The following is a 261,018-nucleotide window of genomic DNA, read 5'->3' as shown; positions in this document are numbered from 1 at the left end:
GCACAGTCCGCATTCTGCCTTATTGCTAGGGTAGTGACAGGAAATAGAAGAGCAGAGTGGTTCTGTATTTAATGTTACCATTCTGGAACATGAGGAGGCACTGTAGAATCTATGACTACCATTAACCTTTTTGAAGAGCGATATCAGTATAAAATGATAAACCCTCATTTCTTATGAGTCTTGTCCTTCACCACCAAGAGACATCTTGGCTTATTTGTATATTAATGGCTTATTTATAAATTTTTTTCCACCGAGACTCCTGAGTCAACTACTCACTGTACTCCACAGATACTCCTAAAAGAAAACAAAATGGAGATAAGTTGCAAGCGACCTTTTTTTTATTTATGAGCGCATAAAAAAAAAAAGTTATGCCACAGCTTTGGTTGACTGGAATGATATGCATACTTAAATTCTAACTGTGTTTTTTTTTTAAACAGTAAACAAGTGTACATTCAGTTGTATGCAAGACCAACACTGTCAGTAACACAATTACACTACAGAAAACGAAATGTTTTAAGTATATAGCGGTGAAACCCTTCATATTTTTGGTATTTAACCAGCATTTGTAGAATTAAATCTGCTGAAGCCGTTTCATGTGTGGTGAACATTGAAAACAGACCCTGTGGCAAAACGAATGTGAGTATAGTTGTACTGGCTCTGGAGATGAGTAGAGCCCGACTTAAAAATATTACTCAGAAGCTACATCCTCTGCAACTTAAATGTGGAACGAGTTATCTAACTTGTAGTTTATTAAGTCAGGTATTAATAATCAGCCACTTGAACTTACAAAAGTGGACAGTATTTTCATACACTTGGGATAATTATAATTCAGTAATTTTTCATGCCACAGATAAAAATCACAAGAACTGCTGAGACTGGATGATTACTCTACATAACCGAATGACTCAAAGTTCCACTGACTTACTAATGTTTCTCACAGCTCTCAAAATCTTTATTTTTTTTTTTTTTTTTTAAATGAGAGCTGTTCTTAACCACCTAGTTTGGAAAGAGAGAAGTATGAAAATTCCCAGGCCATGATGAATCCTGAATATTTTGCAACAGTAAGCACTGAGTTCTGGTAGACCATAGTCTCTCTCTACTCTGAAGGGATAATAAAGCATAGATGGAATATTTACAATTTTTATGATAAACTTACCAACAGACCAGCTGTAACCACTTCTCTTTTTAAAAAACCTGCTTTTTAATATCATCTTTTTGTAGATATATATGGCAAAGCAAATAAAACTGCCTTTTTAGTAAACAAAAGAAGTTTTTGATAAAAACATATAAAAGACAGCTTTATCCACTGGATGATATACAGGTACCCGTATACAAGCATGTATACTAAACAACAAAAGAGAAGGTGTATTTGAATGTTACAGATCTGATGTAAAACACAGAATAAAAATAATGAGAGTGAAAAGTGACAGTACATTAACTCAATTTCATCATGCCTCATTATTGCGGCATGTATGGTATAAAATAATTCAAATGCAGAAAACATCTGCTTATTTTACAAATCAGGCAAAAGAGATCTCTTTGGAAATGTACTTAAAGGAAAAAAAAAAAAAGCGTCTATCCAAGATGCGTGTTACATTTCAGCTCACAAAAGAAATTTACAGGAAGATTATAAACTCCTGAAGATAAAGGATTATAATGACAACAGTCAATGGCTTCATTACAGTGGCATCAACAGAGCCACTGTAACACATACCACTGCATTGGTATTTTCTTTTTGTACAAGTTTACAGTAAATATTTGAAGACACTGGAAAGGATCATGTGCAGCTTTTCTATTAAAGATGTGCAGTTCATGAAACTGATATTTACCTTCCCTGAAATGATCTAGAAAATGAAAAAATACATTTGACCTAAATATGTAGCGTTGACACTGCTTAATCATGTAAAAACTAAAGATTCTTAAGTGCACTATGAACTGCAGACATGAATGGCTTTTGAAAGCTCAGGAATTTAGTTGAATGCACATTAAAGAATTTTTTAAGAAGTTGCTTCCAGTTTTGTCTGATCAACTTCATTTCTTCTCAGAAGGAGTTTCACCACTACGTTCTTCATCTGGTGAGGCCTCTTCAAGAGATACCTTTACGTTAGATACACAAACAGAAGATCCAGGGGTAGCTGTACAGATGAAGAAAAAAAGGTGTTAAGTCTTACACTTAAGAATATCCATGCTAAGAAGCATAAAAAGCAAGAAAAAGGCAAGTTACCTAGCACAGAAACACACACAAAGCTATACTGTATCTAATGAGATCAAAAATGTAATGGGATTTTGTTCTAGAGGCCCTCAAAACAGCACAACTATCCAAACGCAGACAGTGTCGCTGGCTGACAGTTCAGACTGAATATACTAATGATTGTAACGCATGATCATGCTATTGGCCGCTTTAGTCAGAACCTGGTCACAGGGCTCTACAGTAAATGTTTAGAATGCATCTTAGAAATTCTGTAATTTAAATATATAAATTTCCCTTTGCTTGTCTTACCTGGAGATAGCTGGAAATACTGATATACTTAAAAACAAAACCAAACCAATCCCCATGAATTTTCAGGCTATAGAAATTCTTTCAAACACTTCAGAGGATAACAGAAAGTAACTATTAGCACAGTTTAACTGCTATAACTATTTGTGCAAAGCTATTGAGTTCTCGGTGACCTGTAAAATGATCCCACTTACATAGACAGGGAATGTTAAGAAATAGCTGCCCTAAGAAATTATCTAAGAATGAATCCTACATGATAGAAATAATGTAATCAAGTTACCATTCTGCCTCTGACAGAAGTTACTTACACAACATTGGTTTCTCTATTGCTAGCTGTTCAGGCAAAGTTTCAAGTGGCGTTGGTTGAATTTTTGCAGGTGTATATGTATTTAAAGAAGTTTTTCTTCCTGACAGTGGAATCATGTAAGTTGGAGAAGCTGAAATGTGGAGTGGGGAGAAAAGATATACATCATTAATAATGAAAATACTCTCACCTGAGCAGAATATCAAAAATAGTAGCCACAGAACTGTGTATCTGTCCAGCAATACATATATATGCAACCTGCAGCTAAGTTTCTGATTTTTGACTTCAGTGTCGAAACTTCTAACCAAGAACGACAAATCTAAAAATCTCCTTTTTATCTCAGAAAGTGATGTCGTAACTTCATGCTGCTAAGGCAGCTAAGCCGACTTTCAGTAACAGCTGCCTTGCCAGAAGGCCATCAAAAGCATTAGTGGTACTTCTCATAGGTTATGAACATTGCACTGGAATTTTGGCATTCAGTCCAAAATAATATGGAAAGTGCATACAACAGATCATTCTCTAGACAACTTCCAAACGTTATAGGAAAGCAGAAGGAGAACAAAGTGCCTATGGCCTCAGTTCAGGCCTAACTGCCAACCACTCCTTTGTAGAAAGGTGACAACCACACCACCACAGAAGTATGACAGCTTTTTAAAAATATTTTTTCATCTAAATTCTGAACTGATTTTGGAGACATTAACTTCCTAGCCAGTGTAACAAAGAATTTTAAGTAGCTGATAACTTTATAATGCCTGTAAGTCTCCCTGAGTTCTTTTTCAGTAACATCAGTTTTCTTAAATTACTTATGTTCCTTCTTAGATATAGGAGGCCTACCCTATCAAATCAGCTGCTGATTAAAATTTATGTCGTATAAAACTAAAACAACAGAAAAAAAGGAAAAATCCTAACGTTTAGGTAACCTTTGTATCAGCACTAACAAGTACAAATTTTCAGATCAAAGTGTGAGACATTTCCTCAAGAAGGACAACTTTCAATCACATGACACATGAATTATAAGCATCCTAATACATGGTAAATCTGACCTAACTGAAACTGTTTCCGGAGACACAGCTCGAAACACAACGGGCAATCACCTTCCCAGAGACATGCACCTGTATAGAACTCAGTTTACATTTCATTTCAAGATCACTTAAACATGCAGCATAAACTACCATGCTCACTAAAAAACCTTCCTTGTAATTCAGCTACAGTGTGTACAGTACAGAGAAGTTCTTATGTGAGGAAAGAAACCAATTACAATTTCATTAAATCCTTAATTTACTACCCCAGTCAACAGAAATGTTACTTCAATGAATTATGACAGAGTCCATACCACAAAGGGATACTGCAAAAATTAAAATTATAGTTTATGTACATATTTCTTGTTTTTAAAGAAGCGTTCTTAGTTTACTTGTTAGCTGTAAAATACAAGAAAGATTGCCTGGACAATATCTAACAATTTAAAATAAACATAATTACAAACTGAAATCAATACATGTCTCCTGTAGATTTTCCTTTGATGGAGCAGCAACAGAGGCAAGAAATTCATCCACCTGCTTCAGAGACAAGGAGTTATGCAGGGTTTCCAAAGGGCAAATAGAAGGCACCATGGAATATAGTTCAAAACCTGAAAGAAAAATAATAAAAAAGAGATTTCCAAGCATAAGACAGGATTTAAGCTATTGCATGGGCAAGTATTAATGCATGATAAAAAGTACTTATTTTAAATCAGCACATGCAGACATGGTACTCTTGAAATCATGGAAACTAAATATTAAAGGAGTTGGAACAAGATGTGCCAATTTCCAGGATGTACTAAAGTAAAGGTACCATTTAACATACCATGGGATACAAATCCCACGTACACATAAAATGGTCTTTAAACATTACAACTGTGCTCTACTCCCAAATCAGTTCATGAAAGGTAACCTTTTCTCTAAGACAAACTTAGTAAAGCACTAAAAAAAAAAAGTTAGGAAATAGTAGTATTTTTCCTGCTCATACCTGGCACAACACTAGATAGATAACTCATTCAAGCAAGTAATATAGTATAGCTATATTGTTGACTGTTAGCAGACAACAGCTAAAAACGCTACAACTTCCAAGAAATAAATTTGCAGAATTCACATTCTATCATCTTCAGTATTCTCTGAAAACAAACTGTTGCCTTAAATATCAAAGCAAAACCACTGTTAGCACTTTTGTACCTTGAGGTTACATGTTTTAACTTTGTATGACAGATTTACACCTACCTTTATGCATTTATAAACAGTACTTACAGACTAGAAGTTTCATCTATTAGAACAGGTAAGTATACTGACCCAAAATCTAAAAATTTATTGGACTTTGCTTTTCTACATTAGTATTGATCATACACCAAACATGCATATCCCTATTACTAACATACTAAAAAGCATTTAAAAAGCTTGGCAAAAAAAATTGCAGTTCTCTGAAGTGATGCAAGTTTGATAACTCAATGAACAGCTCTTCATTCAATTGCACATCAGAAGAGGAAAAGATTTCCATTAGTGTTTTCAACATACAGCTTGAACATTACAACTTCGCAATTCAATACTATGAATTTACAGTTGCTACATTTCTTTTAAGATACTTAAATGAAGAAACAATAGTGAATAAAATAATGCTTAGATTTTCAGTTCAAGATACATTTATCAGAGATAGGATTATGGCTGTGAACTGTTCTCTCCCCTAAAATAATAAGCAACAATATTCCTGTGATATCCAGCATTCCCCATTCACTCCCCATTCAGTTTTTGCATAGAGAAGTAACTCAACAAAATTTCAACCCCAAAATGTCTGTATTTATGCTTGGATTCACCTTGGCCATACTCAAATCTGAGGGACAGTCGCTTCAAACACACAATCAACAGAGTTGTACTTATGTCAGCTTCCCTTATATTATAAATAAAATGTTGCATTTCATGGCATCTTGATTTTCATGTACAGAAGAAACACCACCACATCCTTAATTTCTATTTCCCTACAAAGGCAGTAGCTAAGCTTCAGTGTAAGGACTAATATGTTTGGCATACGTATTAATACTCTAAATAACTATGCATGCATGTAAAGCGCAAACCCTTTCTTTGCATTACAGTGAAATGTAAGATTTATCTCTTTACCCTGACAGAAAAGTCACCAGCACTTGAATGAGAATTTTGTTAATTTTGCAAAGAACATAGTGGGACAATGTCAGGTTAACTTTTTAATAACTATTACTTTTATAGTACAGTGTTACAAAAAAAAGAAAGGTATTTCAAAATACACCCATACCATTTAAAAAAAGAAAAGTTTTCTTCTTTCAGGAATTTCCCCTCCACAGGTTTTTGTTCAGTTTTGACAATTTTGCTATCAGGTAGCCATATCCCAGCATGTTGTTGTAGTATCTTTGCATCTAAAGGATATGACTTAAAAGGAACCCTGGAAATCCATCTGCAGTGTTTTATTTGAATATTTTATGATATTTTGTGATGTTATGAGAAATAAATTTGAATTTTAATGAAGGTGAAGCCTGACAGTATCCCTTGAAAAAAAAGGTTTCCTGTAAACTAACAGCCTTTCAGTTTTGGCTATATTTATTCTTAAAGCACTGTCCCCCCATCAGAAGGCAAGACAATGAAAGGGTTAACGCAGCATCTCAAAAAGGTACCCTGCTGTCTTACACTGAAAAGCTACAGAGACATACCAATGGAGCCTAGAAATTCCACAGAGGAAATGGACCAGCACCTAAAGAGGGGTGGGTGTTCTGCACAGAGGCCCAGAAAATAAGGTAAAGCACTGTCAGAAGATACTTGTTTCACCATGTTACTTAAACTTAAGATGGAGGGGTAGGGGAGGGTTGGTAGTCTGAAATGAGTTAAGAGGGTGTGATAACAACATAAAAATAAGAAAAGACAGCGTGAAAGGAACAAGGAGAATCAAAATGAGAGTCCAAAGGACAGACAAAACCAACATCAATATGCACTTATGTTAGTAGAAAACCCTTGGAAACCTGCAACATACTTAGGTTTCACAGGACCTCATACAGCATGCATTAGTCTTGTAAAAGATGTGTGGTAAAACTGATGTATTAAACGAATTAGAACAATCAGTGCATTCATTAAAAGTTTAGATCCTTTTTTAAAAGAATGCAGTCACAAAAAGGTAGTGCTAAATGGAACAGAACGTACTCATATTATTTGACACTGATACTCAAATGCAGTTCTTACTTTCTGACCTTGTATGTTTTGGAAATATTACTTGGCTTGAGTATAAAGACAAAAAATGGACTCCTAAATTTCCTATTTGAAACAGGACACTAGAATCGGTCTTTTACATCAAACACAGTCTTAACGGTATTAATTTAGTCTTACTATAGCAGTTTCCCTTCAAGCAGCACAGCAGTGCAAAAAATCACTATAGATTCCAAATGAATGTAATAAAAGACTGCTTTGCTTCTCAGCAAAGCCAAACAAAAACTCAGTCTCTTTTTTTTTTAACCTTGTTTCTAAGCAAATACAATTTGAATCTAACATGAAAATGCTGATGATTTCCATTGCAGTTTCAATAATACCACCACCACTGCACTCAGCCAGCAGCCATGCACATTTTAAAACTGCTGTTAAGAAAACTGGAAAAGCTACATTAAGATCTGGTGGATACTGAAGACCGAGGTTGGTTTTCATGAACAGGATACATTTTGGGCCTAGTTAATCACGTAAAAAGGAAGGCATGAAATATTTTGCTGTGGAAGAGACAGACATACCTCTGTCCTGTGTGTTAAACCAGACTTTTTCTGTAATTATGGTAGGCTGAAGACAAGTTAACTCTCACTTTTGAAGCTCAAGAGGTCAATGTAAGAAAAAGGCAGCTCTCTTGCTGTGATTTTTTGTGCAATATTTAAGTAATTTGCACATCTGATGAACAGAGAAGTATGATAAGGTAAAATAAATTTTTTTTCTGGTGATAAATATAGCAATTTAGCAGGAATGGAACAAAAGCTTCTGCTTTAGTTTTTTTAATTTAGCATCACTTCAAGACGACAGTCATAAACTCCAGTTCTCAATTCAGTGATTTATTTTAGAATCAGGAGGCTCAGGGGAACAGCTCAGCAGGAGAAAGACAAAGAAGAAGCAGCAGCTATCAAGAAGTGTATGCCCAATAAAGATCAGATTTTATTCTGTTTTAATATTGTACCATACAGTCTGATCACACAAGAAATTGGGAAGAATAATTTATTACAGAGATCATGATTAACAGTAGCATTTAAATTTTTTCAAGGATTTTTCCAAGGAATGAATTTTGATGTAGTATTTATACTAATGAATGGTAAAGAAGGGACTTAGGGTATCTAATGATTACAAATATATTTGGAGTTGTGCTTGAAGTTAGGAACGACAGACGTCTGGATGATACTGTACACCCCATATTTGAAATAAAAATAAAAGGGATGAAGCAAGGAACCTTTTGTTTTTGTTTTTGTTTTTAAAATAAAAGCAAAACGTACCATTGGTTGGGTGTCGAGCAAATGAGATAGAAAACCTTTTAACAGCAGAACCGCGTGTGGTGTCTGAGAAAGAGAAAAACAGGTACCTGAAATTTGTAACAGCTACCAAAAGAGGGACATTTTAAAAAAAGAAAGGAAGAAGAAAAAAAGAAAAGATGAGAGGGTATTAGAACTGAGTGACATGCAGAAGGGACCAAGGAAAAGGGCTAAAAACTAAATAGAGGTTAAAAAGAAGACAATTTGGACTGTTGGCAACTACAAGATGTGTAATGAAGTGTATAAAAACAAGCAGAATGAGCTGGTGATTCTGGCATACAAGGTTATATCAGGTTAGAGTCGAACACTGAGTGGTGAATTGGGGGAAAACAGCATGAGTACTGTTTCACCTCAGAGTTATAAAAGTGTGCTTTTGGCGTCTTTACATTCTGAAATCTAGTGAGAGTTTCTTCTCTACCCCAGATTATCCAAAACTGACAACCTCCTGTTCCTTTGTAATCCAAACCCCAACAATAAAAGGTCAGGAATCCTAAAATTTTCACCGTCAGTATTTAAGTTATTAGTTTATCATTTCTTTCACTCCTTGTATATGCTCCAAGTAATTTAATTAATTTCAAGATCAATAAGTAATGATAAAACCCGAAGTTTAAAACGAGAAAAGAATTTCAAAACCAAAATTTTAGTTTACTTTAAAAATGCACTTGCTGAAATCTCCTGGTACGTATTACAAGTCTGTGAGCTAGTGTTCAATTCAAGACAGAAACAAGAATTAACTATGCTGTTAAGTTAAACATAAGCAATCTACGGGCAACAAAGAAGCAATAGTAACTCATATGATTAATACTAAGGCAAAGGATTCTAGGATTCCATTTAAATCAGTAACCTAGGATTTATCTTTAGAAGTTTAATGTGGCACATGGGTTTGTGCGTGCATGTGCGAGAGTGTGCACATACCATCTATGAAGCCAGAAGAAGTCAGCTTTTTACGATGAATACGAGCATAATCCTGTAGGTTAGGTGCACTTGAAGAACCCCCGAGCACTGAGGTGCTAAACAGGCCCGCACAGTGAGACCCTGATGGGAGTTAGAGAAAATACATACAACAACCAGGTGTTCGTCCATTCACATTGGGGATGCATGCAGCATGCAAGCACATGGCTCTTACCACACAAAAGGCAGCTTTTGGCAGTGCCTTGGACAGGTTCACAATATGCTTGTAATGTCAGAGTGGTACTTGTAGGCTGAAACTATCATAATTTATTGTGCTTCTACTCATGACACAGCACCCTCTGCTCTATGTGCAAAGAGGACTGGCTTTAACAAAGTGATTTCTTGTCCTGTTTTCACTTTTGGTAAAGAAAAGTTACCAGTTAGCATCAATGTAAACATAACCAAAACAACAAAACAAACCCATGATGTGATGATGATGACAGTTGTGTGTTTTAAATCCTGCAGTTCTGAAACAAATATAAACTGGAAAAACACTGCTGGTTGCTTTCATCCAAATCAACCTTTGAGATGACAGGCTGCAATGAAGTACTCATACATTTCCACAGACTTAATATGGAAATATTGCCCTTCTAACCCCAACAAAATGGTAACCAAACTGGAAATACTCTATTAGCATTTCAGCTACTGGCAATGTTACAAACTGAAAATACCTAAAAGTTCCATCAAGTTTAGCTTAACTTTCTTTCCTGAGAAGACTTCTGTGTATCTCCATGCAACTGAGAGTACTTTTGTTACAATTCATACATTCCTGCCACTAGGATGGGAGTTTTAACAAATCACTGAAAGCCACAGACAGAAATACAAAAATAACTTTTATAATCAAAAACCATAAATGAAATTTAGATACAGCAATGAACAAAAATGGAAAAAAAGTTGCAATTTTTTTCCTTTAGTTTTTACTACTAGTTGAAAGGAAAAGTGGTTTTTCACTCAGAACTTATCTTTCACATTTTACATTCACAGATAAGTAGCAGCAGATTTTTTTTTTTTGAAAACCAACTATCTATCCAGTGATACTTCCTTTCATTACTTTTAATGATCCAGTGAGGGGAAACATTACTAGCACATGTGACCAATCACAGCCAAAATAAAATAAATTGGTGCCTGGTCTGTGGCAAAAGCCTTTCACACCAAATATAATATCTTAATCTACGCACAGAAATAGATCAACTTCTACAAGCCATATTGTGTCACACATTGGCAAAAGAAATGTTGTTTAACTAGCAAGCACACAATTAAAAAAATTACGTGGATAAACAAGAGCACCTGATGTATGCATTTTACTACGGGGAAAAACATAATAGGGAGAAAAGCATCACAGAAAGATTAGACACAAAAAAATACAGATCTTTACAAAGAAAGGAAAAGGTACTTCTAAGTTTATGCATATAGCTTATGCATTTTCTACACTTCCTTTTTTCCCCATGAAAAGACACACTGACAGAAAAAATGCAATATTGATTTACAGGAGTGTAAGATTTCATATTTTTACATATCAGTCATATGTATGCCTGTTTCAAAGAAGCAACAGAAAAGCATAACTTGAATTAAAAGAATCTGAAACAACTCATTGAATTACAGCATGATTCATTCTAATGCTGAAAGGAAGAAATTGATTTTAGGAGAGGGAATGTGTGCAAAAGCCCCAGTATCAATAAACTTGAGGTTTTTTCCCCACCCTCCATCCCTCAGTAAAACACCTTCAATTCCATCAATTGCCCACAGTAGGAAACTGTAATTTTCAAAAAAAGTGTTTTAACAGTTTCCAGTGCAGGCCACTTCAATCCAAAAGATTCTTGCAAAACCCAAAAGCTCAGTCATGAACTACGTTATCTTAAAGATATACTCTATGTTAAAAATAATCCTGTGTACCTGTTGTGAGTAGTACAGAGTCAGTAGTGTGAACAGTCTCAAACAATTTGCTCTTTTCTAATTTAAAAGCTTTTGCTGCAGAAAAATTGTCCAGTTCATAGACAGACACTCAGCATATATTATTGATAACAAGTACTGTTGGGTCCTCTTAACATAAAATCTATTAAAAGAATGTACAACTATACAGAACAATGGGCAGATGCAAAGCTGCTAACATCAAACAAAATTTCAATTGTAGGCACATACCTAGACCACTCTGCTTTTGTTCCAGAATAGTTCTCGGGGTTCGTAAGTTACTATTGCTTTCTGATAGGACCTGGATATAAAAAACAGAAAAATAAGGGAAGGTAGAACAGCAGCATGAAACGTCCATTTAACTTGATACAGCAGCCTGTTTCAGACAGACAAGTGTTAATAAGCTGTATGATAAGTGTTAGTAAAAATATGTAAAGGAAACATGAAAGATCATGCAATATCCCCTTCTGAAGGGAGTCCATTTCACAAATGAGTTCCTTGCAATGAAGTGGTGCAAAGCAAGCATTCAGAATGAGAAAGGACACAGACCAAGACAAATATGAGAACAGACATTTGAGACATTTTATTTCATTTTACCAAATGAACTCTCCTAAACTGCGCCTGTATTGAAAAAAGGAGGGGAGGGAAGGAAAGACAGACAAGCTATTGAGGGCACCATACAATCACTGATCCATGCACGGGCTCAATCAGTGTAATCTTCAGATGCTCACAGCCTTTACTGATATAAACTCTTCCTATGTAAATAGTTTTAGAGTTTTCCACAATAAAGAGAAATTATGAAAATTTTCAAAGAAAAAGGATACAGTTAACAGAACACCATCCATTGTGATACATGTCAACAATATCTTGAAATACTAAACCAACTTTAGATCTTCACTGGTACTTCAAAGAAATATTCTGTGGTTCCTGCCCCGCCCGCTCCCCCCCTCCCCCCCCCAATATGTAGAAAAATCTTCAAAATATTGTACAAGTCAATGGATGATGTACTGTGTTGGGAGTTTCAGACACCTCCGGATACAGAAGGCAAAAATTATTAGTGCTAGGATTTGTTCCCTGCTATAGTTAATACCAGGCCACTGAAAATATGATATATGCAAAAAAAGTTTTGAATAGCAATATGAAGTACCAAATAAATTATTTTAAAATGTATTGGTTGCAATTATTTTTAAAAAGTTTTTCAATTTACCTACCACCAAATTAAGCAATGCTGTTTTTAAAGTCTTAAAGGACAACTAAGCCAAACACAAATCTGTTTCATTAGGCAGTTGACTAAGTCTTTTTTACTGTGGTAACATTTACAATTCCTATAAAGAAACCAAATTTTTAGGAAAATGTGTAACACATTCAGTGGAAAAACATGCACTTCCTCTTTTTCCCCCAAACATTCTTGGGAAGTAATTTCAAGAAGTGGAAGAATTTGCTTGAAACATAATCCATAAGAAGGGATTAGATGTCCTTGAAGACAGTTGGTTGTTGCTTGGAATGCATAATAATGTTTAATGAAGTAAAGTTTAAAAACCTGTTGCCATGAGCCAAAAATACTGGATGTGAAAGCCAATGATTTAGGGGAGACAGGGGAAGAAGTGATTTGTTCCCCTGATCTGCGTCTTCGACGCCCAGTACCCACACCACTGGTGTAATGCAGCCAGGTACCAATACACTCTGGGCTAGACACACTCAGGGGGCTCTCTTCCTGGAAGTGAGAAAGGGGGCAAAAAACAGCAAAGCATGCAAAGTTAGATTCAACAGAGCCAAATGAACAGAAAAGAAAAAAACCCAATCTGCTTGCACCCTTTTATTTACTGCTTTTAAAACTATTAAACAGCAAATAGGGAAGATGAATATTACAATATTAGGAAGCTATCAGTTCCACTTGTATCTTTTAACCCAACTATATCTTTTAATACAACACCTCAAATTTCTTGTAGACTAATTATTGGATATAAGAGAAAAGTAACTGCTATCTATAATTGATTCACAATTTTAAGAATTCCCCATATTCTAGGAAACAGAACATCTGTTATCCTTGACATACTGTTTAATAGTTTTCCCCCTCTAAGTACATTCAACTTTCCTATTTATTACTTAATAGTTTTAATTTCTGGTCTATAACCTGATCTAAAAAAATTCTCATTTTTAGAATCTCCTTTTGAGACTTTGCAGCTGACTCACTGTAGTAGCACCAACTTGACTGGTAGTAGTTTTCCAAACTTAAGAAGGCCCTAAAAAATTATCTGATGCTGGACACCTATTAAGACTTCAAGGGAGGACAGTGTCAGGCTAAGAGTCCCCCATGACCTACATGTTATATTACGTGTCGTTAGCAATCAACATTTTTAGCAACACAGAATTTGATTTCCAATGCTGATGAGCCTTATGTTGTTTTACTGTAAGAACTCTGCATTTTTTTTTATTTTCATGACTCAATCACAGTTGCAATCCTTCTGTAAATATTACTGACTATACCCCAGATTAAAACTACCACATAATCTCACACCTGACAGTGTCCTTTCAAATTAATGGACGTAGGTGAAGAGAGAATAGCCCTATGAGGGTGTGGGGGAGGAAAGGTTCAAGGCAGTTGCAGTTTAAGTTGCAATGACATTTTTTTAACACTTGAAAATACCATTTCGTTTAAATATTCCAAATACTGGTTTTGCAGATTTCAGTAGGCCAGATGAAAATTCCAATTTTACCTTCTCAAAAAAAGTGTATGTTTTCTTTAAATCAGCTATTTTCTTCCAGCAAATAAACACGCACTGAATGCTGAAACGCATTCCATCTGAACATATATTATATGCACAGTCACAATTTAGCAGTCTATGTTATTGATACCTTTTGAAAGTAACTTCTACATAATTTGTGAAATGAAAATGGTTAAAAGTTTGAAGTAATAGGCTATTAAGTTGTGTGTATGTGAACTCATAACTAGGAGGGGAGTTTGCATGATCATAGTGAAAACAGCTTTTAAAAAAACAAATGCTCACAACATCAATATTTTGAATATGATAAAACTTGGAAATAGAAAAATGCAAGACATTCACATTTATTATCTCTGTTAATTTATGGAAGTCATGTGAAGTTATACAGATATCCTTATAGAAGGGAACCATGCATCTTTTTCTCTCTACACCACCAATAACCAAATTACTTGCAAATTTGTAATACTTTCATTGCATACAAACAGCCCATTCCCAACACAAACATGAAAGGAAAAAAGCTTTTGGTGTGAATCTTCATATCTGATGGTTTTAAGCAACTGAAAATGAGGCAATAAGAAGCTGTTAGTTTGCTTCTAGCATTAATATCACAGAAGTGCCACGATGCACCATCTGAAGCATTGCCATTCAAATGTATAAATCGTATCAGTGATACTGCCGTGCATTCCCCACCTCTGTGATATTAAAGCCGTATCTGTGAAATGCACCTAGATGCCATGGCCTTCAAGCGAGGAGACTAGACTGTTCAAGATTTTACCTAAAGAATTACTGAAACACAAACCCCACCCACTTAAAAAAAAAAAGCTTCCAGTTTATTCTCTTACCTTCAAATGCTTGACAAGTGGAGTCACTTTCACCCCATGTGAAAGCAAATACAGCAGAAGACATGTGTCTCACCTCCTGTACCTCCCCTACCGCCCCCAATCCCTCCGTTCCCTTTGAGAATGATCACCCTGAAGGTTTGCTTAATTCCCAATAGCTGCTGTCTCGTAAGGATGAATACAAAGCAAGGTATGTTAGTTTGAAGATGTACGTTTAGACTGAAAAAGTCTTCATTTTCAAATACGGCTTTTCGAAAATGGCTTAAAAAGAAAAAAGGAAATAAGTCTTATCAGAAAATAGTAATTTATTTAAAATAAAAGTTCCTTCAGACAAATTACTGCCATGGAGGATCTCCATAGAGTAAGAGCAACCCTTTTGTGAGACATAAGATCATACTGGTTGTGTGTAATCAAAAGCAGAATTACATTTGGTTTTGTTTTGTTAAAAGTAAGCAAAAGTTAATTTCTATGGAAGACATTATCTGGAACATAAACACTTACTTCAACAGAACCGATCTTCCTCGATCTTGGAAGGGGTGACTTTCTGTGTATGTGAATTGGGTCTGATACCATTGGCTTGAACATCACTACCGACCGATCTGTTTCATCTCTTTTAGAAACATGTGCCTCCTCATCACTATCATTTCTATGAGATGTTTTCTTCGAGCCTTCATTCTACAAACAATACATAATAAATTTTCAGTTTAGCTGCACACCTTGCAACATGTAGACAGAGGTGGCTGTTAAATATATCTTCTGTGTAAACATAATGCAAGCTGATTTTAAAAATACAAGATGTAAATCACATATTGAACAAATTGCTCTGGACTGCAATAATCTATGTATATTTACTCCTAATTGGACACTGCATATGACAGTGTGGTCCTAATTAACCACACTGTTCAGCCAACATATCTTACTCCAATCTTCTGTTGACACAGTAATAAAATCCTGGCCCCACAAGTCAACAGAATTCCAGCCTAGCTTTGCTTTCATTCATTTCTCAAAAAGCAGGTGGTAACTCCACAGACCTGCCCATATATCTTTGAAAATATCAATCCTTCCTCAACAATCTGTATTCACAAATATGCCGAACTACCTTACTTTCTTAAATATTTCTTTCAGTTCCCAGAATATCATTGACATAACACTGATGTTGATATCACTTTTCTTACAATGGTTAGTTCGTATTTCTAGCCAAAAGCCTGGCAAAGCGATGAGTCCAAATTACCTGTGTCCATCACCTCAGCGTCCATTCCAAACAGTACTGCCTATATTTTATTAGGTATTTTTCTACCAAAATAAAACTCACATTTGTATTTTTTACCTAGTAATTTCCCAGGGCTTATTTTAGGTATGTCTGTAACCAGAAAACAAACTTTTTTCTTTAAAGAAAGGCATAACTATTACCTCTCTGGAGGCAGGTCTGTATCCATATCCAGCTGGTAAATTTTTGTCTTCCTCACAACCTTTGGCTCCTGGACTAAAGTGCAGCTCTACATGAAAACGTTCTTCTGAAGAAAGTTCCTGAGGAAAAATAGTTAAACAGGTTTACACTTCAATACATAACTTAGCACTACTCATTTCTGAAGATATTTATCCATTTTAAATACCTTGTTTGGATCCTCATAAAGCATGATAACAATCTGTGTCATGTAATTGAGTTCACTGACAACATTTAAATAATCCATAGCTCGTTTCCACTGTTCATCTTTTGATTCCTTATGAAGTAGGGGGGAAAAAAAAAATAAATCAGCAAATAAACCCCAGCTATTTTCTTTAAACAGACTGATTATTTCCCTTTTTCCCCATTTAAATGGATTTTACATTAACAGAAGTACGAAGCTTTTCCCAGCTAAGGAGAAAACTGAGACACAACTGGGGAAAAAAAGTTACTTAAAATTGCTTATCAAACGAATCAAAAGTAGAGATCAGAACTTTTCCTATTTTGTTTCAGTGTAACTTTCATGTTCTTTTGCCAGTGATGATATATGTCTTGTAGACAGAGGCATCCTTTTAAACTCTCCTAATAGGAATTGTTAATTTTGCAATAAACTTATTTCAACTAGTATATTAGGGAAAATGTTTCTACATATCGCTCTACCAGTCAAACAGACAGAGTAAATGAAGACCTCTAGTATACAGAGAAAAAATAACCATCAAATCCCAAACTACTTAAAATGAATATGCATTTTTTTCCGTTCTCTAGAAAAAACACATTTAGTAATCCCCCTTAAAGGAAACTTTAAAAATTATCAGCATAAAACTAGGAGAGTATCTGTTGTAGTATATGTCACAGAGGTCTAGAATTAAAAATGCGTTTGCCATCAGTGAGCTTAGTCATCCATTACCAGAAGCACATATGTCAATACCATACCGAAAAGTTACTACCATTTCAAAAAGTTAATATATTAATGGAGTTCTATCTTAGAAGCAGCTGTTCAGGCTCTATGGTGCTGCACCTGTCCTCTCCAAGAGCTCAGTTAGGTCATTTCCGAATCTGGAGACCTTGTCTTTTTCAGTCCTTCATTTCAAAGCCAATCAGATGGAGAATCATGTACCACCTTCACGGTATTCTATGACAGTATTGGAAAGTAAAGCAGTCCACTGAACAGGAGAAACTTTGCAGTATGTGAACATTCTTGAAGTCAGGTAGGGAGGTCTTGACAATATGCCAATGGTAAAAAATAATAAGCCAGTCCAAAAGTGAACTCAAGACAACCCTGAATGACAACTTGAAGTAAAAGGAGTTGGAAGACCTATAGCTGACAACATAAGACAAAAAAAATGGATTATCTGCCCTTTTCAAACCTCTCTGAGACTGTAACATATACAACCAAACACACCAATGGAACTCAGTATTACTTTAGAGGGCATGCCAATTTCCACCAATGTGCACATCAGCAATTTGAAATACGTCTCCTGCATATATAGTAGAAAATCAAATGTTTGAAAAAGTGTGATAAATTTAACTTGAGAAAATTAAGCTTTCAGCTGACACAATTTTAGTAAGAATGAGTCTTTTTGATTCATCTCAAAATATCAGAGCTTTAACAGAAAAAGTGTTCAACTTACATCACATAAGGCACCATAACGAAGGGTGGATAACAGGGAGTGGACATGACTCTCACTGGTGAAATACAGCCGTGTACGAACATGGCGTTCAGGAGACATAACACCCCTGGAGTAACTTGAAAGAAAAAAACCTCTTATTAGACCATAAAGAGATGTGTCCCTATTTTAGAAATAGCTGTCAACAAACAAACAAATAAATAACACTTTTAAAATTATTATGAGCTAGTAAGACATTTCAAATATGAAAGCTGTTGAATATCTTTATTAAGTCTTACAGAAATTAATGTAACCATGTAAAAAAGTAAAAGACTTACAGTGGGTGAAGCTTATTTACAGTATCATCATCTTGGGTTCTCTGAAGGTCAGAACGGATTTTTCTAACTAGAGGAGTGCAGTAACCTTTGGCAATCTCTAGTTTCTCAGCCTTAGAAATACCATATTCCTGTGTAAGAAGAAACTGACTTTAAAAATTCAGTTAAAGATTAAAATGCCTTTTAATTCAAACCTTATATATTAAAGCTTGTTAGTAATCTACTAGTTTCCTCTGGCTGCAAAATGTTTTAAAATTTTTACTACATTTGATTACTGACACCCCTTCAAGTAACAACAGGTTTGCCTTTTTACTGCTGGATTTAACATGAAAAAAGTTTTTCATTCACTACTTAAACCACAAAAGTGGTTTCATCTGCTGGTATGATGAAGCTCTTTTTCTTAAGCAAAACATCTAGGGAATTATTCTGCCTCCCCACTCCCCGCTGCAACTATCCTCTCCCCATTCCCGTTCCCCCCTGCCATGATTTAGACATCTATTATCCATTTAATCTCATCTGATTTCAAGTAACTTTTTTTTCTTTAAACAGTGTATAAAGAGATATAGGCACGTTACCTATTTAATATGTCTATCTTAGTTTGGGAAAACCTCCCCATAGAAGATCTCCTATTCACCTCAAGTAATAGCGAAAATGGTAGTTAAATACAACTGAAAAATATTATATCTGTTACAGTATCTACAATATTTTAAAATCTCCTCTTCCAGAAGCTTCATGCTCTGTGCTGCACGTGATACGAGCGTGCTTTCATCATTATGATGGGTCTTCTGGCTACCCTAGAAAGCTACATAAGCACTTTTCCATTGCATTATGTAGGCTTACCAAGTTCCTTTGTTCTTCTTCCCTCAGTATGACTCCTCATTTTTACCTGCTCTTCTCTAACACTCTTTAAAATCTGAGCTTAACAGGCCCACATAACACAATACATACCTAGCATCATTGCTCTTTTTGTCCTCCTTACTGACAGGGACTTTGAGAGATGGGGAGAGGAAGAAGTTCCCTCACTTGCTGCATATAATATGATAACACCTCTCCTACAGCAGTGCTCTGTAACTGCAGGGACGCTTGGGGAAAGCTTTAGCCTGTTCTGTCCTGTTAGCACAAAACCATTTCATGTACTGCAACATTTTACAGCTAACCTGAGTTTAACAGCCTGTAGTACGTGGAAGTTTAACTTATCTGCTTCTGGCCTGAAATTCTATGGTGGTGATAGCATTTTGAAGCAGCACAAAGGTCCTTCTAAGCTTAAATTGCTTAAGACAAGTGAAATTAGATAGATTAGGATTAACCGTGTCATTTGCAAAGAGCCTGAAAGTCAAATTTCTAAAAGCAGGAAGAATGAAATTAAATGCAATTTCAGAAAATGCAGTTGTTCGCAGGGACTCCACATAAGAAGAATGGCTGAGATGAACCACTTTATTTTAATACACTGCAGTAAAGGAAGCAGACACTTTCACAGATTAAACTGCTAGAAAAATGCACTTTGAACACAGTTTGATGAATTATAAATAAAATTTTTCTTAAAAAAATAATCAGATTGCTACCGGAAAATAAGAGTTAACATTAAAGGCTTCAATTACTGCAACATACAGGAACCTTCAACAGAAAATACACAGCTGATGTTTTCCCAAAATTTGTAAAAGCACTTATTCTACAATTTATTCTATTTAGTAACTGAAAACGCTTACCTGAGGGATCACAATGTCAGCTAATGCCTTTGAAAGCCTGTATAATTCCATCGTGTTTTCTAATTTTAAGGAGCCATTGTGCTGCACGTCATATTTTATACAGTCATAAATATCAGGAATTTTGCTAATATCATATCTTCCATTTTTTGTTTTGAAGTCTTTTTCCAGCTTGGCCCACCTGCGCAGCATCAGTTCTAGTGTTTCACTGTGGTACAGCTGAATATCTGGATAGACACATATCCCATATAAGCAATCAAGACCACCCAAGTAACAAAAGTGAAATTTTAATTACACGGTAGTAACAGTTGAATATAGAGGGATAAAAGGGATCAAATAAGTTAACTGCATTACATCTAAGGAGAGGTAACAGGTGTGCATATAGTTAATTTTACTGCTGAAAGCATCACAGCTACATAGACCCATCAAAACAGTAGAAAGCTTTGCTACAGAAACACGCCACTGGCCCTTTAAGCGAAGCTACAGCACCAAGAATAGTGTCCTAGAGCATAGATCATATATTAAAAAAGCAGAAAAAAAAGCTGTAAGAAAATTCTAGGAGGGAGGAAGAAGAGCAGGACACCACCTCTGTTTTGAGAACAGACCCCACATCCCATTTGTCTCTCTTGCATGTGTCAACAGCAAGAAGCAAGAGACTAGTAGAAAGGATGGATTATCCTAATTCCCAGGACAGATTAGACCAAACCCACTGATATTCTGTACAGGTGACACTTGTACCACTCAACCTCAGAACAGAAGCTGTTTGCATACCATACACTGCAGAGAACACTGACAGCAAATATTCCAGTATTTAGCTAGTACCAAAAAAGCACTGTGGTCACTTTCAGCTCTGGTTTTCCTGTGTCATTGGTTCACCACCATTAATATTAAGCATCATTCTATGCAATAGTACTACGCATCATACAGCAAGCAACAGATCTTCAGCAAATATACTTAAATATAAAAAGGTACCCATGTAACTTAGCTTTAGTACCGTCTGCTTTTCCTATTAATTATTTGAAATGCAGCAGTTGAGAAAAGTAAGACAAGAATTTCTGCACACATTTGAAGAGTAGCCTGTTCTGAACACCACAAAGAGCCCTTACCTGCAAACACGTTTCTCTTGCTTTTACTCTAAAATTATGAATATGGAATCAGACTGAAAATCCCTAACCATTGTTGATTAAAGTTCTGCTAAAAGTGAGTTTCATGAAGAAAAGTTATGTTACAATTCTTTCTCAAATGTAAACAAGAGAAACTAAATACAGCTACAAAAACGTTTAAGTACCTGCAGACTTTGGATCTTCCATTCTTTGCCTGATCTGAGAAGTCAAGCTCTGGATCAAGGAATAGACCTTGTCACATGTCTTTACAGGATTTTTAATAACCTGCATTGATTTTATCAGTGAGATGCTTCCAGATGGAGTAAGCTGCAATTTGACATAAACACAAAATTATCTAAACAAACTGACCAGATTTGAAAGAACTCGGGAGATAAGATGGAACATATGAAAGATTCCAAGTACTGGAGAAAAAGCATTCAAGCAGGTTCCTATTAATTTTTGAAACTATTTCTCAATTTTCTACTCCCTTTGAGGCATTAAGAAAATATAATGAAAGGTAATAAGATATATTAGAGATTCAAAGGTGACAAGGGCAACTAATTCTATACCATAAACATGAGCAGTTTCAGGAGTTCCTAAAACTTTTTTTTTCCCATGACAGGAAAACGGGAAGACCTTTAAAACTTTGGATGTACTTAGCAACTTTCCATAACTTCCTTTCAAGTAACTATGGTATTCAAAAGCTTACAAAAAATTCTGTAAGAAATGTTAGTGTTAGGCTATGTGCCTCACAAAACGTTTCTTGTTATATAAAGTACCGTCCTTAGTGTAAGTGAAAGGAAGAACCAGATTTGCAATAGGAACTGATACCTTAAAAGAAGTTCATCTCTTTCTGGTTTAGGTTTGTTTCTATAGGACTGCAGCACACAAACAAAATGAAACCCTTTAAACACACATGTATCAAGAACATACAAGATGACCTTCACAGCTCACTTAATTATAGAAATAGTAGAAGCTACTGAAAGACTGAAAGAATAGTCAATATCCATGCATGTGAGGCTTAGCCTCATTTTTTCAGAAGTCTGCGTAATCCAGAGTAGGCAAAGAGTAATATTAAACAATAATTTATATACATAACACAAACACATATTTTGAGTTCTCCCAGTTTCTTCAAATGCACAGGATAATTTGGATATGGAAAATTTCTGCCCTCTACCTAATAGTAACCGATTCCTACCTCCCTATTTTGACCAACTAAATCAATAGGAAGGGTGCTCTGCCACAGGAAAAAATCCATATTGTCTTCCCAAATCGGAAGGTTTTTTTAAAAACAAAAACAAAAAAAAAAGTTTTTATCACTTTGTAATCCCAAAGGTTAGTTTCTTTCAGTACCTGCCTTAGAATAGTGTGCCCTACTAGTTCCAGTCACTTTCTAAATCCCATTATATCTATATAGCAAAAAGAAGGGGGAATATAAATAAACCTTTGAGACCTTGTACCCTCTCACTTTTTCCAAGTACTGCTGAATCCAATGCTGGTAGTTGTTTGGATGATACTTTTAATCTGTATGTTTAAACAAATCCACATAGAGGTTACATGCAGGGGAGTAAAATTATTTTCCAATACTTTGCTCTCAGTACCTTTTAGGAAATAGCAGATTAAGCTTAAACCTCATTTGAGGACTTGTACTTAGTTGTTAGACAGAGTAAGGACAATTGAAAGAGAAAGATGTTTCTTAACAATAACATACATTACTTACATTTAAAAACCAGACCAAATTTGTGTGTTCTGTACTAAGTCAGCATAAACTATATTAATATGCACTAATTTAGCATGTTAATGAGACATTTGCTTTCACTCATTAGAAAGTATTCTACTGTTTTTCAGCATCTTAGTATTCTTAGAGTTAAAAAAGGTCTTGTAGCAGTTAAAATATTGAACCAACAGCAGCAGGCAGGCAATACATTTTGCAATACTACACACTCAAAATAAAGATTACAGAAAGTGTAAAAAATAGTTTCATTTCTTGAATATCTGTAATATTTTTAATGGAGCAGTAAAAAGGATTTATGAATGATGTCCCTATCCACTCCTATTTCAAAGTTTGTAGCTATTCTGATTACTCAAATTGCAGGACAGCTCAAAATATCTAATATCGCAATTGGTACAGCTTCCTCTGTAGTCCAAACTATTTGCAAGCACACAAATAATTTCTCAATATAGATCCATAAAATCACTGCTCATTACTTTTACATAAAAATTTGCATGGCTATATATTTCATTTCATAGGAAACTAATCATATGCTAACCTTATCGTAGTCGTCAGCAGTAAAATCTCTGTCTCTCTGGAGAATTTCATGGAGTCTTGCTTTAACGCGATGCTGACAGCTGCTTAAAGAATCACTGTCGCTGTCCAACAAACCATTCATATTAGCACTTTTTACCATCTGGACAAGAATAGGAGTCAGCTCACCCTCTAAGGCCAGTAGCCCCTGAAACAAATAATACAGTTAATCGGACAAACAGATATAGATGAGAAAGAGTATCTTAAAAAACCCATGCAAAACACTAATTTAAATTCAAGATCATATCACTTGCCTAAGGGTTAGATAAACAGGGACTTTGCAGACAATGCACATGTTTGCATAGAAATGGCCCCCAAAACACAAGCTGAGAGCGCTAGGGTTGATTAGCCTGGAGAAGGCTGCGGGGATACCCTACAGCAGCCTTCCAGTACTTAAAGGGGGCCTACAGGAAAGATGAGGAGGGACTCTCTATCAGGGAGTGTAGTGACAGAACAAGGGGTAATGATTTTAAACTTAAAAGGAGGTAGATTTAGATTAGGTATTAGGAAGAAATCCTGTAGTATGTGGATGGTGAGGCACTGGAACAGGTTGCCCAGAGAAGTTGTGGGTGCTCCCTCCCCAGAAGTGTTCAAGGCCAGGTTGGATGGAGCTTTAAACAACCTGGTATAGTGGCAGGTGGCCCTGCCCATGGGACAGGTGTTAGACTAGATGATCTTTAAGGTCCCTTCCAACCCAACCCATTCTATGGTTCTATGATTTTGGAGGATATTACTGGAAAGGACTAAGGTATATTAAAACCTGTCCGCATCTGCTCAAAGAACTTCAAATGCTTGACACATTAATTGGATACTTTTTCACACTGAACCAAATACTCTTTAAAAATCCATTTCTTTCAAAACACAGCCTCGTTACACACTGTGGACTCTAATAAACCCTGAATCTCCCCCAGTCTTCAAAAGAAAAACCAAACTTAAGAACATCAGAATTTTTAAAATTGAAAATGCAATTTCATGTTGTACCTTTGCAAAAGCTGCTGCAGTCATCTGAACTCGTCCCTCATCAGAAGCGTAGATTTTCAGATCATGTCGGTAAGTGCTATGTAATCTAAGTAAACCACATCCAGGAAATCCAGCATAATCTCCTACCAAATAAACATTTTGCTCAAACTCTCATTTTGCACTTGATTAGCTTCCAAAGGGATTTGTGCTATTCAACACATTTTAAAAAAAAATACTTTGTTTTTTTTTACCTTGTCCACCTGGATACATACACCTGAAAGCCCTTCCAAGCTCCTCTGCTTGAACCCTGCCTGCAGGGGTCAACTCTCCTCCCCATTTTAGAACCAGAAGCAGGGATGGCTCATTTCTTCTGTTATCTAATTGCACACAGAGAAAGGAGTTTAGTAGTGAAGTATATTATGCATATTTTTTTGCATATGAACAAAAATATTTGGCCTATGCAGGGCTTCAATAAAGGATCTCTTCAAAATTCTGAATCTTCACTAGCATTCTACCATTAAGAAAATATTGAACTGGAGAACTAAATGGGCACTTAAACAGAGAAACCTGAAGTAGTTAAATTACAGATAAAACATAAGTGAAAAATATTTAGCATGAAATTTGAAGCAAAAAGTAAATTGAGACAGAAAAATTAAAACAAATTGGATGCTAAATACCCTACAGTTATTTCAGTCAACAACCATGGGTCAGAAAAGTTGTAAAGGTTTTAAAGACAGCAGTAAATGTTGAGTGGGATTTTCCCATCCTAACCCCAAAAGACTGTTTTTGGTGAATCACGGATGCTTCTTTTCACGCTACTTTTCTGTTATAAAAAAGCAGTGTTACAATACAAATTTACTACATAGTTTTAGGTGTATGATTCAGCAGATTAAGAGACTCGGAATATCTGCCAACAATACGACATTCATTCAAAACAACATATTCCTTCTCAACATCAAAACGTTACACCACTAGTCCATGACTACTTAAACACACATGATACTAAGTGACTAGGTGCAAAAGTAATAAAATATAACACAGTACCTTCCTCTTCACTGGATGTCTTTGGGCAACCATGAGGAAGATATGTTAACTGAACTTTGCGATTTATGCCTGAAAAATGCCCATACCTGCAGTACAAATAGGGGAAGGTGAGAGGAGAAGAGGGAGAGAAACATTTTAAATATTTTTCTCCAAACCTGCTATGCTCCTGTAACAGGATATAATAAACTTATGCTGGTCATTGATATGCACATTTGACCACCATTTATCAAAGCAGTGCTTAAAACAAACCTAACTCAACAAGTACAGAATGACTACAGAAGTATCAACCATTCTATAATGAAACCTTTAAAAGTACTATCTACTACTTTTTTTCACAACACTGAACATAAAACTGAAGGAAAAAAAAACCCAAAGCACTTGCAGATTGCACGAGTAATTCACCTATTCAGATCCACAACTACAGTGGCTATCAGTATCCAGAATCTGATCTGGCAGTGTAGATGGCAACTAATTTGTTAGCCAATTAAGTTCTCAAGCAGAAGTCAGCACTTCAAACAATTTCAAAGAATAAATTTCAGTAATAGCTGTCTTTGCCCTGATTTTTAAAAATTAAAAGTTACCTACTACCATTTAGAGTTCCGGGATCCCAGATCTTTAACAAACCTTGAAGCTTTTTTTTAAAAATTATTAAATATTTCAGGCTTAATCTACAAAGCCTTATTTATTTGGAATCCTCCAAGTTTGCTCTAAGCAGACAGTGCACACAGTACTTGCTGGCTCCATCTGATTTCATTATGGCACACACTGCTAAAAGCAGACCCTCCACTCAAACACTTCAAGTTTAAAAACATGCAAGGAGATAAAATTTGAGATCAAAGAAAGTAACTTTTTCATGTAGAAAGTATAATGAGACACTAGATAAAGCAGGAAGTTCAATTAAAAAGATAAGGAGAAAAAAAGAGCAATGGCTCAGTTCTCCTTCATGTGAAACATGACATCCTTTCCCTTGATAACCCCTGTGCTTGAATTAATTTATTATTACATATTTGATAGCCGTTGCAATCCAAGCAGTAACTGGTCAAACAGGTCAAAATAGCACGTACAACTTTGTTGCTATGAAGCCTGAAAATTAGACACTTACATTTCTAACACAGTCTTCAGCTGTTCAAGTTTTGCTTTACTTTCTTCAATTTCAGAATCATTGTTTTGTCCCAGTTCTACAAGGAGTTGCCTTGCTATGTCAAGCACTTCCTACAGAAAAGAAACACAGGATTTACTTAAATAATATTCTACTTAAAAAATACCACAGCAAGAAAATGAAGACAAACTTGCCTGCAACTGTTTTGGTTTTTTCAGTTTTAGTTTTCCGGATTTATATCCATCACATTTTTCAAACAGATCAAAAAACCTTTAAGAAAAAAAAATTGATTAAAAAACCCACAGTTAATAAGTTAAAATATTACTTGAACAGGTGGCTCTTAAATTAGTAGTCTGAAATTAGCACCTTCAGACTATTTGAAAAGCACATTAAAACCTGCATTGCAGAGGTCAAATCTACCTTTTAATAAATCCCATTTCCCAAGAAAGTCTGTGATACATTAGAGAAATAAGAGCACTAAAAATGTTCTCTTACTGACTTGCTGAGTGTTAAGAAGAAAGGGGGGGGGAAGATATTCTATATATCCGATGACATAATATTCAAATATACAGCTAAGTCAATGCTTAATCTTCAAGAATGATCCTGAACAGAAGTAGGGACCAAAACCAGCAAATCAGCAGTCCTGCACATTTACAGCATGTATGTCTGAATGCAAGAATCTAGTGCCAAAACAAATAATTACTTTTTACTGAAATTACAACTAATTCAGGCCAATTCTGTAAGGAAATTTATGAACACTAACCTAAAGATGGTCTTGATGGCATGAAAAGCCAAAATCAGGACTCAATAGTCTGAACGACTATTAAGCAGGTATTCCTTATTGCAGTGCTGGACACACAGGGGATCACTCCTCCCAGCGTGCGTGCCCGCACAGGGTTAGTTGCATAACTTATACAAGCTTTATATACATATTCATTAGTTCTCTGAGAACTCGTTATCATATGCAAATGTACTTTGCGCATGCCTGTTGGTGTATCCGGGTGGTCTGCAGGGGTCTCTGGATGAGGGATCTACTCTTCCTCACTGTGTCCACTAGTTACCTTTTGCTTTCCCGCAAACTCAGTTCTGAGATTACGTATGTACTGTCCTTGAGGGATGGTCTGTTCTGGTTTAGTGTTTCCTCTGCAGTTCCTTATCTTTATGGTTCTGTACATCTGCTTTTCTAAGTCAAACGTTGTTGTAAATTTTTGTTTAGGCACTTCTTGTCTTGAAGCCTTTCTGACTCCCCCAAAGCCGCAAGTTTCAGTCACAACAGTTCTAACTTTATCAGTATCTACCGGAAATTCAGAGTTATCAAATCTTGACAAAAGGACAAAAGGATGGCGCAGTAAGATGACAGCTCACACAAGAACAGTTATGATAAAGAGAGAAAGGCCGAAGTCACAGTCAAATGGTGAAACAGTGTTGTGTTTTAACCTGGCAGGCAGCTAAACACCACACAGCCGCTCACTCTCCCCAACCCCCCTCCAGTGGGATGGGGGAGAAAATTGGAAGAGCAAAAGTAAGAAAAGTTGTGGTTGAGATTAAAACAGTTTAATTATTGAAATATAACAACAACAACAACAACATTAATAATGTAATGAAAAGGACAACGAAAGAGAGAGAGAAGTGAAACCCAGGGAAAAAACACGCAATGCAACCGCTCACCAACCGCTGACTGATGCTGCCAGTCCCCAAGCCTCCATCGCTGCCCCCCACCAGGCAACTCCCCCCAGTTAATATATTGGCCATGACATCATATGATAAGGAATATCCTTTTGCCAGTTTGGATCAGCTCTCTTGGCTCTGTCCACCTCCCCTCCTAGCTTCTTGTGCACCTGGCAGAGCATGGGAAGCTGGGAAAGTCCTTGACAAGTATAAGCACTACCTAGCAACAACTAAAACATCAGCTTGTTATCAACATTTTTCTCACACTAAATCCAAAACACAGCACTGTACCAGCTACTAGGAAGAAAATTAACTCTATCCCAGCCGAAACCAGGACAGCCAGAAATATTCTCTGTTTCATTATTTTGAATAATGAGTTCTATAAAGACAAATGCATTTTCATTAAGACCAAGCAGGACTGTTCACCAGGCACAGCCTGTGATGAAGGAAGTCTGCAGAAGTAATTTGACAGTCCTGTTAGAAAGAGACATGCATGCTTATTAATTAGCTGCAACATCAGTTATTTTTAGAACAAAACAATAAACAACTTGTGTGATGCAATTCCTGCTCAATCCATTGCTTGCACATGCCCCAGAAATGAACTCTGCTCTAAAGCATTCAAACTAATTTTTACCAAGATTCTACTTACCTCTGATGTTTTACTTCCATTTTCATTTTTTGTTTTGGTGTTCGGTCCCCATGGCGTATTACAGCTATAACACACCTAAGCTCCATCCTGAAATTTCATGAGAGTTATATTTCACAATTCTATATGTGATGGTCTTTTATTTAACATTAAAACCACCACAAATCAAGACAACTGACAAAGTCGTAATTATCTGACATAACTACAGAAGTGATGGAAGGATATGCAAGAATATAAGGTTAACTGAAAATGGTGTAAGATATAAAATATAAATACTGATTTTAAGAGTGGGGTAACTACAGAATATCTACTTTAAGTAGTTTTTAAAACAACGATTTTGAGATTCATTAAATGAGGGAGCATGTTTAGTAGAAGTGCATATTAAGTTGGTGCTGGAACAATGATTAGCAGTGAAGGAAGCTACGCATAGAAGACACTACACTTGAAAATCTGCTGTTCTGTACTCAGCTTGACTAAGGGTCAGAAACTCTGATTGCTGGCATAGCAATTGTGATTCCTTCCTTGTTTTCATCACACAAAACAAGCATTCATAGGCCAAAGTGGGCACACCTTGTGAAGAGAAAAAAAAATTCACACAAAAGTTACATTAGGAGATTGCACAATTCAGGTGTAGCTATTATTTTCTTACATTGTTCCAGAGGTGGTTGGCACAATAGGGATGTCTTCAGCTTCCAGAGGAATCGACCACGGTATCTGAAACTGGGGAGCAAGTTCTCTCATTACGATATTTCTAGAAAAGGGGTTAAGAAGAAAAAAAAAACCACCAAGTTTAAAGCACAGCTTATACAACACATACAAACTCCAAACCAAATAGATAATATACACATGCATTTTTACCAATGTGGTTTTAAAGTACTAGTGGTCATGAACCTCTAGATGCATATTCTTCTTTTAATTGTATAATAAAAACCTTCTTGAACAACAGTTTAAAGCTACTACCACTGCTACAGAGACAACAGTAGCCTAATGGCCCTGGATTTGTAAGAAGCTTCAGTTTTTGAACTCCAGTTCCTAAATGAGTTCCTTGGATATGATTTAATCTTGTTCATGTAAATATTCAGATACCCGACTCCATTGCCTAACTGAAAGTCCCCAATAATTAGCAAGCCATTGTCATCAAAGTGTAACTGGTACCTTTAGTTGTAATTTCTCAAAAGTTTCCGTGATAGAACTGGAAAAATAGGTAAAGTCTCTGGTCAAAACTACAAAACAATAACACTGTGGCCCACCTACAGAAGGTTATTAAACCTTGCTAATGTTCTGTTTCCCAAGTATTTATCAAATTATACTGAACTTCAGATTAACATCTACATAAGAAGCAGTAAGACTGAGGAAAAAAACTGTGCATCTTAAAGTAACATACACCAAAACTTAATTTCTAAAAAGCTGGAAAAAAATCTGTTGTTACTTAACACTGCAATGAATTACCTTAAGGAATAAAGCATAATTCAACAGCAACAACAATTGGAATAAAGAGAAATCAAAACGGTTCTGAGAATAATAACTCTAACTCAAAAAGTGGCCTAAACCAACAGGACTACAGTTGTTATCTAGAATTTCAGCTTAGCTCTCCCTCCATTTAATAAGATCCTAGACCATTTGATAATGCAGAAAGCCACGCTGGGTCTTACCAGTGCAATCTTACTTTAAAGCTAGTTTAACTGGCCAAAATGGGATCAGTCCACTTTGAGGGCAACATTTCTTTGGCATAGAGTTCACTACCCAATTCTGTATGATCCCTTGTTGTACCTTTTTTCGCTCTCAGCAGCAGAGAGAAGGTGGTATGACAGAAAACACCTTGATACTTGTCATGGTTTAACCCTAGCCAGCAACTAAGCACCACACAGCCGCTCGCTTACTCTCCCCACCCCAGTGGGATGGGGGAGAGAACTGGAGGGGCAAAAGTACAAAAACTCGTGGGTTAAGGTAAAAACAGTTTAATAATTATAATAATAATAATAGCAATGTAATTAAAAGGAAAACAAGAGAAAGAAAGAGAGGAGCAAAACCCAGGGGGAAAACAAGCAACGCAAGTGCTCACCAACCGCTGACCGACGCTGCCCGTCCCCGAGCCGCCATCGCTGCCCCGCACTGGCCAACTCCCCCCAGCTTTTTATACTGAGCATGACATCACATGATATGGACTATCCCTTTGGCTGGTTTGGGTCAGCGGCCTCAGCTGTACTCCCACCCCTCCCAGCTTCTGGTGTGCCTGGCAGAGCACGGGAAGCTGGAAAAGTCCTTGACAAGTATAAGCACTACCTAGCAACAACTAAAACATCAGCTTGTTATCAACATTTTTCTCACACTAAATCCAAAACACAGCACTGTACCAGCTACTAGGAAGAAAATTAACTCTATCCCAGCCGAAACCAGGACAATACTACATCAGTTTGGATTTACCAGTATGAAACCCACAAATACAAAAGTATACACCAGTTTCAGATCAGGGACAAGGTACATTAATTTGAGCACATATTAAAGAGCAGGAAGCATAACCTTTCAATAGGGCTTCTCCATTTCAAATAAAATCTCAACTCCCTTTAAGAACTTAATCTGTCTTTCAAAATACTTACTGAGTTAGCTTTAAGTGTTCACAAATCACTCAGACTCAGATGTTTACAATTATTTTAGGAATAAGGGCTTTATTTAGGATTTGTTTATTGATTTAGAGCTCTTAAATATTTTAATTTTTATTATTTAATTTAATTACTTTTTTTAAATATTTCATTTTAAATATTTGGTTTAGGAATAAGGAATAAGTAGTACATAAACTGTAGTCACATACAATGGAGCTAATAGGTAAAACTCCTGAAATAAATCAGTAAAGCCTTACCCCAGTATCTTAGCACAATCATCATAGTATTTCATGGAGTTTTTCACAAAACTGAAGCCATTCACATCACAGACATAGGACTGTCCATTAGCACGCAGTAAATCAAAGCCACAAACCGTTTGCTGTTTGTAAAAATAAAAGTTCAAGTCATTGATCACCTTCCTTAAGATTGCTTATTCTAAATAAACCTTATATTTTAACACGGTATTCATCTGAACACATGACAAAAATATGACAGATTTTATACTTAGTAAGTTTTCCTAGTTCCATCTTAGGTTCACTTGTGTCATACGAACATCTTCCTATTTTTAACTTTATATCCCCAGCTTGATTTTACCCTTCCTACATACCCCTTGAGGGTCAAGGTCACATGCACACAAACTTAACCTTCAAAATTTGTGGCATAAGCAATGATGGGCATACAAATTCCCCATTCTGACAGTGGTTTTCCCCTAACACATAGTTTTTAAGGGTGGTAGGCAAGAAATGACAAAATGTTGATATGAACATTTTTGTCCACATTTAAATTTGACAGGATAGTTTTGACACTGACATAATAATGACATTATTAGTACACGATACTAGATGCTATTTCAACAGATTACTTTTTGGTATCTCAAAGCCCACTTTGCTAGGTGATAGAGTTTCACACCCCAAAGGCTCCAGAGTGCCATCACAGTTACAGACAGGTAATGAAACAGACTGAAAGACAGCCTTGTTACAAGACAAATGAAGGGAGGGTAGTAAATTGCATGACGTTAGGAACAAAGGAATAAAGGAAATAAAGAAAACCTACTCATGTCAGTACCAAATTATCATTTAATTGGGCCCAATGTAAACACTAGGTAACAAAAGTTAGAAAAACTTTTGTGTTTTGTTAAGTTACAAACCATTATCAAAACGTGTGAACATACTATGTATAGAACAGATACACTGTGGACTAGCAAAGCACAACAGGAACATGTGAATTCAGGAAACTCATCCAAAATAAGCAACCCATCCAGAACTTCTCAACACATTAAAGGAAGGAGTCTTCCAAAATAAATTTAAAAAAAAAAATATTTGGACGTGGAAGTTAAACTTTTCACTTTCCTAGGAGTTCTGCAGCAATTATCACTGCTGGTTGTGTGCACTAAAACCCTACAGAAGTTTCATGTAATAAACAATTAATTAACACTAAGTGTTTGATCAGATAGGAAAGTAATCAGCTTACTTTAAAGGCAAGGCATACTTTCCAAGCAATTAACTTCTCTCTTGCATTCAGGATGACTGGATACCTCACTTCTTTTCCTTCACTATCTCGTTCTACCTTGCCATCCAGAGCTGGAGACTTCCGGGCTTCAGCATGAGCGTAGTCTGGACCTACCGTGTACACCTTTATTGAAAAACAGGAACTCTTGATTCAGTGCAATTAAATTACAGCTCTGCATACATCTTGCTAAATTTATCTCGGATGCGTTAATGACTTCAAAAGATACTAGCTGCTTTCATCATTGATAACGTCACTCTAGAATACCTTCCTCAACTGCATTCTCTGCCTTCAGAGAAAACCCATCATTTACTGACAACCTAGGATAAAACAAGAGGAGAAAACAGCTGGAGTACAGGTAAAGAGAAACAGAAATTGTAAAACCTGATGAATAAAAATGAATTTCTTGATTATGGTGGTACAGAGATACAGAATAATGTTTTCCTCTCCAAAACATCTGTAGAAATGGAGAGCCGATTGAGAATTATTTCAGTATACTTGACTATGAAAATCTGGCTGAAGGACTGATTCTCTTTCTTAAAAAATATTTTCCTCTTTCAGGCAGGACTAAACAAACAGGTAACAAACAGGAGGAACTGGAGCCCTGTGCCCCCTCAAAAGGGTATGACATCATAGGAGCAACTGAAACGTGGTGGGATAACTCAAATGACTGGGGGATCACAATGGACAGTTACAGGTTCTATCGTAAACACAGGCAGGGTAGAAGAGGTGGAGGATTTGCACTCTACATTAAGGAACACCTTGAATGTATCAAAGTCAACTATGGTGATTGCAACTGCCCTGTCAAATGCCTCTGGGATAAAGTCAGGAGTCACATCCAAGCAGGACCTCACAGTGGGCATCTGCTACCAACCTCCTAACCACGATGACAATGCCGATGAAGCGATACTGGGGGCACTAAAGCAAGCGTCTGGCCAACAGAACCTGCTCCTTATGGGTGACTTCAACTACCCAGACATCTGCTGGAAGAACAATTCGGCAGCTCACATGTCATCTGCCAAGTTCCTGGAATGCGTAGAGGACTGCTTCCTCATACAAATGTTAGATGTGCCAACCAGGAATGAGGCACTGATGGGCTTGCTGTTCACAAACTGAGAAAACCTGCTTTGTAATATCTCGGTTAGTGATAGCCTTGGCTGCAGTGATCACAATATTGTGGAGTTTGGGATCCTGCTGAGTGTGCTGAAGGTCACTTCTAAGACAAGGGTTCTGGATTTTAGAAGAGCAAACTTCAGCTCACTTAGACCCCAGCTGAGGGGATTCCATGGGAAGCTTCCATGGAAGACAAAGGAGCTAGTGAGTGCTGGGAATCCTTAAAGAACTCTCTATGGGAAGCACAAAGCCAGTTTATCCCCTACAAAGGAAAGGGAAGTAAGCAGAGCCAGAGGCCCCCATGGCTCAACCATGACCTCCTGGGTCTACTCAAATCCAAAAGGGAAGCACACCAGAGATGGAGAAGTGGAGGATTATCTGTTGAGAACCACAAGGGCATTGCCAGAGAGTGCGGAGACACAGTTAGAAAAGCAAAAGCCCAATTTTAATTGAAACTGGCTGTAGACATAAAAAATAACAGGAAAGGTTTCTTCAGGTATGTCAACCGTAAGCAGAAACAGAAGGAAAACCTAGGCCCACTGTTAAACAGAATAGGGGAGTCAGTCACCAGCAATGCTGAAAAGGCAGAGATCCTCAACACTTTCTTCAGCTCTTTCTTTACCAACACTGTTGGGTCCCAGGCTTTGTTTGGGAATGAAATTGCCGGTTGATCCAAACACTGACCCACCATCAGTGAAGGAAGAGTTAGTACATGAATTATTACAGGAGCTTGACCCCCACAAATCAATGGGCCCTGACGCCATCCACCCGAGGGTGTTGAAAGAGCTGGCTGATGTCATTGCAAGGCCACTCTCCATAATCTTTGAGAAGTCATGGAAAACGGGGGATGTCCCAGAGGACTGGAGGAAGGCAAATGTTACCCCTATCTACAAGAAAGGCTTGAGGGAGGATCCGGGTAACTATAGGCCCATCAGCCTTACCTCAATCCCTGGGAAAGATACGGAACAAATCCCCCTGGGGGCCACCACAAGTCAAATGAAGCACGTGATTGGGAAAAGCCAACATGGCTGCACTAAGATCAGATTGTGCTTGACAAACCTGGTGGCCTTCTATGACAAAGTGACTAGCCTGGTTGACATGGTGTAGGCTGTGGACATTGTCTACCTGGACTTCTCCAAGGCCTTTGATACGGTCCCCCACAGTCTCCTGCTGGAGAAATTAATGTGTTATGGCCTAGACAAGTGGTCTGTGCAGTGGGTGGGGAACTGGCTGACAGGCCGCACCCAAAGGGTGGTGATAAATGGCTCCTTTTCCAAGTGGCAACCTGTCACAGGTGGGGTCCCCCAGGGATCGATATTGGGCCCAATGTTATTCAACAGCTTTATAAGTGATCTGGATAATGGCATCAAGTGTTGCCTGATGAAGTTTGCAGATAACACCAAACTGAGTGGGGAAGCAGGCACTCCAGACGGGAGAGCTGCTCTGCAGGGAGATCTGGATGGGCTGGAAGAGTGGGCCAACAGGAACCTTATGAAGTGCAACAAGGACAAGTGTAAGGTCTTGCACCTGGGAAAACATAATCCAGGAGTGCAGCACAGGCTGGGATGCACCTGGCTGGAGAGCAGCTATGTGGAAAGGGACCTGGGGGTCCTGGTGGACAGGAAGCTCAACATGAGTGAACAGCGTGCTGCTGCTGCGGCCAAGAGGGCCAACAGGATGCTGGGTTGCATCAAAAAGGGCATCACCAGCAGAGAGAAAGAAGTCATCATCCCGCTCTACTCAGTGCTTGTCAGGCCACACCTGGAGTCCTGTGTACAGTTCTGGTCCCCGCTCTACAAAAAGGATGTGGACAGGCTGGAAGGGGTCCAGAGAAGGGCCACCAAGATGACCAAAGGACTGGGAAGCTGCCATATGAGGATAGGCTGGGAGAACTGGGTTTGTTCAGCCTTGAGAAAAGGAGGCTTAGAGGGGATCTCATCACCGTGTACCAGTGCAGCTGGTGCAGCACCGTGTACCAGTGCAGCTGGTGCAGCACCGTGTACCAGTAGGGGCAGCTACAGAGAAGATGGAGATTCCCTTTTTACAAGGAGTCACATGGAGAGGACAAGGGGGAATGGACACAAGTTGCTTTTGGGAGATTCCGATTTGACATGAGGGGGAAATTTTTCACATTGAGGAGAGTCAATCATTGGAATAATCTCCCCAGGGAAGTGGTTGACTCGGCCACATTGGACAACTTCAACAGTCGTCTGGACAGAGTGCTGAGCCATCTTGTCTAGACTGCGCTCTTCCCACAAAGGTTGATGATCCCTGAGGTCCGTTCCAACTAGTGATTCTGTGATAGCAAAGATCTGCCCATTTTTAGTATGACAAAGCAGGGGCTTGAGAGAATGATTGTACTATACTCTTCCACAGCTTTGGTGATCAATGAAAGGATTGGGCATACCCTAGAAGATACTTGTCAGCAGCTTTCAAAAATGTGTTACTGTCACTGTAATGAGAAACAAAACTCTAAGCTTTTTAATTAAAGTATTCAACTAAACCAGATTATAACAAATACTACCAATTTAGTCAATTCAGGCAAGAGTGTGAGCTGAGTGAAGCTGCCTAATATAAAGCTGGCAGTCCTTTTACTTGAAGGAAATCCATTATTTATTTGGACTGCTGCTTATTCACAACAGTACAATAAATAGTCTAAAATAGTCCCCACCCCTCAAGTAATCTCTTCAGGTTACAAGAAACTTTTCTTTTTGGAAACAGTTTGCAAAACTCTTACACAGGTATCTGTAAACTCAGATAAACCTATTGCAAAGTGTTGCACAGTACAACCATCTGAAGAGTATAGCTTATGAAAACACAGCAACTTAAAGAATGGGGAATTTGTCTGAGAATATAAAACAAGCATTCCCCTCATGTATCACCAAGTGAAAGAAGTTGACTGGAATTGATAAAAGGGCTCTTTGGCCTAAGATTGGATTCAATGTCACACACTCTAAACCTCCACTTTTTGTCTGAAGACAGTAATATCTCATGCATATTGTACGTTTGTTTCACAGGTCTTGTGATGGGCTTAAAATAGTCAGAACGAATACAAAGGGAAAGAAAGCAAACTCCACACATGGTGGCTTAACACCTGTTTTGTTATTGCTTTAATTTAGCACTCTTATGATACCTAATCTTTACACCATTAAGAAAATAAATGAACAAAAAAGTAGAAATAATTACAGATAAGGTTAATGCATCATTTTCTGCAACCTCATACAATTTTAATAAGTTACTTTGTTTATTAATTAGAATACTACAATAGTTGGTAAGATCTATTTCAATTACAGATTTCTTTGTAATGTTCAGACAAAATGTCTAGGCAGCATCTGTTTACAGAGGAAAGTATATGCTGTTCTGGCACTAATACAATACAAAAAAGACAGACAATATGTTGGGTAATAAGTCTCCACCACTCGATTTCAACAACATAAATAAAGCTGCTCTACATTACAAGTACTGTGTTTAGCTAGAATAAGAATTACATTCTTTACTTATGAACTGTATCAAAGTTTCATTAAAATTAATCCTTGACACAAAGACATACTTTCATCTTCAAAACTGACAAGCTCTTGGAGCACTTGATTGTTCTAAATATAAATAAGAACACGCAGTTGTCATACCTTCACATCAGTGCCATCTGTAGGCATGAATTCCTCGTAAATATAGGAGCCTGTTTTTCTGACACTGCTTTCAGGGGAATAAACACTGCTTCTGCTACCAATCTGAAATAAAGATTTTTCTATTAATAAATTCATAGGCCACTGCCTGAGAAGCTTTAAAACTCCTTAAAATGACACACTTACTGAGAAAACAGTTCCTGTACCAAACGAAGCAAGATCGTTCCCAAAAGATTTTTAGAAGATTCTAGAAGTGTGCGGATAGCGTATGCTTCTTTACCTAAAAGAATCTGCAGTGGCTGACAATCTACTGCAAGGAACAAGGGTCTTCATTCAATCTACACGTTCCTCTGAAATTCATTTCCCTCATCTGCCACTACTCCTACACAGATAGTACATGACAAAACAGGTCCCAGCTAACACGCTGGTAGGACAGAATTACTCTGCAATTCTGTTAGACATCTACAATTTTTCAGTAGCTTTAGTACAATACCCTCACCTTTCGAAAGAGCCTCTGGCTTCCACCCCCAGCAGATGTTGGATAATAAATGTAAACATTGTGGTCCTCAGCACTAACTGGCTTTTCTACAAAAGGCTTTTGGAATATTTCTCCATTCACTTCCACATGATCTTCTCCTTCAATCAAGTTGCATTCTGAAGAAACAGCGTGAACAACAGAGATGTAATAATATATTTACAGAATGAAATTATTAGAGATTTGGGGTAATTTTGTAGCTTGAAATAAAAAGATTATATTACAGTTTTGTTCACTGATTTGTTACTGACTGCTCAAAGACTTGACGATCATGTGCTGAACAGGTCTGCTGTACCACACCTATATTATGTTGCTTTAATGCTACGTTCCAGGATTTCTGTTGATTCCCTCAGTGTCAGAAAGGAAACAGTCTCCTACAGAGGCATAAGTTTGCATAGGTGGTATTTTTTTAAACATGTTTTGAAGACAGGTGGTAGGGCTGTTTGTCTCTTTCTTCAGCACCTTCCTCTGAAATATCAGGGGAATAGCAGACGGATAGTGAACATGGTGTGGTGCCAGATGCAAGAGTACTTTTAACAGGCTGAGAACTGTCTCATACTGTGCGATTGATGTACCCTGCACAGAGGATTAGGCCCTCTGGAATCAGGCACCAGGAATCTCTTTGCCACTGGCTGGCTGCATATAGCAGCTTTTCTTTTACTTTTTTAGCATAAATGAATCCTTTTCCCCCTAGATTATGCAGACATTTTAACCTAAAATTCCTTACCTCTTAAGAGTTACACCACAGTACTACTTCAATTTTCTTTATTTTTTCTTATCTCTAACTCTTGTGTCTTGACCTGTCACTGCAATCTCCTAACATTGATAGAAGTTTTCATTTTAGAAGATAAAGCTGTTACATTTGTTTTCAGGTACAGAAAAAAAAAATTCAAATGCAGAGTATATAATCTGCAGATCTGCCTGGACTAGACTTCCATTACATTGTTGCTTGTACTTAGAAGGGAAAGTATTCAATAGTCTGACTTGTTTCTGTCAATATTACTGTCCTAAGTAGGATTATTCATAACTGTGGGTAATGTAACATCATGAATGCTGCCCTCTTTGGTGACATATTAGAATCTCAGCTCAAGTTTGGAGGCCCTTACATTCTAGTTGTTCTATGATGGCTTGGGGCCATCTAGTTGTTCTATGAGGATTGTCACCCCAGGCGTCAGAATCATGTTTTTCAGATGCATACTTGTACTGCCTTTGGCCGAGAGGGAGTTAATTTTCTTCACAGTAACTGCTGTGGTGCTACATTTGGAATTTGTGAGTGAAAGTCTTGATGTTTTAGTTATTGCTGAAAAGTGCTTACACTGCCTCAATTCCTTTTCTGTTTCACATACAATCCACAACAATACTTTAAATACTGGAGGAGAAATCAACCTCTGTGCCAATGAATTAATTGTCTAGCAAGTGAAATTTAGCTTTCCACCATGCATGTACTGTTCTCCCATGGAAACAAAGAGATGCCAATAGTTGATATTTTAGCCATCAGCTTTTACCTTGGGGATTGTTTGGATCACGGTTCAGAACTGCATAGCGAGGAAGTAAAATGCCTTCAGCTTTCAGAATACTGTATACTTCTCTCCTAGAAGAAAAGAATAAAAGTTGCACATAAGACAGCAATTCCTGCAAGTATTTGTATTTCACAGTCCATAAGTAAGGGAAGAGAGAAATACATAAAATTTTTTTAAAAAATCACACAGGATAAGATTATATTTATAATACTCTACTTATGAATATAATGCTTTCAAGGCCACTGAAACAGCTGTACCTTTGCAGTGATCTCATCAATATCAACAAAAATGTAAATTTGCTATGCCAGGGCTGTCCTCTCCACTCTGGTAGTGCAACATCAATTTCCACAGAACAATTCTCTTGTTAAAGGAGATTATTAACATGAAGGGTTCAAAAAGTTCATCCAGGACAGCAGCTGAAGGCATCCAAAATAGCAAGTCTGCTCACTGTTCAGAAGGCTCCAATGAGTGTGTATTTTGCTTGCTATTGTTTTGTTAATATTTGCTATGCATGATTGCAGCCCCAAAAGAAAATTCACTTTGAATAACCACACAATCTTTGAATACCAACAACTTCTGTTAAGTATCCACTTAACAGAAAAAAAGACCTTTAGTAAGTCACATTAATTCTACAATTACAGGAGGTTGTACAGTTGCTATACATAGCTATGCTATACACATTTTCAGAGCTTAAACGTTTTTATTTGTTAAACTTCAGGCTAATGTATTACTAAATTCCTACCTTGGTAAATCTTCAGATGCATCAATACAAAAGCAGTAAAAGAAAAAACACACCTAAAGACATATCCCAGAAAATTATACATACATTAATAAAACATTCACTGTCATTTAGAGTAATGTACAATACACTTGAACTGTTGCTATGCAATATCAACAGATTCTCACAGTCTCCAACTTAAAAGCAGTTTGCTGTTTACAGGTAATTAATGTTACTTACCTGTCTTGTATGTGATACTGCATATTCAAGTCATTGATGATGAATGGATTCCTGAGTTTTGCATAGGCAACTGCTTTGTCCAGTGGAAATCCTAAAATATATATGAAGGCAAATGAATTAAAACTACAAGACAATACCAGTAAATGGTTTGGAACGTCCATTATTCAAGCTTTAGAGTACAATCAGAGATAAGGTTGAAGTGGGAGGATGCTCCCTCAACTACAGACACATATCACCTTAAGCTGATCATGAAACTACAGCCTAGTTTCAGTATAGGTGGCCAAAAGTAGTGGTCTTGTCTCCAATTCCCTCCTCCTCACTCCACATGCCCTCCACTTCCATAGGGCCAGAACTAAGGCTTTTATTGCCTCCCCTGAAAATATAATTTTTAACTTCAGTCTACTCATCTTTGGTTCACTGCCCAGCCCCACGAAAAAACTCTAGATATTAGCAGAGATACATGATCAAGTGGCCAGAGACCAAACACTCCCATTGAGAAAGTAGCATGCCTTCACAGTTACTGGACCAAGTAAGTATTAGGTCACCACTTCCACTGGCTCCACAAATACCACTAGAACACCTATTTTAAATACCATGTCAGACAGGACTTTCTCAAGCAATGAAAACAGTATCATTTAAAAAGCTTGTAATTTAAAAGTCAGTTTTATTATCTTAAACAAGACAAATTAGATGCTTGCTAGGAAAATCCAATGAAACTACAAGACAAAAAAAACCAAAACCTTCAAACTAGTTACTGTATTTAGATGTCAAAATATCATATTATTAGAAGATTTACCTTTAGAATGAAAAGAAATGAGACAATCACATAAAGGCCAGTTTTCTACTGGCTCATTCAAAATAACATCCTCTTCAAATATCACCACAGTTATGTACTTGAACATGGAGAGGCGTTCAAGAATTTCTTTCATTGGTTTGGACTTAGATTTCTTAGCCATTGAACAAATCCCAACTGCAATTTGTCTTTCTGGTGGCTGAAGACAGGGAGAAAAATGCAATTATTATTTTTAAGTTTTCTCAGAACACAACAGGCTTTTAGCAGCACAATACTAGAGCAGACATTTTCTGTTAAAATTCATGTAATACCTTTGATGTAGTTCTTAATCAGGTAAATTGCTAGCAAGTAACAAAAGGCAGCATGACAGCATGCCACGCTGCATCCTTATGAAAAATACATCAAAAAATGAAACTGTTCAATAGCTCTATGGTACTTTTTGTGAGTGTTATATCAGGAAAAATATACAGGATCAAAATTTAAGTCTGAAATCTCAAATCTGAATGAAATCGTACTTATGGCTTACTCTGAAATTAACCAGCAATTAATTTTTAAACTATTTAATTTTCCTACATCTACTTAGTAGTCACAAGGCTTCTCATATTATTACCTACTATTACATATGAATCATGAAAAGGAAAACTAGTAAACCAGAAAACAGTATTCTGGATTTCTAAGCTACTTTGTGTATAGACAGTTTCACTTTTCTTCTATATACTCTTTATTTTCTTTCGTGTTATAAACCTTTAAAAATTTCCTTCCCTCAGTGGTATTCCTAAGTGCAACAGCCAAACTGCTCTTCTGTTCAAAAACAAAAACAAAATACCAAACCTGAGAGCAATCCTTTATTTCAACTTACTGTTCTTTTAAGACATAGCCAATTACCTTCCCTTGCTAAAATACACTGACTGAATTGAGCTGTCTGAGCTCCTGATTTTGCACTAATTCTCTGCGTTTCCAAGCTGCTTTTGATCACAGTGAAGTGTTTTATTAGCACTTTCTTGCATCTAAATTTTGTAGACATGCTGCAATCAGTGAAAATTTAATTGATTCCCTAAAGTGAATTGTTACGGACTAAAAAAACCAGCAAAATACCACTAAAAAAGACATGACTCATGCATAATAAAATTAAGAATCTGTCTTAAACAAACTAAAAATTAGTAAGCGTAGTGCTAAAATACAATTCACAACACTCTGCAAGGATAATAAACCAAGGTATAACTTAACATTGACTTAGCATGCACTTTCTATACACCAGGACAAGGAAGAAGGATGAAAACACGTGAGATCTGAATGAAAATAACAGCAAGATGAAAAAGGTAATGTTGTATCTGCTCAAACTGAAAAATCAAAAGTTAACTCTGCAGCCGTTGAGAAGACACAAAACTCTCATTTTTTGCTACTAATTAACCAAATAAATAAAATGAAGGTTTATGCCACCAAGTTCATTCTCAGAACCCAAATCAAGTCTGCAAAGCTGGCACATCAACCTCAGCTGCCCTGAAACTCTGTATTAAAGTCAAGCACATCTACTTCAAAGTTTAAAGTACACTTACTTTTCAGGTGTGCTGCATTTCCAAACATAACTGACAGATCATTATCTGAATATGAAAAATTTCCCAATTCAGACTACCATTTCAGTATTAGACTTCTGTGATCTAATGCCATTTCAAAGTAAAATACTGCTAGAGAACACACAGAATAGTACACACATGCCCCTACAGTACATACAGAGTCATACTCTTCCTCCTCTTCTTCCCCATGGTCATAGAAGTGTTCGTAATCTGTAGATCTGGCTGAATCCAATAATTCTTCTCCATCTTCTCCACCCACAAAGAATCTAGGAGGATCATTCTCTGTTGCGCTAACAGACATGGTTACAAGATCTATAGAGATCTATGTAGAAACTGCAGCCACTTTGGCAGCCGAGATACTGGGCATGTTTCCCGCTGACTCGGGAACACAAAAGTCCCCTGCTCTTTGATGTTGCTTGTGCGGTGTTGCCACTGTGATGACGTGGTTGGTGAGACACTGTTTAACTGGTATCATCTGCTCATTATTGATTTGAGTTGCTGCTCCAAGAAACTCACAATTGGTTACTTCTTCCCTGAGATGATACAACAACTTTTTAACATAAAAGAAATATCCAAACAAAGAGAAAAAACACACTTGGTAAAGGCACATAAAAATAAATCCTTCTCATTTACAAAAAGCATTTGGACATTTACGTACCCCTGAGCAAAGAATCAGAAATAAAACCACGCACACTACACACAGCCTACACTTTTACATGTATGTTTAGAGCATGGGGAATAATTTCAAGACATTTTCCAACTACTGATGCAGACATTTTAAAAATAGTCAATGTAACACAAAAGTAAAAACTGTCAGATGCATTTTTTCCTAACTTAAGAAGGGTAAAGTGCAGAATTTATCTTTTATACAAAAAATAAAACACCAAATATCTACAATATTTGTGATGTTTAACTCGTCATCCCTGTCATCAACAGTTTTTTCCCTGAAGTTTCATGATCAAATGGCAATGGCAAATAGATGAAAATGCTAATGAAAACTATAAAGCTTCCATTAGGACTATGCTTAAATAGAAATCTATTCTTTCAAAAACTGAGTGAGTCTTCAGTGCGAAAGCAGGATGCATGTACCAGCTTGATGCTTGTTTATTTATTTCCAACAAAGCATTGCTTTATTTTCACTCTGAAAAATTAATATTTACAGAGATGTACACTAACACTGCCTTCCGTCAAAAGTACATTTAAGCACTGATGTACTACTGCATGAATACATATTGTATCCTTTTAACCAGTTGTGAAAATAAAGTCTTGGCTAAATAACTTGAATACAGAGACTCTGATCTTAGTTTTCTGTTGTTTTAACTAGGTAACTGTTCTTGCTGTAACTTGTGCATGGCTTTATACCATTAATTGTAATCCATTATGACTACTTAAAAAAAATTAGTAAGCAGTTTGTTGTTTAGAAGCTCATCTGATCAAATGTTTTAGGTTAAGTTATTAGTCAGATCATTACGTAAGTGCCATTCAACAATGATGTCTCAGCAGAACTTAATTTGTCTTTAAATATCTGTCAAAATTACTTTGGCTGTGCTATGAACAAAGTGAAGCAATAGTAAATTCCCAGTGGTGATCAACCATTCAGCTTCCTGTGAAAGAGGGTAGGAAACAGAGCAAAAGTTACCTAGGAAGAATCTGTCCTATGTCAAAGAGCAGTAGGTTAAGTGAGGGTAAACAATACAGCTGTTTCAGATCCAGAAGCTGAAGCTGAGGTCTGAGCAGCAGATCCTGGAGTGACAGCAGGGGATTAAAAAGATTAATTTCTTCAACATATTCGTTATGTATCTGCTCTCCTTCAATTCTGCTAATGAAAAATTACCTTCCCATATAATGCGAAACTGCAGCCATTTGTCCTTCAAGCAACAAGAACAATGTGAAATTTCAAACACCTAATTAATCCTCCTCCCACAAGAGTTAAAAATTAGCTATTCAGACAAACCAATCCTCTTTATGAAAGGGTGAAGGAAGCGAGATTTCCAAATCCTATTTCTAGCAAGCTTCAGAAAGGCAGAGGTTATTGCCAACATATACTGGCAACTAATACAGATTTTTGAAATGGTATTAAAAACAATAAAGACCCCAAAAAACCTGGCAAAGCCTGAAAATAAAGTTAAACAGTTCCTCTTGCATCAGCTTCCACTCCCACCACTCAAATTCTGTAAACTGGAATCAGGTGGCTTAAAAGCTTTTTAAAACCTAAGGTTTTCTCATAACAAATGAAAAGCAATGACATGAAGCAGATAAACATGAGGTCATCAAAGGAGGTTTTTTTAAGCTTTCTTACCCACACCTATTCCTGTATTGCACTTTGTGAGAGCAGCAGCAGTTGTGCCATTTGTAAGCAATTAATGAGAATTAATTAATTTTATGAGGATCTCTGGCACTATCTGAGTCTCTCTAACCAAAGTAATTAATTCTCAAAGCAAGTAGAAACCATACAAATAAAGACTGAAGGGAAAGCACAACGCATTGGTCTACAAATGACACAAAGATATAACCTGACAAGCTTAATTCCCTAACAAATTTATCTGACCCTTAGTGGTTTTCTACCTTCCTAATTCAAGAATCTGGAGAGTATTGGTGTTATTGTTGGCAAGTATACCTGTCAAGTGAGCTTCACTTGCGGAAAACAGACTTTGAACAGTCACATAGTCTGCTTGAAGTTAACAGATCACTTTCTGCAAAGTTTATTACATTGTTCACCTGTCTGAAGGTGGATGAATTACTAGATTGCCACTCCATGCTACTGTCACCGGGCCCCAGTTTTTGAACAGTTTGTAAAAATAAGAGCAAAGACACAAAATCAAGAAAAGACACTGACACTTTTCTGGCTTGTAAGCTACTGCATGGACTCACTGAATTGTATTTAAATTGTCATTCTGACTGCTGATGGTTACCAGCTTATCTCTCAGACAGCAGATGCTGTAAGCTACTGTCATTAGCATAAATTTGAGTCAGGGTATAATGAATACATTATTTATTTTTTAGAATAAATGCTTTCAGAGATGGGAATTAAAATTCTTTCCTTCCAAGTGCTTTGGCTACTAGAAAAACTGAGGAATCCCCTTGTTTCTTGTGGTGTGTGAAATAAGACAATTCCAAGGAAGGAGATATGGAAAGAGAAATATGAGAGTAAGTGACCACAACTACAGTGAACAACTTACACAAAACTCCTAAAAACATCTAGTTATCTGATGTCAAAAATGCAGTAAGACTGTGGTTGGATAAAAATGTGGTTCTCAGGTTGTACACCAGGGAGAGATAATAAGTGGCAGAGCAAGAAGATGGAGCTGCCTTCCTGACCCAGAAGTACTGTCAGTGCTGATGGGAGAAACTTCTAACACCACACATGGTGTCCTATCAGAATTCCATCTTGCTGCCCTCAGAGCAGGGAAGAATCTTCCCAGTACCATTTTTTCTGTGTTAAGAAGTCAGCTGCAGCAGCAGTATAGGGGCAGACATGCCTATGTTAGATCATTTCATACTTCATGCATGAACATAAGCCCCACCAGACAGTGAAGGTTAGAATATTACATGCATGCCTCAACTGTGGAAAACTGCAACGTAAGCAAGACAAAACTGAAAGCTTCATGTTGGAATATACACTGACCCATTTCCAAAGAGATAGCATCAGGAATACCCAGGCAACAATCTCCTACTGTGCAATGACCTTTCCAGGTAAAATTTATTAGACAATGTTCCCTTCAAACCTCAGCTGTGACACAAGGCTTCTGTTTTACAGCTTACAGACAAAAACAACCCTCTGCTAATTAAAAAAAAAAAAAAAGAGCAACACAATTTATCTAACAGTGTTGTTTCTTAAAAGGACTTCCAACTGAATCTATGGCCCCCGTTCATTCCACCTGTCCTAAAACTTCCTATTCCCAACCACCTCATGATACGTTTTGGCCAAAAGGGAAAAAAAATGTTCCAAGAAAACAGTAAATCTGCTTGTCTTAAAATAAACTCGTCTCAGTCTTTCCTTAATAATTTAGACAGCACTGTAGTAGTGCACTGCAAAGAGGTAAAAATCCTTAATTTAGGGTTTGTAATATATAATATTAATATATTTATATTATTTGTAAGTATATAATAGGAAGTAATCTTAAAAATAGGTAGTAACTGCTATTATTATAATTTACTAGTGGAAGGTATACAAAATAACATTCTAAATAGATAAAATGACACACAGACAAACTTAACATTAACATACAAACAGGGCTGTATTTGAATCATAGATTTTGGCAGTCTGCTAAGCACTCCAAGTCCAGTGTTCACTCCAGCAGCACACTCCATACTTTTTCTAACAGAACGTTTCTCCGCTTCCACAAATATATTCTAAAAGAATTCCACAAGTACAGTCTAAAAGTATGGGCCAAAACATAGTCCTCACTAAGTGTTAACATATTCCCACAAGTAGTTTTCCTGTCCCCTTTCCACATGTTCCAGCAGCTCAGGAATCCAGCCCTGGTGCTTCCCATATATAATTAGACCATAAAGATCAGCATTCCAGTAACTGTCAGCAACAAATCAGCTCAACATAGCAGCAGTGATCTGAATAGTCATGTAAGAGAGGGTCAAAGTTTTATCAGCTGTGTTACGAATACTAATAAAAACATATGTATAACTCCTGTATAACCAGGTTTTCTTTTGCGTCGCTACAGCTATGGGAAGAGCAAATATGCGCTGTCTCTACTGCACTCTAGTGGAAACTAATGGAACAAAACTAGAGTAAAATACTCATCTGTTATCTCAAAAAAACCCCCAACACATTATACATTAAATAGCTATAAAACATTTCTACATCACAAACCACTCAGGAAAACAATTTTTATAAATGCCATTATTACAAAACAACTACAAAACACTCTGTGACATTTACGTTGCGGAATATAACAAACAGGTATCTGCACAAGAAGCTTAAGTGATGCTCAGCTGTTGCATCACTCTGTACACATGTATATACATAATAACACAGCCAACTCCCCTGCACCCTCTTCCTGTACTGCTCCTTCTAAAGTTTCAGTTCTTACCACTGTAGGCATATTCAAACTGCGTCCATTACCAGCCTCCTCCAATTCAAATTAAGTAGTTAAAACCCAAATGATCTTAATAGCAATTTCTCAAGTAGTCTCAGTGAGATAACAAGAAGCTTTCAATATCCTCCTGCTAGTACCACTATACCTAACATTTTCATTAACAGCAAAAATGTTTGTCTCTCTCCTGAGGCATTTTACTTGTTTTAAAATTCCAATTCTGCAACATGATTTACGGTGTAAGAAACCACCGAAGACAGACAGTTTCTTGGGTTGCTGGTGGAGTGGAAAATATGGGGAGGAGGCAAGGGGGAAGCAGAGGGGAGATGGGAAGAAGAAAGAACCAGCCAACAGCAGCAACTGTGATCCCAAGTGGTCTGCATGGATGCTTAAGACCTTTCTACAGATCATTCAAAGAAACTTGGTAATACTTCAGATTTAAATGTCTGACTGTAGAACTACTAACAAGGCCCATGTTCAAGAACAGCATTTCCTCAGGTCTGACAGAGGACCAAGAAGAGAAAGGAGACAGGACAGGCAGAAGGCAGAAAAAGAGGGAAAGGATGTCAAGACACAGAAGCCGCTGAAGACAACACTGTGAGCAAACCATACATGACTTGTTTATTGCTGTACCTTATACAGCAGAAGATACATATCCTCTCCAATTTACTTAAATATTTAATGTCTACTCTGTCACGTAATACAAAACATTAATATTACACACAGATGTTGTTCTGTTATACCACACATCCTCTGAGGTGGTGAGTACCAGCTCTCAGACCATTACTGAGATAGACTGAATCTAAAAAAAGATGTAGAGCAGCTCTATCCCAATATCTCTCAACCACAAAGAATGCTGCACAACAACAAAAAAAAAACACAAAAAACCCCAACCAAAAAAAAAAAAAAAAAAAAACCAAACAACAAACCAAAAAACCTAATCAATAATCCCAGAAAATACAAAGGCATATACAGGTTTCCAACAGTTAGTGGAATTTACAAGGTCCAGTGCTGTAACAGCCTGATTATGCAACATGAAACCGACAAGTCTTTAGCTCTCCTCATCAAACTCCAACAACAGCCTGAAGAAGTTTATCACCATCTTCTGTAACTCAGCTCTGCTCAGTAACACAAGGCAAGGAATTGTGCTGATATACAACAGAATTGCCAAGAAATAGGCTACAAAAAAGGTAGCAAAGGAAAAAGATGCAGTTATAAGGCTACACTACCCAGTCTTACAGGAACTAAGTCACCTGCAACAATCTTGCATTAAACCAACATCAAACTCTAGATTTCAAAATACACTGACATCTTCCCCCATCATAAGTAATCTACACATTAACACAAGCTTTTCCAAAGTTTCTTTTTCATTTTGTTAGCATTTTCACAGGAAAGGAGATGCAAGATTTAGTCTGCTCTCCCCACCCCAAAATAACATAGGTAATCTGCAAAGTATCAGAAGAAGGCACCACTGCACATTCCCCTCTCCACTGGTAGGCAGTGAGGCATGGGCTAAAAGAGGTAGGCACCCACACAGGGTTTCACTAAAATAAAATCCCTTCTCTCTCACCCTCTACTCCATTCAAAAGCAGCTGACTTTATCTGCTCCAACCAGGATGCTGCAACCCACTCACTCTCTTCCCAGACACTGACAGGACTCCACTACAACTTGCTCCACTGCACTCTAAGACAGGGACAGCTGCACCTTTACTACCTTCCTCTCCCCACACCAAGAGCCCCACTCCTTTTCATCCCATCTACACTCCCAGTCCAATGTGTTACCATTACAAGCTCCACCTGCTAGCCCCATCTCCTCCATTACAGGCAGTGGGGTAGGGCAGTCTCCAAAATCTGTCAGGAAGCAATGACATGATAAGAACTGCCCAAAAGAGAAGATGAAGAGTAGTCTTTATTTGTTGCGTTTAGCCAGCCACTTGGTTGTGCCTGCAAGCCAAGCACAGCTCTCAGACTGTCAGATGAGGAGCCATAATCTATGCTAAATGACAACTGTGAAAATGCTAAGTTTTTTCTGTTTGCAGGAACACTGCAAATATTTTGAACCGTGTTTGAAAACCATTACTATGTAGTACTTAATGCGTTAACTCTACCAGAAAAGTCAGAGCAGCTCCCATTCCAAAACTGACTACTCACCTTTTCATTTCACTCTACTGAGACCTGAAGAAACATTCTGAAGCATGAAGTGTAGCTGTGAGTTTTCCTTGCCAGGTGCGTGCTTGTATTTGGTTTATGTGGCAAAGCTTTCGTAGCAGGGGGCTGCAGGGGTGGCTTCTCTGATAAGACACCAGAAGCTGCGCCCTTGTCAGACAGAGCCAGTTTCAGCCAGCTCGAAGATGGACCTACTGCTGCCCAAAGCTGAGCCCATCAGCGACACTGGTGGTGCCTCTGCGATAACATATTTAAGGAAGGGTAAAAAACACTGCAGAGCAGCTGTGAGAGGGGAGTGAGAAAATGTGAGAGAAACATCCCTGCAGACACCACGGCCAGTGAAGAAGGAGGAGGAGCAGGTGCTCCAGGTGCCAGAGATTCCCCTGCAGCCCATGGAGAAGATTACAGTGAGCGCATGGAGGTCCACAGCGGAGTAGATATCCACCCTGCAGCCTGTGGAGGACCCTGAGCCAGAGCAGGTGGACATGCCCTGAAGGAAGCTGCTGCCCATGGAGAGCCCATGCGGAGCTCCTGGCAGGAGCTGCAGCCCCTGCCCACATGCAGGAGCAGGGTTTCTGGCAGGAACTGTGACCCCATGAGGGGCCCACACTGGAGCAGTCTGTTCCTGAAGGACTGCATCCTGTGGCAAGGACCCATGTTGGAACAGTTCTTGAAGGACTGTCTTCCATGGGAAGGGCACCACGCTGGAACAGGGGAAGAGCATGAGGAGGAAGGAGCAGCAGAGACAAAGCATTGTGAGCTGACCACAGGCCCCATTCTCCATCCCCCTGTGCTACTTGGGGAGATGACGTAGAAGAGTTGGGAGTGAAGTTGAGGCTGGGAAGAAAGGAGGGGTGGGGGAAAGGTGTTTGTAGGTTGTTTTTTTTTTCATTTCTTATTATCCTACTCTGTTCGATTGGCAATAAATTAAATTCATTTCCCCAAATTGAGTGTGTTTTGCCTGCAATGGTAGTTGATGAGTGATCTCCTTGTCTTTATCTTGACCGATGAGCTTTTTGTCATATTTTCTCCCCCTGCCCTATTGATGGAAGAGCAGTGATAGAATGGCTTGCAGGCACCTGGCAGCCAGCCAACATCAAGCCACCAGAGCATTCCAAATGTGCTTCCTGGTCAAAAATTGTCGCGCTGTTGCCTGCACTCCACCTTCAGCAGTAGAGTGTATGTACAAGTGCTTTTTACACACACTTGTTCCAGGTGGATGGTTAGGACGTTTTTCTAATAAGCAGAAAATGGGGACTCGAAACCACTGAGACCGGAGGGAACAGAAACAATATGTGTCCTGTTCCATTCAACTGTTCTAACCATTAGGCTACCATGATCCAATTTCACTTCCCCCATGCACCGCTAGTTTTCTTTAAAGGTGGCCCCTGGGTTTCTTTTTACAGGAGAGGGCTCACTCCTCTGGATTCCAAGCAGAAGGCAGGTACCTAACATGTAAAATCTTAGCAGTGAGACATTTACGGTCTCAAACAATAGGTATCCAGAAATACCCACCACACTGGCATTTCCTACTGGAAACAACTCTCAATGTTACTTACAGGAGTTCTAACATTTCTTGAAATGCTATCCAGCCAGGCTATCCAACAAACTGCAGCTGCCTAAACCTTCTCCCAGGGTCCTGAATTATTTTCCAAGAACTGCGCCACCTAAATATTTGTGTCTAAAGTAGGATTTCAGTCTGACCCTCCATATCACAGTAGCTTAGCCCAGGGGACTGAAAACTTAAGAGCTGTACTGTGCCATGTGAACCAGGATTCTGTTAGGAAGCCAGCCTGGCAGCAAGGACAGACATGCCTTTTAGATGAATGAGATTTCTAGTCTTAAAGCACAACTGTTGTAGTTTTCAAACAGTAATTACTTGGCTGATTTCCCCATGTTTGCTTTCTTTCATAGTAATTCTACAGTTAGTTAAACAAAATATTTCCAGTCATTTAGGATTACCAAACATAAAGTGAAATAACTTGTCGATGCAAGTGGGTTAATCTCCTTACCAAATTCTTTGCTCGCGGAACTTATTTCTCCCCAGTATCTCACCAGCAGGAATGTGACTTTTCAGCACATGTAAAAATTCGCTGAGTTTTAGCCCTAAACACTGCACTATCACAGGGCATCTTTCAACTCTTTAGCAGTCATGAAATGCAAAATGACCCATTACCATCCTTCAACAGAAGTGTCAGAACAGCCTTAGAAGTCCGGAAAAACCTGTCTGGTAAATATCATTGTCTTCCCTTCAAGACAGAAAGGCAGTATTTTTTTAAACTGTCAAACACTACTACAAACTGACATCTGGCATGCGTTACAAATGTCTCCTGCACAGCCACAGAACAGATAACCTTCACATTCATTAACCTCCAAGCTCCTTTCTAATCAAACGCATCACAGAGGCACTTACGTTTGTGGCAAGCTTGAATGTTTCAAGAAAGGCTAGCTTCTGAACTTTCAGAAATTCCCTCAAAGATGTCAGAACAGCTTCCCTGTATTCTCACAAAGAAACTGTTACTTCAGCTTTGTAGGGATGAAAAAGTGCTTGCAAAAAATTCCGTACCAAAGTTCATTCGACTCAGCCTTTCAAGGCCTGATCTGTCCTAACCGCAGCTGCTGGAAGGATGAAACTCTCCCACAGAATTAGCCAACCAAGACAAGCCAACCAGTATAAAAATCCATATTTCTCCCATGTTGAGCCTTAAAAGAGGCACATTACATCAGTCAAATCCTTAGGCCAAAAACAGTTCTATGTAGCAAAAATAGTTGTTATTCGTTGAATCAAAACTTGTTGAAAGTGATAGGTTTAGTTGTCTCTCATCATTTACTATCGTTTTCACCAAAACAAAGGAATATTCTATAGGAATTTTGATACCCCAGGCAAAAAAAAAAAAAAGTTTGGCTTGCGACTAGAGTAGAAAAACGATGCACAGAGGATACAGAAAAGATAGGAATGAAGCAGGGAAAAATCACTTAGAAAGAGGCAACATAATGCAGAAATACTGTAACAAACAACTGCGAAAAATAGCTTTTCAGCTTAGGGCACTAGATAAAAGTGGTCTGGATGAGAAAGGAAACCACTTATTTCACTGTGGTTGTGATACAGATCTCCCTCAGTCTTCCTGCTGCTTGTGTGAGGAGAGCGGCTAACTGCGAAACCAACTACTACTGGACAACAATAAAAGTACCAAGAAAACAGCGTATTCAAAGCTTACCAATACTCAGTGAAGCCCCAGGTTCAGGGAAACACCGCGCGAACAAAGAGAAACGTTTACACAGGCCGCTCTATCGACACACCTCTCCCACCGCAGCTACCGAAGGTTATTTGCCGGCTACTACGTGTAAGCGATTCTCAGCTCTGGGCCTGCTGCTGCGCTTCCTCCCCAGCTCGGTTACAACGCGGACAGCCGTCTCCCTCGCCCTAGGCACACTGAATTTATCATCAGATTTTGGGATGTTAACACAGTCCCCCCAGTCCAGCGGTTTGAGATGCCACATCACCCACCGCCTTTCACCTCGTGCTTCTTTGTACTAAAAACCTTCACCTGCTTTTTTGACAACAAGCACGCTGCGAACTCACGTCACTGCTATTTCATTAAAACTGTTTCCGAGAACACGAAAAACCACAAAATGAGGAATGGGTTATCGGCCATGCCCGCCGCGTCCCACCGGTACCTGCAGCTCGCTGAGCAGGGCCGTCCAGGTCTGCGCGGCAGACAAAGAGGACTGCAGGGGCTCTGCCCATCCCGCCACCACCTCCTGGGACCGGCGCCGGCCCAGCGGCTCCCGCCGGCCCGACCCCGCTCCGAACGGGACCGGAACCTCGCCCCCGCCTCGGCTACGGCGGCCCCCCTACCGCCCCACCCAGGGGAGCCCAGCCGAGGGCCCGCGGCGCAGCCGGCGGCGGCTGCCGCCCCTCCACCCGCTGCCGGGCAGCCCCGCGCCAGGGCGGGAGCGTCCGCCGCCTCCTCGCTGCGGGGCGGGGGGGAGCGCCGGGAGCGCCGCCGGTCCCAGCCGGAGCCCGAGGGGCGAGCCGCTCCGCCGCGGTACGGGCGAGCCGCCCCCCAGGGGGCGGGCCCAACCGGCTCCCTCCGCGACCCCGGCCGGCGGGGGATGGTAGGGGCCGACGGGGGAGAGGAAAGGGAAGCCCGAGCAAGACCGGGGGGAAATGGCCTCACCTGCACGTGGCGCCTCCAGCGCCTGGCGTCCCATTCAGGAGGCGCCGCCGCCGCCGCCGCCGCGGGGGCCGCCCCGCTCCGCCCCCCGCCGCGGCCCGCCCCCGCCCCCCGCCCGCCACTTCCGGGGGCGCCACATAAGTCTCGGGTCGCGAGGGCCGCTGCTGCCGTTAGCTGGGCGGGGCAAGGCCAAGCGAGCGGGCCGCCGCCCCCGGGAAAGGCCGTGCCGGTACCTCCACTGGAGCAGGTGCATGCCCCGGGGCCCAGCGGCTCCCTGCGCCGCCCGCCTCGCCGCGGAGCTACGGGAGAGGGTGGGATCCCGCGGCGGCAAGGTGGGCGGGGGCGGGGTGGGGGGGAAGAGGAGAGTAAAGGAAAGGAGAAGGGTCGGCTCGGTATGGCTCAGGGCATGCGCGAGGCGCGCCGGGCGGTGCCGGCAGGGGACTCCCGCTCCCAGCGTGCCCCACGCGGTGGGGGCGCGGCGGCGGCTGCTGGAGCGGCGCGTTGCATGCTGGGGGCCGTAGTCCTTGCGGCGGGCGGGCGCGGCCCCGCGGGGCGCCGAGGGACGGCGGGCGTGGGCGGGCGGGACTCCGCCCTGGGAGGAAACGCGGCCGGGCGGCACGGCGCTACAGAGGGCGGTGCGCCTCGGCTTGGCGTGCCTGCCCCCTCGGCTGCGCTGGCCCCTGCCCGCCCTGCGCGGCCGCAGCTGCTCGCGTGTCCCGCCCTCCCGTGGTGGTCGCAGTAAGCGGCGAGGGGCAGCGGTGTTGGCGGTGGGCGGCGCTGGTGGGCCGCAGCTGCCGCCCGCCCGCCCGCCCGAGGCCTGCGCGTGGCCCGCGGCGCCAGCGGCCTGCCCGGTGGCGGCAGGCTGCAGGTAGCCGCGCCTCGGCAGTGAGAGCGTTCTGAAGGGGCCGGGGGCTCTGTCAGAAACGGCTCAGGCTTGCGTTTGTCTTGTTTACAGGTTTCTGGAAGCACTTTGGTTAGTAAAGATGTATTCAGGGCTCCATGGGGAGTTCCTGTTTCTGGGAGGAAGTGCAGAGAGAGTTGGGGGGAGTACTCGAAAGGTGGGCTAAAAAAACAGGTCTGCACTTAGCATCGTGACTGGGGGAAAAACGGCCGTTAAAAAGTAAAATAGTTGAGTATGAATGTTTTGGCTAAGACACTAAAGCAAAAAGAGCCGTGGTTATACGGAAGTTTTATTCCCGTTGGTGAAATACTTCCCTTGTCTGTAAAGTGGTGTATTCTTTTCCGGCTTCAAGGATATTAAGAACTGATTACTGATTGCAAAAGTCTTTGATTTTTACAGACTGACGGATATATTGTGAGTATTGATAGAGATAGCCTATGAATTATCTGAAGGAATATGGTTTATTCTAAGTGAAAAACAACCCAGAAGATTGTAAAATTTCTTATTTTCAGTTTGTCTCTTTTTTTTTTTTTCCTTAAATCAGACCAAACAAAGTAAATTAGGTATTGGGGAGGAAAAAACCTAGCAGGGGCATAGGAAACTAAATATCCGAAAAGAAAGCTCATATAATGATGTCCTCTTAGGCAGCAGTCCAGCAGACTGTTGAAGCACTTAAGTTTGCTGGATCAGGATCCTACTAAATACATTGAATGTATATGGATACTACGTAATGCATTCTTTCTTCATTGGCTTGTATACACTCTCCAAACTTTTATACTAGAAACTGCCATTGTGGGAATGACAATAGAGTTTCTGTTTGGCTTGAGTACAGGCTGCAGTCCTGCTCAGGTGTTAAGTTGCTGTGCAGCGTCATTTTGTTAGAACCAATAACCATGTGCTGCATGGACAATATTCACTGTTTCAGTCACGAGTTTCATAAGCAAAAGGTACTGGCAAAATAAGATTGTTCTGGAACATCTTTTCTTGCCATGTGTGAAAGTCTGTGTCAGCCAAAATGGTCCGTCATCCCAGTGTTAAAGTGGTAGTTTTGACTTCCAGCCGTGCTTTGGTAACTGCAGGACTGGCCTTCAGGAGAGCCCTGAATGAAGCTTGAATGCATGCCCTTGGCAGATAGGATATTTTAATTGGTCTTCACCAGTACTGTTTTACTGTCTGAAATGCTAGTTAATTGACTTCTTTAAAACAACAAAACCAAATTTTATCATGGTAGCCTCACCTTCCTTTTTGCTGTTATTTATCCAATTTACCAACTCAGTGGGTTGCTTTGGCTTGTGCTATCAGAGGTAAATATACAAGAAATTGCTGTGCCAGCCAAGAACACTAGAAACAGTACTCTATTCTGGCTTTACTCCTTCCATATCTGCTTTTGCCTTGCAGACAGGGTTGTAGCAGTGAAAAGTTTGTGTGGTAGCTCTCTCGCATGTGAGCATTTTACTTTACTATACTAATGTTTTATCACAAGAGACTTGGCTGGTTTTGAAAGCCAGGTCTGGGTTGTGCAAAATGAAGTATTCAGTGGGGCAAGGGTCTTGTTGCTCTTTGAATGTGAAGTTCTTGGAACACAACAGTGTTTAGCCCAGCTCTATATGTGGAATATGATAGTCTATAAATAACATAGTGTTTTATTTTCTAGGAGAAATGGAGCAAATAAAAACAGGCATAATCACTCTTTAGAGCTCTTTACCTCTTTTCCACCCCCACTATAGTAAAGATAGGTGAGAATCTATAAATTGAGAAACAAGCGTCCCGAGTTACACATCTGGCTTTCAAATAGCGTCAGCGTACAATGAGATAACATGGATTTCAGAGTGACTGGATACTGTCACTATCCCACTTAACAGATAGGCAGACAAACAGATTACTCTTTTTAGCAGGCTATGCATTGTCACGTTGTCTAATCTTGGGACACTGGCAGAATAAGGAAGAAATTTGCTTAATGCTTTGGATAACCAGCATTCATTAAGAAATTATGACATGGCAGACCCTGTTCTTGTAGACATCAACTAGCGCAGGATCAAACTGCTGTTCCATCTACATTTTTCTTGCTGCTGGAGTAGATTGGGGGGGGAGGGGAAGAAAAATCACTGAAATCACATAGAGCATTCATGAATATTTCTGCCTTTGAATATTTCTTCTTGTGATTAATTGATAATTATTTTTATGCCGTTCTTCCTAGACACAAGCTTTTTCCGTGCCAGTGACGCATTTTACTAATGACGTTTTAGTTTATTATTGTGATCAGGGAAGTCAGCCTGTGCCAGAGAATGAATTGTTACCTTACAAGCAGAGTCTGGTTCAGGACTTTAGAATCTAAATGTCAGATGAACTAATGAACAAAATGAATTTCTGTCAGTTTCTGTCTGGTGAGTTGTTTGTTCCTATTTGTCCATGTAGTTTTTTCCAACTAGGGTGGCTCTTTGGACACATCTAATCGCCAGCACACCTGCATTTGAGAGCTATCCAAATGTTTAAGAATGAGAAGATCAACTTCTTGCTCTCTGGTCTGATTTCCCTGCCCCTGTCCAGCGACTATAGTGGAAGTTTTAAGGTTGAGAAAAACAACTTAGTGTAGAACAAAAGTGGTGTGTCAAGCAGTGTTCCTTATTGCTTAAGTTGATAGCGTGGGGATATCAAGAGCAGTGCAAGGCATGGTGTAGCTTCCTCTCAGATGCTGCATGATCAGGATACCTCTGAACTACAAGGAAACCAGTAAAAACTGAAGATGTGCGCCTCTGACAGTTGCTCCATCTAATGAATACTGTGTATTTTGTTCAGGTTAGCAATGGTACGTAGTGGAAAAAATGGTGGGCTCCACCTGAAGCAGATTGCCTACTACAAACGAACAGGAGAGTATCATCCTACAACATTATCAAGTGAAAGAAGTGGAATCAGGAGAGCAGCCAAAAAATTTGTTTTCAAAGGTAAAAATATTCTCTCTTAAGTACTCTGAAAATAGAGTTTTAGGTGAAGGTTTGCTGATACAAAAGAAAAATGAAAGTGGGATCTTGCCCTGCTGCATACTGTGATTTTAATATTCATCCTCTTTGAAACAAACACTCTGCTTAACCCTTGTTAATATATAACAGAATATTGCCGAAACGGAAACTCAATCTGCTTCAGTACTTTCCAGGAGGGATTTTTATATATATCTGTCTAAAAGGCAAACCATGTTCTAGAAGCTGCGGAAATATGTAGCCTTTGCAATCCATAATTCAGAGGACTACAGAAAGGTGAATCCAGATCTGCAGCCGTTAGAAAAGGAATGCCTGGTCTGGTCTGGAGGATGCTGCGTGTGGCTGGGCAGAAGTGCAGGGATCGCTTTGCCATCTGTCACCTTAGAGCCTCCCAGCCCTTCCCAACTTTATTGCATCCCTGCAAGGAAGTATATGAGCCTTTGTAGTCTGCTGTGCTCTCTCAATCCCATCAAACCTGACAAGTCTATGTAGAGAGAAGGCAGGCAGGAGTTAAATCTGTGAATAGCGAAGTCACATTGCTGGCAGGCTTCCTGTGGGAATGTTGTTTGTGTTCTGACCTTCCCTTGTAATGCCTCATGTCCAGATTAATAAACGTAGGTGAACAATTGGGTTTTTGGAGGAAATAATTTAAATATTTGTAAACAAAAAGCTACACTTACACAGAAGTGAATTGAAGTTGATTTAATAATTACTGTACTGAATCATGCCCAGTGGTTTAGTAAACTAGACAAAAGACAAAGCACTTGCGTATAATTCACTGGTACTTTTCTTCTTTCAGAAAATAAATTGTTTTATGTTGGAAAAGACAGAAAACAAATGCGCCTGGTAATTGTTTCAGATGAAGAGAAGAAAAAGGTGCTTGAGAAATGCCACGAAAATGCTGCTGGCACTCATCATGGCATATCAAGGACACTGACTTTAGTGGAATCTAATTACTACTGGACCTCTGTAACAAATGATGTCAAGCAGTGGGTACGGAGTCATAGCTACAGGATTTTTGATGTAGTCTTTGTTACAAACATTTTGTAGTCACATGGCTTTGATACGGCAAGCACCCATACTGCTTCCTGATGAGGAAACGTAAGCTTACAAACAAACTTTAAATGGTCGTCTTGCTAGAGCATAGTATTTCCTTTTTATTTCTTCTTGTAGTACTGACCAGGTGGTTTGCATATTGCTGTATGTTATGCAGTGGTTGGGAGCCATACTGCCTTTAACTATGCAGGGCACATCTGGTCTTTGAGAAGGATTTTTCTTATGAGGACTCTTGTATATCTTTGTCAGGATGCAGTGTACCATCCCAAGGATATGTGGCCAGAGTGGCTGCTGGCAGATAAGAATATGAAAATGGTGCCTCTGCCTTACAATTAGGTGTGTTCAGGAAAATGTTAAACAAGTCACTGCTTGGGAAAGTTCCTTCTCCTCCTTCACCTAAAGATATGTGGATGTGATCCCCAGGCAGAGTGTGATCCTTGAGGAAGCTGTATGTAAATGTCCTTTATGGCCAAATTACTGTTGCTATCGTCTTGCTGCATCACCTGAATACTTTGAGTTCAGCACAACTTTAACATGAACTGAGAATGAGCCTTTGCTTTCAATTCAGACATGGACAAAGGGGCTCTGTACTGTAGATAAAGCTAATCCTTGTTATGCATGGAAGAATATATATGCTGCCAATGTTTTTCAGCCACAGCATATGCAATGGAACCAAAAGGGGAATGGCTGGGACTTTCTTTCAATCCCAGCTGCTTTATACTTCCTTTAGTATTTACAGATGGTAATGGATATTAGAATTTATACTGTGGACTGGAAAGATCACAGTGCTTTTAGGATGAGGATAGTTCAGTGATGAATTCCTGTACATGTCCTTATCCTGTCCTTCCCTGTTGTTTGGCTTTGTTTTGGTTTTATGCTGAGGCTGAAAAATCTAAGGGCAAAAAGTAAGAAAGATGATAAAGTGAAATTTGTTTTGCATTGCCTGTCTTACCCAGCTTACAGAGAATTATGGTCCTGCTGATTGTCTTAAACCTTTACCATTGCTTTTTATTGACAGTATCTTCCTGGATCTTTGCACTAGGTGTATGCTTGCCAGCACTGCCAAGTGGCAAAGAATACAGGCACCACAGCACCCAAAACACACCCTATCAAAGCAGAGGACCCGTGGACAGCAGTCACTATAGACCTAATGGGACCTTTTGATGTTACCAAGAGAAGCCACAAGTACATCATAATCATGACAGATTTGTTTACAAAATGGGCTGTTATCTTGCCGCTGCATGACACTTCAGCAGCTGAAATTGCTAAGGCAATCATAGAGGTGTTTTTCTTATATGGGCCACCTCAGAAAATGCCTATTGATCAAGGGAAGGAGCTTGTTTGTCAGGTAAGTCTTTATGTGGCCGGTTTCACTTTTTTTCAAGGAAAAATACACTTTCCTCTGTATTAAATTTGAATTTTGGACTATTCTTGAAAAAGACTGCCAATCTTTAATTATAAAAAAAAAAGAAATTAGCACATACAGAAAATGACAAACCAATTATTTGCAATTGTAACATTACACAATGTTTCCCAGAGTTTTATTCTTTGGATAAAGAATGAAGCAAAATGACTTCCTGGTGGTTATAGTGTGGGTTTTGTCATTCAGTTGAACTGGCACAAGCTTTCACACTCCAGCATGGCTATATTTCATCCATCCATATTGTCTACTGTAGCAGATAGCTAAGGGTATTTTTGACATTGGCATATAGTGATTGTGAAGAATTTTTCACACTTTGATCCTCTCACAGATGATAAAATCCTGAGGCTATGAAACAGAGGAAATGACAAATTCAGTTAGTGGTAGAAATGTGTAACCATCAGTTACTGGCTCCTACACCATACTGGTTCCTTTTAGCTGTCTCTCTCAACCTTGGACTGTTTTGGAGTATGTATGTAAGACTTCTGTTCAGTCACCCACATACCAACAAAAGGGTTGGAAAACTACTGAGTTACTTTACTTGAACTGTGATACAGAAGCGCGAGACCTTCAGTAATTGTGTCCTTTTTCTTTTGAAGATAAATGAAGAACTCTTTGCACTGTTTGGCATGAAACAAATTGTATTGTCTTACCATCAGGCAGATGATGTAAATGAAATAACATGCAAGACAATCAAAGTGTTCCTTAACAAATACTGCACTGACCATCCAAATGATTGGGATGAACATTTGTCTGCTATTGCCTATGCTTTCAACTTGACAAATTTGGTATGTGAAGATTCTTCCTCTTTTGACTGAAGGCCCCAAAATATCTGCAAAGCTGTATGCTAAATTTGCTTGCTTTTTGCTCCCCATTCACATAGGAGCCAGATCAGAGCACCCCATATTTCCAAATGTTTAATCGAAACCCAAATGTTGTTGAGACAATGAATATATGTGTGGAAGAAGAATGTAGTATGTTTGCCAAAATATTTGAAGCAACTAAAAAAGCCAGTCAAGCACTGGAAGAAGAGAAAACCTCAGATTGCCAGGTAAGTGTTATATATTCAAATTGTAGCAGTAAGAAGACTGAAGATAAAGATGGAAAGGCTTGAAGTGTAAAGTATAACTAAACTTTTAAAGCAATGTGGAGTTTTGTGTGGGTTTTCTTGTTTTTTTGATTTTTGGTTTGGTTTCTTTTTTTTTTACTTTGCCTGTGGTCCCTCCATTCCAGTGTGCCTATTCCGATAAGTATTTGGAGTCAGTAACCTTGAAAGAGACCTATTGCCCAGAGATTCATATCTGCCTTAGAGGGCTGCATGTCTATGGAGGCTGAAAAACATTACCTATGGACTATTGATTTATGAAGATAAAATCAGTTTCTTCAGAACTCTCCAGCCCTGTATATTATGAATTACACACATTGAAAACCACTTAATGTTATTCTTCTGCATTATTGGCTGGTGTTATGAAAATACATGATTACTTTTGGAAAAAGAAAGTGTAATTCATATGTGTCTTTCTGTAGGTGGAGAAAAACACTTCAGATGAACAGAAAATCAGAAGCAAAATCCCTGTCAAAAGGAAGCCAAAGCAATTAAATACCCTTAGACTTAAAGTTGGTCATGAAGTCCTCAGGCAAAGAAAAAACTGGTGGAAAGATGGTCGCTTTCAGTCAGAGTGGGTTGGTCCTTGTATAATAGACTATATCACAGATAATGGCTCTGCAATATTAAGAGATGCCACAGGGTCCAGGCTGAAAAGACCCATCAAGATGTCTCACCTCAAGCCATACATAAGAGGGTCCAGTGAAAAAGGTATATATATGTGTGTATTTGTGGAAAAAAAACCTTGCGTTTTTGTAACTTTTCTTTCATGTCTTGGTGTTAGCTTAGGTTATTGGAATGAGCAAGTATCATTCACTAACCAGTGTGAATTAAAGTAACACTGGAGGATAATGTAATAATTGCAGTTTTTAGTATGGAGAACAGTGAGTGTGAGTGGCCTCAGACCTGTGCAGAGCATGGAACACAGCTAATGAATCACGTTTAAAGTATGTTTAAAAATAGCTTTCATTAAAGTTGCTTGTAATCTGTGGTTTGGCTCTATCCATGCTGGCTGCTGAAAACATGCTAGAAGTATAATTGGGCTGAACTGTATTTAAAGAGCATTTTCGGACTGTGTTTTTGTTTTGATGTAGACAGGATTCATATTTTTTTTTGCTTAGGCTGACTAGTGCAGATGGTACATGTTTAGACTTTTTTTAACAACAGAAGAGTGTTCTCTAAAGCCTTAAAACAGGAGGACTATATCAGAGAACTAATTTTTTTTGAAAGTTTGTTTTAAATTTTGCTGTTGAAGAAATAAATGTGTTTTTCTTGGCAAAGCAAATAAAAGCGTCATGCTTTGCAATAAGGCTGCTCGAAATTCCCAAGGACTTGGGGAATCAGCCACCACTCTTGCTGTTAGACGTTCAGTGTGTCCTTTGCAATGCTGCTGTGTTAATCAGACAGTGGCAGCTGTCTGTGTTCAGTTGATACCATCTTTGAGTCCCCACAGGCATTTTGAGGAAAATGAGCACTGAGTGTTTAGAAGACTTCTGTCACAGAATAAGCTTTAATTAAAGGTTCTTGAAAAGTAGACCAGTTCCCACCCTCTTGGCATGTGTTGTTCAGCTTTGGTTCTTCAAAATGCATAAACTGCATTGAGATGGTAGTTTCTTCCATCACCTCTTAAAACCAAGGGATTTGCAAAGCTGAAACTAATTCTGGGATTTCATGTAAGAAGCTGATATTTATGCCAGTTATCAGTTACAGATTTCATAACCAAGATACCAATTTCATGTCATGTCTCTAGGATGCTGCTTTTACTGTTGAATGGTCACTCTGTGGCTTCCAGTTCTTCATTAAATTGCTGATCCATAAGGAGGAAATCACATGCATGTCAAGCATGCAGATAATGTCCAGCTGTTACAACGACTTTGGTAAATTGTGTCACAGTATGAAACGTTAAATTTAGTTGTCTTTGAAGAATCAAAGCCTAATATGTTTACCACTAAATACTGCAGAAGCAGTAGGTAAACAGTTTCTTCCCTGTCCCAGGAAATGGCTAAATATTAGTTGTTTGACCCAGGTAAAAAATTAATTAATTGTTAATACATATAAATCTTAAAATTATAAACTGATAGTCACGTATATGTACACTGTGTAGAGAGGTAAACCAAGCTTTGCCAAAGTAGTTGCCAGCCTTAATCAAAACAGCCTAACAGCAATCAAGAAAGAGTTATTTCAGTTGGGTAAGAGCAGTGAAACCAGGCAATGCATGACATAGTGGATGACACCTTTTTCATCCATAAAGAAATGCATGTATCTTTGGAACAAAGGACTTCTCTTTATTAGCAAGGGTGAACTTTTTTTTTATATGCAACTTATTTATTATTCCTACTGCTGTGATGTAAGTGCGGTGTCTGTCCCTTTGCATAACCTGGGATGGGAACAAAGCATTTGCAGAGTTCTCTGTGAAATAAATGTGGGAAAAGTGCATCTAGTTGAGGATATTTGTGGCCTTGCCTACCAACTTTGTAAGTGTTTTGCTTACCCTGCTCCAAAAACCTGAAGTCTGTCTTGTGTGTGTCACACTTCAGATGTGTGAGCTTGGGAGTTTTAAAGAGGAAAGGCAAAACCTGAAAATGAAGTGCTCATTTTTTATGTGAGGAAAAAAATCTTTCACAGGTGAGAATGGGCAATCAGAAGCAAGGTATTTTTTCATAACCTTTTGTAACGCTTTTGGTCTAAAGATAAATCCTGAGTCAGTGCATTGATTAGAGCCCTTGCTACAGGCATCATAGATGTGCAGCCTGGGTCTTTACAGCCAGGCAAAGGTTCCAGGACACCTTGTGCACACATACATTTATGTGTCTGAAGTAACATTTTGTTTTTCTTGTTTGAGTGTAGTTTGGTTTAAAATTAAACTCCAAAGAAAGCCTCTGGATCCAGTGCTCAAATGATTCAGGAATGCAAACATGTTGAGAAACATGGCTAGGAAAGTAGAGTTTCACCTCCACAGTAGCTCCCACAAAGGTCCCTCTTTGGACCTACATCTCACAAAGGAGTTTGTAGTTCCCTGTATGGAGATGCTTATCTGTTGAACGGCTCTTCTGATTTAACAGAACACTTAATTTCACAGTAGGGTCCTCATGTGAGCAAGATGGGCCCTAACCTCATCTTCCAAAACAGAAGAATTAACTCCATGGTGGTGGCTACACTTCTAATTTGTCTGGTCAGACTGTTCTTATTTGAAGTCATTCAAAGAAGTCAAACACTATAAACATATATTGGATAGAAGAAAAGCTCAGTAGTACTATATAGTAGCAATCACCACTGTTGTCTTTAAATTCTGTAAAACTGTGTTTCTTTTTTTTTTTTTCTTAAAAAAGCCTGTTGTGTTGTATTAAGGCTTCCCAGGAAGAGCTTGGAGTAGCCACAGTTTTTTCTGTGTGTGCGCAAAATGGAAAAATCTGCTTGTCTATTCATTTAAGGTATTAGTTCAGGAGATGACTATGACAGACATCAAGCTAGCCACTGACCAGCAAAGAAAAGCTCTTAATGTGGAGCACTGCAAGGATTATTTTGTGGTAATGAGGTGCAGCCAAACTTTTCATGCTCAGTTAAATCAGGAAATTCACATTATCAGACTGCTGTCACTCAAACATTCTTGTCCTCTCGTGGAAATTGTTTTGAAAAATAAGTTATCACCTCACTAACACTGTAAGTATGGCTTTCAGTAAACTAGAATGATCTGATTTAATGGTACTTTTCTTTTACAGACAACCATAATTTTTTACAAGGTGCAGTAGTTGTTGACCATGACTATATTGGGTTATCTGAAAGATCCTGCAATCCAAGCCAACAAGACATTATTGCTGAAGGGGAAATAAATGCCTACACAAGAGATGTCATGTCTGTTGTGCAAATGCCACCTGCAGCCTGCAAAGACCAAGAATCAACAGATGGTAAACATCAGTCTGAGCTGACAGAAGATCATTGCGCTGAGTCAAACAATGCAAAGCTGAAGCAATGGCCATCACCTTGTTGGACACTTCAAACAAAGACAGAGGATACTTAAGCATAGTCTCATGTCATGTGTCATTGCCAAACAGTTCGGAACTTCTGTGGCAGGCTGAAAAAACCCGTAGTATCTCCAAATTCCTTACTTAGATCTACATTACTATTTTATGAATATGAGAGTACTACAGGTGTCCACTGGGTAATTTGTATGGGCATTCAGAAGGCATTGCTCTGTTACCAAAACATAGGCACCATCTAGTGAAAGCACATGTTCTACTACTCTATGAATTAAAGAACATCATACGTCTCCAGTGGTTAATTTACATGGGCATTGAGAAGCACTCACTCAGTGCCCATGTACTGACCAATAACAGAGGCACAACCTAGTGAAAACACATGTCCTCATCATGCATTTGAATTTCAGATTTTGTTGGTAGAATGGCAGTACCTTGCTGTTATCCTGTCAGGCTACATTGCGTCATTTCACTGTAATGACCTTTTCATGAATTCTTACTTGACTCATTCCTAACGTGCAGAGATACTGTGGGATGAATATAATCTTGATGTAAATTTTGCCTCCACTGTAGAGAATCCTTTTCCTGTTATAAAACAGATTTGTTGTTTTTTTGGGGTTGGGTTTTTTTTTTTCTGAGAAGCTGCAGACTGTGACTCGTTAGTTTCTCTAAGATCTCACAAAACAGTAAAGCTGCCAAAATCAAGTGTGTGTAATGCTTTGCATATGAAACGAGGCCTTTAGGTGCTCCCCACTCATGAAAACCCTGCTAGCATGAGCAATTTTTTTAATTTCTTAGGTGTGTCAAAATCTTAAGCGCATTCACTATTCATTTGTGCTTTCTTTACAAACATCTTGTTTCATTTATGGTTACATCTCCCCAGAGCCAGTACAGGTTTGGAGATTTTCCTAGACCACTGGCAGTGGAAGGTGAAGCACTGGTGTTACCCTCTGAATTTCTTGAGTAAGTTAATTACTGGTCTGCCAATTAATTACTTTCTGCCAAGAAGCCTGTATTTTGAAGTCAGCTGAACAGGAATTATTTCATGTGGAAAACTGATGAGAGCAAGTCAGTTCTTTTTATAGGGGACTGACATGAAGAGGGAGAAAAATAGCAGAGAACTGCATTTAGAAAGTCAGCAGCTTCTCTCTGATACTGTGGAAGATTTGCTTATCTTGCTGTCTCAGTGTGTGCGTTCCTGCTCATCTCTGTGGCTGAATGTCATGTGACTTAAAACACAGGTGGAAGAAAGTACAACTCATTAAGAGTTTTCAGTTAATCTTAGGTAACAACATTTGGTCCTCAAGGCTGATTAGGTACTGTACTTATGCAGAAATTTGTACCTAATGTACAGTATGTCTTTGATATCATGGGCCACAGCTCTGTAAGAGCAGCTCAGCACAATGACAGGATGCTATCTCAAAATTCAAATGAAGAAATACTTCATACCCAAAGTATTTTGTGTCCTCTGAAAATCTAGTCCTATTTATGTAAAGTCCATATATACTTTTTTTCCACTGAGACTGTTTCAGAAAGAGGGTACTGGGAGGCAGCTGGGGATGCTGGCCTAACAGGCTCCTCCATGGAGCTCTTGGAGACGAACAGGCCTTGTGTGGGCACTGGCAAACATACACAAGCTGAAAAGCCCATCTCCGTGTTAGCTGCTGTTACCCCACGCTGTGCTGTCCTCTGAGGACAGCTGACCTCTGTAGTCATCAGTCTAGTGCAGTCAAGAAAGCAAAGAAAGCGGGCTTGGTGAAATACATTTGTCTTGTCTGAAAAAGAAAAAATGCTAGGAAATCCTGTCAAACTAGTTACAGTAGAAGAAAAAACAGGTAAATATGATATAATCGGTAATTATGAACAGTGGTCTTACTTTGATGTAATTTTTTTTCCCCGGTAATGAGCACTGTGGTCATACGGTATTTTTTCGCTGGAATAGTAATTTAAAGTCAGTAATCTGGGTGCTGTGTGCCATGGTCACCCGAGGTTTGTGTCGTGATCATGGTGTGGCAGCCTAAATTGTTCCTATGTTAATGCTTAACAGAGGCCCAGGCGTTTTAAGCCACCCCTGCCTTCTCAGTATGTACCTTTGTTTCTACCACTGTGCTTATTGGCTGAAGGGACATCAGCTGGTTTTGGTTTAGTTATGTTAGATACATTGTGAAACGGTGAAAAAAAACCACCAGGAAACCTGAGGCTTTGTGAGCAGCATGCTGGGGAAGCTCAGAGAAACCCCTCACAGCTTTGCCATGGCGAAGGGCTGTTCTGTGTATGCTTGTGACCGCAGTCAGTGAGTTGCCTACTCTTGGTTTGTATTTTAACCAACTTGGGTAAATGCACTATGTCAGTCAGTACACAGATATGGTTTATGATAGGACAATAGCAAAGACTATTTCATAAGAGAATTCTTAGAAATGCTTTTTTCTCACAGAGTTTATGCCCCCTCGCAGGAAGTTGTACAGAGGAGTAGAAGGGTGTACAGCATGAGAGAAAAAGTGTAAATTTACTCATACCTCGCAGCACAGAACTATGAATGTTTATCATTTGCGTTGGCCAGTAGTGCTGACTACCAGCTCGGAGTTTGATGAAAAACACTATAAAATAATCTGCTAGTGAAAAGACTGTACAAATGGAAACAAACAGGAGGAACTGGAGCCCTGTGCCCCCTCAAAAGGGTATGACATCATAGGAGCAACTGAAACGTGGTGGGACAACTCAAATGACTGGGGGATCACAATGGACAGTTACAGGCTCTATCGTAAACACAGGCAGGGTAGAAGAGGTGGAGGAGTTGCACTCTACATCAAGGAACACCTTGAATGTATCGAAGTCAACTATGGTGATTGCGACTGCCCTGTCAAATGCCTCTGGGATAAAGTCAGGGGTCATATCCAAGCAGGACCTCACAGTGGGCATCTGCTACCAACCTCCTAACCACGATGACAATGCCGATGAAGCGATACTGGGGGCACTAAAGCAAGCTTCTGGCCAACAGAACCTGCTCCTTATGGGTGACTTCAACTACCCAGACATCTGCTGGAAGAACAATTCGGCAGCTCACATGTCATCCGCCAAGTTCCTGGAATGCATAGAGGACTGCTTCCTCATACAAATGTTAGATGTGCCAACCAGGAATGAGGCGCTGATGGACTTGCTGTTCACAAACTGAGAAAACCTGCTTTGTAATATCTCGGTTAGTGATAGCCTTGGCTGCAGTGATCACAATATTGTGGAGTTTGGGATCCTGCTGAGTGTGCTGAAGGTCACTTCTAAGACAAGGGTTCTGGATTTTAGAAGAGCAAACTTCAGCTCGCTTAGACCCCAGCTGGGAGGGATTCCTTAGGAAGCTTCCATGGAAGACAAAGGAGCTAGTGAGTGCTGGGAATCCTTAAAGAACTCTCTATGGGAAGCACAAAGCCAGTTTATCCCCTACAAAGGAAAGGGAAGTAAGCAGAGCCAGAGGCCCCCATGGCTCAACCATGACCTCCTGGGTCTACTCAAATCCAAAAGGGAAGCACACCAGAGATGGAGAAGTGGAGGATTATCTTTTGAGAACCACAAGGGCATTGCCAGAGAGTGCGGAGACACAGTTAGAAAAGCAAAAGCCCAATTTTAATCGAAACTGGCTGTAGACATAAAAAATAACAGGAAAGGTTTCTTCAGGTATGTCAACCGTAAGCAGAAACAGAAGGAAAACCTAGGCCCACTGTTAAACAGAATAGGGGAGTCAGTCACCAGCAATGCTGAAAAGGCAGAGATCCTCAACACTTTCTTCAGCTCTTTCTTTACCAACACTGTTGGGTCCCAGGCTTTGTTTGGGAATGAAATTGCTGGTTGATCCAAACACTGACCCACCATCAGTGAAGGAAGAGTTAGTACATGAATTATTACAGGAGCTTGACCCCCACAAATCAATGGGCCCTGACGCCATCCACCCGAGGGTGTTGAAAGAGCTGGCTGATATCATTGCAAGGCCACTCTCCATAATCTTTGAGACGTCATGGAGAACGGGGGATGTCCCAGAGGACTGGAGGAAGGCAAATGTTACCCCTATCTACAAGAAAGGCTTGAGGGAGGATCCGGGTAACTATAGGCCCATCAGCCTTACCTCAATCCCTGGGAAAGATACGGAACAAATCCTCCTGGGGGCCACCACAAGTCAAATGAAACACGTGATTGGGAAAAGCCAACATGGCTTCACTAAGATCAGATTGTGCTTGACAAACCTGGTGGCCTTCTATGACAAAGTGACTAGCCTGGTTGACATGGTGTAGGCTGTGGACGTTGTCTACCTGGACTTCTCCAAGGCCTTTGATACGGTCCCCCACAGTCTCCTGCTGGAGAAATTAATGTGTTATGGCCTAGACAAGTGGTCTGTGCAGTGGGTGGGGAACTGGCTGACAGGCCGCACCCAAAGGGTGGTGATAAATGGCTCCTTTTCCAAGTGGCAACCTGTCACAGGTGGGGTCCCCCAGGGATCGATATTGGGCCCAATGTTATTCAACAGCTTTATAAGTGATTTGGATAACGGCATCAAGTGTTGCCTGATGAAGTTTGCAGATAACACCAAACTGAGTGGGGAAGCAGGCACTCCAGACGGGAGAGCTGCTCTGCAGGGAGATCTGGATGGGCTGGAAGAGTGGGCCAACAGGAACCTTATGAAGTCCATCAAGTAGCAGTGTAAGGTCATGCACCTGGGAAAACATAATCCAGGAGTCCAGCACAGACTGGGATGCACCTGGCTGGAGAGCAGCTCTGTGGAAAGGGACCTGGGGGTCCTGGTGGACAGGAAGCTCAACATGAGCGAACAGTGTGCTGCTGCTGCGGCCAAGAAGGCCAACAGGATGCTGGGTTACATCAAAAAGGGCATCGCCAGCAGAGAGAAAGAAGTCATTATCCCACTCTACTCGGTGCTTGTCAGGCCACACCTGGAGTCCTGTGTACAGTTCTGGTCCCCGCTCTGCAAAAAGGATGTGGACAGGCTGGAAGGGGTCCAGAGAAGGGCCACCAAGATGACCAAAGGACTGGGAAGCTGCCATATGAGGATAGGCTGGGAGAACTGGGTTTGTTCCGCCTTGAGAAAAGGAGGCTTAGAGGGGATCTCATCCCCATGTACCAGTACTTAACGGGTAGCTACAGAGAAGATGGAGATTCCCTTTTTACAAGGAGTCACATGGAGAGGACAAGGGGGAATGGACACAAGTTGCTCTTGGGGAGATTCCAATTTGACATGAGGGGGAAGTTTTTCACAGTGAGGAGAGTCAACCATTGGAATACTCTCCCCAGGGAAGTGGTTGACTCGGCCACGTTGGACAACTTCAAGAGTCACCTGGGCAGGGTGCTGGGCCATCTTGTGTAGACTGCGCTCTTCCTAGAAAGGTTGGACTAGATGATCCCTGAGGTTCCTTCCAATGTGTGATTCTGTGAAATGTTCACAGTGCTTTACTGTAGAATGAAAACCACTCCTCCCTTGTTTGAATACTTTCTGAACTTCTGTGTTGTGTTTGACTGTTTTGTGTTAGTGTGCTGTAGCTGGAAAGGAAGATGTTTTAAAACGTTTTCGCTCTTCTCCCTAGAACTGAATGTCCTGTGCTGGAGGGCACTAACGAATCATGATTTGCTGTTCACAACAAGCCGTTCAGTCTTCTGGAAATAACCACATTTTGAGAACCAGGTAAGTTTCCTTTGCTTGGGTGCAACATCCATATCAATGACCTTTTGCAGCAGATGTCCTTACTCTGATGAACATGTCAAAATCTTTGCTTAATAACCTTCCTGTTATTTTCAAAATATGTAACATTATTTTTTGGCATTGGAATGGAGCGGATGCTTTCAGTTAACTTATTGCACTAGCTAAAAATAAAACACGCAAGCCCCTAGAGTCTCACCAGGTGGTGGAAACTCAGCATGGCACATCAGTAGCTGTCATCATCTGTTGGCCTGAGAGTATGATGCCCATCTGTGAATTCAGCTGAAGGAAATGCCATGTTAGAAGTCACCCAGGAAGACACTTTTTTAAATTAGAAGGCTAAAATTGACACAAATAAACAGAATTTAGCAGTATCTTCTGGAAGCAGGTATTGCGCTCTTCTACACATATTAGAAGACCTGCTGGTCTACTGGGGAAACTTTGGTAATCAAACTAGGCATTTGGAATGAAAGGATTACACATAAATGTTTCATTTGAAAAGGAAGGCTCTTCCAGATGTAAACAGACAGTAACTTAGTTTTAAAACATTTGATTCAGGAGTTATTAATCCTGTGAGATGCATTCCCCAGCCAGTTCTCCTTTCCCCCTCTCTTCTTGCACACAAAGACTACACTTGCAAATACACGTGCACTCGGGTTGCCTGAGCTCCCTGCTTGTTTGTCCCGTTGTAGTAGGTGTTACTACAGGCTCTGAGGAGGGGTTCACGCCGCAGACCTCCTGGATGCAGTTGTGTGCAGCCTGTTTTACCCTGACACTGTGCAAAGGGTTACAGTGACAAAGGGATCTGCAGAAACCTTGCTGCATTGGTAGCAGAAATAGGTATGCCAATACACAAGACCCTGAGGAAACAACAGCTTCCCCAGTCTGCCAGGTACTGCTGCCCTGCTACAGATTGCTGGTGCCATGGTTCGTGTTCCATAATTTACCAGTTGTTACTCACGTGGTCCTTTTGCAGCTGCTTCACAGGAACCTCTGAGCTTTCATCAGCAGAGCTGGAGTATTCCGAGGTGCAGCTGGTGGCAAGCAGCAGTGCCTGGAGCATATAAAGTGATACCTAAAGAGGTGGGTTGAAAGGTTGAAAGGGAGTAAATCGGGTTTCACAAATTCAGTACTTAAAATCTGTTGATGTTTTCTGACAATTTATGCCTTTAATGTCTCTATGCCTCACTTCCCCCTTCTGCGCAAAGCGACTAGCACGGTGCCAGTTCCCTGATATACTGAAAAAAAAAATTAATTACTCTTCACGAAGCTGGCAGCCATAGCAATGAAAGCCCCAATGGACAAGTCCACAAGAAAATGAGTTCTATATTTTGTGCAGAATTTCAGTGATATGCAGTAAATAATACATGGGTTCCCCACCGGACTGATTTTGAACGGTTAGCTAGTCAAAGGCATCACCCATCACTTCCGTGGACTAGAGGACTGGGGAAAGGAGCGCACACTGAACGGGACAGGACAGGATTTAGTGCGAGGTTACGGTATTGCACTGGCAAATGCAGTTTTTGAGATTCATTTACCTTCCATGTGTTCGACTCCTTGGAGGTTGGGGGTTCATTTGGGAGCACACATGTGAACCCTGTCCGTCCCTCCCTGGCCAGGTGGCTGCAGGCTGGGGGCCCGTCACCGCGGCAGCGCGCCTGCACCCCTGCGTCCCGCCTCTGCACCGCGGCTGCTGCCTGCCGCCTCTTTCCATCCCAGGCTGCTTCATCAGCAACATCATCACCTGGTTACAGCAACGTGGCCCGCATTACTTGAAGGCTGCATGACTGACCTTTCACGTTAAGTTACAGTACAAAAAGCCCTGCTTGTGTGTTAGGTAGTTTATACCATCACCACCAACTGTGGCGAACATCCAGTGCAGCTTCACAGCTTCTGAAGAAATGGGCGCCTCGCAGTGCTCATGAAGCCTTGGTTGCTGTGAGCAGGACCTCGTAAACAAGTGCCTGGGAAAAGGCCAGCCTTCCAGCTCCTTACACATGGCACAGTGTGTGCAATCTGAGGCCCAACTCAAGGAAACATGGCAGAACTGTGGGATTCAGTCCTTTCTAAAGTAATTATCTCTTGAGCTGCAGTTTTAGGATGTGCCATGGCTGAAGAAAGCAGTAGCAAACATGGTGGGGAGGGTATCGAAGCATTGAGGAACACAATGGCCAGGGCAGGGGTTGCCTTATCCACATTCTGACAAAATTCTTGAATTCTAATAAAAAGATCTAGATTTCTCATATGTTTTGGTTTGAAAAACAAAGGTGGTTGGTAATTAATAATAATTTGCCTAGTTTGCTGAACTGCTACCACCGACTATTTGCTAGGAACAAATTGCTTCGCTGCATCTTTAAAATTGCACAGTTCCTAGGGAAAAAAAAAAAGCCTCTACATCATCTGTGTATTTTTTTTAAAGTTGTACAGTGAAATCAGACAGAGCTTCACTCGAAGGATGTCATGGTTCCCATGCAACTAATAAGAAACATTGGCAGAAAGGAGCTGGAGAAAGGAGTTCAGCAAACATGCCTTCAAGATCTAGAATTTAAAAAAATTCTAGTGCAGCTCCCAAGTTGACTCCCATGCAGCTCTCCCTTGTGACTCTCCAAATATGTGTGTAACAAAGCCAGCTGGATGCTCCTTTAGGTTTTCTAGCCACCACGCCCAGAAACAGCAAGAAGTTTGCAGGTGTTAAGTAGCTGCCATTGGAGATTTAAAATCCTCCTCTACACTGTAGCTCCCCTCTTTTCTTCTACCAGTAATGGTTAGCTGCACAGATGAATCTAAATATTTCACAGGTTTTGGAATTTGAAGAGCAGTTATAGTGAAAGTTTTGCTAACAAATTTTGATAATACACAATGGAAAAAAAGTATTTTCACATTTCAGGGTGCTAAAACTCTAGGGTTTACTAGCATTTATTTTGCATAGAAAATACAGTGGCCTAATTTCAGCTCTTAATTTTAATTGACTTGGACATTTGGTTCTGAAGCCCCACAAACTGTGCACTATATCATAATACAGTCTTTAAAAGTATATTCTAATATGCAATTAAATAATAAAAATGCTTTTGAATTGCTCAGAAGTGATCCGCTCCCCGCAACTTGTATTGCTGATACACACGTAGCAAATTTCAAACAAGTTCCCACATGTGTGCTTGAATGGCAAGACAGAAATCAACGAAGTCCCTTCTCTATACCTTCTCTGTATCCTAATTCTCTGTAGTATGACGGACTTTACTGACCTAAAAGTTCTGATAAAACATAAATAAATCTAGCTTTGGCAAGCAAGAAGCTGTTGCAATTTACTGCATCAATCTATAAATCCTCATTAACTACTACCATGCGCTGCTTAATTAGAAAACTCTACTTAATCAAGATGCTTCCCAAGGAATCAATTTACACCTAATGATACTCGTGGCAAGGACCGCTGCTTAATTGGGATGGTAATTTCATTTAATTGGGACACCTTCAGGTGACCTGGGTGACGACCTGCACGTTACAGTTCAGCGCCTCCTCCTCATGGCAGCTTGTAGTTGCCCCAGTCTGCCCCCACTTGCAGCTGGCGCGCAGTCAGTTACTGAAGGTCGCCCAACGCTGCTTACCAGTGGATAAGCAGCCACCTTCCCATCACTCTGAAGGACTTACAGTATGCCAGACTATGCAAAACAGGGAGATGCTCAATACAGTACTACCGCAGGGAAAGGTGCTTAGCTACGTCATTGGCCTAATTTTAATGAAAATAGTCAGGCCCTTTTAAAATGAATTTTCTATTGCAGTGTGAAGTCCGTTGTTTTCATAAGATGCAGCGCCTCCAAACAGGTTCAGATTTTCTGCCGTTGTACCTGTATGAGATTAGAGAACGCAGTCTGAGGTGTTGAGGTTTGCCTGCTGCTGGAAAGTAGTTGGTTGCCTGTCAATGCAGTTATCAACGAATCACAGAAGTTTGGGGTGGAAGGAACCTTGATCTTCTAGGCCAACCCCCCTGCCATGGGCAGGGACATCTTCCACTACACTGTTGCTCAAAGCCCCTCCAACCTGACTTTGAGCACTGCCAATTACGGGGCATCCACTGCTTCTCTGGGCAACTTGTTCCAGTGTCTCACCACCCACATACTAAATGATTTCTTCCTAATATCCAGTCTAAATCTACCACCCTTTAGTTTAAAACCATTGCCCCTTATCCTGTCTGTACAGGTCTTGGTAAAGTCTCTCTGTCTTTCTTATAAGCCTGCTTTAAGTATTGAAAGGTCAAAACAATGTCTCCTGGAGCCTTCTCCAGGCTGAACAACCCCAACTCTCAGCCTGTCCTCACAGGAGAGGTGCTCCAGCCCTCCAGCCTTCTGACTATTTTCGTGGCCCCCCTCTGGACCTGCTCTGATAGGTCCATGTCTTTCTTGTGCTGGAGACCTCAGAGCTGGATGCGGCACTCCAGGTGGGGTCTCACCAGAGCGGAGTAGAGGGGGAGAATCACTTCCCTCGAAACGCTTCTTTTCATGCAGCCCAGGATTATTGTACAGACCAACCTCTGGATTCCAGAGAGCAGAGATTATGACTAATGCTGAATTAATCTGTTTTAGCTTGTACTTGCACTTAAACTGTGTTCAGCTACCCCCTCCTCAACAAAGCATTTTTTTAACTGGAGATAAGGATCAACTAAAGGAAAGGAGGAGGGACACTGTTGCATGTTATCTTCATCAGCCCAATACCGTGGAAGCAGGGAACACCCAACATCAGATAGACATAATGTGAGGTATCCAAACGTTAGAAAAATATACCCTGACTCATTGCTTTTGAGAAAAGCCTGTGACGGTTTAGACCCGATGCCATATCCACCTATGACAGCAGTGCCACCACAGCTCCCTTAGTTGCTCTCACTGAAAACTTCCTATAAACTACTGACTTGTCATCTTTGCAGAGAGCTTTAGAAGATCCTTTCCAACTACCTTATTTGTTTTTATTCATATACAGGGGGATCAAGGCCACAGCTAAAAATAACACTGTCTTGCTTTCAAAAGCAATTTTTCTTGTAATACTAGGAAAACAGAAATTAGCAGGAAAGGAAGCAACTTGTAAGTGTGCACTAAATACATATCACATGAAACTGAGCATGCATTTTATAAAGCTATCCTGCAGATTTTGCTATACTTGAGAAAAAACAACCTGTCAAGGATTTTAAGTTTTTGTTCCAGAAAATGGAGATTTATAAAATCCTGCCGGGGGATGAAACCTTATCTCTTGCTCCACTATTATTCCCTCGAAAAACACCTTACAAAACCCCGTGCCACAAGAAACCTAAAGCCTATTTTTCAAGCTCAACACCAGCAATAGCCTATTACAACACCTGCAATGACGATAATGAAAGCTGTTTCATAAAAATCTGCGGCAATTACAGCTGTGTACACTCTGCTCATAATACAGGCTTTAAAAGGAGGTTAATCATGCTCTGATCCTCAAACTAGACTGATAAATCATGATAACGTCACACAATGATTCACACTTCAGATGACTCATAGAGCCAGGATAATTATCTAGCAGGTCTTCTGCAAGTCTCCTGTTCAATGAGTGAGCACATCATGGGACTGAGGACTCCTGTTGTATGAATCAAATAGGAAGTGTGAAGAAGAAAGAAGATCAGTACTACAAATTAGGTAGTATTAGATGCCTACCCTGACTAATTTGCATATTTAAGTTGAGACACAGGTTTCCTCTTAGCTGTGACCATGGTTTATTAAAGTAAATACCCTGCAGTTTTCTTATACAAGTAAAATTCCTCTTCAGATGTTTAAGCTTGACTGTACATGCATGTATATTATTAGTCTTTAGAAAAAAAAGAACCCTTGTGACATAGCAAAGTATTTTTCCAGCTTTCTTACAAAACAGCACTTTTTCTCTGCTGGTAGAAGACATTAAAATTTTTACTGTATTAAGTGGTCTGTGTAACTTTTACAAAAGCTGTGTACAAAAAACTTAAAAGAATACAAAAATTCCAAAGTACACTCCGACAGCTAATGCTCTGCGAATACTTTATTACACAAATTACATTCAGCTTCTGAAAATAGTGTTCTAACAGTGATACCATCTAAAAATAAGACATCCCAGAAACACATCAAGTTAGGAAGAAGAAAAAAATTAAATAGAGACTTTTTTCTTTCCTTCAATGCAATATAATGTTAGTGATTTTAAAAAAATAGAAGAAGATTTAGCAGCTTCATTTTCTTGTGGCACTGTATTTTCTCTGTACTGCAACAGTTTAAGGACATTGAAGAGGAAAGGCACAAAACAGAAATTGGCAACTGAATAGTTATGGGAAAAATACTTTGAACAAGCAGATAGTAAGACTTATTTACAAGATCCCCAAATTGACATGAGAAAATACTACTGCTTTAAATCAGTGCTGCAATGAGAAGACTATTTGCTTGATTAAGATGTTCACATAAAAAACAACGGCACTGATATGGAACTTCCATACACTCCTCCACTTAAAAAACAGAACTAAAACCAAACAAAAATTAAAGGAACCAGTGTACAGCCCCACACAGACTAGTACAGTTTACAGTTAAATACACAAAATCTTAAACGTGCTTAAGGGAAAAGGAATCTGACATTCTGGGTTGAATCATGTAATGGAGAACTCAAAGGCTGGTTTCAGGATGATGAAGGTGCTGGTGGGGGTGGAGGTGCTGAACACTCTTCCTCTGAATCTGTGCCATCATCTTCATCTTTTTCTTGATCGCTTCCTTCAGTGCTCAGTCGGTCAAACCCTTTTCGGCTGTAGCCTTTGTGACTTGCAAAGAAGTTCCCAAGGTTAAGGCCACCACCGCCTTTCCCTGTGGAAAGGAAATGCTTGTCTTAAGGTTTGCTTTACTGTGCAGGGGGGAATAAAATTCTACCTACTTTTTCAACAGTACAGTGGAAATTATTTTAAGTGTCCTTCCAGAAACTGTTTTTAAAGATCAGCACGTGAACCACAAACGCTAAGTGTAGAGATTACGAAGGAGAGAGGACATTCATTCATTCAGTACTTTTTTCACCATCCATTGTTACATTAAGTCTTTACGCAGGCTATTTCTGTTTTCACCACTTTGCCCTTAGCCTTAAGTGCTTTACTTCATTCACCAGATCCACAGATAACTCATTATAACAGCTAGCGCTCTCCCACTGGTAGTGACACGTCCTCTTCAGTGGGCAGATGATGGATGAAAGGTGTCATAAAAGACATTTCCACAAAACACCTGAGGTTTGACCCCAATCCCTCTCCTGAGAAAGTTCCATCAAATCTGATATTCAGCTAGAAGCAAATACAGAAAAACCCCTCCAGTTACTGCGTTCTCGAAGGATCTTCAATGACTTAGACTTACCTCTGAGTCTGCCTAAAATTCTGCCTGAACTCGAATCGAGTTTGTGTTCCCCATCAGCTGAAAAATAAAGTAGATTTAAAAACTTAGTTACAAAAAAAAAATTATATTATTAAATAATTATCTGTATTTTCAGATACAAAGCACAGACATTCAACAAATTGTTCAGCAGCTCCAAGAGGCAAACCAGATACTTTTCAGCTGAGTGATTAAGGTAAAATGGTAATTCCTAACAAAACTATCATACCACAGATGTTCGGTTTATGCCAGTTCAGCCATTAAGAAGATGTACATAAAAGTTATTTCTGAGAATTTCATTCCCTCGACTGTTCACTTATGTTACTGTGAAGAGTTTACAGGAAGGACAAGAACCTTGTCATTTATAATGTGCATAACTATGTTCCAGCACACTGCAAAATACAGCTTCACATTTGAAATGGTATAGCTTCCCTTCAGAGAAGATTGGCTTTCTGGAAGACAGTGATCTGTGAATTTCTTCAGGTATTTTGGAGTAAATTCTGTCCCCCCTCACAAATATATCCTTGTCCCTGGTAACTCTTGCCATCCTTCATCTGAAGAAAAATTAAATGCCATGACCAAACTGTCTTTTCCTCAGTTTCCATAAATCTGTACAATAACTTTACTTCTACGAGTGTAACTGCATCATGCTCTTTGACACAGTAAATTCAAGCACTGCTTGAATCCAAATGGAAGGTGAAGACGCTATTATAGGTCATATCCATTAGCGGCACTACTGCAGTAGTCGAGAGTGTTAGCACATTTGATTTGTTAAACATGTTTGAACACAAAGAGTCAGGAAGCCGCACACTGAAATCTTCAAATAAAGTACATCCAATTCAATTGCACGGCGATACTAGGTCACTGAATTACATACTCTGTCATAGTACGTCCTAGTCAGTGCTAGAGCTGTATTATTTGTCTATTCCAAGTACATTTTCTTCTCTCGGTGAGAATATCTTAATAAAACTATTTATGCCATACAAAATAACAAGTGTAATGATCAAACTCCTACTGCAGTCTACCAGTTTCTCAAAAATAATGTTATTAAATAGTATGAATTAAGGACAAAATTACTTAGTTTGTCAGTACCAATTACAGCTCTCACAGCAATGGATGGAGGTGCATTATGGAAACATGTCTGACTCACAATGCACAAGGTAGTACTGAACAATAATACATATTCTCTTGTAAATGTTAACTCTTTGCGTTTTGCTTATGCCTTGAAAATACCCATGGAGTCCTTTGCTTTCAATAATTTTAATATCCCAAAGTAAAAATCAAACCATGCTCAGAGTATTAAAATTTATGCATTCTAAATGATAACATGAATGTATTCTAGTTGTTTCTGAGATACCAATTTTCAGCTTGATGCCAATTAAAGTTTTTAGATACATGTTCTGAAAAGGTGGTGGCTTAGGATGTAATACTAAAGGCGTAGGGGGATGCAGTTGCTGTGTGCACGCTGATTCTTAGTTTGCATGCAGCATCACCGTAACTGTTCAGAACGGTAAAGGGACAGTACGCCTCTCTTCTCATACCCTCATCTCTCAGTGTTTAGTGATGTTTTGAACTGGAATAATAAAATCCTGTTCTCTAGAGTTACTTATGGTTACCTCCATAGACAGTTGTCTTCCTCCACCGAATAAATACTAAAATTGCCAGCAGGACAACAACAGGGATTATTAGAAGAGTTGTAATAAGAACAAAGGAAACTCCAGTGCTGGCCTGTCGGACCAAATGTTGTTTTTCCTGCTTCTTTAGAGGGTCTGTTGTTTCTGGGTTGTTTCTTGATGTGGCTTCTACAATTGTTTCTGATTCTTTAAAAAGAAGACAATTTCAATATGTAATCCATATACATCAAGCAACACAGAACAAGGCTTTAAAGAAACGAACAAGCTAGAATACCTGAAGTGTTGAGCAACAAGGAAACAAAAGACAAAAAGACTTATGGAGACATTTTCAGCTCTTGGTGATGTATCCCACATGTAAGGCAGAGAGAGTCTGAACGATATCACTCACTAGCAAACACGCCCTCCCCATTTCTTGAATGGGGAGAGGAGAGGTGTCAGAGAGAATTTTGTCTTAAAAAGTATCTATATTTTAAAATACAGGGAAATCCCCAAAAGATCTATTTTTGCAAATAGGTGTGTGATGTATTATCAACTAAATATCTCCTTCTGACAATAACACTTCCACAAGAAGTATAGAAATCCAGTATATTCTGTATCATCATAAAGAAAAAGGAAAGCATTGAAAGTTGTTTTTAATAAACTTGTGACAAAGCATTAAATTTTCTGTTTTTTTTTTTCTTTCCTGTGAAAGAACTTTGGTCCTGTGCATCTGGAGAGCTTTTGAAAACTGCATCCAATCATTCCTGACTAGTTTGTTACCTCTCCACCTACAAGCAGAAAAACAGTTTCAATAAAATCCTATATGCTTTTACATGTGTATAAAAGATCACGTGCTTAGGGCTAACTTCTAATGAGCGAAACCATCTAGCTTTATATCTGAAAGTCCGACTTCAGTGCATGTCTTAAGAAGCAGCTGCATCAGAAACACTCTGAATCAACTCTATTTTGATTCTGTATCAAACTTAAAATTATATTCTATTATGAAAGATTAGTAAACGCTTCAGTTTACACTTAACACTAATACAGTGTTATCATGCAGAATAAAAAAAAAGCAGTAAATCCAGGGAAATAAATCTAAATAGAAAAAAATGGTAATTTTTGCCATATGGTGTGACTGGCAAAGCTGTGTACTGAAAGACTATGCAGAAAGATAAACCAACTGCCATTTCAAATAACCCTTTTTTTGTTGTTGAGGGTTGTGGAGCAGGGGGATGGGTGCTGGGGAGTAACTATCACAGTTATATTTTAGAGCTATTTCTGCATCTAAGGGAGCTGACACAGATACCAATCTGGACCACAGCAGATGGTCGTACGGAATTAATCCACTAGTTAAATTTTTATGTTAGTGTCTGTGAAGCACTTGTCATCACTGAAAATGAAATGGTTAGATTGGCTGTAAAATAACGTCTACTAGGTAACACTGTTACAAGCTGCTTTCTAGTGCTTCCTATGCTGGCTCTCTTTTATCCATAGTCACTGGATGAAATAATGGTGAAAAATGAAACAACAGTGAAACTAGGTAGCTTTTCTCCCCTTCAACTTGGCAGAAGTAGTCCTAGTCTATGTGAAAATACTGGTTCCTTCATTTCCATTATGAATCAGACTAACCTTTTATTTCCTGTACCTCAATACCAGCCTTTTTAACTGACCGATGTTCCATTTCTGTAAAACAAAATTATTCTTCAGGACAACTGACATTTCAGAAGATACTCAGTGACATTTTCCTGCTAGCTTTCTCAAATGTAAGTACAATCCTACAGTAAACAATCCCATCAGCATCTGAACTTCACCAAGGAGAGTCAATATAAACCATTCAATAGCTCTGAAGGCCACAGAAAAAAGAGCTTGATTCATCAAAGATGTTTGCAATAATTAACTCCTATGCCAGAGAGATTTCAGGGGCACTTGTAAAGGTTCAGGGATTCCCACAAAAATAAAACTGTTAATTGCAATCAAAACCACAATGGATTAAAGGCTGGCTGAATCAGAGCCCTCTAGCTACTGCTGTTTTACACTGCAGCAAAAGCTAAAAAGAAAATGATATACAAGTATTTTCCTCATCTAACCTCTAGGTGACGAATAATTGCATTATTTTTTTGTTCTCTTGTTTCTTTGAATAGAAGCCTAGAAGTGTTCTTGTTCAGATTATGATATGCAGAAAAAGCCATATCCAGTCAGAATTACAATTTACCTGGTTCAGTTTCCTGTTATTAACAGCAGCTGATACCAGGTGCCCCAAAGGAAAACCCATGAATTATAAACAAAGAAATGGAATAACTGGCTTAGGCAGAAGTTCATTTATAACAGCAGACTTTTACTGGTTGACTAACACCCTGAAGCTTGAGGCTTTATCTCTCTCATACATTTTTAATCCAATATAATGTAACAGTGGATTATATTTTTTATTCCTGTAAAATATCTAATATCTCTCTGACTCCTACTAAATTGATGTCTGACTAATCAGGTCCCTCTCCCTGAAGTCAGGCTCCTTGGCTTGGCGGTTACTAGATTAAAACTGGGAAGCGTTTCCACTTCATGGAAATAGGACTTCAAATTATACTAGATTTATCTTCTAATGATGAATACTCCCAATGAAATGAATATAAATTCTAAGTTGACTTGAGTTTTTACTACAGCCCCTAGGAGTTTCCTATATGATAATCTCAAAGGAAGCACTAGACTTCTCAGCAAGCGATACATCATAATTACTGAAGTGCTAGAGTCATGCTTTTTTAAATCAGGTACTGACATGACATGGGATAGATCTACCATGAGGCAAATGCATTCTGATTCCTCCTGCGACCAATGAACTAACGCGCTCAGGACTCTCCCGTGACAGAGCATGCAGCAATGCTGAAGAATGGTGTTTTACTGAAAACGGAGGAGTAGCACACAACTTCTGCAGGCAGAGCTTGTAGTGCAATTAAATAATAGTCATTAAGCCACCAGGTTCTTTGCCAGTGGTACCAGACAAGTGGTGCTGATCTGGAGATGCAAAATGTGAAGTTCTGCCATTAAGAACATAAAGAACATACTTTCTGTGGATGCAAACTTCCACACTGCTCTGGCATGAACATCTCCGATGAATACTGTTTTATCTTCTGAAGCAACAACATCATGTGGCATCTCAAAGTTCTGTGAAGATAAGCAGTCACAGATTACTCTTAAGTGTCTGCACAGCCATGAGGCCTTCTTAACCGTGAACTTGAGACTGGTCGTATTTGGTCCTTACACTGGAAAACGCAGCAGGTGCTGGTGTGAAAGCCTAACATAAGTAAAGGGAGAGGAATTCCATTTCTGTTGTATCTTTGCCTTCTCCAGGGATAACACCACGGAGATTATTAGATATATTCATGCTAAACTATTTTTATATTTGTAATATTTATATTTATATTCTTGCATTCAATTTTACCTTGTGAAATATATATTATTTAAAAAATCATGAATCTAGGTTTCAAGCCCACATATTTAGTTTTTGTCAGAGCATGTATGCAATACAGCTATTTTCCATACTCAGAAAATAATAACTCCAATATAATTTAAAACCGGACTGCAAATAACAGAGTATACGTGTTACTCAGAAATGGGAATCTTAACATTCATTCTTTAGTCTAAGACAATATGTGGAAACTTTTTAAAAAAATAAACATAATTTTTAGGTACCATACTGTATGAACATTTAGGCTTAACTTCCACACTAATCTTCTGTAAAGAAGGTATGTAACCACACAGTTTAATTTTATTTCTGCTTAGGAGTATACCCTATTTTTTGACATATTATAGCGTCTAAATATATGAGTATTTCAAGTAATTCATTTTTCTTTTAAATTAGCTTTTTAGAACTCTCTGACAGCAATAAAGTAGGCTTATCCTGACTGAAGGTATTAAATACCTGTAGGAATCATCTTGAGGGTAGTACAATTTTCAAATGGTTCTTTGTTTCTACATGTGGTACACAAATTCTAGTGTCTTTATTAAGTTAATATCACAAAGAATTCCTTTTGAATACCTTACATTATAAAACATCTTATTTCCTATAATAGCCTCATGAAAGTTGTAGAAGTAGGCTGTTACCAACATTCTCATATATGTAATTATATGCACCAGGCACTCCGTGCAATACTCTACCTTTCTAAGCGGAGTGAAAGTATCAATTATTTCTCCAGTAGAGAAGTTCATCACAAATCCTTGCACTGGTTCTGCCTCTCCAGGATAAGGCATTCCATTAACTGCAAAGAGGAGACCACCTGCAACCACATCAGATTTGCTTTAACAACCCACGCGTAGTGAACTATAGTGAAGATGAATTGTAATAGTATAGATGAAAAAAGTCTGTCTGAGAGGAAGACAGAGACAGACAGAAAGGTAACTCAGCAGCAAACGAAAACACAAGAGGAAAGTTTAAAGTATAACAGGTGAAAGTTTGGCATTTAAGAGATTCACACTTCATCCAAATGTGAAGAACAGGCACGGCAATATTTTACAGACTGCTTAAATGTAAAAAGAATGTGAAACGGTTAAAAAAAACTACTCTGAAGAATGTTCTGCTAAGGACGCTTGATCTGATAACAGGAAGTTCTTTAAATGCATCAAAAGCAGAAAGTCTGCTAGGGAATCAGTGGGACCACAAGAGGAAAAGGTGTGAAAGGCGGATTCAGGGATGAGGGACCTGTGGCGGAGAAGGTCAGGTTTTGCCAGTTTTTTCTGTTGAATACGTTGGGAATATTCTGACACTCAATTTTTTTTTCATAGCAAAGAGGTCAGAGGAGCCAGCTCAACTGGAAGGAGATACACAAAAGGTATTCGACAAGTTGGAGGTTAATAATTCACCATGTTTGGACGGCATTCATTCAAGTTCAGAAGGAACTCAAATGTGAAATTACAGACTTCAAGCCACGCTGAGTAACCTAGCAGTGCAAACAGCCACTCCTCCAGAAGACTAGCAGACTGCCAAAGTAATGTCCATCTACAAGAAGGGCTCAGAAGGGTGGCTGGGAACTACACGTCAACAATTCTAGCTTCCACCCACAGTAAGATGGTAGAATCCATAACAAAGAATAAGATGCTTAAGCGTGGCCTGTCCTAAACAAGTTGGTATGGTTTCTCTGAAAGGAAATGATGCCTCACCCCTGAATGGGGAGAAGCAGCCATAGGTAAAGGAGATTCTGTAAACATAATTGGATTTTCAGGAAGCCTCTGACAAGATTGTGCATGAGAGGTTATTATAGAATGTGAGTTGCCACAGGGCTGAATGAAACATCCATTAATGAACAGGAAGCAAAGAGCAGATCTTATGGGCAGAGCTTATAATTTTTCAGGATAGAGAAATTGTCTTCATCAGTGACCTGAAGAATGGGGTGAACAGTGACATCTCCCAGTCTGAGGAAGGTAGTGACTTCTGTGGAGTAGTCAAAAGCTTGATGACGTTGAGAAAGTCCGGAAAGACTTTTTATAAGAATAAGTGAGTTGTCAAACAGGTGGCAGAAGAGCTTCTGCAAAGACAAATGTAGAGTGATGCTGCTGCAAAAAAATAATCTAGATCCTGCGCACATCATGTTTAGCGTGGAACTGGCAGCTACAGCTCAGGAGAGACATCTCTGAGCCATCACAGGAAGGTCCTGAAATCTTTGGCTCCATGTACAGTGACGGTCAAAATTTCAACAGAATGTTGGGCATCATCAGAAAAAGAATTAGGAATGGAAGGGATGATTCTGCCACTATGTAATAACCTGGCATGCCCACATCTTGAGTATTGAGTGCTGTTTTTTTAACTCACTGCATCTCAAGGAAGGTCCTAATGAAGTTAAACATGCTTGAAGAGAAAGGCAACTACAATAGTCAAGGGGTTGAAGGAATTAAATGGCTTATGGGAAGAGACTAAGGTGGATGGGGTTCTTTGGTTTGCAGAGGAGAAGGCTATGAAGCAGCAGATACAGGGAGTGTGGAATGGTTATTTCCCAACTCCCACAATACTGGGACTGAGAAGCACTCAATGAAACCAGGTCACTTTTTAAAATTAAAAAAATAAAACGGGCACTGAACTTCTGGAGCCTGTAACTGCAGGAGGTCAAGGATGCAGGCAGTACAAGCCAGTTCAAAATAGGATTAGGAAAACTCATGGGCAATAAGGTCTACAGAAAGATACTACGAAGAAGAGGTCAAGAGCTATCTCCTAACACCCTTGAGTAAAGCGCTTGTGGATGCATGGGGAGTAGGAGAGGAATGGACCATAAAATGCAGCCAGGCTTACACATGCTCCTTAAAATGCCTCTCTTGCTGCCCGTTGGAGACAGAGCACTGGGCTATATGTATCAAGTATCTCACCCAGTACAGCATTTCTTATGTTCTTGGCAGATGCAAGAGAGAGAACCCTGATATTAAATTTGATATCAAGTACAGAGTCAGGAGTCTGACATGCCAAAATTCCTTGTCCAGTTCTTGACATTTCCATCACCTTCAGAATCAATATGAAAAATCTAATCCAAAAACTTAATATAGTAATGGTTAACCAGATTGTGATATTAAAACCCACAACTTTTTCAAACTGTTTGCTTTCAGAATTTTTGTTTTATGAAAGCCAAAACTTTTCTTGGTAGTTTGGAAGCTCTTTGTTTTGCTCTCTTCAGTGGAGCTTGAAATGAATATTTAAAAACATTATTAACTAATTATTGATCGTGCAGTCACTAGGAAGCAAACAAGATCATCTACTTGTTGACATCACATTTAGGGAGTATAATCAGTCATTTCTCAGAAGCAGAGATTATATGTAAGCTTCCCTCATCCCGCAAACAGGAAAACAGGATAGCTCTACAATTTTCCATTACATCAGCTCTACTTTGAAAGAGAACAAATATCTGGCCTAAGATAACATGACAGCACTCTTCATGAAATAACACTGTTTACCGTGACATACTGGCATAAAGCAACTACTTGAAGTCTGAAGAACAGGAAAAAAAATTACCTGGAACATATGAAACTGCAAACAACTCTCTTCCAAACGATTTGTGCTTGATCTCTCTTATGAACTCTCCAGTCTCTGACCTGAAGCACTGAATTCGACCATTCTCCCTGTCTGCAACACATAGCTGACTGAAGTCGGGGATCAGAGCTAAGCTGTGAGGGATATGAAACTGTCCAGGTCTGGCTCTACCTAAAGAAGTCTCTGCAATACAAAATATCCAGGTGTTAAAGCACACACTGAAACTATCAGTTTTGCTTAGAAACAACAATGTCACATAATGCAGTAGAACATTGGAAAAAGAATAAGGTCAGCTTGTTGTCTTCTCCTACAGCTTTACTTGGTTATGTAGGTAAACTGTGGTAGTCTTCTGCGTTGTCTTTCTAAATCTTGAAGTTATGAATTTGCTATTTCCCTATAGTATTTGGCATAGTTTAATGCCTGATACATAAATCTGAGTCAGGCAAAAATGTCATTACGCACAAAACTTAAAATAGATGGGATCGTGGCATAAATCTTGTAAAATGGTAACGGGCTTATATTATTTGATCAAATGTTTAAGAAAAAGTAAGGCTTTTGTGAAAGTCAACGTTATCCTGTACTGAAAGCATGCTAACAAATTACCGTTTTTTAATTTTTAGTGAATATATAGCTACTACAACTAGCAGTATGAATAGAAGGGAGCGAATTGGAATGCAATGACAAGGCTGAAATTCAGCTGGGGCCTGGAAGGTATTTCGGTAACAGAAATTTATAAATAATACTAATACTAAACATCAGCAATCACATGGTTCCTGACGAGTTCATGATAACAACAGTGCAAGTAAAGTGCCAAGAGCTCTGACCTGTACCTTCTCCCCACTGCATCACATACAATCCATCTGGAGAGAACTGAACGATTCGACTGTTACAGTAGCCATCAGAGACATAAACGTTGCCAGTGACCGAATCCACGGCCACATCAGTTGGTTGACAGAAATGGTTTTTGTCATTTCCTGGCTGCAGAGCCACTCCTAAGATCAGTAACGGTTCTTTGTCATCTGCTCCCAATTTGAAAACCTTTTTTTTCAGTCAATAGGAAAGAGAAGAGGTTTCAGTTATGGAAGGTGAAATACAAGCGGAATGACTGCCTATGGAAAAATGTCTACTACTGTGTATAAAATAAATTTATATATCAAACATAGCCTTCATATATTGACCAGTTTCTCAATAGTGTTGATTCTAGGAAATTTCTACATAAAGTATGCATTTCCTGTGGTTACAGCAAACAGGTTAGTTTCACATTCTGGGTTTGAGTACATAGGAGAATTGATAAGCAAAGGTGTAGCAGAAAAAATCTGTTATTTTTTAAAGGAACCATTGTTTTAAAACAGATACTTTTATTTCTGAATGCTCTGCCCATGTACCGAATTATTCAATACAACCATACTCCGTGAAGGCCACAGGGATCAATTTCTGTAGACATATTGTTAATGTTTATCTTAACAGGCCTAGATAAATAATTTATGCCAAATCTCTAGGAAAACAAAAACCTTTTTTTTTGGCAAAATAATAAGGTCCTAGTATTAAAGATTCAAAAACATACCTGATGGAGAGCTACATCAGTGACCCAGTAGTTACCGTTTTTATCTACACTCAAACCATGTGGTAAATAAAACCTGCAAGGACAATATCGAAGAATCAAGTTAAAAACATCTTTCAGGAAGAATGAGGTAGATATGAAGATTTCACTTTTTATCTACAGATCAACAAATGCTGTACATACTAACTACCTGTAATAGTCAATTAAATAGACACCTTTACAGAATAGAATTTCCTTGACAAGAGTGTCTCAGCTCTGAAATGCAGTTGACCTCTGGTATCTCACTCAGGCTAATATTTGCTGTCTTTAAGGACAATATACAATACTCATGAGCTCTGTGTTTCTGTTAATCTGGCTGGTAGATGAAATTGTATGAATTGCTAGAAAGCAGAGGCAGTAATGATGGCAAATTACTTTTATTAGTTGTGGATTTAGTAATGTTTATTTATTTATTAATTTAAATAAACTCAGATGCTAAAATCACACAATGTAATATCAAACACATGTGAAAACAGGCTTGGGGACTTTGGGGAGTAAAATATACAAAAATGTTAGTTCTACTGATAAAAGCAAAATTAACTTACAGACTTTTGCCCATGGAGTGAAGCAGTTTTGCATTACTTGGATCCACTACAAGAATTGTGTTCTGTTCAATTGGCCCAAGTCCTCTTTGCTGATAAACAAATTTGCTGTCAAAAGAACTATACAAAAATAGTGGAATAGAAACCCAGCGTTAGAAGGTTCAACACATGAACAATACACACACAACTTAAAGCTGAGTTTTGTACTTTAATTCCAGTGTGGGGTTATTGGCTTCTTTTTTTTTTTTTTTTTTTTTAAACAAGCCTTATTACATTAATGTATGATTCTAAGAGTTATAGTGTTGGAGGCCTGCATTTCCTACTGAGGTTATGACTTCCAAACTAAAGGAGCACCAAATCACACAGCAACAGTTAAGATAATCCTAAAGCAAGCAAGCAAAAAACCCTCTTCTTTTTTTTCTTTTCTTTGCTGTGGCAAATCAGAAATGGGAAATCAAACAATGTACCCTAAGTAAAAATACAGCTAATCACCAGGGCATATCTGCTGGAATGAACAAGTATACTTTGTACTGTCTAAGGCAATGTGTGCACATCTGCCTGTCTTTTTCCAAACACAATTCAGTATTTTGCTAGAGCTTACTACTGTAAGATTCAGGTCTTATGGTTCTTATCCTTTACAGAGTGTGCTTGTAGGAGACTATAGGATATGATGGGTATTTTTCCTACCCCCACAAGTCTACACTCAATTTTCAGGGTACATGAAATATGTTAATAAACAACATTTAAACATGTCACTATTTCAGACATTAAGAAAGGGGATTAACTTTCCAGAAGACATTTACTAGGCATAAAATTATCATAAGCTTAACAAAGAATAAAAAATACAGTTGTCTGTACCCCTACAGAGAAGTTGGTTATTACTCTAATCTGTTGAAATATACATTCAGCATTTAGTGAAGGTAAATAGAGCGTAAAATATTTTGAACAAAATTTATGTCTAAATGTTAGAAAACGGTATTTGACTGCGGACGAAAAACGTGTATATTCAAGCCAATACTCCCCCCCCCACCCCTTGTATTTTTAAATGCATTCATTAATCTCAAGAGAAATCCAGCTATGATTGATGCAACTTGGTAAACAAGAACATACTTTGTAGTCACAGAGAAGGCTATGAATAAAGCTATTAAAACTTTATATTGTACAGTCCTAGCAGCCTCACCTCTCCATAACATTAAATATTTATACGTCTAGAATTTTCAATGTAGAAAAGCAATACTGGCTTCATACATTACCAGAAAAAAACTATGACAGGAGCTGTTTAAGTTTCTGCATAGGCTATGATAAAAATATAATACATAGATATTGCCATTATGTATGTTAACTACCTGTGACTACTTATTTAATTTCTGAGAGAAACCAGTACATCCTTTTCACTATGAATGGTGAAGCACTAGGTGATACTAAAACTCTCTACTGAGCCATTCTAAATGCTCTGCCATGTTGCTATAAAGACACAGAGGGTAAATGGTACTGGCACACAATGGCCTGCTGATGTAGGCTTATTTGACATGATCTGCTTGTTTGACCATGGTTCAGCAGGTGCTGTTTTATTCTTTACAATTTCTGACACTAATCTTCCATAACAAGTTTTCTTGGTTTTAAACAGTTTTATTTAAAAAGGAGTCTAATACTCCTAAGGACTTGCTCTAGGTAGGGATGACCACAATGGGTGAACCAGCTCTGGACAGACCAAGCTAGTACTATTATTAATGTTATTATTAATCAGCATGGCTAATCACAGAGAAGAATCTTCATGATGGCAGGTATTGTACAAAAAACCCTCAGAAAAATCAGTTTATATCACTGGAGAACTGACTACCTAGAGAACTTGAAAATTATTGGCTTTCTTTATTATGATTTTGGTTCTTAGTAACAGTGCTGTCCAGACTTCTAAGTATTCCCTGCTAACAACCACCCAGCTCTTCTGGAAATTTGCGGTGCTTTCAGTGTAAATAAGAGATTGTATGTTATTTTAGACAAAGGAAGCCTAGTTAGTGAACTCTGAAATGAGCTCATGGGAGCGATCTTCCATGCATCTTCTCCCTGTCAAACATCCTCTTCCAGGAGGCTGCTGGAATCACAGGCATGCTGCAGAATCACAGTCACTCTTTCCTTCCCAGGGTTTGAGACCCATTTCTCAGGTAGTCAATGTTCCTTTGTTCCAACAGATAAATGAGGACACAAAGCACGCTGACTACTGGTAGCTTAAAAGAAGCAGTACCAAAATCAGCCAAACAAAATAAATGAACATCTTACTATTCTGTATCATATTGCTCTGCCTCATGGCTTTCTAATAGATTCTGCAGTTTGATATCAAAGGACAATAAAATATGCTGCATATGTCACTACTTCTAATTTCAAACCCCAGTGCAAATCCACAGCTATTTTTCTACTTCTCAGCTGGCCATTTCACACTAAAACAATTTATTGCTAAATCTCATGTCCTTCTGGTGGGCTACATATTAAATTTAGGCAGACCACCTGATCTCATAACCCCTGAAGGCACAACCCTGAGCTCTAGTCTTGATCAATATCCATCACCATTGTGGTACTGTGCTCAGCCTAGATTAACATGCCTAGCTTGTTAAAAATGCAGTAACAAGAATGCAGTTATTCTTTATTACATCCTTTATAAGCTGCATTAATAATATACATTTTCAATCACAAAATGCAAAATAACTTCCAACTGATTCATTGCTCAGCCAAATGAACAGTTCTAGTTTTTTTAATTCTGAACAGCATATGCTGCATATAGCAAAGAATGTTCTGAACCTGAGGAGATGATGCGGTAAAAGAACCTAACTTATTCAAAAGGATTTTTTTTTTAAATCATGCACAGAAGGAATGCTACAGACACTGAAAAGCTGCTACTGTATCACAGGGCTTGTCATTGTATAACTGCTTTTGTGTTCTAAAGCAGGCTGAAGTTGCCTTATGAAAGAGCACAGACCATTCATCCAGCTACATTTAGTTGAATGAGGATCCAGCTTTTACGGCGTATATTAATAATGCATTGGAAATATTTGTGCATTGCCTAACAGCACAGATAATTTTTGTTTAATTTGTTTCTATACTATGCTGGTGAAGCATTGAAACAGAAAATAAATTCTGGGCTTTCAGGCTTGATTGATTCATCACTTTTATGATTTGTGAAGGAATATTATACTCAATTAACTGTGTATTTGCAGCTAATTATAAACATTAACTTACAACTCTGATAACTTCTTATGCCTCCCCATACAATAGTCACGATAAAACCCCTTCAAATACTATTTTTTTATTCCTTATTATTGAAAAATGAGAACATATATACTCCCTCTTTTTCAGCACAGTCCATGAAAGGGTTCCCAGACTATTTCATAGGCCCACAACGTACCCAAAGATAAAAAGGGAATGCTGACTGGCTGAGCACGCTTCTGTGTGCCTCTTTTCTGTGCCACAAGTTTAACCACAGGCATATTTTCCAAATATATTGTTTTAACGTCACAATACTCTATATAAACAGGCCTGCAGAAGTTTCAGCCATTCTGATTTAAGGGTTCCTACCAATGCTAGCTTTCCTATATATTGATTAACTGTGCTCCACAAGAAGAAGAAGAAGAAAAATACTTGTGAACAAAACCCCTCTGAAATGAATTAGAATTTTATGTGTACCTATCTTTACAGAAGACCCATAACCAGCTTCAGTTAGCAACAGCTCATCTTATGCCTTGGTTACGTATCTGGGACTGAATGCTTCCGATTGTATTTACGAGGCCGGGTAGTTTCACTTTGCTCCAACTTCAGTCCCCACATGAGGGCAAATATGGCAGGCTCCCACACAGACTGATGCACAGATGAACACTACTAATACTAAAAGTTAGATAAAGCATTTTTCTGGGAACTCCTATAATGGAGCTGGCAATACTCAGAATATGAACAATGGCTGCCATCAAGGACAGGGCTGAGTTAAGTGAACCTGTAATGTTACCCAGCACAGCTGGTAGCTATGTGGATTTCCAGACCACAGCTCCGATCTTCTTCTGCACCCCCACCATAAGGAAGCAGAAGTTCAATCTGTCTCTTGACATGGTTGGTTCATTGTGCTCTCTTGCTATTTTGGGGAATGTTAATGGTTTTTTGTTTGTCTCCAAATACTGCTTGGTCTCAAACTCCAGTTTTGTGCTCTGGGTTGTGGGTAAACCTTAGCTACCAGACACTCAAAAACGCACATTTCAGAAGAAATGAATATGACTGCCAGCCTATTTTCAAGTATTTTTTTCCATTCTTTCTTCAATGACACAAAGAACATCCCTTGTGTTCATGCATCGGAGGATGAAAAAAACCAAATCAATATCAGCTTCTGCTTGAAGCTTGAGTAATTACAAGTTGCAGCATGCGTCATCCTTTCAAATTTTACAGTCTATATTTATATACACTTGAGCTGGAGAGATCACTGATATAATGCATGAGACATAAATGATTGCCTTATCTGCTGCATTATGTTATTAAGCTAAAAAACCAAAGATTTTACTTTCCTCCATAAGAGAGTATGCTAAGCATAATTGTTATTATAAGATTGAGAAAGTTGTCCCCTCTCATTTTCAGGAACTATGTTATCTTAAAACGAATTCATCAGGAGTTGAAAAAAACCCTACTCTTTAGCCTTATAGTTATATATATAGAGAAGAGACGCTTAAAAAGAAGACAAAAAAAGCCCAATTAAAAAAGAGTACTACACAATATTCTGTTACAGGCTAATATATTTTCCTCCCGGTGTTCTGTTACAATAATCTCATGGAATTTTTTCCAAAGTGCCCATCTAAAAAGTTAGACATACTATTTTAAAGCTCAAAAACATAAGGACAGTGTACAAATAAGGACACTATATTTTATTTGGAATGTTCTGTCCTTAAAATAATATAACTGTGAGTATAATACTTTACAAACACTAGAAAAATGGCTATTATAAAGTTGGGACTTTTTTTTTTGTTTGTTTCAAGTGGCACTAAATGTAGTAAATTTTATCAAGTGAGTAGAACAAAGCCTGTTCTGAGAGAATGCCTTACAACAATCTGATTTTGTTCAGTGGACATAAAGACAAAAAAGAATGAAGACACTGCAGCTAGCTTTGCATATCTTAAACCCAGGTACTAACAGTAGTATACCATACTAAAACATCATTCTCCCAGGCTAATTAGTCCTGCTAAAAAACATGGAGAAGCAGGAATAATTCACCTCAGTGAATATCATACTAACATGGTTATACAGTTTAAGCACCTACTGTACGATGCTATTTTTTTCTGGAGACACATTCTTACTGTCTAAAGACCTAGTAATGCTATCACCTTGAAACCATCAGTAACTACTTCCATTATGAGTCTTACAAAGGCACCTTCAGCCAAAGAACTGGTTTTTTAAATGGAAAAGGAACAGCGATTTGTCTTTTCTTGAGAAGATGTACAAATAGCACACACCAATTTGACCTTCTAACATGCCATTTGGCAGACTATCTACTTACTTTTCATCCCAGACATGATCACCTCTGTGGAAGATAACTAGGTTATTTTCAGGGTCCAGGGCCAACCCAGAAACTTGACCTAGTTTGAGGTCTAACCCAGGCCACTCCACAGCCTCTTCTATGTGGAAATCTGACCAAAGAAAGAAACAAACAGAAGACAGACATTCATGTAGCATATTTATAAAAAAAACATGGTTACCTGGCTTCTGGTACAGTCTGTTAGGAATTACATGGACATTTTCTTACATGCAGTTATTTCCATTAATGCATTGCAATTCAATTCCAAGCACAGTTCTATTTTAGTAAAGCATGCACAAGCACTGGCATCCTGCTACATATAGGATGACAGAAACTTCAAAACTGCTTTTAACTGTATTATTTCCCCCACCTTATAAGGACACAGGTACACAGGCTCTAGAAGTTGTAGGAGCTCTGTGAATACTTTCTACATTGAAGGATTACAGAAATATACAACTATTATCCAGAATCAGCTGGCAAACTTCAATATTAACCTCTTAGTGTTTTATTAAAAAATGCATAGCAAAGACTATGAATCACTAGACCAACTACATATCAGAAGTGGTTGATTCACGACTTTTTTAAAAAAGCTTTTAGCATTAAGAAAAAATATACAGGGAAGGAAGAGAAACAACCAAAAGAGCAAATAAAACAGTAATTCTCTGAAGTTTGCTTATGACATTGCTTGCAGCCAACATGTGCATTAGTTCTGGATAGTGTTCATAGCCTAATCCAAATATTATAGGCATTAATAGGAAGCAGATATCTAAATCTGATGAAAGAGACGAAAAAGGCTAGACTATCTGTTATTGTTTACAACATAAACTGTTTTTAAGAATAACGACTGGGTAGTTTTTGACTAGTACAACTCTGATTTTCAAACTAAATCAACAGCACAGGATTTAGCAAGTGAACTGCTAATAAAAAGTCAGATAATTCCCTGAGTGTCTTACATTATAAAACTCCTCAATAAAGGGAGACAAATTTAGTTTCAACTTAAAGATTAAAATTCAAAATATAAAACCATGTTTAGTTCAATCTCTGTTCTATGTAGAAATAGTCTTACACTGATTAAAAGCATGAACAGTCCAAAATTTGAAAAAGTTGCAGAGCATTGGCTACAAGGACTAATTTCTCACAAATGGATGGCTTAAATGGTACTTGGAAGAAGTTGGTCTGAGTTGCTCTGGCAGTATTAACAGCCAATTGAATAATATTCCTCAAAATAAAAAAATGTAATTGGAAGAAAAACACCAGTAATTCTGATAAAAGATAAAAAAACCCCTCCAAATCCTAAAATGCCTTCTCCATGTTAGGAAATCCATCACTCACTCCTTTCAGAAATTAATTTGTTCAGCATAATTCAGGTATTTCTAATATGCAGACTTTGTACATAGGTACATATAGCCAAACTGAAGGTGATCAATTTCTTTGCACTTATGTGAAACTGGAGCTATTTCACTAGTATTCAATGTGTTTGATAGCATCATGCTGACTTTGCAACTTTCAGTTCACCCAAAGTTTCTGTGTTTTGCCTTGATCCCAAAAAACAATCATGGGGGTGCCATCTAGACAGGTGAAACACCCCTTCACAAAGTGCCAGGGCATTGGTGCTTTGAAACAAGGCAAATCACAGGCGTTAACACACAGCATCCAAGGGGTTTGAGAGGGTTCAGCTGGAAGCGATCTTCTAATGAAAGGAAAAATGAAAAGGTAAACAATGCCCCAAATCTTTGGGTCACCTGTGCAACCCAGCTGTTCTGATAAGCATACCCCACCTTCCTCTTCGCTTGGGAGAGATGTAATTTGAGGAGTAACAGCAAGGATGGGGTGGAGGAAGAACAATTTTCTACAATCTACAAAGGGGAAAGATAAAACCGGTGCTGGAAACCTACCACAGGCTAGGATATATTTTACCTTTGTAGTTTTAGATACCATAGCTGGAGTAGGTGATAGAGAAACTCTTTAAGCTAACACAAACCTAAGACAATCAGCAACTGCAGTGAATCCAAGACACTAATCAGAAACTTCTAAAACAAGAAATTTTCCTCTGTAGCAATTTTAGCTGAACAGAAGTTCCAAGCTAAAAGAAAAGCCGTTAAGAAAAAAGAATTATAGATATTCATTCTTCTGTACAGTTCAGTTGGCCACAGCAACAGTGCAGTACCAGGTATATTCATCGACATTAGCACTTTGAAAGGAATAAAAGGATGGAAATCCAGTGTCTGCTTCCTCGCTTGCTTATCCCATATCAGTCTAAGTAAACTTGCAGAAAACTTGTGTATATTTAATGTTACAGTGCACCTTGTCCTCTAAGCCTTTTCCAAAAAAGCTAGAAAAATTAAAAGCCTAAACGTAGCCTAAATTTGGGCCTTGGTAAAATTCAGACTCTCAAAAGGCATGTACTATAAAATACAAAATGTTTATATTTACATGTAAAAGACTAAAATATTTCTGACAGATCAAAACAATAAAATTAATTTATAGTGAAATATGGTCTAATTGCAAGAACTCCAGCCTCTGCGCAACCTTTAGATTTTCTCACACTTTTCCAAAATTGGTTTATTACTGTTATCTTTCCACTTTGAAAGTCTCATACTGAAAGTCCTTTGATACAGGTTTATCTTAAGGCAAGTAGCTTTTTACAAAAACTTAGTTACTAAATTTAGACTTCATTTGTCTAAGACTGATTATTAATTCCCTACAAAAGTAGGTGGTCCACAGAACAGTGACACACGAAACCAAAGAAAATTACTTTCCCCATTAAAATAATTTATAATTACTTTTTAAAATAAAATATAATCACCAGTTTTGTTGTAAATAACATTTCTAAACTAAGTACCATATCTTCTACCTTGTAATTTAGAAAATTCCTTTCATCAATAAAACTATAAAGAATTACATATATTTAGAACATACAAATCAGCCTCTACTCTCTCTAAAAGTGAAAGAATAAAGCCTTATTTACTGGCAAAATTGCAATTTACTGTCCAGAAATACCTGGAAGTGCTTGCTAGCTTTTAACATTACAAATTTTAGTCACGCTGCATTTAATCCTTGTGACAAGAGTAGGCATTTAAATCTTGACAAATGTAGGTAAGCACTGCACAAAGGAATTTTAAAAATTGGAAAATTACACTCTTTGCCTTAATTAGGAGGTATAATTGTACTGGTTGCAGTGATGCTGAACAACCTGACTAATTAGTGATTAGTCTCAGGGTAATAAAATAACAGCAGTGCAGGAAGAGCAGCAGTATTAAGTTACAACATTTATAGCTACCTTACTTAACATGAAATTAAATTATTTTAACAGCAACCAGAGTCTTTTTCTAAGAAATACTGAGAATTTTTTAAATTCAATATAGTAAAGAATTTTATGAAGGGTACAATTTTTTCTAATTAAATCAAGACAAATTAAAACATGTTATGTTCTACTTTTGCCTCTGAAAAGGAAAACTGTTATGGAAGGTTCTGCTCTTCTAATACGAGAAATACTACCAAAACAGAAACTAAACATGTGCTTAAAGATTTTATTGCTATAAAAGTTCTTTTGCCAAAAGATGGCGCTGACAGCTTCTGGAGTTGAGAATTTCTGTAGTTGACAGTATCACAAACACTAGAAAAAAATCTGTGCTAATTAAGATCATTTCAGTTTTCCTTTTCGCTGTAACTCAAAATTGCATCACTTGGAAGTCCATTTATCAACTAGTCCTCTACCAACAAATTCCCCCATAATGAATATAAAGCCACTAAAGTAGCCAAGCAAACGCTTTCTGTTGTTAGAATTCATGGCATATGGTGTGCCAACTAAGCCATTTATTCAGCTAACTGACACTCCCTCCTCTGGATCAGTTGAAACAGAAAGGAAATTTCTTTTTTCCCCTCTACACACCACGTACAATTAGTCTGAACCAAACAAACTGGTTTTGCAGAAATGCCACACACGCTACTTGTCCAAGCATTTAATTCCAGTGTTGCTTATGGAAGTATTTATGATTTACACTTGTGTCAGGCACATGGTAATATCCACCTGCTTTTTTCCCCTATGCCAGTAACTTGACAGGCCCTTGTTTAACTGACTACACAACGGAACACTGGGAAGTCCTCATCTGTGGTCTGTTAAATACAAACCCAGAATTTTGCTGAATTTGAATACTATAACAGAATCTCACGTAAGCGGAGACAATACATGTTAACATTTTGAACTGAAATAAAAATCAAATGGATGATGAATGATGTATATTTGTGTACAACAATACTTGGAAACATCAAGCTAGCTGGTTGCAACATAAAAGCAAGCATGTGCTGCTACAGCTTATGCATACAGATGAATTTCATGCATACATACCAGTTTCTTTTATGAGATAACTTGTCACATGCTGCATTATCTGGCTTTCCACATTAGCAAGTAAGACTAAGCACAATCAATATCACAGAGACCAAAATGCAAGTAAAACAAACACAATACTTCCATGGTTTCTGCTGTCATAGAAACCTGAAGGGAATGAATTTTAATCCTATATCCAATCCAATCCAATTTGAAAGAAATATGCAGAAAATTTTACTTCTCAAGAGTTTTTCAGGATTAACTACCACTCTTTCTGAATGAGAAAAAAATGTCCGATAGAATTACAGCAATAAAATTTACAAAATCTTATATCTGACAAATCAAGGTAATCAGAAAACTCATAAAATGCTTCGATTATCCCAGTGACCATTTTATAGTAGTTACTTGTATTATGACAATTCTTCACTTCCTGCAACTACTATATCCTGTGTTTACCTTGTTTTAGCATAACTATTATCAAATCGCTAAGCAGAAGTCTGGAGAGTAGAAAATATACTTTATGTTCCAAAAAGCACTGGTATTGTGGCATTGGTATACATTCTTTCTTCCATATGGAGGGGGAAAGAACCCCACTGAAATACCTCTAAAATGAGGGAGAACATTTCCGTAATTAGGAAAACTGTTGCGTAAAATACCTCCAAGCATCAACTGATATTCCCTTCAGATTTTGCTAATGTGGATCACAGCTTACATTGCATTTCATTGTATAAAATTAATCCCTAACCCACCTCCTGTATGTTCTGTTTCCCAGCTTCCCTCACCATGTTTAGGCTGCTGTAAAGAGAAATGTCTGTTCTCTGGTGGCCTCAAGGTAGACTCTAGTCTGTGAAATTTGTGAATTCTGTCTCTGACAAGAATAGTATTGTCCCTCTCATCATGATTTGTGATCTCTCTGGCAAGATCCTTCTTTTGGACTACATTAGCAATCTCAGCTACAAGATCTGATTCTGCCTTTTCTGTAGGGTTATGCTTATGCACATGCACAACATCTTCCCTTTCTCCTAGCAGCTTGGAAAGGAGTGAATAGAAATCACCTGCACAGAAAAGAGAAAAGATAAGAGGAAAGGAGGGAAAAAACAATTATAACAGATCATGTAGTTTTAGAAAGCTTCAGCAAAATATAATGTAACAAAGTTATTCAAACAGTCACTGTCAAAAGTAGTATAAGAAGGAACTGTGTCAGCCTCGGGAATTGAATGAGCCAAGTCTCTGGTATGAAAAGATAATGTCAAATCTTTATCAACTTTAATTTACATATATATGTCCACCTTTACCTGTCACCCTGGCATCAAAAAATCATCACCTCTGCACAGATGTTCTTGGCACCAAGAAAAAAAAAAGAAATAGAAAAAGTGTGCAAAGTTCAGAAAAATAATGTTTATGATGGAATGATCTGAATTTGCCAGGCTACTGCAGACTTATTCTATTTTTATAAAACAAGGTGGTAAAAACTATGTAGTTTTATCAATTTTTCACTTACAAAGACAATAATAGACAATCATGATGTTTTTCAAAATATATTTCTTTGAAATCTGTCATCACATAAGAAGCTTAGGCTGTAAGGAAACAAACTTTTACATTTGCAGATGGATTCCACAGAGCATACTGTAGAAAGAAGACACACTAGTAAAACAAAGTGATCCATTAAATTTTCATTTAGTAATTCAGTCTGGGTCCTGTCCCTGCTCTTCCTCCAAACAGTCACAATATCATCTTAGTCACAATATCATCTGGCAGTGCAGAGAACAGTATTTTCTCAAGCTGCCTGCTAGCAATGCAGTTATCACTACAGCTTTCTTGGATACCAACAAGCATTTCAGTAAAATCCAAAACAATAGCCCGAAGCAAACAACTGAAAATTAGCTATGCAAATTGCAGAACCACAACTTTCTCCACAAAATATCCAAACGACCCAAACAGGTTTTGATGAAGTCAATGTTCAATTCTTTTTGCATGGTTAAATAAAGTGATGACATGACGACAAGTATATCCCTCTCTGCTAACCAGATTCTCTGCTAACCAGAAGGCACCTAACTTGTTAGAATTTATTAACCAAGCATCTTGGCTGCCTGAAATTATTGTCAGTTCTGTTAAGTACCATTAAATTAATTAAATACAATTGCAGCATTCGAATGGAAAAAAGACATCTAATATGCTTTAAGATTTAATGCAAGTAGGTATACTTCTATTTCATTTTAAGTACAAATCACTCATAATTAAGAATTTATATTATTTTATGACAGGCTACATGACATGCTTTTTAGAAAAGCAAAACTATAACTAATGAAGTTTTCACACATGAAAAAAAAAACCATCCAGAACCTGAAACCATCATTTGCAGCCTGGGACAGGGAAAATTAAGTCTTTTGGAAATGACCCTAAGAGGATGCGTCATGTTTATAAACAGTCCTAGTTCAATGATTTTGAGTAGGATTCCATTCCTTGCCCTTGGAAATGAAATATCCCAGATGAAATCTTCTGTCAGAAAATAATTACTGAAGTAACAGAGCCAATTTCAATGAAATGAACAAAGCAAATTAGATAAGAGAGAAAACTGTTATGCTATATAACAAATATGAATTATTTGCTTCAAATACAATTGTGAAGCTAGAATGCTTCATAATCCTAATACTGTCATTCAACTAGTCCAACTACTGATTCAGAACAAATTCAAATATTGAAAACATATGATAAAAGTTTTGGATATGAACCATATTTATTCTGAGAAAGGTTTATAATTATATTAATCACATTCAGTAGACTCTAATTAAAACATCCAAGAATTGGTGCTGATGTAGAAACACATCTGGAATTCCCTTTACTGAGGAAACATTTGGTATTAAAATACTCTCCATTGGCCTAAACTATATTCTTGCACCATTTAAAAAATTTAAAAAGTTCATATGTACAAATGTTTTGCTTTTATCAATGGCTGGAGACCCACATATAAGCAAAGCTCACTGACTTCTCTATATGCAATCATTGTCAGTGGAGAGGTCTGAATGGTTAAAGCTGTGTTCTGCCTAATGTAACTGTGTAGTCTCCCTAAACCAGGAAGCCTGGTGTTATTTTAAACCACAGGCCTTTTTAAAGCAACTTTGGTGGTCTTTGCCCAGTTCACTCTTTCCTAGATGTGTGTCAACAGTCTGATCAATTTACTTGCAATTCTTGGTCACAAAAATAACAACAGCATGCTGCTGTTTGTACAAAGGTTTTAGATCCCTAAATCACAACTCATATGCTCATTCTATTTGAAGTTTGTCAGCTTCCTTCTTCAGCCAAAGACGTTGTATTCTACCTCTGTTATGCAATGGCTGCCACAGAATAATTAACCCACCCTCTAAAATAGAAATTGCTTGCTTATTTAAAAAATAAAAACCAACCCAAACAAAACAGTGCTTCAGTTCACCTGTCTGAAATTAGCTTCTCTTACTACAAAAGAAACGGCTAAGAGATAGGGTTCAGTGAAGGACAAGAAGAAAAGTGAGCAGGGGAATCCAACTTAAAAACAACAAAAGTCCAGGGAACAAATTTCAGGACAAGGTGCTTTCATAGAAAATTCCAGTGGTCTTTATGGGAGCTATTAATCAGGGACTCAAGTCCAAGTAGGTTGATCAGTTTTGGTTTTCTCCTGGAACTAAGCCTATGAGCACAAGATATATGAGGAACTTTCAAACAGTGGAATATTGAGTAAGGTGGTTTGAGGATGTCACGGTCAGTGTCTATAGATGAGATACATTCCAAGTAGATCTTGACCTATTAGTGCTTTTTTTAAGCAGAGGTGGTGTAACCACAATGGTTAAGAATCTTTAGAAACTGTCTGAATTTATGAAAAAAGGTGTGCCTTAGAGAGTGAAAGTAATCTGAAGTGTAGCTGCTCTGAAAATGTGATCTTTACCTTAAGTAAATATGTTTGAAAAAAACGAATATGAAATCTCTACACCTTAACTTAAAAATACGTCCATGAAGCCTACAGATCCGCCCAGTATCTCCATATACTTGGCACAAACTGCAGGCTGAAGTCTTCTGTCAATTTCTTGGCATCTTGACACAACTCAAGAGTATTTACAAAGCAGAAAAGATGTGTGCAGATGTGAAAGGGAAGAACTGAAGTTTTCTGATTATTCAATGTATGCAACTGTTCCCTAAACTCCATACATTGAATAGAGGTCCCATATATTTGGGACCAGTGCTTTTCAGCTTTGTTTGTGATCCCCAGGCAAATTCCAATAAATTTGTAAGCAGCATATTTTTAAGAAGTAGTTCAGAATTTACTACAGATAACTAGCAAAGAGCACACTCATGTTGTTTCTGATTAACACGTTACTCTCTGCAAAGCGATATCCAGCGAACATCAAAGCACAATCTCCTGTTGCTGCTTTACAGCTGTCTTGTACTAGCTGGAACAGTTGAAGGACATTGCTTGCCTGAAGATACTCAGTGGGAAAGGAACACCAGCAAGAAGCACCACGTTATTTGTTTGGTCTTGTCTGAGATGAGACAGCCCAGCCTTTAGAATGCCTGGGTATGACAAGAAGATAACATGGGTGAATGAACAAATTGCTCTTGTTGAAATAACTGACGTCTAGCAGAGCAGTCTCAGGGAAGCTGACTGATTAGGTTAGTTTCACAGAGGATACTTACGTGCACTTCTTATGCGTAAGCTATCAGGACACTTCCTTCTATGTAATACAGTAAAAGATGACTGGCTACAAATACCTAGAATTTATTCTGTTCTGGAGGAAGTGATAGCTGTCAAGACCATCATCTCCAGAATGAAACGATGCACTACACTAGGAAAATTCTTTTACAGAACAGTGTTTTGGAAAACAGTCATACAAGCAAATAAAATTGTAACACTGGCAACTTCATTGCAAACTGTGAGCTGAACGTCACCTGATCTTGATAAAAGACCAGATTAGTTTCAGGTTAAAACAACAGTTTAGTATATTGACCAGCAAGGTCGGGGTAGAATCCCAACCATGTTGAACCGCCCATAACTAAAACCAGTCCTTCAGCGCTCGAGCGTGATGTCCCCAGCCTGCAGGGAGCAGCCGCTGTCTGTGGTGCCCGTGCAGCGCAGCGTTACGCTGCTGGACGCGCCAACTGGCAGTGTGCAGCATCCAGCCGTGGTGCTGCAGGATCAAGCTACGGGACAGAAAGCTCAGCCACAGTAAGCCTGTCCACAGAGTCTGAATGTGTAGCTGATATGATACGTATGTGAAAACACATTTTACTGCATTTTATAAAAAGGCAAGAACAGCCCGGTGGTGCCTGCGAATTCTCATCTCCAGAATATGTATTTGTCATAATACCTGTACAGTTTCACTGAGACGGTTCATATAGGCCACCCGCTCTGTCACTGCCTTTCCAGACTTCTGTTAGGAATCAAACTGAACAGAATTTAAAATGTGAAGCCACTACTGCAGCCTTCTGACAAAATGATGTCTTACCAGGAAATAACCAGAACTGAGGGATTAAGAGCAAAAATACAGCAAGCAGTCCTCTCTGCTGACAGGGGACTGGTACCGCAAAGTTCGACTGCGTGTTGCTGCAGCTCAGACGGTGTGAATGCTTGTATTGAAAGTCTCCTTTTCTTGAGCATGTCTGGTCTGATATGGAGCCAGTATGTTGGTCCTTCCAAACTCATGTCTCAGTCCTATTATGACAGTAGTAAGGGACAATTTTTCATAGTTGACTTTGGGTTTCCTAATTATCTCCGAATAAAATGCAGCGTATTCTGAGACTGCATGTTTCTGTCTTATCAGGATGTGCTTCTGTTAAGCACGTTCACCTGGCAAAAACAGTCAATACTTTGCCTTTTCAGAAGCACTGGAATTGGGGTCCAAATAATATGGACTCCAAATACGGTTTCACCTCATCTTAAATCTCAGGTAATACCTATATAATATATTAAGAGTCATATCAGAGAATGTGTACTTCAGCTGAAGAATTATCTTCCTGATGAAGATATGGGAATTTATCTGCAAGCATCACCTTCAAGACTGTGCCATCATGAATAAATGACTTCCAAATAAACATTTATCAAAATAAAAAGTTTAATTTTCTTTGCCTTCTTTGGCTCCTAGATGAAGCTACTAAGCTTATTCTAACAGGCATACATAAGATAACATTGCTAGTAGAAAAGAAGGAGAGAAAGGCATGGAAAGACATTGCAGAAGTGAACAAAATCTAACATTCATTTATTTGAAGTGACACTGGACAATTTGAAATAACAGGCCAAAATGACTTTCAAAACAGCTTCTAATCTGCTATTATTTTTCATGCGAGTCCTACCATGCTGATTTAATCTGTTGCTTTGATGAAAGCATTGGAAAAATTCCAGAGAACTAAAAATTATTAAGTAAGGCTCTTCTCTTTTTGAAGGGATTTGAGGGGCTGGGAGAGGAAGCATAGATATGAGGAAGTGAAAAGGGTAAAGCTGCTCTAGAGATTCTTGGTCACTATCACTGTGCCCTACGTGATGTGCACTTACAGCATAGCCAAACTGACATGTCTGAAGAACAGGAATGGTATCTGCTCTGAAGGCATTTCTAAGCAGCTTACAGAAAAGATGGAAGAAAAGGTTAAAAAATAAAATCCTTAGCTGTTTTCTTCTATGTATGTCTGCATGTCCCTAAGAAGGGCTTTTAGGACTATTGCAATGTAAATGCACTTTTTTTTGTTTTAATAAATTGTTTTTTTTTTTTCTTCAACTGTCAAAACGTTTTAATGTACAAATGTTTTAGGAGTCCAAGCACAGTTTATAAAATCACTAGGTTAAAGGAGTTTGTCACTGGGAAACAGAGTGATAAAAGTAAGAGAAAGTATGAAAGAAGATGAAAGAATCTTCACTGAGGATTATGTTTTGTTACAAACGCATGTTCTTCATCAACAAATCAGAACCTGAGACTCAAAACCTAAGCTGGGAGCACTTTCCTAGTTGCCCTATTCTCTCCTTTCCTTCCTGACCAGTATTAAGCTCCTGAGAAGGACGATATTGTTGCAAAAAAATATATTTATCAGCTGCTGCTAAACAACTATCAATAAAGACAATGTTTTTATTATGTAGGGCTTTGCCATGCTCATTCGGATATATTACACACATTTGTAATTCAGGCACACAGTATGCCAGTTCTACCACAAATTTCTATTTCATACAATCCATGCTTGTAAATACAATCCTTCTCTGACAAAATGACATATATGTGACTATGTTTATTAAAGAGCAGTTCTGCTATTATCAATTTATTTATTTGAAGCATCACCATGCTTTGGATTAAAAAAAATTACTATTATGAAAAAGGAAAACATTTTGCCAATAATAATATTAATAATGAATATTATTATTATTGGTGTGTTTTATATTTGTGCTATGACTTAATAATTTCTCTAAACTCTTCCTGTACTACTATAATGTCCACTTTCAATATCTTCATACATGTTCACGATATTATAAGCAGTTTTTACAGTTCACTGATAAGTAGGCTTTTACATTATAGAAAATACCTAGGGAAAGTCCCTCTATAATTTTACCACCATAAGCCAGGTATCAAACAGTGAAAACGGAAACATTCAATTTAAAATGGCTTCTTTCCATGTGTGCTGGTTTTGACTGGGATAAAGTTAATTTTCTTTACAGTAGCTAGTATGGGGCTATGTTTTGGATTTGTGCTGGAAACAGTGTCGATAATACAGAGATGTTTTCATTACTGCTGAGTGAAGGCCTTTTCTGCTTCTCACACTGCAACATCAGTGAGTAGGCTGGGGGTGCACAAGAAGCTGGGAAGGAACACAACAGCTGACCCCAACTGACCAAAGGGATATCCCGTACCATACGACATCATGCTCAGCATATAAAGCTGGGGGAAGAAGAAGAAGAAGAAGGAGGAAAGGGGGGACGTTCGGAGTGATGGCGTTTGTCTTCCCAAGTAACCATTACGTGTGATGGAGCCCTGCTGTCCTGGAGATGGCTGAACACCTGCCTGCCCATGGGAAGCAGTGAATGAATTCCCTGTTTCGCTTTGCTTGTGTGTGTGGCTTTTGCTTTATCTATTAAACTGTCTTTATCTCAACCCATGAGTTTTCTCACTTTTGCTCTCCTGATTCTCTCCCCCAACCCACTGCGGGGAGTGAGTGAGTGGCTGTGTGGTGCTTGGTTGCTGAATGGAGTTAAACCACAATAATGCTTGTGATATTCTCTTCCTGCTTATGTATGCAACCTATACCAATTGCAATTTTTTTTGCTTAGATTTGATGCTCCTTTCTTTACTGTGCTGAAGATGCTTTTGTAAAGATTATGAATAACCTTATTCTAACCAAATCAAAGGCTCATCTTTTATTTACAACTTTGAGCAAGATCTTTCCATGTTTAAACAACAAGAAAATCCTCTGTGTTTTTGAATCTTCTTAATTATTCTTCTTTAACTGTAAATATTGCTCTTCCAAGGTTTAATTCAATCACTTTTCTCTTAACTTTGATATTCTATTTAAGGGACCTCATATAATCTCTGAGTACCAAACATGCATCTGAAGCCTCAAAACTTCTAAAGATTTTCTCATATGTCTGGCCTTAACCTAAAAATGTATCTGACACTTCATTCTAGCCATCTCACATCAATACTGGAAAGTGCATTTGTCTTCTGTTTCAAGCCTCATCCTTTCTCCATCAGCCTAAGAAACTTTAACCACCCTGCAAACTGACTTTTTTTCTTACAACCACACACAAACTAGGAAAGGTCAGTAATGACAAATTTATTTTAGAAAGGAATGTAACTCATGTTTACATGTGCTGGCATAAAAATACATCAAGTCTTATTGGTTGACTCTGCTGCCATAGGTTTGCCATGTAATACTATCACAGAAATATACTACTTCAATACCTGAAAAATCAAGGACCTGCCTGTGTGCTGACTCTCCTTTCCTCTTCCTTTCAATGCCTGTCCTGCAAGAAATTGTAGGCCTCCCTTCACATTTCCCCCCCCCTTTTTTTTTTTTAAGAAGGAAACAAAAGAGATATGAGGCAGAAAGAGAAGTTACACTGCATCCTTTCACTTAAATCAGCCAGAAATTTCTATCCCAGATACAAAAAGCCTTCTTCAGTACATTTTTGTTGTAATGAGCTTTTCACAGAAATGCACAAGTAAACAGCAGAATATGCAACTCTGAATGGACATTTCAGTTTCTCAACTCACAGAGATTCAGCTACAACCTAGCAAAATATTTCCAGCAGTGTAACAAACATTTTGTGCAAAAGTATTTATCTCTCCATGTGTGTGTGCACGTGCATGTGTGCACTTATGCAAATACAGCATACAACAACGGAAAATAATTAAAAGATAGGTTAGGCATTCAACAGGTAATAAATAGCAGAATTATGTGTAACTTTAATTTGGCCCCGTTTGTACAGATTATGAAGTTAATTTTTCTTACAAAGAAACCTCCTCATACAATTAATGGGCCACCACTATATATTTATATTTAACCTCAATCCTCTTCCAAGCACTCTGGAACAAGTGTTTTAACTGAAGAGAAAGACTTCTCTGAACATTTCTATTCCATCACCTCTGTTTATGAAACACTTACACTGAATTACCTCATTATTACAGCTTGTGCTATGAAACTAAGGTCCATAACTACTGCTACTTGATAGAGATTACAGCCAGAACTGTCATTTAGCATCTATTAGTTTTGGGTGTCCACCTAGAAACATCTCAAAATGTGATTTTACAGGGTACTTGCATTATATTTCACATCTTCTTTTCAAGCCACATTTCCAGTCCATTTCAGAAGGAGCTGTGTTTATGCGAGACTTAGCTTAGTTGCTTGCTTTGTCCATCCTCAGACTAGGATAACAGACCAGACTTCACAAAGGTACTTAGCTACCCAGAACCATGCATCCACTCTGATAAGAGTCTAGAGTAGTACATGCTTTAATCAGAGACCATCAAATTGTCTTAGACCCTGAAGCCATATTCTTTTCTTTACATTGTTCCCTATTTCACTCACTATACATATTCTAACCTGTAAAACAATGAAGTAGAAGTCCAGTGAGATGTTTTTCTATGCAACCTATCTCACCAGCAGGACAGCAATTCTATGATCATGGACTTAAAGCCCAATTTTATGAAACCTGCCTTCTGAAGGCTGGACTCAAGCTGTAATATTATTTTAAATGTAGGAGGTTTAGTGGGATTTCAGTTAAAACACTCAGCTGTGAGAAAGGGACCTCACATGAGTCTAGCTGGGATGTTCAGAAAGAGAAATCTTAAGTTCATTTGTATTGAACTTCACCATTTGAACTCCTGGGATAACTTTTGCTCACAGTAATCATGAAATAATGGGGGATGAGGGAAAACCCCATACTGGCAGCACAACTAACCAATACTGAGAGCAAAAGAATCACAGCTTCGACTCTCACTTCAGATTCCATCATCAGAGCCAAAAATACCCAAGTTACTTTCTGATACTAGCTTCTGAATTCCATATGAGAGACAGAAGCAAAAAAGGTACTTTTGTAAGTGTCACAGTAAGCATTAATACCAGAATTAAGATGAAAACCCCATCTCTTTTCTCTCCCATGTAAGTAAAGTATACTTGTGTACACACATGTCCTTCTAAAACAAAAAATCAAATCTAATTTTTGGGTTATATGCTGCAAGTAAATTTTCACAGCAAGCAGAGTAAGCCAGCCTTGAATTTTTTTTTAAAAAAACATTTAAACATAATTATATTAGCTTTACTAGGGGAAAAAATGCCTTTTCTGCTTCAAAAGAAGATTACAGCTAATGTACACAAAATGAGATATCAAATAATAAGCCACAGATCAACAAATTAAATAATAACCATCACCTGTATACTCCTTTGTTATTAAGAAACCACTCCTGCTATTGTGTCTATACAGCTTTCAGGTACAGCAGCAGCTGACTTTCTCAATAGTGAGGGCTGCTTCACTGCTTGCATACTGAAACAAACCTACACTACATTCTATTATGCGACAGACTACAGCCAGGGAAGTGTTGAACAAACAGAATGAAACACATTTAGGCCTTTTTTCCACATGGAAAGAAGAGACATCTAGCAGACACGGTGAATGCTATGAATGAAAAACAATTTTTTTCAGTACTGTATCTACTGAATACAATTTAATCAAACTTCTGCTGATGAACAAAAAATAAACGTAAATATTTGTTTTGCTAGGGACTCTGTGCTTCAGCAGGAACAGGAAATGCTCTAATATGCACAAATATCTAAATCAATTGCATTTCCTACAATAATTAACTACTTATAAACAGTTTATCTTCACCAGTGACACTACTGTTTCAGAAACAATATAATGAAGTCAGTTTCATTAAGATAAGTTCAGTTTAATTTTAACACTACAGGGATTTAGCTTTGTCTTGATGCTGAATGGTTGATGCTGAATGGATGGCTACGACTTATTTCAATATATTTACATTGTTTATTAATGTGATTCTGGTGAGTGAAGGTGATGAAATTGAAAATTTAACGTAAAAGCAATGGTAACCCCTGGAGGTGCTGATACAACGAACTGCCTGCTTGCAGCAGGAAGTATGTCTTCCAAACCTATGCCCAGGCAGTCATGGGATACACACGTTATTAGCAAGTAGATAGTTTCACATGGCAGGTTTTTTTGTTTTCCCCTTTTGAGGCAAATGCTTAGGTTTAATACTAGTCACATCAAAATTTGTCTCTTTGACCACGCCTCTACCCCCTGGGATTTTTAAGTATCTCCAGGGCAATATAACAATTTCACAATTTAACGACTATTTAAATTTTAGTGAAGTAAAGTGTTTCCTTCAGTTACGTGAAACTAAGGAGGGTAAAATGAAGTTGCTAGAACATAATAAGTCATCAAGAAAAAAGCATGCAAGATAAAACACAGAATTATGGAAAAATCATTGAAGTACTATCTTCAGAGCAAATCAAAGGCTGAAATTACTGAGCATCAGCTCAGTAGCAATAGAACTAATCAAAGCCTGAGATTTGGTGGATCTGTGTTTTGTAGATAAGCTTATCATATAGAGTATGTCATGCTAGACCATAAAGGGAAAAATTTATGTTATAACCTTAACCTCAGTCAACGTATGTATGTGCTTCTGTGTGGCTATGGGGCCCACTGCCCCCTCCCTCCAAACTGCAGAATTTTCCTGTTGTTAAGGCCTGGTTCAAATTTGGTTGACAGGGCTAACTCACTAAAATTATTTGAGGAAATGGACAAATTGGCAATGCAATTACATAAAACCACTTTGCCCCACAAAACCAGACTCCAATTTGTATGTAATTTTTACAGGCACATTTTTTCAGACCACTTTCAGCCCCTGGTTTTCCCACTGTATCTTTCCAGGTGCTCTGTGCTTGTAGGACCAAAAACTACTTTCTAGAACAGCCACCCAACTTCCCCTCTTTAGAGACAAAAGTAAAACCAAACATGATCTGATTTTTCCTTTTGCTTTTTTTGTTTACACACACTTAATTCAACTGAAGTTAGAACTGTATCAATGTAAAACTGAATCTGGGCTCCTCTGAACGATGGGACAGTTTAACGATTAAGGACATGAAACAAAATTCTCTCACGGCAACCACTGTGTTTTGATATTTCACAATGTGATCCCAGCTAATTTCAAATGGACAAAACAATGCAGTGTGTTTCCATAGAAACATGTTAGATGAGGATGTATAATAAATAGCGGTCTCAGCAAACGAGACTGCATTGCAGAAATGTGGCTTTGAAATACATTTCAAAGACAAATGACAAATATTTAAAAAACAGGACCTTGTTTCAACATTTTGTTTCAAACAGGAACTAATTCAATAAAACACACAGATAACATGATCCTCAACCAAATGCTAATGTGCATATTAGTAACATAAGGGTGAAGCAGCTTGTTAGCATAAATCTTGATATACATTTGTAAGCAGTTAGCTCATCATGCTCTGAACAGTCTTTAAAAAATTAGAATTTTATTTCTTTCTAGAAAATCCATCTTTAATTGATCAAGATAAGTTTCAGATACGAAATTGTAAATATTACCTCTAGTAGTTTATGGTAATTTCAGTCAAGATGTTCTTACACTCTAGAAGCTAGTTTTTATGTAACTATTAATTATTTGAGTTAACTCTGCAAAATGGCAGAAAATCTAACCCCTTTGGGAGATGTTATCAAAACCTCTAAACACTGGCTTAATATTTGCTCTCATTAAAGGCAAATGGAAATTTGTCTTTAATTTATTAAGTACTTGAACTTCAACATTGTTCAATGAAAGCAGTAGGAAACTAGCTGATGAGGTCTTCCCCTTTGTATCAAGGAAAAATCTTGAAACTAAACCAATATTTATCTAATACCATGTGATCCACAGGAACTTTAAAGTACAGTCTTACTTTAGTATATCTCTGAAACATAAATAACATTCAGATGCTTCTATTTCTAGCTTTGTAACAGTCAGAGATTTTTTCCCGCAACTAAGCACTGCACACATTTTTGCATGAGTTGGTATGCGTATATGCACGCATACACAAATGTAGTGAAAAATAATTCAGTATTAAACATTAGCAGCACTCAACCCACTGCACGTGCAACCTAGATTTAAGTATAAGAACATGTTATTCCCTAATATATACACAGTAATATGAACTAAGAGCAGATAGTTACCTACAGAATACAGAACAGTTACACGCTATAGGACTGCTTCGTTGTGTCCATTCTTTAGCATAAATTACAATCTTCTGTAGCAAATTAAACCAAGAACAGGAAAATCTAATGAGATTAAAATGCACTAATAAATATTACCTACAAGGCTTGAGTTCATTGGTAGAGTAATTATTTTATTAATTCTTATATAGCATTCAATCATATCAGCTGCACAGAACGTTGCAAATTGCATCAATTAAAGATAAACAGATTAAAACTTCATAACTGGTTAACAATCAGGATGTAATTTATCAGTATTTTACATCATTTCCTCTCCTACTTGACATAGAAATAAACGAGTACATACCCTGATCCAAAATCTCTTCCTCTTCCTTTTTGGCCTGCTGCAGCAAAGAACTTTTATCAGTACCCTTGGTTGCTGAAAAATGGATTTAGGATATGATGTTAACCTCTGTGTGTGACTGGAATTGATTATCTTCCTACTGGGGAAAAAAAAGCCCTTCTGAAAAGAACATTTGGTATTTTTGTCTATCTATAGTAGTTGTACCAAACAGTGCAGCAGTAAAACAACTGGAACGAAAAATTACAATTAGTACTTTGCTACACAGGCACGCCAGTTGGATTACTTCTGGCTAATACTGCTGGTGCAACTTACCTGCCTACTAGTGTTCAATATAAACATTTGATTCTTTCCATAACAAGGTAGTGGGATCCAGGTAACTATGGAAATGTTAAGATTCAACTTTGTAGGAAACAGAAAGAAGATATAGCAAATATTAAGAAACTGTTAATATAAAGTACTGATATTTGGCACAGAAAAGAGGTCAATCTTTTGGGTACGCAGCTCATGTAGCTATAAAAATACGTTGGAAATTGAAAGACGACAATAGCAAGAAACAGACAAAAGACTATGGCAGACATTTCCACCAAGAACAAGAGCAGAATCCTGTGATGATCTATAATTAGCGATTTGAATTTATTCAGAATTGCATTTCCTTTATATGAAAATTTAACATATCAAAGCAACACAGACAAACACATCAGTGAGCATAAAAAGACTTCAATAAAATGGATTACAAGTTTTTTCACCTTCATGATGTCCATGCGTCATCTTTAGCATATCAGACTTGACTGGAATAGGAATATTTGCCTCCTGCGGTATATTTCTGAACATCTCAGGGTTTGCATTCTGTGTGCAGGTCATATATGAGACAGCATGCTTGGCTTCCATGTAGTACATAATGTAAAAATTACACATTTCATCATTGGCTGTTCCCCTACACAACACAGAAAAGATGCAGCAGTTAGGAAAAAATAAGCTGAATATAGCTGCTATTCAATTCATCTGACCCTTTTAACAGAATATTAAAAAAATTGCAATGAAATGTTTAAGAGTCCAACATTAAAATATTTAATAGCTTCATTGTAGTGAATATGAAATGTTTCTTTCAGTTTGTACTAGAGAATACCAGTTTGCACAAACTCCCCAGGTGTCAGAAATTCCTAACAATCTGGGTTTGATTCTAAAGAAAATTGCATCAACTTTTTAAACTGCTCTTCCTTCTCATTTCCCGAGTATACTCTTTAGAGTCCCCAGTGTGTCAGCAACACTGCACATGTTCTGATGAAATAAGACAGAACTGTATCATTTATTACATCACTATTCATATACTTCTCTGTCAATCTGGGGCAAACCTAATTTAAAATCATTGCAAATAACATCTAAGTTTCATTTCAGCAGCTATCTTCTGTGGCGTTTTTTCTTCCCCCATGTTCAAGTGCATCCATTTATTGGCCAATCACACTGGTTCTAATGCAGCAAAACTTGATTTCATTACATATAAAGACACCATAAATATCTCTTAAAGAGAAGATAGCGCTGCCATCCTGAGAGTAACTTGATCACAAGCTTCTGTAAGGAAAACATGAGGAATGATTAAACACTAGCAAAATTCAGTTCTTTGATAAATGATGTGCATGTACTTGAAACAGAAGCAGCTCTTCTGTACTGCTACGTAATCCTGTCTTCAACAGAAAAAACAGCTGGTACGAGGCAAAATTTTTTCTGAAAAATATGACTTTCTGAAGCAGACAATACATGGCCTCTTTGCAACTGTGATCTATTTCTGGTTTTTTTCCTCTGCCATACAGGTTGATATCTTTTATTTATAGCTACAATCCTGACAGCGGAATAAGCTAGCGCTTATGAGCAAAGGTTCACAAAATAAAGGGTTTAACATTAAGATTTTTGAATTAATTTTCACAATTAAACAGTGAGCCCACACTCATAAAAAGGCACGGGGGTGGCCTATTAGCTGTTTGCAAAAGACGTCAGCGCTGACTTTTCCAGCAGCATCCTGCAGCATTCATTTATTCACCATAGCAACAATAATGACACGAGCCGGAGGGTAGACGGGGGAACATGGGAGAAGAGACTGTTTCAAAAGGGGAATTGGTATTTTTCCATGCATTGAAAATTTAGCATCCCTTGGAGACCACAAAAATCAGACTCTGACTTGGCAAGCTCTGCTTAAGCTTTTAGAAAGCATTAACTTCACTGTTGGACTCCCAGTATCTGTCACTATAATTGCCTCCTCTTTAAAACTCCAGTAGAAAAGGGGATGTGGAACCCACACGAACTCTGGTTCACCTGATACATGTTACTGTGTAGAAACATTTCAAAGTTGATAATTTTAAATATTTACAGTTTAAAAACCCCACTCTGTCAACAACAGTTTTAGTAAATTCACCAAAAAAACCTAGAATTCTTCCATTAGATATTTGAACTCCTAAGAAACCCTGTTTTGTGAACAAGTTTAATGAGTAGATATGCTGATGCACAAGTAAAAAAGAAATAAAATTAAAAAATTCCTGTTAACTGCCTTCACACCACTGCCACAAATATACAGAACTGTGTCCAGTTCTTGGTATATTAACAGTAGACAGTGAAGCATAATGAAACAGAGGACATAGCATCGAAAAGCAAGATAATGCAGTTAAAGAATCTTAAATACTGAATGGGAATGCTTTGCTACAGGCACATAAACCTTCTCTTGAGTGGTACAATACCTGTTAGACATATTTTGAAAGGGAATGATATAGGTTGCAATATTTTCCGTTAAGAGCTTTAAACAATAACAATCTGGAAGAACAATCTTTTGTATTGATGTGACAGAAGATGAAACTGCGTCATTAAGTTATCCATTATAAAAAAATGCAGTGGTCCCTTGCATCGAGTACTTGCTGGTCTGCAGCAAAAGTTAGACGAAATCTTGCTTTATAGATTAGGAATAGCTGATGTCCTCCTTACTTGACAAAGGATAATCCAACCCTTTCATTTGCAAAAGTTTGAGCTTGAGGAGAAATCGAGCCAACTGAAATGGACAACTTATGAAACTTTTGAAGAGATGAGTCCTGCATAACCTCTTTACACTACAGACACTGAGCCTGTGTTCATGTAATCACCCTGAACTTGTATATAGACCATTGCACAAGGAAAATCAGGTTTCACTTCTGAACCTTGGTTTGCTGAACTCTTACACATTTAAAAGGCATGCCTCAACACCTAATTTAATTTCTCAGACTAGGAGAGGAAGCAGGATGAAAAAGGCTAGTGTGAACCACAGGCGTCATGACATAATATAAGATAATGGAAAGCAATTAGTGTAACTAAAGAAAAACATGAAAAAAACCCAAGAACAAATGTGTAAAGAAACAAACAGTGCAGTAAGAAAGGAAGGGATAAAAACAAAAGAAGAACATCTATTCTCCCTTCCCAATTTAGATACTAAGTAATAGACTTGCCCAAAAATGACACTTCATTCATATGAAAGGGACTAGTTCACTATCACAGTAATTATTACACAGTTAAGAAAGTATAACATCAAGAATATGTCATATATTAACTACAGTTAGCATATCTTATGAATGGTTAAGCTTTAACTGATCAGCTTTGGAAAGGTGAACGGACAAAGTGAACTCTAAGTTTGTTTTAGCCCTACCTTCTATGTATACTAAGATAAATCATATAAGGAGTTTAAGATTTTTTTTTTCAGCTGGTTTAAAAAAAAAACAAAAACACAGGCAGAAAGTTAAATATAGAGACTGGGAAAATAAACATGCAGACTTGATCTGATCTTTTTCAGATATGCATTATTTCACAGCTTTCCTTTCAGGGATTCATTTAGCATTTTTTCAGTGTTTATATTTGGAACTCAAAGGTTCTTTTAGGATTTGTTTTGGACCGATGAGTCATGCTGAATGGGAGCAAGACAACCGCAACACCAGGGCAACATTTTCCAAGATTTAAACAACTTTCATTTCATTTATTTTAGCTGTATATAATTCCATAAACCCAGCAATCTTGTGAATGCATTCCTTTTCATCCATTCATTTCATATTATGGTGATAATTGTTTTCAAACTACATATACTTCCATATTATGCATCAGCTTTTGTGTAAGAGTTTAAATATTTTCTTAAAATGCTTATATATTGCTTATCAAAATTCATAAATAGAAATTATGCAATAAAAATGTAAAGGTCTGCTTGTTTCTTTAATTTCTGTTCCTATTACTTCTCCATTGGAAGCTTATTAGTACACTGAAAGAAAAGACCTTAATTGTCCTGTTTCTTAAACTGTAAGGATTATTCAACAAATGCGACACAAACTTTTAGAACCTGCAGAAAAAAAATCTACCTAAGGTTTTGGATATATTTTTGTTAGCATTATGGCTTTTGTAAAAATCTTTTCTCAAACAATTAATTTTGCTTCAGCTGCCACTCATCACTATTTTAACTACCCACTGAAAGATGATAAATTTGTGTTGAACCCTTAACCCCCTACTGAGATGCAATCTTAGGGTGCTCAGTGCACTTTCGCATATATTTTTACAGTTGTATTTGTTACCTTGATCTTATAGAGCTCTGTCTGCCATCTTTGGCTGAATAGCATCACTGACAAACACAGTTCAGATCTTCCTATTTATTACCAGGCATTTATGTTTTAATTATTTTTCATGATAGCCTGTATCTTTTTATATTGAAAAAAATGTAACTGGCATATTATTATGAATTTTTAAGGTGAGATTTTATGGTCGGTCAAAATTTATAAGCTTCCATAAATATTCTTTCTGAAATAATGAAAAGAAATTGTGAAGCTTCATTATTTTGTTTTAAACAGTCAATAGCTTCAATTTATTAAAAAATTAGGTTTTTAGAATTTATATTGTGAATCCTTCTCCAACTGCAGAACAGGTCAACATCCAGTAAGGTGTCTGACAGCATAGCTTCTTCACCTGAGAAATACTCAAACACTTCAGCAAAATTCCCTTAAGTAAAGGCAATGAACACTGTGTAGTTATATCTTTACCAGACTAGACAGCAAAACAGACCATTCTGGCATAATTTAACAGTTTGCTAGAATTGTCTTGGAGGAAGACACAAAACAAATGCATTTCTACACATAACCAATACCTTGGAAAAATTAGTTAGGAAATGAAGCAAATAGAGAAAATTTACCCTATATGTGTCTCTGTAGTTCTGCCTTCACCACTGAACACACATCTAGCTGCTAGGATATCATCATAGCTAACATCTACAGGATGTTCTACTGGATAAAATGCCTGAAAGAGAGGATGTTTCACCACAGTTAGTGAAAGTGTCTCATATTATTTACATCATTATACATGCACACGAGAATGACAGTGCTACACGTCTGAAAAGTAATTTCAGGATGTTTTTTGTATCATAATGTAATCACGATAATACTTGGCAGCATTCACTTCCAGCAGCACAACAACATGCATCAGTGCAAACACCATGACACAAATCTGTGGGTACATGACTGCCAATTCAGCTTCTCAGATTTAAATAAAGTTAATTGAAATTTACAGTTAGAATTAAAAACCCAACCAACCTGTGGTAGTTGTGGACTCTGTCTACCAATCAATGTCCATTGACCATTTCTCACTCTGTATCCACTCACTACTTTACCTATAACATACCAATATGTATATGAACATGAGACATTTCTAAAAATATATGTTGTAGTGTCAGCATTTTTGTGTTATCTGTTTGATATTCCTATGTCACAATAAAACTCTTACCTAGTCTGTGTGTGTGAACTCTGTAGGCAAAAAGGTGCATTGGAAACCTTTTGTAATGGCAGGCAATGTCTGCATCAACCACTGTTAAAATATGATGGCAATAAACAAAGAAAAACACATTATTTATCAGAGAAAAGTTACACTACTGTACTTCGTCCAGTGTGAAAGCGGTTTACAAAAGGTCTGTCTACACTGGACAACAGACAATTTCAAAAGATAGTGGATAATATATTTCTGCAGTGTCTATCACAAGACATTTGTAAAGAAAACTAATAAAATACAGTACAAGTCACTTGAAAATTACTTTCTGTGATGATGTACATAAAAATGAGGCTGAAACTCAGTAGCATTTTTTCCAGTGTATATTACTACTGTTTAACAAAATAAAGTAGTACATTTGCTTACAGACTATGTTGAGGGACACTTAGAACAGCTCCAGTAAATAGCCTACTCAGGAGAAAATTAAAATAAACTGATATAATTCTAAACTGATTTATAATGAAGGCTTGATTTTAAGATCTTATAGTTCTAGGCCCAGTCCTAATGATTTAGGGTTAGATGCAGAGTTTGGCAGAGAAGTACTGTACAGACAACGTCTGCAGGCTAGTACTTGTGTTAGGTTCAGTAACATCAGCTAAGGAAGAGCCTATAGAGACATTTCTCTGCTGATACCTCTCTCAGAGGTTATCCGGGGACTGGCTGCATTCCTCCTGTTATAACAGACTTCGTGCTTTACTTAAGAACTGCAAATTTGATTGAACATGAGAAGGCAGTTTTCAACAGGCATACAGCTGTTTTTATCCCCCTTTCCCTCAACCCTCCAGCTGAAAAAGTAAATTTTTGCATTGATCAAATATTTTAGTAGGGGAGTGTGTGTGTCAGTTTGATATGTTTTCATATTGAAGAGCAAAATATGTTAAGTTTCAAATCAAATTAAAAAAGGTTTCAAGCTGCTGAATTCACTGAACAGTTGGGAGTCAGCTGAGCGTTTGACAAGCCTAATTCTATGCTGGCAGCTAACTGTAAATGGGACGAATGGTGTTCTCAAACATCCAATTTAAAATTCTGGTATAGCATAGGAAAATGTAAGGTCAGTGTTCAACTTCCTTAAACAGAATATTCTGTGCTAACTTGAAGAAATGATACTAGGACTATCCAAGCTGAGTTTCAGGCAAAATCCACTGAGAAGGATTCTAAATTGAAGCTGTTTGGAAACTTTCTTTTGCAGTGTTTTTCAGGATTTTGACCTTTTAACCAACTAGGAACATAGGAATAAAATTTTTAAAGAGCAGCTCCTTACTGGTAGAAATTAATTTATTAAAATTGAACTCTTAGTAAATCACAAATAGCAGGAGTGACAAATGCAGATGAAGAAGAGTCCAAAACATTTTATGGTTTTTTTTTTTTGGGGCGGGGGGGAGGGAAGAAGTAAGAAAATAGGTAGGGCTTTTTTGGTAAAATATTAAAATGAAAATAAATCAAGGAAATACTCCTAAGAATCCTAGAAACTTCAGTATTCACAGATCATTATTGTTTTACACAATATTGTTCTCTACAACATTGCTGCCTTTGCAGATGTAGACATTGGGAAATATGATACAATTCTAACATTTTTTTCATAATTAATTAAGTTTAATTAAGCAGCTAATTTGTCCATCTACAACTTGGCAAGTCGCTGCTAAATCTTCTCCTGCAGTGAGCAGTAAAAATAAATCAGATGCTGAAATCATACAATCAGTTTGTAGAATTCCAACTCACCTTTCTCGCCTGGTGGTATTACAGTGTTCACAGACATCATAAGATACATTCCAGCAATCAAAGGCTGCCTGCAATTCAAAATCCAAGCTCTGCTAAACAAGTCCTTTGTAAAACCCGACTGCAAGTGACATGATATGCAATACCATTTAACACCACTGATTTCCACAGTTTTATGTCTGAAACTGGTCTACTGAGAAAGAAGCTGTTACACAGCACTTCCTTTTCCCTCTTTTTTTTCCACACTGAGCTACAATTCTTAAAGCATCTTCTACAAAGTATCTGAAATAGGACAAAACGATCATCTAGATAATTGCTGCCCTTGTCCTAGATTTCTAAATATGAAACTCTTAAGCTGGATTAACTCAGCACTGATAGGACCGTTTAGTCAAGTTTCTTAGCAGGAGCTACAGTTTTTGCCAACAGATGATACATGGCTTCAAAATTCTTATTATTGTGAAGTATGTATTGTTTTTATTTCAAAGGAATCTAAAGGAAGGGTTTCCATGACTCCTGTTCTGATGAAAAATCATAATAGGTAAGTATTTTTAAAGATACTTACTTCTGATGTGTCAGATGTAAAGTTACACCAGAGCAGTCCTTGTGTTTATCTGTACAAATCACAAAACAGTTTAATCATTAGCAACTGAACCCATGTGAAATTACTCCACATTAATAACTTTATTCTCCTGTATAAAAAATACCAGAAGACAAAATAAGTTTTAATCTTACTGTTTGCAGTAAAGCCTTCACACTGTGGAAACATTACTCAAATTTGCACAAACCCGAACATGTCACAGCTACATTTGTAGCGAAATCCTAATACAGAGCAAAACTTGGAGAAAAAACTAGCTGGTTTTTTGGCACTAGAATTCACAGATCTTTATGAACTAGCACCTGGGAGATGAAACAGTGTCATTTTTACAATAGCAGAGAAAGTTGATTTGCTTCAAACAAATTTGTATTTTGACAAAAGTTAGAAAAATGAAAGATGTGTGGAAAAGCAATGATTTTAGCCATTAATAATGAAGCAGCCAGAAATCCCTGTAATAAAATCATGAGGTAAAATTGAGATACTGATACAGTGGTTCTGTTTAACACTGTATATTCTAGAAGGAGAGTAAAAATAGTTAATTCATTTGTTAATTTACTCTATCAGCATTATCTAACATGCTTGACATTTTAATTTAAAGATACTATTGTCTTGATATAGTTACTCAATTTTAGTTGGTGATCTGAGAGTTCAGTCTGATCTTTTTCAAGAAAGTTTCCTTTTCTTATGTTTATACCAAAACTAGCTGTAGTTAGAGGACAAATATAACTCCAAAGCAAGTAAATAGAAAATGATGAAAATATACCCTCTAACAGTGTATGCTTCAGGATAGAAAGGAAACAGAATAGCTATGGATCTGCTCACAAGTGTAACTTGGGAGACTTTCCTCCCATCAGTTGCTAGATCCTGAACTGAAAAGTTGTGCATGTGAACAGAAGAAAAGATAATGACTAGAGTGGGAAAAAACAGGGAAACTTCACAGATTAAAAATTATCAGTTTAGTTTTTCAGACATTAGCTATTTTAGTCATACCACATTTCATATTAAGGGGTAATATTCAGCTTAATTTTTACACCATTGATACTAGAACTTACTTTCAGTATGTTCACAAAGTAGACAGACACTATTTTACAAAATGTATAAATTAGTGCATATGTTATGCAAGTGAAAAACATGGTAATCCAATTTCACTAGGTTGTCATAATGCTCATCATCATAGCGTCTGAGAATTCTTAGTTTCTCCAGCTCTGTGTAACTCAACAAACACTTCTGTATTTAAAAATCTGAATCAGTAAATCACAGTTATATCTTTACAATGAAAAATGAAAGACTTCACTGTATGCGCAAAAGAACAATCAGAACAGTAGCTCTTCCATCAAGACCACCCACTACTGTAGTTGCGTTGGATGTTTGGAAAGGACATCTCATGAGAATTTTTGAAACCAAGCGTGATTAATCAGAAGGAACACAGCTGAAAATTCAGTTGGTGATCCAGAAACAAAAGCACACCCATTCAATGCAGATGGAATTTCTGACTGACTGTGTGTCACGGTTTTAGCTGGGATAGAGTTAATTTTCTCCACTGCAGCTGGCACAGTGCTGTGCTTTGGACTTAGTATGAAAACAATGTTGATAACACACCGATGTTTTAGTTGTTGCGGCATAGTCCTTGTACTAGTCAAGGGCTTTTCCATCTTCCCATGCTCTGCTGGGTGCACAAGAAGCCGGGAGGGGAGGGGCGCACAGCCAGGAGAGCAGACTCAAACTGGCCAAAGGGATATTCCATATAATGTAACATCATGCCCAGTATCTTAATTGGGGGAAGCTGGCCAGGGGTGGGGGGCAGGCAGCAATCGTGGCTCAGGGACCGGGAGCATCGGTTGGCAGGTGGTGAGCGGTTGTATCGCTTGTGTTTTTTTTTTCTTTTTATATTATTATTATTATTATTATTATTTTATTTTAATTATTAAACTGTTCTTATATCAACACACAAGTTATCTTGCTTTTGCTCTTCCGATTCTCTCCCCCATCCCACAGGGGTGGGGGGAGTGAGCGAGCGGCTGCGTGCCCTTTAGTTGCTGACTGGGGCTGAACCATGACACTGTGTTAAGCTACATGTAATAGAGCCTCAGACACAGAGAGTTCAGTACCTATATTCTCTATAAAGGATTGAATATGGGTTTGGCAGGGTACTGACAAAGTTAATGTGTAACCACAGAAGAAGTATTTTAAGACTACGCAGATGCACACAAAAACACTAAGCGAGTCAGCCACTTATTGCCACTGTATTACCCACATTTTCTCTGTTCTATAAAACAGCCAAATAAACAATATATTGTAGAAAATAGAGATTTTTCAGTACAATAACATGCATACTTATATATAATTATTATGCAAACATGAATGTACAGAAGAAACCAGTAGAAACTGGAAGATTAATCTAAACTTTAAAACAAAAATTCTCCAATTTAAAGTACAGTCTTTAAAACACATTTGAAGTATAGTCTTCAAATGTTTTTTTTAAGTTAATTCTTAAAAATGGGAAACAAAAACCCAAACAAAAAAAAACCCAAAAAGTCTTTCCATAAATACATTCATCACATGGCAAGTCATTTGCAGAGTGTGGCAGAGAGGTAAAGAGGAGAAAAGGTTGAAGGAGAAGAGACAGGAGAAAACAGAAGATTAAGTTAGAGTAGATAAGGGAAAAATCACAAAGTCAAGATATGGTCAGCACTGGGTAAAGATGGAAAGAAAAGCTGAAGTTATGCCATACCACTAGTTTTCAATCACAGATAGCAAATGTCGCTTCCAAATGGCCAAGTCATGAATCCAAAAGCACCAGAAAGACTAAGCTATTAGGATATAAGTAGGGGAATGGCAGGAAAACATTCACAAGAAAGAGAAATTAAATTATTTGTCCATGGTTTTAGGAAAAGTTCAAGATATGTATATACTGTTCTTCCTCCTCTTCACTGTACGAAGCTTCACTTAGAATCTTAATCCCTCTATGTTTCAGGTCTTTCTGAAGTCTCTTTTGCCCCACTTCCCTTGTTTCTAACTAATTATTTTTACTAATTTTTCTGGCTATTCTTACAACAGAAGTGATGCTGCAAAACTCAACTTTAATTAAAGTTTAACATTGTTAGAAAGTGTGCACTATGTCAATTTTAATGGAAGTTGGGAAATGCTTGCTTCCTCTCAGAACATTTTACTGTATTATTTAAAGTAATAAAATTTTAAATTTAAGAATTGAAAATGCAATTGGTAGATTTATGTCTCTCAGTTCTGCAATTTGTAGTTGAAAACATCACCATCTTGTCTCTTAAACACTGTTGAAAAACTATCACAAAACAATAAAACCAAACCTGACATATGCCAAACATGAGTCATATTTGAAAAATCTATTACTGTATCATAGAGTTTATTTTAAAAATATCACGTCGGGAGGAGGGAAGTTACTCCTACTTAATTCATTTTGGCAATATTGAAGTGTCTTCACAATATTTAAATTTTCAGAGCACTGAAAAAACTCTCATTCAGTATTTTCATCTAAGTTGAATAATTTCAAAATGAACTGATGACTGTAGGAAAGTTATTATTGCTAGTATACAATGCAATCACATTAATCAGTATTGGGAGAAACATAAATATATCAACTTTTCGTACAAGAATCTATTCTGCAGTGCTGTGTCAAGAGTGAAATAAGGGATGGATACATTGTTCTAGACTTTTAAGAAATTCCTACAGCACATTATAATTTTCTCTGTGTTTATGTTTAGCCATGACTGAGTGAAACATTTTTCTAACAACTACAGGTATGCTGGAATTGCTGTTTGTTTGTTTCTACTTCCCTACAGCTCACCTCCCTGAAATACTCAAGGCTGCTGAACCCTCCACCCAAGAACACTGACTGTAGTGAGGCCAAGCTGGCTCCTGGTGCAAACTTTTCGAGCTTCGCTGTGTGACCTAAGCAAAAATATCCTTAAACAATGCACAAAACAAACATGTCTTTTAAAGTCTCCCTTCCAGTCTGTCAGTCCAGTTTGTCTACTTTGATTGCTTTGTTTCTCCTATTCAGCAAATATGCATTGCCCTGGGACATAGTAGTTACTATTTGCCATGTGGCAAAGACCAGAAAGTGCATTTTTATATACCTCAGAAAGAGGTTCAGTTGAAGCCAATTGTCCGTGCAGAGTTTCCAACTCAAATGGAACAAGAAGCTCTCCTTATGACTGTCTTTTGTGTGGTGTGCAAATATAACACAATCATATTAGATAGTCCCTGCTTCTATTTATCTATGTCAAACAAAATCAATGGTGGACGTTAAAGCCTACCACCAGCTTCAGATTTTTAAATACTTAATTTTTAAAAAAATTGTACATGACAACTTTGTGATGATAATTCCAGGTTTAACTGCCAGTAAACACTTATATTAGTTAAAAAGCATCACCTGTGCTACTCCTGTTATTCACGTTTTCTAGGAGAAATATCTCAAATTCTAGAAATACTCAGTTTGTCAAATGAAACACTCATAGCTGAGAAGAAGTCAAATTATCCTAAAAAGAAACTCTTTCTTTCTCTAGGCTGATTTTGATAAACCTTTCAGTGTGAGTCTGAGAGGCTTCCTGCCAGCCTGCCCATCCAGATCTACAGACCCAAACCCTGTAATTCAGTATGTGTGATAATCTGGCACAGAAGCTGAGACTTCTAGGGCTTCCTAGATACTTAAAGTTCTGTGGATTTTTACTCAGAATTAGAAAAATAAACACTCTTCAAAACGTATTTTCTTTGCTTTCTGGGTACATGGATTGTAAATTATAGAGCAAACTGTTAAAAATATTTATTCAGTTTCTTCATTGCTCTATTTGTAATACTTAATAGGAACAGTATAGCACTCATACATGGCTACCAGAGTGCTTAAAAGTGGAGCCTTTTATGAAGCTCCAAACCCCTTGTTATTTCAAAGTCAGCCCTTTGATTTGTACCAGACTCTCCACATATGGTCTCAGAATTGGTTTTGCCTCATTAAAGATAAGAAGTAGCCTCAAAGCTGGAGCACAACCTCTGAGCAAGGCAATTCCAAAGCTAATGTCCACTGGGAAGTAACTTTGTACAAGTTATATTTGAAACAACAAAGACATGGAGAACAAAAATGAACTTGAAGTCTTGGTAAAGAAAGAGACAAATTCAGTAGGTCACATTCAATATCGATACTTAATATATGATACATAAAAGAACAACAGCTGATATTGTCTTTTTCACTAGAGTCAAGGTGCTTGTTCTTGCTCATCTGTTCACCGATCCAAAATGGATTCAGCAAAATTATTTTAAGAAGTCTAGTAACAAGTAGACAGAAACTCCACCTTTATTCAGTTTGTGGAAAACAAAATGCAAGTTCAGACTGCCCACTGCCATTTTCACAACTTACCTTCCAAACAGAAAAGAGACAAACAATTGTTGATCCTGGTTCTGTATAATTTTCTTAAAAAATAAATACCTTGTAAAGGTCATAGATGACTGATTTGCTGAAAGGATATAATAATATCATAGACACGAATACCTGGGAATATGCAAAATTAATTTCATTCAAAACACCAATGTAAAGCCTTCTAGTTATCAAATAGAAGCACACTGAATCCAGTGTTCAAATAAGACTAGAACTCAAACGACAGCTTACAATCCACATGCTCATGAACAAAACCAGTTGTTTTTTATGACATCTACCAGCTTAGTGGCAAAAATTAATTACTCTCCCTAACAAATAAAAAACCAAACCCCAAACCCAACTCTAAGAATCCCACATCCCCCTCACAAAAGCAGGTATGTCTGTGATATTGTATGTAACGTGGGTAGTGTAATTCTTGTAGGAAATGACAGCAGGAAGAAATAAATCTATTCTCAGTGAAGAAGTGGAGGTTAGGAGAAGGAGCTGAGAATGCAAATATTATGTGTGCCTTGTGCACGAAAAGAGAGGGAACAAGAATGGGCAAGAGAAAGGAGCCAAGTTGAACAAAACTTAAAGAATTCCCCAAAAGTTTGCTCCAAGCATACTGACAAAAATTAATAATTGCTTCAAACAATGCAAGTTACACACATAGAAAATGACAGAATGTGGTTACCTTTCATACAAGTTAAAAGAGATTATTAGTGAACACTTTTAATTATTTTGATACTTGGGGATCAGGTCTATATTCTCACATGTGCTGGAAAAGACTAAGTATGTTGGGTTAGAAACAACATCAGTCTTTGTTATAGGGAGGTCAGGAAAAACAAATTCTAGGGATTGGAAAAAAATGCCACGGTTTTAAAACTCAGCTCTAAAGGCACTTATATGGAAGACTAAATCAAGAACAGCGTGACAACTGCATTGTCACACTGGATGTCCCTACATCCCAAATTGAAAGTTAATTGGGTGCCTTTAGAAATCTAAGGATGGCTAGATTTACTTGTATTTGAATCTGAACTCTAAACACTTATGAATATATGAAAAAGACAGATTGCTGACTTTTTCCTTGTTACATAACTGTATCTACTACCAACCATAACTCCAAACCAAAATAATTTTTGCTGTTACAATATAAAAAGTAAAGAAGGTCAAATAGAGCAATTACTATTTTTCCAAGACGGCTCTTTGCACATTCCCCCCAGTTTTTAAATATAATTTACTTTTGGTTTTCCCTGTGTATTTTTTAATTACGTGTATTTTAGACAAGATACAATAAGCTTTATTTTGATATCTGAGCATAAAATACATATCTAAATATGAACACTTAGCTCTGGGTTATAGCTAAGGAGGGAGGAAAGCATAATTAGTTTAATAACTGGTTAAAGAAATTAAGAAATATCCTTTTTGCAAATAGTTGAGAGTTGATAAATTTTAAGTATGACCTTTTTTCCCCAGAAATTGATAGGAATTAGAATTGGACGCTAATACATAAGTAATTACTATGTCAAGCCAAATATTTTATATTTGCAATGACTTGTAAGTCAGAAAATTAAACTCTGAACAGTGCTTCTGAATCTTTGATGGGCTACTGAAAGCATAACAAGTTAACTGAGTCCATTGCATCATCCATCGCCTACTCTGAGTTGCAACAACTGTGTGCGCTTACATGCAAACTGTAATGATTATATTCTTATATTATGACAAGCCACATTTATCAACAGATAAGCTTTCATACAAAAAAGCTCCCTTTAGGTCATTCCTGGAGTTTAAAAATACCTGTAAAACTAGCCAAAGGTTATGGATTGAATATCCTTGAACACCACAATCAAGGTTTAGGACATTTCAATTATTAGGAGATTTAAATTATATTTTTCTCTACTAGAATTTTCACAGGCAGACTACATTAAAAACTTTTTTTCTTACAAAAAATGTCAGAAAATGTAAATTGTTTTTCACTTTAAAATAAGATATCAGGCTACCAAGTAAAAGGCACTGAAATAAAACAGAGGGCATTCTGTCATACTCTTTAACTGTCAAAACAGTACATGACACCAGTATCACCTCCTGGATTACAGTCCTATCAGTTCACACTTCTTAAACTTTTGAAATTTTGCAGGCTAATACCTACAATACTGATTATTCTAAGTCCTGCACAGATATTCTAGGCAAAAAATAAGAAAGCCTGCTGCACTGTGGATGTTAGTGTAAAATTAAGTTTTAATTTCAGGTGCTAAGTTATTTTACTGTTTTCTCTAAGTAGGCAAGGAGATATTTTGTGTAGAAGCTTTGACTACCAAGTTAATTTTCTAATAAAAATTTCCAAACACATCCTCAGCTAATGTGCAATGGAGGTTACTGATATCATTTGTCTCCTTTTTTTTTAATAACTGCATACACATAAATTATACTTAAGAGTGAAAATGAACAGTGAGAACTCTCACTGTCCCTGAGCAATAATGAAGAACGGGTTCTCAACTAACATGCCCTCTTTAGAGGTTTGTAATTTTAATTATTCATGATTTTAGCAGGCAAAGAATCTCATGGGCTCTATGGGTCCCTCTGAGCTGTCTCATGAAAATGAATTCTTTCAACTTCAGTTGTGCATATTTTCATATATGCTCCATTTAAACAGTGCTGGTACACACAGTTTATTGCTTCCTTCTCCTCCTCCTCCTCAGTTAGTATTATTGCCATTATGCTACATTTTATCTTTGTGTCATGGGAGAAACGATACCTTCAGCTTCAGTGCTCCTGAAAAATCTAGAGGAGCATTGCCCAAACCTTGCCAGAGGTGCAAAGAGAAGCCGAATGGGCACTGGGAAGCTACCAACTACAGGGTAACTTCTCTGTTCAAAACCAAGTACAACCTGTTGATCATTTACCACGGTACCACAGAAGGATTCAGAGGCCATGGGCACAGCTCAAACTATTGGTGTAACGCATATTCCTTATTCAATCTTTTGGTATTATTCAGCTTACTTCTTTCAAGGCCAACACTTTGATCATCACTTAGCCCATGAGGACCTTCACATTCTTGTTTAAATCCTATGCAGTAATGTATTGCAGCCAAATTCCAAGAGAATGACAATCTACAGGTTTTTTGTTCTTGAAGGCCAGAGAAGCCCTAACCCAAAAACTCCACAGAGCATGTGATTCACATATGAATTCATGTATCTCAAAGGCATCAGAACAAGGCATTTCAGGTTTAAAGAACAAAGTGCAACATGAAATATATAAAAAAGAAATTTATTCTTGTCCCCCAAAATCCCACATCACCAATACCTGAATATGCATTAATGAAATCCAAATGCCATTAATCCAACCTGATAAAGAATGAGCTGGCCTGGATGAGCAAATGGTGAGGTGGATTAATAAATTAGCTGAATGGTTGGGCCCAGAGGTCATTACTGGGTCCAGTCCTGTTCAACATCTTCATTAATGAGCTAGATGATAGAGTGCCCTCAGCAAGTTTGCTGATGACACCAAACTGGGAGGAGGGGCTGATCAGCCAGAGTCATGCTGCCATCCAGAGGCACCTTTACAAGCTGGAGAAATGGGCTGACAGCAACCTCATTAAGTTCAATGAGGGCAAGGAAGTGCAAAGTCCTGCACCTGGGGAGGAACAACCCCAGGCACCAGTACAGGCTGGGGGCTGCCCAGCTGGAAAGCAGCTTGGCAGAAAGGGACCTGGGTGCTGTCATGGACACCAGGCTGAACAGGAGCCAGCCGTGTACCCTTGCTGCAAAGGCGGCTAATGGTATCCTTGGTGCATTAGCCAAAGTATGGCCAGCAGGTCAGGGGAGGGGATCCTTCCCCTCCACTCAGCACTGATGAGGCCACACCTGGAGTACTGTGTCTAGTGCTGGGTTTCCCAGTACAAGAGAGACATGGAACCTACTGGAGAGAGTCCAAGGAAGCGCCATGTAGATGATGAAGAAACTGGAGCATCTCTCCTCTGAGGAAGGGCTGAGAGAGCTGGGACTGTTCAGCCTGGAGAAGAGAAGGTTCAGGGGGGATCTTATCTGTGTACAAAAATACCTGAAGAGAGGGTGCAAAGATGACGGAGCCAGGCTTTTTTCAGTGGTGCCCAGTGACACGGTCAAAGACAATGGGCACAAACTGAAACTGAACATTAGGAAACACTTTTTCACTGTGAATGTAATCAAGCACTGACACAGGTTGCCCAGAGAGGCTGTGGAGTCTCCATTCTTGGAGATATCCAAAGCCACTTGGACCTGGTCCTGGGTAAAGGGCTGTAGGTGGCCCTGCTTGAGCAAGGGGCTGGACCAAATATATTGATGTAAATATTTTTGATACTGTAACTGATATAACTTAGAGTACAAATTCCAAAAATACATACCTCTAAATGCGCTAATATCCCCATAGTGTACCTGGAGCACAAAAAATCTGCCACCTGTTTCTCCTCCAACTCTGAATCCAACCCCTAAGAGAAGGAAAATGTATTATTTTCAGAAACAATAAAATGTAAGATGATTCACCACTGCTGACCATATCTAAAAATACACATCACTGTAATGGCTTAGGGTGAAGGGGTAGAAAATTTCAGTGAGACACCAGTGAAGAAAACATTGTCCTGAAAACTGAGAAACCCACCGTCACAACACATGTTCCCAAACAGCCTAAGAAGCTAGGACCATAACTTAATTATTCATGAACTTAGGCAGAGACTTATCTCAATCCAAGAATATGAATACAGATTTGATATATATATATATACACAAATAAAAAAAAAAATTTCTAAAAAAATCATGTTTTGCCATCCTTGTGGGATTTGGTAGAACTTCCATTTCTCATACAACCTGTGAATGATACAAACTGATTAACACTGACTTACTAAGAACAGACTGAGAATGAAAAGATACACAGATCTGCAGTAAAATATTTTGAGATGTAAATTAATATTGCATGCAGAAAAGATCTTGTGGAAATTATGAAGCTATGTTACTTGTTGACAGAAGTAAGCACAGGCACAGAGAAAATGGAGGAATTTGAAATAATTTGAAATAATGAAATTGCAAAATATCACCATCACCAAAAGGGATTTCTCTAAACCTGTTCGACAACGAACACTCTTCAAAAGAAGCAGAGAAACCAATTTCCTCCTATTCAGCCAGTGAATCCCACTAGAATAAACAGTGACCATGGCAAAGCCTACTTATAAATGGGACTGTAGCCTCTCTTTGCACAAATGTGATATTATGAATCCCTCTCACAAACCTTGTATTTATGGAGAGCTTAGAGACAAGAAAATTATTACTGACTGAGGATTAACAGCAAAGCAAATACCAGGCTTCCATAGAATCCTCCAAGTAACATTTTTTTTAACTTGGCATTTTGATAACCCAATCAAATATCATTTGTGCCAATAAGTGTGTAAACGGATTATTAAAAATAAGCACTGGTCCCGGTTATAAAAAGAGCCAGTAAACGTTAAAAGAAAAAATTTTAGCATTCAAGGTATTTGCAGACTGAGGCTATATAAATGGTAGATATTTCTAGGACTCTTACTGGTTATAAGGAAGAACCACATCTCCCTGTGTTCCAGACATACCACTCCAAGTAGCTTAAAAAATTTTTACTAAATTCAGCAAAGTCATCTATCATAAAAAAAATGGGTATATAAACATGTTGCTCAACTGTACCAAAGCATCAAGAAACGAAAAGCACATAAAATTGTCAAGTATACTTAAGATAGAAAAAATTAAATGTTTAGACTGAACTTGTTTATGCTTTCCCAAACACACAATAATATTTTAATGCAGTTTGTGTGTTACTGAAAGATATATAAATAGTACCTTTCCAGTAACATATAGTAGTAAATGCAAGATTAATGCTGTATAAAAATAAAGCATTATATTCTGACAATTATCTCTCCCTTAGCCTTTTTTCCCCCCACTGAAACCCGTAATGTTTTAGTAAACAGGATGTCAAAAAACCTCAAGTATAATAGCTAGCATAATGCATTAATAGTTTATGAGGTTGATGTTTATACAGTTTCAATCAACTAGACATAACAAAAATATTATAGGAATTTCCCAGATATGCCAGGTGCTTAGTTCCACACCTTCCCCTCTCCCTTGCCCCTGTGCACAAGAATTTCACATTAAAGGCACAATACCTTTGGGTAGCCTGGTGGGTGGAGCATTTCTTGCCCAAGCATACAAAATGTTAGATTTGTCTTTGCATGTTCCTTCATCACAGTCCCTAAAAATATGAAGAAAGAAAACAAAAAGGAATATAATTTTTTAACTTTGAAATCAGAAAAGAGCAGGTGAATTATGTGGAAAACCACTCATTTTAATATCTATGAAGATGTTTTTGGATGTATTATTTTGATTAAACACAGCTCTTCTAGTGTAGACTGCTTTTCCTGACATCATTAGATCCTCTAGGTTCTTTTTTTTTCCCTCCCTCTGCCTTAAGATAGTGTTAGTCAAACAGGGTCAAAACCATAGACAGTTCTCATAGTCCCTGCCAGCCTATTAGCCAGTTATGAAAAAAATAAAGGAATTTTTTGTGAGAATGAACTATATGAAAATCTCTAGCTCTATTAGCTCAAGTGCCACAGAATTACAATGGCTGCCACATTTACACAGAGGGACAGGACATGCGTGCAAGCAGAAAAAAATCCTCAAGACATCAAAGCTTTAACTCAAAATTTATATTTGAAATGAATTTAAAAATCACTGACAAAAAAAAGGTGACAGGAAGCTGTATATGAACCAACAGGTAGGAGGCACTCATGCTCTTCCCTATACTTAACAGAAGCTCACTGCTTTAAGTTAATTTTTATTCCACTGCACAATTTCTTGTTTTTCATAAATAGAAAAATCACTCACAGCAAAAAAAACACAAAACCCAAAGAAAAAAAAAAGATAAAGTAGTGTTTGCCAAGTCACAGACCACAAAGAGGTCACAAAGACTTAAAATAACAGAGCTCTAGAGTTGTCCCTAGCCTCTGCTGCTAATGCCTTGTACGTGACAGTGAGGGTGGAGTGTGAAAGACTCCCAAGGATTGTTAACCTCTAGATACCTTGAATCTGCAAGAACTAATAAACTTGGGGCACACACACTATCGAATCTGTAAAAAGCCAATCAGACGCAGTTGCACGGACAGCACAATGTACCTGGACACATCCAAGAGGGTGCTGCTTGCTATATGTGGGCGTAGGCTACAGGATGATATACACAGATAAACAAATAAGGGACACTGAGGGGCTTTCCAAACACCCACCTAGAAGCCGCTTTCCCCTCTTAATCCTGTCAGGGAAAAGAGTTATTTACAGAGTGCATTGGTACCTTCTTCATTGACAAAGCATCATGGCACTGAGCACAGAGCGTAGAAGTCATTCCAAAGAAGTCATTCCTATGCAGCCTGGGTATGCATAGCCAGGCATGACTTTTGGAAAGCCTCAACCTGAAACTATTCGGACTATATCAATCGATCCAAGCCAGATGCAAGGAAGGTTGATACTTATGCTAAGGTTTCAATCCAAAACAAATTGGTACCGGCCCTTCTCCGTTTCTTACTGCTGGTAAAATGAGACATGGGAAAACGTTTGTACACATAAAGCATGGTTTTAGTCACCTTAAATACTGGGGAAAACAGAGTTGCACACGGTGTGAGGAAGAGTATAAAAGACCAGGACTGTTGGCACATGCAGGCTCAGTAATGTTTCTATTGAGGATGCCTGAGCCATTATGTGCCAGCTCTCGGAACAAATGATGATGACGCTTTCCAGGCTGCTCCCCTAAGGGATAACCAGTTCTTCCAGTGTGTAGGGAAAACCCCCTCAGAGGGACGTTATGTGTTTCTGTTACCCCAAAGAGCCTTACTGCAACCTAGCTGCATTTTCTTCTGACAGAAAGCATTGACATAATCATCAGACTACCAATAGAAAAAGGAACACGCCCCTTCTTCCTTTTCATTAATTTTGCTCATAACACATACTTCTAAACCTTCACTTTTACTAGTTTGGCCATATTCCTTCAAACATGCCCCAGTGGACAAGCAAAACTTACTTCAGGATAAGTGAAATGTTTCATGACTAACAGTTCATACAGCTGCAGGTAAAAGCTGCACAGCTTTCAACTGCTATGGCCTAAAAAACCCAAAAGACTTCAGGAATCTCACCCGGTATTGATCTGCACAGTTTGCAAAAGTGTTGAAGAGATTGGTTAGGAGGAACAGTCGCAGCTTCACCACCACACTCTGTGACAGCTAGCTTTCATTTACACCTGTCATGGTTTTAGCTGGGATAGAGTTAATTTTCTTCATGCACCTGGCACAGCACTGTGCTTTGGAGTTAGTACGAAAACAATGTTGATAACACACCAATGTTTTGGTTGTTGCTGGGTAGTGCTTGTACTAGTCAAGGGCTTTTCCAGCTTCCCAAGCTCTGCTGGGTGCGCAAGAAGCCGGGAGGGGAGGGGGCACAGCCAAGAGAGTCGATTCAAACTGATCAAAGGGATATTCCATAACATGTAACGTCATGCCCAGTAGGTTTACTGGGGGGAGCTGGCCAGGGGAGGGAGGCAGCTCGGGGACTGGCATGTCTGTCAGCAGGTGGTGAGCCAGTGTATGGAAAAAACCAAACCCAGACGAGATTACACAGAAGAGTTAAGATAACTGACAAACCTATTTAAAAGCAGAGAACTAGGTAAAAAGTATAAATTTACAAACAAATACAAATAGCTTCTTTACACAAAAAAAGAAGAGATTTTGAACAGAATGAGTAGCACAGAATGCCTTAAAAATGGACTATAACTGCATACTTCACAGCATTGTACTAAATACTAATTTTGACTGCAGTCAAAACTGGGGGGCGGGCAGGTAGGGGAGGGCATGGGAATAGAGCTTACTGACTGCTTCTCAGGTCTTTGTTTTTTGAAAACTCTCCTGGACTTTCCAAATGCATTATCCTCAATCTTGGGTGAGCTCAGGAGCTGTTTTTTTTTAATGGCACTGGGTTTTTGACTGATTACCTAGACTGAAAGCAAAATATTTCACTTTGTCAGCAAGACCCGTATTTGGCTATCCTTTTAGAATATTTGCATTGTTTAGGAAAAGAAAGAACTTTTTTTCATTTCTTTCTCTATTATACTCTACTTCTTGATTCTAACCAAGACTTGTAAAAAAAGATAATTGATGTGACTAAGTAAGAAAAATGATCATTTATTAGTTCTTGAGCTGAATGGTGCAGAACATTCTGGGGCAGTGACAACTGTAAAAAACTACACTCAGAAATAGAAATCTTTATTCTTTCCCCACTCTCCCCCAAACAGTGAAATACAATTATTTCACTGAAGCAGTCTTGACATCTTTTGCAACCTTTACTGAACTATTCATGTCAAAATCTTCCAAAACCATGCTCTCCTGACAACAGAAGCAGCTGCTCTGATGGAGGAATTACTGGGTGGTGATCTATGACCTGTACTTACACATTTGTTTAGATTAGATAACTGTTTAAAGTTGTCCCACCTGATCCCTAAATAAAGGCTATGTCTATGAATCACCTTATTCATGGGAGCTCATTTCAGTGTTAGGTTTGACACAGCGCAAGTCCTGTCTTGCAAGGAGACTCAGAAGTTCTGAATAATTCAACATTTTCTTTTAAATCATTCAAGCGTATTCTTGATTATCTATGCAGAATCTGAACTTTTGATGAGTCAGCTCAGGCAGGCTGCTTCAATTTCAGCACAGTTTATCAGCTCAGGCAAAACTTCTTGTCATAGTGGCTGAACTGTTTTTAGGGCCAATTATGATCAACAAATAGAAGTAGCTACACCTTCTTTGGTGCACTGAGCAACACCTGAACAAATGAGCCCTGGGAGCCTACTTTATTTCTGTGGAAAGGCCTGGTTATTTCATGAAGGAAGAAACATCTGTGCACCTCTTTAGGATTTGTTCAGATCAAGATTCTACCATGTTGCAGTGCACATGTCTCTCTGCAGAGCCAGCGCAGGTCCCACACTGTTAGAGAGCCTTTCAGAAGGCCAGGGCATTTGCATGAATAGCATCTAGTCACCAGAAAAGCCAGCGGGCCAGAGCGGCATCACAGATTTTGGCGCTGTGCTACTATGGTCACAGTGCAGCTAATCTCAATAGGTTTGATATCTAATAAATTTGGATGCTGTGTCTTCCCCTTTCCCATTTGTCTACACTCAAAACTGGCCTGAATAAAACTTCATGCCTCAGGGAAATGAATTTTGTCCTTGTATTCTGAATGCTCCTAACGGACTATTTTTCCATAATACACTTAGTCCACCTCATGATGGTATGAAAAACAGCTCTTAACTCGGTAAGTTTCAATGTTCTTACAACTGATTACAACCTATTTGACTAATGTTGCCAAGAATTTTGATGAAGAAACTAGAGCAAAACATCAATGTGCTATGGCTAAATTAAATAAACACTGGCTATGTAAAAATGTTGAACATGTAAACAGTAACGGAGGGTTCCTTGGTAAACAAGTATTACAGTGGTATCATCAAAGGTCCGTTCTCAAACAACCATTCCTTCCCCTAATAGATGGAAGAGCAAGTGAAGTAATCACTTACTAGTGTGCAAGTAACAAAAAGAATAACAAATAACAAAACAAAATTAAAAAAAAAAACCAAAGAGGTCTCATCATTAATACGTAGTCATTAGAATTACTTTAACAAAATTGGTTCCAGTGTTTGGAAGCCTCTAGAATATTTAAACTAGTAGGAAAACACTAGCTTTTAAGTTATACACACTCTCTGCAATGACTTACAAAAATGTGCTACAGTTTCTACACATCTTAACATTTAAATGAACATATTTACAACACACATTTGTAGACATACACGTATATCTACAGCGTATATAGACTATATGCATGCACACACGTTATGTCTATACATATACATACTACGTTATACACATATGGTTACATAGTGAACAGGCATTTATACAAGCTTCTGTAAGTGTGTCTAACAGGTGTAAATGCAGATGTCTAAAGCCTGTTTTACGCAGAACAGACATGATTGTCTTTCTAGCCTTGCAGATAGCCACGAGCAGAGCAAGATGAAATGATGCAAACTGTTGCAACAAGGATGTGAAATGATGAGACACCAAATGAAGACTCTTTATTTTGAGAATGTAAAGCAAATACTAGACCTCAGAAACTGCACACAAAAAATTAGTAAGAATTCAGCAAGACCTGCGCATGATAAATTGGAAATATCAGATTTAAATACAACACTAATTACGCGTTTCATCATTTGACAGGTAGCTGTTAAATACAGCAATCGAGAACAAAAGCAACATTAGCTGGCACACTGCACAGACTACCACTGGTGAGTTTTGTGCTGGGCAATCATTCTTCCTCAGGAAGAGCGATGATAGAGCCAGGGAGCTGAAACTTCCTGAAGCCTAGTCTGAAGCATAGGATTTGGGTCTGATTGAGCTTTGAAGAACTTTACGACTCTCCAGCTTTTGGTCCATCTCTTCATACCTTAAAGCTCAGGACCTGGGCTGCATTGAAAGGAGTGTGGCCAGCAGGTCAAGGGAGGTTATCCTTCCCCTCTACTCTGCCCTGGTGGGACTACATTTGGAGTACTGTGCCCAGTTTTGGGCCCCTCAGTTTAAGAAGGACAGGGAACTGCTCGAGCAAGTCCAGTGGAGAACTACGAAGATGATCAGGGGACCATCTCCCTTGTGAGGAAAGGCTGAGACACCTGGGTTTGTTCAGACTGGTGAAGAGAAGACTGAGGAGGATTTTATCAATACTCATAAATGTCTAAAGGGTGGGTGTCAGGACAATGGGACTGGACTCTTTTCAGTGGTGCCCAATGACAGGACAAGGGGCAATGGACACAGGTTGGAACACAGGGAGTTCCACCTCAACATGAGAAGAAAGTTCTTTCCTGTGAGGGTGCCAGAGCAGTGGAAAAGGCTGCTGAAGGCTGCTGAAAAGGAAGAGTCTCCTTCCCTGGAGACATTCAAAACCCACCTGGATGTGGTCCTGTGCCCCCTGCTCTGGGTGTCCCTGCTCAAGCAAGGGTGTTGAACAGGATGATCTCCAGAGGTCCCTTCCAACCTCTACCATTCTGTGATTCTGTGACCTAAACATTTCACCTACATCACCTAGATGTGATTTCAGCATCACCTTTTGACTTCATTTCAATGCAACCACCTGATCCATCTATAACTATAATTCTATCATGTACAGAGTATTTCAAGGCTCTGATACATTACTTCCAGACATATGAAAACAAAACAAACTACAAGTACAATCTACTAAGTTTTAAATAGGACACTCAAGATGTAACCTGGTTTTAAAAGGCCACAACGGGAACAGTTTTATGTTGGTATATTTTTCACATCAAACTGTTAAAAAAGTATATTCTAACATGTAATATACAATAAAAAGAACACATAAAAGCTGTCTGCTGGGAAAAGAAATCAATAAAAATTTGTGTTTTCATAGTTTTACTTTCATCTGAACTTAAGCATCTGCTATTCTTGCAAGACATGATTACAACATGTTCAATATTAGAACTGTTGGTTGACAGGTAGAAGGGAGTCAAGACTTTCAATGAAAGTTTGTTGTGTGTTCAAAAAGTTAATCAAATCATCTCCCCAAAACATGCAGGGATTGTTCAAAATGCCAAATTCATATTTTTTGTGGAATATATATTCTACTATACTATTAGCTCTAAATTCCAGCTCTAGTTACCTTTTTGGTAAATACTTCAAAATAAATTGTGGTTATACAACACTATCAGAAAATCTATTTTAAAATTTTCCATAGATCAGAATAAGTCGTATAAACTTTGCAGTGTTAGCAAAACTACCTTACCTGATCCCTCTTGAAAACCTGGAAAAAACCTGCAAAGTCACTGGATAGACCATTAATCTCCACTCACCTCCACATTCTCTTCACTTTGGGTCCCCACACCTGTTCTAGCGGCATTGAGAGCTTCCCTCTGCCCTCATTGCCTAGGCATTCTGAAGGGCAAGTCAGCTACCACACCACTTGACAGAGAGGATCTTCTTCAGCTTATGCTTCACTCAGTTTCCTTCTGGACACCTGATACAATACTTCTTCACATGCAGAAGAGCGGCCAGCTACAGATGAAGCCTAGATTTCTTGGTATCCAGTGGCACCCTGCCCACTATAGCTCCTGTCTCCTCTGAGATAGTTAATTAGTCATGAAGACTCAGAAAACAGATCTTTTTTCTCCATCTTACAGAGGAGTTAGTTAAAAAAATAAACACTTTAAGTGTGGGAAGACTGGAATGTTATGCATTTCTTCTTCCTTCCAAATTTTTCTACTTTTCCAAGAAATTGCAACACTGGAAAAGTTTCATGTGGAAGCAATTAACACAAGAAAAGTTAGGTACAATAACAAAAGCAAGTTGCAACTCTTACCAGTAATTTTCAGTAGAAGACGGTTCATTACATCCAAAGAGTAACATGTGATGGACAGTGTCCATGCTGGCATGAGGCTTAAAGTCAACTGGAAAACAAGATGACAAAACAAATAAGCTATCCTTACTGTCACCATAAGTTACATAAGGAAGTGCATTTTGTGCCATTTTTTTCTCTGTAATACTAGAAACAAGGCATGTATGTCCCCACTCATTTATTTACCTTCTGCATTACACTTCCACTTACAAGCTTTCCATAACTTCCCATTCAACAGCCTGTCTCCAATGCTAAAACACTGTACCTCACTTAGTCATTAATGAAAAGAAATTCCAAGTTTCCACCCAAAACTGCTGTATTTTTCCCAAGAAGTTAGATATGGCACATAGTAATCACATTAATGTATCACAAGACACAAAATTTTACTGTAACCAGACTAACTTCAATGTAGTTTCAAAATTTGCAGTTTTGATTTAATTACACTTTTCTACTTCTTTTGTACTTCTTTATCAAAAATACAAACAGCAAGTTGCAGTTAAAAGCAACTAACACCTTATGCATTAGTTGAAGTGATATCTTCTTCCAGTATTCTAACTAGTTTACGTTTTTGCTGCATCTTTCTTGGGACAACAGTTCCAAGAAAGGATTATGATTTATTCTAATATATCAAAGCCTTTGTATCGGAAAACAAGATTTGTTTAAAGTCAACACAATCTCATTGCCCAAATATTTCTCATTATGTGAAACTTAGAAGAAGGTGAATGTTCAGCACTGAGATGTCTGTTCTATATCTCATGTCACAAACGAAACACTTTTTTTTCTTAAATGTTCGTGATCCTGTTCATTGTAAGAAAAAAAACCTATCAACATCACACTGTAGTAATATTGACCATGAATGTATAATGATGGCATTTGTAGAAATAAAGCAAGCTACATTGTGTAACTTCCTTCATCACCATGGAAATCAGGTGTCAGATGCAGGGAATGGAATGGAATTTTTCTTCACATAAGACAGAGAAGGACTTTGAAGAGTTTTTAACCATATTCTACAGCAGAAATTCCAAAACCAAGTCACTCTTCCCTTTACTTATCCATAGACACTAAGGAGCCTTCAGTAGTCTTTTAGCTTTTGTAAGAGTCTTAGCATGGGCAGACAGTGAAGCTGCAAACCACTGCCAGCTCCGGAAGTTTGCGGATTTATTTGCACCCTGAACTCAGTATTTCAACATGTGGCTGAGGCAGGGTTCCTGAAGTGAATGATGTTGTAGATTATTGTCCCAGTTTCATGATAGAAAAAAATATTAATCAAATAAAGGGCTCGAGAGAGGATCCGGGTAACTATAGGCCCATCAGCCTTACCTCAATCCCTGGGAAAGATATGGAACAAATCCTCGTGGGGGCCACCACAAGTCAAATGAAACACGTAATTGGGAAAAGCCAACATGGCTTCACTAAGATCAGATCGTGCTTGACAAACCTGGTGACCTCCTATGACAAAGTGACTTGCCTGGTTGACAATGTGTCATCTTACGTGGACTTCCTACCTTAGTTTTCAGGTGTTTCAGTGTTTTAAGGTGCTGTTACCAATTTAGGTGAGAGATTAAATTTCTGAAGGAGTATACAATACTCAGTAATACTACACAGTTCACAGATGTAAAATTTAATGAACTTTATTGCTGAACTTTATATCTGTACAAAACATACTGTAAGTAACATCTAGAAGGACAGCCTTCAATAAAGGTAAAATTAAAGGTTATGCCTCTTGTCTGCTAAAGCTACCACCTGTCCTGCTGGTTAATACTGTCTCACTGTTACTTTTTACTCCTCCACCACTCTCACATCTTGTGAATTTACTCTAATGAGTGCATTAGGAAGTGTCTTATTCCCTCCACACAGTATCTATTACTATGACATTCTAGTGCATGGATGGGACCTTTAAGCTTTATCATAAAATTTATTACAAATAGCTTATTAAATACTACTCTTACCAATAGAAAATAATTCATCACAGTTAAAAAACAGATTTCTGTGTAAACCACTTGCATACACTATTTTAGCTCATGTATCTCATCATTGCTTCTGAAGGAAGAGCTGAAAAACCTCTCAGTCTGTGAGCTTAAGAGAGCTTTGTACTGTTGGATACTCTGTTTCTGTAGAGTTATTTTATTAGCAGCACACCCAGGCTTATACCAGTCTTCCAAACAGAGGGTCAAAAAAAAAAAAGCCATTGAAAAAACCCTATGTTGTAAAAGCCATACAAATTAGCATGACATTCAAACCAAATGCAGTACCTGTCACTACCAAAGGCTTACGAAATATCAAACAGAAGTCTTACATTCCTAGTTCACAGCCTCCACATTTTACAATAATGAACAGAAGATTACTCAACAGTTAAATATTTTTAATGCATGGAAAAGTGCTACAAAATTACTACTAAAACAACAGTATCAGTTTTGGTACATATACTACATCTGAATAAAGTCTGACTTACTTCCCTGAACAAGTACTGCTTTGAATTATGAACTCTAGGAGAAACAGGAATGAAGAAAACATGACATCAATTTAATCTTAACAGTGTATAGTTAAGCTATGTATTAAAAAAATTAATTTTTAGAAGTTCGTCTTTACCAATAACAACTCAATGATATAAAGTTGGTATCCCTTTTTTTAAGAAAAATTCTGTCTTCTCTAAAGGGATTAACTTTAAAGAAATTTATCAACTTACCAGTGTCCACAGTTTGGCAGATTAGGGAGACATCAGAGGCCTTCAATAAAGTCATCATTACTTGGCAATAGAGAAGTTTATCTATGCCATACTAGAGTAACAAACCCACAGCATCTCAGTCATGTATGGATGAAAAATAATAAATCATCTAATTATTTCAATTTTTTGTTGCTGAATGTAAGAGTCTCCATCTCATTTCTGCAGCACAATCTGACAGATAGGGACTTACCATGAGTCAGTAAGAGAAAGACACATTTATTTACTGGTCACCCATGTGAATGAATGTAAGAGGTGAAGATGACAGTTAAATTTCTTGGCTGAGTGGCCTGCTGTCAGACTCAATTCTTACAAGTGTCTGCACTGTAGAGCACCCTTTAGCTATCACTACAGCTCAGTAGTCAAAACCTGATTTTTATCAAGGCCGGTGCCATTAAAGACTCAATCTAGTTTCTGGCTTGGCTACTTATTCCTAAACATTAATCAAACATGAGGCCAAAGAAGAAAACTGCATTATGTTTCTAAAATGTAACTGGAACGATACTTTCTTGAAAAATTACATATTAATGTCTCTTGTTAATATTTTTACGTATTAATTTCACAGGAGCAAAAGGTATGTTCCTAATGTTAACCTGAATGTAAACCAACCGACCCCACAAACAAACAAACGTTCCTGGTACCCCTGCTTGTCAGCATTTACAGCCCTTTGGAACAGAAGAACAACTGGTTCAAACAGAAATCTCAGCCTTGACAGCTTGACCCTCCACTGAAGAATATCATACAGGAAACTAACAGCATCTGCAAAAATACACAGATGCATCCCTGAAAAAGACCTCTAAGGCAAAACTTGCTCTCTCCTACTTTTAGCTGGTAACACTTCATAAGTAAGTTAGACCACCTCCTTCTTTTCATAATGCCTGAGAACTGACTCTGAACAAGTTGGCAAATCCTGGTATAGTACCCTTCCAGCTTTGCAGTATGAAGTTATACCCTTTTTCCCTGTGCAAGCATGACTGTCTACTGGTTTTAAATCTTTAGGGGAATAGCAAAGGTGAAGTACGAATTCAAAGTCCTCGAATGCAAATTTAATTAAAAAAATTTGAAAAAAGTTACAGAAAATATTTTCTACTTACTAACACACACAGTACTGCCCACACACAATGCTAAAGGCCCTTGTATTTCACCAATATGCAACAAAACTATCCTACTGCAGGTTCATAAACAGAAACTCCTCTTTCACACTGCCTTGGAGGAGGGAGGAAAAGGGGGTAAAAATAGGAAAACAAAGTGAAAAAGGAATAGATAAGTGATTAAGAGTAAGGACTCTTGGCCATAGAAGTGTCCTTTTGAAAGTGCAAAAGGGGAAAAAAAACCACCCAAAACACAGAAAAGAGAAGGTGTTTACTTGGCAGCATTATGTGCAAATAAATTGAACATGGAGGTTACGGTCTCAGCTTTACCAGTGCACTGTCTCAGAAACCCAGGTTATTGTTTTAATTCTGGGTATTCACACCTTCTCATGTTGAAGCTCTTCAGAACACACACAGTCTTCTCGATACATCACTGAACAGCAACTCAAAGTGACAGTTCATGTGTTAGTTTTTAGATGCTTCTATCACAAAGTAAAACAGTAATTAATGGAAGTTAATTACACCATTTATTGGCAATGCAATGAAGGCAGATTCTGCTTAAACCATAAAATGTAGACTCTAACCTATTAAAAAAGTATTTAATTCTCTGTGTGTCAATCTTCTATGCTTATTTAAGCAACACAGAATACATGCATGCAAGTAAATGAATAATTAGCGTCACAACACTTAATGGTATTAAGAAATATTTAAGGAAAAACTCCACTAAGCATCTCTTTTCTGAGATTATTATGCCTATTTTAAAAATCTCTTTCCAGACATGATTTAATTTGCTATTCAGGATTTTATAAGATAGATCAGTTTGCATTCTTTCTATTCTCTGCAACTGGATATGTTTGGGTCTAGTCTTTCCAATGATTAGGTAACTTCTGTTGATTGTCAACACTCCAATCTGACAATTCTTTTCCACTGAAAATACTTTCCAGTGACTTTACTGAAGCAAGATCACATGGTTAAGATTGAACACATGCCTATCCATTTTTGTGGAAGGGACTGAAGAGGAAAAAAAACCAAAGCAATTTTGCTTTATTTTCAATATCAGTAATCATCCAAATATAAAAGGTTGTAAGTAATGCCATCATGGGAAATCTTTATATTCATAGACCAAGTTGTGTTTTTTTTTTTTAATTTCTTATCAAGTTGCTCTTGCTTTTCAAAACTACACCTGACAACTAGAACGGTTTCTTTGCCCAGGCCTTATACTGCTTTGTAATGACACGTACTTAAGCACAGTGATCATTGGAAAAGTGACCAAATCCTGCAAAAATCTGGTGAGTAACATGTAAAGACGTAAATCCTAAAAGTTTCTCAGAGAAAAACAGGGTTGCATTGCATAATTCACATTAAGACTCTGCATATACACCACTTCTAAGCAAATTCTTTTAGTAGGTCCTTTTAAACATATACACCACTGAAAGAGGATTATGTGGCTTTAACACATGCAAACACCAAATGACAGAACTAAATGTGCAGCAATCTAATAAAGAAATGAACTACGCAATTTTGCAACTCAGTGAAACACTAAATAAAAATTGCTTAAGCAGCAAGTTAGTAGTATGCCTTTCTATGAATCATCTGAAAACTGAAGAGTCTATTGCAACACACTGTACAGCAAGTATAGCTTATCAGAGAATGAACACTCACTACCTTTTATGCTCCTTTTTCTTTCTGGGGTCAAGCTGACAGCCAAAATGTGAAGTCAGGTTCTGACTTCTTTACAAAACAGATCTACAGAGAAAGCACTGAGGAAAATTTACTCCATTTTTCTTAGTTACTGAATAGAGCATGAAAATCTAAACACAATATTCTATTTCTGAGGGAATTCCACAAGGAAATGCACACGGAACAAGAGTCTCATAATACACTACAACAAAATCTACATAGAATTCCCACAATATTTATTGTGCAGATATCCTAAAATGCAACTAAATGCAGGAGTAAAGGAAAAAAAATAGACATTTTACCTTCTCATTGTTTTCTTTTATTTCAGTTTATAGCATGTTCTGATAAGTGAAACTTACTTCAGCCAAACCAACAAGCCTTCTCTGTACATGAACAACTGTATCTTCACAAGCAAGGCAAAATGAAATTAAAAGTTCCTCAAAGACCTTCTGAACAGATGTTGCTTTGCTGACATATATGATCTCAGTATTTGTACACTATCACAGCATTTCCTCCTATTTGTCTGCCATCTTATTCATGCCATGCCATTAAAAACAAAAAATAGAAGGGATAGGGTTTGGTTGGTTTTGGTTTTTTCCCCCAGATAAGTAAAATCTTACTGCAGCCAACACTGACTGTAAGTGCAAAGGATTTACAGCCCGTACCAGCAGGTAAATAAACAGTCTGCTCAGTGGAGCAGAATTAAGTATCCGTCCAGAGACAGAAAGCCAATACTTTACAAATGGGGCTGTTTGGTACTGACTGCCAGAGGCATCTGCATGCAGCTCCTTAACTACTATTACTCATGTATCTCTCCAGATACAGTTTGTTATCTTGACTCTAAGTAGCTCTCTCTAGTTTGTTTCTGCAATAGCCATGACGAATGCATTTTGGCAACTCTGACAGCCAAAGATTAAGTCAATATGAGTCAAAGGAAAAAAAGAAAATGCTGAGGTTCTTCGAAATGGCTTGCTTAGGTTCTTCCGGTTAACCAATACTCACCCACGTAGGCTTCATCATCCACCGGCAAGGGTACTGACATGCAGAGGTAGGTATCGGACTATTAAAAGACAAAAGAAGATAAATTAACTTTAAATTTGGAATATTCAGAATGAAAATAATAGAAACAAAGCATCAGAATTCTCTACACTTTATGAAGATGAATACCGAACAAGCTAATAAATAAAAACTATATACTTATAAGTCCTAGCACTGAATTTATTTGCAGTGGTTAACAAACACTGGCCCCTCCCTGCCTGCTAGAAGTTTGAAGGGGTAACAGTACCCTCTCAATGTCCAAATAAACAGCATGAATCAATGAGTGTGCTACGTAAAGTGAAAAGAGTTATCGAGCTTCTGATTCATTGTGTTCTTGGTATGCACTACTTTCTCAGTATTTCTAAACTTACTATAATCTAAGAATCAATGGCAGTTGACTGGACAGGGTAGATGCCGATCTCCTCTCTCTGGTGACCAGCAATAGGACATGAAGGAAAAAGTTCTTCACTGAGAGGGTGATCAGTCACTGGAACAGACTCCCCAGAGAAGTGGTCATGGCACCAGGCCTGTCAGAGTTCAAAGACCATCTGCACAATGCTTTTAGTCATGTGTCTTAGTTTTAGGTAGTCCTGTGAGGAGCAGGGAGTCTGACTTGATGATCCTTATGGGTCCCCCTCCCAACTTGAGATATTCTACGATTCTATGACTTCACAGCTAAATAGATTTCTGCCTACAGTGGTTTTTCACTCTATTCCAAGATTTATATAACTGTACCACAAAGTGTAAGAATGTGCCATTGTAGCAGCTATCATAGAAACACATTTATTTTTCATTCATGCACTTAATTCTACTATGATTTAAAAAATATTGTTCCCTGGGCATTCTAAGAAACATCACATGTCCTTTAAAACAAAGACAAAGAACAGAATCAATTTTTAAAGAAACAATTTGATATGTGGTTTTCTTGCTTAAGCATTGTAAAGCACTAACATTTTCCTGGAGCAATTGGATGAACAATCTATACAAAATACAGCGGGCAGAAAACTTATCAAGAATGCCCTCTTCATAACGCTACAGTTGCCCCTGTTGCCGAAAAGACTTTTGGTTTGAGTTTAAAACACTCAGCATTTAAGCCTTGGATATATTCCTGGATTAAAATCTGAACCAATTAAAATGCGAACACAGTAAACTCAGACCAATGGTCACAAACAAAATCCAGGTTTTCCATCTACAGGCACCTTGGATAACTATGAAAGAACTTGAAATATAAAAATATATAAAAATATAAAGTCCTTGAGAACAGTAAAACCTAAATATCGCAATCCTATTGAAAGGAAGGCTCTTACTTTGTACGTCAAAAAAAGAGTCAGTAAATCATTGGAACAGCACAAAATTGCATTTTTTAAATGCATGTGAACTACACAAACAAAAAAATAACGTCAGTCTCATCTTTGACAGCCAGATGAAGGTTAGTCCTACAAAAACACCACCTAGAAAAAAACACCACCTGCTTCACTGAGATATTTGGCCAAAGATGATGCAGGATATCTAGATTACTATTTTAAGAAATAAATTAATTGCCATGGTTTATTTACATGTAACAGAGGTTAGGCTATAAGGTCAGCAGTGTGGCTACTGGGTTGACAGTTACGCTATTAGCTATTTTAAACCTTTTTTTCCCCCCAACTTTTAAGGCTGTTTGAGAAAGGAGAGATGTTAACTACTGGAAATTCACTATATCATGAACTCAAAATCTGACAGGACTTTCACTTTTGTAAGGACTGCACTAAACAGGTGAAGATAAAATTCCTGTTATGAAAAACTTCAAACCTAATTTAAAGGAAGACACTGCTAATAGGTGTAAACAATTAAATGCCACTGAGAAGGAAGGATAGGTACAATGGTGATAACAATATGTGATTATACAAAGCAGTGGTGTGCACAGATGAGAAACCAGTTTTGGTGGTTTTGCTAGAAGATGGAAGGATAAACAAAGGTCAGCTGATACAGCTGATGCCTTTGGGTGCTCTCCTTACATGCATTTACAGAATGACCATACTAAAGCTTTCTAAATGTGAAAAGGAAATATTCTACCTTTTTAATTTAACTTGGTATTAGAAGTAGATTTTTTTTAAAAAAAGTCTGAGAACATTTGGAACCTTATACGCAAACTTTGAAAGTCAATGGCAGCAATGCTTCACATTTAGGTGGAGTATAATGTCTTTAAACACAAATTGGATTTGAAAACAGTGTGGGCAACACATTTTTTTGACACCATCATTTACTCAATTAAGAATGAAATAGTTAAGAAAAAGGTATTAGGACATATCACGTACGGAATGGCTGAAATTTTATAACGCGTATCATAACATCTACAAAGATTATTAGAAATCTAGATGTACTAATATCTTTGGCTCATTCTTTTTTAATTGAAGACTGTTAACTGGAAATTACAGATGTATTAAAATGGTATCATGCTACTGATTTATCTGAGCTGTTGCAGAACTCAGTCGTGCCTCTCTGACTCAGTTACAATACATCTACAAGTAGTAACTGCCTCAGTTAAACATCTTTCTTCCATGTTCTTCATCATCTGTATTCAATATCAATGTACTCTACATTGTATAGTTTAGAAACATGCTCTTAGGTAATCTGATGTGCCTTGAGGATTTTAACCCTAAAACAGAGCAAAATTCTTTTAAGACAAAAACAACAACAAAACCAAACAAAAAAAAAAACAAAAAAAAAAAAAACAAATTAATGAGCCTCACTGCTTTGGAGAAGAAATGGGGGGGAGAGGGAAGGAAGGGAATATTTAAAGTTTTTACCTTCCACCTATCTTTTGTTGTTTGTATTGCCTTATATTAATCACCTTCAGATCGTCCTCCAGTGTAATCTGAACTGATTCCATTTCATTAACGAGAGATCTTGGCCAGCAGTTACTTTAGCATGACAAGCCTATAGATGATCAGTACAGGCAAAGCACTGAATTGTTAAAATTCCATACTACTCACAGTGTAGTTTCCTATTCCTTATCACGTCTGTCTCCTCCAACCTACTACCCCACCCTGTTTTTAAAAAATTTATCTCCTCCTCTTCCCTATCAAAATATACTTTTCAAAAGCAGAGAAACTGGGAAGCAAACTCACAAAATTACCCTAAATACAACCCTTTTCAAAATAATTTCCAATAACTTCCTAAAAGGAAAGAAGCATATCTGAAAAAAAAAAAATCCAAGATTATCTATGGGTCAAAATTAATTTGACAAATTCATGTCACAAAGAACTATCACTATTTATTAAATATGACAGTCTGGACTAAAACTCCAAGCCAGCATCCTCTCATTATTACTGTAAACAAGGAGGGTATGTTCTGGTTTTTGCATTACTGCTCCTATCCTACCCCTTATTGTCTTTCCATAAATAACTCGCATTAGTTACAGTCAGAGAAAAACATTGTTTGGCCAAAGGATAATGCAGTCAATCAATGTGGTCATTCTGAAGTCTCTAACATTACTGGCATAAAAACTCAACCTGGCATAGTCACAAGGGTTTTCAATTTTGTTTCTGATATACAAGCCAGGTTGTATTTAGCTAATAAGATAAAATGAGCAAATGAAAAAACAGCTATTGGATTCAACAAAACAGATTCTGTTTGCTTATCTCCAATTGTCAGTGTTCCAGACTTCAAACACCAGAACATCCTGACACTAAAGTGCTACAAAAGGCACATTGCAGAATCCACAATAATTCTGTCCTGGTTTCTCTACCCTACCATAAGTAAGTCTGTGAGCATGAGGGTGCACATTTGATCCATCTTCAAGCGAAAATTACTATACAAACTTCAATTTGCATAAAAAACAAGCTGGGTGGGGGGGTGGGGGTGGGAAGTGAGATTGCTCCACTACGCACAACCCCATCAATTCAGATGTTTAAAAAAAATTAAAAAAAAAAAAAAAATCCAAAATGAATAGAAGTGTTAAAGTGCAACAGGCTGCCTTTTGAAAGCAGACTGGGGAGGGGGAAAGAGAAAAGCCCTACACTTCTCCCTCCCACCTCCTGCCCTCCCACTCTTTTCTCTAATGGAAGAATCACTTCTCATAAATCTCTGGTACTGATATTCACTGTGCCAGGGCCCAGATTCATATAAGAATTAAATTCTACTTTTTACAGAATTTCACCCTAAGTAATAACAAAGTCACTCACACAACTTTCTCCAGAGTCAGAGCAAGCCTTGGGGGATCTAAGGTCAAGATCTCAACTTGGTTGTCATAGCAACAGTAAAGAAAGTTGTACCAAAATTAATTTACCAATGAAAACTTTGTTCAGCCTCAAACATAGTAGTAATTAATTAAAAAACCCAAATTATTATGTATGAACAAAATTACTCCAGATAGTTCTAATTGCCCATAAATTTTTGTCATTATTTCTTGTTTGATTTGTAGCAAACAGACATTCTCAGCAGTAAAACAGCGTTACCAGCAGAGTCAACATGTTTACCCTGGATTCTTAATAATGCTTTCACAAAATAGCCTTCAATTTGCTTAATAGCATTGGGTTTCTTTTCTGAAATTCTGAGTTTTCAAAATGAGCTGATCCCATCCCTCCAGGAAGACAAAACATACTGCTTCCCGTTTAAATAGTAGGTCCTAATATACTATGCATTTACTGTGCAGAGTGATAATTTTCTTATGATTATCTTAAGTATAAAGAATGTTTACAGAATTTTTCCCTCAGAACTGAAAAAGCATTCCTCTCCACAGCTCTTAGATGTCCTCCACCCTTCAGCAAAATTACACACCGAAATTACTCTTCGCATGAAATATTAGTTGCTTTTTTCCCTACTGTGCAATTGGAATAATTATTAAGGAAAACCAGAGTATTTAAGTGCAGCAGATATTGTTTCCTCCACTTTTGAGAGGTGGTACTGTTCAAAAGCACCCTCAAATATAAACCACATTTATTAACTGAGCTGGAAAACCATTCTACCTCATTGATTTCCAGATTTGTATTGCTTGAATATACAACTTAGTGCCCCCATTCATAAGAAGCACTCAGAACAGTTTCAGATGAACATTCTTGTTTGGCACCTGTGCCAAAAGAACGCACAACTCAGGGCAGGTCTGCACAGTTAGTGCTCTCCTAAGCTGCATGAGGGGTCGGTTCTTATCGATTCACTCACAGGGCAGCTGCAGCTACAGAATGTAAGGCAACCCACCCCTCAACCCTCCGAAGTCACTACGAGTCTAGTAACTCACTGGAAAAAAAATGCAGGGTTTTTGGCAATCTTTCCCACAGCCTTGACAACACGAGATACAGATGAATTGAATTTTATACAACTAACATACCAGTACAAGGACAGACATTAAACTTGGCTCCAGCCATTTGCAAATCATTCCAGCAGGAATTATGCCACCTTCACCATTACAAGGTGCTACCCATGCAGATGAGTCAAAATAATTTGGGGTTTCTTTCCCTCCTCCTCCTGTTTGAAAATGTTACCTCTGTGAATATGTATATATACCTTTATGATTATGTACCTCATACTACCTCTGTGAACCACGTACATATTTCCCAGAGTTTAAGTTGTATGTTAGCTGTATGACCCTACATTAAAAGGATTCAATGATTCCTACAGTAATCTTTCCAAAACAACACTGTGAATGCTCATAATCTAGGTACAATCTTAGTGGTAGTACCAAAAATTCACCTCAATTTCAAGGAATACAGCCAGGTGGTTAGACTTCTTGGAATCCAAAGAGATTAACTTTCAGTCTCTGTTTTCAACAACAATTACCTGTGAAGCTGGAGTGTCAAGGATTTTGGAAAATAAAATTAAATATGATTGCCTACAGTGATGCTATGGAAGAACTCAGCAGTACTATTGCAGAAGTTCCTTTTTTTTTTTTTTTTTGAGCCTGGAGATATTTTTTACTAAACAACCAATACTCCAGCTCTTCAAGAACTTTTCTTATGTTAAATGAAGGTTCTGACTGTATGTCTACTCCAGGTCACACTGGTCATAAATTGTAAACAGAACTGGTTAGTTCCATTACACAACTTTCTGTTAGCTAGCTGTGACTCCAGATAAGAAATGTGACTGTCATGTATGCATACCATCAAGAGAGAAGGACGCCAGAAGAACTGAGTTTGTAAAATCCCCTCAAAGTACTAATCTGTGGCCAAATAACGAATTCAGAATTCATAACAATCCAGCTGAAGCAATCTTCTTACAAAAAAATGCATGCCAAAGAACAGATAGCATAGAACATACTGGTGTTGCTCTAAAGATACTCTTCTGGTCTCTAGAATTTAACTCATTCACATCTTCTCAATTAATTTCTGCTCATTTTTTTTTTTTTCTTTTCCAGCCTTTCCCACATAAATTATTATGCTTGAGAACTCAGGAACTGCAATTAGTCGTAGCCAAAGTATTGATACACTTCCAGAAAGCCCTTAATAAGGCATTTTAGAAACTGCACTTGTCCTCTTGCTCTTTGGTCTATTTTGGCATCTTTCCTGAATAGAGGTAAACTTGCAGTTAGACCCTGGAAGCAGAAACCTTTATATCACAGAATCATAGAATACCTCAAGTTGGAAGGGACCCCAAAAGATCATAAAGTCCAACTCCCAACTTATGCTCTTATATAAACATCAGAAGAGACAACTTGGACTCTGAGCAGATCTACGGTCACTAAACACGTATCGACCCACAAGTAGGGCCAAGAGGTACAAGAAGGAGATAGCAAGGTAGTAAGAAGCCACCACAGAAGAATTTCTTTGCTGAAGAGGATCTTTCCCTTCCATGTTCCTTCTACCAGAAAAATGAACTAACAGCACTAGAACTACAAAGCTGTTGGTTATCTTCTTCTGTGAATTGCAAGAAAACAGACTGTCTTTTCTGCCATTGCTTCTTGCTGAGTATATCAGTGTTTAACTCATCTACATGGAAAGAAAGCTTCCTGTACAGTTACTGTGCGACACTGTATTAGGCGGTAGGAGAATGAAGAGAAGGGCAGTTGAGACTGAGACAGGGGAAAAAAAATCTAGACATAAAAATATATAAGGCCAGTTATTGGTTATTTTCACTTACCTTTTTAGGAATTAACTTGGCAACTTGGTTTCTGTTGATGTCTTCCCCCATCCCTCCCCAAAACCTACACTATGCTACAGCCTTACGGTACGGTATGTGTACGGTATGGGTACATAAAGGCTGTTGGCTCTAGGTACACATGAATGTGAAAAGTGTTATGTCCTCTCTTCTAACTGTCACAGCCTTTTGGTGGTGGTGTTCGGTTTTCGTTTTCTTTTTTCAATACAAATCTGAAGTGACTGACCCCTTCATATGTGTTTCCTAGCTCTTCAACTAATGACTCCTCAGGTAAAATTAATAAAATGTAATTACAAATGTGCACCTGGATGAACTGAGACTACTTTTCACTCTTTCTGAATGAGAAGTTTAATATTTTGCTACAGACAAATACGATCTAGCACAAACTATAGTTCTGTTTCATACTCACTGGAGTGACACCCCTTGCTCTAAATTACATGTTCCAGCGGGGTGTTCCCCAATAACTGAAAACCTCATTTTCCCTTCAGTATTTTTTGAAAATGCTATCTGCAACAATGAGTCATCATCTACTGCAGCACAACATCCTGCTCTTTCCAAGCATCTGCAGCCCTCTAAAAGAGACGTAGGGTCTTTTAATGAATATATATTTCCCTGCATTGTGTTGCTGCAAAAAAACCCCCATTAATCATTATTTATCTTTCCTAAGAAAACTACACATGAAAATGACAGTAGAATCTCAGGCTTTTAAGTGAATCTTAAAAATGTTACTGCTAATGTTAAAACTCTTAATTATTGTCTTAATTTTTACTCACTTGGCTCAGCATAAGATAAGCAACGTAAAACCTGAAAAAGGATACCATTATAACTTGTTTACCGTAGCTTTCCCAGACTATCTGAAGGGCTTAAAATACTGGGTTAAAAGTATTACCCTTATAAAATGCTTTTTGGTTGTTTTCTCTCAGATTGATGAAGTTGCAGCAATGTTCAGTTTGATGTAACTAAATTCACCGAAGCATCATCTGAGATTCAGTGTAAACTGCAACTCTATATAATTTTAAGTCTTACTAGCACAGCTGGAAATATTTCACTTCAACAAAACTCAGATTCCTTGTTTTAACACACTTCAGCAATTCAGTTTATGAAACCAACATTTTACAAATAAAATTAGTCAGATGAAAATATTTTTCTCTCTTTTGAGATTACTTTTCTGTTTCCTACTTTTCTCTGGACATACATGTATCTATATAAGTTACCCTGGGTTTTTTTGTTCATTTTATGTGAGTGATATCATAGGCAAGGTGTAATCTCCTAGCTTATAAAGAAAAGAGAAAGTGGCGACAAGAAAAACTGCATTTCTCTCACCTGCTTAGGAGTCACCCCAGGCATGCGAATGTCCAACGCAAAATCTGACAGACCAAGTGAAATCACTGGCTGGTCACTTTCAAGGCATTCACTGGAAAGAGATCTGGTAGTATCTTTAAACCTTAAAGAGAATGAGGAGAGAGTTTTTGAAATATTGATTTTTGTTATGTTTCTTTAAAAAGAAGGGTCTTCAGAACTAGTAAACAATTTTGACAATGCTGATTTGCTCCAGGAGTGAATGGAAATTTCACTCCTTCCTGAGCTGAGGAAAACATCTTAGTTGTCAAGCACTACCTGAAGTAGTTCCTCTGAGCAACCACAGAGACTAGTTTGCAAAACATTAGCTGAAAACATAATCTGTTGTCTCATCTAAATCATTGTCTGAGGTACACGGATGTACCGATAGAAGATTAATTCACTAGAAAATGTCAAGTACTGTTAGTAATTCACAACGGTTCTGGTTTTTTTTTAAGACTATGTACCTGATGTATAATTCAACACAGATTAAATTTAAATCATGCGTAAAGGGGAAAATTTTAATTACAAAACCACAACATTTATAGCAACTGCTATTATAAGTAGTGAAGTAAACTAGTAAGTTTTACAACTTCACATGAATACCAAGGACTGTATCAAATGCAATGTATAAACAAGTTGCAACAAAATGTAGATGACTGTAAGGAACTAAATGGTAAGACATCTGAAACATGATGCAACACTGATATAAATTTTGAATATCTATATTCATGTATATATATAAATATAAAAGTGACATGGTAACTACAGTACCCAATGTACCTCACAAACAGTAAAACAGTTTTTTGGAGAGCTAAGCGGCTACTTCTCTTGCCAACGCTACAATAAAGTTTACCTATGCAATTTTGCATTCAAAACTCCCCAAATTACTCAGGATTGCCCAGTTTTAAGCTAGTTGATGGTTTCTTGTTAAAACATCATTTTATATTGCAAGCTAACTCAAGCAGGTGAAATATATTTACTCCCTGTGTTAACACTCCTGTGGCATTACCTCAAAAGTTCTATTAATTGTTGTTTTATCACCCTAAACTCACATTTTATAGAGCAACCTATGGATAAAACAAGAGCTTCTCTCTTCAATATGACACGACTGACACTTCAAAATTGAAGAAAGAAAATTCAGAGCAAGTGAGGAAAGCCAACAAATACCACACACATTTTTATCTAGGACATGCATTTTCATACTTGCATGATATCATAAGCAACTGCATGCATTCAACACATAAAGTCTTCCTGCGTAACCCACCTCTTGAAGACAGAAAGTGGGCTTCTGAAACCAAAACAGATGTTTTGAAAAACAAGAAACAGTATTAGCAGGTTGTTAACGAGGCCAGCCATGTCCACCCTGCTGTTCCTGGCCTGATTAAGAGAGCAGAAAAAGGACAGTGCAGTTCTATCGGCTGTGATCCTGACAATAAGGCGGCAGCAGCAGCAGCATCAATTCACTACTTCATTATTATGTGCTCTGCGGGCATCCTCCAGCTTCTGACAGACCATCTGTCTTGGAAGGTGATGCGTTGTAAATCAGGAAGGTGGATGATGCTATTTTGTCTTTATTATTAGCTGTAAAATCTGTTGAAGAATCTTCCCTTGCAGACAGATGACACTGTACTTCTGTCCACTTAAGAGCTGAAAAGAAGTAGCACTTCTGATGCTTTCCCCCCAGGTTGTGCAGTTAAATCTGCACATTACTTATCAATCCACAGTGCCGGAGACTCCAAGTGGCATCGCAGAAACCAGCGTCAGTCATTCTTCAGAACCTATAAAAATAGAAGCGGGTAAAGGATGACTAACACATTACAGCATTAGTTCTCAGCAAATCCCTTTTGAGGCATTTTAATACATTAGTAAGTTCTTTCACAAGCTTTAGCCCAACCCAGTGAAGATTGCACCAAGTCTGTCGATTCCTCCTTTTCCTCCCCTCCCATCCATACAGGTTCAGTAACTGACACATTTCATAATGATGTACAAAACGCACTCTTGAACACATTTTACATGATAGGAGGAAATATAAAAAAATCCCTCAATATGCAAAAGACAAAGCATGGAGTATTTCACACATACAAACACGAGTCTAATGTGTTCTACAAGCAGCAAAAAAAAAGCCAAACGCTGACACGGCAAAAATCAAGGTTAATGACCTATCACTAAATGTTTCCGCACACGATGGAGGCTGGGAGAGTATTTTACTTTTAACACAACCTGTAACACAACCTGTAATACACCATTATGTCATTAACGTATCTGTTTCTTATGTACTTTATTCACTTTTTACATCCATTTCAGAAAATTAATACTTACAAATTATTTCTGGAAATACTGCAACAAGCACAATTAACATCAGACTGCTTTATACTAGTTGAACACTTTTCTATCCTTTCATATATTGAGGATGTACCAGCGAAAACCATTACTCTCCTCATTGCTTTAACTGTTCTTACTCCCCCATTTTAGTTGACGTGACTTTCTAATTTCAAAATTTTGATTTTCTAAGAAGTATGCTAGAAATCGCACCGTGTGCTACTGAAGACATACAGTAGTATTTTTATTGAGCATTCCAATCCTGGCAGAGAAAAATTCCAAGTCATAAATAAAATCAAAATCTTTAAAATGTATTACGTAGTAATTGTTTTAAGATAAATATTAATAGTAAAAAACACTCAAAAAGAACTGTCTCCCAGCTCCTGAAAGACATAGTCCAAATACTGAATTAAGGATGAAATAGAAAAGAAGGATTCTGAAATGAAACACCATTAAAAATAATGTGTTTTATGAAAAATCACCTCCATCTCAGGGCATATGTATTGAAAAGGCTTCTTATGAAACAAAAGTGTTTACGCATAGACTAAGAAGCCATGCTGGCTTGCCTATTGTTTATCAGCTACGCTAGATTTATATTAAACTGTTAGTAAGATTTAAAAACCTGATTATACTAATCCCCATTAAACTTGCATATTTTATTCATTGAAGGATGACAAAAGATTCAGTCACAAACAACTGAAAATAGATTTTCAGCTTGCTGGAAACTTGCCAAAGGTGTCCAAAATCATTCACGCAAGCAACAATACAAGCCTAATTCTTTTTTTCTAACGTAAATTTTCACATCTACATTTCTGTAATCCTAATCATCTTCAATAGTGAACTATGGAAAGCTGAAAAACAAATAAAGGACTGCACTATGACAAAAACCAAAGGTCATTAAAAAGAGAGACATGTGTGGTATACTTCACAAAAAATTAAGACAACTATAAAAACAGAGAGCTTCATTAGTCTTTAAGGTACAATTATACAACAGTAACTGTTCAGCATCTTTGTAAGTCACCTGGCTTGAAGGTCTAGTACTTTATTTGCATTACCCAAGAAATTAGGCCTTTATTTTCAGACCATACTGTTAATACACTTGACAAGCAAGAGCTCTGAACAACAGGAGGAATACACTGAATTTTAACATACACAGAATTACAACATTCTCACTTAACTTTCTGGAATCTGGATGATATTTTCCAGTGACTAGAAATAAAAACAGCTTCAAGAAGTCTGAGATTGGTTACACCAAGTCTGATACAAACACCTACCTGGTATATGAATTAATAAAAGAAAGCTACTGAGAAACCTGACCATTAACAGTCCATCTTCATCTGAAATATGAGGGTTTCTTTACAGAAGCTTTCAATTCTCACTGCAGGGTTAAGCATGCTAATAGCAAAAATCACCAAAACACACCTTGATGTTACAGAGGAATATCTGATGATTCATGGCTTTTAGAATGTGGTCCACAAGACAGAAAAAAATATTTAAAAAATACGGAATTATCTAAAAAAGCAAAGTAATTAAATCTGTAATGAGATCAATACAGGTATACCTAACACCTGAACACCTGACTTTAAAAATGGGTCAATTTCAGCTACAATCTTTGTTTTTAACTACAGTTTCATTAGCTGGATAGACATGAAATGGATAAAAGTTTAATGCACCTGGTACTTAAGATCAGACCCCTGCAGAATCAAATTTTACATTTGGGACAAAAGTAAAAACAACAACAAAAAAAAGAGGCAGCACAGTTCTGAAGAGATTTCAATGTCACTTTAGATATGATGCAAGACACAAGAATACCAGACAACAAGGGAAAAAAGTGAGGATGAGAGATTCAATAATAAGATTACACAGTTACTTATGTTCATTATGTGGATATCTTGATACCACTGTTTTGCTTTCAATTTGGGGTAAGAGATCCCAAGGGAACAGAAGTGGTGAAGTAAAAAAGATGTAATTAATGACAAAGACTAGAGTGAAATGAGAGCAAGGGAGATGAAAACTAGGTTGGGCAATGTACACATGTTATTTTATCCTGCATGCCCCACCCAGACGAAGCAGAAAGCAATGATATAAAATAAGGGAGTGAATTAAAATAAAACAGCCAACCACAACTAGCATGAAGACATCTTAATGAACAGGCTGAGGGAGAAAAAGAAAAAAAGTGGCCAAGAAGCTGGAATTCAAAAGACAATTCAAAACTGCAAGCAAAAGAAAAGTAACAATATTTTGATATGATCTTTTACAAATTAAACAGTCTTTCAAAATAGCAATTAAACGATGGATTTTCAAAACTGAACTACAATAAAAGAAAGCTCTGTATTAACCACAGATTCATAAAGCACATCATTATAATAATTCCTTGTTCTCAGTTTAGTCACTAGAACATTTTATACACAGTACCAAGTGAAGAAGCCACAAGCAGAAACCTCACCTTCAACCACCACTACCTTAAAAAAAAAAAAAGGTCAAAGCTTATGGGAACTGATATGAAAGTGTATCACAGGGTGGTAATTTCTTGCAGCTGAATCCCCTTCTTGTTTCTTATGCATTGAAATAATGGAATTGAGCAAGGATTATTGAGTTCTGTCTTCAGCTAAAGCAGAGTCCATATTTTGTCTTAGACAAAACTTTAAGCTCAGGCAACGCTGGGGATATAAACAATGACCAGTTCAACAAATGAACCGCAACTAGGCCTCCAGGTTGAAACACTTTATTTCAAATAACACAGGAAAAGCAATATGTTGTGGGATCAGCTTAGGGATTCATTAATGAGCTCAAACCAGTCGCTTACCACACTCTGGTCAAAGACGCACACAAAGAGTTTGGTCAGAAGATCTCAACATCTTGAGCCCCAACTTCAGTAAAAACAGCTCACAAAACAGTTAGATCTATCTACAATTTGGGGAAGCAATTATCAGAAACACAGATGTATAATGATGATGACAGCAAACTGGGAGGAGGGGCTGATCAGCCAGAGTCATGCTGCCATCCAGAGGCACCTTTACAAGCTGGAGAAATGGGCTGACAGCAACCTCATTAAGTTCAATGAGGGCAAGGAAGTGCAAAGTCCTGCACCTGGGGAGGAACAACCCCAGGCACCAGTACAGGCTGGGGGCTGCCCAGCTGGAAAGCAGCTTGGCAGAAAGGGACCTGGGTGCTGTCATGGACACCAGGCTGAACAGGAGCCAGCCATGTACCCTTGCTGCAAAGGCGGCTAATGGTATCCTTGGTGCATTAGCCAAAGTATGGCCAGCAGGTCAGGGGAGGGGATCCTTCCCCTCCACTCAGCACTGATGAGGCCACACCTGGAGTACTGTGTCTAGTGCTGGGTTTCCCAGTACAAGAGAGACATGGAACCTACTGGAGAGAGTCCAAGGAAGCGCCATGTAGATGATGAAGAAACTGGAGCATCTCTCCTCTGAGGAAGGGCTGAGAGAGCTGGGACTGTTCATCCTGGAGAAGAGAAGGTTTAGGGGGGATCTTATCTGTGTACAAAAATACCTGAAGAGAGGGTGCAAAGAGAATGAAGCCAGGTGACAGCTTGTTTAATATCTTTATCAATGATCTGGATGAGGGGATTGAGTGCACCCTCAGTACGCTTGCAGATGACACCAAGTTGGGCGGGCGTGTTGATCTCCTTGGGGTTAGGAAGGCTCTGCAGAGGGACCTTGACAGGCTGGATCAACAGGCTGAGGCCAACTGTATGAGGTTTAACAAGGCCAAGTGCTAGGACCTGTAGTTTCGTCACAACAACCCCATGCAATGCTACAGGCTTGGGGAGGAATGGCTGGAGAGCTGCCCAGCAGAGAAGAACCTGGGGTCTGTTTGACAGCCAGCTGAACATGAGCCAGCAGCGTGCCCAGGTGGCCAAGAAGATCAACAGCTTCCTGGATTTTTTCAGGAATCGTGTGGCCAGGAGTAGGGGAGTGATCATGGCCCTGTACTGGTGAGGCCACACCTTGAATGCTGGGTGCAGTTTTGGGCCCCTCCCTACATCAGAAAGATATTGAGGTGCTGGAGCACATCTGAACAAGAGCAACAAAGCTGATGAAGGGTCAGGAGGATGAGTCTTTTGAGGAGCAGCTGACGGAAATGGGGTTTTTTAGTCTGGAGAAAGAAGGCTGAGGGGAGACCTTATCACTCTCTATACCTGAAAGGAGGTTGTAGCGAGGTGGGTGTCAGTCTCTGTTCCCAACTAACAAGTGATGGGATGAGAGGAAATGGCCTCATGTTGCACCGTGGGAAGCTTTAACTGGATATTAGGAGAAATTTCTTCACCAAAGGGGTTTACAAACATTGGAATAGGCTACCCAGGGAAGTGATTGAGTCACCATCCCTGGAGGTATTTTAAAGACATGTAGATGTGACGCTTACGGTTATTGGTTACTGGTGAACTTGGCAGTGTTGGGTTAATGGTTGGATTTGTTCTTAAAGGTCTTTTCCAACCTAAATTATTTTATGATTCTATGATTCTATTCTATGATGGGACCAATTCAATGGGCACAAACTGAAACACATGAGGTTCCCTCTGGACATCAGGAAACACTTCTTTATTGTGAGGGTGACTGAACACTGGCACAGGTTGCCTGGAGTGGTTGTGAAGTCTCCATCCTCGGAGATACTCAGGAGCCATCAGGAAATGGTCCTGGACACCCACCTGTAGGTGGCCCTGCCCAAGCATAGGTGTTGGACCAGATGACCTCTGGAGGTCCCTTCCAACCTCAATCATTCTGAGTATGTTACAATAAATTCTTTCAACCATTAAAAACTTTAAAAATAATATATAAGGCCAGTTCAGTATGTCAATGAAAAGTAGTAAACCAGTTTGAGAGAAATAGACAGCAGGTGATGTGGATAAGGGGTTACAACCACACAAGTTCTAGCATTCTCCATGATATGGAGACAATAAAAGGAACCAGGGATGGTTGATACCAAGGATTTTCCCTTTGGATTGTGGCAGCAGATGATGAAAACTTTCTACGTCTAAACTGAGGTCTCTTCGTTACTTTTACAACTCCACTGCTCATACAGGGCAGTGAATGCATAAGAAAATGCTAGGAAAGCCAAGAAAATCCTCACAGGTGAGCTGCTTTTGCAGTTGAAAGTTCTTTGAACACCAATGAAATGATGATTACAGAAAACGTAGGGCCTACCTAACTTTTAATGTAATGTATGGTCAAACAAATGTAGCCCCATAGTGACTTTTTTTTCTTTAAATAAGTATCAAAAATGTCCTGATTTCTGTTTCACCTTTTTACCAAACTTTTTGGATTAAATAATACATTTATCACCTTAGAAAATTCTTCCTGAAAGCTTTGTTACTTTGTTCGTGGAGAACTGTTTACTTTCCTTGAAGGACTTTTTTTACACAGTTAGACAGAAAAACATTTAGAACATGATTATAAATCATCCAAAAACTAAGGAGGTTTAATTTTTTAGAATAGAAGAAGCTGCTGCAAACTAGACTTAATTGCACTGTCCCTCCAGAAAGAGTTAAAGATAAATTTTCACTGTATACCAAACCCATTGTAATTGTAGGCTGGCTTGTATTTTCTTCCTCCTCTTGCTCAGCATTCGTACAGGAAGCTGATGCCCTCCTCTTCACCCACACCAGCAGCGTGGTAATTTTCTATCAGTTCAACTGATTGATGTGCCAGCAGGCAGCTGCTGTACTTTTGTCACAAAAGAAATGGTGTGAGCATGCAGCTGGGGTTGGAGAGGAACACCCTGTTCTGGCACCAATTCATACTGGATTTGGTGCAATATTAAGGATACTTTTTTTAAAATAAGAATTTTAAGTTGTCAAATATAGTTTGTCTTTTGGTTTAATTTAGATTTTACAAACTTGTATCTTCTGCTTCTAAACATTTTTCAGATATGGATACCATAGGGAAAAAGGAGAAATATGATTGCTCTTATTGTTGTTTTTATGAACAACCTTTTCTAAAATTTGATCTGCTATGCATAATTACAGTGTGAAGTTTTAAAAGAATTATTTCATGATGATAAGAAACCTATTGTCCACTCCATCAGAGGAAGCACAGTATTTATACACTGAATAAAGAACTGCGACTTGAATTTTTGTGTATGTATTACAGCAGTTGAATTAGATGCTTTCTAAATGGATTTACTCTTTGCATGCTTTCTGAATATATTGCAATTGGTCTGTGTACTTCTTTCCTATTCGACTAAAAGTATTAAATGAAAACTCATATTAAGCAGTGCTTAAAAGGATGGCTTATGTGGGCAATGTAATTTACAAAAAAAAAAAAAGCTGAATACCTGAATATCTAAGCTTATCTTGAGTGATTTTGCTGACCTGTTAATCATTTATGTGCAAAATGAAGGATTTTTATGGGTTTCCTACTGGGAAAATAAGTTCTACTTACTACCTGAAGACAGCCTATCTGTACCGAGAAAATATAGCAAAATCCTTGGAATGCTCTGTCAATTCAGTAGGTATGGAGAGTTTTACATACTAGACAGCTTTCTTTTGAAATTAATTTCTACAGCAAAGAAACAGACGATGAAGAACTGTCATTTATACTCTGCCTTGCCCTCTTGGAGATCAACAGGTTCACAATATGACTTGCAGGTCCCTAACTGCTATAAGGAGATAGAATCACAAAGATATCCAAGCCCTGTCATCCCAAGCCAGAAGCAAACCCTGTTCACTGAACAATAAAGGAAACATTTGAATCATACTTAGTAGTCAACTCATACAGCAATAGCAGCCATGGAGATCAGAAACAAAAGGACATAAGAAACGGGTTATAAGATGTGTTTATGCAACAAAAGAAAAAGGCCATTAGTTCCAGGGGAAATACGGAAAAAAAAAAGTATATTATGCTTTACTACTTTATAAAATAAATAGAAATTAAAACGAGACTGAGACTCCTTTTGTGAGCATCAGGAAACGCATGAGGAAAAACAGAAGAATCAAGAGAAGCAAAAAAAGCACAACTCAAGGTGTCAGAATCACTGTCACCCTAGGCTCTGAGTTCTGCCCAAAGCTGCCATCCTCAGCGCCTCCGCAATGACTAAAGGGCAAACTTCAAAGGTTTAAACAGACCTGATTTTGTCAGATCAACTTCTAGAATAGTTAATTTCCCAAACAGTGAAAACTCAGTCAAAACAGAAGAAAATGTGTAAGGAAAAAAAGATGCAAAAAGATTTAACTACTACTTTGCAATGTGATCTTACCAAGCAGCCTTTGCTTAAGAGTTGCTTATCTGCCAAGAAGTACCTTCCCACTCACATTTTCTCCCCTTTCTCAAAGTAAATGTTGCAGAATCTCCACCCCTGCAGGTATTTAAAAGAAGAGTAGACGCAGTGCTTGAGGATATGGTTTAGTGGTGGACTCGTCAGTGATAGGTTAGCGATTGGACTCCATGATCTTAAGGGTCTTTTCCAACCTTAATGATTCTATGATTCTATGAAATATCACTCCTCAAATCAATGCAAGCTCAGGCGTGAGACAAATAAAAACCTGAAAAGGAAGGAAATTTAATACTGCATAATCTAGAGATACATGCCGGAGTGTTTCAGACAAAAATAAGACTAATTTTCTTGGAAATTCTGGAAACTTAAATAAATTTCTGAATTCTAGCTAAGAATTTAAAAATGTGATATACAACTCAAGGTAAAATTTTTATTAATTTTCTCCACCACTGTACTGTAAACTGCTAGGTTGTTTAAGAATGAGGAATTGTACTTCTTTTGATAGAACAGAAACATGTAAGCAAACTACAACAGAAAATCCTTTCCTGCTCCTATTAATATAAATGTGCTTGCATTACTAAAATATTAGATTTCTAGCAGAAATTCACTTTTATAACCTGATTTTTCATTCTTGGACACCCAGAGACTAGAAAACCCTGTGATCAAACATCAGGAAAGCTGCATGCCTTTTTGGAAAGTCTAAGAATGAAGGGCTTTTCATTTTTTTCCTCCGATCATCTTTTAGAATTAAATATGGTCACAATTTACTAACACAATAATTGTTATTAAATTGATAATAGAATCTTTGATAATCGTGAAACACAAGCTCATGAAACTGCTTGAAACACTCCCTGTTAAAAGAGCAAAATGTAAATCCTCCTTTTCTTCTTGTGGAGTCGCGGACATTTTTCAGAAGTCTGAAGACCAGAGAAGGTATGTGTTAGCTCTCCTATTCTGCATTTTAATAGCATTTAAAAAGCACTTTATTCACCACAAATCATCTTCTAATCCTTCTGCTTTGACCAGGTATCAAAACAGGTAAAATTCTCTTGTCAAGGAAGATCAACATTTTACACTGAAACACGACATCTTAACAAACTGCTAATTTCATATTCTGAAAAAATGAACAAGTTGGATGGTACTAATTACTTGCTTAAAAGGAAAAACACATGAGAAGCTTCCACTTTCATTTTAATATCCAGATCGCTATCAGTGGCACAATGTAATAACGATAAAGGTTCACTGAAGTGCCCTTTGTTTTCCCTTTGTTATGCAAAAATAGAAAATACTAAAGGGAGAATGTTTTACAGAGTTAGGATTAGCCTCCAAGGATAAAGCAAGTGAGAGATCATTTCAAATATTTAAATTCAATTACACATTACATATGAACTATGAATTAAAATTCATGGCATGTTCTTTTGCTAAGAAGGACTTCAAACCAGGCTCCCTGAATTCACTGTGTACAAGTTATATACTCAACCAAGAGCAAAGCACCATTTTTTTCCAATCGAAGTGTGTATAACTTTGTTAACATGGTGCATTGTATTTATGTGGCAAGGTTTTGGTAGCAGGGTGCCTTCAGGGGTGGCCTCTCTGATAAGACACCAGAAGCTGCCCCCATATTAGACAGAGCCAATTTCAGCCAGCTCAAAGACAGACCTGCTCCTACTCAAAATTGAGCCCATCAGCAACACTGGTGATGCCTCTGTGATAACATATTCAAGAAAGTGTAAAAGCACAGCAGCTGTGAGAGGAGTGACAAAATGTGAGAAAAACATCCCTGCAGACACCAAGGTCAGTGAAGAAGGAGGGGGAGGAAGTGCTCCAGGTACTGGAGAAAATATTCCTCTGCAGCCCATGGAGGACCCCAAGTCAGAGCAGAAGAATGTACCCTGAAGAAAGCTGCAGTTCCTGAAGATCCCACAGTGGAACAGGGTCCTGGCAAGAGGTGTGCCCTGTGGAGAGGAGCCCATGCAAGCACAGGCTCCTGGCAGGACTACAGCCCATGGGGTACCCACGCTGGAGCAGCTCATTCCTGAAGAACTGCACCATCAGTGAGAATTCACTCTGGAGCAGTTTGTAAAGTTGAGCCTGGGAAGAAGGGAGAGGTATGGGGAAGGTGGTTGTAGATTTGCTCTTCATTCTCATTATCCTACTCTGTTTAATTGGCAACAAATTAAATTAATTTCCCCAAATCAAGTCAGTTTTGCCCTTTAACGGTATTGGGCAAGTGATGTCCTTGTCCTTATATTGACCCATGAGCTTTTCATCATTTTTTTTCCCCCATGCCTTCTTGATGGGGTGGGAATTGATAGAGGGGCTTGGTGGGTACTTGGTGGCCAGCCAAGGTCAATCCACCACATATGGCTATTAGCCTATTTTAAACTGATTCATTCTAGGCAAAATACATCAGGAAATGACTAGGTGAGCAGCGGAACTCACAGAACACAGACAACAGGTGATGGAGCACAGCTGCTGCTCAGAGAGCCTGTGAGCACAGCCCTACTACACCGCTGCAGGGACTGTGGAGCCATGCAAGTTGCTCAATGTCATCAAACAGGACACTCATCTTCTCTCCTCTTTTCCTGTCCCTAGGCTAGTTTTCTGTCAGATTAGTCAGTTACACTGGTTCCCAAAGGTACTGGATTTACTACATGAGCACTGGAAAAAAGAAGAGAGCAGCATGGAGCTAGGAGTGAGGACAGCATAAGGGGTGGGAACGACCTCTAATGCTAGTGAGCTTCTAGCCCTGCTTGGCCATGTGACTGTAATACACCTTTATCCATGGTGTTCTGCAAATGCTATTTCCTGGTCCCATACAACATACTTCTGAGTACACTGCGTTGATTAGTTCCTCACTTCCTATTTGCTTAACACGTGCATAGGATGCTGGAATGTCCTGTGAATGCAAACAAGATCCAAGACATGCACCCTCTCCTGCCCCAGCCCGCACACACCCCCTGGAAAACCCCACCTAAATGAATTTTCTTCAAGAGGGGCACACCATTAGCTGGATGAGATAAAGGGAACTATTTTTAATAAAGGAAAGAAATGTAGGATTACTGTTATTTGGAAATGTACTTTGAAAATAAATTAACCTTACTAAATAAAAGGTATGGGTGCTAGGAAAACAAAAAAACAAAAATACTTGCTATCAGTGAAATAGAGTTATGCTAGTTTTCTTATCCGTGGTCAGTCTTCTGGCAGAGTATTTTATTTGACAGAAATGTAGAGGAGAAGGTTGCTGGCATCTTCCCCACTTTCCCAAAGATACAGACTGTTTTTTTCCATGAACTGTATGTAGTACGACACTCTCAATTCTCAACAGATTAAAATCTGGAATATTCTACCACAGATCCAGCCTACGTGAGGTAGTTAAACTGAGATTTACAGCACTGTAGCCTCACAAAAATCACAAGCAACTTTGTTTAATTAAAATAGTTCAACAGAAATTTGTTAGAGTTTATTGCAAAACTAATATTGTAGTCTTTTCTTGTTCCAAATGGTTCAGATAACAACATCTCTTAATTAAAGAACAGATAATGAGAAGAATGGAAGATGAACACTGAATCATTTAATCTAATCCAATTTAATGTTAGTCAACAATTGAACAATATATGATCGATATGAAAAGCAGATAAATTAATTCTCAACTATTATAGGTGGTTTTATGACAAACTTTTTTCCAGCTGAACAGTGTATTTTTTCAAAACAGGTATCCATGAAAGTAATAATCCTGTAGTCATTAAAAAATTGCTAGAAAACTAGCATCTCTACAAAGACATCCAGATTTTCAATATCACAAAATACAATAATGCTAATACTAAGGTAACTGGACACAATAAAAATAGACCAGTATTTTACCAGAACAAGTCTTAACATTAAGTGGAATGTTTAAAAAGTAAAAAGGTAAGTACAACACAATTGGCTATTATTACACAGGCATCAGGGTTTTCTATATGTGGAGTATATAGGACATAGATGGATAATCAAGAAGCAGCTGAGGTTTCCTTGCTAGAAATCATGATTACACATGGGGAAATTAAGAGTTGTTCACAGGAGAAAATGGAAGAAAAACAAAGTGCATTGGGAAAGAAAGAGTAAATTGAAAAAAAGCAGAAACCAAAAACAACACAAGAAACAAATGCTGAGAACATACTACGATCTATTAACGTGTACAAAATGTGCAATGCCATGGCTGAAGTCAGTAGGGGGGACCCCACACCAGAGCAGGTGAACGTGCTCTGAAGGAAGCTGCAGTTCATGGACAGCCTGCACCAGAGCAAGTTCCTGGCAGGAGCTGTGGCCCGTAGAAATGTACCCATGTAGGAGCAGTTTTCTGGACAGGTATGTGGCCCCACAGGTGACCCACTCCAGAGCAGTCCTTTCCTGAAGGACTGTACCCTGTGGAAAGGGCTCACATTAGACCAGTTCTTGAGGCACTATATCCCATGGGAGGGATCCCACATGGGAGTAGGGGCAAGGGTAGGAGTTCATTGCAATGTTAAACCCCATAGGGCCTGGTCCAAAGGGACAAGGGATTGAGATTGGAATGGATATACTTTTAAAACTGTTGTAACCCATGATACAAGTTGTGTTACGGGAAGTACTATAGCAGGAACCCATTGCAATGTTAAACCCTATCACCTCATGCAAAGGGACCAGAGGTAAAGATTGTAATGGGTATACCTTTAACTTGTTGTAACACTTAATTTGGGTTGAATGTTATAGGAATTCCTGTCACAGGAACTACTCTAACCAGTGGGGGACAAGCCTCACATGAGGCAGTTCACATGCAGTAGTAACCCGACCTGAGCTGACTTTGGTGCCCCGTAACTCCACACAACACACATCTCTCCTGCCCTGAGTGACCACTGCAACAGATGAAGCCTAAAGTCATGGACTAAATGAACTCAGTGGACATTGTACAGGCATTTTACAGGGGTGGTCCATTGACTAAGGAAACTATACCTGTGTATATATCAAAGGACAGGAAGGGGCATGTCTGTAGGGTGTGGATAATGAGGATGTATTGCATAGTGTGGGACCTGAGCACGATATAAACAGTATGAAATAAGGGGTGGAGTTTGTACTGGTTTTGGCTGTGATAGAGTTAAATTTCTTCCTAGTAGCTTGTATGGAGCTATGTCTTGGATCTGTGACCAAGACAGTGCTGAAAACAGCAGGATGTTTTAGCTATTGCTGAGCAGTGCTTACGCAGTGACTAGGCCTTCCCTGCTTCTCACACTGCCCCACCAGTAAGTAGGCTGGGAAAGGACGCAGTCAGGACAGCTGACCCCAACTGAACAAAGGGATACCCCATATCACATGAAGGAGGACTAGGTGGACATCTGGAGTTAAGGTGCTTGTCTTCCCAAGTAACTGTTACATGTGATGGAGCCCTGCTTTCCTGGAGGTAGCTGAACACCTGCCTGCCCATGGGATGGAGTGAATGAATTCCTTATTATGCTTTGCTTGCACATGCAGCTTGTGCTGTCCATATAAAACTCTCCTTATCTCAACCCATGAGTTTTCTCATTTTTACCTTTATGACTCTCTTCCCCATCCCACTGGGGGGCAGTGAGAGAGGAGCTGGGTGGCCCTGAGCTGCCCACTAGCATTAAACCACAATTAGTTCTGTTATATTTGCCATCTCTGTAACACTAAACAAGCCAAAGAGAAATAAGCATGATGGGGAAAACAAATAATCAGGATTAGTACCTAAACTACTCTGGACATGTCCACATCATGTACTCTTTAGTCTCTTTGTAAATGACTTGGATGCAGGATTGGAAGGAATACTAATTAAGTTTGCCAATGACACAAAATTGGGAGGAGCTGCTGACACTCTTGAGGGCAGAGAGGCCCTGCAGAGGGATCTGGACAGACTGGAGAGTTGGGCAATCACCAACCATATGAAGTTTAACAAGGGCAAGGGCAAGATTTTGCACCTGGGACATGGCAACCCTGGCTGTACATATAGACTGGGGAACGAGAGGCTGGAGAGCAGCTCTGCAGAGAGGGACCTGGGGGTTCTGGTCAACAGCAAGTAGAACATGAGCCAACAGCGTGCCCTGGCAGCCAAGAGGGCCAAATGTGTCCTGGGGTGCATCAAGCCCTGCATTGCAGCCAGTCAAGGAAGGTGATTGTCCTGCTCTACTCTGCGTTGGTGTGGCCTCACCTCGAGTACTGTGGGCAGTTTTGGGCACCACAGTACACTAAGGATATAAAGCTACTAGGGAGTGTCCAGAGGCGGGCCATGAAGTTGGTGAAGGGTTTAGAGGAGAAACCGTATAAGGAGTAGCTAAAGTCACTTGGTTTGTTCAGCCTGGAGGAGTCTGAGGGGAGACCTCATCATGGTCTACAGCTTCCTTGCAAGGGGAGGAGGAGGGGCAGGCGCTGATCTCTTCTCTCTGGTGACCGATGACAGGACCCGAGGCAATGGCAGGAAGATGTGCCTGGGGAGGTTTAGGCTGGATATTAGGAAAAGGTTCTTCCCCCAGAGGGTGTAGGAGCACTGGAACCGGCTCCCCAGGGAGGCAGTCATGGCACCAAGCCTGACACTAATCAAGCTGCATTTGGACAATGCCCTCAGAGATATGGTGTGAATTTGGGGTTGTCCTGTGCAGTGCCAGGAGTTGGACTTGATGATCCTTTGGGGTCCCTTCCAACTCAGGATATTCTATGAATCTATGAATCCCCTCCACAACCTCCAGCTCCAGGCTCCTGATAAAATTTAATTGTAGATATATGCCTTACCCTAGTTCCTGGACTATGAAGGGGGATTCTAGGACATGTCTGTAAAGCACTTCCAATTCACTCTAGCTTGTTCATTTCCAGAGCAGAGCAAATCAAGTGTTTTTACCTGGAAAACACTATTCAGCTATACTCTAGCAGGACAAGAAAGGTGAGAAATTAAAAATAACAGTATTCCCCCCCTCCCTGCACCAACACCTGAATCTTAGACTGTCCTGGTTTCAGCTGGGGTAGAATTAAATTTCTTCATAGTAGCTAGTATGAGACTATGTTTTGGATTTTTGCTGGAAACAGTGGTGATAATGTGGAGATGTTTTAGTTGTTGTTAAGTAGCACTTACATTGGTCAAGGACTTTTTCACCTCCCCATGCTCTGCCGGGTGCACAAGAGGCTGGGAGGGGGCACAGCCAGGACAGCTGACCCACACTGACCAACGGGATATCCCACACCATATGACGTCATGCTCAGCATATACAGCTGGCGGATAGAAAGAGGAAGGGGGGACGTTCAGAGTGATGGTGTTTGTCTTCCCAAGTAACCGTTACACGTGATGGAGCCCTGCTTTCCTGGGGATGGCTGAACACCTGCCTGCCCATGGGAAGCGGTGAATAGATTCCTTGCTTTGCTTCACCTATGAAACTGTCTTTATCTCAAACCATGAGTTGCCTCACTTTTACTCTTCCGATTCTCTCCCCTGTCCCACCAGGGGGGAGTGAGCGAGTGGCTGCGTGGTGCTTGGCTGCTGACTGGTGCTAAACCACGACAGACTCAATCCACAAATAAATGGTATTACTGCCAAAAAAATGTAATACTTGTAGGGGAAAAGGATATGAAATTGGATCTATGCAGGGTTGGGAAAGATAGCATACTCTTTCTGGATACTGGAAGTAAAAAAAAAAGTATTTTAAAATGTATTCACATAGAACTAGTAGTTTTCAAAATTTAGGTAGTTCAGATCACAGAATGGTAGGGGTTGGAAGGGACCTCTGGAGACCATCTTTTCCACAAACTGCACAGGCAGAAAAACCTTTACATTCAAGACTTTCCAGTAACTCTATTGTCTATTTTGGCTCATGCAACAGCAATCTTTGACTTACGAGGAAGGACATCTTTACTTCACATTTCTTTTACTTCCTTTACTTGTTCAGACAAAGATACGTGTAACGGAAGATGTGTAAAATCTGCAGTACCTTCTCATTCAGCATAATAAAACCAACCATTTAAACAATTAGTTATCACAAACTTGTGACATCAATGGTGCATGCAATTTTAAAAGCTTGCTGACATACCTTTTACTCCTGTTTGTCTGTAACATTAGGGTTTATTCATTCTGAAAAACTTGGCTGGCATTTAAAAAAAAATTCTTATAGTTAGAACTTTTGCCAACAGCCACGGGTCATACACATTTTCCTTTTCCGGAGCCTGTTCAGTAATTTCAAAGATTACAAGTTACCTTAATTTTAGGTTATCTTAACTAAAGCAAATTAATTACTGTCAGCAATAATTGCAGCACACAGTTTAAAAGCAGACCTACCCTTCGATGAAATGAATAAAAATCAGATACCTTTGAACATAAGAGAAGCAATAAGAGGCTACTACTGAAGTAAATCTTTCAAGAGGAGGTCCTTTCAAAAAAAGAGATACTCTATCTTTTAAAGATATGGCCTCTATTAGATAAACTATGGAAGCTCTATGTAAGAAAATAAACTTGAAACTACTACTACTAGCTTCCTCATTCTAAAAATAAAGAAAAAAAATTTATACTAAATCTGTTGATACACATGCATTCACTCAGTTAAATTATGAACCATTAAAAAAATGACCATGAGTGTCTAATTTAAATTCCTAATAGATAAATGTTAAGAAACAAGATCTTGCTTTGTGACAGACAACTGTACACAACTGCAGTACGCAAGGGGAACAAATCTAGATCACACACGCACAGCTGTATAGGGTACTGCTGTTCAATGTTCGAGACTGACTTATTTTCACATAAGCTAATAATTCATCTTTAATATATATAAACACACACACAAGTTCACAGCACCAATAAAAACAATGATACAACAATAAAGTTTTAGTAAGTTTCACTGCACATAAAGGTTCTTCAGGACTCAGTAGAATCTGACCTCATGTCAGCTCAGTTCAGTTTTGGTGTTTATAGCATAATTTAAAGCCACAGACAAAACATATATCTTGAATATGGCTGCTAGATCAGGTCAGAAGGATCTGAGAAAATCATCTGTTCTCATCCCCAGCACAGCAGTACACTTCACCCACTCACCTTTGTATTGAACTTAGGATAGCATTCACTGACACTACTTTTTTTATCATGTTTTGAACACAATTTGAATAGGCACTTTCATGCTTTGTAGCACTGGATCACAAAGCCATCTTTCACACAAATATCTCCTATATCTTAGTTGGGATAACACATATATGTGTCTTTTCAGTTTATTTGTAATTTTTCTTTCTTAAGTTTATGTCTGCTGAGGTGTTTTTTTTTGTGTGTGTGTGTGTTTTAAAGAGAATCTTGCACGAAACATACGAGAACCGTAATACGAAAAGCAACGGCAATAGCTCTGCTTGATACTGGTTTATTGCTATTTTCCACAAAACTCTGACAGACATGGTAATAAAACTTGGCCACTACGCTGCCCTTCCTATACCACTCTACAAAATTCTCAAGCTTTATGTTTTCTGATTCCTGCATGATAGCCATGATTTAAGAATGAGGAAGAATCTTGATCTACTTTCATAAAAAGTAAACTAAAGACAAGACTTAGCTTGTCCTTAGGTTAACAGATTTAAACAAATTAGTTGCAAACCATTTCTGGAATACACAGTTTGGACAGAACCTAAGAATTCTGGTTTAATCCCTTCTGAGCCTGTATATCAGAAAGGAAAAAATATAAGCTTTGCATTTTACTAAGGAAGTTCCCTTGCTAAGATCCGCAGACACCGGGCAAGAGAAACTGGAACATGCTGGGACACAATTAGGCTTTCTTAGCTGTCAAAGTACAACCACTGCTTACTGAAAATTAAAACAAATTAAGATGTACTAGAAATCTCCCTCAGGAATCAGCAAAACTTGGTTACTTTTCCTAACCTGAGAACATGTGAAACCCACTGACCTCTGTACTCTGAAATTCTAATACAGGGATGGAAATGAAAGAAAATTCAAAAGCTGTAATGAAATCTCTTCAGTTTTAAAGAAATTACTCGATTCTTTGGTTCAGTATTTGTCTCATTGTTTATGACACACTTACTGACTCTGTATTGGTATTGCAAGTGACTTCCCCTCCCACCTCCCCACACTCAATACAACAGTGGTATATGTGTAAGTAGGTATTTAAATGCAAAGTTGAATCAATTTTTGGAAAAAAAGATCACCTCATTATTTTATGTATTTTGCATTGTTCGCCTTTTTCTTCAGAATACAATCTCTATCCTGTCCTATTCCAGCTGTCAGGTGATTATTTAGATTTTCTGAAAAGGCAGAAATTAAAAAGGCTGTTTTTATTGGTGACTTGTCATGTCAAAACAGTCTTTCGTTAAGCCCCATGTAATTGATTTATGCCAGTACACTGCTCTGAATTGCATTTGTTAAATAACAGCTCCTATGCAAGAAGCAAATGAGCCAGAAAGGACTCAGAAACACAGAATTTATCAGGAATCAATTCAACTATTGGAACAGGCGACAGGACAGCTTGACAGATGATGGCAATAAATTAAACATCACAGGAAGCAAGCCTTTAAATGCCTTTCAAATATAATTTTAACTATAGGCCAGATCTTGAACAAAAAACCCTATGACTGTTTCCCTAATAACATTCTATTTAGAGATTTCATTTTATGGAACAAATTAAGAATAGCCTAGACAATATAGCTTACAGGCTACAATGAATTTTTATGATGCATCTTCATTTGTTCATTCTACCTTTCCCTGGAATAGTCTACTCTTCTAATGGGATATATGTTATGGTCCTTTATCAGTAATCAAATACAGAACAAATGTAGGAAGACAGAAACCTATACTTTCAAAATATTTTACAAATCTTTCTACTAGCATATTTAATGATATTGTACTATGCATTTAACAAAACCAACTTAATCCAAACAGATGAAACAAACTAATCTCTTTGGGAAAATGAGAAAGCGGGGTATCTTCAAAGAAGATTGGCCTTTGCTGGAATAGGACACAAAGAAATGACACAACCTCTAAAAAGTAGCAATAACTTTACAAGAACCCTTGAGCTCCAGGTTTTCAAAGTCTTTTACTGTACCCAGTATTAAGTTATTTTGCTGCTCAAACAAATTCTAGAAATAGTAACAAAAATCTTGTTGAGACTGATAACAAAGTATACTTGAATACCATACTTGAAGCAGTGCAGGGACAGACCTAAGAAACTTTCACCCTCAACTCTCTCCAGAACAGATTCAACAGAATCAAGAGAAATGCAAACCATTAAATGCTTTGGAAATTTAGGTAAGAATACAACTTCCCTGTTTTTATATAATTTAGAAAGGTCACAATGCAAGAAAGCTTACTTTTACATCAGATATTGGTGTTGAGTTAGGCTTTTAGGAAAATATTGAGATTACAAGGTTACAAGGTCAAATACTTCAAAAAAAGTAGGGTGTGAGGTGAAGAACATTTGCTTGCAGACTGATATAACTCTTTTTTCTACGTACGCAGACACAGCCTTTTGTCCAGCTCATTGAAAGATATGGAATTAAATCAAAACCACGTAAGAATCACAATAAATGCAGATGAGTGCATCCTGGTTTTATAGTGCAGAGCAGACTTCAGACAGTGCAAACCCCAGCAGAAAACACACTTCAGGGAAACTGCTTTGTACTTTCATGCAAATCTACCCTTTGTCCCTCTTCAGCAATTCCTTCAGAAATTCCTTCAAACCCTTCAGAAGATTTCCAAAGGTACACTCTCCAAAGCCAAACTTATTGCTGTTCCATGTATTAGGGTATTATTTTCTTAATGATCCAAATTAACTGCCAAATAATACAAAAAAAGAAAGCAGCCCCATGAATGAAACTGCAAATGCAGCACCTTTTGTAAAAGAGAACAGAAGTCTAGAAATGAGCAAACCATTTTCGTAAGTGGCCTTTAGTATTTACTCTGGTAATTGAACAGAATAGGTGTGATTCTAGAAAACTCTTTAAAAAAATATATAGATATAAATCTCATGACACTTAAGTTACAGTCATTACCCTCAAGGGGAGTGAATGACACAGTAATTACAAGTTGTATGACGAATCTATCTTGCAACAACATATTTAGGTTGAAATTGCTCAGCACACAATAAATTGCCAGTGTGCATAACGACAGTTGAAAACAGTAACCTTTAATATACCAATTCAACTACAAGATGTATGTTGGAGCTGTACAAATACTGCTCTACTAATCTGAAGTAAACAACTCTACGTGATGAAAGGAAGCAGATAAAAGCCATGCCAAACGTCCTCCCAAATAAAATTAATTCTGAATATCACCACCTGTCAATCACGAACTCCATACTTTAAAAAGAGGTGTGAATAAAAGAAAACAGATGATTTCCACCCAATGCCACACCCCCCCCCACCCCTCCCAGTACTTTTAGAATACTATATAAATTCAAAGCATAGTTACCTATGACTATAACTGGTATTTACTACTTCCAATTATCTGATCATTAGGTTTGAAGTTAGGAACAACTTCTTAGAGACAACCTAAGAACATTTACTTAGGTAACTGTCCAGCATTACTAAAGAATTCTAGAGTAAAAGTTCATCTCAGACTCAGCCACAGAACAGTAATAAAACTATGGCAAGAACAGCAGATAATTGAAAATTAAAAGAGAATAATGGATACAAAGAACTGATTTACATATTTTATTTCAGAATTTTTCCTATTTTGAGGTTGGGTTTACAGCCTCTATGATATTGCAAACACCCCAAGAAGCTAAAATTTGAACTCGCTGACACTTGAAGTCAGACAAATTACACAAACGTAGCCTTAGATGACTCTTTCCTTTTAGGGCAATACTGCATGCAGAAAATTAATATGAAGTTAGAATTTTAAATTCAGAAAATGAACCATATCATTCTTATGCTTACTACCATCAGGTTATAACAGTAAAGAATTTTAACCTGGTTAAGAGAAAGGTTTATGCAGAACCATTATGCATACTTTTCTCAACCCTCTCCATGTTTGTTTGTAACTGGCCAAACTGGAAGTAGCTTCAAAATTCTCCGCTTTGGCCAATGACAAGGAGAAGAGACTGGTTCGGTGAGGTGAAAGGCTGCAGCATGGCTCAGCCTGGCCTCCTGCTCAGCCCCTTCTGCCAGTTCAGCCCGTCAATACCTCTCCCACAGGCAGAGGGGCAGTCCCAGGAGAACGGGGACTCTGGTGAGGACAGGGAAATGAAGATCCAGAGCAGGTAGGCAAGCAATTCAAATGAGAAACGTGTGGTGGTTGGTAAGGGCAGACAAACACAGAGGAAGCCAGGGCATGCTATTCTGCTGTTCACAGCTATAAATTTGGCTTAGAAGTTTTGGGGACACGCTAACAGAAAATGAGAGGCATTCACAAAATGGGGACGTGAAAGCTGGTCAACAAGCCGCATGCAAGCTTTTGCAAAGATCTTCTGGCAAAATGTTCCACAGTTTTCAAGTTTTCTGTTGAGTAGCATTGTTGCTCAGTTCAGGTCAACATTTTTCCCCCTGAGAAGATAGTAATCTATCTAAAAGTAGTAATCAAATACCATAATCTCTTTTTTTTGTCGTTTTTGCTTCAATTACAGCTAGCTTTAACTGAATCGTGAGGACGTTGTCACAGTCTGACAAGTGTCAGAAAGAAAGGTAGTATTCCTTTATCTGGACATTTACTTGCACTACTTTCCAGGTCTAATCTGTTTAAATTTTAAATAAAATGAATCATGAGAGAAAACCATTTAAACTATTATTTTCTTCATCACTTACAGATTTATCTCAGTTTGCAGTCAGAAAGTTTTTGGTCCTACTAATTTTTAATCTCCTACGTAAGAATCAGTTTAGGCTGATATGCAAGACATTTTTAGACACAGAAGAAATGCCTGGCCTTATGAATTCCTAGCCAAACTGGAACACAGGAGACAGAGAACCACTTCTGGTTGCAAGTCCTAGAGAAGAAGCAACGAGATTCATCATCTTTCTGGGCTTCATCATCAAGAGATGACAGGGACAAACCTTACCAAGATTAAGACCAACTAAGTGCCTTTTAAAGAATAAAAAATAATAATAAAAAAAAAAGAATCACAACCCGTGAAAGGTTATCACAGCTACTGCAGACCCCTGACTCATCAATCTGTCATATAAAAAACAATGAAGCATCACAAACATGTCTTATTCACAAATGAGATGCCTTTTTTTCTGCACACATTTCTCACTTGGCAAAAAAAGGAAACATATAAGATCGACAGTCTGCTGTTCAAACCAACCAGTAGGCGGAAGGTGATTCAAGCCGTTCGCACAAATATCAACAAGCCAAGTTTCAGAAAGGCTCACAATTTCTTTATGCCAGATTCTCCAAGCCAGTCATACTGAATATTGAATACTTCAAAAAATATAGCCTATGGAGACTAAATGAGCAGAGACACAATTTGTCCACACGAGGGCAAGTCTAATCCCATGAACTCAGTTGTATTACTAATGAAAAGGCTCACTCATGCATGTGTACTGGAAACCTGGTCATGATCCAGGCTACACAACCATCACCAAGTGGCGAGCACACAGGGGTGTTTGCGGCACCATAGGAATGATTTTTATTTGTAGTATAACAGGCACTATTTTTACAGCTTTGCATTTTAATAATCAAGTTCCCATAAAGAAGAACTGTTTTGGCACTAGTTGCATTAAAACCTAAGAAAACTGCTTTGCAATCAAAAATTGACATAAAATTGTTATTCTTAATTAATTTTAATTAAGGATACATTTTAATGTGTCATTTTAATGCAGTGGAATGAAACAACTACAAACGAGAGATAAGAGACTGTCCTTCCAGAATCAGATTTGTGAAGAAACTCATTTACACGTTTGTCTCTTGTCTAGTTCAACTACAGAACCCTCACATTAGTTTAGTGAATTTTATGAATCTATAAAAATAAAGTGTTAGACTAGTAAAAGGGAAACACTTCTAAATTGATATATTAGTGCTTATTAACGGCATATTACTGAACTTTATAATGGAAAAATAGTTGATTAAAAGGTTTCTTACATATTGCAGTACTTATTAAGAGTTTCTCCAAATGCATCTCAGGCTCACCTACCTCCACATAACAACTTTTCAAAATAGTACTTTAGCTCCTCCTAGCACAACATCATCTGTCTCTTTAGCAAGCAGTCACAAATCCCCCACTCCCAGGGGTTCCCCAATCCACAGGACTGATTTTTTCTGACAGAGGGTCCTGTGGAGCAGGATACAGGGTGGGGGAGCTGGGTTGAGGAGAGAGGAAACAAAAGTCACTCATATGTTGTTCAGAAATAGCAGTAGAAAAGCTTTAAAAAAATTAACAGAATTTTTGAACAGAATAATTTTTAGCTTGTAGCATTTTTTACATGTCAACTACTCTGTAAATTATAGAGTATTTTGTTTTCCTACGTTTTGTTCCTCCTGGGACAACAATATGCATTTTTGCAGGAAAAGAAAAAGAATCAGTACAGATTTTTTCCAAAATGCTCAATTAAAAAATAATACAGACTACCACACACTGAGCTAGTTACAGCTTTTTTTTTCCCTTCACCTACCTCTCAAGCACTAAGCAAAACATTATACAGATTTTTAGCATGTTACTTCTAGTTTCAGACACACATTTTTATTCAGAAGCAAATTATTCAAGCTGAGTCCCAAAAACTGGATCCAAAAAGACTTCAGAGATGCAGTAGTTGAAAGGAATTGGGTAGCAAGAGATCTGAGAGTAAAGTATACAAATTTCAAAGATTAATTTTTTCAGGTCAGCATTAAAAATTGTTCACACAAACATGTCATTGTCACACTGTAAGTCCTCCTTAACCATTGACAAAAGAGAAAGAAACAAGACTTTTTATGTGTTTTAGTGTGAAATATGACAAGAATTTTGTACAACAAAATTTGCTCAGTTTGTGATAATGGAGAAGCAGATCAGCAGACTTAAGCACACCTTCAGAAAGGTCAGTAATTAAATCAGTTGTTGGGAACAGTTAAAGTTTTTAACACTATTACTACCTCAAGTAAGGAAACACTTTTCCAATGGATTACATTAATTGTACTGACTAATATACTGACTAATAAAATAAACTGGTGTAATATAAAAACAAGGTAGTAATTACAACAGTGTTTTAAAGAAATCCAACTGCACCAGCTAGCCCATGGTGCTGGATAGCCTAAACAACTGTCACGGAAAGAGGAGAAAGACTTTAGTATTACACATTAATTCCACTTCTGATACCCTAACACCTGTACAGAGGCATACACCTTGGCAGGGAACATACAACATACTCCAAACTCACCTTGAAGTACAGCGCTTACCTGCCCTTACCCCTTCAAGCTAAATTTGTAATTTTCACAGTTACGAACACACCCTAAATCTGTCATTTTTACCTGAACTGCCTTCTGACAATACAGGCTTGAAATCAAGGTACTAAAGAACATGGCGTAATAAGATGAAGATCAAACCCCAAGTCAAAGATGGAAGCCAGGAGACCAAATTACAAAAATAAGACAGTAACTCTGTATTAATGTAATTGGCATGGCCTTTTTCAGCTGGAATCAAGATATTTTAAATATTACAAACAGCAGAACATGCACACTAGCAGGAAGAGATTTGTCTTTTCCCCAGGTTCAAATCGCATCCTATGCTTACCTTCCTTCATTTTATTCGAGTACTTTTTGACTCTTCCACAAGACAGGACTGCGGGTCTGACGACATGCAGCTCTTTTCCAAATACAGCTGTTTGCTCTCGTCAGAGATGACAGTCTCAGTGACTCAAATGCTTTTACTGTGTATTTTCATCTTCCTGTACACTCCAGAAGTGGGCTTCTATCTTTCAACTCAGACTTTAGCAGTAGAAAGGGATAATATTAATACTTTTGTTATTCCGAGCATTTTTGGTAGGGTTTTGGCAGCATCTGCAAAGCTACATTTTAGATATTGTATCATAAGCACAATTATATTTAGTTTTCAAACAAACCCATAAAACCTCACTGTCACAAAAATCCAGATGACAAACCTGGCTTGTACACTGCCTTTCAAATCATCTTCTCAGCAAAATTTTTTGTAACATTAGGGACATCTGTCTTTGTTTCAAGACATACGCTGGTACAGTGATCCATAAAAGTGCCAGTGCACCCTGGCAACATGCCTTTTCAAGAGGGTTGCGCTCACAGCGCTGCAAATATTGAGGTTTGCATTCGTCTCTCTTCTGTCTGGAGGATCCACCAATGCCATGGCAAACTTAAATTTGGATGTTTTAAGCTAACAAAAAGAAAGCTGGAGTTGGAATTGCTGTGTGATGATGAAATACAAATATGTGCCAGGGACACTAGAGGGGAAGTTGAAAACTGGGACATGGGATGCCTCACCATGGTCTAAACTGCACTTTGTATCCAATGATTAGGGCACTGCAAACTGCTTGTGAACTAAAAATAAAGAGTATTGATTTTAGATACACACATTCTTCTGAAAATTAGGCTTGAGAACTCAATGTCAATTTTCTCTACTTGAAGTTGCATTACTCTAACAGCTACTCATGCCAGCCCTTAAGCACTCCCAATTTCCTTGTGCAACACATTTTCACAATCATCTTTGTCTGCCTATGTAATGGCTTATTTAATGTCACATTATTTGAAAGGCATACAGAATTATCACAGAGCATTGGTTCTCCACAGCAAATAAATGTCATTTCTAGCTAAAGCCTTCAGTGGAGAAATGGTGTGCTGCATCATAAGCGAAGGTCCCACATCTACCACTTCATGTAACAATTAACCACAGCACCTTATCAGATCTTTATAAAACATGTTACTGCTGTTTTTTTCCAGGTAATACTTGAAAGCAGAGGCGACTCAACACTTTGAGAGTGGTTGGCCTCTCATCAGAAGATTCCACAGACTTTTTTTGTGTGCTTGTATAACAGAAGTTTAGGAGATATTTATGTATGATGTTTATATATAATGAAATAAAACTATTCATTAGCAAAATAATACTGACACTTAGTAAAAATACTGAAGGGAATGGGAAAAATTGGCCATTACCTTGAAAAGGACCTGGCAACCTTCTATATTATGCCTATTCCTTCCCACATTCCGTCTAAGTTACTGCCATGCCTATCTGTGACCCCAGGGAACTGCCGACAGCATCTCCCTGAAGGAGCCCTGTGCAGGCACCAGAGAGGCACAGACACTAGGCAGTGGCAGGTAAGCATATGGTAACTTGTTACATGTTATATCAAATGGTTACCTGGTGCAACTTGTTGGGATTTTTCAGTTTTCCAGAATGTAGCAACTGAATGCTCTTGTCAGCACTCTCTTGCTAATGATTAACCTAAGCTCTTCTTTTTGTGTGATACTATCCTTAAAACTTCACTGCATTCTGCAACTACTACATATCACTATTAAACAAAGAAAGAGTAAGAAAGATTTTAGTAAGGTTTACAGAATTTTATGCAGATGAGTTCTGTTATTCTGAAATTCTTTGTGATTCTGTGATTATTGTGACAGTAAGTGCCACCTTAAAAACACAACCCTGAAACTACTACTTTAAAAATATTAAGTGAAAGAAAACAAACAAAAAACCTGACCACAGACACGTTTTGGTGTCCTAACCTGCCAACAAACAAGCTGAACTGCAAGATCATTGAAGTTTTATCTGTATGGCATTTAAGAAAATATATAGTAAGCATCAGCTGGGTCATTGCTTCAGGAAGAGTAACCTAATGAATGCTGCTGCTTCTCTGAGGTGGGGGATACACTACACAGAGAAGCATCAGTTCTTCCTCTCCAATGCAACAGAAGTGATTGCTTTAACAAAAAAGGTGATGCTACTCTTCTGTAGAAGACAGCTACATGAATGAAAAAAGGCTCCTGCTGGAAAATTAATTGCCCTAAAGTTTGCTCACCTTATTTATTCCTTGAAGAAGTTTGCAGAAACAGTAAAGTAAATTTATACGCACTCACACAGAAACACAACCATCCTTACCCATTCAATTCTATAGCGCCACAACCTGAGTAGACCCATCGTAGTGTACCTGGAAGTTTAACTCCCAGTTCGGGTCTGTATGCACTACTCGCTTCCTCCGCGTAAGCTACCTGAAGCAACAGGCGTGACAAAATTCCTGTAACTGCACAGCAGCATGCATGCAAGCTCCGCAAGCACCCTGAGACGAACTGCGGCAGGCTGCCAGGAGCCTGCGCTGCACGGTTGCGTGGGTTTGCATGGGATTTAAATCACAGATAAAGGCTTTATTTATCAGTGCTGCAACCACACAAAACACATCAACAAAATCTCACTGTGTGCTACATAGTTACAGTTTGCTCACAGGCAACCTGCTGAAATATAACAAACTATCTGGACCAAGTGGAAAGAAGCTATTCTGAAGCAGCAGGGAAGAGCGTCACTACGACACCAGCAACTAGATGTCTCAGGGAGGCCACAGAGACTGCTCTATTCTTTACTCAGGCTCCATGTTCCTTTTAAAGGCATTTAAATAAGGAGACAGCTGCAAAGAGAGCTCAGCTTCTACAGAACTGAAGACGAGGGCCAGTGCAGAGGAAGAGCACGCAGGCAGAATAATGGTGGCACAGCAAAAAACCCTAAGGCTGTTTAGTTGCACGTAGTCTTCATGTATTTTTAACGTAAGTGCTAGATGGAAGGTGATCTTCATTCCGTTGCCAAATACCCACCACATGGAAGAACTTCCCAGAAACTCATGACTAGCGGCTGAGTCATATGAAATATGTTTTCAAACAGTTTTAACAGATTTCCATGCTGTCAAAGAAATTGCCATTGAGGTTTTAAAGGGGAAGAGAGAAACACAGGATGCTGCAAACATTCTCTAGTAAGAACAGGTAGAATTGTTTCTAATATTGTTTCTTGCTTTTCCCACATTTGAGTTTTCCTATTCATCCCCTTCTCAAAAGATGCAATTCTATTTAATCTCTAATTACTTATCCAGCACTTAGGGTTTGGGTTGGGTTTTGGGTTTTTTTTGGTTTTTTTTTGTATCAGATGCATCACATGACTCTCTACAGAAAATCAAGTCAGATTCTGAATTAAGCTGCAAAGGAAAACATTTTCTATATTCTTAAATTATTTAGCAGTCAGAGAGGCCTGGTATAATTTTATTATCATTGTGATGCTTCTGGGGAGGGGGAAAGAAAATAAAAATCACAAAAAACAAAAAAACATGGCTGTGTTAATACAAGCTATATTTAACACTGCACAAATAAAAGCCAACACCACTGTCTTTCACTGCAATACTGGCAGTACCAGACAAAGCCTGACAGCTTTCCAGGGGGCTTCAGCAGCCACTGCTGACATGGTGCAGACAACAGACGGACGCTGAAGCATCTTTGCACCACGTGCTTTCCTACCATCCAGTTTCAGAATGTTAAGCAAAAAGACATCAAGTACAACTCCCCTTCTGAGATACTGCTACAAAAATAGAAGCAGTATGTATCTGAAATTTGTTTTCCTGTTAAACATTGGTTGGTTTTAAAGAGAGGAAACAAAGTAGTCATAAAAATCAATTATCAAACACAGTGGGAAACCAGGTATTCAGCAGCAGCCTTAATTTCAGTTTTGCCAGTCATAATGTTGTACAAACTAAGAAGCAGAAAAGTAAATAACGCCTATAAAATAAGTTGACAAATTAAAATCTCACAACTTACTTTCAGAAAAAAACAATTTATAAAGCAAATCTTCCAGTTATTCATAAAAGTATATCTACTATACAAGCAATGTAAAGACCTCTTTTTAAAACATAATCAAAAAGGTCAAGTTGTTTTCTTGTTCAAAACAATCTTAGCAGAACAACATTTTCAAAACTGTATTACACTCATAGCTATAACTACTCCCATTAAAAGTCAGAAATCACATATTTTTTTTCCCCATATCCTGTTGCACTTCACCCATAACAAATAAAATGCTCGTTTGTCTATGGTGTCTCCGAGGTGACAGAAACATCTTCATCCTTGTAACAGTAGCTGAATTCACTGAAGAGTTTTTTTTTTTTTTGTTGGGTTTTTTGGGTTGTTTTTAAGTAGCAGTTTGTTGAAACTTAGGCAAGTCCCTTCCCGATCCTGCACAGAGTTCTTGGCCTACCTTGCCAGGACAGTAGAGAGGTAAGCTCCAGCAGGGCAGTAAAATTAAGCGACTTTGTGCTAACTGAAACGAGGAAACATAGACCACATCTAAAAAACGCAACCTGTCAGCAAACTCAAAAACCCCCAGATTAAAACAATGCAAGCAGCAATTTTAAGACGACACCTAATCCTTATTATACAGCGTGGAGGGTTTTCCCAGTTAAATATGTCCCTATTTTAAGTTCAGCCCATTTTGAAATCTGTACTACGCTGTAGGAAAGAATAGTAGTAATAGTAAAATTAGGCAGTTTTTCACAGCTTATGATAGCCATGAACATGCTTTGAGTTGAGAAAATCAAGCTGCCTGAGAAAACAGCTCTGGCTTCCCAGACCAGAAAGCAGGCTGGTCCTACTTATAAGCTAAAATCCATTTCCAATGGGGAGACTACAGCCCAACTGTTTGAACTTTTGCCTACAGCATCTATTTTTTGTCTGCTTTGATCAGCAAGGAAATGGTTACTTTTGAAGTCTAAAACATCGTACTTCAGGGTTAATTCAGTATTTGCTTGAAATGAAAAGCACGAATACTTCACCGTTGTCTTTGATCTTTTGTCTCTGGCTGTCAGCTCTAGTAGATATGACTGAATTGTTTCTACTTAACTCCTGGTTTTAAGGATATCCAGGAAAGCACAAAAGGGACAGAAAGATTTTTGTATTACATAATAAAATAAAACTTGAGATTTGACTACATGAGAGATTAAGGAAAAAACCTGCCAAGGGATAAGTCTGAAGACAATTAAGACACTTCCCTACTAAGGTATGGGGGGAACTGACAAAACCCAAGAAAATATTTATACAGTTTTTTAGTCAGTCATAACTTGATCTCAAATTACGTCAAAAATGCAGGAAAGTTCTCTTATGTAGTTCAATTCTGAGTTTTATAATATATTATCTGCAAAACAAACAATTTTTTGAAATAAAATCTACAAAAAGTAGTCCATGGTATTGCCTAAAATTGGAAACATCATCACTGCTATTAATACAGTAGCATTACATGCATAGTATTACAAACTCTCCATTTACCAGATGCAACAGTGGACACTAAATGTTAAAAAAAAAAAGTTACTGACCAATGACAGCACTAATAATGGTCACTTTAGTAAATATCACAACCCTAAAATTTCTGTCTTGTTCAAGAGTGTAGATTTGTTTTCCAATTATCTTTGGTATCTTTGGGCAGGAGACAAATACTCTGCTGAGCAGAGAAGTTAAAATTACCTCATGATAATCACAGAAAATTCTCATGAGAACACCCTTTGAATCAGGCTGAAGACAGATGGTGCTCATGTTCAGCACCAAGGAACACTGACTGCCACTCACACTTCAGCTATGAGCTCCATCTGTGTTTTAATTACTATAGCAAAACCATCCATTATACCTTCAATGGCTCCAAAATCTTATAACATTGAAAGATAAATTCTTTTAACTAAAGGCAGTTACCCATGAGTAGCCATTGTGCACTATTTGCAGACAAAAAGGTTAAAATATTTAAATATAGATAAAGCTTAAAAGCTTCCTGAAAAAAAATGGTTTTCTGTTGAAGTGCATATTGAAAATACCTACTTAAGTAAACCGTCATTCACCTGTAACATGCAAGTTTCAGGCTTATAGTTTGCACTCAAGTACAAAAGATAATACTATGTTTGGGTATTTGTTTTCTTTTTCATTTTTGCAGCATTATTCTTTAAAATCCAGCATAAAGCTTTCAATGCTACATTAATACTGAAGAATTTCATACTCTGTTGTCCCACGTAAACATGACAAAAAAGTAAAAGATAAAAGATGTAACCTACCTCTGTTAAGTTCAGTATAACACAAACAACTGTGCAATATTCAATCCCACTTGAAGACTAAAGCACACATATTACGGAGCACTGGAACAGCAAATAATTCTGCAAAAAAGTGCTACTACACTACTCAGTCACCAAATAATTCCTACAGAATACTGAGGATGAAGACTATGAAACACAAGACCTAATTCTTTGGGTTCTTCTGTATATATGTGGATATCTCAACAGGAGTATCTAAGAGTCTAACTCACAAGTGTTACTAAGTTCTACTCCTAGTGATTACATGATACAAGGAAGTAGCTAATTCACTGCAGATTGGGAAGTGAAGCTCAAGTTCACGCAAGACATCTTGGCAGCAAGCCAAGGGCTAAAATCAAGTCCACCCACACCAGAGTACTGTTCACAACAGATCATCACACCGGTTCTTATAAAGTCACGCTGCCCTCAATAAAACTCACAGCTAGTATATGCCACAATCAAATGGGACACTTCTAAAAGCCTATATTGGAGTCAAGAGTGTCAAAGTACAGCATTTTCTTATTACAACATCACATTTTAATTACAGACGAACAGAAACAAAATAATTGTTGTTAATAATTCTTACATGGTAACTTCTATTACTGGTGAGCTACTGTAACGAATAAGTAAAATAAAATGCATACTGCATACTTAACTCCTTGAAATAGTATGGATTTATAAAACCTCATTAGATGTCATGACCAGAATTACTTTAAGATTTTGTTTTTTAGACTGATGAATTAAAAAAAACCAAACAGTTTTGCATCAAAATCGAACTCGAGATTTTCCCAAACAAAGAAACTGGCAAGTACCAATTTCTTGGTATGAAAGAATCAGGTTCAACTTCTTTTACTGCCTCAAGTATTGTGACCTAACATCTTTCATCTCACAGGATACATAATTTTCTATTTGTTACAAATGTACATGAAACTGTACAGTCTTTCTCTGAGATCTCCTGAAATCACAAGTTAGGGACTAAATGTCTTTCTCCCTTTTTGTCTGTTAGAGAACTGATGGCATGCTTAGCTGTTTGGGTTCCCCTGTTTTTGTTTTTGGATGCTTTGAGGATGGCAGATGACATTCAGACAAAAGCGGTAACTCAATCAGCCTTCCACCTCCTGTGTAAGCCCAGTGGTCCTTAAGAAACTGGCCAATTTTGAAGAGGGAGCACCCACTATTATCAGAGTTTCGCAGATCTGCACTGATATACCTTCATACACAGCCAAACTGATAATTGCTTCAGGATTATTTAGTATACTCAGCTGGATTTGGGGGGAAAAAAGCAAGCACAGAAGTGCACTTCACCCTGCTCTGGTCATTCACTAAACAATCATCACATCCAAAAGGTCTGAATCAGGGATTACTCTGAAATGGCAGTGAGGCCAACCTCAGAGCTGTCAGCCAGGGAACACTTGATGCATCCCTGTTTCCCGGTAGAATCCTTCCAAGCAGGAAAGGGAGGGTTGGCATACTAATAAATGGTGTACTTCACAACTCTTCCGATCTAGGTTAGGATACTCTAAGGGAACCTCAAGGCAACTCTGTACTGTCACGTTCCTTCTGATTGACTATAAAGCCCACTTCAAACACCAGTCACTGCAACACTGAAGTTCTACATTACTTTTCTGAAAAACTTGTTCCCTTCCTGCCCTTTGAATCCACATGTCACTTCCCTAAGGGTATTTCTGAAAGAAAGCACTACAGAATAAACTACAACGCTCTTTTCATGGTTGTCTTCACTGATAAAAGCAAATGCCCTCAAAGCCTTCAAGTCATATTAAACTTTTAATTAAACACACACCCCCCCCCCCAAATAACTAAAAGCAGTACAGTGATTGTAACAGTACTGTTTTCATTGTAGCAACAGGATCCGTCTTCACTAGCACATCAGCAGTATTTCCCCGCAGCCAAAGCATTTAAGGAACAAGAGTGACTGACTCACTGTGCCCCTCATGAACTAAACCTTCTTTCATGTGTGTTGTAAGGACACAAAGAGTTGGCAAAAGACTCCTTACATACCATCAAGTAAAAAGATTCATCAGCCTTATGCTACTTCTCAACGCTTTAAAATAAACACACAAAGAAACAAAAAAAGCTACTGTTCTTGCTCAAGAAATAATGGAAGTTGGACATGGAAATCTTGCAGAGACATCTGAGGTTGTTTCATTCCTTTTGAAACCCAGACAGTCTGGTTAAGTTCTAGATTTAAAGCCCCTTTCTGACTCCCACTCTTTTCCATCGTAAATCACTTATAGATTTACATTCAGAAAAATGAAATCAAATTCATGCCCAGTATGAACTGTGCAGCTTTCACTGAAGCCAACATAATTTATTTTCAGCCAAGATTCTTGTAGCACCTCCAACTGAAATCCTTTTACCTTGATATTAATTCTAGTGCATTGAAAAGAATAGCACTGGTTTTTAAGAGAAAAAGAAAAGCGAAAAAAGACAAAACTTTCACCTGCAACCTCTCTGAGCTAATAAGCGATGGAACTGCAAAGAACAGCAGTACTTAATGGAATCGTAAATTAATGCCTCTGCTAGCTGCAGAGCTTCTATTCTGAGGTTAAACAGTCAAAAGATTGAGAGCAAGAAGGCAAAATAACTGTGTGACTTCATAATTTTGACTTTTATTCAGTACCAAATCCCCAAATCAAGAATACTGCAATTTGGTGGGTACGGAAGAAGTGGCTTAAAAAAAAAAAAAAAACAAACCACAAACGAAAACTATACAGCTCAAAATGAAATTAAAAAAAAAAAAAAGTCAGTGAAGTCCTACTTCCCGCTTATGCAGAACAAGCTAAACACTGTCAAGGGATTATTTTGTTTTTTAAAAAACTGTCCAGAATTAGGCATTGTAAATAAACACAACAGATACAAACCAGCCAGTTCAGGATAACCCAAGTTCTACAGAAAGCTAAAATATTTTTCTTCGTACACTGGTATTTTTACTGTATATTTGCCTTTATACTTTTTTTCCTCCCGAAGAATGATCACCTAAGCCACTTGCCTTTACAAAATAATCATATTTACAGGATATCACAATATTCCCAAGACCAGAAAGCAGTATTTTTAGAACAGGAGAATATAATTTTGGAAATAAATACACTAGTGGAATGAAAACAGTTTAGCATTCAATATGGACTGGAAGTATTTATAAAAACCCCAGAACTTTAGGAATCTATTCAGGAGAATACAAGTTCTAACTACCAGTTCTGCCTGTTTTATTATTATTTTTTAGACACATTTAGACAAACATGTACACATGCTTCCAGACAAAAGAAAGGCACTTGAAAGAAAGGCAGTCAAAAGAATTTTATGCAGATTGTTCTTCATTTTCATACAGCTACAGAGGGGAAATTCTATGTCTCAGGGACACAGTGGAAGGGAGATTTTTTAGAATAGTGCAAGAAAAAAAAGACATAAGTGTTGCATATGGATTTTTCTACATTTGTAGCCCTCCTGATTAAAGGATGCAATCTTACAGAATTATGAATGCTTATCTCTAAGTAATTTCATTTATTTTGACAAGACTAAAAATATTACATACATCCTGTCAGCAAGTCTTAGCAAGATTAGGGCACAATATTTTTCCTGTTGACTAAAATGCAAGCCACATGGCCTTCATCTCCCCATTCCACATGCAGACGTACAAATAACGTCCTAAGAGACAGGAGACAATTGAGTAAACATCACTGACTGATTCTGAAAGACTACGCATTTCCTCCATTATAATTAACTTATGTGGAAAAAGGTAGAAGCTCCATGCTTTTTAAGATATAACTATGCAAAACAGCTTAAAACTGTGTTGGAGGAAAATCTGGCCAGATTGAGCAGGCCAAGAAAGGCAAGGTGGCTGCAGCTCCAAGTCCAGCCCAACCATGGGGAGATTAAGCATGTATTCCCACTCAGCCATGCACACAGAGTACACATAAATACCACATACACAGTTACACACATGGCCAGCCACACAGATCAGAGACAGACACAAAGGGGTCCAACAGCCTCATACTGCTCCCCTCTGGCTGAGCAGGACATGGGTCCATTGACGAAATTATTCACTACATGCAGTGTGGGCCCCTCCAGCAGCTGGGCTCAGACCAAATGGTCTGCCCAGTAGCTGGTCCCTGGATCCCAGTCTCCCAGGTGCTGGCACCTGGACATGCGAGACCCCAAGGCCACAGGCACACTCCCATCGCTGGCACAGTCTCTCTCACACACACAGAGCTGGCTAAGACTCCCCTGGTCCCCCAGCAGCCAAGCCCCTGTGTTCACACCCACAGAGACCCTACAAGACCAGGTCTCACCCCTAGAGAGCCCCAGACCTGCAATCTGCTTGGAAGCTGGCCAGAGCCCTCCCTCACTAGCCAGCTCCTCCCATGGTCTTGTCCTTAGGGCATATCTTGCTCCCAGGCCACTTCACCTACTCACCAGCTAGTCTGGTTTTACCTTCGTTAGCCATCGCACCCCCACTCGCACACCCATACTGGCTCTAGTTGCTGAGGCCACAACACACAGGTCCCCATGACCCATGGTTCCACTCTAGTTACTGGCACTTAAATCCACTTGCTCTGGTCTCTTCAGTCACTGCACCATTGATACGTGGTCCCTCCAACCCACAGTATGACCCCAGCAGCTGCACTTGGACCCTGTGCTGGCACATGCACACACACAGAGCCCTGACTGGGGAAAGAGAAAAGAATTTAACAAGTAGACTAGACAGACTGTGCTGGCCAGGTACACAACAAGGCCAGACAAGCACAGAGACCAGCACACTATTTGCATATGACTGGCCCCTGCTTTCCCCACCCTTATTCATGCCCAAATCACCTCACTCCATCCCTTTCCCTGCCTTTTGTTCCTCCCCTACACATCCCATAAGTAGCTTTGTGCAAACCCAAAATGCTTCCATCCCACAATGCCTCCCACAAGCCTGGGCAGCAACTCCCCTCAGTACGAAAGGTGCTTCCAATGTTGATTCGTCCTGATGGGTTTCACAGCTAGCCACTGTTCCACCAGGACAGCCCTGGGAGGGTCCCCAAACAGGGTATATCCCTCCTTTGAATCCCTAATTTGGGGTACCCCCCACTGCCTACCTTTGTGCTGTTCTGGGTTAGCCCAAGGCCAGGCCTTTGATATCACAGAATGGTAGGGGTTGGGAGGGACCTCTGGAGATCATCCTGTCCAACACCCCTGCTTGAGCAGGGACACCCAGAGCAGGGGGCACAGGACCACATCCAGGTGGGTTTTGAACGTCTCCAGGGAAGAAGACTACACAACCTCCCTGGGCAGCCTCTTCCACTGCTCTGGCACCCTCACAGGAAAGAACTTTCTTCTCATGTTGAGGTGGAACTCCCTGTGTTCCAGCTTGTGTCCATTGCCCCTTGTCCTGTCATTGGGCACCACTGAAACGAGTCCAGTGCCATTGTCCTGACACCCACCCTTTAGATATTTGTAGGTATTTATGAAATCCCCCCTCAGTCTTCTCTTCTCCAAGCTAAACAAAACGAAGCCTCTCAGCCTTTCCTCACAAGGGAGATGGTCCCCTGATCATCTTCATAGCTCTCCGCTGGACTTGCTCAAGCAGTTCCACATCCTTCTTAAACGGGGGAGCCCAAAACTGGGCAGCCCAAAACTGGGCACAGTACTTCAAATGTGGTCTCAATGCTGATGGCTCCTGTGAAGGGCCCAGGCACAGCCAGGGCAGGCTGTTATTCGGGTTCCCCCACATACCATTCTCTCTGGTCCTTTATGGGTGTGCAGACCAGTTTTTATCACATAACACTTCAGCTTTGAATCACACAGATAGAAAATAAATATTAATGTTAATCTCTATACAGGGGTCTTCTATCCTGCCCTTGCTTGAAAGATTTTCGGGCAGGGGGATGGTTATGGGGTGTCATTTAAAAACAACACATTCCTAATGTCATATCTTGAACAGAATTCCCATGTTCTAACAAGGTCAAAAATCTTTCCAAGAATTCTATCCAAATAGTGCCTTTCCTAAATTTTAGGGAAAACAGTGAGAAACTGTCAATTTAAATCAACTAAATCAGTTAACTAAGATCTCCTGTGTCAACTGGCTCTTCTATTTCACAGTTGCATTTGAACAGAGAGATTTTAAAAACAATTTTAGGGTTTGGTTTCACTTTATGGCCAAGCTAATAAAGCAGGGTGTACCCAAATCACATGGTTCCACGGGGCAGTAGACCCCACCTTCTCTGCTGTGACAGACTTTGAGTCCATAGCTTCAAATGCAGTAGGTTCATCTCACTAATTTGGTGGAAAAGCCACTTGTTTTGTTACAGATTAGGTTTCTGTCACATCAGCCAGCTTGCTCAACTCACCCTATGAGTGTAGTAGGGAGAGAAGAGCACCAGGTGACTGATGCCAAGGAAAGCAAGAGCAAGATTCTTTTCAGCAGTAGCCAGGCTTTGAATTGACTTAACATCATCAAAATTTATTAGCATTAGCTTGCATAATTCTTATTCTGTTGTTATCTAAGAGAAACAGAAAGGGTTCCCAATTTACCCTGTACAAACCTTTTTTTCCTTAAAAAATTCTCCTTCATTCCATTTTTAAGATAATTATCTCCATCTCGTCATTCTCAATATCCTTTTGAAACTCCATCTAATTCTGTAATGTCCTTCTGTATGACTAGTATTTCAGTCTTGAAAAAAAGCATGTTTCTGTTTTTAAAGTTATCTTTATCCTTTCCCTCAGTCCTCCTATAATCCTGCTTGCTTTCTGCTCAGAATGGAGAAAACACACCAATGATTAATGACACTACCATAACAGAAGAGCTCAAGTACCTCTACAAGTAATACAACACAAATAGAGTACACCCAGACATGCCCCCCTATAAATGACCTAACAGGATTATATTGGAAGAACAAACAGAAGTCTTGTTTCCGTAACGAATTGTTTGAATGTGAAATCTGAAAATGGAGTCAAAAGCCCGGGGGGGGGAACAAACAAAAAACAAACAAACCAACCAACCTATAAATTAAGAAGCCCCCAATCCCAAACTACTGCTATGTCATTAGACAGAAAGATACATTAAAAAAAAAACAACAAAAAAAAAAACCCAAATAGCTGAGCCTTGGACAATCACTTTTCGCATTCTGCGTGCATTACTTACCAAATGGTTGTATCTAATGTGCCAAAGTAAAAAAAATTCTTACCACTGCTCCCTGAAAACAATACTAAATAGTCTTCACTGCGTACAGAATTTTATTTTTCCTCCTATGCCAGGATACAAAGTAAGAAAAACCCCTGAAGAAAAAACTATAAAAATCAGGCTCCCTCCTGTACAGGAATTGTGACGTGTCAGCCACTAGCTGAACACATCTTTCTTTTCCTTGCTTTTTTAAAGTCACTTAAAGAACTGCTCAGGACATAATTATGCAGAATTTAAATTAACTAGAACTGAAACAATCTCCATCTACATATGCAAATCATCAGCAAACTGTCAATGTGAGCTGTGGTTGGATCATTAGCCTTTTTGATAGCACTCTTCAACAAATTCTCTCCAATAGACTTTTTATCTTAAAATTAAAAAAACACCTTTTTTCCCCTTCAGTGATAAATCACAGAATTGTAGAATCACAGATTCATTAAGGCTAGAAAAGACCTCTAGGATCATCAAGTCCAACTGTCAACCCAGCACTACCATGACTCCTAAACCATGCCCTGAAGAGCCACATCTATGCTTTTTTTGAACACGTCCAGAGATGGTGACTCCACCACCTCTCTGGGCAACCTGTTCCAATGCCTGACCACTCTTTCAGTAAAGACATTTTTCCTAATATCCAACCTAAACTTCCCCTGGCGCAGCTTGAGGCCATTTCCTCTCATCCTATCACTTGTTAGTTAGGAATAGAGACGACACCCACCTCACTACAACCTCCTTTCAGGTAGGTGTAGAGAGGGATCAGGTCTCCCCTCAGTTTCCCCTTCTCCAGGCTAAACAACCCCAACTCCCTCAGCCGCTCCTCATAAGGCTTGTTCTCCAGACCCTTCACCAGCTTCATTGCCCTTCTCTGGACATGCTCCAGCAACTCAATGTCTGTCTTGTTCCGAAGAGCCCAAAACTGCACACAGTACTCGAGGTGTGGCCTCACCAGGGCCGAGTACAGGGGCACGATCACCTCCCTGCTCCTGCTGGCCACACTGTTCCTGATACAAGCCAGGATGCCATTGGCCTTCTTGTCCATCTGGGCATGCTGCTGGCTCATGTTCAGCTGCTGTCAACCAGCACCCCCAGGTCCTTTTCCTCCAGGCAGCTCTCCAGCCACTCCTCCCCCAGCCTGTAGCATTGCGTGGGGTTGTTGTGACCCAAGTGCAGGACCCGGCACTTGGCCTTGTTAAACCTCATACAATTGGCCTCAGCGCATCGATCCAGCCTGTCCAGATCCCTCTGCATAACAAGTAGCACTGTTTGCATCCACAGAATAACACTATCAAAGCGGTTTAAAAGCAAATTTAAGAAGTAACAATCAAGAGCTATCTTCTTAACTTTAAGATGATTTGTACTTTGCTGCTTTTAATTGGGACTGTAGTTAAAAGCAGATGCACATGCTTGAGAGAAAATACAATCAAAAAAGGTAATTAATACAATGGTGTGTTTTGGGACAAAAAATATAGTCCTAAAGATTACAAGAATGTCATTGCTGCTAGCGCATACTACAAAAAAACCAAACTTGAAATTACTAATGGCGTTTATGGGGTTAAATATGCTAAACAGTAATTATTAATATCTAAATTCAGAAGGATAGAATTATAAATTCTATTTATATCTTAGTAAGATATTTTGAATTAATAACTCATTTTAACAATTTTCCAAAATGTTGCTATAGTCAGCTTTGACTTGTGGGTGGAATAGGGTCCATTTACATTTAAATATAGCAGGTATTCAATGCTAGTGAGTAACTGTACTAACAAAGATGAATTATTTATGTTTGTATGTAAAGTTTTTATTTCCTTCTGCACATTTAAAGTGCTTATTCAAGAAAGATAAACAGGGTACAGTTTCTATGACAAAACATTGTATTGATTTTTACCTTGAAAGTGATAATTACACTGATTTATGATAGATTTAGATTATTTTGTTTTGAAAAATAAGACTTTATTTTTTTTCCAAAGCATTTGTTTTTTTCTTTCATATATATGTATAATAATAATAACTTGCAAATCACCTCAGTATGTATAGGTTCCCTTCGGCCCATTGAAAAAACATGCCAAAGAGTACACAGAAAATTGTTTAATAAAAACAACTTACAAACACATGAAAACCATATATCTGTATACACTGCTCCACTGACATGTACTCCAGATATGCATTTTGTTTTCCTAACTGAAATCTTCACTTGTTTTCTGAAACAAGTTTCTGGCTTAAAAATAGTATTCCCAATATTTGGCATCATAGTCTTGTTTGCATTTAAGCCCACCATCAACCTTCAACCTCATGAGAAGCTCCATGAGACAACCAACACATATAGGCATCTTGAAATATGTTTCTTTATTCACAGAACTGCTCAAATGAAATTCAATAGAAAAACAACAAAATCCTCAGAATCAGCTTTTTCCAGAGCTTTCAGGAGGTGAAATGAGTAGGTCTTTAGCCTTAAATTCTTCTGCACAATTATGTAAAGCTTTTGACATTTAACCAAAGCAGTTTCAAAGCTCTGATGACTACAGAACCCTCAGGGCTGGTGTTTTGTTTTGGTTTTTTCTTTCCCCAAAATCTTGGAAAGCAACTTTAAAATTATTCAATTCCTAATAGTTATATATAGTTATAATAGTTAAATATTCTATTCCTGAACATTTTATGCATCTTCTTGTCCTTACTTGCTAGGTAACCTTCCAGATCAAAACAGATGCATAACACCTGAAGCCATAAAATAAAGGAGTACACTGTAACTGATAAGAGATTTTGTTTAGTACATAAACAGACTATTTTTTTTTCAACTATCAAATATGAAAGTTAAATAGATAGCAGCATTGGAAGGGGAGCTGGCTTCTTCAGTTTACCTACAATATTCTTCTTCTCTGTATTAATATCCAAACTAATAGCTAGGTAGTCAAGAAAAAATATAGCACACATATCTTTGTATTAGAAAACAAAAAATCCTCAGTTTACATTAGAAATATCCAAGAAAAAACATAATATTGTCACAAGACAGTCCTTCTCATTCTTCTAATGCAACATGTCTATTGTGATTAGTACTATTTCCACATCTCATCTTGTGCATAGCATTAGACTGGTAAAGTGCCTTATTAGTGCATTCTAAGCACTTAGCTTAAGAAATTTCAGTACAGGATCCCATTCTTAAAAAAACTTAGTGTCTACATAAACTAGTGGACTTTAAGGTCAGAAGACATAAAACAAAACAGGTAGAAGGAAAGAAAAAGTATTTGCATACTGTATACTTAATGCGGTAGGCGTAAATTCATGGGCTTGTACAAAACATACTACATCTACATTAATGTAGGATTTCCTGCACAGCAAACGCCTTTTACAAATTTGTTTCCATTTACACTAATAGTTATTTCCCCATTCTCCACCCCATCCCAAAATTCTTCTACTCTTAAATATTAAAGACATAGATTGTTTTATAAGTAAAACCCCACCGAGTTTTCAGGGCAGGGAAATCAAAAGACAAGGCAATAAAAGAAAACTTAAAAAAAGGACATTTATTATAGTTCTGCAGTCTAGCTCCTGCAGGGTTGGGTTTTGTTTTGTTTTGTTTTGGGGCAGGTTTTGGTTGGTTTTTGGTAAAAGGCAGAATCGGACACTTAACATACCGGGCATGGCCATTTGCAAGCACAGTAATCTAAAGCAATGCAGAAAATGGACCAGGAAAAGGAAGAAAAATTCTAACTGTGCAACCAAAGAGTTAACAGCTTAGCATCTCAGGCTTACAAATACACTTAGCTTGCAAGGCCAAAATGTGCAGGAGTCCTGAGTTTCTCATAAAAATCAGTCCCTTCAGTGTTTTCTTACATTTTTCCACTATTCAAGATAAACAGCAGAACGTCTGTAGTCTTCAAGAGTAACACTAGATTTCAATAAGAATTCATATTTCCTTATACGAACAAAACTGCACATAGAATACTTGCACAAGAGTATGTTCATCCACTGGTCTACTATCCACATAAAGACGACAAGAAAAAAGAAATGGTAATATGAGTTGGGCATTAATTTTGGGTTTTGTTTTGTTTTAATAAAAAAAGCTTGAACGTTTTCTCTGAGGTAATGCTCCCATTACATAATTGTGTTCTCTTGTGGTTTAAAAAAAAGTTTTAATTTTAATTGGTAAAAACCTCTCATTACTTAATAAACTGGTTTTTAACTTCAGGAATTCTGAGTTTGCCTTTTTTTCATCTTGTTGAAGATTAGCTAGACTTTGCCAAGTTTAAATTACACAAGCTATGTAATTGGTTCAGCTGAAACACACTTTATGCATTTAGTGAACAACGCAACAGAGGATAAAAAAAGGAACCCTGACACCTCACAGTGTAAGGATACATAAAAATTATTAAATATGAAGCAAAAGCCACTTACCTTCCAGTCTCAAATTCCTAAAATGATCCTAGATAACAGAACATACAGAGAGATGCTTATGATCTTTACTAAGGGCTGAATCATCTTCATGTAGATGCTGTGAATAGCCCCTGTATGCATACTGACATCATCAGTGAAGACTTGGAGGCAGAGGATACTATGGTAACCATGCAATGTGCTGAGAGAGAAGCCTTTAATTGCTTTAACAACTTCCTGAGGCTTGTGCTACTGGGCTTCCATTTGCTCAGAAGGAAATGAAGGTTGTCACAGAGGCAACGAGTGTGACACTCTGCAGAAAAAAAACCCTCTGAATCCTGCATCTATTAATTGTGATGTGACTTTTTAAGTGACAAGTGTCACAGCCTGAATCCATTACTGAAATCTTCTGACATCTGCAAGCTCTGCCAGGAGTCACAGGTCAAGAAGTAATACTGCCAGTAGCAATTTTACAAGCATTTGTACGTTGTTTTCTGTATTTGCACATGTTGATACCACCACATTGAGATGCTCTGTTCTTTCAAGTCACGGCATAGTTTTAAGTATAAGGTATTCTTCTGTACCGGAGAGTCAAAGACTGATCACAACAGAACCTAAAGTCCTAATACCAAGGCTCAGGTACAATATAAACTGACATGCCATAAAATGAGGTATTTATCCTAGTATCATGTCTCTCTCAGCTTCAATGACCATCTGCCAATATAGCACTTATGAAGGACAAAGCTCAAGTAAATATTACCAGAGGTGACATGACACGGCCAATGGATAGCCGAATAAGAACTTTCGGCTAAGCTTTCCAGAAAACTGCAATATTATCTCTTCATTTTGCATACAAATAGCTCAGCTGGAGTTTATTTAGTTTTTCAAAACTAAAATACCCACATGACTAAAGACCCAGTCAGAATTACAAAAAAACAAAATGCAAGCGTAGGGGATGGAGGGGGAAAAGGACAAAAGAAACCTCCAAGTCACACTGGCTTTAGTTTTTAGTTCTAGCTAGTTGGGATTTTTAATTCCTAAGGGCATGTGGGGGAGAAAATTGCTGTCTGTAGTCTGGCTTAACTATGATAGGGTTATTGTGAAATAAGTTTCACTGCTTGAACACAAATACAATACAAATTAGAGAACAATGATGCAGACACTTCAGTTTTCAATTATCTAGGCACTCAAGTTCCCCTTTCTGGTCATTTCCCCAGCTAATGATTTGCCCAAGCAGTACGATCAATTAACAGTTCTTCTTTTAGAAGTGTACTGTTTCCTGAGAAAAGGCAAAATCAATCATTTTATCTATTGGATTTGGCTCAAAGCTGCAAGTTAGAATCTTGCAATCAATTTTATTCTTCCCTTAACTATCAGATTATTGTGTAATCTTTGACAGTTTCCAATCTAATTCTAACCTCTCCCTCCCCACAACTGCTATTTAAAAAAACAAAACAAAACAAAAACCCCACAGCAACTGCAAACAAAACCAGACCACAAACCAGCAATAATCCCAAACCAACTGAAAACCAAAGGTGGTTGTCAATGTAACAATACATCAAATTTTGCAGGAGTAATGCTACAGTGCCTTCATTAATTTATAGGATACCGAGAAGTCTAAAAACTTCACTGGAAAACCCACTCCAAAGGAAAAAAAAAAAGGTTCATAGGATAATTCATTGCACAAGTTCGTCAATGTCATAGCTGGGACAGTCAGTTCATACTCCGTATCTGTGAGAAAAGAACACAGCATACCGTACTGAACTGTACAGCCAGTAATCTGACCTCCTTATGAACCACTGTCACTCGGTATTGAGCACAAGGGGCTCATTAAAATGTACATAGTTCTGTTTAGATTGCAGCCTGCCAATGCAAAAATATATATTTCTAAGGAAATCAGCATCGCCTCCTATGCAGCAGGCTGATGTCCGCTTCCTACCAACACACAGATTCTTCACACGCACTGTTAGTTAGGATTCCCCTGGCCTGTAGTATCTAGAAAAGCTGCTGTAAACTGGTTGTCTAATGAATGTCATTGTTTCAATTCTAACATCAGTCAAACCCTTGCAAAGAAGTTGCACTTTCCAGTTAGGTTGAAAACTTTGATCATGAGATGGTAGATTAAGAACACTACTGGGCCAACCACTTCTACTGTTAGTTGTCCTTCAACATCTTTCAGACTAAATTTTGCACCTTTTTTTTTTTCCTCCGTAAAAGCACATTTTGTGACCCCTTTTTCAAATACAAGTGCAAAATGCTTCACATACTTCACGTATGTAACTGCTTTTCAGAGCAAACTTTCTGCAAACACATCTGGTTTCAAAGCCATTGATCTAAGGTACAAATAAGTTTAATGCTCTCCATCAGAGCCTCTGTTGCTTTATGCATATAATGCTACACACACATTATGGAAAAGAAAAGGTAGAAAACAGTTGGAGAAGTGTCTTTATCATAAATCTGTATATAGACCTCAAATAAGTTCCTTCTAACTGCAGCAATGTAGAAAGCAATTACTAGGGTTTTTTTTATTGATTCTCTGTTGAGCCACGTATTAGATCCCTAAGGGACACTAACAGCACTCACCTACGTGGATGCGTAGATACAGAAACAGCAGCTCAAGAAAAGCAGAAAATTGTACCCACTCTACTCCCTCCAACTCCACCTTTAGAGACTGATGTAACAAGCTAGTTCGCTCTTTTTAGGAAGCCCAAAAGCCAGACGGGTCTGAGTCAGAGTGTTCAGGAACATAGGTGTATAATGTGCTTTGTAGTTTAAGATAACATAGTCCTCTAATTGTAAGTGACTTAGAAACATGCCAGCAAGAGTAAGTGACTTATACAACGCCCACAAACATGCTAAGGTTAGATGGGAATCAGAAACCCGGAAGGACGAAGGAATCCCCTGGTGTGCACAAGAGATAAGAGGAAGTGAAAAGGAAAAACACGTTCTGAGGCCAGCTGTGAAACCAGACAGAACCGGCTTTGCAGGTGAAGTCTACGAAAGGTGAAAAGGGCAAGGGGAGGAAGACTCGGAGCCTTCATCACCACGACCACCAGAGAGACCACCAGAAGATTCCGCGCGTGCGCAGGCAGAAGAATTAAGGGCAGGGAGAAACGTAAGGTAATTCCGGGAAACCATTACCATAATGATGTAATCAGTAGCAAAAACAGTGTAAGAGGATGAATGTTGAAACAAGGGGCGTGCGCGCCTTTGGAGGAGCGATCCCCCACGCCCCCGGCGCCAAAATAAACATACCTGCTTTATAAGTCTGAGTTGTAGAGTTTGTTCCACAGCTCAGGTCACAGCAATACGAACAGTGAAATTTCTTCTAAATACAGCGTGTGAAAGATGCAAGGGTATTCGCTTGAGAATGAATCTGAGATGGTAAACAATTTTTAAAAAACCTAAACAAAAACAATGCCAGCCCCCCCCAAACCAAAACAGGTGAGCCTGAAGCCAAATATAAAAGCTTATTCTAGAATTGAAGCACTAAATTTCAATTTTGTAGTCAAAAGGATGAAATTTAAAACACAGACCATCTTAAATTACTATATGACACGTATAGTTTTTAAAGTGGCATTTATCTAGAACACCTTTTCCACAATCTCCATTCTGTTTTGGGAAGTGCAGGAACAGACAGTATCTGGCATGTCCATTAAGTTACATCCATCCCTTCAGAGGAAGTAATAATTAAACGCAATAAATCCATCACCTCAGAGGTCTCGATTTAGTAGCTAGGCGACTGTATCAGTTTTTTCAACTACAATCTTGTGTGAAAGTGTTTCTCTGGGCAAATCCTACAGATTCCTCTTCCATTTCAAGGTAACTTGACTGCTTTAAAAACTAAATGAAAACAACAGATAGCTAGTTCATTCTTTGAATGGTAACTTAATTTGCTATGGAAAGGTGATACTGCTAGCCAAGCGGGTTTGTATATACAATGTCCCTTTTGGAATCCCCACAGAAACCCAACCAATATAGGTCAGATGCAAGTATCAATAAAAAGAGGAGGGGGAGAAGGAAGAAAAATGCCAGATGACAGTTTTGCATGCTTCTTAGAGTCTTCATTTGAGCTGAATAAGGTGTGGCCTCCAATGGGGGGTGGGGGGAGTGGGAACAATACGCAGTCACGTTATTTTTATATGACTGTAGACAGGCACAAGGTTAGGATATCAGTGTAGGTTAGAATGGGATTGCAAATAATGATGCAAACACAGCACACAAATTCCTTCTTAAGTTCAGACGGTCAAGTACTAAAAAAGCTAAGGCTGGTATGTAGAAGAACAATCTTTACTTCATTTTTGCAGACACAAGTAATGGTTTCCTCATATGCCTAATCCTCTAAGACTATTAGACTAAGACTACATAATCTTCCGAGAATCTTATTTATACAGCAATACAAAAAATGAGAGTAGCTCAAGCAACCATGACAGTGTATTATGAAGTCCTGTTCTTATCAGGAGACATTCCAAGCTACTTACTCCCATCTTTTCCACAGGACTCTTCCCCCACCCACAATTTCTGCAGAAGAGATCAGGAATACACACACAGCATTTACCATCGTTCACCCAGAACGTTTTCAGCAACTTTTAACCCCTGCCCTTATTGAAATCTGGGCATAAGCCGTTTAAGTCAGTAACTGTTAAACAGGTAAGTAAAGGACAAGCTATAAAAGGTACCAGCTTATAAGGTGATGAACATTTACCACGTTAGAAAGTTGCTGAAAATAATCAGATGATTATTTGTCAAAGCAAGAAATGATAAATGGGTATTACACACACAAAAAAAGTCTATTAGTATGATGCAAGGTAAGGATTATAAACACCAAATTAAATTAGAAAACATTTTGAATTAGGAGGTCATTGTGTTTTATTTCATATACATACATCTGCAACTGAAGTGTTTCTCTAATTTTCTACAGTGATACATTGCCAAAACAGAGCTGCAGTTCTTACCACCAACACTAGTGGTAAAAAGGAGTGAAAGTACTTTGAAGCAGCAACTCCTTACTCTATGGTGTCAATTCCTGAACTTGGTTGTATCACTGAACAAACACATGTAAATTATATATTTATATATTTATATTATATATATTATATATAAATAAATATATAAATATAAATAACAATGAAAATACTTTGCTTGACCTATTTCATGCAGTTCTACTACCAAATCTATGCAAATCTGACTCTCATATGGCACCAGTCCCACTCCAAGCATATTATGGACTGGGTAATCCTAGAAGACTTTCACAGAAACAGCATTAATAGAATGCTGACACAACTTTTTTTTTTTTCAGATGTTTATTCCTACACATATCTTCATGACAAACATCTTTTGCAATGTTGTAGTGATGGGGAAGGAAGCCAACATATGCACATACTTCTGGAATGACCACCACCACCAATCTCTTCAAGGACACCCTTCAAGGATAGTACTGAGGAACAAGGTCTACATATAAACACTGTGCCACAATACCCACACATAATTAATGCTTGTAGACATGGATCCCTGAAACACACAAGCAGGGGGTGTTTTTGATAGAAAACAAGACTTCTCATAACACTGATACATGTCTTTAAAAGGAACATCAGTGCATGCAGTAGCATCTACTTATATTTGTAAGGGTGGAACATCACCTTGTCTGAGAACAAAAAATGAAGCCCTTGCCAAGACTGCTGTCTCTGCTGTTCAAACTTCATTTCATTTTATATTTCTGCATTCCAGACAAGAACTCCAAAGTAAATCCCAACCTTCCACCATCTAAAAATGTTAGTCTTGCTCTACATGCCCTCACAGAAACTGAAAAAGAAATACACATTAACATCCTTCTACCCCCTTAGCTTTACATATGCATGTTCAATTATCAGATACCTTCTGCAGTTCTGTCAATGGAATGACAGAGCTTTTCATTCAGTACTTAACAGCAAAATTTCCTGCTTTGCCCTAAAATAGGGTTATACCTTAGTCATTGACTGCCACCATTTCTCTACTGCTTTGCTGGCATGAGAGATGACTGAAGTGCACCAAAGGTAAGCTAAATGCTTGAAAGAACCAAATACCAATTCTTTTAAATTCCTCATTCCACTCACCTGTCCTACAGTAACTTTATCAATATTTCCATTTCAAGGACCACACTGAGTTTACACTGCTTCCAAATCTCAAAAAGGTCTCAGTGACACGTGCATACCTTGTTTTCTTGAGTCATAAATTTATCTCTAGAAGAAGGACCTTTCCACAACCACCACACTTTAAATTGCCTCTATCTTTTATTATAGCAAAATGAGTTATGAAAAGACCTCAGCCTGCTTACAGCACAAGAGTAAATTAATTACTATAGACATTCACAGCCTCAAGCTCTACCACTATCAGACAAAAGAGTCACTGTCCCAAACTACGTGGGTTACTTTTCCAGATAAGCAACTCCCACCTGAACAGAAAAATGAGAAAATTAAACATTGTGGCTACAGTCTCTCTCCTGTAACCACAAGAAGTCAGAGGGGAGCATGTAAGAAGGATTAGAATATCTGACTTTGTTTTCATGCTGAAGTGATTTACAGTTTCACAGCGCTTTACAACCGGCAAGTCTCCACACTGGGTATTTTACAGATGGAGTATATTATTTCTGTTTCTTCCAGTAGCTCCTGTCTAGCTTTTACAGAGAAATAGAAAAGGTAAATTTTGATCAAGGAATCTTTAATATTTAATTAGGACAAGAGAATGCCTTGCAGAACATCTGGTAAGCAAGCTGAGCAAGGCAAGCTGTGCTCCCTAAATTAGTTCAGCTGAGAGAGACTTTGCAGTGAAATGATGACCTTACACTGCCAGTTGGTTTTCCATCTTGGCCCTACAGGTGAGCAAATACAGATTATATTGGAAGGTTTATTTTTATTTAAAGATGACTCGAAGCGGCCAAATGTATTACAAGACAGACATGCTTGATTTAGTCAAAATAGAGATTTGTACCATGGATAGTGAAATGAGAGTTATAGCGATGATCTTTGCAAAACAATCACAAGAGCAATATCTAGAGCTGTAATGTTTTCTCATATAAACAAGAAAAGCAGAGATATTAATAAAACACAAAACAAAATAGAACCCATTGCCACTGCATCACATTTTATTACTTATTTCTTTGTCCTATATGTAACACCTATGCAGGCAAAAGAATGAGAATTTATAATTCCTTGCCAGAGCACAAAACATGTAGAAAATTACTTTTAATGAGGATTTGCCATTTAAGTGGAACTTGCTTTGGCAGTGTGTAGAAAACAAAAAGTAAACAGAATCAGTGAAATGATTTTCTTTGCGTTGGAAAGACAGAGCACACTAAGAGAAGGAGGACTTTAATAGGCCTTCAAGCAAAGCAGCTTTTTGTTTATCTGCAGGTTAATTTATTAAAACCTCCCTCTAATGTATTAGCTCTCCTTTAAATACAACAACAAAACCCACACACAGTTATAATCCTAAACCGTATCTACTGGCAATATATACACAACTCCTGCCCTTAACACCAGCTTAAATAAAAACAAAATACTCCCTGTAACAATCAGTTTGAGTTTCACCAACAGAGACCAAAGAGCTCTAACAGAACTATAAACAACAGATATGATGCTCCCGCTCCTAAACATCATCAGGAATCACAGACTGCTTGGAAAGCAAAACAATGAGCTAACTAAACATACAACATGAGCTAGTAGACCTAATGATGTAAATCAAATTTTGCTTTTGTTGTAGAGAGGAGTAGTACTGTTAGGTAGCACTATACAACAGTAACTGATGAACTCCTCCCCTAATGCCTGAGCAGAGATATAACTTCACAGAACATGCTACCATTAGCTCCCAATGATGAAAAGGAGGAGGATGCTAGAGCCATTCCCTCAAGCAGCATGCACCATGCAACCACCCAAATATTGCACTCCCTGGAAGTTTCAGCATTTATATTTGTCAACACAGCACTAAAGGGAGGCCCAAAACCATAGGGTGCCTCCTATGCAGCTGCTTGATCTACAAAATAAACCTCAAGAAATACTAAAGAGATAAATATGCATTAAAATTTTAGCAAAATCAGAGAAAGGGCAGTTTAACACAGCTCACAAGAACTTACAGAAGACAAACTGATTTAGAATTTGATATAAATGAAAAATGCATGCCAAAGTACCATCACAACATGCTCCTACTAGGTGTACCATTCTTCACATCCACAGTGCAGCATGACTGCCTCGTATTTTACATAACTGTTGAAGTTTCATTACTAAGTAATTCTTCTAAATGTGGATACACGACAGGCTTCAGTTCTAAGAGTTGTGGCTTGCAAATAATTTAATGAGAGTCACAAAATTGGATATGCCAGGCCTACTCCTATCTGATATTGTGTGACTAAGCTGGAACAACCTAATTTTCCCTAATCCTCACTTGAAAGAAAGAAATAACTAGGGTATAGTTCATTCAAAAGTTATAACTGTATATTTAAGATTTGCTACAGACATCTCAAAGACTAACAGCAAGGAAAAAAAAAACCCACCTCATGCACAGACAGCTTATGCATAGCAAGGGAAATGGCCTTAGAGGATTTGGATATGCAAGATACTAGAATTGCTTTCAGGATGAGAACAAGTTTGCTCCTCTACAAAGTCTGTGCTACCATCCCTTTTTGGGAAGCTATGATAAATCAAAGACAAAAATCCTGACTGTAATAATTATTTGTTTTAACAGGGCTCAGAGGACATTCTTTGAGTACACACAAACAAAGCTCATGTTTGAAACAGAAGAGCTGGTAAGGAGCAACTCAGTTGTCTGTGTAAATACAGAGCTGACGAGCTGCTGGGGTTGAAGTAACTGCCCAGCCACCTGCCTAGTGCATGTGCCTTGGTCTAAATATCACATTTTCATTAAAAGCATATTCTTGTAGATCAACACTAGATGGACATACAGAAAAGACTGCTCCAAGGCAGACAGCTGACTGCAGCTGTACCCTCTTGCATATTAGACAGAAGCTAACACCTCTAAAAGCAGCAACGACCACCACTGAAACAAATAAAACCCACTGAATTAATGCATAAAATGCTTTACATCCACCTAGAGGCAAATGATTAACCTTACTTGAAGCAATCTCTTAGCCTCCTTTTATGCTAGAAAATGAGAGGAAATGACATCACATTATCACATCCCTGGCAAGGACACCAGGGGGAAAGTCTACAGCAAGAAAGACATACCCTTGGTCATGTCAGAATAATTACGCCAACTGGACATACATAAGTCCACGGCCCCTGCTGGGATGCACCCACAAGTGCTAAGGGAGCTGGCTGATGTTGCTGCAAGACCACTCTTGATAATCTTTGATCAATCATGGCAACTGGGTGAGGTGCTCAAGGACTGAAGGAACCACCTGTGAGGGTGACCAGACACTAGCACAAGTTGCCAGTGAGGTTGTGGAGCCTCCATCCTTGGAGATTGCACAACAAGTGTCCCCAAAATGGGTTATCCATGTTATTTTTAACATCAAGTTCTGAATTTTCACTAACAGTCTTACTGGGTTTACATGCCCAGGTGCTGGCAGTGGAGTGAGAGAGCAGCTGGGTGGGGCCTGGCAGCCAGCCAAGGACAGCCTGTATCATCAAGATTTTTTTGAAAAAAACAGGCCGTACTCACAGTAAGCTATTGACAGAACTGTTCACACTTCGATTTCACCGAAGTAGTAATGCAACTGTGAAATAAAGCAAGTCAGTTTTAGATTTAACTATACCCAATCTTGCCCCAAGTGAAATTTCAATTTGCAGTGAAGAGCAAGATCAGAAAGTGATAATTTCTGCCATTAACTACTATCCGTTCATTAAAAACAAAGAAACAAGACCCCATGCCCGACACCAAAGAACTTACCTCAAAGCAATTTCAGGGACACAGTGTAAGTCTTAAATTGTTACTAATAACTGAATATATGCTATTATCATTGAAAAGAGATTACATATTCAATTAATACATACACACATACACTGTAACTCAAGAACTTTTCCTAAGCGAACTACTGCAGTCAAGTTGCCTTGACAGGGATGAAAGAAGATGAAATACAGATGGAGACCTTCATGATTTGAACATCGAACAAAGAAAGACTTAGTGCTTACTGAAAACCACAATAACTATAGGGAGAGTCTTCTTGCACTGACCAACAGAGTAAATTGTACATATTATTAGAAAACATATTCCAGTATTTGGAAAGAACTGCTCCTGAAAGCATCTAATAAGAACACAAATTCAAAAGTTCAGGTCAGTCTGAATAAGGAAGTTTTCAATGGTGGCCTTCTAAATTTCAATAAAGCTTAACTCTGTACTGATTTCCCCAATTCAGCTGCTCAAGGAAAAAAGTACCACATGACAGAATTAAATCATGTTCAAAAGAGGGCACAAAACTCATGAACTGTAAACAATAAAAATATGAACCAACAAAAACTACAGAAAACCAGCCCAATTTAGAAAAGCCAGTTATAGGTCAACAACTGTTTTGAATGAACATTTTGAAGACATAACTATGAAGCTGAGAGTTATTTTTATAAGTATCCAAAAGTGAAATGAAATAAAAAAGAGGTAAAGAAAAAGCTCTCGGAAATATGGCAAACACGTGAGATTATTCTCCAGTAATAGTATTTGTTGATACGCAATTATTCTAAGTGGGACTGGTGGAAAAAAAAAATCAATCAAGACGACTATAAGTACCAACCATAACAGCTCTAACATTCTCATACTTGCGGGCAGTGTTGTCAAAATAGCACTCCTCCCTGCCCAGACACAAAAGGTTTTGACAAGACAAGGTCAGGTTACAGATCCAGTCATCTGAACTAAAAGCTGCAAAAATATCCTTCCCTTAATTTCTCCTCTCCCCCCACTTCCTTGCCGTTGTAGCAGAGGGGAAATGCCCAAATTTCAAATCAGAGACTGCCTAACTAAAGCAAGGGAGAAAAATTAATGGGAGCAACTTCGAGAAAAATATGGTCTACATTGAAAGTCAAATGGTTGAAGAAATGAAAAATTGAGGCCGGCTAAACAGAGAGACAGAACAAGATAGAGAAAAAGTCAGTCTGGGTAAGAGCCAACAGGAAGGATGGAGATCTGGAGCTATGGGGAAAGGAAATAACAGCCAGGAGTGGCAGGCAGCTCTGTCCACAGCCAGAAGGGTCCATTAACTTGCTTCCAGAAAATCTTGGCAGCATCAAGAACTTCAATGACAAAGGTGGCTTTAATCCATGGTTACCCCTTTTTCTGGCACACATATTTGTCCATCAAGATGACCAACAAACCTTAGGAACTACAGATGGTATCTTACAGCTGAAACTGCCAACATCCCAAGAAACGTGAACCGTGAGAAACTTCCATATTGTATTTCACAGTGAACACGAATTGTTCAAAAAGCACTTCAGTCTAACAAGATAATAATTTATAGTCTATTTTGCAGATGTATTTAGTACAAATGTGTCCACCAAATGGATAGTCAGAACAGAATCTGAATAAAAGAGGTCAAATAGGGTAACTCAATAATGAGAACACTATTTATAGCAGCAAAAACCTGCAAATTGCCTGAAGATGACAGGAAACTGCACTTATGCAAATAGAGTTGGGTTTGAGATTAATTAAATCATTAATCCGTTTTGTTTGCAAGTCATTTTCAGAAAACACTTCAGCTTGACATTAGGAAAGTACTGTATGTGCAATATTTTATACAAGCCATCTTCAACATTTTGACGTTGCTTCTGTATTCATAAGAAAAATACTTAGTTTGCAGTTTCTGAAGCTTTTTTTTTGGTCAGTTTTTTCTGTTAAAGCTCATTTTCCTATGTGAACTCATTGCACAGCCTTGTTGACACCACCTTATTCTTTTACTCCTTACTGTCATACAGGATCCTGAAAAAAGCAAAGGTGCTAGGCTATGAAGCACTAGGTCTCCTGAAACTAATAAAATTACTGGAATACCCTTGCCCAAGGCCAGCTGTTTTTGATTCATGTTGTTAGGCTCTAACATTAGATACTACAGAACACTGCTAACCTTACCTAGAGGTACTTTCCTCATGGAAAAACAATACTTCCAGCTCTCTGTGGGGAGTATGACATGGCAACTGTAAAAGCCCCAGATTTTCTAAGATGTCTAAGCACCAATGTTGACTTCAGAGCACTTGCTTAGTATTGCTACATTATGCTGAAGCTTTGTTTCACTTTATCTTTCAGATGTAACACCAGTGGCACTGTTTTTACACTAGTAATGTAGTTTTACAATTTTAATTTTACACAATTCAAGTATCTGAGATGGCAATAAAGGAGGCATTTGTAATGAAAATTGACTTCCCTAAAGAGACAGAGTTACACTAGGTCTGTTAGATCTGTTTCCTATCTAGTCACTGTTTCTGGATCTAGAGCAAGGCCATTTCAAATATAAATTAAACTGGGGGATGTGGGTGGGATATGGGACAACACCAGACTATGACCACAACAAAACTAGCTAGCAATGACAACAACTCTGAAATAACAAAAAAGTAGCAAACAAAACCAATCCATAATCTACACAAATATTTACTATAACTACTGTATTAAAATACATTTTAAACAGAACTTATAGACTGTGGGACACTGTTCTCATGGGAAACGCTTCTTTTAAAGCCCTGATAATCATGTAAATCCCATGTTAGCTTAAAACAAAATGCTCACAATCTTGGTGACATACCTGTTCAAAATATGCCACCAAACCTCCCAGCTACGGTGCACTCTACCTCTACAGTTATGTGCTCACCTCTAAGTGTGGCACAACTAACAAGTTTTATTTTGGCATCAGTGCAATGAAATCCTCTTTTAAAGTATGAGGATATTTCTAGTAAAGACAAAGATTAGTTACCTAGGAGTATTTGTTTATATTTAGATTCTTATGGAAAAGTAACAAATAAAAGTTAATGTTTCAGGCATCTTCCTGAAGCTCACAGCTGTAAAATACAATATAGTAAGAATAAAGCATTCACATAATGAATCCACTGAGAATACTAGCAAGTTTTCTACTACTTTATTACCTAAAGAGTGATAGAACCAGTGCTAGAAGCTCATTATTTACTCCTAAGCAGCAAGAACAGGATAAAGACAAACCTTAGTACAAGCCAGAGTAGAGCCTTGGGAAGACCAAAGAACCAAACATTTCCACAGATCAAAGATCCTCTCCCATGATCAAATCGTGGCCTGCAACTAAGCACAGACTTCTGAGCAAAGCTGTCACTTCAAAGCAAGTTTTCCAAAACAGATTAATTAGAATCAAAATCATACTTGCAATTCATTTCTGAACCAGCAGCTACTGCAAGAAATAGTCACAAGTAATCAAATCAACAACTTCCTTGCTACATTAGCTAACTATAGAACACCTTTACCAGCAGGCAAAAGGACAGCAAAGAAACAACACACTATCAAAAAGAATCATGACTGTGACACGCAAACAAGACGCACAAGGTTGTCACAATGGTAGAAGTATATCCAACAAGCTGACTGGACTTTTGCAAGCATCCAAAAACCATTCCCAATTGCTTAACATGTTGCTAGCTCTGGTGTCTATTAAAAAACAAAAACAGAACCGTCAAACAAACAAAAAAATACACCACCAAAAAAAACCCGGTAGGCATGCAATTTTGGTTCCAGTCTGATTGGATTCAAAACCCAACTAATGCAAGCGGAAGAACAGAATTACAACCAGTTCACTACACGTGCCCACAATTTCCACTGGTACGTATCATGAGTGCAACAACAGTATATGAATCAATATAATGATATAGATAATGTAGTATTGCATTATCTACCTGTATTATCCTTGCACATCCTTAGGCAAAAAAGGCTAAGTATCACATGACACTGAGACTACTGTTAGAAGACCAACCTCCAAATCAGAGATGTCTTTTGAAGACCAGATAAAAACATTAATGGGTCTCCAAATGCAGTTCTGAATAATTTTTTTTCCCACAACCAAAACAGAAGAAGATTTGGTAGATATTCATTTTGTTCAATTAAATTTCTTCTGAAGATGAAACAGATCACAGTATATAAAAGCAGATAAAAAAAAGCAATGAGCATTCTATATCCCCTGGAGGGAAAAAAGCTGATATGAAACTTTTCAGGATAGAAGCAGAATATGGTCCAAAACCAAGGCAGACAAATACAATGTCCTTTTGTTTGATCAACTCTTTTCAGAAAGAAAGTTGAGAAAGTTTCACTCTTTTTCATGATACCTAGTCATTGCTGATTTTGTTTCAGGTCCGATATAGTCTCACTTTATCAGCTTTCTCACCACACAACATCAATGTATGAATACTCATTATGTCTATCTCTGATTTGAAAAGTGATATGACTATAAGCCTGAAAAAGACTCTTTTTTTATATATATACTAAAAGAAGCCTGGTCTGAAATGTTTGTTCACTATCTCCTCTTCAAACCCTGGCCCAGTCATTTCAAATTCAACACACCATGAGGTGTACTGGTAGCCCTGTGGAAGACATTGCATTTGAGGAGTTGGTGATCTTGGGCAGGCCACATCTGCTCTATTAGGCCTTGTACTTAAGGCTTGGGAAGCCCATACCTCAGTATGGGCAGCTGCTGCAAGGGAATCTGCTGGAGTGCCCTGTGCCACCCTGTGCTGTGTGCTGGTGGGTATCATGAAAGAGACAACCCTCCTGCTTGTCACGGGAAGATACATTGTGTACACTCTGCGCATATATCTCCAACAACAGAAAAAGGTTACCCAAAATGAGATGCTTTTGGTTCTACTCTAGTCTGGAATACCAAAAGACAAAATTCATAGGAAATCACCCTCTATTTATGGGAAAAAGATAAACAAGTGAAAGGAAAAAAAAAACCAAAACAGACTAGAAAAAGAAATCAGGACAGTGGATAGACTGATGACACCCTCTGCTCCCCCGTGCAGTGGGGAAAAGGAGAGTACACCAGGACCAATTAATTTCCTCAATCTGGTGGCGCACTACAAAACCTGTATCAACTGGCTCATTTTTTATCTTCCCCCCTCCCCGCCAAGGTGCAACGGGTGGCTGGGGTCCCACAGGGAGGTAATACACCTTATATTCTGCTGACAGTACACGAGCAGTCGTAACCATCAGTGGGTGATGGCTCTAATGGTTACAGGCCTGAGGTCACTGTAATTCACAGACACCCATCCCTACATCTGAAAAATAAACCGATTAAAATTAATCCCTTGGCAGGGGTGGGGGAGGTATACAAACCTGCTCATTAAATCTCTTTGCTATTACAACTGCGTTCCTACCTGCCTTTTATGGCCAAAGTGCCAGTAGCTAAAGTATATTAATAAATTACCGGAAGTGACTTGTTGGCAGGCAAAACTTTCACGACAACAGGGGTGAAATACTATTTTGGGGTTCATACTATCACTGTGGAAAAGTGGTTACAATTCCTGCTAATTTGGAGTCTCCCTCAAAATGTGTTGCATCCAAACAGTCCAGGCTGCCCAGAAGCGACATAGAGATCACCCAGATGATTACAGCTATTGGAGGCTGGAGTTACTGAAAGAGCCCGTTTTCCCCCCCCCCCTTCAGCGGCCCCATCTGGTCAGTGAAAATGCCTGACAGCTCCCAGAGAACAACAGCTGGTTAATGATCACTAAACAGGGCTGCCCCACACTCAGAACTGTAGTGCCAATGTTATCATGCTCCTCCAGCAAGCTGTATCTGAAGCTGCAGCATGCTGCGTGGAATCCAACAACAGCTTTCTTTGGTGTGCCAACCGCTAATGAACCACAGGAGCAATCTGCACACTCATGCTGGGGTTAGTAGTACACCTTCACAGTCCTGCCCCAGAGGTACCCACACAGCCCCACGATTTGCCATGGGCTGGTAGCCCAGTGTTTGGAAGACTTCAATACTTGGCCACATTGTAAATCACTCAGCTATGCAGATGATGTTATCCGCATCACTGCGGGGGCTTCTGGTCCCATTGAACAAGATGTGGGAGGAGCTCTGAGTAACATTACTGAGACAATGCAAAATCATGATTGGGAAATTAACCCCAAGAAAATTCAGAGAGCTGCCACAGAAGTAAAATTTGGAAGGATTATTTGGCAGAGACTTAGCAGAATGATGCCCAAATCAGCTAAACAAACCGCATTTCATATGGCAGAAATGCAGAGCAAAGTAGAAACACAAAAGATTATTGGTCTTTGGGGGTTTTGGAGGCAATTTATACCCTATTTGGCCCAGATAATAAGATCGTTATATAATGTAGTAAGGAAAAAAAAAGGACAGTTCTTTCCAGAAGAAAAGGTAAGAGCTGCCTTTGAAGAAGCAAAGAAAGCAGTCTCCCCTGCAGTAGTTTTAGGCCAAAAACTAGCCAATAAGCCTTTCAAGCTCAAAGCCCTAGTATCGTATGAAGACGTGGCTTTCTGGAGCTTCTGGCAGCAAGGGGACAGGTGGCATAAACTGTTGGGCCTTGGGTCTCATGGGTTGCCCTCATCAATGCAAAACTACAACGGCTTTGGCCTGCTTATTTAGCCCTAGCTGAAACAGAAAGAATTACCCAGGAGGCCGAAGTTACAGAGGGCAGGACTCCCAATTTTACAGCGGGTACTGTCAAATGACTCCAGCCATTGGGAAGGTGGAACAGACTAGCATTGTGAAATGAAAATATTTCTACACTTCCACATCCCAGCCCAAACAAAGTAAGCACCATACAGGAAAAAACAGCACAAACTGGCCTGGGTAGTGACAGTGTGCTTCCACCACTCAGCCCGCCTCCATCTTGGGCACAGCAGGCCCTACCGTATGAGCAAGGAACCCAAGAGCAGAAGCAGAATGTATGGTTCACTGATAGGTCAGCGAGGTATGTAAAATTAAAACTGCAATGGAAAGCAGCAGCCTTTGAAATGGCTGGGCAAACCTTCCTATCAAGGGAAGGGGGGAGCAACCAATATGTCAAATTAGTGCCTGCAGCTATGGTGCTGGAAGAACCATCAGCCTCAGAAATCCTTATACGGACTCTTGAGCGGTCTAAAAAGGTCTCACACTGTGGGCTAGTAAATGACAAGCAGATGACTGGATGATCCATAATAAACCTCTTTGGTGGCAGAATTTGGTAAACACTAGACAGGAAATGCAAAACCATTGCTCTCTGGGTAAGACACATAGATGCCCATACCTCACATCATGGTGAACCAGAGTAGAAATACAATGCTGCTGCTGAACAGTTAGCCAAGGAACCTATTTCTGCAATATCCCACAATGACGAAGTGTTAGCCAAGCGGGCTCGTAAGAAATCAGGTCATTCAGGGAGAGCTGCTACCTACAAATGAGGACAAAATAGATGCACTCCTTGCTCCAGAGAGGCCATTCAAAATGCCTTTCAAGAGTACCAGATCTGCAAATTAACAGAAGCAAGAAAACTGCCACAACAGACCTATGGAAAGACAGAGCACTGGGTAGCCCCAGGCCACACCTGACAGACATTACACTGGGCCGCTTCCAAAAGGCCAGGGTTTGCAATACATACTGGTGATGGCAGATACACATACAACCCCCTGGTTGTATTACGCACTTCCCATGCTGACCACAAGGCCTTCACTTTTTCAGCCAATGGTTAGATATTCCCACTTGTATTAAATTAGATAATGGTTGTCATTTCCAGGACAAATGGTCAAGCTGGTGAAAACCAGGTAGCATGGGTTTATCATATACCCCATCAACCTTATGCAGCCAGTTAGTAGAGGGCACTAATGCCTTACCAAAAAATTAAATTTGAATTTTTCCACCCACCCACACTTTGGTGGAACTGGCCAGCAGTGCTGCCATAAGCATTAATAAATCTGAACAGCAGGGCAGGAATCCAAGGCTACACCACTTACAAACTATTATTATGCCATCACCATACAACAATGTTCAGGTTCCTGCCTGAAACTGAAGAGAGGTGTGTCTTGGCACAGGATGGACAAACTCGTTTATACTGATCCCTGCCAAGATACTGGCCCAGGTGCTGGGAGCTATGTTCTTAATTTTAGAACACTAAGCTGATACTCCTTAATATGTTCTGCAACATATATTTCATGAAAAGTTGTGCTCTCCATCTGTTCTGCAGAAGGCGGAGACCGGTATCCTCCCTGGAAGCCTCAGCGTTGCACTAGCCCGCAGCGCCATCTGTCGGCAGCCCGCGGGTTACGGCGACGCTCAAAGTCCCACCCGCCTGGCGTATTTTTGGGGGCAATGGTGGGAACTATAAGGCAAATTTTTAAGAGATGCCTGTGCTGGTCAACATCTGAGGGTGCCAGGAAAGGAAGCCTTGGAAATGGATGTGTGTTGGAAGACCCCATGCCTTGATGACCTGATTGCTTTATAACCACTGCTATGTACTGCTGACCTCTTACAGAAAGACAGAGCATTCTCATCAATAAGAATTACTATCTTTCTTTCCTACAAACTAAAATGTTAAAACATCTTTGGCATGATAGACTTATTAAGGTCCATTCCACAAAATAAAAACCATAATAACTCACTGCTGCTACCATTACAGGTTGTGACTTCCGGAAAATACAAAAAGATAACTGTCCTTCATGAGTATATTATATGGGCAATTTCTTATGGGAATTAGAAGGTATTTTTGCATAAATTGCTTTGTCGACTAACAATTTAAGCCCATTTTAGAGTTTGAGATCATATCCTAACACATATTCAAGCCTGCAAAGCCATTGTCAGTAAAAACAACCTCAAGCCACTGCTAGAGTTAGTCCCTTACCATGTAGCAGTAGGTGGACTCAGAACCCCCAGATAAGCTTTTTCCTTCTATGTGAATCTCCAGAATAGCCATTTAACACACCAGGTTTGAGAACCGATACTTTAACTAAACAGAGGTAGTCACCCAAGTATGTGTATTATGCACAGTCTCTCATAACATCCTCACAGAGAAACTGGTAAAATATGGTCTAGAAAAACAGACAGTGAGGTGGACTGGCTGAATTGCCAGGCTCAAAAGGCTGTAGCAATCAGTGGCACAAAGTCCATCTGGAGGCCAGTCACCAGAAGTGTACCCCAGGAGTCAATACTGGCACCAGTCCTGTTTAACAGCTGCATTAATAGTCTGGATGGTGGGGCAGAGTCCACCCTCAGCAAGTTTGCAGGTGACACCAAACTGGGAGGAGTGGCCAATACACCAGAGGGTCATGCAGCCATCCAGAGGGACCTCAAAAGGCTGGAAAAAAGGACTGACACAAACCTCACGAAGTTCAACCAAGGGAAACGCAAAGTTCTGCGTCTGGGAAGGGACAATGCTTCCCAGAGTTGTCAGCCTGTACAACTAGTACGGGCTGATGCCTGACCAGCTGGAAAGTAGTTTCACAGTAAAGGCCCTGGTGGACAAGGTGAACAGGAGCCATCCATGTGCACTCATGGCAAAGGCAGCCAGGGGCATCCTGGGCCGCTTGAGGAATAGCATCACCAGCAGGTTGAGAGAGGTGATCATTCAGCTTCCAGTCAGTACTGGTGATGCCATACCTGGAGTGCTGTGTCCTGTTCTGGGCAATCCAATACAAGAGAGACAGGGACATATTGGCGGCAAGTCCGGAAAATGTCTACAAAGATGATTGCAGGCCTAGAGCATCTGCCACATGAGGAGAGGTGGGACTTCACAGCCTGAAGAGAAGAAGGCTTGCTGGGGAGGGGGTAGAACCTTATCAATACCTATAAACATCAGGCTGCAGAGAGCGCCAGACTTTTCTTAGCTGTGCCCACTAACAAGACAAGAAGAAATGGGCATAAATTGAATCACCAGAAATTCTGTCTGAACAAAAGAAAAGACTTGCTTATTGTAAGGGTGGTCAAATATGGGAAAAGGCTACCCAGAGACGTTGTGGAGTCTCCATCCACGGAGGTACTCAAACCCTGACTGAACACGGTCCTGGGAAACCTGATCTAGCTGACCCTGCTTAAGTAGGGGTGTGGCGTTATACTACATGATCTCCAAAGGCTCCTTCCCGTCTCAGTCGTGATTCTGTATTAAACTCACAGGGAGAATGCCGGGTTTGACAGTCCAGGAAAAAAAATTAGTAACCACAGTTTTCCAGTTAAAAAGAAAGAAAACTAGAAATCACTGGTTAATTAGCACTCTTGTAACTGCCACATATAATAAAAGCTATGGTATATAGGAATAGCTTTTATAGGAATAGCTAGGTAGTCTAAAATTAGGTATCACAGAAAGTTCTTCTTAAAGGACTACTATAAACACACTTAAAAAGTTATTAATTTTGTGATCAAAATATATTAACACTTCAATACAAACATCAGCAAGCAAGCAGTAAAAAAAAGTTATTTTAAGCCAGAATAAAAAAGATGCATCAAAATCCACTAGAAATCCTTAATCTCTTCCATAACGAGATTGGGATTCATAGTACCATGCAATCCAGCTCCTTAACTTCAGTTCAGGGTACAACATGCTTGCACAAAGAATTAAAACCAACTGAATCTAACCAGTCTGAATAAAAATAATCCACAGAGAACCAAAGAATATAGCACAGAAGTGTGCAACAGAGCCCTGCTGATTTAAAATGAATGCTACCTTTATAATTTTTTTCCCTTCTTTAAATGGACTGCTGTAAGCATGCAAGGCTGATTTCATCAGTTTTCAAGTTCCTTCTCTCCACTCCTTCAAATATCCAGCTTTAGGGCCCACGAACAAGGTTCAACAAGGTTCAAGGAGAAAAGAACTCTATTAAAGGAAGATAACTTGTAAAGCAAAATAATCACTGGCACTCCAGAATCTAAAACGGTCCCAAAGCAATAAGCACTGTTGTTGTGGATAAAACACTGGACTACAATCAACATTCAGTACCTGAGCAGACGTAAATGTGTAGTTTCACATATCACTGACTCAACTGTGAGGGAGTACAGGTAGGAATCATAGATGACAGAGAGGTATCTGCTTCTAAAAGAAAAAGCTATGGCTTCCTGGAAAAAAGTGAATGAAGAAGGTAAGTATAATCGTGTATCACTGATGCTGGATTATGAATGCAAGTTAATGAACCTCCCAGAACAAAGCATCCAACCATACTCAATTATTGATGTAATCTTTTAAATATCTGTTAACGAAGACACGCGAAGTAACACATTTGCTGCAACACAGGTTAAATGCACAACCCATTCCAGTCTGCCTTTCATGTCTCCTTCTCTCTTCTACCTCACATCATGTTAGCCTAATCTGCAGTCTTCCAGTCCTTCACTTCAGTTTTTGGTCAATAGTTCATATAAGCCCTTCTACTATTCCAGTTCCTCACCTGATGCACATCTTTGCCAGCCCATCCCCAGACTTCACAGGATTTCTCCTTCTCCTGGTTGTACATCCCTACTGGGTCATGGTCCAAACAGTACCTAGAGATGCTACATTCCTCTGTGCACTGATTAGCTTGAGCAGACTTACTTTCATCTCAACTCCTCCTCCTCAGTTCACCTACATCTCCTCAAATTGTCTTTTAATTTCAGCTCCTTTGTCCTGTATTTTCTCCACAGCAAAGCAACACCCCAACCCTGACACAGAAGACTTCACCACCAATACTTAATGATTTGCGTACATTATAAGGTACAGACCTCTGAAACTTATTGAGGGAAGTATCAAACAGCCTTAAGTGCGCAAGGCTGACCATCATCATGTAGTTTAGAAATGTACCTTGGAGCTACTTCTGCTTAACAGCTACATACCTGTACATAGACTCATTCTAGTTTCACTGAAGGTGCTTTTAATAAAAGAGAATCAAAGAAAAGAGGAAATTGAACAGATTCTGGAGTAAAAGATAATTAGAGAAAGAAAGAAATGAAAAATGGAGTGGCAGAAGAAATGAAATATGAATTTATTTACATTACCTTGACAGATTATATAATCTTTCTTTGATGCAATAGAAGATTGGACTAGATCATCCCTGAGGTCCCTTCCAACCTGTGATTCTGCGATTCTTTCCCCAGAAAGTACAGCAAAGCTGGTTGGGGTTGGGGGGGAAGGGAGGGGAAGAGGGGAAATTTGCTATATTTTCATCCATACTACAACATGGAAAAATATTAGTTAAACTTAAAGAAACTGGATTGGAAGATGTAAAAAAAAAAAAAAAACACAAACCGAAACCCAACAACAGAAAACCCAAAAGAAAACAGAAAAAAAACCCAAAACCCAACCAACAAAAAAAACCCACCCCAAAACAAACCAAAAAACCCAACCCCAAACACCAGTGTGAGAGTGGTTAAACAAAGACAACTGCAACTAGCATTAAAACAACAGTGAAGTCCTGGAGTTTCATTAACTAAGTGTGTTTCAAAAATACCGCTTTAGTATATGCATAAAGGAAACTTGCCACAAAATACAGGAGAGAACCTATAGAATCTGCCGAAGCAGGGCTGAAAAGATACTGCTCATTCATAGGAATATCAGAGTGACATAAAAAAGAAATTGATAATTCTGAGAATCAAAACAACAGAGGTATCTATTTTAATTTCTGCTTTTATGTCAAACACTTTGGGACTTTCTGCTCTTAGCTACCAGTTTATCAGCTGGAAAGAACAAGATGTATCAGGCAATGACATGATCACAGCTACTATACTGTACTCAAAAAAACAAATACCAACAGTAAAAAGCAATTTTAAGGGGTACTTAGTATTTTCAACTTTTCTTCACTATGGATCTGGTTTTATTAGCGTCACTGTCTTCATGTGCAACATCAAATACAGTCCCAGTCACCATGTACAAGAAAGATCTGTTCAAACTGTAGGCACTTGGAGAAAGGGCTACTGGAATCATAGAATATCTCGCAGTGGAAGGAACCCATAAGAATCATGGAGCCCAACTCCCTCCTCCTCACAGGACTACCTAAAACTAAGACACATGACTAAAAGCATCGTGCAGATGCTCCTTGAACTCTGACAGGCCTGGTGCCATGACCACTTCTCTGGGGAGTCTGTTCCAGTGACCGACCTCCCTCTCAGTGAAGAACCTTTTTCTGATTGTCCAATCTGAACTTCCCCTGACACAGCTTCATTCCATTTCCTCATGTCCTGTCGCTGGTCACCAGAGAGGAGATCAGCACCTCCCCCTCTGCTGCGCCCCTTGAGGAAGCTGTACACTGTGGTGAGGCCACCCCTCAGCTTTCTCTTCTCCAAGGTGAACCCAACAAGCTCTAAATTTTCCCAGTGCGTAACGAGACAAAGACAGCCTGGATTGTTCAGCCTAGCAACATAAAGTCTAAAGTAAACATGATTGCTCTCTATAAATAAACCAAAGTATATACCAATCACAGGGAAAGAACTAAGAATTAAGCTACTGAATGATACAAAACAAGAACAAATGAATATATGAAGGCCATGAATACTTTAGGCTGGAAATTAGATGGACATTTTTGAAACAAGCCAGAAAGGGTATGCTGTGGATAATCATTTTTAAGATTAATTATTGTTTTATCACATGGATTGAAAGATATTATTTACAGGCCTGCAACAGAAAGCAAACAAACAGCTAATAACAGCAAAACAATTCTTCTATAGTTTTATAGTGGTCCTCTAGTGTTAACCTAGTCCTGTGCTTAAAAAAAAAAATTAATAAAAAAAAGAAATGTTTCACAAATCTTAAGTTCAATGTAAACACTTCTTCATAATCCCTTTTTGTTCCCAAGTACCAAGGACTAATAATCCCCTTTTGTTCTTAAGTATGAAAGACCTGAGGCATACACTAACACAGAAGACACTGCAAATGAGTAGGCCACTTGCAACATCCAGTAGGAGTGTCAGAAGCAAGCTTCCCCCCCCTCCCCAACCTTATTTAAGCCTTGATTGACCCTACACACTAGGGACCACGACAGAGAGATAGATGATTTTAAAACAGACTATAAACTTTCGTGATACCCTTCTTTTGTACATATTGATATAGTGAATACTGTATTATTACACCAGGACCATGAATGTACAACTGCACAGATTAAAACAGCAGAGCAGGAGTAACAAGAATTGCACACCTGCTACAAAGAAGAGATCAAGTGGAGTAATAAAATCCAAGAAAGAATATTGATAACAGAAAGGAACTAACAGTCACTGGAGTCTGACACCATACCATGTACATAGAACCACAAATATGCGCTATGACTCAACGTCACCCTTGGCATTCTTTGTCAAAAGGGAACATAAACACAGCAAAGATCACAGAACATCATTACCAGCCAAGAATAACCCTAAAGACACGATGAGTACTTGATAGCCAGCATCCCTTCCTCCCCTTGTCACTGCTAGTAATCCTGGCCAGATTGATGGGATACCCATCTGTCCTGGTCTTCATAAATGTAGGACTGCAAAAGCACTAGTCTGAAGGGATGAAATAAATCTATGAAGTAACAAATACAAGTTACTGAAATTGGGTTTTTTTCAAAATAAAATCCATGTTTCCTCCTACCCAGTGATCCACTGTGACTGCTGCACTTTAAACTCTTCCACTTCATCTGGTTACACATCCTGTTTGGCTGTTGCAGACCACAGTATCTTAGAACAGACCATTTGCCAAGTGACATCTGTTGCATAAAATGTAAGAAGTTCACCACTGCAGCAGGAATGGCCTAGGTTATCATTTATTGTTTTCAGTTTTGGCAAAATACATTTTTTCTTTGTGTAAAATAGGGAATTCTTCTACTTGAGTATTTTGATTAACAATAATATAATACATTGATGGGTGAAGGAAGAGTGAGAAAAACCTTCACAGTAAAAAGTATGGTAACTGCTCACAGCGCATGCAGCGCTGTTATTATGACAGACCTCTTCCAACTAATGACTGCTAAGCGTCTTCCACAGATGGAAGTCAGGCAGGTTGCTTTCATTAACTAAATCAGAAAACCTTTTTCTTTTGGCATCTCTTCACACATAATCTGCACGTATCCTTTCAGAGGCTACTTTTACGTTTCATTCACATTTTCACATAGAGATGAAAGACAGTCTTTACGCAACTTGCATTTCTCAAAAGTAATAATAGTTTTTTAAAAAAAACTCAATGTATACTTGAAGAAATGTAAGTTTCAAAAGCCAGCACTAATCATGAATTTTGCTTCCCATTTCTACCTACACTACTTTTCTTTGTCAGTACTTGTTCTTTGCTCACATGGTCACAAGTTATAATCTCATAATCTTACTTGATTTCTCTTTATGCTTCCAGAAGTTTATCATAATCTTAACAAAGTGCTCCATACTTTCCCACCTATTTCTAATAGCAAATTTCCCAAACTGCACTGAAATATTTGGTTTAATAGAAATTATAAAATAACCCACAAAAATTAAGAGATACTGACTCAAAATATTTTTCAAGTAAAACTTTTCGTTTTTTTCAAAAATACTTTTAGTTTGGTTCAACACCCCTGGGGAGCACATAAACACCCTCTCTTCCTTACCTTGGCCAACTGGAAGAAACTGAATCTGTATACAGGTAAGATTGACAGGACATTACTATCACAGAGAAATGAAGGATGTTATTCATGAAGGAGTATATGGTAAATCCTCACCAGATATCGTTTTCAGGATACAAGACGACTAATACAGTACAACCCACCATATGGAATATGGCAGATATGGTATAACCTACTCCATAGACTGTTTAATCTTAATTATCATACATTGTTTCCAGGTATAAACCAGAAATAACTTTTCTAGTTTGTTTGGCTTGATTTGTGATACTTTTCAAATCCTTGTTTGTACTAATAGCAGTAATTTGGATAGTGCTATATATATGTAAGTATCCCAGGAGACTTACTAACCTCAAATATCACCAGTAATGGGCAGATCAAATTATGTGTTAAATCGAAAACTGGCAAGTTATAAAATGACTTTTAAATATATCCTGCATTTCATTTACGTGCCATTGTTCTTGAGTATGCAACATGGATGATTCTCTCAATCTGTAAAATGAAGACTGCAGAACAAATCCCAACCTCTTGGCAACCCCTTGAGCCACGACTGCATGATAAAATGGGAGGAATATGCTGAGAACAAGTTTGTCTTCAATATGTATGTATTTTACACCACAGTTCCTTAGGATTCATATGTATGGAATCAAGAAGAAAACTCCTCTCAAACGGAATATTTTGTGGTATCAGCCACATGCAGGGAAATAACTTTCAGAAGAGCTGATTCAATCGCATCCTGTTTTATTTGACACTCAGCAGCCTGGAGGTTATCTCACTTGACAAGGAAACGGATAAAGCAATGAAATGGTAGGATTGTATTTTGGATCAGATCTCTGCGCTTATTTTGAGCCTGCTTGCACACATGTTTGTGGAGACCTCTGCCTCCATTTGTCAAAGGAAGGGTTCTGTGTTCTGTACCTGCTTTTGGCTACTCGTTAGGGCTTACCTCCTAGATCTCCCACTTTCCCCTGCATGGATGATGGGATCACCATGTCAAAGAAACTACCTGAGTAAGTGAGGATTAAATTCAACCTGCTTTCCATTTTTTTTCTGCAAGAACTAGTCAGCAAACATGCATCAATCCTCCAGCAAAGTTATTGTTAAAAACTACCTCCAGATCTTAGATCCACAGTACAAGACAGAAATATAAATAAGAGTCTAACATATAAATCATCTAAAAAAATTTAAGTTAGGATTTTGGGATTTGTAGTTTTCTAAAAGCTAGATTTATTAGTGATGATTTTAATGCTGGAACACCTGTAAAGATGCAGGAGTACCCCAAACCAAAAAGGAAACAGAAGGCCTTATCCATATCAAGTGGCATATCATGAAGAGATTTGAGATATTAAAATGACTGTCTCCTTATAGGACGACTTCCATTACCACGCCACGCAAACATTTAGTCTTTCATAAGTAGGTTAAGAATTCTACTTAATGCCAGTGATTTATCTTTTTTTTTTTATTATTGGAACCTATAAGAACGCCTGTCTGCAAGCCTGCTGTAGGCACCTGGAAACAGTCTACGGTAAAACATACCACCTTGTCAACGCCGCACCTCTGCGTTGGTGGTCCGCAAGACAGCCTGAGAACTGACAGTGGTTTTACTGTCCCAGAAGGGGTTGGGACCCACCCCTTCATACACCAAATTCTCACAGCACATCCACGTGCTGGCAAGTGAAGAGTTATTTGGTATGTTCAAAAACACGTGCAAAGCAAGATTGTGAGAGACTGACACATAAAACATGCATCTTCCGACATTAATTATTAAGATCTAATATAGGAGTTTTTAAAGGAATTAACAGAACGAGCAGCGGAGGATTTAAAACCAAAACAAAACAAAACAAGCCACTCCCAGGGACTAATGGGAACCATACTACCACGGTTCGGAGCAGCTGGAAGTCAAAACTAACGAAATGTCAACACTTGACTGCTTTCCATGGCTGGACATCTAGGGGGGACGAGGCGACGGCCCCCACAGAAGAGCGCCGAGGTCCGAAGGGGCTCGGGCTCTCCCGCCTTCAGCCATCTTCCCACCGCCGCAGCGGGCGGCCGGGATCCCGCCCAGCCGCGCTGCCGCTGTCCCTTTAAGCCGGACCCCATGACAAGCGGCAGGAACCGGCCCCGGCCCCGCTCCCGCTCCCCTCCGCCCTCCGCCCGGCCCGGCCCCGGCGGAGCACGGGCCGGCGGCGCCCAGCGCCGCAGGAAACTTTGTCGGGCGGGCGGTGAGGGCGCCCTGCCCCGGCCGCCCCCCGCCGCCCCGGGGAGGGTCGTCCCTCCCCTCTCCCTAGCTCGGGACACAACGTCCCGGCGGGCGGAGGGGGGACTCCGACAGAGATCTCGACGCGCCCACCCCGTCAGGAGGCGGCGGCGGCAGACCTCTGCCGCCCCCGGGGCCAGGACCCGGGCCGGGGCGGGCAGGACGGCGGGCCCCCGCCACAGCCGCCGCAGCCCGCCGGGGGCAGCCGGACCTGGCGGCCAGAGAACCGCGGCCCCCGGCGGCTTTCCAGCGGCCCCCGGGCGGGGGGTCCCCCCCCGCGGCGCAGCCGGGAACCCTCCCCCTGGCACCGCAGGGAGGCGCCGCGCCTCGGGGAGCGCGGCACCGCCGCACGTGTGCCGGGGAAGGGGGAGCCGGGCACCGGCCGGGGCGCGCAGGAGCCCCTCCACCCGGGAATGAGACCGGGAGCGGGGACCGGCCCCCACCGCCCGCGGGGCTGGGGCAAACCACCGCAACTCCAACTCCCTCCGCGCCCCCCGCAGCCCCCGCGCCCGGGTTAACGCGAAGCACGTGAAACTCACGAGAGAGGGCCCAGCCCCGCTGCGCCGCGCCGCCGGCTCTCAGCCGAGCTGCCTCTGCGCTGCTGGCAGCGGCGGCGACACCGGGGGCTGCCGCGCGCCGTCGCCGCGACCCCCCTTCCTGCCGCCGCGCCGGCCCCGCCCCCCGTGGGACCGGCCGCCCCCGGCGCCCCGCCCCCCGGCCGCGGCCCCGCCCCGCCCCGCCCGGCGCGGGGGACGAGGCGCCTCTCACGTCTGCCTGCGCACGGCTCGCGGGGCGGGGGGCGCCGCCCGCCCCGGCCCGGACCCGCCGCTCGGCTTGGCTCGGGACGGGGTGAGGCGGCGGCGCTCCGGGTCCCCGCCCAGCGGCGCCTCCCTCCGCCGAGCGGCGGGGAGGCAAGGAAGGGTCCCGGGGTCAGCCTGTGGGGGAGGGGAAAAACCGCCCCGTCCCTTCGCCGTCCGGTGGGCCCGCCCTCCGAGAGTCGCCCACCCAGCCCCGCCCCGCCTGGCCGCCGGTCCTGGTTCGGACGCCCCGGGGGGGAGCCGCGGCTCCCCCCGGGAAGCCGGTGCTTTCCGCGCGAGTGGGTCGGTGGGGGTGGGCGGGGGTCCCCCCGTGGGCCGGGCCGCCCCGCCCCGCTCCGCTCCGCTGCGTTCGGGCGGCCCGGGGCCGCGCCGGACGGGCGGGACGCGGTGGTCGCCCGCTGCGAGCGCAGGCGGGGAGAAGCCCCTCCGTGCCGGGAGCGAAGGGGCTGCGGCAGTGGGGCCGCGGTCACGGCGCTCTGCAAAACCCCCTCTCCCGGGCGGGAGGGCTTTGTAAAGCCGGGGCGCGGGGGTCTGCGCGCCCATCGCCTCGGTGGGCTCTAACAGAGCCCGGCCTGCGCGTCCAGCTCAAACGAGGACAAACACAGGGTTTTGCTCGGATGGGAAAGTTTGCCCCGTCCAGAGCCGAGGGGGTTTTCGGCGGTGGAGCCGCCGGCAGCTCCCTCGCAACCCCCGGGCGTTACCGGCTCAAGATAATGGGGATCCCGAGTAAGGTCGCCTCCGAGGGTGGGTGCCGGGAATGGCACGGCTGCTGGTCGTGAAGAATGCGAGTTGTTCGAAGCTTGTTGAACTCCAGGGTACATGAATAAGATGATGATTTCAGTGGAATTCATAACATACAATAGCGAGCTGAAGCTTGGGCACGTCTTACAATGAGCTGTATCTTACCGCACATACCCGCTGCACGTGAACATTGCTCAGCACCTCCGGCTGAACAGGTTTATGCAGGAGCCCTCTGAGAGATCCATCTGCATAGGTCAGCTGGAAGAGTTGGGACCCAAAGCGGTACTACATTCCAGGGGCATTGTAATGAATGAAGCATTCGTTTGTTTAGTGGGGCTGACTTAATGCTGCTTTAAAATAAAAGTATGTATATGTGGTAAGACATGATTCTGCCACCTCCCGGTTAAAGTAATACCTTGTTTTGTAAGTAGATCTACCAACTTCTTTGTGAAGACAAATTTGGGTAATGGGGCCTGTGATGGATGTTTCAGTATTTCTATGAAGGTTAGATGTATTATCATGATGAAGGTTTTTCCTTATTCACATAAAATGCAAGATACACAGACACTGTGAATTAATTCCTTGAAAGCCTATTCACATTTCCCAAATTAAAGCAAACCAGTGGATTTCTGGTTTGGTTTTAAATGCCTGTTCCTCTTTCTTCAGAAGGTGGAAACATCGCTCTGTAGGGGTGTAGGACGTGGCAAGCAGTTACTGGTTAATGTGTCCCAAAGATGTTTTCATTCTTTGATGACAGGAGATCTTAAGCCTTTCACTGGATCCAGCTGATTTGCAGAGTCACACCTGCATTTCTTTGTAGAGTGCTCTGTCGTACCAAGTGCTCATGTAAGTTCGTGCCAGACTTCCCTTACATAATTGATCTGGCTCATGAAACTGAACACTGTAATTGCAAAGGCCTGGTCTAAGGATTTCAGACCTCACCCTGAGCATGATTCAGTGGTGATTTTGTGAAATGACAAGCTGATATACACATCTGTTGCCTAGGCAGGAGTATCCCAAACACCCGCCCCCCACCTTTCATTCTGGCTGGGATAGTGTGGTATACAGAAGGGTGCAGCTTCACAGTCTCTCACTGGCAGGGGGCTGCATCCTCTTCTAGCAACATTTCCCATGCTAGCTGCTCTTACCCAAATTCTTTAATTGGTGTAGATTAATTTATATTCTCAAAGCTGTCTTCGTAGAATATGGACAAGAATTTGGAGCAGGAGCTCAAAACAGTCCTTAGCGTGTGGACGTTCCTGAAGTAGAAGGTCCTGTTTTATGAGAATATTAGGGCCCTACAAAGCCAGTCCTTTGTGTAAGTGCAGAACATCTGACTTACAGGTATTAATTAAAGGAATTAATGTATTTGAAAGAAGAAAGAAAAAAGCATTGAGGAATTATATTATCAACTCTGAAAAGTAATTGGAAAATAGAGCAAACTTTGGGCCTCCTAAGGATAGTCTTTAAAGTGTCATTTTGGAAGTTTTTTCTTCAAAATTAGAAAAGCTACTAAAAATCTCAGCTCTTTGTGAATACCTTTGTATTGAAGTCATTGATTTGAGTAGAATCTGCTAACTCTCTTATTTTTCACACATAAGGCAATCTACCTTAGACTTCACCTTTAATGGCTCTCTAAATTATTCTACTGTATTTACCTCCATATTGCTTTCATTACTTCGAGTGTTGTTTGAATGCTTTTTGGCTTTAATTTCATTTATATTACCCATCTGGTGACCTCTGCGCCAAGAGAATTTTGTATTGCTTCACAAAGGCAATAAAAATTAATAAATGAAAGCGGGGTGTTTAACTTTTGCCTCCTCCTCTTCTGAAATCTGAGACTAGACTTATAGTGTCCTTTTCATTGAATATGAGGCTTTCTAGCCTAGAAAAATAGGATAACTTTAAAATTTTATCTTGTGACTTATGCTGAAGCCTCCTAGTGTGAAGTGCCAAAAAATAAACAAGCTACACATTCAATGTACTACTAACATGCTAACCTTCCTTTAAGACTGACTTCACTGAGTTGAAAAAGTATTTCTCATCTTGCATGACTGGGTCTACTGATACTTTAATGACCTTCCGATTAAAACCAAGAAGTATTCTGAATGTTCTCCTTTCATAAAAGGTAATGTATTATAATGTTTTGAGTGTGAAATAAAAGTGTGGGATTTTCTTTAGCTTGCAAATCCTTTCTTTAAATCTACAAACTTCTGCATTAGGTCCCAATTCGGCAAGGACTTTAAGCATTTGGAAACTAGGTACATGCTAAAGCAACTAAATTTAGATCTTTGATATGAAAGTTATATCAAAAGATTTGTTTGGTCTGTGGTTATGATCTCATCATAATGTACTTGGGCTTCCTTGTATGCAGGAATAAACAATGTCCTGATGTCCTGTTTTCAGCTGGGATAGAGTTAAATTTCTTTGTAGCAGCTAGTACGGGGCTACATTTTGGATTTTTGCTGGAAACGGTGATAATGTGGAGATGTTTTAATTGTTGCTAGGTAGCACGTACGCTGGTCAAGGACTTTTTCACCTCCCCATGCTCTGCCGGGTGCACAAGAGGCTGGGAGGGGGCACAGCCGGGACAGCTGACCCCAGCTGACCAACGGGATATTCCATACCATATGACGTCATGCTCAGCATATACAGCTGGGGGATAGAAAGAGGAAGGGGGGGCATTCAGAGTGATGGTGTTTGTCTTCCCAAGTAATCATTATGCGTGATGGAGCCCTGCTTTCCTGGAGATGGCTGAACACCTGCCTGCCCATGGGAAGTGGTGAATGAATCCCTTGTTTTGCTTTGCTTCCGTGCGCAGCTTTTACTTCACCTATGAAACTGTCTTTATCTCAAACCATGAGTTGCCTCACTTTTACTCTTCCAATTCTCTCCCCCGTCCCACCAGGGGGGAGTGAGCGAGTGGCTGCGTGGTGCTTGGCTGCTGACTGGGGCTAAACCACGACACCTGAGCCCTTGCAGTATGGCAAACATATCTTGAAGATTTTCATTATCCGCATCTGAGCCACGAAAGGGAATTGCCACCTGCCTTCGTAGACATGTGAAAAAGCATTGTCTGAATGTGTCCAAAATATTTTTGAGTCATGCAGTCCTCTTGTTTATACTTCCATAACATGATAATATTGTTACTGGCAAACAGCTATAATAAATATTTTATTGTAAAGGTTAGCAGCATACATCTTGATGAAGTATTTTGGATAGATGGATCCATAGGTTGATTGATTTCAGGCTTTGAGCTCTTTGCTTTGAGCACCATTTACTCTATTTTTGCCACAGATACTTATTTCCTTCTTCCCTTTTTTTAGGCAAAACAAAAAGCCACCCTTCCCTTTATTCTGTAGCATGTATAAAAGCACAGACTGCATCAGATACTGGAGTGCTGCGTGGAGATTTTACTTTGCAAATGGAGCAGCATGCTGGCAGCATAAAGGATGAAAGTCTTTGAAGAGCTCTTTTGAGGATAGAAATCAGCCCATGATCTCCTTCAGGCTGCAATCTTATTCACTGTTATTTCCAAGATTTTTTTTCAAACACTCACCAAGATAAATTCCAATTTAAAGAAGAGTCCCAGTGAGCTGGAGATATCTTATACAGATGTGTAACACAGCTATAGTTAATGCACTTTTTATAGCTCAATATAATGCAAAAATACTACAAAACAAATACCTTTACATTGGAGGCTTAATTTTAACGAGGCAAACAGAAAACATGCCACAAATCCAGTTACCTCAGCTAGCACCCTTAGCAAAACTTTAACTCCTGTGTACAATAAATGGTCTCTGTGAACCGCAGATGAGGTAAGCTTTTTGGGGCACTGCTGCTTATATAATGCCTTTCCTGTGAATGGAATATTTTCATCTCTAGCTCTGCGAGGCCAATACTTACGAATAAAACAATAAATCACATCAATGTTTTGAAGACAAATTATTCACAACGCTGTATTACCTAGAGTGATGCCATATTTTACATACCATTGAGAATGGTTTCTAATAAGACATAGTTTCAGAACAGAAAATATTTATTGTTGTATCTATCTCATCTGTTTGTGTGTTGCTATCCTACATACACACTAGCCTTTGGATCTTGAAGTCAGAGAAATCTGACATGGCTGGATATATGTACAAGTGATTACTGGTGCCCACATGCAGGTAATTCGGTTAGTTGTCATTAATCTGAATGTGGCAACTCAAACAACTGTCCTTGGAAAATTATCTACATTTGTCCTGAAGCATTCACATGTATTTAAATAACCTTATTCTTGCCCCTTTGCCTCTGCAATTTCTACGTAGGTCTTGATGAAAGGTTGGGTTTTTTTCATGTACTTACCATTTCTTACTCTAAAAAGTTAATTTTTCCTAGTGCAATAATACTTGTTTACAGAAAGAGAAGTAACAGTAAACTTCAGAATATTTTGAGAAAGTCTAGCAGTAGTCCTTTCTGCCTGTTTGAGGGTGGTGCTGCTGCTACATTGTCAGTATTCAAGTACTTCCATTACTCAGTTTGAAGATAAAACTGCAAAATGGTCCCAGATTTCAGAAAACTAACCACAGGCACACTGAAAAGATGGGAGGTCAGGGGTTTTTTGTTACAAAACCTTGGAATAAGAATAGCTATAGACAGAGGAGATTAAAGAAAATAAAGGGGAAAGAGTAGTGATGCCAAATCGTCCTTTGCATATACATCCCTAATTGACTGCTTATATAAACGATTGTTTGCCTAGAACAAGACAAAATCTGCCAGCAAAGTCTACTGAACAAACAGCATTTGTTTAACTAACTTTTAGAGGCCATTTATTCTATGCTAACATTGGTTTTAAAGGTAACTGCAGCCAGGAACACATGAACAGAGAGGCAATTCTTGAAGCCAGAGCAAATCATGCTGTGGCAGCTGTGTATAAATAAGCAGATTTATGCTTTAAAGTGTGGGAAACAAACTCTGAAAAATAAGCAATTGAAAAAGTGGCAACATTTACCCATGATTTATCTAGGGGTAAATTTGCCGGTGTTATGCCAAGGTTAAAGCACTTTTTACAGGTTGAGTCATGTATACACACCTTTTGAAAATCTAGATAGCTGGATTTTTCATGGGCTAACTCATGGTGGGTTCCTTAAAAGCTAATTATTACACACAGGGAATGAAAGATATCACACAATTTAATATTCTGGGCAAGGATGTAGCCTCAGAATGAACACTGGAGGAGATTATTCTGCCACAGATATATAACATGACCAAGAGTGTATGTGCCACAGCAAGCAGTGGGATGCGGGATGGATGCCAGCTTCAGCTTTCCTTCACTCAGTAAAATCAATCATCTGTTCAAAATTAATGAAAAATAATGAAGTTACGACACTGCTAAGAGAGACAGTGAAAGAAATTTAATGGATCTGTTTAATATTTACTTAGTACTTTAGGTTTATTACTGAGTATTTAAATACTCACTAACTGAGCAGTGTAAAGAAGACAAGGCATTTTCTCCCCATTTCTACCATGTTCCACAGAGTCCGGTAAACATTTCTCTAAAACTAAAAATAAAGATATTCAATTGTGGATATAGAACTGATTAGATAATTTGCCAAGCTCACCATTGTATTGCACCTTTATTGAACTATCAGTCAATAAGACTCTGAATTTTAGGAGAGCAGACTTTTAGTTCAAGGGATTAGTGGGTGTGACCCCCTGGGAAATTGCCTTCAGGGGTACAGGCACAGAACAGAGCTGGCAGCTGATGTTATTCTTAAGAGCACAGGAGGTTTTGATTCCCATGTGTAAGACATCAGGCAAGGAAGGCAGGAGACCAGCACAGGCAGTGGAACCAGGGACATGTATCTGGGGAAGAATATACACTGCACAGGTGTGTACAGAAGGGATCAGGAAAGCTATTTGGAAAGCTATTTGGAAACAAATGTGAAGGACAATAAGAAGGGCTTGTACAGTTTCATTGGTCAGAAGAAAGATTAAAGAAATTGTACTCCCCTGAAAAATAAGACAGGATAAAAAGTGACAACTGACATGTAGAAGGCTGAGGTACTCAAATTTTTTTGCCTCAGTTTTCTACCTGTATCTCTCAAGTCACTGAAGCTTAAGTCAGGGACTGGGTGAATGAAGTCCCTCCCATCTTAAGAGAAGATCGGGTTTGAGACCACCTGAGGAACCTGAACACATACAGGTCTATGACACTCAACAAAATACATCCCAGGGTCCCGAGGAAATCGGCAGACATAGTTGCTAAGCCACCATCCATTGTATTTTAAAAGTCATGGCAGCCAGGTGACTAAAGAAAAGGGAGTATCACACCCATTTTTAAAAAGGGTAAAAAGGAGGACCCTGGGAACTACTGATAAGTCAGCCCCACCTCAGTGCCCCGTAAGATAAGGAACAGATCCTCTTGGAAGCTATGTTGAAGTATATGGGAGACAGGATGGTGATTAGAGACAGTCAACATGCCTTCACCAAGGGCAAGTCATGCTGGACTAATCCAGTAGCCTACAATGGAGTGACTGCACCAGTGAACAAGGGGAGAGTTACTGATGTACCTACCTGGACTTCTTTAAAACCTTTGATGTGGTCCCCCAAAACATTCTTACATCTAAATTGCAGAGATACATATTTGATATATTGGGTGTTAAATGGATAAGGAATTAGCTGGATGTTCACATCCAAAGACTTAGAGTCACCAGCTCAATGTCCAAGTGGAAACCAGTAGTGAGTGGTATCCTTCAAGGGTCCATACTCTGACCAGTACTGTTTAATAGTAGCAACATAGGCAGTGGGATTGAATGCACCCTCGGCGAGTTTGCAGCTGATGCTAAGTTGAGTGGTGCAGCTGACTTGCCTGAGGGATGGGATGCCATCCAGGGGGACTTTGACCGGCCTCAGGAGTGGGCCCATGTGAACTCATGAGGTTCAACAAGACCAAGTGCAATGTCCTGCACCTGGGTCAGGGCAATCCCTGGTATCAGTACAGGCTGGGTGATAAAGGAATTGAGAGCAGCCCTGCAGAGAAGGACTTGGGTGTACTAGTGGAGGAAAACCTAGACATGAGCCAACAATCTGCACTCACAGCCCAGAAAGCCAGCCATATGCTGGGCTGCATCAAAAAGAAGCATGGCCAGCGGATCAAGGGAGGTGATTCTGCCCCTCTACTCTGCTCTGGTGAGACCCCACCTGCAGTGCTGCGTCTAGCTCTGGAGCCCTCAGCACAAGAAAGACATGGAGCTGTTGTCGCAGGTCCAGAGGAGGATCCGAGGGCTGGAGCATCTCTCCTGTGAGGAAAGGCTGAAGAGTTGAGGTTGTTCAGCCTGGAGAAGAGAAGGCTCCAGGGAGACCTTATTGCAGCCAGCAACTAAGCACCACACAGCTGCTCACTCACTCGCTGCGATGGGGGAGAGTCAGAAGAATAAAAGTGAGAAAACTCGTCGGTTGAGATAGACAGTTTAATAGGTAAAGCAAAAGCTGTGTGTGCAAACAAAGCTGTCTGAACTGTGGCGCCTCCCAGCTTCTTGTGCACCTGGCAGAGCATGGTAAGCTGAAAAAGTCCTCTACTATTGTAAGCACTACTTAGCAACAACTAAAACATTATTGAAGTTATACTAAATCCAAAACAGAGCACTGTACCAGCTACTGGGAAGAAAATTAACTCTATCCCAGCCAAAACCAGTACAGCAGCCTTTCAGTATATAAAGGGAGTTTATAAGAAAGGCAGAGAAAGGCCTTTTTACAAGGCGCGTAGTAACAGGACAAGGGGTGACTGTTTTAAACTGAAAGAGAGTCAACTTAGATCAGGTGTAAGGAAGAAATATTTTACAGTTAGGGTGGTGAGACACTGGAACAAGATGTCCAGAGAATTTGTGGATGCCCCATCATTGGAAGTGTTCAGTCTCAAGTTGGATGGGTCTTCGAGCAACCTGATAAAGATGCCTCTGCCCATGGTGGGGGAGTTGGACTAGGTGATCTTTGAATGTCCTTTCCAACCCAAACCATTCTGTGATTCTATGACTCCATGATTCTATGGTTCAATTATTTTAAGACTTGGTTAACTTTTTTCATTATTCCTCATTAACCCAGAATATATTTGTCCCTTAGAGAGCAAAAGAGTCACTAGGAATCATGTCAGAAAGCAGAGGTCTCAAACTATCCCCCTTTTTACAGAATGAAGGAGGCAGGCCCTGACCAACATGAAACGTCTGAGGATGATGTGCAAATTGCTCTTTCTTGAAAAGAGAGCAACTAGTTCAGACATCCTCTTTCACTCTGACATCTAATGAGGGAACCCATCCATTGCTTGTGGTCTCTAAAGAAAGATATCTAACCATTTTTTTTATACAGATGTACTCCATTCTTTTTAAACAGATCCTTAGAAATGCATTTAGTCCTTAAAACAGGAACACATCTTTCCCTTTCGTGTAATGTATTTACTCATTTGCTGGTTCACTTCCTTTATATCTGATTGCTATTTGCTCACCAGAAGATTTCTCCTGGAAGCACCGCCAACCATATCAAGAAAACAGCAGGAGAAAGTGCTGAGATCTGGCAGATGGCCTTTGGGTTAATGATTAAATGTTTCTTATCAGAGGTCATTGTCCCTCAAGTGAACAATGATCGCCTGCAGAGAATGATAGCAAGCTGTCGAGTGAATTCAGAATATGTTGGAGATGTGACTCCACAGCATGCCACCAAACCCAATTTTTTCCTGGCTCACATGCAGAAAGCTGAGAAAGATATCTGAGCCTACTTGAGATTCCTGCATGCATGATGTGCTTATTTCTGTGGCCAGTGAACCCTGGTTTCCAGAAACGGAATCCTTCCTCTTGATCCTGCAACAGAGCAGATAACAACATACAAGACAAAATTTTTACCTCATTATAGGATTCTTCTGAAATAACTGAACACAGGATTGCTAAAGCCAACTAAATGTTTTTCATTCATTTCAATTTCAAACACTGTGGCAGATGTGGCCATTTGTATTATGTATCTGGAGTCCTCTAAATGTAAACAAAAAAGTTTAACTACATTCTGCAATCTATTTTAACTCTAATGTAAACTTAAATCTGATTATGAATTGCCTGTTTCCATGGGGAAACACTGGACTAAATATTAACAAAAATGCAGTTAGTGCTTTTAATGCCTGTCATAGTCAAAGATGCAGGATAGTTTTTCAACAACAATCAAACTCAGGTTTTGGTTTTTCTTAATGACATGAAATCAAGATACTGACCCGTTGTGAAACACCTATACTTGTCTTGTAGATTTCAATATTTTCCCTCTGTTTTTTTTTTAGTCCTCTTGGAAATACTGATGTTTCTTTTTTGTAAGATTTGCTATCAACCTACCTTCCTTGTAGTTTATAAATCAAGAAATTATATCCAATTTATTCATTGGCTGATGAAAGATCTGCCATATTGTATGTGAATATTCACATGGCAATGAAGTCCTGGAACATCTATCCCAACATAACTACCATTTGAAGCACTGAATTACTTCAATTACTTGGATTTCCTTTGGCATTTGGTGCAATTCCAAAAAGTGAATGAACAATGCAAATGTGGGAATGTTTCAGCAGTGTTTTTATATGTAAATATTCTGTGCATTCAGAGCAGATGTTCGTATAAATGCTTGTACTAAATTCCTTAGGCTCTGTGTCAAAATGGTGTTTGCCTGCATTCGAACAAAAACTTCAGTATTCCTAATGCAGCAGGTATTTAAAGACTTCCATCATGGGAGCTATTTATTATGGATGTAAAGTTCAAGCAGGAGTCACAGTTCTGCAAGTGTAGGTAGGCTGCTGATGACAGGCAATAACTGCCTGAGCCATCGGAACAACACAATTCTAACGGCAATTCTTGTAGCTATTTTTTTTTTTCCCCCGGTCAGTCAGAAATACTAGTCACAGTCATATTAAATCTCTTCCATGTCATCAACCATTTTAGCAGGAACATAAATGCTTCCTCCACAGACAGCCAAATCAGTCCTCTTTTGCCAATTGTATAGTGTTTCTATTGAGGTATCAGAAAGTGTGCTGCGGGATGGGCCTGCCATGGTTCTGGACTGCTCTGGATGTAGAATATAGTTAAGTAGAGGTTCAGTGACACACCTAAGTAGTATCAGTGTCTGTCTTCTGATTGAAGTATGGTATGGCTAAAGATTCTCTTTGTTCAAGTGATGTTGTAGTAATAATCTCCAGGTAGGAGGCCTCTTGGAAAGCCCTCTTACCACCAAATATCACAACAGCACCCCAGCATGTAAGTTTGATAGAAAGTTCTGTCATGATCCATTAATTAAAGGGAAAAAAGAGGAGGAAAAAAAAAGTCCTTTATCTTTTTGAGAAGAATCCTACCTCTGTATCGTTAAGTGTAAAGATGGGCCTTCAGCCCTGATTCTGGCATATAAACGTTGGAGAACTGAAATGTTCAAGATTACTGCCTTTCTTTCCTATTTTTCTTTTCTTTCCTGTAGGCTAAATTTAGAGGATTTCCTGCTCAGCACGTAGATGTTTCAGGTTGCCATTTCACTATAGATTTTTTAGGACATCTAACTCTTTCCCATGTTATATATGGAGCCCAGGAGGCTAACCCTAATACTGAGTTTTTAACTCCACTAAATGAAGTGCTGCACTTAACTGCTAGGACTTGTCCTAAACCTGTAAACTATTGCATTTGTACAAGTTATTTTCAGCCAGCTTCCCCTTACTTGAACTTTCCCTCATACCACAGATATAATCACAGTTTTAGGAAAGAAAATATTAGTTGTATTAAACCACAATTTCTAATAGTGGACCTTTTGTTTGGGATGGCAGAGTCACAAAACACTAACACAGTCAGTCTTTTTGTGAACTTTATACTGTAGATCATAAAATGAAGTAGCTACATTTCCATTAAACTCTAATAACAGCAGGGGTGGGGTTGCGTAATTCAGACAACCTACCATTACACTCTTCATTTTAACCATAGGGGAGAGGGCAGTGGGAAATGCAGTATAGAATGTTATTGTATTCATAACTGTGAATTAGTGTGGCTATTAGTATGGCCTTTGTGTTAGAAATAAAAGAGAAGTGTGGCAAGCAAGGTGTTGCCCATAGTATACAATGTGCAGTCTTCATTGAATGAGAAAGCAAATAGTCATTTTCTGAAGCAGCACTCCTATTGATAAAATTGCTACCTGATTTCTTAAAAAACCCCAACCCAAACAAGCCAAAACCAGATGCAACATTGTAAGAATGGAGAAATGCTTTAACGTTTTGTCAAATACTCCAAAAATGTACTTGAAGACCTCTAAGTGGTCCCTAATGGGTGCCCACATATTTTTATCACTAGAGCCCTGGAAGAGAAAATCTCCTGAAGAACTTGTGTCTGGGATTTCTGTTTTATTGTAATGGATTTCCTTATGGTGAAATAAGTAGTTTTGTTCACACATTGCAAAGATTTGAAGTAATCCTTGTTTTACTCCCTGAAAACACACAAGCATTGCTTGTTTCTCATTTCAGTGGCATTGCTGTTCCTTGGAAGTCCCTTGGAAGACTGTAAACATTATCTTGCTAAAGAGAAGTGGAATGTCTCATATTTGTTCATGTCCTATAGCCAGGTCCTTTCATGAAAGTAATTTGAAATCTCTTTTAATTGCATAACACTGATAGCCTAATGTATGAGCGGGATAAACGGCCAGGTTTTCCTAAAGCTTGGAAGGACCTGAAGGGCAGCTGAGGTTAACTCAGACTTCCATTAGTGAGTTATCCACAAGGTGAGCTATGCTCTGCTGAAACAAACTGTCTTGACAGAACACATCTCTGAGGCAGGGGGATTCACTATTATAGGCTTTGTATTGAACCCGTAAGGTTAACGACATATCTAAAATACATATGCCCAACCTCATTCAGTTTTTGCTATGTCACCACAGGTATAACCCACGCTGGTGAATTTAATTCCAGAATCCTATTAAAAAATTCTATGTGAATCTTTGTGGTTATACTGCTGTGCTATATTGAATGTACATTATTTTTACTTTCTCTGGAAACCAGCTGGACAGATTTCTTCAAGCACCCTCTGGTATCACGGGATGAAGACAGTCAACAAAAAGAAAATTCATTAGGTTCCAAATTTAAACCATATTCTTTCCATATTTTTTGGTATTTGTAACTGAAGTGTTGAGCAGTGTCCTGACGTTACTTATATACTACAGACACATCTGTTAGTACAGCCTATTTGACATGAAGTAGTATAAAGATAACAAAATTAGTAGCAGGAACAGTAATTTCTCAGTAAAATCTTGATGTCTTGGTTGTGAAACTTTTATTCATGTGGAATTATGGAGCGAAAGAGAGCCCAGAAAGCTACTTGTTCCATTACACTACCTCCGAGCGGGGACACTATGGCTAAAATGAATACTTTTTAGTTTAAATACTTCTGAGATTATAACCAGTATAGTTTCACAAGAAAATAGTTTTCAAACATCATGTTTTAATGCTCTGAATTTGACAAAAATTTACAACTGATAAAGGCAACTGTAGTGATTTAGGATAATTCTTACTAGATATAAACTGGCATAACTCCACTGATCTTAATAGACGCACATCACAATCTACCAGAGGATGATTTGACCTGCCATAGACAGAGGAAAAAAAAACCAAATATGAAATTTGAATACTTACAAGCAGCAGGTGGCAGAGGCTTAGACAAATAAGAATATAATTTTCAGTTCTTTATATTGGCTTATTTTCACTGAAGCAAAAAACTGAAACAACTAAGTATTCCTTGAATAAATATGCATACGCCAAATGGTGCAGAACATCGACATCCAGATTACCTGCTGGGGAGCCTTGTGGCACATCCAAGGCTCAACTGTGGTCACCTAGGCTGGAGACCCATCTCTAGTGCCATGGTTCTCAGTGGTAGATCTTACATCAAAACAAGTATAATGTATGGGAAGTTGAGCACAAAGCTACGCTTCTAGATGAAAAATCAGGAGCAATTCCAGAGTACTTAATGTGTGGATTGCTGCAGAAACAAAGAGCAATGAAAAGTTAGAATTACTTAAAAAGTTTAATTTTGTGATAAAATCCCTAGCAAAATGTCATAAAATGTGATAAAGTCTCAAAATCACGTGGTTTTTCAAGAGGAAAAAAGAGACTTCTGGCATAATCTTTGTCAGCAGAGAAAAATTAAAATTTTGGAGGTATTTTATGACTGCTTCTTATTTTCCAAGGTGTTTTATTTTTAAATATGATTTTTCCATCTGTTCTTTCTGTTACCCTCAGCCATAAACTGAGGTCGCACTCTGAGACAATGTAGGAGACATAAAGGAGAAATTTAGGCAGCTTCATGTGCTAGTTAAAACTCTATTTATTTTTTTATTTTAATTTAAGAGGAAAGACTGAGTGAAACAGATTTTGTCATCCTTGTCATGCTGACATGCTGCGACACTAATACAATTCCTAATATGCAGATGTAGGAAGTCGGAGGCTTGACTGCCTGAAAAGAGGGAAAACTTAAACAATTGCCAGGTTGCAGTAGCTGACAGAGACAGAAATGGGCAGCAACTTTTCTTAGGTGAAAGAAATGAGCTACAGCAAACCTGCTCATTCCTCCTACCTTGGCTGAGGGTTGTTCCAAATGCCCTGAAGAGTGGCCCTATGAGCTAAGGTATGAACGCAACATTAGAGATAAAGACCATTGCACACTATTTCCAATTCTGTTTGCATGGCTAGAAATGATTATCTGTTATATACTGTTTGAAACACATATGTGTGTGTATACATAAATATATTTGGGAGGCTGAATTTGCTAGAAAATAAGAGAGTCAAAAAAAAAAAGATCAAATCATTGAACAAGGCTGAAAGTTTCTTCGGCTGGTTAGATTCACTGCAGCATGTAAGAAAAGGAATGTTCCTTGACTAAGCCAATATATTCAATGCGCAAGACCAAAATTCAAACTAGTTAGGAATATGAACTAGGATTTCTAGTTCTCATGTGACTTAAAAACTGTGCATGTTTTGCTCTTGGGGCTCTGCCAGTTTCACACAAACAACAGCTCTGTTAGCCAAGAAGTAACTCCTACTATGCAGGGCCTTACTGGATGAATGTGTCCAAAAACTTTTGTAGTTTTTGGTGATTTTAGAGTCAAAGCAGTTATGCTTGAGAGTGTATATCTGTTGGGGATCTTGCACAACTATTTTTGAAAAGCGTATCTTTATCTTCTATAACATACATCTAGCAACTAACAAAAATTCAAACTAGCCATTAATACCTTCCTTCAAAATAAGTGATTTTGGAAAAAAGCCCTTTTGGTAAATTACTATGACTGTAATACAAACTGCTTAATCATTCCATTAATATTTTTGGTTGACAGTATACCATCAGGCAATATTAAAACATGTTCCATTAATTTATTTATTTTTATTTTTTTTACATCTCAGGGGCTAGAAGTATACTACTGTATTCTAAATTGGTATAGAACTGCAGTGATGGAGTCTGAACATTATGTATATATTACTACATATATCCTTTCAGGTTTTTTTCACACATAGGAGTTAGCAAATGAGGCACTAAGGCAGCCCTTTGCACATTTTTGACCTCAGCTAGGACATCCTGAAATTCACATACCATGTTTCTAAAATCAGGTTAATCTGTATTTGTTTACTAATGAGCCAGGACAAGGATACTGTGCTTATCTCTGATACCTGGTACAGTGTGTTTCTGCTGCTGATCCAAGTGTAAGCGTGACAGTTATGACATGAGGCCTCCCCTTCAGCAGGCAGTGATTTTTTCTTAATCCAAAATCTTTGTTGGAAATACGGTACTCAGTTGTACTTTCTTACATGGACAAAACACCTGATGCAGAACATTGGGGCCTATTTGAAGATGTATAAGATAACTTAATATCACAGGTGTCTATACACTGTACTTGAAATACATCACATCTCTGTGACCTTCATAAACTGAATCATAACTGGCGTCTACAACCTAAGAGAGAGAAATTACAATAATAGAAAGTATTTCCTTCATAACTGACTCTTCATCTCATTTCATGCTAAAATACATGACTAATTTTGGAAAATATTTAGAAATATTTGGAAAACTCAGAGATTAAAGTATCCCCCAAAACGGACTGTGCTCATACTGGTACCAGCATAGTGCTTGTATGAATCCTGGTCCTTCTTACACAGTTAAAACTGAGGGAAGTGTGCTGGGTTTTCCAGGGAAAGCTGGTAGGAAAGCTATATACTGTAGCTACCTCTCTGAGTGCTCATAGCTTGTGTCGGGGTGTGGTTAGGCATACTGCCTCAGATCAACAGAATATTGCCATAGCTGTTTTTACCAGTGATGTATTTTATAGCTTAGATATTATAACAGCACACATTAACAGCTCAGAAGAATACAGCAGGTCGGGAACAACACTAACATTGTTGGTCTGTCTTGCAGATGGGCAGGTGTGTTCCTGTTGATGTAAGGCAGAAGAGAATGTGAGGCAGCATTTAAAATTGGCACTGGCATGGTAATGTCATTCTTGATGCTTTGGAAATTTGTAGCACAACTTAACAAACTCTCTGTTAACACTGATTTAAAGGGCAATGTATTCTCAACCGTAGTGATATAGTCACAAGGTTATTTGCCTTGGAATATATAAATACCCAGCAGATTAACTCATTTAGGATTTTGGTTCATTTAACAGATTAGGCAGTAGTTCAGTAATTATGTTACATAATCTACTACACGGAGCTTCTAGTTATATGAAATTTTAATTGTTTTTATTTCGTATTTGTTTAAGAGACTTTTGTAGTAGGAACATAACTTTGATAATCTGAAAAATGTCTTGTGTAACAAGCACTTCTTAAGTAATTATGTCTCTGTTACATTGCTGGCATGCTTATGCATGAAAAGCAACTGCACATCATAAAAATCTCTGATACCCCCTCAGTATCTGTGACTGAGAGCTAAACTCATCCTTGTCATTGAAGCTACCCTGTATATACTGCTGCTTAAAGGCAAATTAATTGCTTGCGTCATCAGTCAAATAGAATTTCTCTTGGAGGGGCATCGACCATGATGGCAACCAAGCCAGAGTTTGTGGCCAAAATGAGAAAGCGTGCCCTCAAGAGCATTGTAAATATCTCTTCACTGAGCAATCAGGCATCTTTCTTCCTTTTGGAAACTGTCAGTGAGACTCATACTGGTACATTGCTTGCAGGGATCAGGCTTAACCACATGCTGTTATGAACAAAGCACAGATCGTTCAAAAGGGAAGAAAGGAGGGGTAGTAAAGGACACAAAGCACAAAGAATAGTAACACAGAAGAGAAGTTTGATAAAAGGACTGGGAAATAGGTAGCAGTGCTTACTGCATGGGGTGAAATGGGGAATACAGTGTCAGCTGGCAGTCACGTCATGAGTTCATTCTCAAGGTTGTGGAGTTTGTGCTGTTCTGTTTCCCTCCAATCCTTGCACAAAAATGTGTAAAGCTGTAGTGCAGTGTCCCTGCTGTGACCAATCTGCAGCACAGAGCTGCATCACCCCAAGAGGAGGCTGAGGAAAAGTTTGTATCGCTGATGTCTGATGGTTGCCTATACCCTGGGGAGACATGGCCAGGATGGTGAGTGTGCCTGGTCACTGGGGACAGGAACAAGGTCCCTCTCTGACCTCTGCAGGGCACTGCACTCCTGGATTGTACCCTGTGGATTCTGACTTGCAGCACCGCTTCCAGGAGGAGAGAGCAATGTTCTAGGGAGACCATGTTCTTATTTTTATCTCTTTCCTTCCCTCTTCCCACTCATCTCAACCTCTTGCAAAATAAATTACCTAAGAGAACAAAGCATTGTAAATGCAATTCTTTTTTAAATGCAAGGGATTTGTGCAAGCTGCTTTGTGCATGTTTGAGGTCCTGAATGGGATGATGTTGGGATATTGAGGATATTGAAGGATAAAGGTTATTTCCTGTGATGGACATAGAAAATCAGGTGGATGATGATTTTCGATGGAAAGACTTCTGATGCTTTGCCTCTCACTGAATTTATCTGTGTGTGTGTGTGCATGAACAAACTGTACCTAAAGGAAAAGCTTAAAAAAAATTTATTTGGTTGTGTCAATCATTCCAAGGTTGAAGGATTCTCCTAACAACCTGCAGTTGTATATGCAGCCAAGTACATCAAGAAAAATATACGTTCAGAGAATAAATTATATTCCTGTGTATAGATGGAGCATTAGCTCTAAAACTAGTTAGATGGCCAACAAAATATGGTAACAGTGGATTTCAAAACTGAGTTACTTTGTTAAATCATTTCATACAAGTCTACCGGCAGGGTTCTTGAATTGGTGTCAAAAATCCTCCCTTTTTGTCAAACTGTGTATGTAGCTGTCCTCCCTAGTAATGCACTTTTGCCTGGCCAATGTGTAATCATGTACTGCTGAGCATTTTTGTTTTGCGTGACCCATCTTAGCTGTTTGGGGCTGAGGAAGATTTAGCCATTGGAATAGAGCAAAGGAAGAGGACTTACTTTGAATGTTGGCAGAACTGTGCTAAAAGGATTATTTGACAACTTTACTTTTTTTTTTAAATTTTATTGTAGCCCATGGAAGCTGGAGGCATCTTTAAGGCTTTTTTTCTTTCAGTTTCAATTTATGGTATGTTAGAGAACTAAGTGTTTAGTGCTCAAAGAATGTCAGAAATCTGTTACTTTAGACAGAGGAGGCAAAATGAAACCTTGTGCAGAAAGAGAATGAAAACTAAGGAAATGAGAGATCAAATGGCTTTCCTAAGGTCATGCAGCTTCTAGTACTACTGGCAACATCTACACTTCCTGTATCTTTTAAATATCACTATAGTATCTTAGTTCCAGGGCCAATCCTCCCTGCTGTTGCTGTCATGACTTACTGCTTGCTTGTAGAGTTACATGGCAGGCAATTCTAGCATCTTAATTTTCTAGCCTTGTATTCAGTTCTATCCTGTCCTAACTGATTCAGTCACCCCTTGAAATTACAGCTGTGGATGAAGCTGATAAATTAAGCTTACAGTTACCTGCTCCATTTTAATAATAATAACAGGAAAATCTTGCTTTGTTTGCAAAACTGAAGTCAATGGAAATTTCACAGCTAGGAATAAATTAGACCAAAAACACCATTGTGAAAAAGATTTAAGGAGAATACAGCTGCACATTATGCTAGTTACAGATGCAATGTGTATGATATTTCATGAAAATTAAAGTGCTGCAAGGTCAGGGATGAGGCTTATTGTTTTTTCTTTTTATGACCTAGAATATTCTTAATTGATCACTTACAGGACAGTATTTTGCTGAGCTGAAGCTTAGGCTTCAGTTACGTTCTCTCTCTTTCCTGAGATGCTGTAAGCACCATGTCTATTCCCATATCCATAATTAAAATGAATTATTTTCTGAGAGAATAAGTAGAACTAATACAAAGGCCTGTAGAAAGCCCATGCCATCACAGCGGAACAAAAATATTTTAGCAGGAGGCCAGGTCTACAAAAGAAAAGTGTCCCCAGGGGTTCTTGCTTTATTCACAGCTTGAGTGACCTAAAAATAACATATTACTGCATAGAATCACAGCTATATTATTCCCCATGCAGTTTTACCAACATTTCAAACTAAATAAAAAAAACCTGTAAGTTTATTTTTCTGAATATGTTTTTGTCTTTCTATCCATCAGCTCATCTTTCCATCTTATCTGACCTGCTTATCTGACTTCTGCTTTATAACCTACCCTAATTTCTACCCTGTCTAAAAAGGGTAAGGGAATCTTCAGCAGCAGGCTGGCTAACTTGGTGAGGTGGGCTTTAAACTGAAGGACTGACGGGGTGGGATCTGTTGCAAAAATGCTCATACCAGCATATCCAACAGGGGAGTAAGTCAGGCCAAGCAGTGTGGTGACAAATGTTCCTTAGCTGTCTCCCAAGATGTGAAACAGAAGAGCAGTCACCTCAAGTGTATGTGTACGAATGCACGCAGTTTAGGAAACAAACAGGAGGAACTGGAGCTCCGTGCCCACTCAGAAGGTTATGACTTCACAGGAGTAAGTGAAACATGGTGGGACAACGCAAATGACTGGGGGATCGCAATGGACAGTTATAGGTTCTTTTGTAAAGACAGGCAGGGTAGAAGAGGTGGAGGAGTCGCACTCTTTATTAAGGAAAACCTTGAATGTATCAAAGTCAACTATGGTGATTGCGACTGCTCTATTGAATGCCTCTGGGATAAAGTCAGATGGCTCGTCTCCAAGCAGGACCTCACAGTGGGCATCTGCTACCAACCTCCTAACCATGATGATAATGCCGATGAAGCGATACTGGGGGCACTAAAGCAAGCTGCTGGCCAACAGAACCTGCTCCTTATGGGTGACTTCAACTATCCAGACATTAGCTGGAAGAACAACATGGCAGCTCACATGTCATCCACCAAGTTCCTGGAATGCGCAGAGGACTGCTTCCTCATACAAATGTTAGATGTGCCAACCAGGAATGAGGCGCTGATGGACTTGCTGTTCACAAACTGAGAAAACCTGTTTTGTAATATCTCAGTTAGTGATAGCCTTGGCTGCAGTGATCACAATATTGTGGAGTTTGGGATCCTGCTGAGTGTGCTGAAGGTCACTTCTAAGACAAGGGTTCTGGATTTTAGAAGAGCAAACTTCAGCTCACTTAGACCCCAGCTGAGGGGATTCCATGGGAAGCTTCCGTGGAAGACAAAGGAGCTAGTGAGTGCTGGGAATCCTTAAAGAACTCTCTATGGGAAGCACAAAGCCAGTTTATCCCCTACAAAGGAAAGGGAAGTAAGCAGAGCAAGAGGCCCCCATGGCTCAACCATGACCTCCTGGGTCTACTCAAATCCAAAAGGGAAGCACACCAGAGATGGAGAAGTGGAGGATTATCTGTTGAGAACCACAAGGGCATTGCCAGAGAGTGCGGAGACACAGTTAGAAAAGCAAAAGCCCAATTTTAATCGAAACTGGCTGTAGACATAAAAAATAACAGGAAAGGTTTCTTCAGGTATGTCAACCGTAAGCAGAAACAGAAGGAAAACCTAGGCCCACTGTTAAACAGAATAGGGGAGTCAGTCACCAGCAATGCTGAAAAGGCAGAGATCCTCAACACTTTCTTCAGCTCTTTCTTTACCAACACTGTTGGATCCCAGGCTTTGGGAATGAAATTGCCGGTTGATCCAAACACTGACCCACCATCAGTGAAGGAAGAGTTAGTACATGAATTATTACAGGAGCTTGACCCCCACAAATCAATGGGCCCTGACGCCATCCACCCGAGGGTGTCGAGAGAGCTGGCTGACATCATTGTGAGGTCACTCTCCATAATCTTTGAGAAGTCATGGAGAACGGGGGATGTCCCAGAGGACTGGAGGAAGGCAAATGTTACCCCTATCTACAAGAAAGGCTTGAGGGAGGATCCGGGTAACTATAGGCCCATCAGCCTTACCTCAATCCCTGGGAAAGATACGGAACAAATCCTCCTGGGGGCCACCACAAGTCAAATGAAGCACGTGATTGGGAAAAGCCAACATGGCTTCACTAAGGGCAGATCGTGCTTGACAAACCTGGTGGCTTTTTATGGCAAAGTGACTTGCCTGGTTGACATGGGGCGGTCAGTGGACGTTGTCTACCTGGACTTCTCCAAGGCTTTTGATACAGTCCCCCACAGTCTCCTGCTGGAGAAATTAATGTGTTATGGCCTAGACAAGTGGTCTGTGCAGTGGGTGGGGAACTGGCTGACAGGCCGCACCCAGAGGTTGGTGATAAATGGCTCCTTTTCCAAGTGGCAACCTGTCACAGGTGGGGTCCCCCAGGGATCGATATTGGGCCCAATGTTATTCAACATCTTTATAAGTGATCTGGATAACGGCATCAAGTGTAGCCTGATGAAGTTTGCAGATAACACCAAAATGAGCGGAGAAGTAGATACTCCAGACAGAAGAGCTGCTCTGCAGGGAGATCTGGATAGGCTGGAAGAGTGGGCCAACAGGAACCTTATGAAGTGCAACAAGGACAAGTGTAAGGTCTTGCACCTGGAGAAACATAATCCAGGAGTGCAGCACAGGCTGGGATGCACCTGGCTGGAGAGCAGCTCTGTGGAAAGGGACCTGGGGGTCCTGGTGGACAGGAAGCTCAACATGAGCGAACAGTGTGCTGCTGCTGTGGCCAAGAAGGCCAACAGGATGCTGGGTTGCATCAAAAAGGGCATCGCCAGCAGAGATAAAGAAGTCATTATCCTGCTCTACTCAGCACTTGTCAGGCCACACCTGGAGTCCTGTGTACAGTTCTGGTCCCCGCTATACAAAAAGGATGTGGACAGGCTGGAAGGGGTCCAGAGAAGCGCCACCAAGATGACCAAAGGACTGGGAAGCTGCCATACGAGGATAGGCTGGGAGAATGGGGTTTGTTCAGCCTTGAGAAAAGGAGGCTTAGAGGGGATCTCATCACTGTGTACCAGTACTGAAGGGGTAGTTAGAAGGAAGATGGAGACCCCTTTTTATGAGGAGTCACATGGAGAGGACAAGGGGGAATGGACAGAGGTTGCTCTTGGGGAGATTCCGACTGGCATGAGGGGGAAATTTTTCAGAGTGAGGAGAGTCGACCATTGGAATAATCTCCCCAGGGAAGTGGTTGACTCGGCCACATTGGACACCTTCAAGATTCGTCTGGACAGGGTGCTGGGCCATCTTGTCTAGACTGTGCTCTTCCTAGAAAGGTTGGACTAGATGATCCCTGATGTCCCTTCCAACCTGTGACTCTGTGATTCTTCTGTTTAATTAAGGAAATACTGCTTTATTCCCCACGTCTGTCTTGATAATGAATATCAGCATATTCCCCTACTTCCAAATGAGAAAGACAGTCTTCCACCACACCCTATCCTCTAGTTCTGTTTCCAGAAATCTACAAGATTTGTCTAGGATCCAGATAAGAGTTCAGTATGGAGCATCTCTGAGCAGTAACTGAAGAGACTAACTTGAAATATATAGTTTGAAAGAGCATTTCGAAGTATAATTGGGGCTTATTATAGCATAGACTAGGTTTTTCTGTCCAGTTTTATTTTCTTCTATTTTGATTCTTGGGATTGCTTCACTTACTGAAAAGAACACAGCAAGATGACACTGTGCACCCCTTTTTTAAAGGTCAAAAATATTTGATAGTAAATTAATCTCATGTAGATTTTTGTGCTAGTCAATTCTTTCTGGTTTATTTATTGCTGCAATGCTAATGGTGGGTAGAAAGAAGCATGTGTATATGAATTAATGTTCACTAGATTGTTTTTGACAATGTAGTCTTTTGTTTCCAATTTGCGTTGTATAATGCTCATCAGTCAGTGTCAGGAACGGTATTTGTGGCAGCAGCATATTCTGGAACATCAGTTGCCATATATAGTTGCTGTACAGTGAACGAAGGCTAGTCATCCTCTGTTAGGAAATGGTAAGGCTACGTCATTAGGGTGCTATAACAACCTCAATCATACTAATGTGTTGGCTATAAAGGGTTGTTATCAACATGTGTAACTAACAAAAATATATTTTTTCAGAAGTCCAGAGTTACAAAAAAATGAGTAAGAGCTTCTAAAGTTTCTGGAGTGCTCACAGCTTTTCTCTCAATGGTCTTTATCCACATGTGTTTATTTCCTCTAAAAAGAGCTTGTAAAAGCTTAAAAAAGACCCCAGAAGAGGAAGGGTATAGAATTTTCCCTGAGATAGCAAAAAACTCATCAGTTTCTTTCAAAATGCAAACGGTGCTTCTACAGAAGAAACAGAGGCAGGTTTAGGTAAGACTGGTGGGGAAAGTGTAGAACTTTTTTGGGTTCTGCACAGTAACCTCTGTTTGAATGAGTCACCAAAAATAAGAAAATGCTTGAACTGGGAGTATATAGTGCAGATACAGCTGTTTGTGTATTATGGACTTTGTATACTCCATTAACTAGCCTTTCCTTCAGCTTATTCATTCCTATCTCTGGTGTTGCAAAGTGCTTCTTTTTTGAGTAGGGGGAGGAAGCATAATGGCGTTGCCCCCCAAAAAACAGCTGCTTCTTGCACCAGAGTGAGGCGTCAATCACCATGAAAAAACCCACAGTGCAATAGTTAATAATGTTGGTGTTTGAATAATCATCACTAAGCATGTACATTAATTCCCCATGGAGATAAATGAAATACATTGCCTCATTTCATGCTAGTGTTTCACATTCATCCCCTTTTTGGTTTTATTTGCAACTGAATTGCTGCAGTTTGGGGGAAGGGGGGGTGGGGGAGGGCTGGAGGAGAGGGAGAGAAGATGAGACTGGAAACTGGAACAGTAATTTCTTATAAAATGCCTGTATAGCATATATTAACTGTATGTATTATATATATAACCTCAGCCTATTGTAAGGCTGAAGCATGAGCTGAGACCCTGTATGGCCAAGATGCCATTAAGCTTGACATTCCTAGCACTGCCTGGAGTTGGGATTAATTTGTATCTTGACAGTCTGATTGCATTGCTGTTGGTTAAAGGAGAGGAAGAGCAGTTAAAGAAGAAGGAAGGGGGGATTGCAGGCAGTTACGGCACATCAAACTGATTAGCTTTTTCTTCAGGTGCTAAGTGTGCAGAAATTTACTAGAACCAACTCATTGCACTAGTGTATGTGGAAATGACGGAGATATTACATGACTTTTCTGAGAGAGACTTTCAGTCTTGTGCAATTCTTTCTACCAACCCTCCTCTAATTTCAATACCCTGTTATGCTGCGTTATGACTCCAGAGGATAGAGCTGTGGTTTTTCCTCTTTGAAACAAGAATCCACAAGCACCTTCATCATACCCCTGTGGTTCATTCAACTTACTGCACTTACAGTGTTTCTGTTGCTCGTTGTTTTCTGTGGCAGAAATGTACCTCTAACCTCTGTTTCAGCAGTTTATTAGAGTTTCTGTGTGCTGTTAAAGAAACTGAGCTCATCTGTTCTAGTTTCTTTCCCCATAATCACAGTTAGTTTCTATTAGTCTGCTTTTTTTTCCTGAGCAGATTAGTAGTTTATTCCACAGTAGTTTATTCCATACGTTGTCTTTAAACAGTTTTGCTTTATTTAAAAACACATTAAAAAGACCCTGCTATCAAAGCAAACACATCATCTTATGCTGTCATAAACTTCTCCATGTAAGCTAAATCATGTTCCTTCATAATTCACTTCCAGGACACTCCATGCAGGTTCAGGATTCACTCAGCCTGACTGTTATGTTAGATGTGGGTTTTCATTTGTGGCCAGATAAATTTGTGGTTTTTTTTCCTTCTCCTGTCCTCAAACATTTAAACATCCATCCTAAACACGTATTTTGAACTGCTTTCCAAGGATCGACATTTGGTTTGGAGAAGGCTGGTGACTAGATAAAAAAAACAAAATCCTTGAAAGCTGGTTTTCTTACACTGCTTTCACTGTTGCTGCATTTTATGTAGGATGTTATGACCAGGCACAGAACCTGGAGGAGGCAAGACACATTGTACAAACTCCAAGCAAATCTGAGAAATACAGGAATCTTATTTGTAGATGCTAGGAAGAGTTGTTTCAGTAAAGTCATACAGTGAGTTATAAGACTGTATTAAATATTGTCCACTCTACTAAACTGTATGCAATTAAATAATTCCCGTCTTCTGACACGCAGTTTACAGGGGAACATGTCACATGATACAGAAACAAATATTAGATCTCAGCTTTATAACATGCAGAAAGCAAATCAGGTATATACTAGAAATAATATACCAAAATATAACAGGAACAGGAGAAAGGTAGAACTTACACATTAAATTAGTTGTTTGCAATATGAGAAGAAAACGTGTTACTAAAAACACTCCACATGATGCCAATTTCAAAACATAAAGATGGTGACCAGCAAGGAATTTAACAGCATGTCTTCAACAGTGTCACTCTGCTTTAGAAGAAAACATTAAAACACAAATATTCCAGTTTTTCCTTCTCTGTGGCAGACCAATCCACAAAACTTGTAAGATACCAGGGTCCCAAGAGACACAAAATAGGCTGTTGATGAAGGAGAATGAAGAAGAAAAGAAAGCATGTCCATTTTGAGAATATAACAAAAGACTTAATCAGAAAAGCATAATAAATACCAACTGGAATTAAACATGAGCAAGTTTTGAAGCTGAATCATAGCTGTGCTCAGTGAGAAGACTCAGGGATTCAGAGACTTTCCAGCTGACACTTTTCTATTGAAAACTCATACATGCTCATTTTACTCCAAAAGGACCTTCTGAACAGAGAAGAGAAACATTTGATCTAGTTCACTCCATTTTGAAGGTAGTGAATGGAGAAAATGAGCCTCTTTCACAACACATGAGTCAGTGAAAATGCAATGTCTAAAGCAGCTTGATCCTCTTGTTCTCTCACTGTGTGTCCTCCTGTGCATGCCATCTATATATTAACTTTTTCAGATCTTGGCGTTTGTGTCATTTAAGCTCAGAGAAAAATGCTGTTATTTAGCTAATAAAAACATTAAAAAATGGGGCACTCTAATTTTCATTATTACCTCTTAAAATGTATCAATTCTTATCTAGAAATAAATGATAAGTTCTGATATTTCTTTCCTTTGTTTTTTCAAAGCTTTTGTTACAATCACTGTGATTTTCATTGCTGGACAATCAAGACATCTGCAGGTCAAGCACAGCAACAAAATTTCCTCTTAAAAACAGACGTGAGTCTGAATCTCTTCCCTCTATTCCCTGTATAATCAAAAGGGCATGAAGAACAAGCAGGACTAGATTTATCCAAGGCATTAATGATGCTATTGTTGTGTCTGCCCTGCCTCCTGGTGCACTATTTGTACCTGACTGTACGTCAGCAGAGTAGCTGTGCAGCCTCTCCCATCTGTGTAAGACAACCCGGTACATAATGAGTTGTCAGAACTCTTTAAAATTTTAACTTTGATATTTCTTTTTAAAAAATTCCTTGATTTATACATACAACTAAAGCAACAGTTTTTAAGAAAGGTTTTGGGGTGTTGCCTGTCGCAACTCTCAGATACTCTCAAAATATTTCAAAATGGATGCCTGAGGCTTACAGAGCAGTAAAATCAATGTGAGGGAGAAGAGCAATCAATTCCTCCTGTGGAACAAATTATTTTGCATGCATCCATTTGTACATCAGACTGCCTGCTTTTTATGTTGGGCCAGAGTGAGAACAAGCAGTGCACAGCACATGTACCTCTATATTAATGACATGACCTTTGCTACCTTTTGAAATGTTACCCTGCAAAGATTTAATCAAAGGATTAAAGAAATCACTGGGCCAATTCAAACTGGTAAGTGACAGTTTATAAGCAGGAGATACTGTAACAGTGGCAGCATTGTTAAACACTTACTGTGCATCTCTTTACAGAGAAACAGAGGAGATCAGTTTACAAGTAATGACCGAGAATGAACTAGAGCTTGTACAGATTAGAGAATTGCTTCTTAAAAGCTTAGACCCACTTAATGCAGACAAAGCATGCTGCCCTGATGGCATGAATCTGTAAGGTTACAAGTGAGGAAATAAGCAAAGACTTTTTCTCTTATTTTGGGATTTGTTTTAAGGGATTGGAAAGTAGAGAAACAGATCTCATTAATGTAATTGTTTGAGAAGAAAACAAAACATAAGAATACAAACTAATTTAAGAGTGTTTTTGTTCATTTTGGGGGACTCACGGGTACTATCTTAAGGAATCTGAAGAAAGGACAGGAGGTAAGATCAAAAATTGTGGAGAGAATTCTAACTTAAAAACCTACTGCACTACTTTGAATGTGATAAAATACCTGCCAGGTATCTGAATGTCAATGAGCATGATAGACTGCAGACAGATAAAAGCAAATCTCACTATTCAGATTTCCTATTTACTCTGTGAGAGTAGATGTCCACCCTCTGTACCGCATCATTGCAGGCCCATTAGCTGATGTGCCAACTGCCAGTCCTTTTTTGGGAGGTCATCCTGGTACCCATCATATGAGACCAAGTGTTTATGACATTATGCTGGCAGAGATGGGGAAAAAGTCTCTTGCAGGCAGGATAATCAGCTTTTAACTTTTTCAAAAACTGATTGCCATGCAAAATCAGGAATCTTAGTGCTGACCTCCTTTGCATCAGAAAGGAACAGCTATTTGGATCTGTGGGTGAAGAGGGCTGGTGCAGGCATAGGCCTCATCTCCCTGCAGTCACAACAGATTTGCAGCTGGCCTGACAGTCCTACTGGAGGTGTGGTACAAAGCAGAGAGCTAACCAGGCCATCTATTTCAAAGGCATTTAGAGACACAGGTGAATGAGTCATGGGGGAAAGAACATTTCTCACTAAATGACCAGATTTTGCATATGTGCATTCATACCCACTGTTATTATGCTCTCATTTTAATTTTATTGTCACAATTGCCTTCTCAATGTTTTGTTGTGATGCCCTGATGATTTCCTGAAATTGAGGGGGAAATGACTTGGGAGTGCTATGAAAATATGAGTTGGTCTGTTTCTATCCAGTACTTGATTCAATTCCAGGTTGTTCTGTTCAGTTTCAGAACAGCAGGGGAAAAACCAATGCTCCAATCAATAATTTTTCAAAACTTGCAATTTACAGAACACATCTAGCTTTTTCTGAAGCTGTGGCAATACCAGGAGAAATTATCAGAGAGCTATTAAGCTGTTTTGCATAAACCAGAAGCAAATAGATTTTATTTAAGATGACACGAGTATACAAGAATATGAAGAACTCAGTAATAGGTATGAAAGTGCCATAGTTAATGGAAGTGGAGCATTTCATCCACCTCCAGAATTTGTTTGTTTCAGACAATCCGGGGAAACATCTCTGGGTTGATATATTTGACTGGATCTTTAGGTCATCCACTTACTCTAGTCACAAAGGCTAATGCCAGAAACCACTTGTAATGGTTGCTGAAGGAGGTAGCTATTTTATGTTTTCATAACAGTCCTAGATTTGTTCTGTGTGGAGGTACCTAGCATAAAGACATAGGGATAAACCGACACACTGGGCCGAAACAAGCAAGACTATTTTTTTTGTTAGCTTTCAGCCTTGCTCACTTCTCTTGCACCCTTTCTGTCTCCTTACCCTTCCACAGTCGTGTACTACCTCTCCCATGTGCAGCGCAGGTCATGAGCAGAATGAGTTCACACTTCCCACATGTGCATGTGGCTTTTGCTAGTGTATGCCAGCATGGCTGTCCTGAATGGTATCACCTGGTGGTTCATGAGATACATGCTGGAGGTCTCTCACAGACATGCAGCTCTGTCCTACCACTTTGCCTACAGCAGCAAAATGGTCAGATTAATGAAACTGTTGCATAATTGTACATTAATTACATGATTCAGGATGCTGAATAAGCCTCCTGAGAAGGAGATGCAGCAAATTAGATATCTATTCTTCTGTGTCCTGTTTCATCTCTTATTTTCTTCCTTTCCTTGCATTGCTTTCCCTCCTCTTCCGTCTGCAATCTCATCATAAAGAGCTCACTGCGGGGTGATGGATTGAAATAGGCATGTATGTTCACAGCCCTTTAAGCTTTTCTGTGCAACTGGAGTTCTTAAGATGCCATGCAAATGCAAAAAAAATTAACTCGTGTTGATCCAGCTTCCTTCACCAGATAATGTTTGTTGAATACATTAAAATTATTTGAATAATATACTGGTACTGAACGCAGTATCCTACTCCCTGATTTTGCAAAAAATGCTGTCTGCACAGCCTTGTCTTATTAATGACATATTATGCCACAGAATAAAGGGAAAAATAAAGGGTAAACCCCTTTAATTGGGGAAGGGGAGCTAAATATTTATGGTGTGTTTTATGTCATTCTTATCCATCATCTCTTCATTTTTGCAACTCCTCACCAACTATAGAGGAGGAGTTCGCTGTAGCCAAAAGCTACATCAGTGGAGACAGAACTCTTTTCTTCTTTTTCTTCTTCCCTTTTTTTTTTTTTTTTAATTTTATTTTATTTTTTGGCTGTCTTGCCTCTACAAGCAGGAGGCTGACTTCTTACCTTAAGGCACAACTTAGCTTTGGACAGCAACCTGAGTGTCACCAGGTTACAGACTAAAGGAATAATCCACAGAGGCACAGATTAATATAAATTAATATATATTCTATTGGTAGCTTTTCAACAATGTTTGAACGCTGTTTTTTTAAACATGTTTTTTAAACATGTCTTTTTAAAACCTTATGCCTCAAGTAAAAATCACTAAAGAAAAAAGAATGTTTCCAAATTGTTCAACAGTTTTTAAACCAGTTATGATAACTAGATGAAATTTAGTTGCCACTGAGAATAATAATATTTTGAATTAATTGCCTACTTTTGTATAGTTATTTTGTATATACTGGACAGAAACTGGAAAGGGTGGTGATACCTACAGTCCATAATTAAAATAGTAATATTCAGAAAAACAAAAAAAACCCCAGACTGTTATACAATATTCACTCAGCTGTATATTCCATCTGAGCAAGTAATATGACAGCTGGAAAAAGCCGTTTGTGCCTCAGTAGAATAAATGAAAAGCTAAAATTGCATTCATAAGGAGAAAGACATGGGGGAGGCACACGTGCACATGCACGCACAGACAGACATGTATCAGACATATTACATTATTATCTGAATGGATGAGACAAAATTGCAAAGCTGTCTCGAAGAGCAGCATCTAACTGGGTTAAGATATTTGATCTGGCTTTGCTGTCTTTATCATGAGGTAACACGGATAAAGACCTGTTAAGCCACTGACTCCTGGCTTAATGAGATGTGTTTTCTAGGAGCAAGCCCAAAACACCATCTGGCTGGCTCTCAGCAGTGTAGAAAAGTCAACCATGGTACCATAGGAAACAGAGGACTGAATTTGAAGAGTTGAGACAGAGGAGAAAGGAGGAAAAGACATGAATGTTGCAGGTGAATATATCAGCAGGACACTGACTGCAAATTTAAGAATTCTGCCAAATACTTTCAAGGAAATAATGAAAAATTAAATAACAGTATTTCAACAGACAGGCACTGTAGCAGTCACATTCCTATTTGAATTGAATAAATATTTTAAACCAAACAACCCTCAGTAGCTCAGCTGCTCTGAAAACACCTCTTTTTGTTTGCTGTCCCTGGCAACCTCTGGCAGGTCAGTGCAGAAAATGCTGAGTTCTGGCTCCCCTGCACAGAACCTTGCTTTCCAGTACACATTCCACTGATTAAAGGCTTCTATGTTGAAATGAAGGTCATTAGATGGAAGTTAAGACCTCATTGGTGGCTTATCTCCACAGTTTTCTTCTGCTTAGGAAAAGGGATTATAAAGTGTCAGTATTTATGTAATACAAAATTGAACCTCTGTTATTTAAACTAGACAAAGTAGAATAAGAAAGTACTGCTATATGCTGAGGTGGAGATAAAAAAGGGTGAGGATACGTAGAGTGACTGTTTTTCCAATTTTGTTGCTTTTGGAACAGGTGTTGCTGCAAGGCTGTACTAGGCTTCTCTGGTCCCCAAACCAGCCACATCAACCAGCGCTCCCGGGAGACGGCAGAGCCCCAGGCACTCACATCCGGCCACCAGAATGCCCAGGCTTGCTCGGACAATGGTGGGAGTGGATTTGTGCCTTTTTGTTGGGAGAAGCCACAGAAATGAGCCACACTGGAAGGCAGAATTAATGAGAATGTGTGAAATCTGATGATGTTTCCACCTCTGTAGAAATTACACTTTCACAATTCCTGAAATGCTTTTATCTTGGTGACCAGTGCAGGAATTTGTAATGTGGTGCACTTAGCCAATATGTTTAAGGAAGGAAGTGTTGTTTTGTGGTAAAAGCACTATACTAACTTTCCATTTCTAGCTCTGCTAAAGACTTCCTCTGTGACCCTGAGTGGGAATTTTACTCCTCCAGTAAGACTTGTCCTACATCTTCCAGGGGTATTCTTTTAATTTGCATTACCAGAAGCAGAGCTTCATGAAAGTCAATGTAAATGCAGTGGTCAGCAATTTATATTAATCCAGGATATTAGGTGGGTGATTTTATACAAAAAAGAGGAGAAACGATCACTGGTTTTCTTCTTTGAAATTTGGAGTGTTTTGTCAGGAACTGCTTTCCAAAGTCATGGAATTGTTCCTTTCTCTTGCATTTATTTATTTTTTTTTTTTTCTCCAGGGTAAGAGAAGCTGCTTTCTCACAGGGTCTGCACTCAACAAACCTGCTTAGTTTAGTTCCTACAATGAGTTTACTTAGTAGTAGGAAGTGGAGAAAAAGAGCTCCTTTTCTTTTCAGTTCAATGTGAAAAATATAAAAGAAAACTGCTGCTGTGTGTAACTCACATACTGCAGTTTTTGTCCAAGCTACTGCTTCACATTATAGAATGCACTTGAACTCATTGAGCCATATGAAGCAAATTTTTAAAATGCCAAATCTGTACTACAGGATCATCCCTGGAGGCAAAGGGGGTGACATTTTTGCTGCTGTGCCTGTGTTATCAGCCTAGGAAGAGGAATATATCTGGCATCACATTTAGACTGATAAATATGATGATAACAGAAAAAAAAAAAAATCCTTAAGCATTGATAGCATGTATTTACTGCTCCAAACCCACCATGGCTGTCACATCACATAAAGGAAGCAGAAACAGAAGAGTTGCAGGGAATAGGCTATGTAAGAAGATTAGACAAATGAAAGGCTGGCATCCAACTATGTCCTTCAGGAGTAAAAATTGTCTCCTTATCCATAGGATTCTTCCCCCCCCCCCCCCCCCCCATATATCACCTACAGCTACTGTAGAAGCCACCTGTACACAAGGATAAATCACAGCAGTCCCACGCTCTGCAGCACAAAACACAGTGGATTTCTTGAGGTAAATCTGCAAATAAAAGAGGACTGTGCTAATGTTTTTCCTTCCTGGCAGTAACAAAAACCAAAAGCACATATATGAACACCTGATGTTTGAAACAGAAAATCCCTCAGCTGATGGAGGGATTGGGAACTAATGAAGCAGGAAAACTACTAAATGCAAACAAGTAGAGCTTTGGTGGCATTAGTTTGATAATTTTGCCCAACAGAGGCTGTTACAGAGATACTTAGTAGCAGATCTCTGCTTAGAGGAAATGCTAAGATTTCGGTTTTTTCACCGCATTTGCCAGGGGTCAGCAGTTTCAGGCAGAGATTGGCTTTTGATACTTTAGTTCAGGAGAGTATTTCTGATAGTCAGGAATTAGCAAATGCAAAGGAACAGCAGCCTTTGCCAACATCTGGTTCAAAAAACCAAGCAACCTTGGTTCAGATCCTATGCAGGTATTAATAGCAGTAAGCTCTTGGACAGTAATTTTCTCTGTCCAAAATCTGGAATTACTTCACAAAGGGCAATATTTTCAAAAGCTTATCTCAAGGTAAATAATCAGGTAG

General features: G+C 39.0%; 3 protein-coding genes and 1 long non-coding RNA gene across 29 annotated transcripts; 2 read left to right on the top strand and 2 right to left on the bottom strand.

The window, feature by feature from the left end:
- Positions 1–316: 316 nt before the first annotated feature.
- PPIP5K2 (diphosphoinositol pentakisphosphate kinase 2) lies at positions 317–54,437 on the bottom strand. 14 transcript variants are annotated; one of them, XM_064438775.1, is made up of 32 exons: positions 54,296–54,396; positions 44,537–44,640; positions 43,055–43,430; positions 41,327–41,522; positions 40,531–40,621; positions 39,558–39,643; positions 38,017–38,171; positions 37,521–37,622; positions 32,746–32,907; positions 31,533–31,654; positions 29,325–29,426; positions 28,679–28,765; positions 26,552–26,631; positions 26,365–26,470; positions 25,263–25,348; positions 24,470–24,595; positions 24,240–24,361; positions 23,224–23,406; positions 21,139–21,280; positions 19,854–20,077; positions 18,151–18,278; positions 17,837–17,951; positions 16,375–16,482; positions 16,172–16,288; positions 15,263–15,436; positions 12,740–12,913; positions 11,431–11,500; positions 9,256–9,375; positions 8,305–8,367; positions 4,297–4,428; positions 2,806–2,934; positions 317–2,135 (listed from the first exon to the last, which is right to left on the bottom strand). In XM_064438775.1, the coding sequence occupies exons 3-32, from the start codon at positions 43,196–43,198 to the stop codon at positions 2,032–2,034; spliced, it is 3,750 nt and encodes a 1,249-aa protein (XP_064294845.1). In that variant the 5' UTR covers positions 43,199–43,430; positions 44,537–44,640; positions 54,296–54,396; the 3' UTR covers positions 317–2,031. The 14 variants fall into 14 exon arrangements, with proteins under 14 accessions (XP_064294845.1, XP_064294848.1, XP_064294847.1 ...); XM_064438778.1 differs by lacking the exon at positions 54,296–54,396 and adding an exon at positions 53,793–54,128; XM_064438777.1 differs by lacking the exon at positions 54,296–54,396 and adding an exon at positions 50,100–50,127.
- On the top strand, positions 54,411–66,428 carry GIN1 (gypsy retrotransposon integrase 1). 8 transcript variants are annotated; one of them, XR_010370676.1, is made up of 10 exons: positions 54,411–54,539; positions 57,990–58,135; positions 58,968–59,161; positions 60,267–60,572; positions 61,244–61,432; positions 61,528–61,695; positions 62,172–62,460; positions 63,500–63,626; positions 64,287–64,374; positions 65,469–65,553. XR_010370676.1 is itself a non-coding variant. In XM_064438796.1 (8 exons), the coding sequence occupies exons 2-8, from the start codon at positions 57,997–57,999 to the stop codon at positions 65,765–65,767; spliced, it is 1,524 nt and encodes a 507-aa protein (XP_064294866.1). In that variant the 5' UTR covers positions 54,411–54,539; positions 57,990–57,996; the 3' UTR covers positions 65,768–66,428. The 8 variants fall into 8 exon arrangements, 6 of the variants coding, with proteins under 6 accessions (XP_064294866.1, XP_064294860.1, XP_064294863.1 ...); XR_010370675.1 differs by lacking the exon at positions 64,287–64,374 and having other exon boundaries at positions 65,469–65,558; XM_064438796.1 differs by lacking the exons at positions 63,500–63,626; positions 64,287–64,374 and having other exon boundaries at positions 59,028–59,161; positions 65,469–66,428.
- Positions 66,429–70,750: 4,322 nt separating this feature from the next.
- LOC135310660 (uncharacterized) lies at positions 70,751–80,407 on the top strand. 2 transcript variants are annotated; one of them, XR_010370757.1, is made up of 3 exons: positions 70,751–71,400; positions 73,035–73,214; positions 78,907–80,407. It is a non-coding gene; the product is annotated as an uncharacterized LOC135310660 (long non-coding RNA). The 2 variants fall into 2 exon arrangements; XR_010370758.1 differs by having other exon boundaries at positions 72,979–73,214.
- Positions 77,422–227,771, bottom strand: PAM (peptidylglycine alpha-amidating monooxygenase). 5 transcript variants are annotated; one of them, XM_064439408.1, is made up of 26 exons: positions 227,621–227,771; positions 156,627–157,140; positions 155,345–155,465; positions 146,915–146,972; positions 140,384–140,471; positions 133,102–133,187; positions 131,323–131,406; positions 121,526–121,574; positions 120,967–121,034; positions 119,209–119,289; positions 119,019–119,095; positions 118,622–118,725; positions 114,192–114,379; positions 113,449–113,520; positions 100,159–100,464; positions 95,065–95,194; positions 89,547–89,663; positions 88,966–89,038; positions 88,226–88,439; positions 87,384–87,584; positions 84,551–84,669; positions 83,458–83,557; positions 82,031–82,084; positions 80,405–80,608; positions 78,774–78,830; positions 77,422–78,242 (listed from the first exon to the last, which is right to left on the bottom strand). In XM_064439408.1, the coding sequence occupies exons 2-26, from the start codon at positions 156,716–156,718 to the stop codon at positions 78,061–78,063; spliced, it is 2,925 nt and encodes a 974-aa protein (XP_064295478.1). In that variant the 5' UTR covers positions 156,719–157,140; positions 227,621–227,771; the 3' UTR covers positions 77,422–78,060. The 5 variants fall into 5 exon arrangements, with proteins under 5 accessions (XP_064295478.1, XP_064295479.1, XP_064295480.1 ...); XM_064439409.1 differs by having other exon boundaries at positions 88,232–88,439; XM_064439410.1 differs by lacking the exon at positions 82,031–82,084.
- Between the last annotated feature and the right edge of the window lie 33,247 nt (positions 227,772–261,018).

This window comes from Phalacrocorax carbo, chromosome Z (genome assembly GCF_963921805.1).
Source record: "Phalacrocorax carbo chromosome Z, bPhaCar2.1, whole genome shotgun sequence".
Lineage (NCBI taxonomy): Eukaryota > Metazoa > Chordata > Aves > Suliformes > Phalacrocoracidae > Phalacrocorax > Phalacrocorax carbo.
The sequence above is the reverse complement of the archived record's forward strand: the minus strand, read 5'-3'. Positions and strand labels throughout refer to the sequence as shown.

What these genes read in the sequence shown, in the direction of transcription:
- PPIP5K2 (XM_064438776.1), bottom strand. Translation starts at nt 43,198, where the DNA reads ATGTCTGTTAGCGCAACAGAGAATGATCCTCCTAGATTCTTTGTGGGT. An exon ending in CATTTCTTTTCATTCTAAAG is followed by an intron (nt 40,622 to 41,326) that starts GTAAATCTTCTA and finishes TATATATTTTAG; the next exon opens with GATTTCCACTGGACAAAGCA. An exon ending in TATGTATCCAGGTGGACAAG is followed by an intron (nt 24,362 to 24,469) that starts GTAAAAAAAAAC and finishes TTTATTTGGTAG; the next exon opens with GAGATTATGCTGGATTTCCT.
- GIN1 (XM_064438790.1), top strand. Translation starts at nt 57,997, where the DNA reads ATGGTACGTAGTGGAAAAAATGGTGGGCTCCACCTGAAGCAGATTGCC. An exon ending in GGAAGGAGCTTGTTTGTCAG is followed by an intron (nt 60,573 to 61,243) that starts GTAAGTCTTTAT and finishes TTTCTTTTGAAG; the next exon opens with ATAAATGAAGAACTCTTTGC. An exon ending in AGAAAACCTCAGATTGCCAG is followed by an intron (nt 61,696 to 62,171) that starts GTAAGTGTTATA and finishes GTCTTTCTGTAG; the next exon opens with GTGGAGAAAAACACTTCAGA.
- PAM (XM_064439408.1), bottom strand. Translation starts at nt 156,718, where the DNA reads ATGGCTGGCCTCGTTAACAACCTGCTAATACTGTTTCTTGTTTTTCAA. An exon ending in GATCATGTCTGGGATGAAAA is followed by an intron (nt 89,664 to 95,064) that starts GTAAGTAGATAG and finishes ATTTTTGTATAG; the next exon opens with TTCTTTTGACAGCAAATTTG. An exon ending in GAAGTTTGCATCCACAGAAA is followed by an intron (nt 82,085 to 83,457) that starts GTATGTTCTTTA and finishes TTTGTTTTACAG; the next exon opens with AAATGGAACATCGGTCAGTT.